At 39.9% G+C, this 243793-nt stretch overlaps 1 protein-coding gene across 2 annotated transcripts; it reads right to left on the bottom strand.

Moving 5' to 3' along the window:
- Positions 1-892: 892 nt before the first annotated feature.
- COL8A1 (collagen type VIII alpha 1 chain) lies at positions 893-181453 on the bottom strand. 2 transcript variants are annotated; one of them, XM_079767134.1, is made up of 4 exons: positions 181304-181453; positions 68516-68615; positions 8966-9293; positions 893-5715 (listed from the first exon to the last, which is right to left on the bottom strand). In XM_079767134.1, exons 3-4 carry the CDS (start codon positions 9288-9290, stop codon positions 3809-3811), a joined length of 2232 nt encoding a protein of 743 aa, XP_079623260.1. In that variant the 5' UTR covers positions 9291-9293; positions 68516-68615; positions 181304-181453; the 3' UTR covers positions 893-3808. The 2 variants fall into 2 exon arrangements, with proteins under 2 accessions (XP_079623260.1, XP_079623259.1); XM_079767133.1 differs by having other exon boundaries at positions 893-5718; positions 181304-181452.
- Between the last annotated feature and the right edge of the window lie 62340 nt (positions 181454-243793).

Below are 243793 nucleotides of genomic sequence, written 5' to 3'. Positions count from 1 at the left end.
TGTGACTAAATGCAAGCAATGGGCTATAGGAGGGAGTGATCTAAGTAACTTCTGGGCTGAGTCCATTAAGGGAACATGCTCTTGCTGCCTCATTTTTTCACCTTCCCCCTGGCTGGAATGTGGCTGTGATGGTTAGTTAGTCTGGCCCTTGGAGATGAAGGCAACACCTTTGGAAGAACAACAAGATACAGCAGTCCCCCCTTATCTGCAGGGATGTGATTCAAGACCCCCAGTGGATGCCTGAAACTGTAGATAGTACTGAACCCTATAGATACCATGTTTTTTTCTACTCATACAAACCTATGATAAAGTTGAATTTTACAGGCACAGTAAGAGGTTAACAACAACTACTACTCATAAAATAGAGCAATTATAGTAATATACTGTAATAAAAATGTTGTGAATGTAGGCTCTTTCTCTCTGATAATTAATATGATAACCAAGATGGCTACTAAGTGGTATGGTACCTAGTGTGGATACTCTGGACAAAGGGATGATTCACGTCCCAGGTGGGACAGAACAGAATGGTGTGAGATTTCATCACGCTACTCAGAATGGCATGCAATTTAAAACTCATGAATTGTTTATTTCTGGAATTTTCCATTTAATATTTTCAGACCACAGTTGACCGCAGGTAACTGAAAACATGGAAAGTGAAATTATGGATAAGGGGGGACTACTGTAGAAGAAAACTGGAGCCCTGACTGGAGCTACTACCTTGAATCCTAGGTTGCTTATGCTCAGAGCTGTTATGTCAATGAGAAATAATTGTCCTATTTAAGTAATGATTGTTTTAAGTCTCTGTTTCATCAGCTAATTAATACATTGGGGGATAAAAACATTATAATGCTCAAACAGTGTCAGCTGAGTGATATGAACAAGATGAGAAACATACTTTTAAAGATATTTAATAAGACTTTAAAAAAATCAGTACAAATATTTAAATACAAAAATGATTTACTGTTGACAAGTCTCAAATCTATCATGGAAACTCGAAAAAGTTACCAGTCTGTTCACTGCTCATGGTATTCTGTAAAATATTTGAGAACAGTCACCCACTGCAAACAATTCTTTCCTCTTGATGTCATACTGCTTAAAACTCTGTATTTAAATAACAATAATGCCAGTTGGGTCCTTTATTACATGGAAAAGTTCTAGTTAATTTTGAATTAAATAGGGATTGCAGTACTATCCCTAGACTTTAGAATGCTTGGTGGTTTCTTCTGGTTTTACACTAATGTGTTAACATGATGTGCAACACTCAAAAAAGAAACACAGACACATAGATAATTATTTAAAACTCTTTTTTAAATTAAATGGAGTAATTCATTTGCTCTGAGATTAGCACCATTGTAGAATATACAGTATCTGGCTTTTGCTCCTGCACCATCTAAAAGTTAGAAGCATATGCCTGATAATACACACACACACACACACACACACACACACACACAGGCAATTGAGTAACAACCAATAAATAAGTTGGAAGGTATTTTGAAAAGTGAAATTTGGTTTTAACTAAATAGGTACTTTCTTTCTTGGTGGAACTAAAAAGCCCATACATGTACAGATAAATACAGTTTTACAAATCAGCTGATCTGACTTGCTTCCAAGCCATTCCAATGCAGCTGTTCAGCAGAAGGAGCCCAATGGATCCACATTGCCCCCATAGTCATCAGCCCAAAACCAGCATCCTCAAGACCAACCCAAAGGATATTTGGCCACACAAATGCTGTCTGCTTTGAAAATAAAGGTTGGGTGGGATATCTTTTCGATGGGAAAATTTTGTCATACAAGTAACAGTGATAAGAAACCCTGTGGTAATGAACTCATTTCTTTTTTCTTAAGAAATTGAGAAAAAATGGTGCTCATGTACCATATAAGGGAAGAGATAGATACTAGGTTGAGGAGAATTTTCTTGATGGTTAAAACAATTCAGATTTGACATAGACTTATTTCCGTGTGTGTTTATACCGTATTTATTTGTGTCATTTCCCATCTGTAACTATCCCTGTAACTCCTCATTCTTAACTTTGAGGAAAAGATACAAGATACCACCACTATAACTCCACATTATTTCCCCAGTGGCTTAGTGACAGCAGTAGACTCATTGCTGAGTGGAAATGCTTTGTCTGTGTTTTGAGAACAGATTTGAATGCTGGAAGGAGTTAGTACGTACCTAAGTGAAAACCTGGAACAATATTTATTTCTCCCTTTAAACTTTTATTAACTCTTGCCTTGTGCTGAGTATGGGATGACATGAAAAGCATGGGCTATCATTGCCCTTTGGCATTAAAGCTTTTCCACAAATTGCTTCTAAAGAAACAGTTCTTTTCCTATAATTTTAGAAACTACATCAGAAAATAATACATTTACTTTTAGATCTTCAGCAATTTTTTTTTTCAGAAATGTAATTCGGAAAATCTACATTCCCCCCCTCCCCCCAAAAACAAAAACAAAGGATGGCTTGGATTTTGGAAATTGACTTTAGAATCTCAGATGGCACACCAATTTGCATGTGTACTACACAGGGAAATTTCTTTGAAATCCAATAGCTCCTAAGAAATATGGACATCCCCTTCATTTGTGTGTGTAGGAAAGGAGGGGATTTTTAAAAAATATATTTTATTGATTTTTTTTACAGAGAGGAAGGGAGAGGGATAGAGAGTTAGAAACATCAATGAGAGAGAAACATTGATCGGCTTCCTCCTGCACACTCCCCATTGGGTATGTGCTTGCAACCAAGGTACATGCCCTTGACCGGAATCGAACCTGGGACCCTTGAGTCCGCAGACTGACGCTCTATCCACTGAGCCAAACCGGTTAGGGCAGGAGGGGATTTTTTAAATATGTAAACACAATGAATAACTATTGATAATAAGTGTTCCACAAAACTGGGAAGTTATGGGGGGAGAGGGTTTTTTCTTTCTTTATTATGATTTCCAGGTGTTTGTATTAGTTGGGCCATAGTGGAAATTACACACAGGGAAGAAAGAAGAAAAAAGCAAAAAAGCAAAAAACCAAAAGGAACCCGAGGAATAAATGACTTAACTACTGCTCATGTCTCCCAGTTGGTCCTTAGCTGCTTGTGGGGCACTGTCTTAAGCCCCACCGCAGTGTCTCGCCCAGTGCTAGGCACAGAGGACACTGAGTAAACACAACAGCTGATTGGTTCTTCTAGGGACACTAGATACACAATTATGAGTAAGACTGCTGTGGCTGAAGGACATAGCCTCCGACAGGAGACAAATAGCCCTTGCAACTAAAGCCCTACCATGGCCCCACCCCCTCCCACCAGGGCAGGTAAGGATGCAGAACTCCGCCCCCACATTCCATGGCAAAATCTCTGCACAAATACAGAGGAAATCATGCAAGTAAATACGGTATGTAATTGTTATCATTGACCTTTCTTTAAGCCATACTTATAAATATTTAGACGTAAACAACATGAGTGACTTTCATTAGCTATGGTCTTTCATACTGAAATATTTTGACTGATCCGAATAAGCAGGTTATCATGGAAGCACATAACATACAGCTAATACGATTCCAGTGGGTACAACACAAGTGTCAGTACTTGATACATAAATCCGTCCCATCATTTTCCATTACAAGATGCTGTGCAGAGCATTAAACATGCATCTTAGCTTTTTATTTGTACATGATGGTTCAACATTTCACTTAAATATAACTTTCCAACTATATAAATGTTTTGAAGCAGTTACGGTTTTCATTTGGATTTTTTTTTTTTTTTGGGCGCATCATTTTCTTTTCTTCTATTAAATCTCTCTCTACGTCTTTTCTTTTTTTACATGGGATACAATAAATATCCTGAAAAGGAGGAGTGGACGTACTGCCCGGCATACAGTCCCGCGGCCTGTTCTGAGGGCATCTGGAGGAACACCCGGTCTCCGGGCCTGAGCAGCAGCACCGCGCTCCCCGACGCCTGGTCCAGGAAGCCCTTCTTGTACTCGTCGTACGTGTACATCATGGGCTCGTTGTTCTTGAACAAAGCAACCCACACGTTGCCCCCCTTGCAGTGAACGTGGTACGCAAAGTAGTAGACGCCCGGGACTTCGCAGGTGAAGATGCCTGTCTGCGGGTTGTAGTTCTGTCTGCCGTTATAGAGCAGCTTGTCAAACTTCACTGGGGCCCCCACCGGTGGGAAAGGTGCAGTCAGCTCAGCAGTAAAGGCAGGCATCTCGTAGGCTGGCCCTCCGTTCTTGCCTTTCTTAGCCCCATAGGCATGGGGGGGTTTCACTCCATCAATTCCCGGCCCCATATCTGGCAGATACTCTCCATGGGGTGGTGGTGTAGGGGGCATGGCAGCTGGGGGGCCTGGGGGCCCTGGAGGGCCTGGGGGCCCCGGAAGGCCTGGCTGGCCTTGAGGGCCCAGGGCACCGGGCTTTCCCGGGGGGCCATGAAGTCCTGCTACTCCAGGCTTCCCTACTCCAGGGAACCCCGGGGGCCCTGGGAGGCCCGGTTCCCCCTTGGGGCCTGGAATTCCAGGCGGTCCAATGGGGCCACTAGGGCCTGCAATACCCGGGATGCCTGGGGGGCCCTGTAAACCCTGATCCCCTGGGATTCCTGGTTCTCCCTTCGGTCCAAGCAGACCTGGAGCACCAGGGAGCCCTGGCAAACCTTTATGCCCAGCTTCCCCCTTGGGCCCTATGGGACCTGGCAAACCCCTTATGCCAGGGGGCCCCACTTCACCGAGGAAACCTGGCTTTCCTGGGAAGCCTTGAAGCCCCGGCTCCCCCTTGGGACCTGGTGGCCCCTGTGGCCCTACAACCCCACCTTCTCCTTTGGGTCCGGGAAAACCAATAGCACCTGGAGGGCCCATAGGACCTGGGATTCCAGGCAGGCCTGGCTCTCCTGGGGGACCCCCCATTCCAGGGGCACCTATTGGTCCTTTCTCCCCTCTTGGTCCAAGAGCCCCAGGGACACCCCCTATGCCCTTATCGCCTTTGGGTCCTGGGAAGCCTGGTTTCCCGATCCCTGGAAGGCCTGGGGGTCCTGGCAGCCCTGGCAGTCCTTGCTCCCCTTTGCCACCTGGAAATCCTGGCTGGCCAGGGATCCCATCCTGACCTGGTTTTCCAATTCCAGGCATCCCAGGAGGTCCTTGAACCCCTGGTATCCCAATAGGGCCTTGTGGCCCAGGTTCACCTGGAGGACCTGGCTTTCCCAGGGGGCCCTGGGGCCCAGGGAAGCCTGTCACTCCTGGTTTGCCCACTCCCGGAAGCCCGACAGGGCCAGGAGGGCCATTCATCCCTGGAGGACCCTTCAGGCCTGGCAGACCTGGCATCCCGAAGCCCTTCTCTCCTTTTGGACCCTGAAGGCCTGGAGGTCCTGGTGGTCCTTTGAGTCCTCTCTCACCCTTTGGACCTGGTTGCCCCGGTAACCCAGGTCCACCTGGCTTGCCAATGCCAGGAAGTCCGTGAGGCCCTGGAGGTCCTTGTGGTCCTGGGATCCCCTTGGGCCCCATCTCCCCTTTGGGTCCAATTTCACCTTTTGCCCCTGGCATTCCCATGGCTCCTGGCTTTCCTGGCATTCCAGGCATACCTGGCTTTCCAATCCCTGGATATCCCTGTGGCCCTGGTTTTCCTTTGATTCCAGGTATCCCATGACCTGGTAAACCGGGGGGCCCAGGTGGTCCTCTTGGGCCTGGCTCTCCACGAGGACCTTGTTCCCCTCGTAAACTGGCTACTGGTGCTTCTACTGGGAAAGAGAAGAGAGAGACAAAGAGGGAGAGAGGGAAGGAAAGGAGAGAGAATATTGATTATCCTTCACTTTAAGGGAGTCATGACAATGATTATTTAGTTCTGGCATACTTGCCTATTACTTATTGGAAGACAGAATAATGCACTCATTTTCCAGGACTGTAAGTTATCCGTACTCAAAGGATAATCAAGATGATAATGTTTTTGACATATTTGAGATAGTATTTTTGAGAACTGATATCTTTAGCTACTTTTGTCGGCATTGGTTAAGTGAAAAAGCCAAAAAGTAATGAACATTTTTCCAAGTATAAAACTTGGAGATATTACGGTGTGTTCACTGTAGATAATCTAGAAAATTCAAAAAAGGGTAAAGAAAAATCAAAGTTGATAATCACTTGACATTTTCATATATATTACCATCATGTGTTCTAGGTATTTGTGTGTGTGTGTGTGTGTGTGTGTGTATTTTAAACAATGCTGGAGTCATTCTTCATTTTTATGTTTTCTAATTTTTTAGTACTTGTTGTTATATTGTATTTTTCCATGTCCTTAATTTGTTTTTACATAATCATTTATGGCAAAAATATTTTATCCTGTGCAAAAATAAGGTATGATGTGGATGATGAAAGCAATTATGTGGACTCAGGAGAACTGAAGCATTTTATTTTGTTTGTGGTTTAATAACATCTTTCACATCTGTCCTCTAGAGTCAAAGAGATTTGCTTAATTTCTTCAATGTACTGCAGATTTCCTAAGACTCAAACTTTCAATCATTAATATGCTATTTCTCACTTGCAAATTTGGTCTTTAAACTGGAGAAGAGAATAAAGTACTTTATGCTGGAGACTAAAGCAAACAGTAATTAGCATATTAATGCAAAAAGAAACATTGGAATACCAATGGACTTTGATATTCAGCGGGGCTGAAAATCAGCATAATATTGCCCTGCTGTGGGCTCAATGGCTCAAGGCAATTTCATAACCTGATAATCCTTATACTGTTTACCAAACTTTACTTTTGATCTGTCTGTATGCATTTCTAAAGGGCAAATGTGTAATCAAGTGAATAAAAAGCAAATGGGACCCAGAAGTCAGTGTGTCTCTTCAAGAAAGAGGCTCCACCTGGCCCCCAATGCCTTCTAAATTCATATTTCTTGTATAGCATTTTCATTTATGCCTCGGCCCCTCCTTCAGATCCTGAACCCTGCCGTGAAGGTTGTGGCAACTTTATGATTTTAGGATGCCAAGCAGTGTGGATAAGGGATGGAACTGGGGTTAGGAGCAGGAAGCTCAGTTTTTCTTCCTGGTCTTCAAATGAGATCTTCATTGGGTCACTTACACCATCTGCACAGTGAGAGTAATAACACTCCCACACAAGATTAGGTAATGGATGTGAAAAGTGCTATCAAAATACAAAGCATACGTTTTTATAAATGCTTATGCTATGACTTGTAGAGAAACATAACTCTAGATTCCCCCATGCTCCTGGGATTAGTGAACAACATAAAGAAGTGAAATTTATGGTCCCAAAGTCTTATTTTAACCGGTAGTTGTATCTTAATTCTGACCATTGTATTTTTCACTGAGCTACTGTCAGGGAACAAAATAGAACCACAGAACTCCCATTCTTTCCAGATTCCCTGACTGAAATCTGGTTCCCATCTGAGTAAGTGCAGGAAGTGCCAAAATCCCAGCAGGCCCTTCAAGAAAGGGAGGAAAACAGCCCTAACCGGTTTGGCTCAGTGGATAGAGCGTTGGCCTGAAGACTCAAGGGTCCTGGGTTCGATTCCAGTCAAGGGCATATACGTTGGTTGTGGGCACGTCCCCAGTGGGGGGTGTGCGGGAGGCAGCTGATCAATGTTTCTCTCTCATCGATGTTTCTAACTCTCTATCCCTCTCCCTTCCTCTCTGTAAAAAATCAATAAAATATACTTAAAAAAAAAAAAAAAAGAAAGGGAGGAAAACAAATGGCCGAGATAATGTCCGCAGCAGAATATCAGCTCCTAAAGAAGAAAATTGGTAATACTTCCTCCATTATGCTAGTAGGTATTATTAGAGTACTATTAAGTCATGTTATTTCTAACTAACTATAGAAATGATCTCTGAAGGTACACTTTTGGCCTGTTTTTTTTTTTTTTTTTCCTAAGCAGTATGTAGCTACTATATCAAGGGAGTATCTGAGGCAGGTCCGTCTTATTCATCAGGAATCCCTGGTGTCTAGCACAATGCCTGGAACTTACCCTGCTCTTACTTAGGGTTTGTTGTGTGACCAGCTCTAGCAACTCAAAGTTCTTATGGTGCTTTAGCATTAACTTAGTACTTTTATTTACCTTATGTTATTGATTCTCTTAATAATCTTACTTTGCAGATGAAGAAAAGTAGTTTCAGAGAGGTTAAATGACTAGGGCTCCCTCATTTCTGGCCTCTGAGCATCCAGGCCTCTTAGTGCCAAATCCAGTAGTTCCCAGAAGTAAAGCTTCTGCTTCATGGACCGGCGAGATGGCCTCCACTTCCTTAAAGGGAGTTGCTACTCTGATGCAGTTCCTTCTCTACAAATGCTAGGTTTCCTAGAACTCCTGATAAACCAATTGAATTTATGAGAAAGTGATAGGCAGTTTATAGGTGTCGAATAACTAATAAGCATGCCTAGAAAGTAATGGGAGAGATTTTCAGGTATCATCTCTCGATACAATCTATACTCCTTATTCTCCTGTCGATTGATTGACAGGTATGGTAACTTAATTAGAGCAGTCTTAGAGACACTTGCATTTATTTAGCACCTAGTTCACAAAATGCTTTCATAATTTTTTTTTTTTTTTAACAACAACAGGTCCATACAGCACTGCTCTCCTAATTCAGAATGCTGGTGGTCACCTTTCTGTTTTTTTCACTACTTTGTCCCCCAGCATATAGTCCAGAGCGTGGCACAAAAACACATGTTTGTTAAGTAATTGCCAAATGCTTGGATAAATATGTACTGAATGAAAAAATAAACTATTAACTGTGTTTTCTGTCATTTGATGCTGTTAAAATACAGCACAACCTAAAATGGTAATTTTGCCTGTATCTTCAAGACTTGAACTTTTTGAGGATAGAGTTTAGAACACCCCCATTTAGTGAATGTTCATAATATATTCTAAAATAAAAATTTATAAAATTTAGCTCCCCCGCCCCCACCCCAGCCGAACTCATAGTTTAGAGTTTTGGAAGGCTGCAGTTCTGTAACAGCACAGGATTTGTTGTTACCTTTGCCTTTCTTGGGAGCTGCTTCCTTGCCCATTCTTGGCATCGGCTGCATTTCCTTCATATATTGGGGCAGATGTGGATACTCTTTGCCATACTGCATATGGGGAAGCTCCTTGCCCATGGTAAGGCCATCTTTGCTCAAAGGCATGTGAGGTACTTGCTGGCCCAGGGGCTGGTACTGTGGAATTTGTGGTTGGATCTGAGGAGGAATTTGAGGCAGTGGCTTGATCCCATAGTAGGCACCGGCCTGAGCGAGCCTGATGGAGCCCAGGGAAATGGTAAGCAGCACTCCCAGCAGCTGCAGAGGGGCAGGTGGCACAGCCATCACCTGTGGGGAAGGAAAAAAGGCACTGGCATGGTGAAACCTGCAGGCCAAGTGATTGGACTATAGTTAGAGAAAGAGGAAAAAACACACAAGAAAACACAGTCTTTCTTCTCAGAACTTCATGGGCAGAAGACTAATGGAAAAAATTTAGCTTTTAATAGACAACAAAGAAAAATCAAACAAAAAACAGAAAAGAGTAGGATCAGTCAAGTGAAGGCAGTTGGTAGGACAATAGATTGTAGGAGAGACTGCGAGTTGTCCCTGAGTATCAGTTCTGCCTTCTTCCATAGTATTGTTACCCCTGATTTTCAGCTGGAACGGAGCAGCCTAGAACAAAGACCTCTCAGCCAGGTGTGGCCATCCGACAAAGTTCTGGCCAATTGGATGTAGTTTGTAATAGGTGCAGCTCCTAAGAAGTATCCTAAAGATGAGTGGGCATGTTCTTCCTCTTCATCCTTCCTGCTGGCTAAAATGCCCAGAAACAGATCAGACACCTTGGACTGTGAGGTAAAAGATGCGCACTGAGGAGCACCATGGTAGAAGAAACCTCAGCCCTGGTTGAACATGGAGGCATCATATTGATCCTTAAATTTGGAATTTGTTTATTAAAGAGAGAAACAAAGGTCTACCTTCTTTAAAACATGATTCTTTTGGGTGTCACAGTTACACTAAATTTAATCTTAATAGATAGAGTGATTTTTCCAAAAGGAGGTGAACTTGGCGGCAAGTCAGGCTTTGTTAGTAAGTGCCAAAATTATATTCTGAATGGAAACAGTTGATAATTTATAGGCTTGATGCCAGAGGCTGAAATTCCTTTGGCTGCTTCGGTGTGGTCACAAATAGCTGTAAATGTTAAAGAGCAAACAACAACAACAACTGCAGAAGTCTGAATTGGAAAGCAAGTTCTTCATGTGATAGGCCGAAAATGTCATTACAAAAGTCACTCATAATTATGCACATACAGGGATGTTATTTATTCTTTCTTCTGTTTAAATGCTGTGAAGTCATTCATGTAGAATTTGGCTAATTGGATTTGAAGTCCATTAAAATTTATCTTTGTACTATTATGAAAGAAAGGAGTTTACAAAGCAAATTAGTTGTATAAATAAGATAGAGATGTTTAAGTACTCATAAGAATAAACTGTTTCTAATCTCTTTAGTAACACCCTTTGCTAATTAACAGTTGACAGAATAAATATAAATGGGGCTTACGTATTTGTTTATAAAAAATGAGCTTGAAAAGCTCTCTTGAAATGCCTAGGGCTGAAGACCCAACAGTCCAGGGAACTGCAGTGTTCCCAAATACCCACTAGAGGGCAAGTGTGGTACACATTGAAGTCTGTCCAGTTATTCATCCCCAATGTTAACACCAGATACTTACATCGCTCTCACTCCTTATTAAGGGATTTAATTAAAATCTGAATCCTAAGTGGAGCCATCATAATGCTGGAGAGATGTGTGTGTGTGTGTGTGTGTGTGTGTGTGTGTGTGTGTGTGAGAGAGAGAGAGAGAGAGAGAGAGAGGGGGGGGGGAGATTTTTAATGTATCTTCTGGAAAACAATTAAATAAACTTCTGTCTATAAATAATTTAATTTCCATTCTCCTGAGAGTTTGTTTTCTTTTCTGCTGCCTTACTTAACTCTGGAGCATAGTTTTCCACTTTTTAGAAAATGTGCGTTGACTTTGCAATATCCTATTCAAAAGTAATGCCAAGAGTATGAACAGGCTACAGAAGAATTGTTTAATAAAAAGCACCTAAGAAAATATTTAAAGAATCCCTACCACAAAATTTACTGCTTTACAGTTTTTGTAAATATACTAACTAGGGGGAAAAATGAAAAAATATCTGTCAGCAAAATGATTTATAAAACTTTCTCCATTTCATAAATTATAATAGTCTCAAGAACTGTTTATTTCAAGTGTTCTCTAAATAGTTTATGTACTGATAAAGTGGGAGAAGATAGAAGGTTGTTATTTTCTGTCATTCTAAAAATGATTAATTGTCATAAACCATTTGGATAAAGCCACAAAAGTATTTCTGATTTATACTGAATAATAGTCACATTTATTTCAGGTGAAAAAAGAACACTTGCTTGTATGTATTAGCAATAATTTATTGAGTACTTACCAGAAACAGTGCTAGACCCACCTAGGGATTACAAAGAGGAATATAATATGGTCAGTGGGCCCTGCCCTCATGGAGGTTATGGTAGGAGTGACAGATGTGTAAACTATTAATGAGTAGCAAAGAATATCCAGAAAAAAGTGAATTTCCATTCCACTTCTGTTCTTTAGTATCTAAAATCCCTTCCCTTTGAATCAACAACTTTCCCCATTTTTCTTCACATTTTTTCCCCAGATATATTTTATGAATATGCACATATAATATATACCCCTTTAAGACATAAATTACAGCATACCACACACACCACTATTCTTTACTTTTTTCCACTCAGAAGACCAGAACTTCAGACGTTCTCATCTTAGTTTGGTGTCTCTGAACAGAATCCTTTCAACTCTTTCATTTGTTGAAAACAAGACTCAATTGTTCTGTAAAGTCTCATCTGGCTTTAACATTCAGTGTGTGAGGCAGTCACTGGAGAGGTGAAGGTATTAATCCATAATACTTGGTAATACTTGGTAATGTATATGCTGGGACGTAATTCTACCTTTGGGGATGAATTAATTTAATTATTAAACCCTGAACTTGTGGTGCTGTATTTAATAAGCTAGCATGCTTGGCCCTTCACCCTTCCATCAATTCAGTGGATGTGTTGGATTATACTCAACAATCTTTAAACCAGGACAATCTAATGAAACACTGAAAAACCGGAAGAAGGCAAATGCCTGGAAGAACCCCAGTTGAATACCAAAGGCCCAGCGGGATCCTGCTTTACCACAATTATTTCCTCTTGCAGGCTTGGCCTTTCTCTCTTCAAAACCACCTCCTTCGGTCTGCCATCTGAAACATTGCTCTGACTTTTTATTTAAGTAAACTTTGTTCAGTTTAACTTGAATATTTATGTAGGAGCCCTAGTTAAAATTTACCGCTTGACTTATCCTTACTAATTTCCCTCTTGTCCCTGAGGATATTTTTGGTGGTCAAAGTGGTGTGGTGGTTCTCCCCGAATCACTGAGAAGAACATCAGATTCATGTAACACTATAAAAACACCTGGCGGGAAGGAGACTCAATTCTGCTGGAAAGGAACAGGGGGAGTGGGTTTTCTTTGCTCTCTCTCTCTCTCTCTTTTTTTTTCTGAGGATGCAGAACACAATACTATTTGGAGTTCTATTTTATATTTTTTAAATTTCTATTTGATAATGTGTATGTGTGAATATGCATAAACATATATAATGTGTGTGGACACTGGCTCTTGACCAGTCAAGCTGGCTTAGTAATGGGTGTCACTTAGGAAAAGCATCAGAGAAGCCCAAAGACCTGGCGTTGAGTCTGTGATTCTCCATGTCTATGACCTTGGGCAAGTCCATTATCTTCAGCCTCAGTGGCCTTACCTATAAATTAGAAATTCTAATCTCTGCCTCTCCCAGAGAGCTGTTCAAGGGCGCAAATGATAACATGAATTCTTTGTGAGCTGAAAAGCACTATTCAAATTTATTTTTAATGGAGTGTGACCAAAAAGACAAATCAAAACCAACTGAAATGTCAAAGATTTTTCAAAGGAGGATACTAGCCAAAGTAAATGTGAGGTTAACTGCAATAATGATAAACCTGACATGAATAAAAAACAATGGCCATTAAAATGCACATATTAAAAATGGCACAAAAAAATCAGTGGAACCAAGACAATAATTCATTCTGGTGTCAGAGTGGCCAATCCTAATAATCTTGAACAACCCTAAATGGTTCCCTATATTTGGGCAGGGCTGCAGAGAGTTTCAGTTTCCTCATGTGACCTATAATGTTTGTAACAGAATAATGTGATATATATTATTTTAGACGCTCCTCAACATTTTATTTGTACATGTATCCTCATGAAATTTTAGCTTGCTGTCCAAAAGAATGCTTAAGTATTTAAACTTTCAGACTTTGCCCTGAATCCAACTTTCCCTTTCACATGGGGCTAACACAGCATGTCTGTGTAAGTGCATGTGTGTGCATGTGTATCCATGCTGTATGTGGTGTGCTCAAGCCTCTCCCTTCTGCTCCTGGTAGTCTTCCCCTGTGCCCACTCCTTGCCCCCTTGAACAAGGTTTGTAGTTTCCTGAGGCAAGGGAAAGAGGCAGAATCCGACTCCTCCACTCACCAGAAGTATCTTCTGGGCTTTTCCATGACTCTCAGAGAAAATTCTCTCCTGATGGTATTTCTTAGGACAATTCATCATTTGATATTTACATTCTTACTTTTATTTACATAGATATTTATATTTACATTTTTATGTATATAGATATTTAAATTTAGGGACTGTTCTGGGTTCTGAAGATAGAGTGGTAAATTAGAGAGATGAAATTCCTGATCCTATTGAACTTGCATTCCAGTGGTGAGACAGGCAATAACCAATATAAAAAGTTTTTAATTTAATATTTGAGTGCTGTGAAGAAAACAAAGCACGATAAAGGGCTTGAGAATGACTTGGGGTAGAACACACCGTTTTGGAAAAGGGAAAACATCTCTGAGGAAGTACATTTTGAATAAAGATCTGAAGGTTAAAAGGTTTCATCTCTCTTAAAACACAATACTGAAAATAAAAAGAGTCTTATTTATTAGAATGGGAGTTGTGGGTACCTTTCACTAATGTAAACCCCTGTTTCAAAACTTTTTCCTCAATATGTCTATCCTCATTTTGACCTCTTTATTTATATATTCCTTTTTTCCTAAGGGATTCTTCTTCTTCCCTCTCCACATTTCAGTCCTACTGTTTGGTTTGCTAGGCTGCCATAACAAATGACTTCAGATGGGGTGGCTTAAACAGAAATTTATTATCATATAATTCTGGGGTCTAGAATCTGAGATTAAGGTGTTGGCAGAGTGTGTTTCTTTTGAGACCTCCTTGGCTGGTAGATAGCCACCTTCTCCTTGCCTCTTCACATGGTCTTTCCTCTGTGAGTCTGTGCTTTCATCTCCTCTTCTTATAAGAACATCAGACATGTAAGATTAGGGCCCACCCTGGTGAATTCATTTTAACTTAATTACCTCTTTAAAGACTGTCTCCAAATACAGTCACATTCTGACATATTGGGAGTGAGGACTTCAACATATGACTTTGGGGGACACAACTCAGCCTATTTGTATGTACTATTTGTCTAGACCAACTAAGTCCTACCTCTTCTACAAAATCTTCCCTACCTTCTCAACCATCATCATTCTCCTAGTCCTACTGGAAATTTAGCAGCTAGTTAACTGTATTTCCAATCAACCTTATGTTTTTTCTATTGTTCTTGTCCATTAGACTGCAACATGATTAAGCTTCCAGAGGACAAAGAAAATGTGTGGTATTCTCTTGACTTTCTCAATATTTATTAATGGATCCACACTTAGTGTTGGATAGAGAACTCTTAGTGTTGATGGAGACTTTAGGAAACATCTAATTCAGCCTCACTACCTACTTAGAATCCTGCCTACAACAGATGCTGACAGATAATAATCAGATTTCCTTTTGAATATTAATAATGATGGAAAAATTCATAAGGCAACCTATGACCTTGTTGTTTAAATTCTGTTGCTATTCTTATTATCTGAGCAGTTTGTAGGGGAGACCCACCTTTTTTGATTCATAGATGGCAGTGCACATGTAGCTTACATTTAGTTGGGGGTCGACAAGGGGGCATTAAAATATGTATCCCAAAATTGGCTCAGGCAAAAGATGGATGGTTACCTATCTTCTTATTGTCATGCAAATAAGCTCACCTTAAGGTGCTTTGACTGGTGATGTGTAACTTTGCTGCATAATTGATTAGTATTACAGATATTAACTACTTGGGAAACTATGTTAACCCCCTTACGTTATGGTTTTATTGCCTTTTAGAATATTAACTAGTTTATCTAACTTAGCATTATCTCAGTATTCTTTTTTTTTATCCCAGGTTTTTAATATTTTACCTGAAATCAACTTTATCATCATGTTAAATAAAACTTTGATGTGTTCACTTACGGGTGAGAATTGTGTTTTTAACATTTTGAGAATTATGCTTTGACGGGGACACGAAAATTATCAAAAACCTAAATATACCATGGGTTGAATGAAATGCAGAAAAACAATGCAGGAGATGGGAAGGAGCTGGGCAATTAATATTTGTTGACATTCTGTGCCTTTGAAATCCATTTTACTGTAGACAATGAGCTGTTCTTGGATGGGTAGCTCTTTGGTTTTAAAGGAAGATAGAAGCAACTCTAAATAATAGAGGGCAGAGAAATTTGGCCTTCTGGGGGCTTCTGGAAGAGATCAGTTGTGAGCAGAGTTGATTGCTAAATAGGGAAGAATCAGAGAAAAAATTTCCAGTAGAGGAGCAGTCAGAAAAGGAAAATTCATTTGGGTGGGCCTTTTATGTTTATTATAGAATCTTTATTGTAAATTCCCTCCTTAATCTCCTCAGAGATAAAGAAACCCCAATCCTTTCGAAATAAAAAATGATTCTGTTTGTGGGAAGAGATTTTTGGGGGGTATGCAGAAGAATGATCAATGCTGTTCCAGATTGTCATTGGACAGAATTAGTGATTGTGTATGAGAAAAGCAGAATGAGCGAGGGGCTAGGGGAGAAGGGGGAGTGAATATCAAAGTTATAATGATACTAGAGGCCCGATGCATGAAATTCATGCAAGGGGCTTGGCCCAAGGCAGCCGCAGCAGCTGCCTCAGCCCTCGTAGCCCCAGCTTCATCTGGAAGGTCATCCGGAAGGGCGTTCCAATGTTCAGCCATCTGGTCTAATTAGCATGTTACGTGTTTATTATTATAGATTAACTAAGTTTTTGAGGACTAGCTTTATTCCAGATAATGAATGTACTTCAAATAAGTTATATAATTATTTCTTATTAGGCCTATTTTTACACATTACTGGTAAACTCTTTCAAATGATTATCTCCCCATCCTATATTTATATAATTGATTATTTTACTGAAATTCAAGACTTACATGTTAAGTTAGAAATTTAAAATTCTTATTTGATGACTTTTAGGAGTTGTTACCCAATATATGAGCTAACAACTCTTCCTACTTTGTTTTACAAGATACAGATTTATCTAACTATATTGTCACTCTTCTTCATTTTGTCCTCCAAATATCAAGCCTGTCTTGTTAGTTGAAATAAAGAATTTCTCTTTTACATAGGATGGACCCCAATAAGCATTCAGTAATTTTAGTCAGTCTTCCCATTTACACTTATCAGGACTGACATAAATATGAAATAGAACTTAAACTGCATGCTTCACTGATGAGTCTTCAATTTTGCTATAATTAAGAGTAGACAACTACCCCACCTGCTAGCTATAGGCAGAGCATGACCTCATGAGAGATACAGAACTTGAGATATAAATTAAATTGTGCTCCCAGCTCTAGAAATGGGCCATCCACCACATTCCCAAGTTCTCCAGAGGAGGTGATTTGACAACATTCCCCAGTAACCAATTGCAGGATTTCACAGACCTATATTTCTAATATCTAATCTCAGTCTTTCTTGCTGAACTTTAAGCTCATTTCCTCTTTTCCATTCTCAGAGGAGGTGGGAAATATCTGGAAAATATTATCTTAAAATAATAGCTCACATATTTGAAGTCTGCAATTAACTCCCTTTGTTTCTCTAACTGAAATCAGGTCAGCTTCTAAATAATTTATAAAACGCTTGAGAGAAAAAAGAGAAAGTTCTAAAGTGGAATTCTGTATTTATTTATTTATTTATTTATTTATTTATTTATTTATTTATTTTCTTTCCATAACATAAAACATCATTGTTATCAGAGTGGAAAGCATTTAAATTCTAGTTCTGACCTAATCAAGTCATCTACCCTAACTGGGCATTAGTTCTCTCATTTGCACAACAGAAACATTGGCTAGTTCTGAAATTTTGTGGCAGCTGTGAACATAAATAACATGTCCATACTTCACAGAGAAATTATTTCATGAATGGACATGTTAAAGCCTTTTGGATATTATAAAGTTAGATCAATCTCATACTTTCAGTTATTTTTCAATATTTCACTTTCCTTGACCAGAAACCAAAGGAAGAACCTAAATAAGAAAAAAAATGTTTAGGAATAAAAAAGTGATTTCATAATTTTTTAAAATGTGTAGGCTCAAAACTTCCCCCAGAGTGAAGTCATTCAGCAAGTACTGATATATGCTTCCTGTCAGAGGAATGACAAGTGAATACAAAGGATGCACCTTGGGAAAGGGAAGTGGGCAGTGAATAGGTGTGACATAGTCATGTTTCAGGAGGTATAATGTTCATTCTGTTACAAAAATTGAAGACCCAATGTCTAGAGGCAGCTATATAGTATAGTAGATGATGATGAGGATTCCCAAGAATAAAGTCCTCCCTAAGGAAGTAAAACTCTCATTATTCACAGATGACATGACATTGTACATAGAAAACCTGAAATATACCACCAAAAACTACGAGATTTATTAAATGAATTTGGCAATGTAGCAGGATACAAAATAAAAACCCAAAAACTGATGGTGTTTCTATATACCAATAATGAATTCTCAGAAAGAAAAACTAAACAAACAATCCCATTTACCATTGCAACAAAAACATTTAAGATACTTAGGAATAAAATTAACCAAGGAGGCAAAAGACCTGTACTCAGAAAACTACAGGACGTTGAAAAAAGAGATAGAAGATATAAACAAGTGGAAGAATATACCGTGTTTATGGATTGGTAGCATAAACATCATTAAAATGTCCATACTACCCAAGGCAATCTACAGATTTAATGCAACCCCTATTAAAATACTAATGGCATATATCACAGATTTAGAACAAATACTCCAAATATTTATATGAAATAAAAATGACCCCGAATAGCTGCAGCGATCTTGAGAAAGAAAAACAAAGTTGGAGAAATCACAATACCAGATTTCAAGTTATACTATAAAGCCACTGTAATCAAAACAGCCTGGTACTGGCACATGAACAGGCATGTAGGTCAATGGAATAGAACAGAGAACCCAGAAATCGCCCCAAGCCATTACACTCAATTAATATTTGATAAAGGAGGCAAGAGCATTCAATGGAGTCAAGAGAGTCTCTTCAATAAATGGTGTTGGGAAAATTGGACAGACACATGCAAAAAATTGAAACTAGACAACCAACTTACATCGTACACAAGATTAAAGTCAAAATGGATAAAAGACTTAAATGTAAGTTGTGCAACCATAAAAATCCTAGAAGAAACCATAGGCAGCAAAATCTCAGACATCACTTGTAGCCATATTTTTACAGCTACATCTTTTAAGGCAAAGGAAACTAAGGAGAAAATAAACAAATGGGGCTACATCAAAATAAAAAGCGTCTGCACAGCAAAAGAAACCATCAACAAAACAAAAAGAGAGCCCACTGCATGGGAGAACATATTTGGCAATGATACATCTGATGAAGTGTTACTATCCAAAATATATAAGGAACCCATACAATTTAACAAAAGGAAGATAAACAATCCAATTAAAAAAATGGGCAAAGGACCTAAATAGACATTTCTCCAAAGAGGTCATACAGATGGCCAAGAGAAATATGAAAAGATGTTCAAAGTCACTGATCATCAGAGAGATGCAAATTAAAACGACAATGAGATATCACTTAACATCTGTCAGAAGGGCTACCATCAACAAATGCTGGCGTGGATGTGGAGAAAAGGAAACCTTAGTACACTGCTGGTGGGAATGCAGACTGGTGCAACCACTATGGAAAACAGTATGGAGTTTCCTCAAAAAATTAAATATGGAACTGCCATTTGACCCAGTGATCCCACTTCTAGGAATATATCCTAAGAAACCCGATACACCAATCAGAAAGAATGTATGCACCCCTATGTGCATAGCAGCACAATTTACAATAGCTAAGATCTGGAAACAGCCCAAGTGCCCATCAGTAGATAAGTGGATAAAAAACTGTGGTGCATTTATACCAAGGAATACTATGCAGCCATAAAAAAGAATAACCTCTTACCCTTTGAGGCAGCATGGAGGGACCTGGAGAGTATCATGTTAAGTGAAATAAGTCAGTGAAAGACAAATATCACATGATCTCACTCATATGTGGAATCTAAGTAACAAAATAAACTGATGAATGGAGTGGATCCAGAGACATGGAAGCATGGAATAGAGTGTGGAATCTCAGAGGGAAGGTGGGGGAGGGTAGGCGGGGGAGGGTAGGTGGGTGGGAGGTAATCAACCAAAGATCTTGTATGCATATATGCATGGCCCATGGACACAGACAATGGGGCGGTAAGGTCCTGGGATGGGGGTGGGGTGGGTGACTGGGGGCCAATGGAGGAATAAAGGAGACATATGTAATACTTTCAACAATAAAGAATTATAATAAATAAATAAATAAATAAATAAACAAAGTCCTCCCTACTCCATAGGCCTGGAGATGTGTAGCAAGGTAAATTCCTTCCTGGTGTGACCTGAGACGGACTGGAGAACACTCTGTCATTCACATGAGCATTTTTCACCTCTATACACAAGTACAATTGTGTAAGCAACACAATCCTATCTAATAATAGACAAATATGCAAATTGACCGCACATTCGCTACGCCCAAACCACGCCCACCAGCCAAGCCACGCCCACCAACCAATCAGGACGAACATGCAAATTACCCCAACAAAGATGGCGGCTAATTTGCATATCAAGACCGCAGTAGAAAGAAGCCAAGAGCTGCAGAAGGGAGCAAAGCTGCGGAGAAGCAAGCAAGCCAGGGGGAGGAGAAGGGAGGAGCGGAGGCGGGGCTGGGGGAGAAGGGAGGAGAGCAGGCTGGCCGAGAAGGCGAGGCGGGGGAGAAGGGAAAAGCAGAGGCGGGGCCAGGGGAGAAGGGAAAAGCAGGCGGGCTGGTGGAGAAGGCGGGCCGGGGGAGAAGGGAGGAGCGGAGGTGGGGCCAGGGGAGAAGGAAGGAGAGCGGGCTGGCGGAGAAGGGAGAAAAGCAGGGGGGCTGGCGGAGAACGTGGGGTGGGGGACAAGGGAGGAGAGCAGGCAGGGTGGGGTAGAGTGCAGCAGGAAACCCTATTGCAGGATTTTTCCTGCAACGGGAAAGCTAGTATAAAATAAAGCTGTTTCCAGGTCTTTGCAAGGAAGAGACAGGTATGAGGAAATTTCATCGAATGTAATCCATTGAACTGGATATTGAAAAAAATACTTATTTAGAGCAAACAATAATAAGATATATGTCACAACTGTAATGTGTTATGTAAAAAATAAATTTCATGGCACATTTCTTTACCACAAGCACTTTTATCTCAGCTTATACTCTTGTTGAGACCAATGGGATTGCAAGTGAATTTCTACCAAACAGGACTCAGCAATGTCTTTGTCAAATGCTTAGTTAAAACTTGGTGGTTACTGAAGCAGCCCTTTGTAAATAACATAAATGAACGGAATAAAATTAAGTGATAGAATTATGCTCATTCCCAAAATATTTAAGGTCGTAGAGACTACAAAGTTTAAATCAAGTTAGGCAAAAGGCATTGGAGTTCAGGGCTGACTCTAGGTGTGGGAAAGTGGGAAAAGAAGGAGATGACTTGCTTATCAACTCCATCTTTTACTGAGGAGGAGTGTCTTGTGAGAAACGATTGCCTTTTCTCCTTGTCTGTAATTTTGTGTGCCTTCTAGATGGTTAATTATTGTTCAGCATCGCAGTCAAGAAAGGTTGGGAGACCAGGTGAAACTCAAGTGAGTTACTATTCTTACTATTAAGAATGTGGAAGTGTAAACTGGTGCCACTATGGAAAACAGTATGAAGGTTCCTTAAAAAATTAAAAATAGAACTGCCATATGATCCAAAAATCCCTCTTCTGGGTATTTAGCAGAAGAAAGTGAAAAGACCAACTCTAAAAGATATCTGCACCCTCACGTTCGTTGCAGCATTATTTGCAATAGCCAAGACATGGAAACAACCACTGAATGAAACGATAAAGAAAATGTGATATATACCAGTATTAATAGAATATATTAAAAAGTATGAGATCATACCATGTGTGCCAACATGGATGGACCTTGAGGGCATTATGCTAAGTGAAGTAAGTCAGACTGAGACAGACAAATACCATATGATCTGACTTATATGTGGAATCTAAAAAACAAAACAAACCCCCCCACAATGAAACAAACAAACAAACAAAAACAACCCAAGTTCATAGATACAGACACCAGATTGGTGGTTGTCTGAGGTGGGGTGTAGGATAGGGAGGTGGGCAAAATAAGTAAAGAGGGTCAAAATGTACAATCTTCCAGTTACAATATAAAGTCAGGGGGATGTGATGTAGAGCATAGCAACTATATGAAAAAAACGTTTTGGAAGTTACATATCAAGTGCAGTGGGCTCAGTCCTCAGCCAGCATGGGCACTTCCTGGAGGGAGAGCTCTTTGCCACCGTAGATGTTTCTCCAAAGCTTTCCTGGGATAATGTCAAGGAAGGGCTGAAAACATGAAAGGTCTCTTTTCTCTGCTCCATTCTGTTTGGCACTTAGTACTAACTCCATCAGTATGTTCAGAACATTAAGGGAGCAAGCCGACTTCCTGTGTTAGCATTCTCATTTTATTAGCAGACTATTATGGCAGTAGGCTGTTCATTTTGGTATTTTTATAGGAAACTGTGAAACAAACAAAAATTTTCTGAACAAAGGAAAAAATCCTAGCCTTTTCTAATCTCTCCATAATACTAAAATAGTTTATTAATTAAATTTCTATGTGGGTGCATATGTGTCTTTGTGGGTTTAAAGGCGAGAGGTAGAGGGCATGAGGTAGGCAATTATTGACATTTTCTCCCCATTTCTGAGCTGGTTACTTTTTGGTTCAGTGGTTGAAGTTTTATTTAGTTAAGATTACTTTGAGCCAGATAACCTTGAATGACTTGATATTAAAAATCAATCCCTAGTCTTTCTATCACACATGGGTAAAACATTAAATCAAATCGATGGCACTTGAAAATAAAAAATTTCTTTTAAAATTGCCCCCTTCCTCCAATATACATAGACTAATCTCCAGTGAGAATAGCAATTCTAAAAAGTTGCAACATTTAGCCTTGATACTTTTGGAATTATAAAAGAACTTTAAAAATCTTGAAAATTTCTTGGGGAGTAAAAATGTTAATTTGTGCAGTCTCTGTTGCACAGTTCAAGAATAGTAAGATCATTCTGTAGGACTGTTCCCAAAAAATGAATTTAAATGAAAAAATGTTAGTTCTCAAGCTGAGGCTAAGCCTAAAACACCAACTTGTGATAAATTGTCAGCCACAAAGAGGGCAGTCTCTTAAATCCATCACTTTTCAACCACAGCTCCATCTAGATAATTAGCCCACGTGGTAACAGCCTGCCCTTTGAACACAGGCAAAGCATTGAAAGCAACCAAACCACAGCTATCTTGGTATTGGAAGTTCCATTTCTTTAAGGGGTGGAATTTATTTTGAGGGAGAGAGAGATGGATGTGCTGTCTGGGAGGAAAAATCGTAAGGTTTTCACAGTTAATTTACTGAACATTTTTCAGAGAAAATGGAAGTTGGAGAAAGGAAAAGACAATGAATTATGTAATAAATGCCAGTTCTTGGGGATATCTAAGTTAAGGAGGCTGGGAGTGTGTAGAGACTCTTCTTTTTATGAGCACAACTCACCACAAGGCACAAAGAATTTACAAAAACATGTAATTCCACTGATCAACATGTTTCGCAAAGGTTACTTCTTAGGATTTAGAGTGTGATTAGGAAACTGAACTGGAGATGAGAGAGTTAGGTGTAGTCACTTCTCTGTCATGATACCCTTGTGTACCTTTCAGAATCTTTTCTTCCTATAAAATAGGAAGCCCAAATACCTGGAGGAAGCAGGGAGATGAGAGAGTGAGTAGAGTTGACCAGCCTGAGTTTGTGGTGAACCAAGGAGCATTTGCCCTATCCTGTGGGGCAGATGTTGAACCACTCATTTGTAGGTTTTGTTTGGGCAGGTCTTCCAATTTTTTCAAGAGAAGCCATAAAGCCAGGATATGCTGTGAAATATCTTCATTTGAAATTTTAGTTCATTAAAAAACACACACAACAACAACACTGTCTGATAGGTGTTTGTTTGTTTTTAAATATCAATTTTGTGAGCAGTATCTATGCTGTAGGCTGCTGGGTGTCTTTGTACTAGATGATTTCTAACTTCTCTCTTGTTCATACCTTTATTTGCTTAAATTTCTAACTCCTGGCATTGTTTCTTTCCATCATGTCAGTTTATTAGTTTAATGACTAAATTCAACATCTTATATTCAATTTTTAGGCAATACTATGTTAGTAGCTAAGTGAAACAAGTACCTACTCTCAATTAAAAAAATATTTTCATTGATTTCAGAGAGGAAGGGAGAGGGATAAAGAGACAGAAACATCAATGATGAGAAAGAACCATTGACTGGTTGCCTTCTGCACACCCCACACTGGGGATTGAGCCCACAACCCAGGCATGTGCCCTGACAGAATTGAACGTTGACCTCCTGGTTCATAGGTTGATGCTCAACCACTGAGTCATGCTTGCCAGGCTAGGTCTGTGATCTTAAGCAAATTACTTAACCTCTCTGTGCTCCCATTTCCTTATGATAAATTGGAGATGATGATAACATTACCTGACTTATGAAGTCATTGAGGAGATTAAGGGAATTAATACAAGTGAAACGCTTAGAAAAGTGTCTAGATATAGTAAGTACTCTGTGTTAGCTATTACTTAAAAGAGGAGGACAAAGAAGAGGAAGATGATGAGGAAGAGGGGAAGTAGTAGTGGAGGGGATTATAAGCACATAGTCTGCAACATTTTACTTTATTGCAGTCCTATTTTTGAAGAATTGAAGGTGATTTTTGTCTTCACTCTGCTCCAGACCTATTATGAAAATTAGGCTGGCCAATTGTCCCTTCGGCTGAAATTCCAAAGAAAGCTGAGGTAAGGTAAGTGGTAACAAGTACTTTGTCTGTGTTCCTGCCTCTCAGTGCAGCCTGTTTACCTACTTATCATATGCAAGCTCCTGCCTTCCCTTCTCTCAGTGAACTGGCCACTCAGTAGCCTGTTTTTGTATTGACTGCAAAGGCCTTTGGCTTTGAATTCAGAGAACCAAAGATGTTTCTGGAAGGTGATAGTAGCAGGCTGGCCTTGTGGGAATAGTTACAGAACTTAGGCTATTTAAATTTAATTAAATATTTAAAATTTTCTGCTGTGAACTTTTAGGTCAGAAAAGTAATCAACTTAGCCGAAACTGGTTTGGCTCAATGGATAGAGCATCAGCCTGCGGACTGAAAGGTCCCGGGTTCGATTCCGGTCAAGGGCATGTACCTTGGTTGCGGGCACATCCCCAGTAGGGGGTGTGCAGGAGGCAGCTGATCGATGTTTCTCTCTCATCGATGTTTCTGGCTCTCTATCTCTCTCCCTTCCTCTCTGTAAAAAATCAATAAAATATATTAAAAAAAAAAAAAAAAAAAAGAAAAGTAATCAACTTAGAGATGAGCCAAGATGGCGGCATAGATAAACATCTGGGCTGCTGCTGCCCACAACAATTTCCAAAACTACAACTAAAAGACAGAACGTCTATCACCCAGAACCACGGGAAAGCTGGCTGAGCGGAACCTCTACAACTAGACCGAAAGAGATGGGCACAATCAGGGCGCAAATGCTGAAAAACTGAGGTACAGGGGAGTGCGCTCGCGATAGGAACTGGCGGCGGAGCCCAGCTGGAGGCGGGCGTTGCTTTCTTCAATCTGAAGAGATACAAGCCCCCAATCTCTCTGAAATCCAGTTTCTGGGGAGAGACTGGGCTGTCTGACAGCTGGTCAGAGAGTGAGGGTGGCTTACTAGCAGAGCTGCGTGGAGGTACAATTGTTGGCTGCGCTGGGGCGCGAGACTGCGGGGATGCTGTTGGAGGTGGCTCACTGCCAGCCATTGCTGTTGGCCACGTCCTAGCCTAGTGACGCCCTGAGACTCCGCCCCGCACAATCTACAAACACACCCAAGCTCCTAGCAGCGGCTTTTGCATATGAATGGCCTTCTCTATTGCAGTTTAAACTAGCAAACTTGCAACCCGGTGCAGACAGCTCCAAGGCCTCCAAACTCCAAGCAGGGAGGAGAGGACGGCAGTTCTCACTGTAGCTCCTGCAGGGTAGCCTCAGACAGCATCTGAACTAGCCAATGCACCTAGTGGTCAGCGTGAGACACCAGATTTCAACTCCTCACATCCATAAGTGACACATTCAGGAGGCGGACTCAGTGAGCACCAAAGCCCCACCCAAACAAGCCCTGTACCACAAGCGTGTCTCCAGTGCAGCAGCGCTTCCATTATAGACACAGCAGGTCCTCACAGCCAATTGGCCTGGAGGTCAATTCCTCCCAGTGTACCAACAGCAATCAGGGCTTTTAACTACACCAAGACTTTCCACTCAGCCCACAAAGGGGTGTACCAAGAGCGACCACCTAGGGTGATTGGGGAAGCTGAGCTACCGGCCCCTATAGGTCACTGACCACACAAAGCCACTCCATCAACACAGGGAGGCAGCCAAAATGTGGAAACACCAAAGTATGTCACGAATAGGAGAGATGGAGGAAAGTAAACTACTGGATGACACAGTGTTCAGAACCACATTTATAAGGTTACTCAAGAATCTTCTAAAAACCGCTGAAAAACTTGAAGAGACCTTCAAGGACCTTAATGAGAATACCAAAAAAATGCAAAAGGACCAATTAGAAATTATGCATACACTGTCTGAAATAAAGAATATACAGAAACTCAACTGTAGACCACCATACCCGAAGAGTCAAACCAAAGATCTGGAATATGAGGAAGCAAAAAACACCCAACCAGAGAGGCGGAAAGAAAGAAGAATCCAAAAGTGTGAGGATAGCATAAGGAGCCTCTGGGATGGCTTTAAGCGTACCAATATCCAAATTTTGGGGGTGCCAGAAGAAAAGAGAGAGCAAGATACTGAAAACCTATTTGAAGAAATAATGACAGAAAACTTCCCCCACCTGGTGAAAGAAATAGACTTACAAGTTCAGGAAGCTCACAGAACCCCAAACAAGAGGAATCCAAAGAGGACCACACCAAGACACATCATAATTAAAATGCCAAGGGCAAAAGACAAAGAGAGAATCTTGAAAGCAGCAAGAGAAAAACAGTTAGTTACCTACAAGGGAGTACCCATATGACTGTCAGCTGATTTCTCAACAGAAACTATGCAGGCCAGATGGGAGTGGCAAGAAATATTCAAAGTGATGAACAGCAAGAACCTACAACCAAGATTACTCTACCCAGCAAAGCTATCATTCAGAATTGAAGGTCAGACGAAGAGCTTCACAGACAAGAAAAAGCTAAAGGAGTTCATCACCACCAAACCAGGATTACATGAAATGCTGAAGGGTATTCTTTAAGAAGAGGAAGAAGAAAAAAAAAGGTAAAGGTAAAAATTATGAACAACAAAAAGACATAAAATACATACCTACCAACAAGTGAATCTAAAAATCAAGTGAATAAAAAATCTGAAGAACAGAATGGACTGGTGAATACAATAGAATCAGGGACATAGAAAGGGACGGGGCGGACAATTATCAGGGGGAAGGGGGTCCGAGGGGTGTAGGAAGAGATTGGACAAAAATCTTACACCTATGGATGAAGACAGTGGTGGGGGTAAGGGTATGGGGGGGGTGGGGAATCAGGTGGAGGGGAGCTATGGTGGGGGAGGGGAAAGAGGAACACCTGTAATAATGTGAACAATAAAGACTTATTAAAAAAAAGTAATCAGCTTACAATCACTTTCTTTTATCTGCTTGATCTTTCTGTGCTATTTTTAGAGACTTAAATAGTAATAATAATATTGCTATAACTAACACTTCAGTGTTTATCACGTTCTAAGACGCATGTCTGGAAGATTCACATCCCCTCCTACCATAGACCCTTGCATAATTCAAAACTACCTTGAGTTTTGTATTCAAAAACACAGACTCAATTCAATATGTGCTGCTTTTGTAGTTAGTACAAAGTAGTAACCTCAAATCCAAAACACCACATAAATACAAACCGTATTTAGCTGCAAGTGTATATATTTAAATAGAAAACATTAATTTCCCCCCTCCCCCAAATGAAACAATACGTAATATATTTTATTTTGAACAAAGAATTTTGATCATAAGTTCTGGGAGCTGGTTATGAGGTGGGAAGCTCCATAGAAGAGTTTCACAAGTTTCATGAGAACTAGGACCAGACTTTTATCTTTGGGAATTCTCTTTGCACCTAGTTCATAACTGTGTTCAAGGTAGGCTTCATAAATGCTGTGAAACAAATACACGAGTGGCACCATCATATTTCCCTCCTGTCCCCTCCACCATTTTTCAAATGTTAAAATAAGATATTGGATGGTGCAAAGGGGAGAGAGCATCATGTTTTCCGAACACTGAATCAGTGTTTCTCTTATGTCTATTTTCATTCTCATTCTCCTGATTTTGTGTCCTGGTGTCTGTTGCCAGCTCACATGGATGGAAAATCCTACATAATAGCCAATTCTTCCTTAAAGATTAATACAAAGTGTTCTTTTTTTATTATTAAAAAAATCTTGTAAAAACAGGGAAGGGTTGGTTGAAAGGAAAATAATCTTGAGGTGATAATTTTCATTCATCACAGGATGTTTTAAGTCTCTGTAAGGTCTCACTTAGGCTTGGCTTAGATGAATGACAGGATCATGAAGACATCTTTTTCTCAATCCCCAGTCTTTGTTTTTTTATTTTTTATTTTTGACCCTATTACAGATGTCTCTATTTTCCCTCATTTGACTGCCTGCATCCAGCCCCCTTCTCAATCCCCATTCTTAATATTCAATTTAGGTTGTAGAGGCATTAACATGAGATTAGATGGGTGGTGAGAAGAGGAGGAGAGATGAGCGTTTTATTATTTCATACTCGTGAACTCTTCAGCAGGACTTTGCAAAGTTCCACGATTCTTTTCCTTGTGATTGCCTGTTTTGTGGGCCGCAAACTTGCCATGAATGTCTGTCTCCTCGCTGTGGAAACCAGCCAAGGACACATTATTGACCACCTGCTCACTTTCTAACATGAGGCGACTCCCCAGACTTATTTTCCTTGCTTTCTCCTCCCGCTGGTTTATGGTTTTCCCTTATGTAGCAATAAAACTCTTGGAGAGCCTCTTAGGGATGAATTAATGCCACTTAAGTATATTTCCGTTTGCTGGCCTTTGATGGTTCTGTTTAAAAATAAAGGAGTGGGGGCAGCTTGGTTCTGATTGAAATTTTCCTTTCCTTTGCTTTAAACTTACCATTCCTCAAAAACTTAGTTACACTCCAAGAGAGCTTTGCTAACAATGAAAATAATGTCTGGGAAATATTGTCAGAAGACAAACTTACCATCTTTCAGTAATTTTTTCCCCATTGGAAAGGTATTTACATTATAAAGAGGACCAGTTCAGCCTGTGTGAACTTGCCTTGTATTCCTTTAAATATTTAAATTTATAAATAATAAATAGAAAGTGTATCTGAATTCCAGAAGAGCAGAATAAGAACTTGCTCTCCATCCTAATAGCAAACAGATTAAGGATTGGTTGTTCATGATCCCATTTCAATTTTGTATAGTCTGCAATTTATATCTATATCTATATCTATATCTATATCTATATCTATATCTATATCTATATCTGTATCTATATCTAATCTATATCTATATCTATATATCTATATCTATATCTATATCTATATCTATATCTATATCTATATCTATATCTATATCTATATACACTGAGTGGCCAGATTATTATGTGTTCAGAGATCATAATAATCTGGCCATTCAGTGTATATAGATATACACATATATATATGTATATTAGAGGCCTGGTGCATGAATTCGTGCATGGGTGGGGTCCAGCCAGCCTGGCCAGGGGGAGGGGACATGGGCAGTTGCCAGCCTGCCTGCTGGTCGAACTCCTGGTCGAGGGGACAATTTGCATATTAGCCTTTTATTATATAGGACATACACTGAATGGCCAGATTATTATGCGTTCAGAGATCATAATAATCTGGCCACTCAGTGTATATCTCCTATCTAATAAAGAGGGAATATGCTAATTGACCCACATGCCATTGCAAAGATGGCAGCACCCACAGCCAATAAGGAGGAAATATGCTAATTGACTGCCCTGCCTTCAAAGATGGTGGTGTCCACAGCCACAAGATGGCGGCGCCCAGTCCTCTCAGCCCTGCCGGGGTGCCTGCCTCCAGAGTCCCCCAGTGCCCTCAACCCTCAGCCACCCAGGGCTGGCCCAAGGCACAGGCAAGCCTTGGATGGTGGCTGCTCAGCCGCCCAAGGCCGCCCGAGGCTCAGGTAACCAGGGCCAGCTGAGGCTTGCACTGCCGGCAGTGGCAGCAGCAGAGGTGTGATGGGGCGTCGCCTTCCCCTGATTGCCGGGTTGCCTCCCACCCCTGAGGGCTCGTGGACTGTGAGAGGGGGCAGGCCGGGCTGAAGGACCCCCCCTCCAGTGCATTAATTTTTATGCACTGGACCTCTAGTACAGTTAATCCTCACCTGAGGGTATTTTTCCATTGATTTCTAGAGAGAGTGGAAGGAAGGCGGGGGGGGGGGGGGGGGAGAGAGAGAGAGAGAGAGAGAGAGAGAGAGAGAGAGAGAGAGAAAGAGAGAGAGAGACATCAATTTGTTGCTTCCTGCATGCACCCCGACCAGGGCCAGGGATCAAGCCGGCAACCAAGTTATGCGCCTTTGACTGGAATTGAACCTGGGACCCTTCAGTCCACAGGATTATGCTCTATTCCCTGAGCCAAACCAGCTAGGGCCCCACATTTCATATTAATTCATTCGAATCTTATATTTAATATGTGTCCACTCTGAAATAGAACATCCTATGAGGTTCAATTTCCTCTTCTCACAGACATAGCCTTGAGTATTGGAAAATAAGAGTGTCTGTCCTGAGTGTGACACTTGCCTCTGTATGGCTTGGGGAAGCTGCTCAGCTCCTCTAAGCTTCTGGCTTCTCTGCTATAAGAATAATAGAATCTGGATATTGAGCAGAAAAAATCCCCCAAGAGAGGGGGTTTCACTTACTGTCATGCGAGTTACCATTAGAATTAACTATTTTCATTTATTCCTTCTTTTGTTTGCTTAAAGTGAAGTTAACAAGATGTCATGCAATGACAGTCAAGTATAGTCACCATGACCCATTCCACCCAGCTCATTACCACATACCACTTCAGTTTTCTTATTTATCACATTCAACTAACGTGTTTTGAACCACCACCCTAGGAACTATTTGAGAAGTCAAGCATGACTAAGGTGTCATTTCTGCCTCAATGGCAATCCAAGGCAAAGATAAACATATCTGAAAAAAATACAAGGAAACTGGTCCGGCTTCCTTTCTTGACCTGCCTTTATGTTGCCCCTTTTTCTCTTGTACCTGCTTCTTCTCTTTCCCTTGTCCTTTTCCAACTACATCCCTAATTGCTTTGCTCATTTCTAGATTTCTGATTCCCACTTGGTGTCTGCAACCTCAGCAGCTCATTTGAAACCTGAGCTCTAATAAAAACTCATGTCTTCAAAAGCCAGAGAGGGGGTGAACCAAATCATCTTCCCTCTTCTGGACTCATGGGCAGACTTCCCATAGGCAAGGAAGAAATGTCCATGGGGTTGACTAGGGCGGTATTAAAGGTACCCATCCCTACCTAGGACCAAAACACCACCTCTGCAGGTCTGCTGAGTGCCTACAATTGTTGTTAAAGTTCCAGAATCTGGGAAAGCTCATTCATTCCAGAGATTTTTTTTGGACAGATGATTGACATGTAATGAACAGGGCTTAAGGAACTGGGACTCAAGGCATTTAGAAGAAGGGGGTCTGGGTGGGGAATGGATAGAGAATAACATGGAGGTGCAAGGTAACAGGTATCTTAGGAAGCCTTGCCAGGAAGCATCTCCAGCAGCTCCTGGGAGAAGAGCTGGTCATGATGGCATGATTAATTCGTGTCACCACTGAGAAACAAGAATTAATGTCTTCTAGAAGGATCCAGTAGGTTGGACTCTCAGGCAATGAGTTGAGCTCCAGCAGATCTTCAGGGGAAAGTGGCTAAGGCACACCCTAAATTTGTGCTTAAGATGAAAGTCCTGTTCAGTTGTGAGGCTTAGACCCCATCTCCCAGATAGGAGAGGGGATGGCACCTGCTTTAGCCATGATTGAGTGGCTAGAAGAGGGCAGAAGCCAAAGTTCTGTTATGTGGTTGGGCTATTGACTGCACTGGAGAAGGGCTGGTGCTTCCCTAGTCAAAAAGTTTAAATGCCTCACAGGCCAAGGGGCAAGCTCCCTCTCTTGGATTCTGACTTCCGGGCCTGCTGGATCTTTGTGCATGACCCTAGGTTGGAATGTATAAAAGATAACAGGGTATAGTCTCACCAACCACTGCTTTTCTCTCTGTAAATTTTCCCTAAAAAATCACTGCTTGGCCATTTGCCTTTGTATGCAGAACAACCTCCAGATCCTACTCCAGGGCTCTACTTGGGATTGGAGTTCTAAGATATAAATAATGCAGAGGCATGCTCTCACCCATTAATTAACTCATTGATCTATCTATTCAGCAGTGTTTAGTACTTAGCAAGTGCCAGGTGCTGTAGACACAATAATAAGTGGAGAGTGAGGTCCCTGTCCTGGAATGACTCACAGTCTAGAGGGCTTGGCTAGTGCTGACTACTCAGACTCCTTCCCTGCGTCATTTTCCATCTCTGTGAACTTAGTCACAGGGAAACATTCAATTCCTGTTTATGTGTGTTGGGCTGACCAACTTACTTGGATGATAATTGCCAGAATTTTTACAATCCCAAGCTGGCTTCCCTCCATATTCCAGCATGTGATTAAGCTTCTTCTGCTTTCTAGTCCTTGATGTGTATCCATAAAAAACAAACTTATTTTAATGTCAGTCTCAACAAGGTTCACAAGGAATGCAAACAGAAGACGTTGCATAGCAAAAATAAATAACTCGTGAACTATCTCTATTAGCATCTGGCCTTATACAGAAGCACATTAAAAATAATGAGTTATTCATGAGAAGTCTGAGGCAGGAAAAGAATTATTAGACTTACATATTGTTAGCATACAATGATATTCTGGATTTTTTTTAGAGGAGTCGTATAAGGTTCTTACTGCTGAACTCTACTTGTTCTAGCTTCTACCAAAATCAAATGATAACTGAAAATTCCTTTTCCTATATATGTATCATCTAACCATTTCCAATCTATCATTTCTCTCCCCATCTACCTATAGTTATCATTGTGGGCACAGTGGTACAGAGGCACAAAAGTTGGCTGTTTGCTTGATTCTGAGTTCTGATTGGGTAAAGTAATGGGTATTCCCAGCATCTGTTAAAGGATCTTTGAGAGTAAACACATAAAATGTAATTATGTATTACAATTTACATGAGGCTTTTCCGTCGAATAGCTCAAGTTGCTACAAAATTATTTTAAATTAAAAAATAAAGATCTTATGTGAATAAAAGTTATAATAGCCTAAATTTTAACTTATTTTGTGTGCCGTCAGATTCATGAAACATGTATGGGCAGATAACAATCGGAGCAGAAATATACTAAAGAGCAGTGGAATCTTTTTGGAGGATAGTTGGACTGACTCCTGGCCACCACTGCCCTTAACATCTTGATGAACCTGCTCACTGTGACATGGAAGCCAAGCACTACCTATCGCCTCTGACAGTGGAACCACCAGGGGTTTATTGAAGTCCTGTTACTATTAATTCATTGAACACACATTTCATGAGGGCTTAGAGTGTTTTAAGTACTTCTCATAATATAAGGAGTAACAAACATGAATAATATTTACTAAGTGCCAGACTCTGTGCTAGGTGCTTTACATAAATCATCTCATTTAATACAATCCCAACGATTCTGGGTGTATGATGTTATTATGTTTATTTTGCAAACAAGAAAATGAGGGCCCAAAGAGGTTAGACTTAAAAAAATTTTAAGCAAAAGGACTGAAAATCAAAATCAAAATCAGTTTTCATTAGAGTCTAAGTGTTGGAGACATTAAACCTAGAAATAGCAGGCCCTGTAGAAGAGTGTCACAAATTAAAAATCTATTTCTCTGTGTGGAAAAAGTGCTTTCAACCCAATTAAGGACACACAGCAAAAGTGTTTTGAAACACAAATTAAAATCTGCCCTCCCATCCATGGCATCACATTGAAACCACGGGGCAATTATCGTAAACTTAGAATACAGAAGGGACATGGAGTTCAGAAGCAAGCTGCCAGCAACACTTTTAATTAACTGAGTGTGAACAAGGAATAAAGCCCCAAAGCCTGAGTGAAAGAGATTTTGCATTTGTAGAAATGAGGGGGCTAAAGAAATGGGGGTGAGGGGGTCCCCAAGTGGTTAAATGACTGGCTCCAAGTCCTCACACAGCCAGTAGGTAGCATAGCAGGATTCGAATCTGATGGTCTGTCTCCAGAGGCCTTAGCTCTTCAGGACTACACCGGATTAAAGCCGCTAGAAGAATCCACGGCATCCATGCCTCAGGAAGGCAGTCCAACTAAGTTAAAATGTACCCCCCAGATCATTGTTATGTTGGGGTTCTTTGTTCCCATCAGTACAAATACTGCCAAGAAGGCTGGGCACACTGCTTCCCACATCTCTAAGCCCTGACCTTCGCAGAGCACATGCCCATGAGAAATCATGGGGAGTGTGCTCATGGTTCCCTCTTTTCTGGTGACCCCGGGTCTTTTTGGCATCCCCATCCTGCTGCCGAGGATTGCTCATGGACACCTTCCACATAAACCTTCTCCTTCACTTAAAAAATTGAATTCTAATTTATTAGGAGTTACATTATGTAACTTAAAAAATAAACTTTATTTTTAGAGAAATTTTTTGTTTACAGCAAAACTGAATAAAACAGTCTTTCCCCACTATCAATATCCCACACCAGAGTGGTACATTTGTTACAGCTGATGAGCCTACATGGACACATCACTGTCATCTAAGTCCACAGTTTACATTGAGGTTCAAGCTTGGTGATTTACGTACTATGGGTTTTGACAAATGTATAATTACATGTATCCAGCATTGTAGTACCTTGCAGAATAGTTTTACTGCTCTAAAACTCCACCGTGCTCTGCTGTTCAGACCTCCCTCTTTCTGGCAACTATTGATCATTTTACTGTCTCAGTGGTTTCTTGCCTTTTCCAGAATGTCATACATACAGTTGGAATCATACAGTATGTAGCCTATTGACTTCTTTCATTTACTAATATGCATTACGGTTCCTCCATGTCTTTTCATGGCTTGCTTCGCTCAATTATTTCTAGTGCTGAAAAAAGTCCATTGTCTGCTTGTATCACAGTTTATTTATCAACCTGATCTTTTAAAAGGCACATTTTGAAATTCCTAAATGTTTCCCCTGACTTAAAAAAAAAAAAAAGTGAATGGACTCTGCTAGGCAACAACCAGGTAATTTAAGAAACCACTGGAAGGTATTCATGACTGACAGCGGTATCACTGGGTTACTCCTCCAGGATAAAACATTTGTCTTTTAATGGAGTTTCCATCTCCCCAAGGAGAAATTTGTGATGAGGACGCCCAGGAGTTTGAGGATCAATAGGAGGATCTTTGGGGGAAGGTGGCCTCTGATGACTCTCAGATCTCACCAGATGCCCATCTCATCGTGAGAGGGGGGCAAGCTGGGATTCCAGGAGCACCTTTCAGGTGCCACAATTTGGGTCCACGAGCACCTTCAGAGTTAGCAAGCTGGGATTTTCATGAATGGAAACCACCAAGGAAGCCCTGGCTTACTCTCAGCTGTGCGGAATTCACATAAATCACAAACCTGGCTTGATGAGCTGGAAAGGTTCCAACTCAAACATGTCCGTTCTGTAGAATGCACAATAGGCTGAGAGAGTATTAATTTCAAATAGAGTTTACTTTACCTGGCATCTTTTCAGTCAGAATTTAATGAAATACACCTGAGTCACTGAATGTCCCCAAATGACTTCTGAATCTTAACATTTAACCTACTGATGCTGAAACTACATATACTAGTATTTCTAGTTAGAATTAGTATATTTTATGTTATAATTATTTGAAAATTGATAGTCACTGTATGTATAATGTAATAAAATAATTTTTCCTCTGAACCCATTTATCTTTGTTAAAGTGAGATTATATAAACACTAGTGGTCCGGTGCATGAATTCATGCACATTGAAAGGAAATTAATTAGAAGAAATATTTTAATCTCACTATTCACTCTTTCTCTATAATAGAAGTGTCAACCAAATTCACTGTCGACAATGACAGATCGAAACACATGCATGCGATTGGCGCCAGCGAGAGCTTTATATGTATAGTGCATGCACGAGTCAAGTTGGCCTTTTATAGCTATAGAATAAACTTGCTTAATTATACCTGCTTTCTGATGTAGCTAAACTTTTTCCAGCCCAGTGAAGCACCCCAACTTCTCTTTCAGGTAATTGTCAGCAACACAGCAGTAACTATCAACACGAAGCAGATTATTATTATAGATCACACAGGGAGAACAAAGGGTAAAATATTTAACTGCAGCAGTGTTTGACTATATTCTGCACAGTGAGAAAACCTGAAGTCATTTTCAAGGTCCACAATTTCTTACTTCTTTTCAGTCGGGTCAAGTTTCTAAGCTTTATAAATCTCTGTTTTCTGGCTAATGAGAAGAAAATAGGATTCAACTGAGTCTCCTATCTACCTACTCCAGGACTTCTGTGAGCCGTGGTTGGCAAACTGCAGCTCGCGAGCCACATGCAGCTCTTTGGCCCCTTGAGTGTGGCTCTTCCACAAAATACCACGGCCTGGGCGAGTCTATTTTGAAGAAGTGGTGTTAGAAGAAGTTTAAGTTTAAAAAATTTGGCTCTCAAAAGAAATTTCAATCATTGTACTGTTGATATTTGGCTCTGTTGACTAATGAGTTTGCCGACCACTGTCTGTGAGGATCAAATGAGATGAGGCTCGGGATAATGCTTCACAGACATTTGGTTAAAGTGTGAAATGTTTGCACCTGGCTATAAAGCAAGTTGTGTTCCTGGGCTGAAGAAACTGCAAGGAGGCAAGTCGTTGCTAGGGAGAGGAAGCGGGGCATTGCTACATGACGTCATTACCCAGTGCCCACAGCGACTGTTTCCAGGCTGGGCTGGGCTGTGGGCTATGGGGTCTTGGCAGCATTGGCTACAATTTGGTGGGTTGCCGCTCTGGGGTGGTGGTGGGGCCTGTATCACACTTGGGATAAGCCGAGTGTTGCTTTGTGGGTACCATGTCAGCGGTGCCATTTCTCTGTGCTTGTCACAGCAGCTCCTGTGTTGAGCACCTGCCCCCTGGTGGTCAGTGCATGTCATAACGACCTGTCAGACAGTGGGACACTTAGCATATTAGCCTTTTATATATATAGATTCTTTATCATTAAAAAGAAATGTAGATCAGAGAACATAACTTTTTTGTTGAAAGCTCTTCTCTTCATGGTTTAGGGACCCCTATCTCATTGGTCTCTGCCAAGCCCTTCCACCTCCACTGTTGATTAAGGGTCAGTCACATTGACTTTCTTTGTTCTTGGAATTCACCAATTTGCTCCCAGGGCCTTTGCACATGCTGTTTTTTTTCTGCCCTAATACTCTTTTCCCAGCTCTGCACACAGCTGGCTCTTTTTCATGTCATATAAGTTGCGACTAAATGCCATCCTCTCAGAAAAGCCTTTTCTGACCACTTTGGCCAAAACAATGCCCCCAAATGGTCATTCTCTATCATATTGCCTCATTTATAACCTTTCTCAATAGCTGAAACTATCTTGCTTATTTAATTTATTAATTGTCTATTTCCCATGCTATGTCTGTAAACTCTGTGAGAGAAGGACCTGGCCTGTCTCATCCACTGTGCTGTTTTCCTAGTGGCTGACACATAGTATGTCCTCAATAAAAGTTTGGAGAATGAATAATTAAGTGGATATCACCATGATGTTTATGACTGTTCTCTGAGTTTGATTCTGTCTTATGAGTGCATGTGCCCACCCCTAGGGAGAAGGGCTTCTTTTTTTATTCTCTTTATTGTTACCTCTGCTGTGAGGTAGCATGTTTGCTACTTTTATTTTTGCCTTCCCTCGGGCTTACATTTGGCACATAGAAGTTGGTGAACCCATGCTGTTGAGTGAATTAATGTTTGTAGGCAGTGTTGATGAATCTTTTTAAAAAAAAGGCTGTTCCCTTTTGGCATATAATTCTACATGATGCCAACATCATGAATAGGGGTGTCTGGTGAAACTGTAGTCTCACCAGCCTTCCAAAGCCCCTACCGACTCATTCTCCTTTCCAGCGGCACAGGAATAGAGGGCAGGCTGCCAAAAAGGCAGATAGCAGACTGTCTGACCTTACTAGCAACGAGGGCCTTGCCAACCTGGTTTCCTTGGTAAAATGATGGCAATCTATATCAGGGGTTAGCCCCATGGTCCCATTGTTCTGGAAAGTACTGAAAGAATAGAATAAATACTGACATTAATGAAATGCCTATCATGTTCTAGACAGTATTAAGGTGCTAGACATATATTATCTTATTTAATTGCAACAACTCTACTATGAAGTTATTGCCTTTTAAAAAATAGATGAGGAACCTGAGATTCAGAATACTGAGTGACTTGCCCAACTGTACTAGCTGATATTGGCAGCACTAGGATCTCAACTTCTCTCTGACTCCAAATGCTGTGTTCTATATACCACAAGCACCACAAAAAGAGCCAAATAATAACAAAATCCCCTCCGGTGTAATTCACTTGGATTAATAAAACCCTCTTCTGAAATACAAATATTCTATCCTACTAACTCATTCACACATTAGTGTTAATAATTTCAATCAGATTAACTTTTACCTATTCTCTAACGGTGGTCATTATCTCATGAGAAGGTACAAGCTGGAATGGAGGGCTGGGCAGATAGAGTTTCTGAGGGTGTGACACCGCAGAGAGGAGAAAGGGTAAAGGCTCAGGGCACCAAGAAGAGTAAGGGCAGTGGTCTTGTAACCACTGGGGCTATGCCATCATTTTTTATCTGTTCAGAAGCCTGATGGGTAGGCTGACTGGAAGATGGTACGTGTGAGATACAGCACAGCAGAGTGGTTACAGGTTGGGCCCTAAACCAGATGCTTAGGTTTAAATTCTGCCTCTGCCACTCACAGCCTGTGTGATCTAAGCGAATGGCTTACCTTTCTGCACCTCACACTTTTCACCTATTAAAGAAATGGTGATAACTAGTAATATGACATAACTACATGTGACACTGGGGTGTTGTGAGGAGTAAGTGACATTTTTCCCACACAGAGTGCTCTGAACAGCCTGAGAGCCAGTGATTCATAAATGTCAGCCCTTGATGTGTCACTGCCCATATCACCAGAAGGTTCCATTCTGCCAACAGCTGATAATAAGCTGTGAGTTTCATATGGTCATTTTAGTACATGTAGAACCAGACCAGGAGATTTGGTACTTGATTATGGGAACAATTTCAGGGGGGTAAAAAAAAAGTCTTTCTTGGAGTTTAGCTCTCTAGAGCTGCGATTTTCAACTGGTGTGCAGCAAGAATCTTTAAAACATGCAATACCTGACTATTTAGTCAGGGGCACTGAGCTCTTTTCCCTTATATTGTCAAATTAAAAAATGGCAACAACCAACACAATAATAGCCATTGAATGTGAATGAATAAAAATTATACCTATTTTTGGTCAGATATCAGAATTTTAGTAATTAGTGTATGTGAGCCATGAGAAGAAAAAGGTTGAAAATCACTGCTCTGGAGTTTGGGTTGTGGCATCGAGGAACATAAAATGTTTTTGGCTAAAAAGAACTTTAATTTTGCTCTTATAACTTTGCTACTAATTTACCCAATGTCACCAATTACTTTTTTAGTTTGAAAAAAGTAAAATTTTCATCTTTTTGAAATAGTTAATAATAGTTCATCTCAATTAAATTTTAGCTTTGTGCACATGAGTTTCCACTGTCTTTATAATTTATAATAATCTTTGTCACAATTCAAAGAAGGATGGCACAACACTCCTTTCATAGAGCCTTTCACAGGGATTTGAAATCATTCTTCTAGTGTTGGTTTCTCATGCTAACTCATTCTTATTATTATCATTCATATCTTTACTTCTTACTCCTTAATTGTGGGACATCTGATTTGCCTTTTGTAGTATCGTGCACTTCTACTCTTGTCTGCATGAGGCCCAGTGGCAAGATGCATTTTATGTTGATCCGCTTTTTGATAATCAACTGAAATGGTGATGATGGGCGACAATATATTTGAGTTGGAACAAACTGTTCACCCTAATGAAATGTGACTTTATGAAAGAAACGCTACTGATCCTCTCCAGGACTGAGCCAGGTTATCATGGGTGAATGGGAGGTATTTGAGATTTCTTTTTTTCTTTTATTCCCTGCCCCCCCCCCAAAAAAAAACATTTTGGATTCACCAGCTGTTACCAAGAGCACTTTTAAAATCGTGTCAGCTCAGAGTTATTGCTCTTCCTAAAGAAAAAATAAATGTATGCATTTTCAAATCTGGACATAAGAAGGTTTAAAAAATATTGTTGCAGAGTTCTCCTGGCTACCTTTCTTTAGCTCGCTTCCAAGCTTTGGGCTGGAGAAACTTAAAAATGTCTCTGTGCCAAAGTTAGATATTAAATGAAAACCTCATGTCTGAGGAGCTCCAGGATTAATAAATTGTGGTGAAGTGGGTAAGATCCCAATTCATCAGAGAAAGAGTTCTCTAAAGGGAACGAATGGGGTGGTATTGTACATGGTGTCGGCTTCTGTGCTGTGGGATAAAACCCACAGGGAAAAGATGAACCATGGCTTACTTAATGCTTGCAGGAGGTTCCATCTCTGTGAAGGCCACACACTACTACACCTACTATTGTTGAGCGAGTACACAAACAAATGTTGGAAGAGCCAAAGGAGTTAATGCTTTGCACAAATGTGCAATGTGACGTCATGAGAGAGAGCCTCCCTTCCCCAGAGAATGTCATCTTCAACTCTCAGCAGCAATCACATCCAAATGTTGAGTTCAGTTATTATAGTGAATATTATTTTTAGTAGCACCACATTTTCCCTCAAGTAAAACACTAGGAGAAAATGAAGTATTATCGAAGGACTATACAATAAACCAGGGACATAAATTTAGTTTTCATTTCCCAGTTAATTCTAGTGATAATTTGCTTCCCAAACTTGAATGCATGGATTGGCTGAGTTGTTTGAGTTTCATTTATTCCTTCCCAAATGTACTGCAGTGATTGGGCACAATGAGCTGAGAGGCAGCCTGCAAAAGAGAGAGAGCCTGTGGGCTGGGAGTCTGAGCCACCTGGATTTGGATCCCCGCCCTGCCACTTACCAGCTGTGTAATCGTAGGAACTTCCATTCCTTAGCCCAGGAAATGGAAATGATAATTCTTATTGGGATCATATTTGATAACAAATATCTGATACCAACCTGGCAACTAGCAGAAACTCAATAAAGGGTAGCTATTATTGTAAATATTATATAGATTTGCATTCTTGCTATTACTGCAATTCCAGAATTCAATATAATATTAATATACCTTTCATCAACCAATTCTGTTACCTTAGGCACATCCATGCACAAAACCATCCTTAAAAGAGGTACTCTGTCCTGGCCCTGCCAGTGTGGTTCAGTGAACCAGGAGGTCACAGTTTGATTCCTGGTCAGAACACATGCCCGAGTTGTGGGCTTGATCCCCAATAGGGGGCATGCAGGAGGCAGCTGATCCATGATTCTCTCTCATCATTGATGTTTCTATCTCTCTCTCCCTCTCTATGAAATCAATTAAAAATATATTTAAAAAACAACAACATCATACTTATGAGAGAGAGAGAGAGAGAGAGAGAGAGAGAGAGAGAGAGAGAGAGAGAGAGAGAATATGTCCTGGGTTTGTTGAGCTAGCAGCTGATATAAAAATGCTTGCATTGAATGATGATTGAAACACTTTCCTGAATTAAAAATGTAGTTTTGATGTATTGTGTGGGCATCCAAAGAGAAATCTATTGTGTTGAAGAAGATAGGTAATGAGGATACCTAGAAATAAAATGAGATGTTAATAAATTTAGGAATAAATGTAACATTCTTAGACAGGAAGCCAAGAACATGGATATGACCAAAAAGAATTAAAGGACCAACTAAGCATTTCTCTGGTTACTTTGCCAGCAGGAACCTTTGCCTTATGTTAATGATATTAAATTGAGAAAACCACATGCCAATGAGGTAAACAGTAACTAGGTTTAGTACAATGAGTGCTCCTTGGAGAGTGGCCTGGGAGGAGTTTGGAAAGGGTTTATAAGCAAAGGTAAAGATCATGAAGTATGGAATTTGGTCTCCAAGAAAGATTTTAAACTGGTGTGTATGTTTTGGAACATTTGAATGTTGCAACCCTGATGTGATCCCCTCTGACTTGATTGTGGAGAGTGTAAACCAAGAAATACATGCTTGTTGCATTGCCTGTCTCATCAGATACCCTTTGCTGAATGGATGGGATGTTGGTCTGGGAACAGAGGAGTTTATTCCCTAGCTGTTTATTGGTGTGAGTTTGAGTAGCAGACTGGAGCTAAGATTGATATCCCTGCTCCTTGTATTCTCAGAAGGGTGAGGCCTGCTCAGAGGAGAGACAAGGAGAGTGAGCCAGCTGTTTCCATGGTAGTCAGGACCCTGTCTCTGTAAGCCGTATTTTCATGGCATGTTATTATATTGCCTGTACTTGATGGCTAGGGCAGCAGGTATATATTGTCATTCCTGGTTGTATCCTGTTAAATATTATTAATAATAATATCTGTTCTCTTAATAACCATAAAGAGAAAATAAGATTAACTACTTTATCAATTCCTTTAAAAATACAACTATTTTATGTGCTGAAAGATACAATATTATGCTTGAATTATGGGATGGTTCAGCATGACAGCTAACATTCATGGAGTACTTACTCTTTGCCAGGCAGTGTTGACAGCACTTTATATTGATTATTTTATTTAACTACCATATGTCGATTAACTCAATGAATCCTCAGAAAAATCCCTTCAAAATGGAAGCTATTATCATAATCGTTCCTATTTACCTACGAGGCCCAGAGAATTTAAATATGTGTTAAAAGTCCCACAGCCAGTAAGTAGCAGGACTGGAATGGGAACTCAGAGAGACTGTTATTATACCCTATCACCTCATTGAGTAGGAACTTTGCATATTGAATAGAGTCTGGCACATACACTTTCCACACTTTCCATATTCATGCCCACCCACAATGATTGAATTTGGATTTTTTTTAACAAATGCTGTTTTACTTTTCATAGTCATTGAGCTGCCAGATTAAAACTCAGGGTTATTGAAGACTATAGCAAAACCATTTATTTACAAAATTCTAAATACCTCTTGTATGTAAAGAACACAAACAAGAATTGGAAATAGAGAAAAATAAGACACAATTCTTAATCTTTTGTAACCTTAAAGACAAGAGAATATGTTGTCATACACAAAGCTCCTTTTTAAAAAAGTCCAGTTAGGTGCTGAGAGAATTTGGGGCAGTTATGGTTTCCTTGGCTTCTGGTGAGTGATGGCCATCAGGCCTGAGAAAGGAGAGGCTGTACTCATCCTGCAGGAAACAGAAGTTCCAGGTCCGCCAAAGAGACAACCACTCTTTCAGGTCAAACCACCAACTAGTACTAGAGGTGAATGCATGACAGAGGGGAGGGTGGCCAAGACTGAGCCGGCTGGTCCCTGGGTGGTAGGAGCAGTAGCCATGCTGCTGAGTGCACAGACTCTAGTGCCACATGGCCTGGGGTCACATCCTAGCTCTGAAACTTATTGTCTTTGATAAAGTTTGAATGTTTCCAAAACTCTTTTTATGCCTCATTTTCCTGCTCTATAAAATGAGGATAATAATAATAGTACCTACCTTATAGGGCTTTTATGAAGATAAAAGTAAATGTAGGTAAAGTCCTTAGAATGAGGTCTAGTATTAGCTGTTATTGTTATCATCACTGAGAGAGGCAGGAGTGAGTCCATGGGATTAGCCAGGCAGGAGAAGCACAGCCTACTTCAGTTGGAACAAATGTAAACCCAAGGAACCCATTCCTCCTTCCCATCTCTGAGAAGAGATTTCTCTGCCTCCTGGTTGTTTCATCTTCTGAAAAGATTTATGACAATGAAGTACATGCTTGTGCTCCTACTCCCTCTTTTAATTAGAGTTATTTCCATATTAGATAATAATTCATTGTTAATGATGTCTCCTTTCGAATATTTAACAGATCCTGTTTCTTCTTTGGCTTTGGACCATGGAAACCAGAGCAGGAAATAAGATGACCACAATTGCAACTCAAAGAGAAAATTGCATAACCCTCAGTGATACTGATGTACTGGTGCCTTGCCTATGTGAAACAATGAATCTTGAACCCCTAGTTCCAAATCTTCTCAGTTACTTTTCATTGCTACTTGGAGGCTTTGGATGGAGTGTCAAGGAAGTAAAGTTAATTCTCACTTAGCCATTATGACAAAGGGGACACTAACTCCAAGGCCCTCTATTCTGGCCTTCCTGTAGCTGCATGTCCTCTAACTGCCATCATGGGTGAGGAGTCAAGGGATTGCGCTGTCCAGGGCCACACTCTTCTAGACCATGCTCTGGACATGCAAGACCCTATAATTCTCAACCCAGATGAAGTTGAGCTCTTTCTGGTGACTACACAGGCTTTTTGTCAAGGTTTAGCTTCATGAGGTGAACTGTTCCCTTCAGGCCTGCATCTCTGGGACCTACGTGGGACTAGGGAACAGCTGTTTGTCAGGGGTTGTGGAGGGAGTTGGCTGTGCACATGGAGTTGGCTGTGTTCACATTTATGGTTATAAAACCTACTGTGGTTCATTGCTGAGTTGGACTTGGAAACAAATGAACATGGGGTAGGTTTATCTTCCCCAGCCTCTGCAGTCTGGTACAAGCACTTCAAGATGTCTGAGAATTCTCAGTTTGAGGTGGCCTTTCAAGATGTTATGAATGTATATTTGCCAAGCCAGAGGGATGAAACATAAATGATTTGACAGTTTGTTAGCTTGATTCACAACTTTTAAATACTTAAATGTAGGGTACATGGGCCTCCATTTGTACTTTTGCCCAAAACATCATGAATGTTAGGAGTGGGCCTGATTAACATAGATACACATTAAAAAAAAATCCATTCTAAATTGTCTTTGATTTTCTTTGCCGACACAGAAGTGCACAAAAAACAGAGACAGTTCAAAAGCAAGAGCCGAGGAAAAATGAAAAATACCAGGGATGACTATCCATTACCATTTTTATTCTTTCTTTACCTTGCAAATGAGATTTCTGGAATGGGAAACATGATCACAATTAATAAATCAAAACCAAGAATGGGACAATTTCATTGGAAGGAAAAGCAGAAGAAAGCAGAGGGGAAATCCCCAGACGTCAGTTGTACCAAACAGGATATGTATCTGTTCTCTGTCAGCCAAGCTTGGTGTCTGAAAATTGTTGAAATATCTGGAATTCTAAACAAAAATTCCAGGAAAATTGGGGGCTTCTGGGCAGCATATGAGAAATTAAGAGGAAAAAAAATATTTAATCTTCTGTGAAAGTCACAACAACAAATAATAGTGTTAACAAGGTAGCAGGTAGGTATAGCAGGGTGTCTGTTTTCCTCTTTCCACATTTCTTACATTTTTCTCTAAATGTCTGAAGCCACAGCTTATTGGAGAGAGGGAAGTGCCCCTTCCTTCTCTCCGTAGAGCTCCTGGGGAGTTGCATGTACTTGCTTGGTGTGGTGGTGTTCCTGGCATGTATGCAACTGCCAACTACGCCTGACCTCGTAATTTCAGCTTCAACACACGCTGCCAATCTGTTTCTGTATCACATGTGAGGAGGTGAGAACTAGCAATAGTTAGGACAGAAGAAACAGAGTCTTAGAAATCAGGTTCTTTCCATTTGGATTTTAATCCTGAGGACCAACAGGGGACTCCTTTGATAAATTAATCTCAGCCTCTCCAGCTACAATCACTGTGGACTCTGGCTGAATCTCAATGAGCCTCAGTTTTTTTAGGTGTACCATGAGAACAACACAACCTATCTCAAAGAGTTATTGTGAAAATTGCCAACAGAGTACCTGGTGTATATGACATGCTTCCAGAATGTTTTGGAGTCTCTTCCAAATAGTGTAATATTTCAAAATTGGTATACATTTATATCAGATGCATAGTTTCTTTTTCTATTTAAATAAAATGACTTAAATAAATTTATAATTATTATGTAAATGCATTTAAGTTATTCATTACATTTAAATGATTAAATACATTTAAATTGTTGTTTCCTACCTGTACCCTTCCCCAAGTTCATTCAGTCATTGTCTCTGCATACATGTCAGAGGTATAGTTCTGGAGAGCGAGTCTGGAAGGAGGGCCAAAATGAAACTAGAGGATGTTGTTTGATTATTTTCTGCCTGTCTTCCAAGGAACTCCTGAGTGAAAAATGCATCTGGCTCCCATTTCCTGCGGAGTTTTGCTTATTTGAAATGTTCAAGAAATCAATTGATCCGACTTCAAACAGACTGTGTTTTGCTGGCTGTGTAAAAGCCCAAACCCCCAGCTATGTCACTCCCAAGTCTGGACTTCAACAGCAGCCAGCTCCTTTCATACCTAAGGAAAGGACTTCTTTTTGGCTGCTTACCCTCTGTGCTGAGCCAACTGACAGGCTGGGAATTGAAGCAATAAATCTCTGTGATTCTTCATATTTGGAATTTCTCCTGTTGCTTCTGATAAGGAAATGACAGAGTCTCTCATCTCCATGCATGGAACCTCAGAGAAATTTGTAATCCACATCATGTTTTGCTCACAAAATGGAAAACAAAATGTGCTAAACCTGGCTTTGAGTTAACCCAGATGGTTTCGAGGGCTTGGATAGTGAACATAGAAATTATCTTTGTTCTTAACTGGATTGCACTTGGAAATTCCTTTCTATCTTAAAATATTCTGATTTAATCATTCATAATGTGTGTGTGTGTGTGTGTGTGTGTGTGTGTGTGTGTGTGTGTGTGGTGTGGGGGTGGTGGTGGCAGAAAATTTTTTACTATGTGAAGGTCTTTGCAAAGGCTCTTTCTTGCCTTCCTGTAGTAAGAACAGACCTCACTATTGGTGCATTCCTTTCTCCACCCACTTCCCACATCTACTTTGAAACTTCCAAGTTTTTTACTAAGTCTCAATAACTGACAAATGAATATGATGGGGGATCAGCAATTCCTCAAAAATGGAAAGATTTTTCCCATGATCTAGCCACATTCTCTGAGAAGCCAACCCAGGTCTGGCTAACTCCCTGCATGATCACAGCGAAAAGATATTCTCAAAATAAGACAAGGAAAACATAAAAAAAAAAAAATCTCTAGTTGATTTTGAGTATGTTCCGTCCAACAACATCACTGACAACATTCACTGTCTGGCATTTTAGTGGAAGTGGTAAAAACAACTTGGAACAAAAAGCTTCATTCAGCAGCAGTTCCTCAGCTCTAGGCTTACCTGAGCTAGGTTTAACTGCAAACAAAGAGGAGGAGATCAATTGTCCACAGTCAGAATTCTGTAGGGGTTGGGTTAGCATTGATGTGACGTCAACTAGCAAGGGGTCTCTTTCCATGGTTTGAGCTACACTATATCCCACTTAAAAATGAGTTTCTTTCTCTCTTCCGAGTCTACAGTCAGCTCCTAATTTTGATTTTGTTGGCACAGGGTAAAATGATCAATGGTTCTGACACAATCGCCATTTTGAATAAATTGGTCTATCTGTTCTTTTTACTATTGAAACAATTGGCTTGATGTTCACTGATTTAACTAGCTCTTTTGGTGTCGGGTAGATACATCTTTCTGAACTAGGAAAGCAGTCCTTCTGTGGCTAATAAAAACATTGGCTAATCTAAAAATCATGTACAAGTGATCTTGGAATGTGTTTCTTACTTATGTTTGAACATGGGTGTGTCTGATATCTTAAGAGTTCATTTCAAAGAAAATATTGAAGCCATATAGCAAAAACTATACCCAGACTTTCCATTTTAACCCTTATTTAGTTCTTTTCCCTGTCTATGCAATGATTTGGGACAGGGTAGATTGGAAATAATTCTGGGTTAGAAGTCTTTCTTTCTACTTATTTACAGTTACAAAAAATTTTTAGAAGCTCGAAGAGAAAAAAAATTATATAATAAACAAGTTTTTATTTTGCATTTACTATGCATTTGTTAAATGCATTCATTTAAAAATATTTCTTTGGTGTCTACTATGTGTCAGGAACTGGAGATACCGTGACAAATGACCTGTAAGATTCAGGTTTCTCATGGAACTTATATTTTAGAGAGCTAGATAATAAACCAAACCAGATCATTTTAGATAGAGGCAAGGGCTTTAGAGAAAAAGTATCTTGTGATAGGATGGGAGTGAGAGTGATGCTACTTTAGATAGGCAGTTGGGGAGGGTCTTCCTGAGGAGGTGGCAACTGAATACGTGTAACAAAGAAGCCAGTCATGTGGCTCTGTGACTATGCAGGCAGAGCACCCAGCAAGTGTCAAGGTTAATAATAGTAATTTATTTGAGGATTAAATGAGTTAAGATATGTAGAGCACTTAGAAAAGTGCCTGGCATCCATAAATGCTGACAGCTTTTCATTCATTAAATATTCAGATTATCCACCGGTTCCAATATCAGTGCATGAGATATGTGGAGAGTCCTAACTTCAGAGAACTCACTGCAGACTCCAGTGCAGTAATTCTCAATATGTAGTATACAGACCATTTTCATCTTACTCATTGGTCTTACATGTTCCCAGTCTCCTGCCCGAAGGGATCTGACTAGATAGACTTGGGGAGGGACCAGAAATCCCTATTTTCTATAAGCTTGTTTCAGTTGACTCTTAGGCCCACTAAAGATTGAGAACCATGATCCCAGTGGATAGATTGTGACTAACCTATAGTTCCCTTCTATACAGTAAATGTTACAGCATTAAGTGCAGTTGACCCTGAACAATACGGGGTTAGTGACACCAGTCTTTGCAAAGTCAAAAACTCCCACATAACTTTTGACTCTCCCCAAATTTAAATTGTCCCTCAGTATCCACAGGGGATTGGTTCCAAGAACCCCCACAGATACCAAAAATCCATGGATGCTCAAGATTTTTATATAAAGTGACATAGAACAATGCATACATTTGGCCCTCCGCAGCCACAGATTCCCAACCACAAATAGAAAATACTGTTTTCAATCCACGGTTGGTGAATCTGTGGATGCAAAACCCCGGGATGTGGAGGGCCAATTGCGTATTTATTGAACACACACACACACACACACACACACACACACACACACACACACCTGTATATGGAAGTGGACCAGTGAAGTTCAAACCCATGTTGTTCAAAGGACAACTGTATAAGCAACTACCCCACTGCAAAGAGTACTTCAGAATGCTCAAGAGTAGCATTGCCCAGTTTATGGAGCCATAAATATCATGGAATTATGTTTCATAATTAACATCCTATAATCCTTAGGTCTAATTTTCTTGTTAATCTTGAGCTGGCTGCGGGTGTTGTGTGTTTTGGATTAACCTGCTCTTGGCCATGGTTTGGAAGGTTTGCCTGACACTCTTAAAACCTGCCAAAGAACAAAAGGCTTTTACCTTTTAGAAAGAATGTGCCAACCAATGTTTGCCAAAGGCTCTTGTATTCTGAAAGAAATTCTATTTGTAAGTAGATTGGCCTAACTGAAATTCCTCCTGTGGCCTCCTCCCCATACCTATTTTTAAAGTGCAATGTCACCAAAAAGAGGGACAAGGAAATGTATTCTCTCTCCTTGGCTTTCTACTAGAATGCATCCTATTAATTTTCTCACTTTAGAATAACTTATTAACATTTCTAAAAGTTTCAAGGATCTCAAAGGCATTGGATACAAGAACCTACTCATGCTGATCTACCCTAGACTGAATGATGACAGCCTCTAAAATCCAGACTGGATCCCAGGCCAGCCTATGCCGAAGGGCGAGGCTTCTGTTTTCCCATCAAATACTTTCCTACAAAATGTTTACCATCCGATGCCTTTCTCATTTTTCTTTCTCTCTTTACTAGTTTCCGTCCATAGCTACTAAATAGCTATGACCAGATAGCATGATGGCAATGAAAAAGAGACTGCATCTGAGCATGAGGTCACAACTGGTAAGGCTAAATGGACTAATGTAAATTTAAGGTAAATTGGATCTTAGGCATTGATCTTAGAATCTTAGAATTGAGTAGGTGGTCCAAAGAAGTCAACTTTTGGGGCTGCTAGCCTGTCAATTATTCAGTGTTTTTTTTTTTTTAACAAATATGTTTTTATTGATGTTAGAGAGAGAAGAAGAGAGAAGGATAGAAAGATAGAAACATGGATGAGAGAGAAACATCATTGATCAGCTGCCTCCTCTATGCCCCCTACAGGGGATCGAGCCAGAACTTAGGCATGTACCCTGATAGGAAATCAAACCAGGGACCTTTTGGTTCATGGGTCAGTGCTCAATCACTGAGCAACATTGGCCGGGCGAGTATTACTTGTTTGTTTCTTTGTTTTTAACTCAGGTTAGTAATGCCCCCTCAAAAAACAATATGAAGAATGGGTAAGAAATGTAGACCACATTAAAACTGATGGAACCCGGGAAAATGATCATAACTAATTAGTACCCATCAGACAAGTTACTGTTGAAAAGGACCCATCCTCTGTAAAAGTAGAGGCCTGGCAAAGGAACCACATTTCCTTGGAATATGGTGTCCTTTCAGTTTTCTCTGTATATGAGTCAAATAATTTCTGTGTGTATTTGTACACTACTGTTTACTTAGTTTTGGCTCTATCCTGAATTAACTGGTGATTTTGGCTATGTCTTTGTACCCCAAAGTGTATTCTTCTTATTATTGATTATGCATGCGTGATGTGATGGCACCATCCCCAAAGCTTTGAGGCCAATCTCAGTACAATAGAGCTGCCTGTAAATTCAAGACTCTGGTTCCCATAAAACAGCCACTGGCTCACTAATCCAACACATTTCTTCCCCATTTCCACTGTAATATTTCTTTCTCAAGAGTTTAAATCTCATGCTGATAATTAACATTCCTTTAAACTTAACCATGAACTTTTACCTTGTACATATTAAAGAGTGAAGAGTTAAGCTTCCATTATTCATATTTATAAACATGTCTTAAACAGAAGACATGATTTTATAATTCTCTGGTCAATGGGTCTTTTAAAAAAATTCTTTATTGATTAAGGTGTTACATATGTGTCCTTATTCCCCCATTAACCCCCCACTCCCCTCATTCATGCCCTCACCCCCCTGTTGTCTGTGTCTATTGGTTAGGCTTATATGCATGCATACAAGTCCTTTGGTTGATCTCTCCCCCTTACCCTCACTCTCCACTCCCTTCGCTCTGAGGTTTGATGGTCAATGGGTCTTTAAAACTATTTTACAAAAGAACATTTAGAAACATCATACCGGATTGGCTGATTATCTGGTTCAGGATTCTATCTCAGAGTGGGATTCCATGTGGTGGCTGAATAGTATTATTGCTATGCATGGCTCATCCTAAAAAGGTCATGATATATCCTAAAGATTCTTGACTTAGAAATTCTTTTCATTTAAAAAATTAATTCTGAAATAATAATAACTAGTACATTTAGAGGGTTATACATTTCTACTAAATCTAAAAATAATAATTTTACCCCAGACTTCTGTATTTTGGAAAATGATATTAATATTTATTCAGTTGCTTGGGTTCAAAGTCTAAGAGATGTTCTTTAAAAAAAAATTTTGCATCAAAATTCTGAGAGAAATCCTATCTTAACCCTTTGCACTCGCTTGCTTTTTTCGATTCCTTTATTCTACTGCTAACCGTGTCGAGTCACACTCGACATCCAAGTGCAAAGGGTTAAAGTTAATATTTATTTTGATAAATGCATAATAATTCTTTAAATTTAAGTTTTGAGAAAAACTATGGTTAAATGACATTGCATGGCCCAAGTGGTGTGGCTCAGTGGTTGAGCATTCACCTATGAACGAGGAGGTCATGGTTTGATTCCCGGTCAGGGCATGTGCCCGGGTTGCGGGGTCAATCCCCAGTAGGGGACATGCAAGAGGCAGCCGACTGATGATTCTCTCTCATCATTGATGTTTCTATTTATTTCTCCCTGCCCTTTTCTCTCTGAGATCAATAAAAATTATTTTTTAAAATAATGACATTGCATGATCACAATAAATAATATTGAAAACTAATCCTATTTCTCTAAAATATAGTTTCTCAAAATTACCACAGTTTTTAAAGTTTGATCTTACTTGGACAGCAAAATTCTTTTTTTCCTATTGTGATAAGAACAGATAAGATGATATCTACTCTCTTACATATTTAAGGGTACAAAACAGTAATATTAACAATAAGCATGATGTCTTACAGTAGACCTCTGGAACTTATTCATCTTGCATACCTGACACACCCATTGAACAGCAATTCCCCACTTCTCCCTCCCCACAACCCTTGGTGACCACCATTCTATTTCTGCTTCTATGAGTCTATTTTACATACCTAGAAGATGTTCTTGATATCTATTTTTCTCACATATCTATTCCATCAGCAAGTTTCAGAATCTCTCCATAGAAACTTATCCTGAGCCACTATTACTAAGGCACCATCACATTTTGCCTAGACCACTGTAATAGCCTTTTAACTGGAGTCACTGCCTTCATTCTTGCCTCAGGCTAACCTCCCCAGAGAAACCAGAAGAGTAAAGATATAGACCAGGCCTTGTCACTCTCCTATTCAAAATCCTTCTGGCCCTCCCTACCCCAGTTTGTGTAGCTCCTAACACAACCTGCAAGGTCTGCATGATCTGGCTCTACCCTCTTCCTTACATCTTCTTAGTAGTCATTGTGCTCTGGCTAGTGGTCTCCTTATTCTTCTGGAACAAACCCATCTGGCTTCCAATCCTGGGACTTTCCACTATCTGCTCCTTCTGCTTAAATTGACTTTAAGACCTTTGTAACACCCAGCCTTGGTCAGACCTCTGGTCAATGTCACCTTTGCAGAGAGACCTGCCCTGATCATGCAGTTTAAAGCAGCGCCCTCAATCCCCCATCCACAACATTCTCTATTCCTTTATCTTACTTAGGTTTTCTTTATTACTAGACACTGTATTGCATATTTATTTGTTTTCCTTTTTATTGAATTATCTCCAACTAGATAGAATGTAAGCTCTGAAGGTGGAATGTCATTTTTGGCTTCATTCACTGTTAAATTTCCCAAACCTAAAACAGTGCCAGGTACATAGTAGATTCTCAACACATGTTTATTGAGTGATCAGTAAAGAGTTTTTGCTATCCTCAAGGTTGAATTAATCTTTTAATCATGTCATTTTGTATAAGAAACTTCTTTCTCACTCAATTATCAGAAGAGAGTAATCTGAGATCAGGATTTTATTGCTAAAATAAACTATAATTGTGGGGCAAGCATAGGCCTAATACCAGTAATTAGGATATGTGTACCCTCAGTCATTCACAAGGAAAGTCTGGAATCAGGAGGTTTGGACCTCAATCCACCAGCAAAGATGTGACTTTTCTTCAGGAGTCCTTTGTTGAAGACCCCTGGGGTATAGGGCAGGTAGGCATGCAGAGCTCAGGTGCACAGGCCAAGTGCAGCATCTAGGAAGAGATGTGAAACATAGACCTCCCTGGGTGAGGTCTTCACTTCTCTGCAAACTCCATGAGTGTTTTTTACTACTAGCACTTCTGAACAATAGACCAGGAGATAAAATCTGTTGTCCGACTTTCAGTCAAGATGGAGGCATAACTAAATGCGGTACTCGCATCCTTCCACAACCACATCAAAATTACAAATAAACTACAGAACAACCATCATTTAGAACCACCTGAAATCTAGCTAAATGAAAGTCCTAGAACTAGGGATTTAAAGAAGAAGCCACATCGAGACTGGTAGAAAATATGGAGACGTGGAATGGGCTGGTCTCACACCCATGTGTGGTGGATAAAAATTGGGAGAAATATCTTGGCTTTGGAGGTCCCCCCCGCTGAGAATTGAGGAGTCCCAGCCTCACGCCAGCCCCCCCCCCCCAATCCTGGGTTTTAGTGTTAGGAAGAGAAGTCCCCATAACTTTTGGCTATAAAAACCAGTGGGGATTTTGGCTGAGTGAGACAGAAGGCTTCTGGAGTCCCAGAGTGCCTGCGTGTGGACTTACTTGGACTCACTTCCTTTGAGCTCTAGTGCTGGGGAAGCAGCTTGAAAGGCAACAGAGACATAAGGGGAGGAACTGAATTTGTTTGCATCAAGGTGAGAGCTGGGGGACTTCTGAGATGCCCCCAACAGCAGTTGGGTGCCATATCTAAATCCCCATCAACCTGGTTCACACTGTTTACCTCACCCTGATCATTCACTGAGACCCCATCCCACCCAACTTGAGGGCCCAATCAAACTGTTTCCAGTGGCTTTTCCATACAAATGGCCTGTCTTTGCTCATGCTTCAAACTTTCCTAAAATCTCTCAAACAAGCAGCATCTAGCCTCAATGTGCCCAGTAGCTCTCACTATGTGCCCTCAGAACCAGCACTAGCAGTAGCCAGCCTTGGTTCACAACTTGGCCTCACCTGGGCACCTCCAAGCCCAGCACAAATAGCAGTCATTTGAAAATCACTCTGTAGCTCATGCTGGCTGACCCTGGGAAGAACACAGGTGGTGGCTGACCTTGGCCTGCACCTTCTGGGAGGCTCCAGAGCCAGCACACCCAGTGGACAGCTTCAGACTATGTTGAAGCACCACCCAACCACCTCCACAATTGGCACACTCAAGGGACTAACTCAGTGGGCACCAGAGCCCCGCAGAAGTAAGTCCTGCTCTATGAGGTGGGCCCCTGCACAGCTGATTCTCCACAGCCAGTCCTTGGGGGTGAATCTCTCCCACTGAAATGCCAACAGCAATCAAGGCTCAACTACAAGAGGACGGTGCACACAGCCCACATGAGATCATACCTAGAGTACCCAGAGTGCCACTGGACCCTATAGAACCCCTACTACATAAGGCCACTCAATAAGTCTGGGAGACATACCAGCTCTACCTAATATATAGAAACAAATACAAAGAGGCTGCCCAAATGAGGAGACAAAGAAACATGTTCCAAATGAATGAAAAGAACAAAACTCCAAAAAAGAAAAAGGAGAAGAAGAAGAAGACGACGACAAAATGGAGACAAGCAATCTACCAGATGCAGAGTTCAAAACACTGGTTATAAGGATGCTCAATGTTCTCAGTGTGAACTTCAACTGAGAGATAGGAAATATAAAAGCAGAACTATAAAACATAAAAAGAACCAATCAGAAATGAGGAATGTATTAACTGAGATGAAGAATATATTACAGGGAATCAATAGTAGAGTAGATGAAGTGGAGGATCAAATCAGTGATTTGGAGGATAAGGAAGCAGAAAACACCCAATTAGAACAGCAAAAAGAGAAAAGAATTCCAAAAAATATAAAGATAGTATAAGGAGCCTCTGGGACAACTTCAAGCGTACCAACATCTGCATCAATGGAGTGCTGGAAAAAGAGGGAGAGCCAGAAATTGAAAACCTATTTGGAAAAACAATGACAGAAAACTTTCCTCACCTGGTGAAGGAAATAGACTTACAAGTCCAGGAAGTGCAGAGAGTTTCCAAACAAGAGGAACCAAAGAGGCCTATACCAAGATAAATCATAATTAAAATGCAAAAGGTTTAAAGACAAAGAGAGAATCTTAAAAGCATCAAGAGAAAAGCCGTTAGTGACCTACAAGGGAGCTCCCATAAGACTGTCAACTGATTTCTCAACAGAAACTTTGCAGGTCAGAAGGGAGTGGCAAGAAATATTCAAAGTGATGAAAAGCAAGGACCTACAAACGAAATTAATCTACCCACTAAAGCTATTATTTAGAATTGAAGGTCAGATAAAGAGCTTCACAGATAAGAAAAAGCTAAAGGAGTTCATTATCACCACCAAACCATTATTACAAGAAATGTTAAAGGATCTTCTTTAAGAAAATGAAGAAAAAAAGAGAAAAATATGAACAATAAAATGGCAATAACTACATACATACCAACAATTGAATCTAGAAAAGAAAGTAAACAAACAAGCAGAACAGAAACAGACTCATAGATACAGAGAACATTTTGACCATTACCAGTTGGGAGGGGTTTGGGGAGGAGATGGGTGAAGAAGGTGAAGGGATAAAGAAGTACAGATTGGTTTTTACAGCATAGTCATGAGGATGTAAAATATAGCATAAGGAACAGAGTCAATAATATTCTAATAACTATGTATGGTGTCAGATGGGAATTTATTGGGAGGGTCACTTAGTAAGTTATACAATGTCTAATCACTGGGGTGTACACCTGAAACTAATATAATATTGTATGTCAATTGTAATTAAAAAATAAAAAATTATTTAAAAATAAAAAATAAAGTGGAAAAAAATCTGCTGTCCTATCTTCTTTCCCACATTGCAGGATAATTTGAGAAAAAGCAATACTGTTACTGCCCTTTGTCTCCTTATTTGCTGTTGTGACCACATTCACTGGATAAGTTGAACTCTACTCTAAAATTTAATCTTACTTTAATGAACTCCAAAACCATGTAAACTACATTTTCATTTTTTCTACTTTATAGATGAAGAAAGTAAAGCCCAGAGAGGTTAGGCAACTTGTCCAAGATTGCAGAGCAAGTTGGAAGGTGATTCCAAGTTGGCGTTCTATTTGATCCATAATTGTCTTTGTGTAAGTAGAAGCATCTCTTTAGTTATTGCACATGGGCTGATTTCATTTGGAAGGATCATACAAAATTAATTGCTTCAGTTTGTATTCTGGGAACTGATGACTGGTTACAGGTGCCAATTGTTTTGGTAACTATTTTAGGTTGCTGATATGAAAAAGGCTGGTTGGAGTAAAATCTCTCCAGGAGCTATCTGGGTTCAATCCCAGTACTACCAGTTTACTTGCTGGGCAACCTCAGGCATGTTTCTTAGTATATCTGTAGTTATATTTCATGTCTGTAAAATAGGGAAAATAATTGTATCTATCTCATTTGGTTGCTGTGAATAACCAAACATATATAACGTATTAAAACAGTGCCTCGCACATAGGAAGTGATATATACTTGTTTATTTTTATAGTACTTAGATACAAATATACATACGACTAAAGTACGTTGGAGCTTGTCTCAGGATTTCTCATCTTGAACATAGTTTTGTAAAAAAAAAGTAAGCATCATTTCATTCTGTATTCTCTAGATGTAGTAACTCAAAGCTGTCACTAGATGGCAATTGTGATCCATTTTGACTTCAGCTTTAGGAGAGCTTTGTGAACTCAAGTTGTCTCATCCCCACAAGGTGGGCTTCTAACAAAATTGTATGCTTTTGGGACTTACCCACATGCACCCAATTCTCCTTATGGCAGTCCAGCAGGAGCCTGAGTTTTACCTGCCTACATCCCATTGTGAATCTGTCATATCAGGAGTGCTGATGTCCGGTGACAAGAAGGCTGTCACAATCCCGCGGTTCTCAAAGTGTGGTTCCTCCCATCCACCTCAGCATATGCAGGATCTTGTTAAAAATGTAATTCCTGGGACCCTTCTCAATCTGCTAACCAGGAATCAGTGTGTAACAAGCCCTCCTGATGATTGTGTGGCCTGCTAAAGTTTGAGAATCACTGAGATGGACCAACATTTAGCATCACATAAATGTTGGTGCTGGGCGGGTCCTCAGAGAATATTCTGCCTAACCTGCTCATTTTTGCTGAGCAGGAAACTGGCTCCAGAGAAGTTAAAGAACTCACTGAAGACACAGGGTTAGGCTTTTGGTAGAGCCAGGACCCAGACTGCTAAGTTGTATCCCCTAGCTTTCCCCACCATACCCTGCACACCTTTCCTCCTTCAAAACAGAGGCCACCTGGTACACACATACTAGCCTTATACTTATACATAAAGAAAAAACTCACCCAGCAGGCATGCTTCAGTGGTTGAGTGTCGACCTATGAACCAGGAGGTTCAGGTCAGGGCTCATGCCCAGGTTGCAGGCTCGATCCCCAGTGGGGGGCGTGCAGGAGGCTGCCTATCCATGATTCTCTCTCATCTTTGATGTTTCTATCTTTCTCCCTCTCCCTTTCTCTCTGAAATCAATAAAAATATGTTTTTTAAAAAACACCACTTACCTATACGTAGGAGTTGATTCATTCATGTCAATAGAGATTTCTACAAGATATATAAAAATGTGTGTGTGATGCATTGAGTGTTGCATTTTCCATTGTGTGTGTGTGTGTGTGTGTGTGTGTGTGTGTGTGTATGTGTGTGTGTGCATGTTGGAAGTGAGGGCAATCAAGTTAAAAATGTCATGTTCTCAATTGCTATGAGAAGCATATGTACAAAGTCTTCTGGGAAATGGGCGAATACAACTAAGTCAGGCATAGGGAAGACAGGTAAGAGGAGGACACTTCAGAGCTGAACTCTCAGTGATGGGCAGGAGCTCACCAGGAAAGGATATTTGGAAAGAGAGATCAGCAAGTACAAGGGTGTGGGACCATGAAGCAGTGTGGGCAATTGCGAGTTTGGTTTGACTGAGGGGAAGGGCGTATGTGGAGGAGTTATAAATAATAACAATATTACTACTATTAATATCTGACACTTACTGAGTGTTAACCATGTGCCAAGCACTGTACTAAGCATTTTGCATCTGCTATAAGTTTATTTAATCTTTAAACAACTCCTTTTGTTGTTGTTAATCCTCACCTGAAGATCTTTTTCATTGATTTTTAAAGATATTGGAACGGAGGTAAGGAGGGTAAAAAAGAGAGAGAGAGAAAAGCATTCATGTGAGACAAACATTGATCAGGTGCCTCTTGTACGTGCCCCAGCTGGGGATCGAACCTGCAATCCAGGTATGTGCCCGTGAACAGGAATCAAACCCATGACCCTTCGGTGAGTGGGCTGGTGCTCTAACCATGGAACCACTGGCCAGGGTTTAAACAACTTTTAAACTGCTCTTATTCCTATTTCATAGATGACAATAGAAATTCATGTACTGTTCTATTTTCCTTAAATCAAATGTTACTATTTGCATGTCTTAGACACTGAACTTAGGAAAAGAGCCTTAATGGTGACTTGTTCCAGGACAATCTCTGTAATGGGTAGTAAGTATGTATTTTGGGGGGGATGAGGAATATGTTTTTAATACATATAATTTTATTATAAGCATATTTTTCATTAATGAATAAGATCAGGAGGCTTTTAAATATTGTTTCTTTTTTAATTCAAGGGATGAATATCCCATTATTCTTTGGTCTATCAGCAACTGTGGAAGTAGCCAATTTCTTATGATAATAGATGATTATGTCTATAAGTGGCAAAGTATATTCCTTTCAATTATTTGGTTCACTGAAGAAAGGAAGCTGAGTAATGAGTGAGTGATCTGGTCTGAAATCATTGGCATTGTTATACATTTTTATTTTTATTTTATACACATTCACTGTAAATGTGCTTTTTGTATATTATATGAATATTAGTCAATAGTAGCTAGCATATTTTTTCATTGCACAGGAATACTGACAACCAAATTAAAATTTAAATTATAAAGTTCTGGTAGGATTTGAAATACCTGGCCCTTCCTAGATAAGCTTCCAGAAATTCCTGGATTCTTTGGGATATTTTTCAGTGATTTCACTTTTTCCTGAGAAAATAACTTTTCTGTTCCTTACTTTTCTCATCTGAAAAATATTGGTATTGGATGAGATAATCTTGAAGGCCCCTTTCATCTCTAACAGTCTGTGGATTTACGATTTAATGACTAAATAGCACAAATAACTCATTTCTGAGCTGTCTTTGTAGTAAAATTTTAGTGTTTTTTCCATAAAAGAAGTTATCAGACCAAATATTTTCCCATGATTTTTTAAATGGGATGCCTAAAACAGTTCTGTATTTTACTTTTTAGGATCACTAAGACCCTATCCAGCTTGAAGATGTGATTATATGATATACTATTGCCCTGGTGCATGAATTTGTGTACATTGAAAAGAAATTAATTAGAAGGTAGCCCGTCTCACCAGTCCCGCCCTGGAGCCAACCTCCCGTGACCCCTCCCTGGCTGGCTGCACCTGGGGCGGTGCCACAGCTAGAAAGGCATCTGCGGAGTGAGTGGGATCCCTCCGGCAGGTGAGGTCCCTCGGACTGGCCTGCGGGGATCGGGCGAAACTGGCTCTCCGACATCCCCCAAGGGGAACTGGATTGTGAGAGGGCGGTTCTCGGGTGATGCACCCCGGAATTGGGCTCCTTCCTCTCTGGTTCCAGGGTGCATCACCTGAGAACTGCCACTGCCAAGTCACCGCAGCTCAGCAGCTCCTGTGTTGAGCGTCTGCCCCTGGTGGTCAGTGCTCATCATAGCTACCAGTTGGATGGTTGGACGGTCGCTTAGCCTTTTATATATATAGAGTTCCCCATGAAATTGTATGCATCTCAGAGGCTAAGACTAAGGCCAGTTTTAAGTAGATGCCAGTTGATATGAATAATGACCAGGTTTGTCTTAAGGTAGAAGAGGTGCACTTTACATAATGCTCTGCTTTCCTCATTGCTGCTGTTATAACTTTGTGTTTTTTTTTTTAAAGATATGTTTTTATCGATTTACTTTTTATTTTATTTTTAATTTTATTGTTTAAGGTATTACAAATAGTAGTACATATGTCTCTCTTCTTTTTTCTCCCCATTGACCTCCCCCTGGCCTCCCTTACCCCTTGGCACTTGCCCTCATCCCCCACCCCCAGTGTCTTGAGTCTGTTGGTTGTGCTTATATGCATGTTTTTATTGACTTAGAGTGAGAGAAAGGAAGAAGGGCAGAGATAGAAACATCGATGAGAGAGAAACATCAATTGGCTGCACGCCCCCTACTAGGCATCAAGCCCACAACCCGGGCATGTGCCCTGACCAGGAATCGCACTAGTGACCTCTTGGTTCATAGGTGGACACTCAACCACTGAGCCACCAGCTGGGCATAACTTTGAGTTTTAAGAGCTCATACTACAACCTTGATCTTTACATTCATGTTCACAGCTGAGGGTAAACTGCTTTCTCAAGAAAGACTAGGAATACCAATCCAATTTTCACCTTTCTTGTCTAGAGGACTTGAATAGTCCACAGGTTGCTTTATCTTGAATCAAAGGAAGGGCAATAACTCCTGGAAAAAAAGAACCTATAAATATATTATTATTTTAAAATTTTGTGACTGAAAACAAAATTTGCATTTTACCCCACCCAGATAATTTTTATCTTTCTCATTTGCAGTCAATTTAGGAGTTGATTAGGATAACTTTTTAAATTTACTTATTATAAAAGCAATGCATGTTTATTCTAGAATTATTACAGAAAAGTTAAATGATGAAAGAAATATCTAAAATTCTGCCATCCAGAGTTGGCTATTGTTAATATTATTCATTTTATTTCATTCTAGGCAAGCATGAATATTAAGAAATTTGCAACAAGTTATACATTATATTTTGAAGTCTTCTTTTAATAATCAATATATAATTGGTTTATATACACACATTTTAATCTCTTCAAAGATAACATTATTATTATTGTACAAAAAGTTACAAAACTCTTTTGTTTTCACTATTTTGTGATTGTGCCATTTTGATTTAGGTCCCCTTTTTGTTTGTCTTTATCTCTCCTTTTTGCAAAAAACATTTAAGGTAATTTCAGCCCATTTTCCACCAAGTAAGAATAATATATGGAGGAAGGTAAATCTCTGAAATTCATACTACATAAATATACTATATGTAGTATGCTGTGCACAAAATTCATGCACGGGGGTGGGGGGCGTTGTCTCTCAGCCCAGCCTGCACCCTCTCCAATTTGGGATCCCTCTCACAATCCAAGACTGCTGGCTCCCAACCGCTCACCTGCCTGCCTGCTTGATTGCCCCTAACCGCTTCTGCCTGCCAGCCTGATCATCCCCTAACCACTCCCCGGTCAGCCTGATCAATGCCTAACTGCTCCATTGCCGGCCTGATTGCCCCCAACTGCCCTCCCCTGCTGGCCTGGTCACCCCTAACTGCCCTCCCCTGCCGGCCTGGTCGCCCCCAACTGCCCTCCCCTGCAGTCCTGGTCTCCCCTCAACTGCCCTCCCCTGCCGACCTGGTCACCCCTAACTGCCCTTTCCTTCCAGCCTCATTGCCCCTAAGTGCCCTCCCCTGCTGGTCTGGTCCTCCCCCAACTGCTCTCCCCTGCAGGCCTGGTCCCCCCAACTGCTCTCCCCTGCAGGCTTGGGTCCCCCCCCCCCCAACTGCCCTTCCCTGCAGGCTTGATTGCCCCCAATTGCCCTCCCTTGCAGGCCTGGTCCCTCCCAAATGCCCTCCCCTGCTGGCCTGGTCACCCACAACTGCCCTCCCCTGCAGGCCTGGTCCCTCCCAACTGCCCTCCCCTGCTGCCCTGATCACTCACAACTGCCCTCCCTTGTAGGCCTGTTTCCTCCCAACTGCCCTCCCCTGCTGGCCATCTTGTGGCAGCCATCTTGTGTACACATGGGGCAGCCATCTTTGACCACATGGGGGCAGCCATCTTGTGTGTTGGAGTGATGGTCAATTTGCATATTATTCTTTTATTAGATAGAATTAGATAGCACAGAGGCCTGGTGCACAGGTGGGGGCTGGCTGGTTTGCCCTGAAGGGTGTCCCGGATCAGGGTGGGGGTTCCCTTGGGGCGTGGGGTGGCCCGGGCAAGGGGCCTGTGGTGGTTTGCAGGCCAGCCATGCCCCCCGGCGACCCAAGCATAGGCTGGAAGCAGGTATCTGGGATTTATTTATCTTCTATAATTGAAACTTTGTAGCCTTGAGCAGAGGCCAGGGCAGGCCAAGGCTGCAGGAAGCTTGGCTTCCTCCACCGCCAGGGCAACCAAAGCCTCCTGCTTGCTCCAGCTCCATGGCCGCCACCATCTTTGTTGGGATTTATTTATCTTCTATAATTGAAACTCTGTAGCCTTGAGCAGAGGCCAGGGCAGGCCAGAGTGGGGGAAGCTTGGCTTCCTCAATCACCAGGGCAACCCAAGCCTCCTGCTTGCTCCAGCTCCGTGGCCGCCACCATCTTGGTTGGGTTAATTTGCATACTTGCTCCTGATTGGCTGGTGGGCGTGACTTGTGGGTGTAGCAGAGGTACAGTCAATTTGCATGTTTCTCTTTTATTAGATAGGATTATTTTACATTGGCTATCTCACCTAATAGTCTAATGTCTCATCCTCTCTAATATAATGGTAATATGCAAATTAACCATCACTCCGCTACATAAGCCATGCCCACCAGCCAAGCCATGCCCACCAGCCAATCAGGGCGAGTATGCAAATTAACCCCATCCAAGATGGCTACAGCCACAGAGAGCAAGGTTTCCCAGGTAACAGAGCAAGCCAAGCTTTCCATAGCTGTTGCAGGCCTAAGCCTCCACTCAAGCTACAAAGTTTCAATTATAGAAGGTAAACAAATTCAAACAAATGGTGGCAGAATGGAGCTTGAGAGAGCAGGCCAGGGTTGCCGGCGGCAACAGGGGAAGCAAAGCTTTCCGCACACCCTGGCCGGGCTCACCCGCTTAAGGCTACAAAGTTTCAATTGTAGAAGGTGAATTAACTGCCACAGAAATGGCTGCCGCCCCGGAGGGAGCAGCAGGCTTGGCTCCGCTCCAGGCTACAAAGTTTCAATTGTAGAAGGAAAATAAATTCCAGATACCAGGGCCTCCGCTTGGGTTGCCAGGGGGCGTGGCTGGCCTGCAAACCACCACAGGCCCCTCGCTCAGGCCGCCCCACGCCCCAAGGGAACCCCACCCTGATCCGGGACACCCTTCAGGGCAAACCAGCTGGCCCCCACCCATGCACCAGGCCTCTATCCTGTCTAATAAAAGAGTAATATACAGATTGATCATCACTCCAACACACAATATGTCTGCCCCCATGTGGTCAAAGATCCTGCCCCCATGTGGACACAAGATGGCCACTACAAGATGGCCAGCAGGAGAGGGCAGTTGGGAGGCACCCGGCCTGCAAGGGAGGGCAGTTGAGAGGGACCAGGCTTGCAAGGGAGGGCAGTTGGAGGTGATTAACCCTGCAGGAGAGGGCAGTTAGGGGTGACCAGGCTGGCAGAGGAGGGAAGTTGGGGGCAAACAGGCTGGCAGGGGAGCAGTTAAGCATCAACCAGGCTGGCAGCGGAGTGGTTAGGGGGTGATCAGGCTGGCAGGCAGAAGCGGTTAGGGGCAATCAGGAAGGCAGGCAGGCAAGCAGTTGGGAGCCAGCAGTCCTGGATTGTGAGAGGGATGTCCGACTGCCCGTTTAGGCCCGATCCCAGGAGTAAACGGGCAGTCGGACATCCCTCCAGGAGTCCCAGATAGGAGAGGGTACAGGCTGGGCTGAGGGACAGCCCCCCGCCGTGCACAAATTTCATGCACCGGGCTTCTAGTTCATTCATAATGTTTAATGGGAACATATTTAAAGTAAAGTGTGCTACAGAGTCATAAATATACTTTACAGTTCTTTCCATGGTGCTATTACTCTAAGCCTTTCAAGCACTCAGCAAGTATAATATAAATGAGCAATTTGAGGCATTGACTAATGAAGGCTGACATTCTCCCTGTGGAAGATGTGTGAGAATGACCGAATCATTGCTGCTAATGCACACTGCTCTACGATTGACAGTCTTTGGAAATTTGTCTCAACCACATCAAGACAAGTGCATAAGCAAGTCCTGTACTGTGAAATCTGTACTGTGGGCTTTGAACAATGGAACCCACCAGACCAGTGCTGTCCAATAGAAACAATACACATGTGTGACTTCATATTTTCTAGTAGCCACATTAAAAAAGTTAAAAGAAACAGTTGAGATTGATTTTAATAATATATTTTTTATCTAACTCAAGATGTCTAAAAGTAATATTTTAACATGCAAATAATATAAAAAGTATTAATGATATATCTTACATCTTTTTCATTCAAAATCTTAGAAATCCTGCATGGATTTTACACTTGCAGTACATCTCAGTGCGGCTAGCCACATTTCAAGGGCTCAATCACCACATGTGAGTCATGGCTACCATATTGGACAGCATGGCTCTAGTCATTCCCACTAGGACAGCACCAGAGGGCAGCAGTGTGGTGTAGAGGAAAAAGACAAAGACTAACTTGTAACCCCCTGTCTGTTCCTGGCTCTGACATTTGTTATTGATGTGACTGTGAACAACTGATTTAGTTTCTCTGGGTCTCAAATTCCTACTCTCTATAATGGAGCTTGTTAATAACTGCCATGCTCCTCATAGGAGGCTGTGGAAAAGATTAAATAAGAGATTATATGGGAAAGTGCTCTGTTAGATCATAAAGCACAATACACATGTAAGGCATTATTACCCCTTTTATTGTAGATTTACTCTCATGACTTGCCCAAGGCCACATTCCAAGTGGGTAGGAGAATCAAGCATAGAATCTGGGGCTTCTGACTTCCAGCCATCTGCTTCAACAACTAAAGGCTGTTCATACCAGCTGGTTTTAAAAAAAACAAAAACAAAAACAAACAAACAAAAAACCCTCCCCCAAAACCCCAAACGCTTTTTATTAAAAAAATGGGGGAGGAAGAGAGTGACAGTAAGAAATAAATTCCATATTGAATAGTTAGGATCTTCTTGGCCACTGTCTTAATATTCTACATACAGGATATTTATATACCTATACATCAGAATTACAACTATCAAGGATTGGACTTTACTACTGTCATATAATATAAACCCCCATGTTCTTCAAAGTTTCAAAGAACTTCTAAATTGAACTGTGGTTTACCCACTCTATTTATCTCCAAAATATGGTATAACCACAAGAAAGTCCTTCCGTAGTTGGTTTGATTAATAAAACAGATATGGATCAATGCAGCAGGTTTTCCATGGATTATTCTTGGTTACAGACGTAGCTCATTAATCCCATGTGTGAGACACCACCTCTCAGTGCGAATCCAAGAGACACATGAGTCTCTGAACAGAAAGTGAGAATAATTCAGTTCAATACATGTTTATTTGTGCTTACTGTGTATAAGGCACATTAGATATTTTCATGAGCAAAAGGAGTTCGTTACTATGATAATTGTCACTTAGAGAGATGTAATTTAACTTGAGAAAAATATAGAATATACCTACCAAAATGTGTATGTTATGTGATTCAGAAATCCATATTTTCAGAAAGTAAAAAGATGATCAGAAAGGAAATTCTAGATTATTAAAAAATAATTTAAAAAGTCATGTCCTTTACTTTTGTGAGGGCACACAGTTATCATGCTCTATTTCCATTTTCCCTAATTGTAATCCTATCATGGTTTTCATATTTAATTTTGAGGGGGCATTTTTTACATTTGTTTCAAATGAATTTCTTCACAGAACTTAAAAATCACATAAAATATTTACAGTTTTATACTATGTAAATTAAGCATAAGCCAAGTTAATTTTCACTGAGACAAAAACTATACATTCTAAAAGTTCATTCTTATTCTTTCTTAAAAATGACTCAGTTTGTTATTTTTATTGGAAAACTATCAACTATACGCTTTGGGCCTGCCTGAATTGATGACCATGTTGAATCAATGAAATTTTTACTTTCATTGCTGTTGACTATTGAATGAAATAGTTTATTGAGTAACCTTTACATTTTATTGTTTTTGCACCCCAGTTTAAAAACAAGGCTTAATTTTTTAAAAGTCTAATAAATGTATTTTTTATATTTTCACCATAACTTTACAAGCAATTTATCTCCTCTGCTCTATAATAACCACCTTCTGCATATTTATTATTTAGTTTAACATTATTACTGTAATTTTTTACTGGGTGAGCCCATTCATGCCTTTGGCAGCAAGATTTTGTTACAAGAAATTCAGAAGCTGAGCCTGCCATTGGTTACAACAATTATGAAGTTTCCCTGGATTGGGGTCAGAGCCTTACCCTGACATTTTGACTGTAACGGGAGGCCTGATTCCTTCATCAGAGTCTCCAAATATGTGATAGGCTTGAGTTCTATAATGTGTTGCTTAAATGAGCATATATATTTTATATATACATATATTTCAATGGTTTTGCATTATAAATATTTCATTTGATTAACATCTGGCCTTGATAAAATCCAGCCAATAATTAGTGGTACCTGTAATAAAAATGTGATACCTTATGAGAGTTATTAACATATTTGAATTTCTCCAGAAACTCAGGATTGATTCATTCTAGACCAGATGTGGTCATGTGGCATTAACTGCAGAGCTTCTTGCTGTGCTTTTCTTTTTGTTCAAGGGCACCTCCAGCAAGAACACAGAAATGTGAGGAATCTTAACTACTCACACTTTAAATTACTAAATAAAATTAAATAGACTATAAAGAGTCATTGTACTATTCAATATTCGGAAATATTGAGCTGTATGTCCAAAAGTCACACTTAACACCAGGCAATAGTAATAAACATAAGATGGCTGTGGATACTATGAGATAATGTCTACTCGTCAGAAATGGATGGCATTTTTTCCCCTTCAAACTTAAAACGTTAATGATATACTTCATATATTAATTGCTCCTTCTGAGAGATCAATGCAGGGACAAAAGAGATTCTGGTATACTGTTACCACTTTTCACTGTGAATATATTCAGTATCATCTATACTAATAAAAGGGTAATATGCAAATCAGTCCAGATGCCCTCACAATAATGACTGAACAGCAGGCTGCATGGGGCGACCAGGTCGGCAGGGGGGGCAGTGAGGGGCAACCAGGCCGGCATAGGGGGGCAGTAAGGGGTGACCAGGCTGGTGGGGGGGCAGTTGGTGGCAACCAGGCCAGCAGGGAGGGCAGTGAGGGGCAACCAGGCCAGCAGAGGGGGACAGTGAGGGGTGACCAGGCCAGCAGGGGTGGCAGTTGGGGGCGACCAGGCCGGCAGGGGGGGCCGGGAGGGGCAACCAGGCCAGTTGGGGGGGGCTGTTGGGGGCAATAAGGCCAGCAGGCAGAGGCAGTTAGGGGTGATCATGCTGGCAGGGGGGGGCAGTTAGGGGCGATCAGGCAGGCAGGCAGGCAGGCAAGCAGGTGAGCAGTTAGGAGCCAGCGGTTCTGGATTGTGAGAGGGATGTCCGACTGCCAGTTTAGGCCCAATCCCCAAGCCTAAACAGGCAGTCAGACATCCCCTGAGGGGTCCCGGATTGGAGAGGGTGCAGGCTGGGCTGAGGGGACCCCCCCCCCCCATGCACGAATTTCATGCACCGGGCCTCTAGTATGTGAATAAAACCATATGCTATATCATGTTCTGTTTCATATTTGCTAGATTGTCTTAGGAAAATTTAGTACATGCCACTTCAGTCATCTGAAAGGAATCATTTCTTCATTACAACTCATTACTTAAAACTATAAAATATCAGCCAGAAAAAAAATTGGGCCAATTAAGAGAAATTTGATAATTGTCCAAAAAGCACATACAGATATGACTGGGAGATGATAAGATTATTTTAATTTTTCCATTTGCACGGGGGAATTATTTATTTTACAAATCTCCAGATCTTCTATGACTTGAAACCCTCTGCTGAATCATGAAAAGCAGCTCAAGTTAGCAATTTTCATCTGCAAAATCTAGCTGCTAGCATCTGGTGAACACTTGGATAACCTAGTCAGGGCCTATGGAAATGATTATTTTAAGACTCTATTCAACATGCCTGGACTTAAAAAAACCAGCTAGAATCACACTCTGCACATGTATTTTACCGTCAGGGATTTAAAAACCTGGCATTAGTAAAGATAGATAGTCTAAAGGCTTTTGCAGCAGTGGAGGTGGGGATAGGAGATAGGACAGGCAGGCAGGCTGGATATCCAAGAGTCTTCCAACTCCTCTCCCCACCCCGCAACTTTCCCTGTGCACCACCAGCGGCCAGGCCACTGCGCTGCCTTCCATCGCTTCTGGCACTTACATTTAGACCTGGCTGCCTGCGGAATCAGGACCAGCGTCCTTGCCTGCGCCTTCCTGTGGCACGCCGGGGCCTGGTTTCTGCTCCGCTTCCAGAACAGTGTCTGAAAGAGAAAAACAGGATACTTTTACTCAGAGATTTCCAGCCAGTGTGCCTGCAAGAATTTTTAAAACATGCAATACCTGACTATTTAGTCAGAGTACTGACCTCTTTTCCTTTAGATTGTTAAATAAGTAAATGACAACGGCCAACACAACAATAGCCATCTGGTGTGAATGAATCAAAATTATGTCTATTTTTTTTGTGTCAGATGGGCAAAAAATATATTTTTTGGTGTGCTGCAGAATTTTATTAATTAGTTTATATGTGCTATGAGATGAAAAAGGTTGAAAATCACTGCTTTTACTAAATTGGAAAGACAACAAGAAGCTGAATTATCAAAGTGTATTGTTTTTGGATCATAGGAGAAATTACATAATAGGAATTTATAAATACACATTGAAGTAGAAAATGCTATTATTTGCCAAAATTTAAAAGCACATGTAGGAGATATTAGGGATATTTGCTGTTTAGGAGAGAGAATTTTTTTGTTGTTGTAATATGTGCAAATGTATACTTATTTATTTTTACACATATACTATATATAGTTTCTGTCCAAATAAATGATTTATTGTATATCTTTATTGCCTTTCATGGTTATATTATGTGCTAAGTTCTCACTAAAATAACTCCCATTAATACAGAGTTGAGATAATTTAGAAAGGATTTGGGCATTTGTTAAAGAGGAAACAAATTTCTGAGGAAGTTATACCTCTGGGAGAAAAGTTAGGTTTATTTTAGAAAAGTGAGCTTTTCCAGCAACACATTTTCCATCTGTCTGTATACAACAGTATTTGAGCTAGAAATTATTCTTAGTTATTTATCAAATCAGGTCTGATAGGGCTTTAATTTGGCAACACTTATAGGTTTTTGTGTGAGCTTTTTGTGTAATTTAGTTGAAGACACTTTATGAATTATCTATAATTTAGACTTTTTACAAGTCATATTGGACTTATTCCCACTTAAACTGAGTTTCAGAAATTTAACTCTGTGTTTTGGATAATACATACTTCATTTTGTTTTGTTACAGTTCATAGAGACGTGTTTAGGAAATATTACCTACATTTGTTGTTAAAAATGGATTTTAAATAGGAACAACTTCAGACATTCAGATAAACAAAAATATTTGAAAACTAAGATTGATTGATTAGGAAATAATTGCAGAATTGGGTATCCAACTTAGAATTTCTGCAATATGTTATAAGTGATCTATTCTAGAGCAGTACTAGCCAATAAAACTTCCTGTGACAATGAAAATGTTCTATATCTGTACTGTTCAACATGGTAGGCACTAGTCACATGTGGCTACTGAGCGCTTGAAATGTGACTAGTACAAATGTGGAGCTGAAGTTTTAGTTCTTTTTAATTTTAATTAATTTGAATTGAAACAACCACTGTGGCTAGTGGCTAGTGGCTACCTTATTGGAAATTGTAGTTCTAAGAGTTTATCTGTATTCGGTATTCAACATGAAAAAAGGAAATATTTGAGTGTTTTTAGTTGCTGAATGTCTACAAGACATGAGTGTCCCCAAAACACAAGGTCCAGGCTCTGGTATGTGGCCTTTCGTTGGGAGTCCTCACAACGTGTGCACAAGCCTGAAGGGTGGAAATAGCCGCGTTCTGAACTTGGGCTAAACTTGTGCATATTCAGGTATAAATAAAGTTGTGTTGCTCATAGGTGATTTGAAAACATTTTGCCTCTGGAAGGCCATGCGATCTCAAATTATCTCTAGTACTATAGTTCAGTGACATTAAATGAACTGAAGGTCTTGACTTTTCCAGCCCACTTCTGCTAAGGTATGACTGCCAGGTAATAGAGACAGATATGAAAGAGATACTTCATGAACATAGCTGCCTCCATGAAAAAGAAATTCCAGATTCAGACTGGATAGCAGGACCAGGCTGAAAAATACTTTGGCACCTCTCTCCAAATAATTTTTCAATAAATATTCATTGAGGACTACTATGTATAAGGCACAATGCTTAGTGTTGGAGATAAAATATTGGGGGAAAAATAGATACAGCTCCTGGACTGATGATGATTAATTGCACTAGATAATAATATTTTTCCAATATCTTCTTCTTCCAAAATTTATTTTTTTCCCTTGGATATGGTGAAAATAAAGCAGGAGAAAGATACACAGGATACATAGAAACACTGAGGATCACTATTAGGCGTGTGTCACATTTTACTCAATTTACTTCTCTCTGCACAGCTTTCACAGTTCCGCACCCAGATAGATGAAGAAAGCAGTTTCTGAAATGCAATGCTGGAAGCAGAGAAAACGACTAAAACCCCCCAATTACCATTTTTAGAACATGGGATGAGCATCATTGTTTAGCATTTGAGTGTTTACCACATATTTTTATAAGGGATTCTTTCCTCTCTATGAGCCAGAAGAATGTCCTTTAAAATAATTACCAACTAAAAGACTTTTCTTGCTGTTATGTGATGACACATTTTTTTACTTTGCCATTCAAAACATCGTAAGAAAGAGTGCTACAATCACCGCTCATGAAATGAATCAAATGACTCAATTTTCAAGCACCATTGCAAGACCTGAAGGGAACTATTAGCTATACAGGAAATATGTAGCTTATTGTATTTCAGTTCATGTTGGAAGAAAGAGCCAGAATGTGGCAAAATACTGAGCAAGAACTATTTAGTCCAATTTCTTTTTTTTCTTCACAGAAAAAATGCACAATTAAATGTATGATTCAATCTGCATTTTAGATGAATTTTCAAATGTGTCACTGATGAAAATTTAAGGATGAAAAGGATTAAAAATTAAACTAAATTAATGAAACAATAGTACATAGTACTTAAAGTGTTTAAAGGCCATTAAGTCTTGTCTCCAAATATATTAATTGATAATGTCCCTAATTTTCTAGACAGACACTTTGAAAAAATAATTTTAAAAAACTAACTACAAAGCAATGGAAGAAGGTAGAGGGGAAAAAGAAATACATTTATTTATATAAATAATTTAGAGCCAATTGCAGATAAAATATTATAAATAAAGTTAAAAGGTGAAGGAGAGTTTGCTTTATTCTTTTAAAAAATATATATCCTATGGAGGTTTTAAAACATGCCCACAAATTCTTTGACCCTCCTCGATATTCCCCCCATTGAATCTGGGAGGCCTTGTGACCGCTTTGACCAACAGAACACAGTAGAGGTGGGTACTATGTAGCGTCTGGTGCTGGGCCATAAAAGGCCACAAAGGTGTTGCCTGATGTGCTGGCACACTGTCCTTTCGAGCCCCAAGCTTCCAGGTAAGAGGTCTGAATCCCCTGAGACCATCGTGCAGACACCATGTAGGTGCTCCCGTTGGCGATGCCAAAGAGCCAGCCTTCCTTCTATCTCTGCCAGGCACTACACTTGAGTAAAGCCATTTGGGGCCCTTTAGATCAGCCAATCTGCCAGGTGACTAATCCGTGAGAGCAGGAAAATCTCAGCCAACACCCACACAACTATGAGATAAAATAAGATGTTTGTTGCTTTAAGCCACTAAATATTGATGTGAGTTGCTATGCAGCAATAGAAAACTGGAGCATACCCTCTTGTATGTTGGATATTTTCACAATAAAAAATTTAGAAATTGAATATAAAAGACACTCTGGGAGGTCATTTGCCAAAATGGACAAAGGAAGTCTTCGTATCCTTCCTATATAAAGAGATCCTACAAACACCAAGAACAAACTAGTAATACTATATAGGAAAATTGGCAATTAAATGAACATATAATTCACAAAAGAAAAACAAAAGGTGAATATGTAAAAAAAAGTTCAATCTCATTAGGAAGTAAAGAAAATGTGAATTAAACATGGGGTTAAAATTTTGGTTATCAAATTGGCAAAGACAAAAATAATATTTAATGTTGGTTTGGATTAAGTGAGAGTATAAATGGCACAAACTTTTTGTATATCCAGAGCTTTTAAAATATATATTTGACTTTGCTAGGAATTTAGGATTTTAGGTAAGAAGTAATCAGAAATGAGGGAAAATATAAAATGTTTATTACAGTTCTAATTCTAGGAGCAAAAATATAGAAGTCTAAATGTCCATCAATAAAGTTAAATAGCCCTGGTTGTTATTACTCAGTGGTTAGAGCATCAGTCCGTGCACTGAAATGACAAGGGTTTGATTCTCAATCAAGGGCACGTACCTGGGTTGTAGGTTTGATCTCTGGCCCTGGTCGGGGCATGTACAGGAGGCAACCAATGAATGTGTCTCTCTCACATTGATGTTCCCAATGTTTCTTTCTCTCTCTCTCTCTCTCTCTCTCTCTCTCTCTCTCTCTCTCTTCTCTCTCTCTCTCTCTCTCTCTCTCTCTCTCTCTCTTCCCCCCTCCCCCCTTCCACTCTATCTAAAAATCAATGGAAAAATATCCTCAAGTGAGAATTTAAAAAAAGTTAAATAAATTATGTATTTTACATTACTGAATATTATTTTATTATAGATTAAAAATTTAAAGATGTGTTATTTGCTAATCCTGACCTGAGTTACACAACAGTAGCATAGAAAAACTGGGACTTCATGGTCACACAGACCAGGCTCTGACTCCTGGGTTTGCCACTTACTTTTGCTGGATATTTGCAAATTTGATTTATCTTTCTGAGTTTCAGTTTTAAGAAAATGGGGCTAAACACCTATTCCATTGGGTGTAGTGATAATTAAATGAGGTTATATTTATGAAAAAGCATAATAGTTCATCAATAAGTATTATCTCTTTTCTTACTATCCAAGGATACCATCTGAGCTCCATATTCAAATTTACAACCCTTGCCAAATTCACTAAAGGTTCTTCTACTCTGGCTCTTTATATATACCTCTTTACACCACATTGGAGTCTCCACACCATAGTCAGAGATATTAAAAACAAAAATAAGTGAGTCAAGTTCTTGCTTACAATTCTTCAATAGTTCTAAATCCATAAAAAGTGCATCTATTCTTGCCCCAGTTTCCATCTGCAGATGTGGTCAACTTTGAAAAAGTAAATCAAGTCATGCCATTCTCATGCCTAAGATTCTCCCAGCCCCCACTCTTCTCATCCAATAGCTCCCCATAGCACTTATAACAAAACTAAACTTTTTTTTTTCTTCCATGCCTCATATAATTCCACTTTGCCTACAATTTTGTCCCCTTTTCCCCTTGCCCTCTATTCTCTAGCCATACTGGCCTTCTCCTTATGAAAAACATCATGCTGGTCCCCACTTTCAGGCCTTTGTTATTCTTCTGCCTGTAATTCTCTTCCTCCAGACACTGTTGGGCCCTTCACCATTTAAATCTCAACTTGAATGTCACTTCTTCAGAGAGGTTTTTCTTGACTATCCAATCTAAAGTCAACTACTCATTTTCATGTATCTCTAATTATCTTTAATTCCATAGACATAGTTATATTTTTCTTATTTAATGACACCTTTTATTCATTTACTAGAGGCCCAGTGTATGAAATTTGTGCACGGAGGGGGGGGGCCCTCAGCTCGGCCTGCACCCTCTTCAATCTGGGACCCCTCAAGGGATGTCCGACTGCTGGTTTAGGCCCGATCCCTGTGGGCTGCCTGATCGCCCCTAACTGCCTCTGCCTGCCTGCCTGATCATCCCTAACTGCCCTCCCCTGGAGGCCTGATCACCTCTAACTGTTCTGCCTCGGCCCCCGCCACTGTGGCTTTGTCCGGAAGGACGTCCAGAAGATGTCTGGTCTATCTGGTCTAATTAGCATATTACCCTTTTGTTAATATAGTCTTCTTCCACCAACCCTTCCTCTCTCCCCATCCCTCCTTGAGAGCAGGGGACTTGTCTTGTTTATTGGAACATTCCTTACAACCAGAACTAGGATTGGCTCATGGTAGGTGTTCTGTAAATATTTACTGGATGCCTTGCAAATACTTTTTGTACTTCTGAAACACAGAATTTAGCAGTTCAGAAAAAGACAGCATTTGACATCATTTAAAAAACCAGAAATTGTGAATTATAAGGGCATTTTGAAAAGCTTTGGTGGTTCTGATTCGAGATAAGTACGTTGCTTCAATTTTGAATAATGAAAAATCCACAAACAAAATCACAGCAGCATAAAATTATTTCAGAAGTGTGATGAGAGCTCCTCTGTCAAATCAGATACTTTCAAAACTATACTACCACTCAACAGGCTCCTTTCTTTGAAATGAAGAATGTGCACCTCCCATCAATATTTTTACTCCTGTCAAACATGTGATTTATTTACTGGATAAGAAATTAGACTCCCCTTTCAGCACTGAAAGTGTTGAAAGCAGGGTTTCATTTTTTGAGGCTGGCTTAATAAAAGCCTCTAGAATGAGGAGTTTCCTTAATTACCCTATTGGGTGGATGGGAGTTAAAACAGTTCCTCTTTGTAATGTATAGCATGGTGACTATAGTTAATAATTCTGTATTATATATTTGAAAGTTGCTACGAGATCTTAAAAGTTCTCATCACAAGAAAATTTTTTAAACTATGTTTAATGATGTATGTTAACTGGACTTATTGTGGTGATCACTTTGTATACATATACACAAATATTGATTCATTATGTTATATACCTAAAACTAGTATAATGTTATATGTCAATTATATCTCAATAAAAATATGAGAGAAGCAAAACAAAATTGTTCCTTTTAGTGTCATTTACTCTGAGATACAGGAACCTTAGTGGTTGGGTTTCAATGGCCTGGTATGATCATAAGATTCTACAGTAATGAAAACTATTTCTATAAAATCCATGAGAAAAATCTGAATTGCTATTTATAGACATACCATACTATTTCAGAAATTTTATAACATTCAGACACTCAGGCACAAGTTTTGATGTGTATTTCAACATAGTCTAGACCCACTAGTTTTGAATTTTCTCTGCAAAACAGGCTGGCCACACTCTTCTGATTCTTGAAGGGTAAGGAAATACACATCTATGAAAGATATCCTTTGGACCAGTCTCCTTGCTAAGTGTGTAATCTGTGTAGTCTCATCTAATTTTCACAACCATGTACAAATGAGTTAAGGCAATGAGAAGCCAGACTCCATTCCTTCACACAAGGTTGAAAAACAAAAGAACTGCTTATTCTTACCCCATTGACATTATCCTCAGGTTTTCAAGGGACACTATCTTTTACTTTACTGATTCATGGACATTGTCTGGAGCACAAGTATTCACTAATTAACAATGCTATTAAATTTGGCACAAGATTTCCATAGGATCTGTGCATCTGGGCTGTTTAGAAATGCCAGGACTTAGGAAAGACAATTGGGTGAGGCACCTTGAGGTTCCTGGAAACTGTTCTTACTGTCCTTTGGAGAAATGTATCTGATTTGGTTTCATTGCAGCTTAATAATGTTCAGAGAGCTGGGGGAAGGGGTGGGAGGGCCCATTTTCCCTTTTCCACTCATCCGAAGGAACTTCTGAATCCTTCAGCTGATCTTTGCAAAAACTTAAGGTTGCAGAGTCTCAGATAAAATTCTAGGATGGAGAATTCCAGTTCTATGAAAACAGGATCAATTCTGAACTAACAACTAAATCCTGAAAAATTAGAATAAGGAGGAAAAAAATGTAAGGTTGTACTAAGCCACCACTGGAGGTCTGGATTGCTGGGTCATTGGTCTTCTTTTCAGTACATTTTGGTTAGATAAACATTAATTTTCCTTTATTTATAAAACCCATGTTCTGGTTTCATGATAATATTCAATGGTCACAAAGTTCAGAGAAGCTAAGTCTAAAAGATCTGGTAGTAAAAGGACTGAAAATATCTGAATATTTAAAGTAAATCTGAAATGTTTGGATTCTACTAGTTTGGAATAAGAAAGGTGGGAGTAAGAAATTAATCAACACTTTAATATGTGAATAAATTTGAGAAATAGTGACTTTAGTTCACAGAACTGGAGAGCAATAGCTTTACTGATTGGAATATAAAATTAGGCCCTTACAATACAACTTAAGTGGTGATATTTGACAGGAAATAGTCTATGAGATTTTTATTTCAGGTGCATCCTTCTGATATTTTGCAATAGATAGAAATATAGCATATGTTTTCCAGAAGGCCCTTATCCTTGCTAAGAAAATATAGAAGGTTAAATTATAATCCTTTTTAAATGAAACCATTGGATGAATCTTCAGACAGGATAAAATATTGAGAATCTAATGGTGATTCCAGGTGTGGTCAGAGATCTCCTATAAGAATTTAGGAAATAGACTAAGACCATGTTTTTGTAAGGCAAATATTCAAGGAGAATCTAATATGAAGTCTCCTTTCTGTTATCTAGATATTTGGCATTATAGAGCCATGATTAAGTTGAACTAAAATGTGCAAAGTAAGGGATTTCTTTGTTTAGGTAAGTATATTATGATATCCTTGTTCAATCTTGTCTTTTGCATTATAATTTATTCATATAGTCATCCATACAGTTAATTAATTAATTAATTAAACATTATACCTTATCTAAGATGACTTGTGAAGCAATTTGTTTTGAGCAAGTTTTAAAAAAATGCTTTGGGTGAGTAAAATTTGACTTAGTTTTACTTCTAGTTAAAAGTTAATTTATTCTTGCTGTAGATTAAATTTTGATGATACTGATTCAGTAACAGCTAACTAATAAAATGAAGCATGGAGATAATCATTTTATGTCCCTTTGAAATAAATGTATAAAACTTCAAGTGCATTGCTGTAGTCACTTGTGAAACAAATGTGAGGACCATGGTAGGAGAAGCAGGAAAAAAAAAATATGTTGTGTGTGTTTGGGACATAACCAAGGTTCTGAAACACTTCAAAACCTTCATAGGAAGAGCAGGATGTGAACCAGACTCTCTTGGGACACAGGACAAGGCCGAGTTCCATTTTTGCTAGAAAAATATGTTCTAGATGATAGCTTTTTTCTTTTCTTGAATGTGATAGTTCCTCCTATGTCCATAACAAACTATACTGCCCATAATTCAAGGTCAAATTTGATTTCCAGAGAAAGCCCTCTCAAAAAAATATTGTTCTAAATTAAGCCATAGTTATTGGGGATATCTTACATGGCAGGCTCTGTGCTTAGTATATTAAATAATATATATTACTAGAGGCCCAGTGCACGAAATTTGTGCACTTGGGGGGGGGAGGTCCCTCAGCCCAGCCTGTGCCCTCTCACAGTCTGGGAGCCTTTGAGGGATGTCCAACTGATGGGTTAGGCCCACACCATGGGGAGAGCGGGCCTAAGCCAGCAGTCTGACGTCCTTAGCACTGCTGTGGAGGTGGGAGAGGCTCCTTCAAGTGCCGCTGCGCTCGCCAGCCGTGAACCCTGTCAGAGCGCACTGACCATCAGGGGGCAGCTCCTGCATTGAGCATCTGCACCCTGGTGATCAGTGCATGTCATAGCAACCAGTCATTCCACCATGGGGCTGAAACCAGCTCTCTGACATCCCCTGAGGGGTCCCGGATTGCAAGAGGGCACAGGCCAAGCTGAGGGACCCCACCCGTGCACAATAAAGGCCGGGGAGGGACATGAGAGGTTGGCCAGCTGGGTAGGGACTACGGGAGGGCTCCAGGTCATGTCCAGCCCATCTCACTCAGTCCTGATCAGCCAGACCCCAGAAGCAAGCTAACCTACTGGTCGAGCGTCTGCCCCCTGGTGGTCAGTGCACATCATAGCGACGGGTCAACCAGTCGACTACCTGCCCCTTGGTGGTCAGTGCACATCATAGCAAGTGGTTGAGCGGCCTTAGCATATCATTAGCATATTACACTTTGATTAGTTGAATGGCCGACCAGACAACTGGACACTTAGCATATTAGGCTTTTATTATATAGGATATCATTTAATCTCCACCACAATCCTACAATAAGTCAATCTTCTTACATTTAATGGTTTAATAATACTTTAAATTAACTAATCACACACACATACACACACACATTTTGAAAATACACCTATGTTTTGCTCCCCTCTGTTTCCCCAGCACACAGTGAGAGACTCTTAATTGGTGAATATTTGTTGAATTAAACAGAATGCTATTTCCTGTGCTTTTCCTGAGGGAAGGGTTTTCATCAATCACTTTGTCCTTTGATGTAACTTTGAAGACTGAAGGATGAACAGACATGGAAAATTTTAAGCAGACCAAGAAATGTGGATCCTTTTGACTTCTTGGGTCAGGAAGATTGTGTAAAGTCATAGTCGGCAAACTGCAGCTTGCAAACCACATGCGGCTCTTTGGCCTCTTGAGTGTAGCTCTTCCACAAAATACCACGGCCTGGGCGAGTCTATTTTGAAGAAGTGGCATTAGAAGAAGTTTAAGTTAAAAAAATTTGGCTCTCAAAAGAAATTTCAATCATTGTACTGTTGATATTTGGCTCTGTTAACTAATGAGTTTGCCGACCACTGGTGTAAAGGAATGTTTGAGGGGGGAATGTGTGGGGATTGGTGGGAAGGAAGAAATATTAATTTTGATGAAGATGATTTTTGTTTCTTCCATAAACATAAAGAAATAAGAAAGTCAAGATAGTGTGAACATCATAGTCTTCCATGGAGTGTCTGAAATATAACAACCTCTTATGGCAATGGGTACTGACGCATAATGCTCTGAGCTGAGAACCCCCGCAAGATTGCACTTACACAAGAGAAAAAGGAGGGTCGCTGTGGAGGACAAGCTCCCAAATAAGTGCAGTCTTGTTTTCCGTGCATTTCAGGCCCTGGTTTACTAGATTTTCTAGTTGTTGTTTGGACCTTTTCTGATGGTCTCTGACACCCATTATGGCTTTGGTGTGTGGCAATAGGAGGACCATGGGATGACACATACTCTATAACCTGAGCCTTCTTTCCAGCTTTGATTAATCCACAGAGGGTTTTTTTGAGCATTCATGACCATTACTGTCAAGAAAGGTCATGTGGGTGGGAGCATGTGCTGGGGTTGGGAGTGAGTGGGGAAGGTCAATGGGGAAAAAGAAGACACATGTAAAACTTGCAACAATAAGGAATTAAAAATAACCAACTAACTAACTAACTAACTAACTAACTAACTAAATATCAATGGGAAAAATATCCTTGGGTGAGGATAAACCAAAAAATCCTATCTAATAAAGAGGGAATATGCTAATTGCTGTCACACCCTCACAAAGATGGCAGTGCTCACAGCCAATAAGGAGGGAATATACTAATTGACTGCCACACCTTCAAAGATGGCAGCGCTCACAGCCACAAGACGGCGGCGCCCAGTCCCCTCAGTCCCCCAGCCACCCAGGACCAGCCCGAGGCACAGGCAAGCCTCAGATGGCAGCTGCCCAGCTGATGCCAGAGGCATAGGCAAGCCTCAGATGGTGGCTGCCCAGCCACCCAGGGCTGGCCCAAGGTGCAGGCAAGTCTCGGATGATGGCTGCCCAGCTGCCCAGGGATGCCTGAGGCTCAGGTAACCAGGTCCGGCTGAGGCTTGCGCTACCGGCAGTGGCAGCAGCAGAGATGTGATGGGGGCGTCACCCTCCCCTGATTGCCGGGTTGCCTCCCACTCCTGAGGGCTCCTGGACTGTGAGAGGGGGCAGGCTGAGCTGAGGGACCCCCCCTCTAGTGCATGAATTTTCATGCACTGGGCCTCTAGTAAATAAATAAAATAAAATGATTGTTTCTTATAAAAAAAAAAAAAGAATGGTCAAGTGGTGCCCACCTGAGTTGGCATGCACAATACTGTGCATAGCATATTAAACAGATTCCCTTCTTCGCCCCCTGGAGCTCACAATAAAAACCAGACAGATGTGAACACAGTGGGGCAAAGAGATGCACAGCTGTATAAACAGAGAAGTACAACAAATTAGAGAGTTTTGGTATAAACTGTGAGTGCAAGTGTTGTTTGTGTGCTGTAAATGAGGGGACGTTCTGCAAGTTGCAGAGAACCTGCTGGTATCTGTGTGAAGGTAGGGAAGGAGAGATTGATAGTAGTGGTGGAATCATCCTGCTTATTTAAATTAGGAGGAAAAAGTTTTCCTTTGAAATGAGGACAGCATTTCTACTTTCACATATCTCCTCTGAGGGCACATGTATTGTTACTAAAGTTTAGGTTCGTCTAAGAGATTAAGTTATAACCAGTTTAAAGAAGAAAAAATAAAAATATATTAATCAGGGCATAGCCTGCCAGGGAGATTTCATAAGCCTTCTTTTCACTGGAAACCAGGCTAAAAAGAAAATGAAAACCAGAATGTATTATAACTGTACATTCCATTTATAACCAACTAGCACATGACACTTGATTTTCCAAGGAAATGATTACTTTGGGTGAGACTCTCTCTCTCTCTCTCTCTCTCTCTCTCTCTCTCTCTCTCTCTCTCTCTCGTCCTTCCTTCCTTCCTTCCTTCCTTCTTTCCTTCCTTCCTTCCTTCCTTCCTTCCTTCCTTCCTTCCTTCCTTCCTTCCTTCCTTCCTTCCTTCCTTCCTTCCTTCCTTCCTTCCTTCCTTCCCCATTTCTTGCCAGGCATATCTCTACCTCAACCATTCTGGGCTGATAGGTATCTCTCTTCTCTTAAACATATCCAGATAGGGAATTTGAAGACTGCCTCAGGAATCTTTTCCAGGGTTTATAAAACCTTTGCTGCCAATAATCTCTTTTCATCTAACTTAAATTCCTTTGGTGGCAATTTAAATTAATTTCCTCTTCTTCCCTCATTAGAGAGGAGAGTACTACCTTCAGCACACCTCAGCCTTCTTTCCTGGACACATAGGACTTCTAGTTCAGACTCCATATATATATATATTTAAAAAAAATTTTTTTTAAACTTTGAATTCTGGCTTTTTCCTAAGATAATCTACTAAGATCCCTTAAACTTGTGAGTTTTTACAATTGATTACATGAGGTTCATTCCATAAACATTGACATGTCAATATGTTCCATCTCTCTAGTTCCAACCAGATCTTATTTATTAGGTCATAATAATCTAAAAGAATGTTGGAATTTATTTATTTATGTTTTTTATATTATTTTTTATTGTCTAAAGTTTTACATATGTCTCCTTTTTCCCCAATTGACCCCCTCCCCAGCCATTCCCACCCCTGGCAAGCCCCCACTGCCCTAGTGTCTGTGTCCATTGGTTATGCTAATATGCATGCATACAAGTCCTTTGGTTGATCTCTAACCCCCCTCCCCTACCATTTGCCTCTAGATCGATCTATTCTTGTTCATCAAATAATGTTGATCATTATATCCCACATATGAGTGAGATCATGTGATATTTATCTTTCTCCAACTGGCTTATTTCACTTAACATAACGCTCTCCAGTTTCATCCATGTTGTTGCAAATGGTAAAAGTTCCATCTTTCTTATAGCGGCATAGTATTCCATTGTGTAGACGTACCAGTTTTTTAATCCACTCATCTGCTGATGGGCACTTAGGCTGTTTCTAAATCTTAGCTATGGTAAAGTGTGCTGCCATGAACATAGGGGTGCATATATCATTTCTGATTGGTGTTTCTGTTTTTTTTGGAATATAGTCCTAGAAGTGGGATTACTGGGTCAAATAGGAGTTCCATTTTTAACTTTTTGAGGAAACTCGATACTGTCTTCCACAGTGGCTGCACCAGTAGCAGTACAAGAGCGTTCCTTTTTCTCCACATCTTCGCCAGCACTTGTCTTTTGTTAATTTGTTGATGATAGCCATTCTGACAGGTGTGAGATAATATCTCATTATTGTTTTGATTTTCATCCCTTGGATGATTAGTGACTTGGAGCATGTTTTCATATGTCTCTGGCCTTCTGTATGTCCTCTTTCGAAAGTGTCTATTTAGATCCTTTGACCATTTTTTGATTGGATCATTTATATTCCTTTTGTTAAGTTGTATGAGTTCTCTGTCAATTTTGGATATTAAACCCTTATCTGAAATATCATTGGCAAATATGTTCTCCCATGCAGTGGGCTTTCTTGTTGTTTTGTTGATGGTTTCTTTTGCTGTGTAGAAGCTTTTTATTTTGATGTAGTCCCATTTGTTTATTTTCTCCTTAGTCTCCATTGCCCTAGGAGCTGTGTCTGTAAAGATATTGCTACGACATATGTCTGCTATTTTGCTGCCAATGGTGTCTTGTAGGATTTTTATGGTTTCCCGTCTTACATTCCAGTCCTTTTAGCCATTTTGAGTTTGTTTTTGTGTATGGTGTAAGTTGGTATCTGGTTTCATTTTTTTTGCATGTATCTGTCCAAATTTCCAAGCACCCTTTATTAAAGAGACTGTCTTGACTCCATTGTATTCTCTTGCCTCCTTTGTCAAATATTAATTGAGCATAATGGCTTGGGTCGATTTCTGGGTTCTCTGTTTTGTTCCACTGGTCTATATGTCTGTTCTTGTGCCAGTATCAGGCAGTTTTGAGGACTGTGGCTTGGTTATATAGCTTGATATCTGGTAATGTGATCTCTCCAACTTTGTTCTTCTTACTCAGGATTGCTGTGGCTATTTGGGATCTTTTTTTATTCCAGATGAATTTTTGGAGAGTTTGTTTTAGATCTTTGAAATATGCCATTGGTATTTTAATGGGGATTGCATTAAATCTGTAGATTGCTTTGGGTAGTATGGATATTGTAATGATGTTTATTCTACCAATCCATGAACATGGTATGGTTTTCCATTTGTTTATGTCTTCCTCTATTTCCTTTTTCAATGTCATGAAGTTTTCCCAGTACAGATCTTTTACGTACTTAGTTAAGTTTATTCCTAGGTTTCTTAATATTTTTGGTGCAATGGTAAATGGCATTGTTTTTTTCGTTTCTCTTTCTGTGAGTTCATTATTGGTGTATAAAAAGGCCATAGATTTTTGGGTGTTAATTTTGTATCCTGCTATATTGCCAAATTCATTCATTAGGTCTAGTAGTTTTTGGATGAAGTCTTTGGGGTTTTCTATGTATAGTATCATGTCATCTGCGAATAAGGACAGTGTTACTTCTTCTTTTCCAATTTGGATGCCTTTTATTTCTTCTTCTTGTCTGATCGCTATGGCTAGAACTTCCAGTACTATACCGAACAGGAGTGGTGAAAGTGGGCATCCCTGTCTGGTTCTTGTTCTTAGGGGAAATGAGTTTAGTTTTTGCCCATTGAGTATGATGTTGGCTGTAGGTTTGTCATATAAGGCTTTTATTCTGTTGAGGTATGATCCCTCTATTCCCACTTTGCTGAGAGTTTTTATCAATAAAGTGTGTTGCATTTTGTCAAATGCTTTTTCCGCATCGATTGATATGATTATGTGATTTTTGTTTCTCAGTTTGTTTGTGTGATGTATCACATTTATTGATTTGCAGATATTGTACCATCCTTGCATCCCCGGAATAAATCCCACGTGGTCATGGTGTATGATCTTTCTAATGTAATGCTGATTTCAATTTGCTAGAATTTTGTTGAGGATTTTAGCATCTAAGTTCATCAAGGATATTGGCCTGTAGTTCTCTTTTTTTTTTTGTGGTGTATTTATCTGGTTTTGGGGTTAGGGCAGTGGTCAGCAAACTCATTAGTCAACAGAGCCAAATATCAACAGTACAACGATTGAAATTTCTTTTGAGAGCCAAATTTTTTAAACTTAAACTTCTTCTAATGCCACTTCTTCAAAATAGTCTCGCCCAGGATGTGGTATTTTGTGGAAAAGCCACACTCAAGGGGCCAAAGAGCCGCATGTGGCTCGCGAGCCACGGTTTGCTGACCACTGGATTAGGGTAATGCTGGCTTCATAGAAAGAGCTTGGAAGTGTGCCTTCCTTTAGTATTTTTTGGAATAGTTTGAGGAGGATAGGTTTTAGTTCTTCTTTGAATGCTTGGTAAAACTCCCCTGTAAAGCCATCCAGACCAGGGCTTTTGTTTGCTGGAAGATTTTTGATCGCTGCTTCAATTTCTTTGGTAGTTATTGGCCTATTCTGGTTTTTTAATTATTCCCGATTGCGTTTTGGGAGATTGTATTTTTCTAAGAATATGTCCATTTCATCTAGGTTATCCATTTTGTTGGAATAGAGTTGTTCATAGTATTTTTTCATAATTGTTTGTATTTCTGTGGGATTGGTTGTTACTTCACCTCTTTCATTTCTGATTTTGTTTATTTGGGTCCTCTCTCTTTGCTTCTTGGTGAGCCTGGCTAGAGGTTCATCAATCTTTTTTATCCTTTCAAAGAACCAGCTCTTGGTTTTGTTGATCTTTTGTATTGTCTTTTTGGTCTCTATGTCATTTATCTCCGCTCTGATCTTTATTATTTCCTTCCTTTTGCTTATGCTAGGCTTTTCTTGTTGCTCTCTTTCTAACTCTTTGAGTTGTATGGTTAGATAATTTATTACCATTATTTCTTGTTTTTTTTGAGATAGGCCTGTAGGGCTATGAACTTCCCTCTCAAGACTGCTTTCACTGTGTCCCATAGATTTTGGATTGTTGTGTTTTCATTGTTGTTTGTTGCTATGATGTTTTTTATTTCTTCTTTGATCTCTCTGGTAACTCAATCATTGTTTAATAGCATGCTATTTAGCCTCCAGGTGTTTAATTTTTTTTAATTGTTTTTATTGTAGTTGATTTCTAGTTTTATGCCATTGTGATCTGAGAAGATGCTTGATATGATTTCTATCTTCTTGAATTTGAAGACACTGCCTGTATCCCAATATGTGGTCTATCTTTAAAAATGACCCATGTGTACTTGAGAAGAACATATATTCTGTGGCTTTGGGGTGAAATGTTCTGAAGATGTCAATTAATTCCATCTGATCTAGTGAGTCATTTAGGATTGATGTTTATTCACTGATTTTTTTTGTTTAGAGGATTTGTTCAGTGGGGTTAGTGGGTATTAAAGTCCCCTACTATGACTGTATTTCTGTCTATCTCTCCCTTGATGTCCTCCAGAAGTTTTTTTTATGTATTTGGGTGCTCCTGTATTGGGTGCATATATGTTTGCCAGAGTTATATCTTCTTGATGAATTGCTCCCTTTAGTATTATGTAGTGGCCTTCCTTATCTCTTGTTATGGACTTCACTTTGAGGTCTAATTTGTCAGATGCAAGTATTGCTACTCCAGCTTTTTTTTCATTTCCATTCACCTGAAAAACCTTTTTCCATTCCTTCACCATCAGTTTGTGTGAGTCCTGTGTTCTGAGGTGGGTTTCCTGTAGACAGCAGATATATGGGTCATGTTTTAGTATCCAGTCAGCTACCCTATATCTTTTGATTGCAGCATTTAATCAATTTATATTTAAAGTTATTATTGATAGGTACTTGTTTGTCACCATTTTTATTCTTTATGCCTGTGTTCCTTCTTCCCTTCTTATTTCTTCTTTTTACAGCAGTCCCTTTAATATTTCTTGCATTGTTGGTTTGGTGGTAATAAACTCCCTTAATCCTTTTTTGTCTGTGAAGCTCCTGATTTCACCCTCAATTTTGATTGATAGCATTGCTGGGCACAGTATTCTTTGATTCCGACCCTTCCTTTGCATGACTTTGTATATTTCATTCCATTCCTTTCTGGCCTGATGTGTTTCTGTTGAGAAATCAGTCGCTAGTCTGATGGGGGATCCTTTGTAGGTAACTTTCTGTCTCTCTCTGGCAGCCTTTAAGATTCTTACTTTGTTGTTGGTGTTTGCCAATTTAATTATGATGTGTTTTGGTGTTGGTCTTTTGGGGTTCATCTTGTTTGCGACTCTGTGAGCTTCTTGGACTTGTGTGAATTTTTCCTTCCCTATATCAGGGAAGTTTTCTGTCATTATTTCTTCAAACAGGTTTTCTATTCCTTGCTCAGTTTCCTCTTCTTCTGGCACCCCTATTATGCAGATGTTGTTTCGTTTTGTGTTGTCCCAAAGTTCCCTCAGGCTCTCCTCCTGTTTTTTAAGTTTTTTTTTTTCTAGATGCTGCTCTGCTTGGGTATTTTTTTCTACCTTATCTTCTATCTAACTGATGCAGTCCTCCACTTCTTCTAGTCTACTGTTGATGCTTTCTATTGAGTTCTTTATTGCAGCAATGTCATTTTTCATTTCTTCTTGGTTCTTAATTTCCTCTTGGTTCTTACACATGTTGTTGAATTTGTTTTCCATCCTTTTCAGCAACCTTATGACCATTGCTCTGAATTCTTTCTCTGACCTATTTTTTGCCTCCATTTCGGTTACTTCTTTTTCTGGTGATTCCTCCTTTTCTTTCATATGCGGACTGTTTCTTTGTCTCCCCATGGTCGCTCCTCACTTTCCCTAGGCAATATCTGACCTTTCCGTCCATGGATTGCCTCACCAGCTGTATTTAATTCACCAATTCTGGGTGGATGTAATCGATTCACCTGTTCCTTCTATCTGCTCTGTGAGAAGGCGCAGGGCTCGTCCCTGTATTTGTGCCGCTTTGTCTCCTTCTGGACAGACTTTGTAGGTGTCCGTGGTCAGAGAGGCTAGAGTCTTGGTGTTTCTGGGTTTGCAGTTGGGGCATCTTGTCCCTGGGTGTTGTGGTTGTAGGGTCCTGGGAGGTATCCGAGGTCTCCCTGGTTGAAGGTAAGGCTGGGCCTCAGATCACCGCCACTCTCCCCTTCAAGATGGCGTGGTCTCTGTGGCAGAGACATCTGCTCCAGCAGAGATTTCAGCAGCAGTAGAGGCTGCCTGGCTAGGGGAGCCCCATCCGGTAGTCCCGAACAATTCCTTGGAATATAGCTGTGCCTCACTCACAAATATAGACACTCCCTGCACATCACTGCACTCTCTTTTCATTCTCTCACTCACACACTATCTTGTAGGCTGCTGTCCTCTTGGCAACCATCTTGGATCCTCATGGAATTTATATTATATGTTTTCTTGGAATGGATGAGATAGTCTCAATATATTAATGACAATTCCCTGCCTCTTAATACCTTGGGCAACCATTTACCTCTAGATATTACAATGGGAGGAATGTCTTGTTTCTTGGAACTATAAAATGAGAAAATGGACAAAGTAATTTTAAGGCTTTTTCTACCTTTAATGTCCAACAATTCTATGAACATGTTCTAAGTAGTCCTTGGGCCAAAAAAGAGCAACTATTTTATTTTAACTATCATTATTTTTACCCAGAAAGGTCAATGTGTATCAACCTATTATTGATTTCTCAGTCAAGGACTTCTATACTCTATTTCTTAAAAATTTAAATTGAGGTTTAACTTACATATGATACATTAATGTCAAAGGGTATGTGTTGTAGTATATGCTAAATCATTTGTTAGTTTATTATTACCCGAATGTTTTTGCAAGGCAACTGATATCACATTTATTAAATAGCTGTTCTTAAATAGTTTTTAGTCCACTGGAAAGGAAGCTATAATTCTCTATCTCCTCTATCCACATGGATATGTGTCCTGTCTTTCATGCCTTGGAATCTTTTAAAGCCCATACTAACAAAATGAGTGTTTCAAAAAATATGATGAGACATAGAGTTCCCTTTAAAAGATGATTCTTATATTTCAAATACTTAAGAAATATGGAATTTTAAAAATTACTGTATTGAAAGAATTTTCAAAGTAGGACATTTTAAAGACTCCATGGCAGAAATATTTTTGGGATGGATCTCATTCCAGTGATTCTATTATTGAGTGATCAATTTCCACTTCATTTCCTTTTAAACTTTTGCTGAACTTCGAATTAAGTATCTCAAGGCAGACCACGGTTAGCCACATCATCTCCTTAACTTAAAAAGCTGAGTGTCTGAAACATTCTCAGGGACTTTATGATAAAGGTAGATATTTTCTCATATTATTTTACTTTCATCCATCAGCCTGCTTGCTCTTGCGCCTTCTTTTGCAGACACACCTTACTTTTAAATCATTTTCTGCTCGACTTGAAAAATGTTCTTCATCAAACCTAATGGCTAATTAAACAAGGGAAGTCCAAATTTATTCATATTCCAGATAGCAAAATGGGATGAGTAAGTGTATAAACTTGAGCCATTCTTCTATTACAAGGTTGTCAGCAATTTGGTTCCCCCCATAAACAATCTACCTGGGTTTTAAGCCATATCCTTTTCCTCCTCTGGGCATCACTCTGCTCCTCTCTTCATCTCTCTCTTAGTCCTTTCCATCCAGGCTGTGATGGAGGCTTTTGTACCATCTGAGCTCAAAGAAAGCACTGGCTGGCTGACTGGTCTGCTTAGCATTCAGATAACATTTCTAATGGTTCTTCTCATATTTTTGTTTCGTCTTGCACCTCATAGCTCCACTACATGCTATGTCCTTGAGTAACGTTTGCACAGTAGGTGTGCCTCATGGCTTTGGTGTGTGAGTTGGTAGCATGGCATGCTTGCACTCCCCTATCTTTAGTGCTATTTTCGAAAGTCTGAGTGGCTTAGAGAATGCTCTTTGCCACACCTTTCACCTTTTCATCACTTTCATTTCTTCTAGGTCTCCACTCCTCTCCTGCCCCTTATTTGCCTGCCTCTTTCCTTCCATTCCTTTCACCACACTGAAATCACAAGCAAAGCCTCAAAGGAAAAGTGGGGCCAAGCAAATCATTATGAAGGTCTTTCCCCCTATTTGAGTTCATTCTCAGAAACTCCTCACCATCTTCCTAAGGTCTCTACTTAAATGATTTTTTCCTCCAGTTTAATTCCAAAAACAAAGATTTTTTTTTTAATTAGCTGATAGTTCAGAACTAGGCTCTGGGTTTTGAACACATGGCTTGTTCTTTCAGTTTCCTGTTACACTATACACTAAGCAGCTCATTCTTATAATTTATCTGCAATGATAAACCAATTCACACATGGTTCACAATGATGGAAAAGACTTTTAATTTAGGTTCTCTCAGGTATTATTCTAACCCACATGATATATTTATATGAAAAGTTTTTTTTTGGTGAATTGAATTCCCTTGAAATCCCCTGTTGAAGATCTTTATTGTTATTATTGTTATTATTTTGTAATGTTATCATGTTGAATTCTGAGAAAGAAAACTTCAGGTTAGCTAGGGAACCATGTAGGAAGTCATCCAGAACAATACAGTAGACATACACAGTAAAAATTGTCATCAAGAACATGGAAAATGGAAGGTCTATATGATTTTGGAGCTTTTATGTTTCACATCTTGCCACTTATTTCTTTCCTGAAAATCCACCTGTCATTTATTATTAGAAAATAATATAAGGTATACTCACTCTGAGTCTTGGTCAGCAACATACAAAAAGTTATCTTGCCTCTTGTGCTATAACCTTAGCAGGGAAAGATCAACTGGTTATATATAGTATTGGGGATCCAGCCAAATGAGAAGTTTTATGACAAAAGTGACAGATTCAATTGAATCTACTCTCAATAAGAACTGTGTATCCATAGGCTTTGGTTCTGTAAGATCCAAGACAGCTTTGGTCTTAGAGACCAATGTCACAAAGATGGTCCAAGATAGGCCTGGATCAGAAACCGTAAGTAATTATAATTCTAGCAGTGTGGATTCACAGATGTGTAAATAGGCACATAAATACTAAATCTGATCTAGCCGGAAGCAAATGTTAGAACTCTGCCAACCCCGTGAGATTGAGGAAGCTCTAAACCCCATTTACTAGTAAATGGCCCCCTTGCCATTAAGATCAAGTCACATCCCTGGTACTGTACTCAGAGCCCTGTTGACTTCTGCAGCTTCTTTTCTCCTCTCTCCTCCCTCATTTCATCTATACTGAACTACATACTGTTAAAGCAAATGAACATACTCTCTAGCCTTTGAACGCGCCATATACTCTTACTTCTAATTTGCCTGTTTAACATATCCTTCATTTTTTCAGCCTAAATGCCATTCCCTCCTTGTCTGTTCCCTTGTGTTTGGATTATTAGTTCCTCATATCTTCTCCCAAATGCCCTGTACTACCTTATCAGAGCAATCATTCTGTGTAAGAATTGCCTGTTGACTTGTCTGCCTTCCCTGGATGTTCCCCTTCCTTCTCCTCAAACCTGAAGATTAGGATACTGTCTTGATCACTATTATATGCAAAGTGCCTGCCACATTGTAAGGCTGTTATGAGGAATTAATGAAACCATTCTTCCATTCAGTAATCATTTACTCAGAGCTCACTGTAGGCTAGGAACTCCTCTTAGTGTTTGAAACCTATCAATAAACAAACTCACACGTTTTTACAAAGTTGATATCTGCTAAAATATAAATAATTCTTTCAGTACAGTGCCTGACATACTGTAATAATAATAATAGTAATGATACATAGCAATTTACTGAGTACTTATTATGTGCTCTACATGGTGTTTTCATGTATTATTTCATTTTAATCCTTAAATAAAATTTCTGAGTTACTACTATTGTTATTCCTACTTAATAGGTAAGGAAAGTGTGAGAAATGTTAAGTAACTTGCCCACACAATTAACAAGTTGTGTAATACATGCCATTGAGTCAGCTTTGACTCCTGGTGACCCTATGATTTAGTGATGTCCATAAGTCCTGTTCTCAACAGCCCTGCTCAGCTCTTGTAGACTCACGCCTATGGTTTCTTTAATGAAGTCAACCCACCTGATATTTGGCTTTCCTCTTTTTCTGCTGCCTTCTATTTTTGCCAGTATTATTATCTTTTCCAAAGAACCCTGCTTTCTCATGATGTGCCCAAAGTATAACAGCTTCAGTTTTATCATTTTTGCCTCAAGCGATGTTTCAGGCTTAATTTGCTTTAGGACACACTTGCTCATCTTTCTGGCGGTCCAGGGTATCCGAAGAACTCTTCTCAACACCATATTTCAAATGAATCAATTTTTTCCTGTTAGTCTTCCTCATTGTCTAATTTATTCACCCATACATAATAATTGGGAATACAAGATGTGGATGATCTTAGCCTTGGTCTCTAATAACACATCTTTGCTCTTGATGATCTTTCTTAATTCTTCCACCACTGCCCTTCCAAATCTCAGCCTTCTCTTGATTTCTTTCTTGCAGTCTCCATTTAAATGAATGACTGAACAAAAACAAGCAAAATCTAACAATTTTGATATCTTCATTGTCTATGTTAAAGTAATGTATTTCTTTTGTAGTCATGTTCCTGATGTTCAAAGTATTGCTTTTTTCCAGTAGTATATAATGTAATCTGCATATACTAAGTTATTTATATTTCTTCCACTGGTTTTCACTCTTTAATGGACCCAGAATTCAAACCTAGACTGTTTGACACTTGAAGCTGGCCTCTTAAACATTTGCATTATATTTATTTAATATTCTATTATTATTATTACCATCATTATTATTGTCATGAGGCACTCAGTAAATATATGCTAAATAAAAAGAAGCTGGAATAAGAAATATTTTCCTAAGATGTGTCAATTACACATCATCATAGTTATATAAAGAAGTTGTGGCATTCTGGTACAAGTATGCAACTGATTTTCTTAAAACTAATTTTTGCTCACAGGGTTCCATATTGTTCATCTTTCATCACATGGGCTTAGAGTGTTTCTTATCCCAGAAAAAAATGTTCACTGCTAAGGACAGGACTTATTGCCAGAAATCGATGCTGCAAAAGTAGAAACTCATTTAGACACAACTGTCAGTCACTTGTGTAGGTCCAGGTGAATTTTTTCTACATTTTAAAGAAAAGATTGTAAGATGGGATGAGAAGCAGCATATCTGCTGTCCTTCCCTGCCATCCCTAACTAGTTCTAATTAGCACAAAACCTCAACCAAAATTGCCAGATTTAAGTTTTTGTATTAGTTTTGTATGTAATCTCAGAAGTAAATCAAGAATGGTCAAAGAAACAAGAAAATGTTTGTTCTCCTCTCTGCCCCTTACCCAGTCCACTGAGTATTAATTGAATATCTACTATGAGCTCATTCATCACAGTGTTCTGCTTCATTGAAATTAGATAAATCTGAGTCCTGGTACTTGTCTTCAAGGGGCCAGTAGTCAAACTGGGAAGATAAGATGTACAGAAGGAATGGAGAGAACATCATACACAGTAGATAATTGTGCTCTCAGTTGTGTGTACAAGCCTTGTGGACTGTAGGAGTTCAGAAGAAAAGGAGATTTATGAGGGCCAGAGAAGTAAGGGAAGATATCATAGAAGAGATGGGAAACTGGGTCTTGCAGAGTGCATTGAAGTTGGGTAAATGAAGAGAAGAGGGGAGATTATTGTGCATATGGGGAAAGGTATGGCAATGGAATAAATGTTTGTAAGATCGTGAAGACACTGGTCTGGCTAGAAGAGAAGAAACGCTTTGGAAACTGATGACTAATATGTGTCCATGCAGCAAAGGATATTCTAGAATAATAAGCAGAAGAGTAATAAAAAACTGAGTTAGAGGAGCCCTTAGAGAGTATTTGAATTGGGCAATTTCATTCACAACAAATAATCTAGCTCCAAATTTGTCACTGGTTTGTAACACACGGCAAGTCAAGTTCTTTGAAAGGTGATCACCATTAGTTTAAAAGTATCAGAACCATCATTGGAGTAGAATAGGTTTTAAGCTATAAACCTAATTGGGACTTGGTCCTCTTCTGATGTTAGCTCATCACTAAGTTGCACAACTTTGTGAAAGTTATTAATCTTAGTTGGGCATCAGGTTCACATCTGTAAATAATAGGAGTTTAACCACTAAATTTCTGATGAGCTCTAAGAGCTATGACTTTATGATTACTTTTTCATTTTTGCACCCATGTCATCTTTTATAATTGATACATTCGGATGGATTTTCACACTAAACTCAACTAAAAGCCTGAATTTCTCTTTTTCTTTTCCTTAATCCTCACCCGAGGATATTTTTCCATTGATTTCAGAGAGAGTGGAAGAGAGAGGGAAACATAGAGAGAAATATTGATGTGAGAGAAACACATAGATTGGTTGCCTCTTGTACATGCCTCGACCAGGGCCTGGGCCAGGGAGGAGCCTGCAACATGCCCTTGACTGGAATCGAACCTGGGATCCAATACTCTATCCACTGAGCCAAATCGGCTAGGGTAAGACTGAATTTCTCTTAAATGGGTTGTTCTATGTAGTATATTGGGTGTATCACACCTTTATGTGATCATAAACAGTCAAATCATAAGATAAAAGATTTTAGGTTAAAATAAGCTTTGCCAGCCATAGGCTGAAATTGAAACTAGTGCTTAGTCAGTTAATGGAGTGATGTTGATGTATATTATAATCCTAGCTAATAAAAGAGTAATACGCAAATTGACCATCACTCTAAGACACAAGATGGCCACCCCCATGTGGACACAAGATGGCCACCACAAGATGCCCTGCAGGGGAGGGCAGTTGTGGCCAGTTAGGGGTGACCAGGCCGGCAGAGGAGGGCAGTTGGGGGAGACCAGGTCATCAAGGGAGGGCAGCTGGGGGGGACCCAGGCCTGCAGGGGAGGGCAGTTGGGGGGAACCAGGCCTGCAGGGGAGGGCAGTTGGGGGGGGAGAACCAGGACTGCAGGGGAGGGAAGTTGGGGGGGGGGACCCAGGCCTGCAGGGGAGGGCAGTTGGGGGGGACCAGGACTGCAGGGGAGGGCAGTTGTGGGCGATCAGGCCAGCAGAGGAGGACAGTTAGGGGCGACCAGACTGGCAGGGGAGGGCAGTTAGGGGTGACTAGCCGGCAGGGGAGAGCAGTTAGGGGAAATCGGGCCGGCAGGGGAGCAGTTAGGTGTCGATCAGGCTGGCAGGGGAGTGGTTAGGGGGTGATCAGGCTGGTAGGCAGAAGCGGTTAGGGGAAATCTGGCAGAGGCAGGCAAGCAGTTGGGAGCCAGCAGTCCTGGATTGTGAGAGGGATGTCCGACTGCCCGTTTAGGCCCAATCCCACCGGATCGGGGTCCCAGATTGGAGAGGGTGCAGGCTGGGCCAAGGGACACTCCCCCCGTGCATGAATTTTGTGCACTGGGCCTCTAGTAAATAATAAATGCCATTTACTAAATGTTTATTTTGCATCAAATATTTTACATGTGATATTTATCATTTATATAACAACCCTTAATGTAAACATGGCCTCCTATTTATTGAACAAAACACAGAGTTTTAGTAACTTTCCCAAAGTCACCTAACTCACCAGGAGCAATGCTGAGATTTATTTCCAGGGCTGGCTAAACACAAACCTATGCTTTTAAATTATTTTACTGGGAAAATCCTTATTCAGTAAAGGATTTAGAGGCAAACATTTCTAAAACTTAACATAGGTCCTCTTCTATATGGAGCTGGGAAAACTTGAAGCACATAGGGAAGATGGAAGATTTACTACCTTTAGAAATAATTAAGATTTTGAATTCCCTATTATGTTTAGTCCAGAAAGTCAAATACCATGGATGGAATTTGAAAGGAACTGAACAATCTTATGACTAATAATAGCATTTGTAGTCATGAGGATTGAAACCAAAAAGGAGCAAACAGCAAGTTTTAAGGTCAAATATTCAGCACCAAGAGGTTAGCAAAATACTCCCCCACCCCCAAGTTCAAATGTCAAGCAAAGAAATGTTGAGAATTTAATGCAACTGTGGTTTGTGCCATTAAGATTTCTTCTAAGGAGGGGCCCACATACTATAATTTCTGTCTGGGTTTCTATTTTTCCCAGCATTGTTGACAAGGTGTGCTTATTGAAATTCTTTTTTAAAAAAATATATTTTATTAATTTTTTTTTTACAGAGAGGAAGGGAGAGGAATAGAGAGTTAAAAACATCTATGAGAGAGAAACATTGATCAGCTGCCCCCTGCACACCCCCTACTGGGGATGTGTCCGCAACCAAGGTACATGCCCTTAACCAGAATTGAACCAGGGACCCTTCAGTCTGCAGGCTGATGCTCTATCCATGGAGCAAAACTGGTTAGGGCGATTGAAATTATTTTTAATAAGCCTTCTTTCTATGGGACATTTGAGAGTGTGCTTATAAAAATTCCAGTGTCAGTATTAGTAAATTGATCTATATATTATCTTTAGGAAGTCAATGAATTTACATTTTGGTCCTAATCATTCTGACAGAATGTTTGTCTTAGAAGTAATTTTTTCCAGTGCAACTCCCTGGTGCTTATTCAAGACACGAAATGATGGATAAACTTTCACAGGCTGATGGAAATCAGATAAACAGGGTGTTTCCCAACCAACGTGAGAATCAGAATACTCAGAGACGTCTTTTGCATATGTTCATACAGCAATCAGTTATAGTTAATAAGTCTAGTAAGAAAAGTATTACCCTGCCCTATGCCAGGTTATGTCTGGCCCTAAAATTACCAACCTCTGTGTGCCAGAGTATGGTAAAGTGAGATGTGGCACACCAGGATTTAATTTAGACCCAAGCAGTCTGCTAATTGCAACCTCTTTCACCTTTAATGAAAGGGGTTAGACCAGTATAAAGTGTACTTATTTTAATAAAGGCAATCTGAGAAATGCTCCAGAGTGAATGCATAATACCTTTTAATTATATCTCATAGACGCCATGAAATGTGGAAGTACAATAAACTGTTTAAGAAGCAATTTCCAGGAGTCCACTAATCTTTACATATTGGTCCAGAGCAGTGATTTTCAACCAGTGTGCCACAATAATTTCTAAAACATGCAATACCTGATTATTTAGTCAGGGTACTGACTTCTTTTTCCTTGGAATGTCAAATAAAAAATGACAACAGCCAACACAACAATAGCCATTCAGTATGAATGAATCAAAATTAAACCTATTTTTTTGTCAGATGGGCAAAAAAATACATTTTTTAGTGTGTCGTAGAATTTTCGTAATTAGTTTATGTGTGTCATGAGAGGAAAAAAGTTGAAAATTGCTGGTCTAGAGAGTAGACATTTCAGGTCTCCACCCTAACTCTACTGTTAGCATCCCCTTTACCCGAGTAATGACTAATTCTAGTTGTTTTTTTTCAAGGAGAATACGAAGACTGTAAAATCAGAATGCATGCCTTTGTTTGTTCTTCCATTTTCTCAAATTCTAAGGAGAATTATTTTGTCTTTGCTGACAGTTTATGTACCTCTGATTCAAACAAATTTTTGCTTGTTCTGAGATACATGCAGATAAGGGTGGCACTGGCAGGCTGTCATTACAGATGCCACTTACATTACAAGAAAACATGAAGTAAAAAGAAAACAGTTAACAGAACTAATTTGACCTGCCTGGACTAGGATTATTCATAGGGAGCCTGTGTCAGGACATGGCACTATCACCCACCCAATGGCATACGCCCAGTACTTCAGAGTCATTCCTGAGACTCCTCTTCCCCCCATTTCCCATGTCTAAACCATTGTAAGACATGTCAGGTCTATCTTTAAAATATATTACTAGTCCAAGAAATTACTAGTCTCTACTACTAGTCCAAGCCACCACCATTTCTCATTTGTTTATTTTAACCGTCTCTTAAATGTTCTTCCTGTAACCATTCTTGTATCCCTATCCCATCTGTCATCTCATTCAACACCCAGCAGTCATATGGACCCATTAAAATTATAAACCAAATCATATCACCCTTCTCTCCCAAACCTTCCAATGACTTTTTGATGCACTTAGAATAGGCACACACTCCCCTTAGCCTGAAAAGCCTTAGCGGAACCTCCAAATCCATCTTTTATACCCAACTGCTATAAGCACAATGACATTATTGCTCTTCTTGTAACACACAAAGCTTACTGCTATCCCTAAAGGTTTTACATTTACAATTCCTCTGGCCTGGAACATTCTTCTTTCAAATTTTCAAATGTTTCAAGTCTGAGCCCAAATATCCTTTCCTCAGAGGGGTCTTTCCAATGGAAAGTGACTCCCCTCATGTCATTTCCTATAGCATTCCATATTTATTCTTTTTTTTTTCCATATTTATTCTTTATGGCACTTGTCATCTGAAAGTATTTTGGTTATTTGTTTTCTTGTTTATGTCTGTCTCTTCACTAACCTATGAGCTCCTTTAGAGAAAGAGTTTTATCTGTCCTTTTCTTTGCTATCCTCCAAGAGCCTAAAAGCATGCCTCAAATATTTGTTGCATGAATTAATGGATGGACAGATGGAAAGATGAATGATGGATAGATAAATGGAAACAGATTCCAGGGACTACTGCCAATGAACATAAAGGGAACTGCTCACAGGTGGTCAGTAGATGCAGAAGTGTATTTAAGTTGTAATAGCCCCAGAACAAAGGTCAGCTCCTCAGATAGATTCCATTTCATCATTATATCTGTTGAAATTTTGGGAAGCACTAGAACCCTACATTGAGAGCTCCACGAGTTGTTTCCTTAAGAATATGGAAACTTTATGGGATTAGCTTTAGCAACTGTTTCCTTCTAGCCAGCTGGTGCTAATGCTTATGGGTTACTTTCATAGTGAAGGGTGCCCTTGGGGGAAATTGAATGTCATGACTTTGAGGTGGGTCAGCTTTTAGCAAGTCCAGTAGAGCACTAAGTCAAAAACAGATGGTCTGGATAAAAAAACCAGCAACACATAGAGCTACTTGCATTACAGCTACAATTGTGTGGTAGTGGTCTCTGGGCCACTAGTCATGAATACATATGTTTTTAGATGTGTCCAGTGAGAGATATGTCAGGGACTGTCATTTAAAAGATGAAAGTCTCAAGTTGTCATCCAAGTGTATCAATGATTAGACTCCCAGTTGGGTGTGTTTTCCATTTGCTCGATTTTAAGTGTGAACCTGTAGATACATCCAGACTGACTTTTTCTCCTCCCCTTTTATCAGAGCCACAAGCTCCCTGCATTCTGTTTTTATACAGGAAACCATGTTAAGTAAAACAGCTTCTCTCCATAAGATAAATCCTTTAGTGGCCAGTCTTAAGCAAGTTTTTTCCTTCTGTGCAACCACACACTCTGTATTTCAATAGGACACTGTTAACATTTCTTTTAATTGTATTTTCTTCACAAATCCACTCCCAGAGCCTATAATACTCTTAAACAGCAAGCCAAACAATTACAGTGGCAACTTTATTAAAACAATACTCTGGCTCATTGAGAGAGGGATTAAACAGGGCTCCAGGAAGCTCTCTGGAAGCATGCTTAGCTCACAAGAGGTTGCCCAATGCCTGGGATCAACGACTGAAAGAATGCTTTAGACAGAAAGCACTAAAGGTCTTAACTGAGGCAGGATTCAAGTAACCTTGCTGTGAGAGTTTAAAGCTTTATTCCATAGAAGCCTGTGGATTCTGTTTTAGGAGGTGCTAAACCAATTGCCATTTAACAAGCATTAGCTTTACTGGTTTCTCTCTTCCTTAGTCTATTCATGAGGGAGCATCTGGCATCTAGCAAATTCCTGGGGAAAGCAAAAAGAGAAGAAATATATCCTGTTCTAATTTTATCTTAAAGCTTAAATAGGTTGCAAATGAAGTATGAGAAGACTTTGGTGGAAAGTGGAAGGAATCATTCTTGGTTAAGTTCAAGGTACTTCATGATATTCCTTCTGGCTCTGTCCTTACTGTTTGTATGAGCTTGGGCAAGTTACATTAATTTCTCTGTTTCTCAGTTTCCTTACCTGCAAAATAGGAACAATAATAAGAGGTAACTCTCAAAAACTATAATCAGGATGAACAGTATGTTTGCAAAGCACATAGGAGGGGCCTAGCACAATACGAGGACTCTGTGAATGCTAGCACCAGAGTTTTTATTTCAACTTTTCAACTTTTTCCCTTGTTCAGGTTGAACAAGATGCTCTTAGTGTTTCTGGAACTTTTCTTTTTCAATATCTGAGCCACAAAGTCATCCAAAACCTCCTACTACGGTGATCAACTGTCTCAGTTTATGTGGACTGAGGGGTTGCCAGGGATGCTGGACCTTTAGTTCCAAAACCAGGAGATACCTGGGCAAACCAGGCTGGAGAGTCACTCTACCTCTGAAAAGGTCTCATGCTTAATTCCCAGTTCTGTAAGGTCTTCCTGAGGCTAGGTAACCCTTCAAAAACAGTCACTCGAACACTCTTTGAAATCTACCTTGTTTCTGGAAAATCTTTAGATTTTTTTCCCCTTACATCATCTCTGTAGACATGGGCAAAAGGCAGTTTTGTGTTTCACATGCCAAGAGAAAGCAGAGTTCTCTAGGTATCTTTAGCTGCTTGGTTTTCAATTCAAGCAGCTAAATAAATCATGGGCCCGGATGTCCGGTAGGCTGGGAGGTGGACCATGGGAAGGAATCAGGATAAATGGAAATGACTTTTGCCATTGGCTTGGCCAGTATACCTTGCAGAGTGGTTTTTCCCTCAATTTTAAACAGATCAGTGTTATAAAGGGAAATGTACTCCATATGTTCCTCAGGCCTTTACCCTCAATTCACAAAAATGCCATCTTCTTAGAGAGGCAGAGTTTCCAGGAATTGTTTGGAACCTTTTTCTAAAAGAAAGTACCATTTGAATAGTCACAAATAACTCAGTTTTTCTTCATGGTTCTTAGTGAGGACAGTAAGATCTGATTTTGGTTTTTGCCTCAAATGGCGCTAAGTGCATTCTCCCTTAACCTTTTAAAAGTTCTCATTCCAAAGTATATCTTTGCCCCTTTCCAAAGAGTACAAATTTTCTGTATTGCTCACTTCCAAGTTTACCTGAATTTAATAGAGCTCAACAAAAACCTAACAGGCTCAAGTATTTTTATGAGTGGAAAGAAAAGTCACGAGCAAAGAGCATCACTTCTATTTATTGATAGCATTAAAATGATGTACTTTTTTAAAAAAATCTTAGTTTGGAGACATGAAATCATAATTAAGGAGGTTGATAAGTAGAAAATATTATCCCTACTTTGCTAATTTTTTCCTTAAAAATTCTTTTAAAAGAATCATACTTAATTATATTTCTCTTTCTCCCACATTCTCTTCCTCTATTCTGAAAGCAAACTTGACCTGTTTTCCATGACCCCATCAATTGCCTCTAAGCTCTGACATGGTTCAGTTTGTCAGAGAGGCCTGAAATCCTTTGTCATTTATCAATCAGCTTCCCCCCTGCCCCCACCTCCCTCAAGTATTAGGTCACCTCCATTTGTTTGTCTGGTCAGAATTGGCTTCCTTTTCTGAGATTGGAAGCCAGATTGGTTCAACACCAGAATAGAAACCTGTAACTGACATTGGTTTTGCAGATGTGCAAAAAAAATAAAAATAAAAAAATCCCAGGAGTTTTGAATAAAGGAAAGAATAGAGGGGAAGGTTTTGAGAAGAGAAGGGAAAGTGTTTTCAGAAGTCTGAAAAAAACAACAACACACCAATTAGAGGAGTGACATCAGAGGAATGGCAGTGTGAGAGATTCCCTTGGTCTCTCCCCTTGAAGTTTCAACAATTTGAACAGCTATAATTCAACAAAGGATTCCCTGTTCAACACACAAACACATCTAAGAGATCCATACATTAAAACATCTAAAGATGGACAAGTAGGAGCAAATCTGGAGGCAAGAAGAGGGAAAAGCTGAGCCACTAACATAGGTCTGCAGCCCAAGTTCATTGTGGGGCTCAGCCCAGAGAGGGGAGGAATCAGGCTGTGGCTGGCACTGCTTTTGGTCAGGGGGAGCAAAGAGATTTAGTGAGCATTCCTGTAGGAGTAGGCAGTACTAGCTGTAGCTGAGCCCAGTGACTTGGGTAGGGATGAAGCACAAAGGTGTGGCCATGGTTGTCTGGCAATTGGCATTCCAGACAGAAAAACAAAGCCACAGAGCCTGGCCAACTTCCATTAACCTCCCAGATCTCACCTGCCCTCACCCTTCGTGTCAGGTTGCAGAGCACATTATCTGCAAACCCAAAAGCTGGTACTGCAGCAATACTTTTCCCCTGAGTGAAGGGCACACTATGCAACTAATCTCAGGAACAGTTGGGGGTGCAGGGGGAATGCCATAGAGGTCTGTTGGTTACCATGGCTAGGAAGGCAAAGCAACAAAGGAGGCAGCCAGGTTCCCCCAGCTTGCCCCAACTCCACACATTGCTTCTGCACTGCCAGGGGCTTCTGGCTGTAGGGGACAGCATTGGGATTTCATGGATTTGAAGCCCCATCACCCCATGTGGGGTTGGTTCCCTGGGACCCAAGTGACTGGATCACAGGGGAGGCAATTTGCCACCACTTGGCAGAGAAGTGCAAGAGAGCTACAAACAAACAAACAAACAAACAAACAAACAAACTTGTGACTCAGTGCCAGCTACTGTAAAACAATAGAAAGACTTCTTTTATCAATCTACTAAAGAAATGCAACTCATAACTAAATGCCTAGATAGAGAGGAAAAATACATCAAATACCATGAATAACCAAAGTAACGAGGCAACTCAGAAAGAAAATGAAAAATATCCATAATATAAACTTAAAGATTAGAACTGACATTGTGAAATATGTGATTTAAATGAAAAAGAATTCAAGATTGCAGTTCTGAAAACACTCAACCAGATGCAAGGAAACACAGATAGGCAGTTTAATGAACTCAGAAACAAAATCAATAAACAAAGTGAATACTTTACCAAAGAGATTGAAACCTTAAAAAAGAACCAAATAAAAATACTGGAGATGAAGAACTCAATAAAATAGATAAAGAGTGAACTACTGAGCATAGTCAAGAGAGCTGACCAGATTGATGAAAGAATTAGTGATATCAAAAATAGAAATTTAGAAATGACACAGAGGGAAGAATAGAGAGACTTGAGCATAAAAGAAAACTTAAAGAACTCTATGAGAAATATCTGACTCCATCAGAAAGAGCAATCCTAATATATAAAAAGCCAGGGGCCATCATGACCGAAACAACCGGACAGACGACCAAACAGCAGGCTGTGTGGGGCAACAAGGCCGGCATGGGGGTTAGTGAAGGATGACCAAACAACTGAATAGCAGGCTGTGTGGGGCAGCCAGGCTGGCAGGGGGGTTAGTGAGGGACAAACAAATGACTGAACAGCAGGCTGCGTGGGGTGACCAAGCTGGCAGGGGGCCAGTTGGGGGTGACCAGGCCGGTGGGAGGGGCAGGTAGGGTCAACCAGGCTGGCAGAGAGGGTCAGTTGGGGACACCCAGGCTGGCAGGGGGGGGCAGTAAGCGGCGACCAGGCCAGCATGGGGGGCAATGAGGGTCGATCAGGCCAGTGTGGGGGCGGGATAAGGGGCAACCAGGCCAGTGGGTGGGGGGAAATGGGGGAAACCAGGCTGACAGGGGGGACAGTTAGGGGTGATCAGGCAGGCAGGCAGGTGAGCAGTTAGGAGCCAGCATTCCCAGATTGTGAGGGATGTCTGACTGCTGGTTTAGGCCCTGGGGATTGAGCCTAAACCGGCAGTCAAACATCCCCTGAGGGGTCCCAGATTGGAGACAGTGCAGACTGGGCTGAGGAGACACCCCCCCCCCCCCCGTGCATGAATTTCATGCACCGGGCCTCTAGTATAAGAATAATAGTGATACTAGAAGAAGAGAGGGAGAAAGGAACAGAGGGCCTATTCAAACAAATAGTTGATGAGACCTTTCCAAACCTATGAAAAGCGTTAGATCCTCAAATCCAAGAAGCAAACAGAACACCTAATTACCTCAGTCAAAAAAACCTTCTCCAAGGCAAGTTGTATTAAAACTTTCAAAAATTAATAACAAGGAGAACATATTTTCCAATGTTATATCTGATAAGGGTTTAATCTCCAAAATTTATAAGAAACTCATACAACTTAACAAAAGGAAGATAAACAATCCAGTCAAAAAATGGCCAAAGGACCTAAATAGACACTTTTTGAAAGAGAACATACAGAAGGCCAAGAGACATATGAAAACATGCTCAAAGTCACTAATCACCAGAGAGATGCAAATCAAAATGACAATGAGGTATCATCTCACACCTATCAGAATGGCTATCATCAATAAAACAACAAACAATAAGTGCTGGCGAGGATGTGGAGAAAAAGGAACCCTCTTGCACTGCTGGTGGGAATGCAGACTGGTACAGCCACTGTGGAAAACAGTATGGAGTTTCCCCCCCAAATTAAAAATGGAACTCCCATTTGACCCAGTAATCCCACTTCTAGGAATATATCCCAAGAAATCAGAAACACCAGTTAGGATATATGCACCCCTATGTTCATAGAAGCACAATTTACAATAGCTAAGATTTGGAAACAGTCTAAGTGCCCATTAGCAGATGAGTGGATTAGAAAACTGTGGTACATCTACACAGTGGAATACTACACTGATGTAAAAAAGAAGTAACTCTTACCATTTGCAACTGCATGAATGGACCTGGAGAGCATTATGCTAAGCGATATAAGTCAGTTGGAGAAAGATAAATATCACATGATCTCATTTCATTTGTGGAATATAATGAACAACATAAACTAATGAACAAAAATAGACCAGAGACACAGAAGCATGAAACAGACTGTCAAACCTCAGAGGGAAGGCAGGAGAGGGTGTGAAGGGGTGGGCATAAGAGATCAAACAAAGGACTTGTATGCATGCATATAAGCATAACCAATGGACACAGACAGTAGGGGGTGAGGGCATGTGTTGGGAGGTGGGAGTGACCAGGGAGAGGTCAATGGGGGAAAAAGGAGACATATGTAATACATTAAACAATAAATAATGTTAAAAAATTAATGACAAAGAAGAATTGTCAAGGAAGCTAGAGAAAAAACACACAAAGTAGCCTACAAAGGAAAGCCTATTAAGTTACCTTTGGACTTCTCCACAGAAACTCTATAAACTAGAAGAGAGTGAACCAAATATTCAAATATACTTAAGGAGAGAAATTATCAGCCAAGAATAATATATCCAGCAAAGTTATATTTTAGATATGAAGGAGAAATAAAGACTTTTCCAGACATACAAAAGCTAAGGGAATTTATCACCAGAAAACTTCCATTGCAGGAACTATTCAAGGAGGTTATTCTACATGAAACAAGGAACAAAAGGTCACAAAACTACAAGTAATATCACCAGCAAACTCACAGATCAAATAGGGATAATTTATGACAACAAATCATAAAAGGGGAGGGGATAAAGGTCTAAATTTGCAAAGAAGAATGGCGATCAGATGCATTCAAAAGAAAAAGGACTACTTGTATATACGAAACGTTCTTTTCATAAGCCTAATGATAACCATACAACAAGCCACCCCACCCCAAACTTGGAAATGTAACTTACAAAAACAGAAAATAGAGGAGAAAATTATTGAATACCATGACACAAAAACAACATACAAAAAAACAAACAAAAACAAAAACAAAAACAAAAACAAAAAACAAAGGAAAAGAACCAATGGAGGCATAGAACTATCAGAAAAATAAATACAAAATGGCTATAGGAAATCCTCATACATTAATAATAGCCCTTAACTGTAAATGGATTGAATTCACCAATTAAGGAGCACAAAGTAGCAGATTGGAACATAAAACAAAAACCATATGTGCCCTTCAGGAGACACATTGAAGCTGCAAAGACAAAGACAGACTCAAAATTAAAGGGTGGAAAATGATTCTCTAAGCAAATAGCATCCACAGAAAAGTAGGAATAGCCAAACTTATATCTGACAAAAATAGATTTCAAGATAACAGAGGTAACAAGAGCCAAAGATGGACATTTTATAATGATAAAGGGGATACTACATCAAGAAGACATAATACTTCTTAATACATATATGCACCCAATCAGGGAGTACTGAAATATATAAAGCAACTACTAATAGAACTAAAGAGAGAAACTGACAAAAACGCAATCATAGTAGGGGACTTAAATACTTCATTGACAGCTCTAGATAGATAATCCAAACAGAAAATCAATCAATAAATATCAACTTTAACTGATACATTAGACAAAATGGTCATACTTGACATTATAGAGTCTTTCATCTCAGAACATCAGATTATACATTCTTCTCCAGTGCACATGGAACATTTTCAAGTATAGACCACATGGTGGGACACAAAACTGCCTTCACAAATTTAAGAAGATTGAAATTATACCAAGCATGTATTCTCTGATGAAAATGCTTTGAAACTAGAAATCAGCTGCAAAAAATAAGTTAAAAAAAACACTTCACAAATATGTGGAGATTGAATAACATATCATTAAAAAATGAGTGTGTCAAAGAAAAAGTGAGATCAAATGATCCATAGAGACAAATGTAAATGACATATCAAAACTTCTGGGATGCAGTGAAAATAGTAATAAGAGGGAAGTTTATATCATTACAGGCTTATCTCAAGAAAAATCTCAAATGAACAACCTAACATTACTTCCTAAAGAACCAGGGAAAGAAGAACAAAAGGAGCCCAAAGTCAGCAGAAGAAAGAAAATAATATCAGACCAGAGAATGAAACAGAGAACAAAAAGACTATATGAAAAGTTAATACAACAAAGAACTGGTTCTTTGTAAAAATTAATAAAATTAATAAACCCCTGGCTAGACTTACTAAGGAAAAAAAGAATAGACTCAAACAAAATCAGAAATGAAAGAGAAATTACCACACACATCACAGAAATATAAAATATTATACTAGAATACTATGAAAGACTATATGCCACCAAATTCAATAACTTGGAAGAAATGGATACATTCCTAGAAATAGATAACCTTCCTAGACAGAATCAAGAATAACCAGAAAATCTAAATAGACCAATCAACAGTGAGTAAATTAAAATAAGCATCAAAACTCTCACCCAAAATAAAAGGTCAGGATTAAATTGCTTCACTAGTGAATTTTACCAAACATTCAAAGACTTGATACCTATCCTTCTCCAACTCCTCCAAAAATTGGAAGAAGAGGCAATAATTCCTAATACATTTTATGAAGCCAACATAACTCTGATACCAAAACCTGGCAAAGATTACACACACACACACACACACACACACACACACACACACACACACGAAAACCCCAGACTAATTTCTGTGATGAGTATACACACAAAAATCCTAAACAAAATACATATTGAATACAATATTATTAAACAAATAATACATCATGCCCCAGTCGGTGGCTCAATATACTAAGAATGTTGCGGGTTTGATTCCCCATCAGGCCATATACCTAGGTTGTGCATTCTATTCCCAGTTGGGGCACATACAAGAGGTAGATGATTGATGTTTCTCTCATATCAATGTCTCTCTCTCTCTCTCTCTCTCTCTCTCTCTCTCTCTCTCTCTTCCTCTCTTTAAAATAAATAAACATATCCTCAGGTGAGGATTAAAAAATAATAATACATCATGATCAAGTGTGGTACTTTTCAGGGCATAAGGATGGTTCAGTATACAAAAATTAATCAATGTAATAACACAGGTTAACAAAACAAAGGATAAAAATAATATAATCTTATCAATAGATGCAGAAAAAGCATTTGATAAGATACAACATCCATTTATGATTAAATAACTCAATAAAATGGAAAGAACAGCAACATAATAAAGGTCATATATAACAAACTCTCAGCTAATATCATACTCAATGGTGAAAAACAGCTTTTCTTCTAAGATCAGAAGCAAGACAAGGATGTTGACTCTCACCACTTTTATTCAACACAGTATTGGAAGTCCTAGCCAGAACAATCAGGCAAGAAATAAATAAAAGACATCTAAATTTGGAAGGAAAAAGTAAAAGTGTCACTTTTTACAGATGATGTGATTCTTTATATAGAAAACCCTAAAGCCTTCACCAAAAAACGATTAGAAACAAATACAGTAAAGATTAGTATACAAAATCAATGTACAAAAATACACTCCATTCCTATATACTAACAATGACATTTCAGAAAAAGAAATGAAAAAATAATTCCTTTTGCAATTGCAACAAAAAATATAAAATACCTAGGAAAAAACTTAACAGAGTATGCAAAGGCACTATATACTGAGAATTAGAAAGCATTATTAAAAGAGATTGAAAAAGATACAATGAAATGGAAAGATATTCCATGTTCATGAATTGGAAGAATCAACATAGTTAAAATGTGCATATTACCTAAAGCAATATTTAGATTTAATGCAATCCCCATCAAAATCCCAATGGCATTTTTTAAAGAAATAGAACAAAAACTCAGATTTGTACGGAACCACAAAAGATCCCCAAATAGCCAAAACAATAACAAGAAAAAAGAACAAAGCTGGAAGTATCACACTACCTGACTTCAAATTATACTGCAGAGCAATGATAATCAAAACAGCATAGTACTGGCAGAAAAACAGACATGCAGACCAATGGAACAGAATTGAGAGCCCAGAAATAAACCCACATGTATATGGACAAATAATTTTCAACAAAGGAGCCAAAACATACAATGGAGAAAAGAAAGCCTCTTCAATAAATGGTGCTGGAAAAATTGGAATACTATATGCAAAAGAACCCATTTGCAACAGCACGGATGGAACTGGAGAGAATTATGCTAAGCAAAATAAGCCAGTCAGAGAAAGATAAATATCATATGATCTCACTCATTTGTGGAATATAATGAACAACATAAACTGATGAACAAAAACAGATCCAGAGACAGAGAAGCATCGATTAGACCGTCAAACCTCAGAGGGAAGATAGGGGAGGGTGGGGGTAAGGAAGAGAGATCAACCAAAGGACTTGTATGCATGCATATAAGCCTAACCAATAGAAACAGACACCAGGGGGGTGAGGGCATGAGTGAGGAGTGTGGGGGGGATGGGGGGATAAGTATACATATGTAATACCTTAATTAATAAAGAAAAAAAAGAATAAAGCTAGATTACAGTTTGTCTTTATGTATAAAACTTAATTCAAAAATGGATCAAAGACATAAATATAAGATCTGAAATAAATTACAGAGAAGAAAACATAGGTACTAAACTTTTGGATGTTGGTCGTAGAGAACATTTTGTGAATTTGACTCCAAAAGCAAGGGAAGTAAAGGCAAAAATAAATGAATGGGACTATATCAAATTAAAAAGCTTCTGTACAGCAAAAGAAACTGCCAACAAAACAAACTGGCAACCAACCAAATGGGAGAAGATATTTGCAAACAATAGCTCTGACAAGGGGTTAATATCCAAAAAATATAAAGAACTTCTACAACTCAACACCAAACAAACAATTCTATTAAAAAATGGGCAGAGGACCTGAACAGACACTCTACCAAAAAGACATATGGCCAACAGATATTTGAAAATATGCTCAACTTCACTAGCTATTAGGGAAATGCAAATCAAGTGAGATACCATTTCACACCTGTTAGAATCTCTGTTATCAACAAGATAAGTAATAGCAAGTGTTGGAGAGATTGTGGAGAAAAAGGAACCCTCATTTACTGCTGGTGGGAATGTGAATTGGTACAGCCACTATGAAAAACAGTTGGGGGTTCCTCAAAATATTAAGATTAGAATTACCATATGATACAGCAATCCCTCTTTTGGGTATCTACCCTAAATTTTTGAAAACATTTATTTGCAAAGATATATGCACCCTCATGTTCATTGCAGCACCATTCACAGTGGCCAAGATATGGAAACAACTGAAGCACCCTTCCATAGAGAATTGGATAAAGAAGATGTGGTACATGTATACAATGGAATACTACTCAGCCATAATAAAAAATGAAATAGCACCATCTGCGACAACATGGATGAACCTTGAGAATATCATGCTAAGCAAAATAAGTCAGTCAAAAAATTAAAAAACACATTATTTCACTCATATGTGGGATATAAAACTGAAACTCATAGACACAGACAACAGTATGGTGGTTACTGGAGGGAAGGGGGATGTGAGGTGGAAAAGGGGGCCCAATATATAGTGAAGGAAGATGATTTGACTTTGAGTGGTGGGCACACAAGGCAATATACAGATCATGTATCATAGAAATCTTATTAACCAATGTCACCCCAAACTATTTAATTAAAATAAATACAAAGAAATAAAAAATTAAAACAAAACAATTAATCATATTTTGACTCTTATACTTGTTTCTATTAAAGTGACTCACTTTCTCTACATTTTTAATGTAACTACCGAATATCACAATTTTTCTTTGCTTTCTCTTTTTGTTGTTGTTTCTCAAAATCTGAAACCTTTCAAATTGCCTCTTTACTTGTAAACCAGAAAAGGAAGTGATTTCATATGTGAAATAATGAAGTGAAAAAGCAGTGCCCGATCACTGTGAAGATTTGCAATTGGAAAAAAATAAGTCTAGGAAAGTCTTGGAAATGTCATAATAAATGGCCCAGTGTAGCCAAATATTCTGAGGACCCTCCTCCCTACCATGGATGGTTTGAGGACACATTTGCCTTTTGTTACCTAGGTAGGGTTCCAACATAGTGAATTTCATCTCCTGTAGGTATGGTCTTGGAGTGGGGCCAGAAATTACATAAGAAAATATAGTATTCACTTTCACCCAATTCATCAAGAAATTATGACTTAACAGCAGAACTTTCCAGATTCTTGACAGTGCAGGCAGCAGGGGCCCTGGACTCATACAGCCAGGATGTTGACTTTACCACTCATTTATTCGCTTCATCACGTACCATTTATGTGACTGGGGGCTAGTTATTTAATGTCTCTACTTCTACCATTTCACCTATAAAATAGGAGTAATAATAGTAACACCAGTGACTGGTAAAAATACCTGTGCCTGGAACAAAATTATGATTAAAAGTTAACAAGGCTGACAGTAGCTGAGCAAGTGTTTTAAAGTATTGGAAGGCCAGTGAAAACCTCTTCCTTTATGCTTGCATTTCCTTAGCTTCAGTCCATTCAATGTTTCTGAAATTTTGTTTATGGAGCACTGGAAGCTTAGCTCAGTTTAGCAATGTCCCTTAATAGGAAGATTTAATACAGAAAAATAATACAATTATAACTATTTTAAAGAACGGACTGGTCAGGAAAGGCTGCCCTGAGAACTGAAGCTCAACCAAGGGCTAATGGATGAGAACGAGCTGCCTTTAGGACTGGTGGTTGGTGGAAGTGCTGTCTGGACAGATAAGAGCAGAAAGAAATGTCTTGGAGATGGGGCAAAAGGACCATATAATGAGGAACTTCCTTTCTCTGGGGGCCCCAAACTCAAAGGGTCCAGGGTAAGCATCCCAGTTTCATTGCTTCTGGGTGTTACTCTGATGAAAATAATATTTCATTAGGGTTGCATTTTCAGGTGAGCATTTGGAAAGCAAAGCCCAGTTTTGCAGGCAATACTGCCTAATACAAAAAAGAAAAGAATTAGGCAGGAAGAAAGGAAAGGAAAGTATGCACCCCGGGTCTAGTTTCACCCTCAGACTATTCCCACCACTGGAGACAGAGTGGTTGGAAAATGCCTTCATAAGTAAAATTCGGTGGTATAATTAGAAAATTATCTCTTCCTAGAACATTTTGTGAAATTCTGCCGTGAGGTGTCAACAGGTCTTTGTGGGGCTCTCTCCAGCAGAGATCGACTGACATGTAAAACACAGCGGAGTTCCAAAAAAGCCACTGTAAAAGCTCAAGAATGTAGAAGGAGTTGGGTGTGCTTGCCAGTATGGTTTTTACAAAAAAGAAAAATTCTGCAGAGATCAAAGAAGGGCGAAGGAAGTGGGCTCTCGCCTCAGGCGGAAAGGTTTTACCATCAGAATAATTCAGGCTGGTAACTTTCTGGCAAAGCAAGTCAATGGGCCAAGTGAGAGAAGTGAATATCTGAGCTTTTGATGTGGGACAAAAAGGAATGAAGACCCAGTGGTGAAAGAGAAATGAAGAATTAGGGGCAGCCACTCCTGAGTTATGTTTCTGACCACAGACTGTCTTGAGGTCTCTGGCGTTGTCTTTAGTTTCCAGTTCTAGGATAGAAATTGCTCTGCGCTTCCTCAGATGCCTGCTCACCATGTTTTCCCGGCAGTCGTGTCTTTGAGGGGCAGAAATCAGGCTAACCCCAAGGGAAAAGAAGTCCGAAATGGTGGACCTATGAGTGCGTGTTAAAAGGTGAAGGGTGCCCAGCGGGTGGCTCAGTTGGTTGGAGCATCGTCTTGTACACCAAAATACCGTGAAGGTTGCAGGTTCCATTCCTGGTCAGAGCACATAACTAGGTTGCTGGTTCGATCTCCGGACACATATGGGAGGCAACCCTTGATTGTTTCTGTTTTACATTGATGTTTCTCCCTCTCTCTAAAAAAATCAATAAAAACATATTCTCGGGTGAGGGTTAAAAAATATATATATATATTTTAAAGGTTTTTTTTATTTCTTTATTGATTAAGGTATTACATATGTGTCCTTATTCCCCCATTGCCCCCCACCCCCCACTCATGCCCCCACCCCCCTGTTGTCTATGTCCATTGATTAGGCTTATATGCATGCATACAAGTCCTTTGGTTGATCTCTCCCCCTTATCCCCACCGTCCCCGACCTTCCCTGAGGTTTGACTTTCTGATTGCTGTTTCTCTGTCTCTGGATCTGTTTTTGTTCATCAGTTTATGTTGTTCATTATATTCCACAAATGAGTGAGATCATGTGATATTTATCTTTCTCTGCCTGACTTATTTCACTTAGCATAATGCTCTAAAGGTTGAAGGCTGAGGTAGGATGGTGGAATTCATAGATGGGAGCACATCTCTGGACTGAGACCCTTAGGGTTCAAATCTTTTTTATTGTTGTCCTTAATCCTCACCCAAGAATATTTTTTCCATTGATTTTTAGAAAGTGGAAGGGAGGGGGTTAGAGAGAGAGAGAGAAACATCTATGTGAGAAAGACACATCAATTGTTTGCCCCCTGAACACACCCTGCCCCTCCAACCAGGCTGGGGATGAAACCTGCAGCCCAGGTACTTCCCTTGATCAGGAATTGAACCCATGACCCTCCGGTCAAGGGCAGACACTCTAACTGTTGAGCAACACCGGACAGAGCTAGGGTTCAAATCTTGACTGTACCTCTCACCAGCTTTGTGATTTGGAGAGATGGTCTACCTTTCTTTTCCTCAGTTTCTATATCTGCAACACATGCAATAGTATCTACCTCACAGGTTTGTTGGGAGTATTAAATGAATGAAATGTAATGTTCTTAAAGCAGTATCTGCACATAAGTGCTTAGCATATGCTATTATTTTGTTGGATATACAGATGAATTTAGATTAGCAGGCTTTTAAGTTGTTTATTTGTTTTTATTTATTTTATGTTTTTCTTACTTGGTGGCACTTTTTCCAATCTTCTCTCTGGGAATATTGTCCTAAGTTAGGCAGGGCCTGGGTCTGATCATGTAGATCCTCTTACTTTCCTCCTGCCCTACCTAAGGGGTCAGGAACAAAATAAAATGAGGGCAAGGGACAGCCTGGGGATCTCTTCCTGAGCACACTCACCAGCCTCATAGCGGGGTAGCTAGGCACTCGCCTTCCCGGAGATACTTTGCATCCTTACAGGCTGAAGCAAGGAGGATAACGGTCAGCTCGCTGAGGTTTTAAACTCTTTGGTTTCACTACTAATATAAAGCAGAAAGCGCTCTCTAGAGGGATGTGAAATTGAACCTGGTTCCATCTCGGGGCTCGAGGCCCTTCACTGCAGACCAGCATGGTGTCTGGTGTGATCCTGTGAGCAGGGGGTTAATTCTGTGTGTGTGTTTATAACTAATCATGTTTCCTTTTCATGTGGCCTGTTAGAAAGACTGGGCCCTATCTGTAGCCAGCCTTGGGCAACCGTACACACGTTGCCTCTTCCGTGTACCCCTTTCCTCCATACTTGGTTTCACTTTTCTACCCTGAGTTCCTCTTTGACACATCTTCTTCACTTATTTTTAATCTATTTTATCTTGCTGCATTGTCTGCATCATTATAAGCTGACCCAAACTCTTTGGAACAAGGAAAGTTAAAGCCTTAAAAAACAGGTATGGTATAAATCAATCCAAGGCATTGATCATTCAACAAGATTGGTGCAGATCCTGGCAGCTCCCCGACTTATATTAGCTCTCTTCCTCGATACTGTATATGAGAATGTCCCCTTTGCAGTGATTCCAAGAAAACCCAATATTACTCATGAACAGCAAAGTTTACATACCTTTCTCAAGCTGTTACTAAATCTACCATTGCAGAAGTGTAAAGGTCATGTCTGAATTAATTATTTGGGAATGACATAAAAATATGCACATTAAGGTGACTCAATTAATGTAACTTGTGTTGTATAGAGAAGCCAGCTGACAAAGTCCAGACTTAGCAGTCCCAACCAGCCAAGGAGTCAGAACTGTTTATCATGGTATAAAGGACATTTGGTAAGAACACAAGGCCATTAGTCTGAAAATGTGTTTAGGATTTTGGAATTCTAACCCTGAAATTCTATCCAAGTTTCAGCAGTTTTTCTCCATTTTCCCTTGGGAGAATGACCATATCAGGTATTGGTTGAGCACCTTCTGTTTTAGAAAATGACTCTGAACTTCCAACTCTCCTTAGCTGGGTTCTAGCTAAGAAGACAAAAGAAGAGAAAATAAATCACTCTGGAAAAAAAATTGGTTTTCATTGAGAAAATATTTCCCGCTCTTTCAAATAAGATTATGTTAAGAAAATAGAAGACCTAAAGTAGAGATTAACATCCTTTCCTACTATTGCGAGTTCACTCAGTCACTGCTTTTCCAAGTACTGAGGAGGGTAAGTGCAAACACAAACCTGTGAGGTTCTGGGCAGGGGTTGGGGGAGAGAAGGGGGTTTTGGGGAGGCCAAGACTATATTGCCCTTCACTTTTCTGAAGTGTGTTCAGAGGCTACATATATTTCCTGGCTTAACAGTAATATATTTAAGTGTCACTCAGTTCACTGTAGTTATGATTAAGGATCATAAATTTGGACTTTTTTCCTAAAATGCCCAAGATGTTTATGAAAACATAGAATAGAAAGATATGCAAAAACGTAACAGGAGTTGAAAAAATATATTGACATTTTAATATAAATATTATTATTTATCATAATGTGCTTCTATGCTGGGAAGATGTTGAAATTGAGTAAATTGAATAAATAGTTATTAATTTTTTACTTTGTTCATTATGCCCCCTAAAGGATCATACCGTGGGGCAGGAATTTATTCATTACCCAAATCAAATCAAGTCCTCCTGCTTCTTAAAAAAAAGTGAGCTTCTGAGTTCTTCCAATTTTTGAAACATAAACCTTGTTTTTTATGTGCAGACTGTTGTGTATGTCAAGTAATCTGCCTTGTATTAGTTTTCTCAACCACTACTATGATAGATATCTCCCTTGAGACCTTTGTAACAGAGCTGTTGCATGAGCTTTTCTCAGCATGCAAATGATTCAAATATAGCAAAAGAAAGAGAAATAAATAAAATCAAGTGGTGTATAGTCCCTTCTTCTGGGCTTTCATGCTGTCCTTGAATTAAGGGAAGGCATCATGCAAATTCTTATAGAGAAAAAACACAAGGAACCTACTATTTACTACCGGGAAGAGCTCCCAATGACATAAATCAGTAGTCAGAAACTCAGAACATAGGTTGCCTCTAGAAACGATAGTGGTTGGGCTCTAGGCTGGTCTTCAGACAACCACTTAATTCATAACAGAGGCTCTACAAATTTGTTAAATGAGTAAATAAACTCTCACTGTGAGTCAGTACATCAGAACTACTTGGAAATTCTAACGGGAAAACAGGTTTTGGAATCAAATAACTTTGATTAGCTTATTCTGTGGGGGTCAGAAGCAGAATAACAAGTAGGCTAGAAGGGCAGGGCATAGATAAAGTTGTCATCTATTTCTTGGGTATAACGTCTGGCCTGTCAAATCTGAAAGATACCACCATTCTACAGTCCCTGCTGGGCAATTCCCCCACCTTTTAATATCTTCATTCCCAAACTATCAGACATCTAGGACCTTCTTGATGTTCCAAGCTGCCTACTGGGTACCTTGTCTTGGGCTGTCACCCAATTCATGGGATACATGTTCAAAATTGCCTGGTTCAGCCTTTCTTCTTTCAAATCAATCAAAGCTCTTGCTCTATCAGATTAGGGCCCTCCAACTTGGTGAGATAAGGGAAGCCCCTTTGTACTCCTAGAGGTGTATTTATGTGCTTTACAAGATTCAGATGGGTAGTGTGGAAGTGTTATAACATAGAGTAAAATAATCCAGACAGTTCAGAGTCTGAAGGGCTTGGAGAGAGAATGGAAGAAATTTGACTGGCAGGAGGGAGTGAACACTGAGGCAGAGCCAGTGCTACCAGGAATCTGAGCCCAAGACTGCTTTCCAAGCAGGGGCAGATGCCCTGTGTACTCAGTACTGTTATTAAACCACTATCTTTGCATTCCCCCTGCCCTCCTTTTTGATGTAAGATATACAAGTCTTATCCTTGACAAGGTTGTAAATTCCTTGAGTGTAGGAAAATCCTATGTCTAGTACTTCCTTTGTACCCCCTGTAAAGTGTTAAGGCACTTTGGTTATCTTGTGGGATTCATTAAATGAACTTAAAAATCTCTAAAAAGTGAATGAGAAAAACACCATCCTTGAATTATAAGTTTTGTTACATAATCATTTATGTATATGTCACTTCATTTTTACCTAATCATGCAATTTTATATATTTTTTTATGTAAATTATGGCTCTTTATTAATATTACAAATTCTAATTTTGAGATTTCTAAAACTCTGGTACATCATAAAAAAAGCTAATTTAGTTATGGTTCTTTGCGTTCAAAGATGGTGTTGAAAATAATGATGATAACATTCTCTTCAAACTTTTGACAACCAGGCGTTTAATTTTTTTTTAATGGAGTCATATATTATTATAATAACTTTGTACAGTGGCAGATGGGTACTGGATTAGACTTACAGTGATCACATCATAAGGTATATAAATGTCAAATCATATGTTGTACTGCCAAAACTAACATAACATGTATGTAGTTATACTTTAATTAAAAAAAAACAAAACAATTGCAAGGAGAATCAACATGATTATAATACATATTTAGTGAAGAATTACTTTACAAGTTTTAAATTACTGAAGAAACTCAATTAGGTAGGAAATGAGGGTCGAGAATCACCGACACATGATGTCAAAAGAGCAATCACTGAAAGGGAATCTCAGCCCCTTTCATGTTCCCCTTAATTTTGCATTGTGCAGGCAAAGAAATGTGCTAGGCACCCTCCCAGTATTGCAGCTGACAGTTAGGTACCTCTACAAAGTTATTATTAGGTTCTGCTAATAACTCTTATATTTCTGACTTGTAATAGACTTCTTTTTTAAATGACAAAGCCAGGTATTTCTGACTCATTGTCTATCAAGTGCAATACAGTCCATGAAATAATGGAAGTGGAATGAAAGAAAATTATGCTTCTTCCCACAATTAGGACTGTTCCTAGTGGTCTCCATCCAATGAAATTTGCATAAGTTTTCCTTGCCTCCGACTTTGACATCTTTCTTGAGAAGTGATAGAGTGTAGAGGTTAAAAGTATGACCTCTGGAGCCAGGTTGTCTAGGTTGTTATCCTGGTTCTGCTATTTATGGCCTGCGTGACTTCTCTGTCTCAGTTTTGTCATGTTCAAATGGGAAAGAGTACAAATCTCATAACTCATGATTCTTAAGTGAGTTAATATTAGCATCTGTCCTTGCCTCTTAAAAAGTCTGATCTAAACAGAGCAACTGCAGTGATTCTTTTAAAATATGAGTCAGATCCTGTCACTCTTCAATTCAATACTCCCACTGAGTCCCCATCTCCATTAATGTGAGAGCCGAGGTCATGGATCTGCATTGACCTGTCTGACTTCGGCTTCTACCATTAGTCTCCTTGCTTATCAAACTGTAGTCCCATTGGCTTTCTTGATGTTCTTCAAACACACCAAACATACTCCTTGTTTAGGACATTTGCACCTGTTGTTCCCTGTGCTTGAAACACTCTCCCCTAGAAATCTTCCCTAGCTCACTCCATTTCTTTTAGGTCTTTGCTCAAAAATGACCTTTACACTGAGACAGACTTCTTTGATCATGTCTATAAAAAAGCAAATCCACCTTACAACACCCATTTCTTTCCTTTCCTTTCTCCATAGCACTTTACATCATCTGACATGTTATGAATCTAGTTGTTTTCTTGCTATCTGCCTCCCCACTAGAATGCAAGCTTCTTGAGGGTGAGAGCATTTTTTTCTCACCACTTTACTACAGAATCCCCAGCATCTAGAACAGTGCCTTACAAATATGAAGTAGTACTAAATGATCATTTATTGAATAAGTGAACAAATGAATGCACTTAGAACAGTACCTGGCATATCTGATGCTACCCATCATTGTTGTCTTCATCAACATCATCATCTTTATTATTATCTCACATGAATTACAATCTTCTCTGGATTGTCTTTGTAATGTTAGTAGCCCAAAAAAATTCCTGATGCAATTGTAATCTTTATATACTGATCTTTATATTGTCTTTGAGCACGAGTCATTCCTTAGCTACAGTTACTAGAGGCAAGTAGACTCTATATGGATTTTGCTCATTATATATTATGGCATGTCAATAATGTGTATAGTATGGAAAAGGCTTGGCTTAAGCAAGACTGAAGCAGATTAAGTTGGTCACACTTCATCTTTCCTTTCTGTTCTTTTCTCTCTTTTTTGAGTTTTATGTCAAGTTAAGTTAGATCAAGGCCATATGTCTCCCAACATGGAGAGAAGTTGTCTTATAAACAAATTCAGAGTTAGTGCTTAGTAACTTAGTATCATCTCTCTCAGAAGGTTTGAATTTTAAGAGTGGACACTAGGGATAGAGTATTGCTTAACGTGAAGCTCAAAATCCCTAATGATGAAAGTTGTTGACATGTGGCAGGGCTGGGGAAGCAGACAGGGACGGTCTTTCCATTGCACTTGAAATGACATTAAGGGAAAGACTTCTTTGACCCATGGATAGTTATTGGCTTACATCATCTCATTCTTTACTTACAAGCTCACTCCTTCTGAACAACAGAAGTATGAGAGGGCAGAGGACACGAATGGGTTCTTTCCAATTAATGCTTTTATGTAAAACTGATGCAGTGAAAAGAGCATGGAATTGTGAGTTAGAAGTCCTGGAACTGCCTCTAATTAAAAAATATTACTGAAAAGGGTCTCAGTCACACCTGCATGGGATATGATTGCAAATGATCTTCCAGATCTAAAATTTGTGATTTCTAGATTTCCATAATTAAGTGGCAGTTGATAGCTGAGACTTCTTGTTAAGGAGGGGAAAAGAAGGGGCATAAGTGCCCTAGGTTATATTGCCATGGGATTCAGAAGCAGACTGAGAAAGGATCTGGCAATTTAAGAATTATCATTAAGCTTCTACTTTAAAGAGGACAAAATTAGGAGGGTAATGTGTTTCACATCAATAAACTTCTGCTTCCTCAATGTGTCTAATTTTCTTTTCTGTACCACAAAGGGTGGGTTCCCAAAAGTTAAGGAAAATGGAGATCCTCTCAAGTATGTGTTGTATTGTATTGACAGCAAGATACTCTACTGCCCAAGGATATGCTCCTCATTTTCTGTTAAGGAAAAATATCACCCACGAAGTCCTGGGGTAAACTTTCTAAGGAAAATTTGTACTGTGTCCACCCATATTATGTTTGGCTCTGGTCAGTACCATTATTTTTCTCCTTTTATGTTTTAAATGGGGTGAAATTTGCAAGCAGAAAGGAAAATGCAAACACAAAATCTTTCAGTATATATGTGTTTTATGAAAGGTAAATTGAAACCAAATGAATTCAAGGCTAGTATTTTGCTTAGTACCCTAAACTAAAAATGAGGGCGCAGTTTGCCAGTCCCCTCAGCCAGGGCCTCGCCATGGTTTTAGATGCTCTCCAGTAAAGAGGAAGAGAAACCTATACCATTGCTGAGTATTCCTTGTTTTGCCTTTGTTCTTATAAACAAGTTTCTTCTGAGTCTAGGAACTTGATGTAAAATCATGAAGCTATGGGGAGGAGGGTGGAGAAGCCTATGCATGAGAAGCGACTAGAACTTTCTAAATGTAAACCAGACAACCTACATGTTTATACATGGGTACTTGTACCAAGTAAACAAAACATTGTCCAGATGCCCAGTACACACACTGCCAGGGGGTGGGGTGTGTGTGTGGGTGTACGTGTGCACACAACACATCTCAAAGGGTGTCTCAACAACTGTGCCCTGGTAATGAAAGTGTGTCTAAGTCTGGGCTTCGCAGTTTTCGTAATCAGCTGGGTGAAGACAGTTAGAAAATAGTCCTGTCAAAGAAAACTGTAGTAAAAATGGAGAAAGGCAGCCAAGCTGATTTGGCAGAGTTAAGACTATCCCTCCTAATTGTCTTTAGGGTCAGAAGTTAAGGCAAGTAAGTGAAGATGAGTTTGAGGACTTATTTCCTCCGTCAGTAGAAGATGGTGAGAAATGTCCTGCTCTTCCAAAAGTGTGACCTATTGCCCTACAGGTCAGGGAGGGTCAGGCGTGTGGCTGCACTCTGCTGGGGCTGCATGGTGTTGGCTGGCTGCCAGCCCAGGGGGCGGGGGGGGGGGAGATCTGTGCCCTGCCCACTTCTGCCAGTACTAACTGTGGGGCTCGGAGGATGCTATTTCAGTAACCCTGGCCTCAGCCTTCCTCACCCGTGGAAATGAGGACATTTGAGATGATGGTTCCTAAGGTTTCCTGTGCTCTCCTCTTTGTGGTCAGTGCCTTGGTTCTTGGAGCAGCCTCATCTACATCACTTGGGAGCCCATTAGAAATGCCGTCTTGGGCCTCACCCCAGACTAAGTGCTCAGAATCTGTCTTTTCATGACACTGTCAGCTGGATCATATGCATATTAATGTTTGGTAGCGATCACTTTAACATCCCTTTTTGTTCATATAACTATTTTATCAACAATTATTAACTTTAACACATTATAAGAAAGACTCTATATTGATTATGACTAGATTGGTTAATCTACACTAAAAAAGAGTAAGAAAGAATGTCTGTGTGTGTATATGTGTGAGAGAGAGAGAGACAGAGAGAGATTTGCTTAGAATGGAGAAAGCCCTGTGCTCAGAGTGAAAATGTACTTGAGAAAGTAAAGTAAAGCCTAGGAAAGAAATCCTTTAAAAGGTCTGTGATTTGAAGCTCTCAGATAATTTCTCAGTAGTATTATCTGTAAAGTATTACTCAACTATATCTGTAAAGTATTACTCAAATAACCTTTGAATATCATCTCTGTACAAAGCACAGTGCTGGGTTTTGCTGAGGACAGAGACATTGCAGGATCCTAAGGTGAGAGTGGGAAGGTGCCGTGGAGATGATTTCTCCATCCCGGTTCCTCGTGGCACAGACACAAGACCAAGGCATAGGGATATTTGTGATCTCTTCCCAGAGTCACACAGGAAACACAGAGGCAGAGCTGGGACAAGGAATCAGGTCTTGAACGAGAGATTGGAGGTTTTGAAGACCAGTTTACAGGCTGTTGCAATAGTTCCAGTAAATGTTAATAAGAGCTTGGTCAAGATAGTGATAGTGTGAGTGGAGGGTAAAGATGAAAGAGGGATGGCTAAGGTAGAGCCTTTAGAGCTTGGACAGTCTTTGGCTATAGGGAAGTAGTGAAGGGAAGACAGGAGTTTGTGAGTAGATGTGATGGAAAAAATGGTATTTTTAGTGAAGAGAGATGTGCGGAGAGGGGAGGTTTTAATATTGGACATTTATCACATGGATAAATTCTGGAGCTAGTCTCTAACTATTCTACCCGCAGTACTTGTTTCTGAGTTTCACATTCTACATCATTTGGGCAATGGTCCTTCTCCATTCCTTCAAATCTGACTCCTCCTGGATGGTTCCCTTCTCTTTGATGGAGCTTTTCTTGACAATACAACCTCACTCTACTCTTCCACTGAATTATATCACTCATCAGGCACGTAATGATTTAATTTATTATTAATATAATCATTAAACTAATGTTCAGTTCTAGGCTTTGGCACAGGCTTAGTGCCTCTTTCAACGGAGCATACATTCTAGTAGGAGAGATACATCATAATAAATATACAATAAATAAACATACACAGCAATTCCAGACAGTGGCAGTGGTGCAGAAAAAATAAAACAGAGTGACGTGCTAGAGACTGGGACTACTATTGTATTGGGTTTGAGTGGAGTGCTTTTGCTTCTAATTGCCTATGTGTTCTCTCTCTAACTAGACTGTAAGTTCCTAAAGGGCAGCGATCCAATCTTATGTTACTGTGGCAGCCTTCATAACACAGAGTGGTCTATTGATGACAGGGTAAGATCTTATCACAATTTTTTAAATAAATAAGTGACTGTTGAATGCTTTACTCTAAAACCTTTCTGTCATCAATTCTGGCATTTCCCCTACATAATATTTGTATTGTGAGCTGGCTAGGTAGCAGTAGTGCTGTCAGTGTGTGTGTGTGTGTGTGTGTGTGTGTGGCATGACGAGGGCTATATGTTAGAAGTGATGAAGAAATACAAAGACATGCATTCATAAATTCCCCCAAAGAAATTGGCCTTCCAGATGGAAGCAGCTGCATGACTCGAGTATATCTCAGGTGTCCTCCGACTATCTGTTGTTGGTGAGAATTTATAACCGTCATTGTTGGAACTGTGTATTTTTCAGCTAGAGTCACTCTTAGGTGTTGAAAGATTCTCAAATCACCTCTCTTGTGCCAAAGCACTTTCAGTTAACTCCCTACATCATGCTTTTATCTCAGCTTCCATGATCTTTCCCAGGAATGCCAGCATTTTAAACAATTTGGTTGTTTTCTCTTTAACTTCCTAATCTGACCAAATTAATTCTGAGTCATAAACCTGTAAAGTTTATTAGCAGATCTAATCACCCCCAAGGTTTCTTTATAGCAGCTACTCCTTTCGTCTCATGTAGTTAACAGGAAATGTGTCATACCTCAGATAGGCACTCGGGTCTTTGTGTTGATTTTACATTTTTGTATATTTCAGGTGGGAATTATAGCCAACTGACTAAATTACTACACAATAAATTTTTAAATGAAAAAAAAACAACAACAACACCCTCAAGAAAAAGTGGGTTTGAGAGGAAGATGGTGAAAGTATAACAAAACAGATCCGAATCAGTTATGCCTGAGTCTATCATATGAATTCCAAATTAATACCCCTATTTCTACTTTGGTTACCACATCAGGTCTGGTAGTCATAATCTGGTATAAACATGGCTGGTTCTGTTATGATGGTGCAGTAACCAAGTGACCCTGGGGCCTGGAGACAGGCTGCTGGGTGTCTGTGCAGAGAGGCTCTGGCAGGTCTGGTCTGTGAACTGTTGGCCACATGCAAACAGTTCTCCGACCCCTCCAGGTCCATACCCTCTATTCAAGTGGATATTTGGATATTCATCAGCCTGATTTGGTTCCCTTCTTTGATGCTGTTTCAAGGTCTCTCCCTGACTGAGCTGCTGTTGGCTGTTCTGGGTGAAAATATCCAAAGTCTCAGAATCTTACTCCTTGGTCCAGGCTTCTTATGGTAGGTGTTCCTAGCAGATCCTTCCTAGCCCTGAGCATAAACTCAGTCAAGCTTAAATCTCGTTAATCTTTTCTGATTGGTGTTCATAGCAGCACAATTTATAATAGCTAAGATTTGGAAACAGCCTAAGTGCCCATCAGCAGATGAGTGGATTAAAAAACTATGGCACATCTACACAATGGAATACTACACTGCTGTAAAAAGGAAGGAACGCCTACCATTTGCAACAGCGTGGATGGACCTGGATAGCATTATACTAAGCGATATAAGCCAGTTGGAGAAAAATAAATATCACATGGTCTCACTCATTTATGGAATATAATGAACAACATAAACTGATGAACAAAAACAGATTCAGAGACAGAGAAGCATCCATCAGACCATCAAACCTCAGAGGGAAGGTAGGGGAGAGTGGGGGTAAGGGGGAGAGATCTACCAAAGGACTTGTATGCATGCATATAAGCCTAACCAATGGACACAGACACCAGGGGGGTGAGGGCATAAGCGGGGTTGGGGTAGGGGGGCAGTGGGGGGATAAGGACATGTATGTAATGCCTTAATCAATAAAGAAAAAATATGTCAACAAAAAAATCTCATTAATCTTGATATTTGGAGGAAGACATTATAATTAAACATCCAGGAATGTGCTACTGAAGTTGAAACTTTTGATATGTTTACTCTCTCTGCTTTGTTCAATTCAGATGCCAGGATAACCAATTTTTAGAATTCTAGTATGTGTTATTAATAAAAAAGACTTCAACCTTTATACAGACCTAGCTGATGTTTCTTAATTTGTTTATTAATTCTTTAAAAAAAATTGAATGATTCTCATGTACCATGCAGGAGGTCAGGTACTCTGTATACAAAGATGTACATGACCTATGGTTCTTACCATCATGAAGCTTATGTTCTATGGGATACTCATGAAAAAAAAATGAGACCAACAAATAACTGAAATAATTACAAATTTTGGTAGTGCTGAGATGGGAACAAATACGTGCGTGTGTGTGTGTGTGTGTGTGTGTGTGTGTGTGTGTGTGAGAGAGAGAGAGAGAGAGAGGAAGAAGAAGGAGAGTGAGGGAGAGAGAGAACATACAATTGGTGTTATGATGTAAAATTATTTTTATTTTTAATTTTTTATAAAGAAACTTGACCACTAACTGTAAATAAAATTCATGGAATAGCAATTAATAATGAAAAACCTTTAGTTTAGAGACTTATCGATAAAAAAAAAGGCCATTACAATTCAATTATCTTAGGGTTTATGCTGATTAATAACCAAGAATGGCTTTTTCAATTGCTTAAAAGTTGTCTAAATTCTATTTTCTCTTCCTAATCTCTTAAGATTAACATGCTATGAGGAGACCACAATGACCAATGTAAAATATCTCATTAGTAATTTTAGTAATTTTAATTTTGATTACATGTTGAAGTGATATTTCAGACTTATCATGTTAAATAAAATGTATTGCTAAAATAAATTTTACCTGTTTCACTTTGTTTTAAATTTGGCTGCAAGAAAATTTACAATTTACATATGTGTCTCTCAGTCCTATTGAATAGATTGCTACAGAATTTGGTATAAAAATTCATTTATTACTTAGATTCATTTATTGTAGTTTAAGATGTGTACCCTTAACAATTAGTAGAGTAGTGGGAACAAAGCAGAAAAGAAAAACATTGTCCCATGGTGAAAAGAGACTCTTGTCACTGGGAGAACATACCTTTGTACATATACTCAATATTGAATTAGAAAAATTTGTTTACATGTGACCATAATATTACTCTCTCAACCTATATATCCATCCATTTCATTGTGGCTATTTGAGGTATGTTTGGCTTTCAAGCTACAGAAGGTTTCAGCCCCTTTAGGCAAAAATGTTGGTTGCTGAAGGAATTATTGATTAAAACTGGACTTGTGAGCATCCTGGATGGTGGACTCATGTGGTTTCTGTCACTCTTCATAACTGAATTACACACTGTGGTGGTGGTGCTCTGTGTGTGTGCAGAGTGGGACATGGGGGGCGGGCGGTGGTGAGAGAAGGAGGGAAGAGGAGGTAAGCATCTGGCCTGAGTATTGGAGGCTTTTCTACCACTTGGAAGAGGAATTGAGGAATGTAACTCAATTCTTCTCTAACCACCTCCAGGAATAACATAATTTCATTAAACAGCAGTCATTTTTAAACTAAAAAAGAAGTCTTTTCCAAAAGGAGAAAATAATTGCTATTCATTTCTTGTAACATTAACACTTGGCAATTTCATCCCACCATGTTGGTAACATTCTCGTGAAACATTACAATCAACTGCACTAGAAAAACTAATAATGACATCTGTGTACTAATTAGCTGTGTGGTTTCAGGAAATCCGCTTTAGCTCTCTGGACTTCAGTTTCTTTATGTGTCACAAGAAAGGTCTTGGATTACCAGAACTTTTAAAAGATTTAATTCTTACTGCTAATTCTGCCCTTAGGTTCCCCATCCACAAGAATGGTTGGATGGTGGTGAGAGAGGGTCGGTGTGAAGTGCCAAGAACAGAGATAGAAAGCTGGTGTATTAGCTCGTCTGGGGATCTTGCTACAATGCAGCTTCCACATTTCTAACAAGATCCCAAGTGATGCTGGTGCTATTGGTCCACAGTTTGATTAGCAAGGTGCGATGATCTCCCTCCCCCCAATCTTCTCATTCAATAGATTAAAGTGGGTCCTCAAAAGGCAAAATGATTTGCCCAAGCTCACGCAACAATTGAGTAGTGCAGCCCATACAAAAACTCCTGATATTATGACCATCAATCAGTTTGATGACAACATCACTTTCTACATCTCAGATATCCCCTCCGATGCCAAAACCCTTGTTTGATAATATTTTGTGGCTTCACCTTTCTTAGGATTCCCTCTGGGTTCAGTGTTTTGGCCACACTATCTCAATCACTTTCATAATATCATCTCAAACCACATGCAGTAGTTACTAGAAAAATTAAAATGGACAAACAAACTAATCTTCAATTCATGGCCTCAATATCCATTTAGAATGACCCGTGCATGTTGATGGACTATGTATGGAAAGGAAGTAGAGTCCAATATGGAAAATATCCTATTTGCTGATTCCATGAATTTTAACAGCTTCCCACTAATGCTCTTCAGGTGATATCAGCTTTAGCAAAGATTGTTTTTGATATCATGGCCCACATTCTGTGGAGCTTTAGGAGTTAAGATAAAAAGAAGTTAATTACTTCTCAAAGCAACAAAATAGCCAGCACAAACCATGTGATAGCCAGTAAAAGAATTTCCAAATTGTCTTTTATGTTCAATTATCATTCATATCCAATAATATTATTTAAGTCCCTGGGGGCACAAGGCAGTGATGGACAAAGTTAATCCAGAACGGCAGTTTTACCTCTAGCTACTTTGTAAAAAATGGGACTCCATGCATTTAAAAATATCCATTACCCTAGAGCTTGTTCTCTTTAGTCTGAGAAAAGAAAATATTCTCCAATGTAGATAGACTAGCATTTCCCAAAGCATGTTCCTTAGAGCAGTAGTTCCAAGAGATGCTCTTAGAAAGAAAAGGGTTTTGGTAGTAAATAAATTTAGTACTCCCGGCTTAATATATATTTCCCTTAAGTTTTACAAAGCACAGTAGAATATGAAAGTCTCTGAGAAGTCCTATAATAAAAATATCTTTTAATTTTGTTTAATAGCATTTCCCAAATTATTTGACCATAGATTTTCCCCAAGCCCCTGTTTTTCTCATGAAATGTCTATTAGGATCCTGTTCTGTGGGATATACTTTGGGAAATGCTGCTCTGGATTATTTCCCCCAATTTTTAGTATGCTTTTTCTGTGGTTTTCTGGCTAATGTCTTAGGTTAAACATATCAGTACAAGCTACCTGGTAATTATGTATTTTAAGGGCATACATTTTAACTATTTTATATATACTAGAGGTCTGGTGCATGAATTCATGCACAGGTGAGGTCCCGCCGGCCCACCTCAATCAGAGCTGATTGGGCCGGGCCAGCCGGGGGGAGGGGCTGTGGGCAGTTGGTGGGCTGGCCCCACCCCCTGGTCAAACTCCTGGTTGAACTCTTGGTCGAATTCCTGGTTGAGGGGACAATTTGCATATTAGGCTTTTATTATATACTAGGGGCCCAGTGCATGAATTTGTGCACCTTGAAAGGAACTGTGGGCCGGGAGGCTGCAATGGGCACAGGGGTGGGTCTCGGCCCATCCTCCGTCCCCCGACCTGGCCCCTCCTGCCGCAGCCCCCGGTCCCCTGTATGCTGGCAGCCCCAATCCTGCCACCGCTGCTCCCATGTGCTGATAGTGTGGGCCCCGCTTGCACCCGCTGAAGGCACAGAGTGATTGGGTGCCAGTGGGTGCGAGTGGCAGTTGCTGCCCTGATCACCTCTCAGGAGTAGGGGGAGGTGGAGAAGCCCTCAGGGGCGATTGGGGCTGGCAGTGGCTGCTCGGACTCGCTGATGGCACCAAGTGATCAGGGCTGGCGCTGAACACCAGCTGCGGGTATGAGTAGCAGCTCTGGCATGAAGCGGGTGCAAGTGAGGCTGTTGCCGGCAGCGGGTGCTAGAGGTGGCTGCTGGCCCTGATCGCCCCTCAAGAGCAGGGGGAGGTGGAGTAGCTCCTGAGGGGCGATCAGGGCCAACAGCCACCGCTCACACCCACTGATGGTGCCAGCCATGGGTGCGAGCAGGGCTGGTGCCGGCAGCAGGAGTGAGCACCGGGTGGGGCCGTGGCACACGGGAGCAAAGAATTTTCAGTAACCACTAGGAGGCTTGTCCCAATGATAGCTACCGGTGCCCCGCCTTGGTCTGGCACCCCTGCTCACCTGCTCCACCATCCTGCCGCAGCCAATGCCCACCATGTTCCGAGCGCATCCCGTGGTGGTCTGCGCACATCATAGCGACCAGTTGCTCGGTTGTTCCTCTGTTCGGTCTATTTGCATATTAGGGTTTTATATATAGAGAGGATATTTTAAAAGTTAAAGGAAAATTTTTAGGAAGGGTGTGTTGAGATTTTCCTTCTGGTTGTGAGAGCTCCCATCATCTCTCTGTGAGTAGTTTGGTTTATTATCGAATGTTTCCTTATCTGTGAGGAACTAGAATAAATGGGAAAAACATGTTTAGAATTAAAAATAAACGTCAGGCTTTGCTGATGTTGCTCACCTCCAGAGCAACATATCTTTAAGTATCATATATGCACCTAATGGTGAGATAGGTTTAAATGGCACATGGACAGACATGAAACATTTTCTAGCTATGTATTTAATTTAAGGTAGTTTAGAAAAATTTTAATAGCATTCTAAAAGATATATCATGTATATTCATGTTAAAGTAGTATTTATGTTTGAAAAAATAAGTTGACTTAAAGACAAATAGCAAGCATATAAATAATGGCAAAAAGAAATCATGAAAGAGGTGTACAAATGACTATAGCTTGGGAATCAATGCTGGGGGAATTAGTCAGGGAGTGAGTCCTGGGGCTTGACCTGTGTCCTTTCAGAAACACCACCCCCTTGTGTTTGAGAACTATCACAGTACAATGGAAAGGTGATTGGATTTATGTTCAGGAGATTTTGGTCTGTGGGATCAAGGATAATGAGACACAGTTCCTGCCGCCAAGATGTTGCTTTTGTAAGATGTTACTTCCTAAGGCACCCCTCTCAGTCCGATACCCCCAACAATGGAAGCCTCATACACAACCCACACTTGTACATGTCACATACATGAGTTAGTGCCAATGAATAAGATGCAATTTTGAGTTTCTTGTATTTTGTAAAATGAAAAATAGTACAGTTATGCTCCAATGCTGAGATAAATAACACACATTTGCCTTTTTAAAGTTAGCATCATCTAATATCACCAGATCTTTTGCCTTCTATAAATTAGGACCTTTAAATGGACCATTACAATAATTTGGCTGCTTTCTGTTAGATCATTGATTCTCCACTTAGGATAATGTTTTTTCTACCGCCCAAAAATGTAAAGACGCATTTTTGGTTGTCACAATGGGAGCAGTGCTATTGGCATGCAGTGGCTAAAGGCCAAAGGTGCTTCTCAAATTCCCACAGTGCACAGGACAGTTCCTCACAACCAAGCAATACCTGGCTCAAAATGCCAATGGTGCTGAAGGTGAGAAACCTTGTGTGAGACTGACTTAGGAAGGAAGAATTAGACATAAGGATTGCTGAGTTCAATCACATAGGATCATTGGGCATATGTGAACAAAAACTCTATGCTTCTAATTTTATTTTTCTCCAGACAAAAAGTAATGATAATACAGTAACTTATCTGTGGTATGCTGAACAGTAGACTCCCCAAAATGTCCATGTCTAATCCTTTGAACCTGTGAATATATTATTTTATATGATAAAACTAGAGGCCTGGTGCACAAAATTTGTGCACTCGGGGGAGTCCCTCAGCCCGGCCTGCACCCTCTCGCAGTTTGGGAGCCCTCGGGGGATGTCCGACTGACGGCTTAGGCCCGCTCCCCTAAGCCCTCAGTCGGACATCCTTAGCACTGCCACGGAGGCGGGAGAGGCTCCAGCCACTGCCGCTGTGCTCAGCAGCCGTGAGCCCAGCTCAGGACTTCTGGCTGAGCGGCGCTCCCCATGTAGGAGCGTATTGACCACGAGGAGACAGCTCCTGCATTGAGTGTCTGCCCCCTGATGGTCAGTGCGCGTCATAGAGACCGGCTGTTCGGCCGATTTGCATATTAGCCTTTTATTATAATAGATGGACTTTGCAGATGTAATTAAGTTAAGGATCTCGATATGGGGATATTTTTCTGAATTATACAGGTGGGCCCAATCTAGTCACAAGAGTCTTTATAAAGAGGAAGACAGGAAAGTCAGAGTCAGAAAAGATGTGATGTGAAAACAGGTTGGAGTGACATGCTTTGAAAACAGGGTACGGGGCCATGAGCCAAAAGATGCAGGGAGCTTAGAAGATGGAAAAAGCTAGGAAATGGATTTTGTCCTGTAAAATTCCTTTGGACTTCTGACCTCCAAAATTGTATGATATTAAATTTGTGTTGTTTTATGCAACCAAGTGGTAATTTGTTACAGCCCAATAGGAAACTAATACACTATCATAATTTGAGAATGGATATGTATTTCCACATATAGCTTAACTAGATTTTAGCACACAAAATACAGTCAAACCTATAGCTATCTTTTTCTTTCAGGGTATGAAAGGCATTTTGGGGTTTTGCATAAACATCCATGATCATGCTGGTGAAGTGCTGGGAGGTTTTAACAGCTGGTTGATAGAATCTTACATAAGCTAACTTTCTCCGTGCTGCCTTCTTTTATAGGCAATTTATGGGTAAAAGAATTCATCAACTGTGTTGAAAGATGCAGAATACAAGGAACTATTGTGACAGTGGCCGTACAATTATTTGTTGAAATCTCCAAATTACAAACATTTGTTATGCTCTCACTTAAATCGTTTCATTTATTTTTTGCAACAACCATATTAAGTTGGCTGTTATTATAAGAACATTATAAATTTTTCACAGAAGCCCCACTGAAATGCTGCGTTTCCATTGAACCCTGAATACAGATGGTCCATATCAAGTATGTTTGTAAGTAATTAGATGGCACCCAGAGTACATCATGTAGTAACTGTCAACACCTCGGGTATGTATTCACTGGTGTGCCTGTGTGCAAGGCTGCAGCCTCCTGCCCCGACACCCACTTATCACATGGAATGCAATTCCTTCATGTATCCCTTGCCTTTTGTGAAACTTAAACGTTTTAGAATCATATGGTCCACAAATCGTGTGCCCACACACACACGTGAACAGGTAAGGGTAACTGACATTTGCATAGTGCCCGATAGCCCACAAATGCTTTTTACCACCATCCTATATAATAAGGAGCTAATATGCTAATTAGACCAAACAGCAGAACGACTGTCCGGATGACCTTCTGGATGAAGCCAGGGCTGCAAGGGGCTGCGAGGGGCTGTGAGGGACGAGCCCCTTGCACCAATTTCATGCATTGGGCCTCTAGTTGTCTTATAATTCTTAGCACATTGTTATTATCACTATTTTACAGGTTAGAAAATGGGGACTAAAAGAGTCTAATATCTAATGTTGACAAGGTAGTGGAAGCAGGTGGGACTTGAAGTTTATTTCTCTGACTTGGAAATTACTGGTCAGCCTGCTGTGAGGTGGCTCATCGCATTTGGACTTTCAGAGAGAGACACAAAAGCTGGTGGTCACATTGAGCATTTATAGCAGGAGTGGCCCACTATGTCGCCCAGTCATCTGGCCCCTAATGTTCTGCTCATAAGACTATTTCTCTGCTGTTAGGCCTTGGGAGAGCTCCCGAGACTCTACTCTTCTCCTTTGTCTGGGAAAGGAAGGTACTTTTCTGGTTTCTGGCTTCTGGCTTTAGTATAGACCTCTCCCCAGAATCCTCTGGTTCTTATTTTGTGGGCCCTTTTCTGGATCTACATTTTCTGATATCTATTAAATAAACAAATATGAAGTGGAATGAATTGCTACTTCATTTTTCTTCATTTTTATATTTGTAAAAAGCTTTATACTAAATTCAATAAGGGACATCATTAATATTATATGTTACTGTGGTAGATTCTATTAAAAATTGGGTGGAGGTCTTTGGCAAATTTTTTTTTTGCCTTGTCTGGGAAATTTTAGAATTAATTTAGGGCTACATAGTTGGTTAGTTCCAACAAAGTTGAAGTTGTGAAATTTTCAAAATTTGCTAGCTTTGGGAGATTTCTGTTCTACCATTTGATGAAAAATAAGGGAAATATTAAGATATTTAGAACCAAAATTATTTTATGTAATACTGAAAACAAAAAAGGCAAAAATAAAAACCCTTGTATAGTTAAAAAGGTCACCAAGTTCTGAGCTGGCCACCTCACATGAGTAAAGTAGCCTGACTATTGTATCCATATATATTTTTTAATCACAGAAAACTGCATGGATGGATGAATTAGCACTATTATAAAGAATGTTATTCTATTAACTACCATATTATAGACTTGAATAAACACAATCAACAAGACATGGCCATAGGCTTGAAATACTCAGAAGTAAATTCTACACATTTGGACTGAAAGCAAAATTACTCTGTGTGGGAAGCCATCAATCAGAAGGAGAACAAATAAAGAGGAAAAATTTAAAATTGTAGGGGAGAAAAATGTATATCAACATAGGGTATGGTATAGACCATACAGGTAAGAGAGATTTATTTCTTCACATTGACACGTTTTATTTGGCAAACTTTTAAGTTCACGACGAAACCAAAAAGGACAGATTAGCAAGGATGAAAAGAATAGCATACTATACTAGTGTTACTATCCAGTAGAATGTGACTAAATTAATATTATTTCGTGGTGAGATATATATATATATATATATATATATATATATATATATATATATATATATATAATATAATTCAAAATAAAAGATTTAAATGTGTGATATTTGGAAGATATTCATATTTTGGGGACACTAATGGTGTACAAATTTTTATTCCTTTTTCTCACCACTTTTGATGATAGCAAGACAGCGTTAAGCATTATCCCTTACCATCAGCTTTTAATGCTGTATTTTGCATTATTTGACATTTGTGTTTTCACTGCCTGAGCTTTATTTTAGCTGATTGATATCATTTTTTCCTTAGAGTCTTTATCATATTAAGAATAATTTTATTTATTCCTTAGAGTGAGGCATTAAGCTAGCATATTAAAAATTTTTAGAAGATGGCAAATTTTGAAAAACACTTAGAGATATTTTTTATAAATAGCATTATTCATCTGTAGTTATAACTGAAAATGTGGGGAGAAAAGTATTACACTAACAAGTAGGATGACAATCCAGTGTAAAATATTTCCATTTCTTTTAAGAGCGAGACCTTGAGGTCCACTTGAATTCTTGCACTGCCTCCCCTTCCCAGGGCTTTTTTAAATTTTGGCAACTTTTTGCAATTAGGTAATGGAAGCACAATTCCCATTTAGAAAATTATTCTATGAGGTGCCAAATTCAGACTTTATGAAGAAAATACACTACTCTACCTTAAGAAATGATTCTATCATGAAAATAGCACTGACAAATAGCAATGGGAAATAGGTTATTGAGATTTGACAACACTCCATTTCAGCAAGAAAATGAGGTATGACTAGTTTGAACCAAATGACAAACTCTTCATACTATAAAGAATAGTAGCTACTCATTCAATAATGCTGTATGTCTGCTGGTTTATCTTTTCACAGCCTTTGGGCTCGGATGCTTATAAATGATCCAACAGTATGCTGTCCCTCCCACTTTAGGAAGGCAAGCGAAGAGATGCATTTGAGTCTGAATCCTAACTCTAACATAGTAGCTAGGCACCTTTGAGTAATTTAGGTACACTCTCTAAAGCCCCATTTCTACAGATATAAAACGGAATAATGGCCATGGCCAGTGTGGCCCACTTGGTTAAGCATAGTCCCATGCACCAAAAGGTCACTGGTTTGATTCAGGTCAGGGCACGTGCCTGGGTTGAGGGCTAGATCCCCAGTAGGGACTGTGCAGAAAGCAGCTATTGATGTTTCTCGCTCGAGTCAATGTTTTTTTCTCCCTCTCTCTCCAAAATCAATTAAAAATATATTTTTTAAATGGAATAATGGCCTCTGCCTCCCAGGATTGTTTTTAGGATTATAGAGAATGTATATAAAATGTCCATACACTCCCAAGCACCCAGGAGGTCTAGGGCACAGTGATTAAACTTGAGGAGAGAGCTCTTCATATAAAGCCATACTCTAAGTGTGCTGCTGGTGGCACGGTTGGCTGGGTCACCTGCTACTGAAAGGCCTGAGTGAATGCAGGACACTGTATTTCAGACCAGATGACAACAAGGTAGGTTTCCAGAGACTGAACGTGTTTGACTGTTCTGAACAGTTTATTTAGTCAATTCACTTAAAAAATTAGCTCATTTCAGAGCTTGGCCCCCAAACCTGGTTTCATGAAATGTTTGATTGTTTTTAGCCTATGGTTTTGGTCTTATAGAGATAAAGTTAGAGTCTCTGCTAGCCCACATTCATAGCACTTCAGCTTGGCTGAAAGAATCTGCTGTTGTAAAAACAGAATGTTTGCAATATGACAATATTGGCTTAAATATCTGGACTCTTTTTTTATAATGTGAGCTTGTTCGAGGTACAGTCAGGGTAAGTGGAAAGAATCATTTCACTGGAAGGATTCCCGAGGGTTCGTTTGGAATCACTGAGTCACTGAAGCTCAGGCTGGAAGAAATCATGTGGTCCCATCCACCTGCTTCCTGGCAGGACCACCCACTCCCTTTCACAAACTAGGATTTATCATGTCCCTTAAGAGCTGCTGAGGAGGGAGCTCTGGAGGTTTTAAACAATTGTGAAAGACCCTTAAATATTGCACTTAGTTATAGCAGTTCTCACATCTAAATAAAGCAAAAAACAAACAAAACAAACAATTTCCATTTCCAATGAATGGTCTATCAATCTTAGTATGTCTGTGAAATAAGTTGTAATTTATATTTTCTCTCCTGTTATTTTTTTCTCCTTTTTCCAACCAGGAGACGTCATTCATTTATCATTTACTCATTTATTCATTCATTTAACCAATGCTTTATGAGTGCCAAAAATGTGCCAGGCCTAAGACTTGATATGATTTTGGTAAAAACAGAAAAGGAGCAAAAGATAGACTTTGTCTTCTAGAATCCAGAGTCTCATAAAGGGAGAAAGACATGTAAAAGAATAATAAAAACATGATAAACACTGTGATAGAGATAGGAAAAATTCTATGAAAGTACAAAGGAGAAATAAGCAAATAAGACCTCTGCTGTTGTTTCTTCTCTCGGGATCTTTTCCTGGAAAAAGCATCTTACATTCAGAAGATAACAATTCTCCATTCTTCCTTTCTTCAGTTAGAAGCATATTTCACAACACTTTACGTCAGAAATTCTTTCTTCTGGAACATAAGTCCCTTGTGCGGAAGGGAAAGTGGGAAGGGACTCACACTGACTGAGTGGTAAACACAACACCATGAGGTAGTAATTATTTTTCTCATTTTCCAGATTTTATTCACCATTGAATTTCTAATGGACTGTGTAGGTGCTGAACAAATAGTGTTGAATAGGTGAAAGGGGGAAACTGAGCATCAGAGAGGTTAAGTGACATGCCTGCGGTCACAAAGCTAGTAATTCTGATATGTTCTGTGGTCCTTACACAATTCCAAGGCACTTAAGCCATTTCTAGTGATTTTGGATTTAGTGGCAATGAAGAATGTCAGATAATATTTTTCTGTATAAAAGGTCTTCTTACAGTTAGTCATATTCAGTAGCTTCACTTTCTATTTCAAATAAAGCTGGCATTAACTAGGTGAGAATACATTCCCTGCATAGAAGTAGTAGTGTCCAATGGTGAGAAGAGTTGGCTCTGGAGTCCAACTCTCTGGGTTCAAATCCCAGCTCCTTTGCTTGTCAGCTACTAACAAACCTTAGTCTTTTTTTCCCCCTATAAAATGAGAATAAAAATTACATTTCTCTCACAAGGTGCTGATGAAAGGAGATAATAAATGTAATGCAATTAGTGCAGGATCTGAATATAGAAGACCTTAATACATGTGAGGAATTATTAGTGTCATATCTGTCCCAAGTTTCTAGAGGTGGTGAAAATCTCTCTTAGTGACTTGTTTCAAAGACCCAACCAGGAAATTCTTTAGGTCTAACCCAAAGCATCACCTTCTGCTGTAATCAAAGGTGGTTTCCTTGAGTTATAGTCTGAGAAAATATATCACAGCTGGCCTTTCATATTCTTGATGACTTTTACTAAGCCAGCCACACTTCAGACTTTTTGTTTCTAGACTAAATACACTCCCTGGTCAGAAACTCTTTCTATATAAATCCTTCTTTTTTCCCTCTAATCTCCCACTTTTCTTTGGACCCTTATGGATCAAGGCCATTGGTGTGAAAATTTTGCTTATTAAAAATACAAGAGACTTTTCTTAGAAAATAGTCTACAATTGCTGACTTAATGCTACAGGAAAATCTCAGCCAGGGATAGGTGAAGTAACAGTTGCTAATGAAGTAACTCAGAGATGAAACTTTCTCTGGATATTAAAAATACACCCCAATACATATTTATGTATCTTTAGCCACAGTAACTTACCTTGTAAATGTGTTGGCCCATTGTTCTTACTGTCCCAAATAGAGATTCTGATTTGGCCATTGTCATGCCAGAAACATATTGAACTTTCTCAACAAACATAAAGCAATTTGCAAAAAAGAACAGGAAAATTCTGGAAAGATCTGTGGAGATAGTTGATCCTATCTCTCTCATTTGACAGATGAACAAGCAAGGCTTAGAGGTTCAATGACTTGCTCAAGATCATAGGCCAAGTTAGTGAGAGCGCAGCACTCTGATTTCCATTTCAAGGCTCTTTATTTGATACCAAGAACTGCCTTTCATGTTGCTGGTTTCAACAAACTAATAGACTACTATTGATATATAAAATGAAATTGTCTAGCAATGAGTTGATTATAATTTCCCCATTTTCTGGGCATGAGAGAGAGCTAATAGTAATACAATCCTACAAAAAGAACATGAGTGGGAAGGTTGTTCCCTCTTTCTCATTTTCTTTGCTATTATACAAATGTCACTTCCCACACGTCTAGCTTCCATCTGGATTCAACACAGAAAAGGGAAGTTGGTAGTAATATTATTTCGTATTCTTAAACTGACCTCCCTTGGCTTTTACAATTACTTAATGACTGTTTTCAAACACGCCTTGGACTTAGAAGATTGCAAACTTGGCTCTGAAAGGAGCAGTCTTATTCCTCAGGCTATTTTCTTAAGCTCTGAAAGCTTTAGTGAAATAATGCATTATTATGTCACATATGGTGCTCATCTTAGTTGACTGCTAGAAGCTGCTGAGTTCTATATCTGTAAGAAATATCCATATGTGGGTAGAGTATGTGTGTCAACATTTATATGAAGAATTATATTCTGTACATATACTATATACATATGTTTTTAAATATGTTTTTATTGATTTTCTTTTTTAGAAAGAGAGGAAGGGAGAGGGAGAGAAACATCCATGAGAGAGAAACACTGATCTGCTGCCTCCTGCATGCCTCCCACCAGGGATCGAGCCCACAACCGGGGCATGTGCTCTGACCAGGAATTGAACCCACAACCTTTCTGTGCTTGGGACAATGCTCAACCAACTGAGCCACACCAGCCAGGGCAATTATTTACTGTTTTTAATCCTTCAGTATTTGGGGCATTTTTATTTGTTGTGGAGGGGAAAAAAAAATCAAACACATCTTTAAGTATAAGAGAACAAAACATGAGTCCTAAGGAATTGGTTTTTTGAATAAGTTATCTGGTATTATCTAATGTGACAAGTACGATGCAATAAGTTTTTATTATATATGTTCTTTTTTCCAACTACTGCTCCTCAACATTATAATTACTAGTAACTGTTTCGATGGAGAATTTGAATAATTCTGCCACAGATATATTTTTAAATCATATACAAGGGAGAAGTGAACAAGTCTTGAGAGGTGATACAGTTGCAGAAAAACAATGACCTAAATATAGAGATCTAGTTTACCATCTGGAAGACTTCTGGGGCCCAGTGTGCTTGCTTCTCCATAGCTTGTCTTGTAGATGAGCATAGTGCTAGCAACATATCCTTCTAGTACAAAAGTGTAAAATGCATCTCCTTCCATATTCACCACTGTCTTTCCTTTCATAAAAGACCTCTCTCGACCAATGAGAACATTTTATCTCAGACACTTAGTTACATGAGGCATTGAGTCCAAGTCATCATGGCCAAACAATGGTTGAGAAACAAACCAATGGTTACTTGAGGATTAGCACTGGCCAGTGACTCAGTGCTCAACATTTCAGACAAGTTGTTTTGGGAATTGTATGGCCTCCAGCAGGAAAGGCAAACTTGCTCACCCACGTGCTGTGTTGAGGGATCAGAAAGCAAGGAAGGTGGAAATTTGTTCCCCAGGATAAATGTGTTCCACCCACTCCTAGCCACAAGTGGGAGTAAAGGGTGTGGCTTTGGCCTAAAGGGTGGAGTCACACTTGTCCCCCTCCTTTCCTTCTAGGGATGTTGGGGAGACCAGTGAGATCATGTCTACGAAGTGGATTGACTGGAATGTGCTCATGTTGTCCAATGTAAATTATGCCAGCAAGATTTTTTTAAATTTTCCTTTTCTTTTCTCAGAACTCTCACAAACCATTGGCAACCTGTACAAATTGTCCCATGTCCTTAAGTTCAAGTCCCTCTGCCAGCACACTCTGGGTAATTCATTTGTGGTCTGTCTGTAAATGGCCAAATCCCAGCTCTTTGTCTTGCAGAGCCTTCCCATGGACAGCTGGAGCTATTCTGAGTGAGAAACTGTATGGAAAAGTACAAAGGAAGATTTGTGGTTGGCCCTGATGTCTATCAAATTCATATAAAGTCATATAATATATAAATTCTCTAGACCTTGCCTGAGATGGTACAGTCGGCCAACTATATCCATGGGTTTCACATTCACAGATTCAACCAACTGGTAATTGAAAATATTTGAAGAAAAATGCTATGGTGTTGCTCCTGTGTACTATGTAGTTAGGCCTACGAGGGTTGCATCTGTATTCAACATGTACAGACCTTTTTCCGTGTCATTATTTCCTAAACAATACAGTATAGAACCTATTTACATAGCATTTACATTGCATTAGATATTATAAGTAATCTAGAGATGATTTAAAGTTTAGGGGAGGATGTGTCTAGGTTAGACGGAATTACCACGCCATTTTATATAAGGGACTTGAGCATCTGAGGGTTAAGGTATCCGTAGACGTCCTGGAACCAATCTCCCATTGGATACTATGGGACAACTATATTCAGAAATTCTCTTTTAGTTCAAAATCACTTCTCTAGATCCCTCATATATTTTCATATGAGACACCTTTGGGTGTTCCACATGAAGAAGTTATATGATCATATGGAGGATTATGCTTTTATGAGAGCCAGAAAGACCTCTGACAATCATGTATTAATTTATTTTCTTTTGGTATTCTCCCTCTAAGATATAAAACCAGCTAAAAACCATGGCTTCTACAGAAAATTTCTTGAAACATATTTCTATTTTCTGATGATATTAGGGAACCACTGGTGAATTTTCAAATAACCATGACATCTTGCTTTTAAGAACTGTAGCAACTAACAAAAAAGAGAAAAAGCAAGAAAGATTTGTATATTGGTTTTAAAAATGATTATTAACAATGTTTTATTTATATGGATTTCAATCTATTTTTAAACAGATTATTACTCAAATTATTACTCTTAAAAGTCATTTATTCTTTTTCAAACCTACTAAACTGATGTATTTAATGCTTTTTTTAATGCTATCTTTTTAAAAGTTTCATTTCCTCTTTGTTTAATATTTGAATGTAGAAGTTAATTGCCTCTTAAGTATTAGACTTTGAATCCAATGGATTTGGTATATGCATTTATTAGTTATAATAATGAATGACAAAATTGTATGGTTTTCCTTTTCAATTCTTATGCCTTTTATTTCTATTTCTTGCCTTACTGCACTGACTAGGGCCTCTAGTATAATTTTGAACAAAAATGGTAATAGTGAGCAACCTGGTCTAGTTCCAAAGTCACAGGTAAGGGTAATGTTTGCTGTAGAACTTTTGTAAGTATGCTATTAGATGAAGGAAGTTCCCTTGGTTTGCTAGGCACTTTTGTCATTGATGGGTGCTGAATTCTATCAAATGCTTTTTCTGAATCTATTGAATTTATTATGTAACTAGAGGCCTGGTGCACGAAATTCGTGCATGGGAGGATCCCTCAGCCCGGCCTGCACCCTCTCGCAATCCAGGACCCCTTGGGAGATGTCCGACTCCTGGTTTAGGACCGATCCTGCAGGGATCCCCTGTGGGATTGGGCCTAAACCAGCAGTTGGACATCTCTCTTGCAATCCGGAACTGCTGGCTCCTAACTGCTCGCCTGCCTGCCTGCCTGATCACCCCTAACCACTCTGCCTGTCCGATGCCCCTAACTGCTCGCCTGCCTGCCTGATCACCCCTAACCGCCTCTGCCTCAGCCCCTGCACCCGGGTCCCAGGCTTCCCTCCCTCTGGCTGGCCACAGGCACCAAGAACCTGGGCGGTTTCGCCCGGGCCCTGGCTTTGTCAGGAAGAATGTCCGGAATGACGTCTGGAAGATATCTGGTCTATCTGGTCTAATTAGCATATTACCCTTTTGTTAGTATAGATATTCTCTTTTTCTGTTAATGTGGTGAATTACAATGATTGATTTTGTATCATATTCCACACTTGCATTTCTAAAATAATACTGACTTGGTTATGCTAATAATGTTTATAATTTTCTCATCCATGTATTTGCTATTTTTCTTTTTTGTAACATTTTTGTCAGGTCATGCTGGGCTGATAAATAATAGGAAACTGTCCCTTATCCCTTTTTTTCTATTCTCTGAAAGTGTTTGTGTTAGATTTATTATTTAAATTTGGAATAATTATTTAAATTTGGAATAATTCACTGGTGAAGCTATCTGTATGTGGAGTTTTCTTTGTGGGAAGTTTTATAAAAATAGGCTCAGTTTCTTTAATATTATCAAACCTTTCAGCCCTATTTTTTTCTGTGTAAATTTGGTATAATTTCATATAAACTGTCATCTTTACTGGCATAAATTGTTTCATAATATCTTCTAATGACCTTTTTAATGTTGGCTACTATTCCCACAGTAATAATGTCAATTATTATCATCTGTTCTTTCCTTTTTTTCTTTTTGTTAATCCTCACCTGAGGAATTTTTTCCATTAATTATTAGAGAGAGTTGAAGGGAGGAGGGGAGACAGAGAGAGAGAAACATCAATTGGTTGCCTTCTACACCTACTAGGGACAGGGATCAAATCTGCAACCGAGGTATGAGGTATGTGCCCTTGACTGGAATCAAACCCGGGACCCTTCAGTCCTCGGGCCGACACTCTATCCATTGAGCAAGACTGGCTAGGGCTAATCATCTGTTCTTTCAATTTTGTCAGGTCATTTCAAATTAGCACATTTATTTATGCCAAAAAAGTAAGATGAGCGAATACTGATGCGAATCACACACTCTTTTTGATTTCTGTGATGTCAAATGTGTACATTAACATAAAAGTACTTCTTCAGCCACAGGAGGAGTCAAAATACTAGTTACGTTTGTGGCTTTAGTGAACTGAGGTCCACTACCAATATCTCATTAATATTTGAAATATCACTTTTCAACTGCCTTTTGTTCCTGAGATTATTCCAAGGATGAGTTGGGGAACATATGAACTCCCTGGATGAAGACTTTGGTGTTCATTTGGGAGTAAGGAAATTACCAAAGTTACTAACTAAAATACACCTGGTCAGACATTTCAACTTCAAGCAGGGCAGTCTTATAAATCTGTTACAAAAATGAGCACCTTCTGCTTCATTAGCTACCAGCTAAGGTGACTTGGTCGAGTAACCTAACTAATTTGTAGTACTCTTTTCTAGTACATGAAGTGGAGTTAATATGATTTTCCCTTTGTGCATCTCTGGTGCTTATAGCAAATAAAAAATATTGTATGTAGTGCCCTATGGTCCAGGGAACATCCAGAAAGAAGGTCCAAACATGTGAATTTGATAGAGGCACTCCTAATTTTATGATTCCTTTCTGGATCAAAAGTAAAGCAGGAAAGTAGCCATAGAAAGAAAGGGAGTTTAAAGTGTTAGTTTAGTGCTAGCTCTCAGTACCATGTCCATAAGATAGTCAGACCAGCCCCATTGTGAAGTCTCAAATCGAGGCATTTGAGAAAATGACAGTAGAAGCACAGTACTTCAGACTATGGATGGTGATAAAATCAGAAAGAATACTCAAACCAAGGGCTTTTCTCCAGTTGTTCCTGGATTGCCTTCATAAGATGGTACATTTTTGGATGGAAAGGAATTCAGAGGTCATTGAGTCTGGTGCCCTAATATTCCCTGAACAAAACTGGCACCCAAGGATGAAGTAGCACCTATAGTGAAGAAACTAATGTCACAGGTGTGTCTTGCTTTAAGGAAAACCAGATTACAAAATTCTAAATGTAAAAGCTGACAAACAAAAGGGTCACTATTACCTTATAAAGACATTGTATTAGTCAATAAATTACCCTCTGCAGTATTCATTAAGCAACAAGTTCCCAATGCATTTAAGAAGTGATTCAATGCTCAAATATCTGATTTTCAGGCAATTTCAGCAACCCATTTATTGAGGAAAGCAAGGTGCACTAATGTTCTTTCTGTGACTGGCCACTGTGAGCTTAATCATATACCAATTTATGACATTTTCCCAGGCGGTGATGTATGTGAATGTTGTTGCTTTGGCTGAACAAAATGTGGGGTCTGAGCTATGCAGCCAGAATAGGGAGGGTGAACCGGAAGCTGTGGCTGGAGGCCCTTTCATGTCTGAGGCAGTGGCAGGATATTGCCTTCCTTCTTGTCAGCCACACCTTCACGGCTTTTTAAAAAATGGATACAATACCTTTTATCACAAAGGTATATTAAAAATGAAACAGAAGTTGGGTGGAGTAGAAATACCACAGTCCAAATCCTTTACCTCCGAATTGACAGGGTGGGGTGAGCAAGGCACTCCTTGCCAAGGATGTTTATCTTGGCCCGCAGGACCCGCAGGGGCTGTGAGGGCCCGCTCTGGCCACAAAGCTAAGGGTTCTTCTTTTGCCTTAACTCCTACCATTTGTAGAGATTTCCTATAAACATTCTCAAAAAAATGTTTTGATTTTTAAAAAAAAGGGTTATTTGGAAAGGCATCCATTCATGAAAAAAAAAAGGAAGAGATCATGAAATGTGATAGCATAGCATTGTTTCTTTCTGTGTGCCTCAAGATATTATGCCTTGAGATTTTTCTATAAAACTATGAAATCATTAGGCTTGGTGATGATTAGGAACACTTAGAGATGCATATGTGAAGAGCCTCATGGAAATGTGAAATATAATTATAAGCAATATGTACTGAGGTCTGTTTTAAGTGCTTTATATATATTAATTAATTTAGTCCTTATAACAATCCTATGAGGTAGGCACTATTATCATCACATCATCTCTACTGTCCAGATGTAAAAACTGAAGTACACAGGGGTTATAAAGCTTGCCAGTGATCACACAATTAGTAGCAAGTGGTAGAGGCTAAATTTAAACCCAGGCAGTCTGACTTTAGAACTGTAAATCTTAATACCTATGCTCTGCTACTTCTTTACAAATGGTACATAAAATGAGACTAAAAACAAAACAGCAAACAAAACAAAACCCCAGCCCTGGCCGATGTGGCTCAGTTGGTTGAAGTGTGTCCGTGCACCGAAAGGTTGCCAGTTCAATTTCCAGTCAGGGTACATACCTGGGTTTTGGGTTAGATCCCTAGTCGGGGTGCATATAGGAGGCAACCGATAGATGTTTCCCGCTCACATTGATGGTGTTTTCTCTCTCTCTCTTCCCTCTCTAAAATCAATAAGCATGTCCTAGGGTGAGGATTTAAAAAAATATATCCCAAACCAACAATTGTCTCAGAATCAAAGTGAAATAAAGGCAGGAAAATAAAATAAAAATAATAAACAGCAAAAAATATTTTCTCCCAAAATACTGTTTTTCAAAATTTACTTTCATATAATGTTAAGGACTAATAATAAACTGTTCAATGCAGTGAATAATGAACTCCTGTTATTTACACCAAAGGTAGAAACAACCATTTTAATATAGGAAGAGATATAAAATGATTTAAAGTAGGAAAAATGAATTAATAAGTTCACATTTTCAGAAAATCTATTGAAAAGAAATGTAGAAAACCTATGGCTGGTAATCTCATAATGGATTTTGAAGGGAAGGAGGATGTCCTTAATATCTGAGTCTGAAAATTCACTCAAATTCCTTTTTGGTAGAAAATTCAAGGACTTTTACCCTTAATCAGGGAAGGCAACCAAGCCTTTCTTCCTCGTGGTTTGGTGCCAAAGTGAGTGACACTAAATTATGTGTTGCCCTTTTTCCAATATGTAGTAATTTTTATGGACCTAGGACCTTGTGTCATTTTCACTAAAAAGGGTTTGTTAAATGCTAAAGTAAAGTTCACAAATAATAGAGTCAACAGAAATAAATGTTTAATTCAAAGAAGTGAGTCTATTTATTACTTGTAAAACACTACTTCAATAAGATATCTGGCTATAAAAGTTCTCAAATCTATTTTTTTAGCTACAAAATTGATTTCTGGAAAGGTTGGCTGACAAACCAGATGTATGAAGCATATCTTTTAACTGAAAATACATTGTAATGTCAGTTATGATAGAAATTTTAATATATTAGCTACAAAGCTGAGTTCAAACCAAAGAGAAATATCTAAGTATCAGGAAATAGAGGGAATTTGTCATTGTAGTGAGTGGTGGTTGATGCCAAGCAGGCTAGGGTTAGTAGCATTAGATATATGCTTTAGAAGCTAATGTCTAAAGCTCTTTGCACAATGGGGAAATATATCTGGAAATAGTCTGTCCAGGTCATAAAAGGAGCTAGAACAATTTGGTCCAGAGACAGGCCTGGGATATTGCTGAGGATGTAGCCTGAAACAGGGCACCTGCCAAGGGCCATGAGAGGAAAGACTTATGGAAACTGGAAGTCTAAATCTAAGCTGTTTGTGGGACTAGAATCTGAATACCTCAAGCAGAACAGACACACAACCAGGTCTAAGGTAATCTGGCCTAGAACTGGTGACACCTGCAGATCCTCAGCAGAGGACAATGAAGAGCTACTCCAAAGGAATCTCCACACCAGGCTGTAATCAGTATAGAGGTAGGAGGCAACTCTCTTTGAAGATGAGCTCACAGACTGAAATGAAAAAGGATCAGCAAAACTCATTGCTTAACAGAGAGATAATTGATTCAACTAATGGGAGAATTCTATTAGATGAGTTAAACTACTGATAGAGAATTATCTAAAAGAAAGTTAAAAATAAGGACAGTAAGAATAGTTAATGATAACAGAGTAAATACATTTATAAGGAAAAGGAGGAAATACTGAAAAATGGGGCATATTTAAAAAGAGAACCAAATATAAATTATAGAAATAAAATATGTTCATTAAAAATGAAAATATACTGCCCTAACTGGTTTGGCTCAGTGGATAGAGCATCGGCTTGTAGACTGAAGGGTCCCAGGTTCGATTCCAGTCAAGGGTATGTACCTTGGTTGCAGGCACATCCCCAGTAGGGGGTGTGCAGGAGGCAGCTCATCGATGTTTCTCTCTCATCGATGTTTCTAACTCTCTATCCCTCTCCCTTCTTAACTGTAAAAAACCAATAAAATATATTAAAAAAATAAAAATGAAAATATACTGTTAATAAAAAAAAAACTTGAGATGAGCTAAACAAAGGATTAGACAGACTGAAGCATAAGAAAAGTACTCAGAATGTAACTTAAAGAGAAAAAGAGATGGAAAAATCTAAGAAGTTAAGAAAACATGAAAGATAGAGATGAATAGTTCCAATATACAATGGAAGTATCACAATATTCCTTATGAATCAGTAATAGTTATTTTTTTACATAAAAGAGGCAATGTCATCTACATGTAAAAAATTTAGATATTGAAACAAAGAATATGTTTTCTACCTCTCTTTTCAATAGCTTTTCTGAAAATATGCGTTTTACTTAGTTTACCTGCCTGAGCTGTGGAGCCTCCCAGGTTTCACCAGTGTTAGATTACTGTGTCTTTTCTCTTTCAAAGCTCTTTGGCTTTAAGGTGGATCACTTCTTATAATTCAATAAAAGCATTCTTGAAGCCCAGCTGGCGTGGCTCAGTGATTGAGCATCCACCTGTGAACCAGGAGGTTGCGGTTTGATTCCCAGTCAGGGTACATGCCTGGGTTGCAGTCTCAGTCCTCAGTGAGGGGCACGCAGGAGGCAGCCAATCAATGATTCTCATCATTTATGTTTCTATCTCTCTCTCCCTCTCCCTTCCTCTCTAAAATCAATACAATAAAAATATATTTTAAGAAAGTGTTCTATGAAGACAAATCAAATGAATAACTAAAGTTCCCCAAGTCCCTTTTTTTTCTCTTTATAGCAGTTTTGGGAGAGTTAGTTTAGATAATTGAATACTTCTCTCAAAAATTGGTGTACATAATCAAGAGCTTTAAGTTTTCTACATTAGACCATCCCCTCCTCAAGAGAATTAAAAAAAAAATGTTTCTGAATCTCAAAGCATCCAAAGAATTGTCATTTCTGCAAAACTTTCAAACAATGTTTTATCACATACATCTTAGGTATTACTTTTATTTTTTCATATTTAAAAATAATTGCACTCCTATTTCTTTGACATCTTTCTTCCCAGTGGTTCATGCTCCATATTCATTAAAAATCTTTTTATTCAAGGATTTTGGTACTGTTGCAGATTTGTAGAGAATTAATAGAAATGAATATACTTCTCCCGCCCCCACCCCCCACACACACACCAGGAAAGATAGGTATGCCTGGGCTGAGGAAGGAAAGAAGGCAATGATCCAGCATCCCAAGAGGCAATGAAAGAGGATGTCCTCACTGATAGACCCTAATAATCCCTCCACTGTTTTTTCTCCAAAAGCTGATTCCAGCTGGGTTTACCCATTACCACAGGATAACAGAATGACTAAATTTGACCAATGTTAGATCTGACACTATATGAATGGAAGAATCATAAATGTGTAGTTTTCATTTAATATATTTCCTACAACCATACCTGACATGCAAGAAGAGATTACCATTATTATTCAAATTCATTTTTGGTTCAGAAAATTTCCTATATGTGTCATTTAGGTAATTACTGCAATGCCAGAGTGATATTTTCTTGTTTTGTTGTTTTCACATCACTTAAAAAAATAAGCTCTTCAGCTGAAAAATAAAATTGTATATATTTCACACCAAGGCAAAAAAGCTAAATCTGATGTAAATATATGAAATATAAACCATTTCTTACCTTGGGTCCTACAAATGATGTAATGCATATGTTTTTGAGACAGAAATTAAAAAGGATTTGGTGCGCACAAGATGGTCTTTAGCCAATAGCCAGCAGGAAACTTAAAACCACAGCCTAATAGGCCAACCACCACATGAGCTTGAAAGAGAATTCTTCTCCAGTTGACTTGCAGGTGAGCCTTCAAGGCTGGCTGACACCTTGACTGCAGCCTTGTGAAGAGACCCTGAAGCAGAGGTCCCAGCTAAATTATGCCCAATGCCTTACCCATGAAGCTGTTAGATTATAAATGTATATATTTTAAAGGTGCTAAGTTTGTGAGTCATTTGTTAAACAAAAACCTCCTTATCAATTTATTTATTTTACACATCCATTGAATTATAAACTTCAGACTGGACACCCTGTATTCACCTTTGTATAATCAGAACCTAACACTATGCATGGAACATAGTAGCTGCTTAATAAATATTGTTTGAACAGTGTGGGAGTGAAGCAAGTTCACCAGCTTCCTGGCACCAACTTTATGAGCTTTGTTTTATTTAAGTTCTGAGCCTCAAGTTTTCTTATGTGAAAACTTAGAGGGTTTAGATTTAATTAGTATAGCTCAACTCACCTGAAGCAATTTTCATATCTTAGTTTTTCTTTTTAAAAGTATTAATGATATGGGAGACACTAATGATATTAATGGTATGTGTAATATATTTTATTAGATGACTTGATCTTCAATGTACTTTTCTGTTCAGGTATCTTTTAACTCTGATGTGTAAAAAGTAGTTATGGCAAAATCGTGTGACTTCAAATTTTAGAAATGATGACTCTACTTTAAAAAAATCCTACAGGATTAAATAGTGAGAACACAAAAACTGGAATAAATTTATAAAAAATTAAAATAAGTTTTCAAAAGAACATTTGATGACATGTAGCATGACATTTAACAGCTTTCTTAATTAAGTGGACTAAAAACCAGATAACACAATTTTAGACAGGAATTTCTTTTTCCATGCTGACAGGAAACATTTGTTTTGTTTTAGCCAGACGTTTTTTAAAAATGCTATTTATAATAGTTTTGCCAAAGTGGAAAAAAAAGAGGCCTACAAATTCTCATTCATTTCTAATTTTTTAAAAAATTTCTGTACTATCTTTTCAAATGTTTTTCCTTTCACTGAGTGTTTAGCTGATAGGCAAAGCATAATTCACTCAAAAGACTGATGGATAAGACATTGTCCATTTTCTGGGCCAGCACATATGGAGAAAATAATTCTAATTAAGCACATTGAATAATTCTTGATGAAATCAGTTATCTATCAGTTGGAGCTACCTTTCCTTCCTCTCCACCCTCTTCCTTTTAAGAGTTATTTCTCAAGGCCAAAAATCCCAGGCACAGCTGACACTGAATTTTTGTTGTTTAAAAGAAGAGAGGATGTTAAAAACTTTTGTTTTATGTAAGACTGGAGCTTCCCATCTGTCTGTCTATAGGCATTTCTTTCCTTCTACTTTTAATCTGTACAGACATTGAATGCAAGAAAGAATTAACTTTCCATGTGGTCTCTCAATACAATATTTTTCTATCTCCCCTTAAGCACATCCTGTCCTATTATTTCCCATCATAAGAAAGATAGGGAACAATGATCAAATTAACTCTCAAGTACTAACAATAAATTAGAATTGGAGGGAGCCACATTAGATAGAGGAAAAACATCCTCCAATATTACACAATAGATGGTCTTCTGAGGGAGGTTGTGTAATCTCTATTTGGGAGAATCTTTAAGAAGAAAACCATTTATATAGGTAGCATGCTTTTGATAGAATAAGTTAAAGAAGATGAAACTTCCTGCTTTTTCTTTTTTCCTCCACCATAACAGCACAAACTTAATTAAAGAATATCAAGGCATACTATGCTTGCTATGTATATAGCCAGCAATAATATTTGACCCAATGATACTTCTTGCATTGAAATGAAATAGTTCCATGGCTCAGAACATGGAACCTAAAGGAATAGTTGAGGAAGCTCAGAGCTCATTTAGGTGATAGCATACTGCAGCAATTAGAACTAGGGTTTTGGTACTAAATAAATGAAGGTTTGGATTGAAGTTCTATAATTGAGGGACCAAACCATATGCTGTGCAAGTTACTTAACCTTACAGAATCTGTTTCTTCTACAAAATTCAGAGTTATCATGAATACAAATAAAATATGATGAATCCTCTCCATACAACCTGGTGCAGAATAGACAATAAATTAGCCTGAACTTAAATTGACAGAAGAGGAAAATGAAAACTAGATGTTAAGACTTGACAGTGATATGTAGTTAGTTATAGAACTTTTGATGCAACAAAGGGGATTTCTTCCATAAAGTTTTGTTTTACCCCCATTTTTCCATTTAATTGCCATAACATTGCATTTGTCTGAGAAAAGTAGATGTTGTCCCTTATTACTAAGAGAGCAAGAAAAGTACACAGAGAGAAATTGGTTTAAATAAGAATGTGATTCAAGTTTCAATGAAAAATTGAAACCAATAAAATTAGATTAACCCTCTCTCCCCACAATAACTTTTCACACTAATCTGAGTTTTTGTTCTCCGAATGCATATGTTATAGAGGGACATATCCAATGTGTTCATTTAAGATCCAAAAAAAAAAAAGCTGGTGAAATTGTGAGTGTGAAAGTGAAACCACAGGGACTGCCCCACTCATTTATCTAAATTGTGGCAGAGTGAAAACCCTGTGATAAGGCCCACTGTATGAATTGAACCCCAAGGAAGAGAACTCCAAAACATCTGTAAATTGTGTCAATTTCTGTCCATTTTGGGATTCTAGGAACTCATGAGACATTTTGATGCCCAAAGAGCTTTTAGCAAATAGAAATAAAAGACTGTTTCATTATCAAATATTTCTGTTTTTAATGCCCCGTAAGCATGCATTTTATTTTTAAAGTATTGTCCTTGTTCTTTTCTCACATAGAAGATTTTTTCCCTTATGATTGGAGCACTGTAGAACCCAACTTTGAACCCTGCGAAATTTCAGAGTGGGGTTTAGAAACATTTGCATGGATCTGAAGTCTCCATGATTTCATCCAAGGTTAATGACATGATACTCACAAACTTCTTTAAGCAGGTTTCAGTTCGATATCTCGAATTTCTAGTCAACTTCTCAAGTATTTAATCCTGGATCCAGAATGTGTTTATTGAATATTTCCATCACTGCTTACAGAAGAAGGCACTATGCTAGGCCCTGACAGAGATGTGAATCCAAAGGGCAGCCAATCTTCATGAAAGGAAATATCAGGAAACACTGTTATCTAACAGTGAATATTTATGTGTTAAATATAACTCAAAGGAAAGCACTTCCAATCAAAGAAAGAAAGAAAGAAAGGAAGGAAGGAAGAAAGAGAAAGAAAGGACAGCCAATCTTTTCTGTAGCACAAATAACAGGATGTTAATGGGATTTTCCTTGTTGTGCTGAAATAGATGTGTAGGGTCTCAGAAAAGTGGTAAATCTAAATAGATTCACCAATTGTACCTGACAATCAAATGTGGTTTTACTAAGAGACCCCAGAAGTAGCAGACCTGTGGCAAACAAACTTAATGTTTCTTTTCCTCCTCCACCCCATCCACCCTACTCTATCTGAGAAAGTACAAGAAGATGGAGAGAGTGGAGGAGTCAGTGCTTTTGGTGAAAAGTATTTCCTGTGGGGAGGGAGATGGTAGCTACTTTCCACTTCCCAAAGCCAAGTTATTGGCTGAGGGCAGAAAGATAGGGGGCTCTAAGAACCCCTTATAAAAGTTAAGGGTGCCTGCAAGAAGGGGAACCTGGCACCTGCTCCTTGACTTTCCAATCTGAGAAATGGCAATACTGAGGAGCGTTGGCGGGGGCGGGAGGGGCCACCGAATAGCACCCAGTGAAGATGCTTCGCTCAATGGATAAAGCACTTCAACTACATCAGGTTAAGTAAAACAAACACAGCTGGTCTATTTCTTCTCCCTCCTCCCACCCCAAACACTTGGAAGAACAGGCCTCCACAGAGGGGAAGTGAGAAAAAGGGTGTTAAAACCAGAGCCAAGGTAAGCTCAGCATCCATAACAGGGTGCTGAGCTGGGAGGAGAAGTGAAACAGCGGAGGGAGAGGAAAAAGATTTACACGAGATTTGAGGTTGAACTGGATTGAGCCTTCAATTGCTGAAAAGTGACCAGGAAGATTCAGAATCTATTCAAGATGTCATTAAGGACAGCCAAAGCTGATTCAGTCAAGCCAATCTGAAAGTTGCCATTAGAGAAAAATAACCTTGTTTTTACATTCATTCATTTGTTCAACAAATAGTAGTTGAAGACCTACATTGTGGCTGGCACTGTTCCAGACCTTGGACATTCAGCACACAGGGAACAAAATAAAGTCCCTGTTCTTTAGAGCTTACATTCAAGTGGGAGAAAGGCAACAAACAGACAATAGCATGGTTGCACACTGAATTCTACATAATCATATCCTTCCTATGGTGGAGAATGTACTTATAACATTCATTCAATGGAATAGGATTCTACTTAGATCCCATGGATAGACTCCACTCTGAGGTTGCTGCTATATTAAGTGAGTATTTGGTACCAAGGGGTAGGCTTTTGTTTGTTTGGTTGTTTGTTTTAAGTAGGATTTTATTTATTTATTTACTAGAGGCCTGGTGCATGAAAATTCATGCACTGAAGGGGGGGTCCCTCAGCCCGGCCTGCCCCCTCTCACAGTCTGGGAGCTCTCAGGGGCGGGAGGCGACCTGGCAATCAGGGGAAGGCGACACCCCCATCACACCTCTGCTGCTGCCACTGCCAGCAGCACAAGCCTCGGCCGGCCCTGGTTATCTGAGCCTCGAGTGACCCTGGGCGGCTGGGCAGCCACCATCCGAGGCTTGTCTGTGCCTCCGGCCAGCCCTGGGTGGCTGGGGGGCTGAGGGGACTGGGCGCCACCATCTTGTGGCTGTGGGCACCACCATCTTTGAGGGCGTGGCAGTCAATTAGCATATTCCCTCCTTATTGGTTTTGGGCGCCACCATCTTTGAGGGCAGGACAGTCAATTAGCATATTCCCTCCTTATTGGCTGTGGGCACTGCCATCTTTGAGGGTAGGACAGTCAATTAGCATATTCCCTCCTTATTGGCTATGGGTGCTGCCATCTTTACAATGGCGTAAGGGTCAATTAGCATATTCCCTCTTTATTAGATAGGATTTTTGAACCTCCAAATCAATGAATTGTGATATTGTGATGAAATGTCCATTGTATGCAGAAAATTGTTGTAGAATTTATAGAATTAGCAGGACTAGGAAAAAAACTCAAACTAATTGTCTTTTCTTAGATGTATGGGGAAATTCTAAAAAATATTTTAGATTTTTACAACTTCCAAAGAAACCTGGCTTTCATAAGAGATCAAGGTGGGTCCCTTTCTTTGGGGGAAAAATAATCTCACCATCTCCATCTCTTTCTTACCAAGCTTGTTTCCTTTAGTGTAGACTTGTCATGATTTTAGAAGTCAATCATAAGAGAAAAAAATTACAGTGGGCATTGCTGGAAAATAAGATTTAAAGGTCAAAGAAGTCAGATATCAGCTTACATTGGGATCTGGAAAGTTTATATGGCTCTCTGCAGTGAAAAGACAAACCAAAACACTACCACCTTGATTAGAATTCCTTGCAAACAAAAACAACCTTGTGTTTGCTTGAACTCTGCAGGCCAACATTAAGAAACATAATGAGGACAAGAAACAGAATTCTGAGGGGACTTAGAGACAACAGAAAAGGGATGTGAGGCCTGTTACTTGTGCTGTGCTTAATGGAACTAATAAACATACTCTTGGAAGACTTCAAATGGACACTTTGTGGTTGATGTAATCGTCAATAAAAGCAATGAGTGGGCTATGGTAGATGTTGACTCTGATGAGGAATGGGTAAGTGTTTCTCATTATTCTCAGCCCTTGTGATCAAATGTTGAAACCCTTTTTCACCTAGCCTGGACAGAGTGGATTCTTTTACCTAGAGTGAAAACATGGCACCATCCAGGAATTTGAAAAATGCCTCCCAATCAGAAATGCCATTATTTCTCTTCTTTGAGTAGCTAAACCATAGGGCCTTGGTTACTTCTTGTCCAAGCTATGCCCTTCCCCAGCAGGCACAGATGCAAGTGAGGGACAGACTTTTTGGAAAGCCAATAGGGTAGTGGTCAAAGTGATCTAACTCAGGATTTCAAAGCCGAGTTGATGCCATGCTGTGAAGAGAAGTCTTTGGAAAACCTTTATGTCTGAGTGAGGGGAGCCCTAACTCAGAGAGCTGGGCTTCCCTGAGCACCCTGTGATTCTTTCACGTGATATTTCACATTATCTTGTAATTACTAGTTTTCTTGACCTCCTTCACCTGGATAGAGACCTTGTTTATTTTCCTGATCAATGAGACCCAGGGCCTGCTGTAGTCCTGACTCATAGTAGGTACTTATTATTTCCTAATTGAATGGACAAGTGACACAGCTCTGGAGAGTGACGGGTTTGTGGGGTTCAGCTGTGTCTGTTGTATGGTTCTGTGGTGGAAACTGTCCTTCCCATAGCAGTAGTGGAGGGTGACATAGACAATTTGCAGAGGCAGAATCGGGCTGTTTGATCATGTAACACCTATATGCTGTCCTTCAAGCATACAGCTCAGGCCAATGGCCTCTGTGTCCAGATCTTGGTCTAGGAAAGGTGATGGTTGGCTATTTTTAGACTCAAATTTTGTTGTGATGCGTGGCATACATCTATAAGCCAGATATTATCAAACATAGATCAAGGGACTGCATATCTGAAATTTACAGAACTATTTAAAGATACCAATGCAAATGCCAGTGTGGTTAAGAACCTGGTGACATGGCCATCTAGTGCTAGAAATGCAGCTCCATCAGGCTTTCGGGACTCCAACTACAGTACCATTTCTACTCTGTCAATGACTCCCAAGGCCTATTCTGGGGGAAGGGGACATATAAAATATTGCTGTTTTGCACATTGATATCTGAAACGTATTCCAACATTTGGATTGCTTAATTGTTGTAGTTCCCACTTCTCTCCAATGCTGCCTACTATCTACTTTAATGGACACCTGTAAGACACCTTAAAAACTTTTCAGGTGCTTTCTTAAATTTGTACTAGCTATACATGTTGGTTGAACATTTTAAAATTTTTTTTTATTCATCGTGTTTAGAGAGAGAGAAAGGGAAAAAGAGAGAGAGAGAGAGAGAGAGAGAGAGAGAGAGAGAGAGAGAGAAACATTGATCTGTCATTACACTCATTTATGCATTCATTGGTTGATTCTTGTATGTGCCCTGACCGAGGATCAAACCACAACCTGGGTATATCTGAATGATACTTTAACCCAGTGGTCGGCAAACTCATTAGTCAACAGAGCCAAATATCAACAGTACAACGCTTGAAATTTCTTTTGAGAGCCAAATTTTTTAAACTTAAACTTCTTCTAACGCCACTTCTTCAAAATAGACTCGCCTAGGCCGTGGTATTTTGTGGAAGAGCCACACTCAAGGGGCCAAAGAGCCGCATGTGGCTTGCGATCCGCAGTTTGATGACCATGGCTCTAACCAATTCAGCCACTGGGCCAGGCCAGAACATTTTTCAATCAATTCAAAAGTTTGGAGATAAAAAATATAAGTACGAACCACTCAACCTCCTCATTCCCCACCATTTCCCAAGGGGTAATCCCAATTAACAGTTTTATGTGTACCAGTGTTTTACATACTCATAGATGCACATACCCACATATATACATATATGCATATGTACATGTATATAGCTTTTTTAATTAGAAAAAATGAGATAATTGTTATGGGTTGAATTGTTCACTCCTGACCCCATTCAGATGTTAAACTCCTAACCCTTAATACCTTAGAATGTGACTTTATTTGGATAAGGTTGCTGCAGATGTAATTCATTAAGATGAAGTCATACTAAAGAAGGGTGGACTCCTAATCCAATATGATTAGGTGTCCTTATAAAAAGGGAAATTTAGACACAGAGATAAACATGCACATAGAGAACATTATGTGAAGATACAGGGAGAGATTGGGGTAATGCATCATCTACAAGCCAAGGAATTACAAAAAATGCCAGGAAACCATCAGAAGTTGGTAGAGAGATATGAAACATTCTTCCTCATAGCCCTCTAAAAGAACTACCTCTTCTGACACTTGGTCATTTGGCTGCCAGAACTGTGAAACAATAAATTTCTATTGTTCTAGGTTACCTAATTTGTAGTATTTTGTTATGGTAGCCCTAACTAACTAATAATATAGTCATTATAAGGATGTTGTTCTGAAAATTGCCTTTTTAAACTCAAAATATACATCCTTCTAAGTCAATGCATGCATTTATACAACATTTTTTAATTGTTGCATGGAATCTTATTCAATGGCTATTTCCCATTTTAAAAACTTGCATATTTTCACTATTACTGCAATTAGCACCATTATTTTTTAAAAATGTGGTAAAACACACATAATGTAAAATGTACCATCTTAACCATTTTTTAAAAAATTCTTTATTCTTGAAAGTATTACATATTTCACCTTTTTTCCTCTTTGACCTTTCCCATCCCACTCCCACCTCCCAGCACATGCCCTCACCTCCCTAGTGTCTGTGTCCATTGGTTATGCTTATATGCACACATACAAGTCCTTTGGTTGATCTCTCTCCCTTACCCCCACCCTCCCCTACCTTCCCTCCGAGGTTTGATGATCTGATGGATGCTTCTATGTCTCTGGATCTATTTTTGTTCATCAGTTTATGTTGATCATTATATTCCACAAATCAGTGAGATCATGTGATACTTATCTTTCTCTGACTGGCTTATTTCACTTAGCATAATGCTCTCTAGGCCCATCTATGCTGTTGCAAATCCATCTTAATCATTTTTAAGTGTACAGTTTGTATTGTAAAGTACATTCACATTGTTGTGCAATCTCCAGAATTCTTTTCATCTTGAAAAATTGTCATTCTATACCCATTAAACAACTTTCCATTTCCTCCTTCCCTCAGCTCCTGGCAACCACCATTCTATGGCACTTTCTGTCTCTGTGAATTTAACTATTCTAGGTACCTCATATAAATGAAGTCATACAATATTTGTCTTTTGTGCCCGGCTTGTCTTGCTTAGTATAATTCCCTCAAGTTTCACCCATGTTTTGACAGGTGTCACAATTGTATTTGTTTTAAAGGATGAATAATATCCCATTATATGTATGTGTAGACCATATTTTGTTTATCCATTCATTCATCTATCAATGGAAAGTTAAGTTGCTTCTATCTTTTGGCTATTGTGAATAGTGCTGCTATTGAACATAGGTGTACAAAAATATTTTTGAGCCCATACTTTTAATTCTTTTGGATATATACTCAGAAGTGGAATTTCTGGGTCACGTGATAATTCTATTTTAAATTTTTTGAGGAACCGCCATACTGTTTCCTATAGTGGGTGTGTCATTTTACATTCCTACCAACAGTGCACAGGGTTCCAATTTCTCCATAATCTCACCATTTTGTGTGTGTGTGTGTGTGTGTGTGTGTGTGTGTGTTTTAAATGGTCATCATCCTAATGGGTGTGAGGCTATATCTCATTGTGGTTTTTACTTGCTTTTCCTTAATAATTGGTGATGCTACACATCTTTTCATGTACTTGTTGGCCATTTGTATATTGTTGGAGAAATGTCTATTCAAGTCCTTTGCCCATTTAAAAAATTGGGTTGTTTATTTTGTTGTTGTTGTTGAGCTGTAGGAGTTCTCTGGATATTAACCCCTTATCAGATATCTGATTTGCAAATATTTTCTCCAATTCCATAGGTTGCCTTTTCACTTTATTGACTGTGTTCTTAAAGGATGTTCTTATATCCTAAGACAAACATATGAGTACTAGAGGTGCACGAATTTGTGAATGGGTGGGGTCCCTTAGGGTGGCTTGCGGGGATTGGGCCTCAGTTCTCACCTTCAGGCTTGCAGCTCCAGCTCATGCCCCCAGCCTCATAGCCCTGAGCCCTGCCTGGCACTCCATGTGACGTGGCACTGCCCCCTCACCTGTTCCACCCCCCCCCCCCCCCCCGCCACCACCACTGATCGCCATCTGCGGGGCAATTGGCGAAGTGATCGGCCCCCGCTCACACCTGTATTGGCCTGGCAATGCCTGCTCACCTGCTCCACCATCCCACCAAGATCCCGCTCTCATCAGGGCCCATTGGGGCTGGCAGTGCCTCCACTGCTGCCTGCTGCCAGCACCATGTTGCCAATGCCCAACATGTTCTGCCCCGCCCCCTGGTGGTCAGCACATGTCATAGCAAGCAGTAGAACTCACGGTTGAATTCCTGGTCAAACAATTTGCATATTAGGCTTTTATATATATATTTCTGTAAGATAGATTCTCTGGGTGGAATTCTTAAACTTCCAAAAGTTGCACCAATTTGGACTCTTACTAATAGTGTATGACCATTCTCCCATCTCCATTCCTTTGTCAGCATTGCATAAGAGATATATTATAAAAATTGACATAGACATTGAAAAGGATATTTTTATACACCACCATTCTTTTCTTCAAACAGTAAAAGTCTGTTACATCATGGTTAGCTATTAAATGAATTTTGGTCAAATCATGTTCCCTGGACCTTTAACACATTCATACAGTAAAAACCTATAACTCAGAAATTGGTTCTGCCCTCAGCCTTAGGGTAAAACGCTTTTACTCTTTTTACTAAAAGCTCTATAATTAGTTCTTTTACCTCAAGTGATTTATTCTAATGAATGGTGCCATTTTATAAATTGAGTAAATAAATCCACTCCAATTCATAGCTGGAGAAATTATAGGAGAAGCCAGTACGCCAGAATGTCCAGTCTATGCCAAGGATTCAGTCTCTCAGCATAGAATTTTCCCCATTGCCAGCCCCTCTGTGCTGGGCTTAAAAAGCAGTGCAACTGAAATATCTGACATTGGGAAACGATGGGCAACGATGTCCCACAGATTTGGTGGGAGTTGTGTCATGGCAATCAAGAAAAGGACCTGGCCCATGAGAATATACTGTGGCTATATTTTAAAAAATATTTATAGAAAGATAATCACTTTTTTTAGATCTTGGGACCAGAAGGGGATAAAAGCAATGAAGTTCTCACCCTTAAATCATACCACCTGTTAAAGACAGATGAGGTTCCCACACTAAGTTTAGGGAGGTCATGCAAAGCCACCATGCCCTCACACATTTCCTCTTCTTTCCCTGCTGGGACTTTCTGCACAGAGCGCTTGTGAAGGATGAACCATGCTTTGGATGAGCACTGACTGTTCTGTGTAATTCTGGGTTGGAACACACATGTTTCACTCTTCCTAACATCCTCGATTGCAGTTTATTAAAAACCAGAGAAGTGGGGCCTGGTGCTTCCATACGGCCTTTTTTGGTTTATTGGCTCTATTTGCTTGTAAAAATATGTTTTCAATTACACTTAAAACATTTGGTTTGAACGACTTTGGGAAAGTCAGAGGTATTGTTTTTCCTGCCCACATCACATATGTTCTGGTTTATTAGGGACTTACAATGCAGTGTGCACTGATATCAAATGGCCAGTGATAGAACAGAGTCCTGGGAGGAAGGTGCAGAGTAATCTTAAGCTATAAATAATAGAGGAGTAACAAAAATCGGTGTTTATTCTGGACTCGTTGTGAGCATGACAGATTATGGGCATGACCATAAATGACAAAACTATATGTGAAACCCAATGGGAAAATATGAGACTTCTTGGAACACAAGATCAAAACAGGAAATGTTGGTTTGAGGTGAACCTCTTTTCCTCAGATAGAACTTTCTAGATTTTTTTCCAGCCAGCCATATCTCATTATTTTTCTTTGACAATAATGCAAAATTGGAAAGACTTTAAAACCACAGGCTCAGTGGGGCCTAAAGGGGACATTTTTGCTTTCCTCAGAGAAGTAATAGCTGACAACAAATTCTTCATAGTTATTATTATTAGCATTTTTGTCCAGGTTTTGGACAAGAAAATATTGCTTTATTGAATGCTGGTTAATAGTCATCTGCCCAGACAGAATGCATAGATGGATTATCCTGGCAGGAGAAGGGAGGCCACGGTGAAAAGTTAAGTGACAGTTTAGACTAAAGTGTCATGAAAGTATCCCCCCTCTCGCACCCCACACTCCCATACACATGACCCTGGTGGGAACTTCTAAGGGCCAACCACAAGTCAGCTATGCATTATCCATGAGTCATGCATCATATATAGAGCAACAGGGGGCTCACAGTGCTGAACTAGCCACCACCAGGGAAGGATATTTCTTCCTACTGTTCCTTTCTACTTAACCAGATATGGTGGTTGTCCCCATTTGCAGCCTAGGACCTTAGGTGCGTAAGTATCACCTGGGATGCTGGTTAAAAGTGCAGATTTTAGGCCAGATTTCAACTGTGAGATTCTACTTCATTAGGACTCGTCGGGGATGGGGAATCACAATGCAGTTTGTCCTTGGACCACACTATGACACACTCTAGGAAACTCTGCCCAGGATGAGGGTGAGGGGACTGGCTGGGTGTTGTGAGAATTAGTTTTTTGTTGTTGGCATGATTGCTAAGGGCCTGTCTTAGAACTTCCTTCATGCCTTTCACTGTTGGTGGCTAAAGACTTCTTGATTTTGGACTTCTTTGACCAGACTTGTGACCATTCACTTTTTCTAGAACCCTGGTCAATCCTTGAATCTGTTACTTTGTCTCTGTTATCTGTGCTACTCTGATGATCATTTGCACATCCTTTATTCTTTCTTCCATTCAACCAACACTAAGAACCTGTACTTGGTTTCAGGCTCTGTGCTGGGGACACATTGTTTAGTAAGACAGATGTAATTCAGGTCATTGTAGGATCGGCAGGAGAGACAGTCAGTTAATTAAAATTTAGATGCTGTAAAGGGATATGGGATAATGTGATCCAGTCCAGGTGGTATGGCAAGGAATGGATCTGGAAAGAGATGGACAGGCCCAGACCAGGCCTTGTAAATCCTTGCCATTACACCTTGTGTCATCACCCCCACTCTACACTATAATCACAGTTTTCTCTGAAGGTAACTGTCTCTCTTCTCATTAGGGGCTTTCATTCACACGGCTCTGTCTCTCAGATGGGAACAATCAGCCTTCTCATCACCGCTGATGGAGTTCGGGCTTTAAGTTTGAGAGCCATGAAATATCTCTGAAATATTTTAAGCATTTAAAAAATATTCACTGAGGACATGTTTTTACTGATTTTAGAGAAAGAGAAACATCCATGTGAAAGAGAAACATAGATTGACGGCCTCCCCCATGCGCCTTGACCAGGGAATCGAACCCGAAACCTGAGCATGTGCCCTGAATGGGAATCGAACGTGTAACCTTTCAGTTCCCCGGGAGAACCAACTGAGACACATGGTTGAGTCACAGTCCAGCCTGCACTGAGAAAGAAGGCTCCAGCTGCGATGGGCAGATGGTGCAAGTGATTCAGAGTGAAGTTCAGTAGGTAGGAGAGATGGTATGAAAAGCACCCAAAGAATATGTGAGGGAAGAGACTTAGGAAGAGAAATACTTCTTCCACTGTAACAGGGGAAAAGGAGCAAAGGATAGAATGGCCTGCAGGGAAGATGTGCATGGTGACAGTAAGTTGAGGATGTTTTTATAGAAATTTCCTGCCAGGGAGAAAAGAGTGACCCTTGAAATAGCTTAGAGTACTTCAGATAATGAGAGTTTCTCACTCAGATAAATTCTTGGAGTGATATGTAGGATAAGGCAGGGACTCAATCTTATCAGCCAAAGAATCACACTAGTTACTTAGAAAAAAAAACTTTTTTTTTTCAGATTGTGACTGTCTTTAACATTTAAAACAAAAAAACAACTATAAAACATTAAGAAGTCAGGGACACACTAGGTCTTACAAATAAATGAAAGTGAGTGAAAGCCCTGTGTACACTATAAAGTCGTTTGACTATATTGGATGTGACAGACTGCAAGAAAGCAACATCTAGAACAACAAAAAGCATGACGTCTGCTCAACCTTAGGATGTAATAATGGCCTTAGTATCAGAAATCTCTTCGTGAGGACTCTGAGGGCATCTTCGGCTTTCTGAACCATGTTAGACCTTTTCCTCCCCAAGAAGGATGGAGCCAGCTCTTTGAGGCACAGAGCTACACCATTTTCCTATTGGCACAAAAAGTAAGATTAAACTGAGAAACCATCTTAAGAAAAGAAAAGAAAAGAAACCAACTCACTATTTCATTGAGGCAAAGTTCAGCTCCTTCTTTTATCAGAAAGTTCTAACAGCAGAGAAGGGCTTCCATGGGGACTGCTTGCCCAAGCAGACTTTCCTCAGAAACGCACAACTCCGGACAGATTTGGAATGTGCCATTCTTTTTGCAAAACGTTTTTCCACTATTGGCCTTCCAAAACCCATAGTTCAAAGCTTCACTACTACTTTTTTCTGTGGGAGCAAATTGACCACAACACTATTAGAAAAAGACGTGAGTCAGTATGTTTGGCTCTTTGTTTCTTTGTGGTGTTCTCTGGAAAGAAAAGATTGTAAGGAAAGAAAAGCAGGGAAAGAAAGACTTCACTTCCTTTGCATCTTTTCCTTGAGGGGTGTTTGCTTAAAAAATAATAACCCCAAAGCAGGCTATTATTGAGATTTATATTAAGTATTTCCAAGTTTTGAAACAGGAACAAAGTCCACCATGCCCTTGTGAGGTAAGCTTTTGTTTTCCTCATTATACAAATAGATAAATTGAGTCACTGAACAGTGAGGTAATTTCCCTGGTCTCAGATGCATTAGATGAAAAGAAAACATGAACTTAAGGTTTTGGATTCCAGGTACCCCCTTTGATCATGTTTTTATTGGAAGCCGACAATCAAAATGGTAATGATCAGAAGTTAGGGAGATGAGGTTTTCTAGCTTAACAGAAATTCTACATCATATAATTTAGACATAAAATTGAGTGTTGAACAACACTAGTTTGAACTGTGAAGGTCCACTTATATGTGACTTTCCCCCCCTGTACTCTTTTGATCAGTGATTGGGAGTGATCCGGGGGGCCAACTGCATGCATGGTTCTACACCATTTTATATAGGGGACTTGAGTATCTATGCATTTTGGTATCTGCAGGGCGTCCTGGATATACCAAGGGACAATTTAAGCTTTGGGGGAGTCAAATTTTATACTGTGCAGGGGCTTGGTGCCCCTAATTCTGATTGTTCAAGGTTGAACTGTGTATATTTGTGTGTGTGTGTGTGTACATACACACTCATATATATTAAAATAGTTATTTTCAACTATTCCTAGTCTTTATGGAATGAGACATTTTGGATAATTAATTTTACATGAATAAGGATCAAAATATGCATGTTTTGCTCTGATATATTTAAATTATACAATTTTATTAATTCTCAAAAAATGCTACTAAATATGTCAATATTTATATTCCACTGTAATTCAGTGTCTCCCTCAGGAACTTCCCAAGGCTATATGACTACTTGTCTCCTCAATGAATGCCTTTATGCCTTTAAAATTCTTATCTTTTTTAAAGCTTCTTTTCCTATTCCTTTATTGCTAGGCTTCCATACTTCTTTCTGCTGTCAGTACATTTACTTATTGTAGCTCCTTTCCCTTTTCTAATTAAGTATTCTAATATGCAATGTTCTTAGTACACAGAGAACCATGTTTGTTAGAATTATTTGTAAAGGAGAAGTAAATAGGTTTGAAATGAGGACTTCATGTGATTGCTTATGAATACGAACCTTAATGACCACTGTCTTTTATTCTTAGTCATTTTGACTTACTTTTGTCCTCAGTTGTGTTCTATAGCGTGAAAGTTTTCAGAAATTGGAATTCTAGATAAATGAAAAGATAAATATATTTTAATTCTAAAACTCAACTTGGAATAATTTAATGTTCCTCCAGTGATTAAGAAGCAATTATTGAAAGCAAAGACTCAGGGTTATTCTTGGGACCATCAGTACTCATTGTACTTGACAACAAAATTAAGATTTCCTAACTATTTTAGTTGAAAGAATACCAGGTAAAAGATAGCTTCCTGTTTCATAGATTTTTATATAAGTATGTTGAATGTCTGAAAATACACTGAGTGGCCAGATTATTATGATCTCTGAACGCATAATAATCTGGCCACTCATTGTGTGTATATATATATTAGAGGCCCGGTTCATGAATTCGTGCATGGGTGGGGTCCAGCCAGCCTGGCCAGGGGGAGGGGACATGGGCGGTTGGCCGGCCTGCCTGTTGGTCGAACTCCTGGTTGAGGGGACAATTTGCATATTAGCCTTTTATTATATAGGATATACACTGAGTGGCCAGATTATTATGCGTTCAGAGATCATAATAATATGGCCACTCAGTGTATGTTTAATAAGGTCCTGACTGGTTACTTTTTCTGGCACCTAGGGAGTGGACCAGAGCTTGAATATATTATCCTCACCAGTCATTGAGTGAGAGCCTTTTGCTAGTGCAGATGGACATGTGAGAAAACACCGGCCCCCAGGGAAGGCTCACCACATCTTGATTGGTATGAAAAATGTACAAAAAGTGGTCTCTCCTTTAAAGGAAAAAAAGAAAAGGGGTCCTTACATTCCCTGTACATTTATGCTCCAAGTGGCTTTTTACTGGTTTCTATATCTTTCAGCTGTAAAGCACAGGTACAGGTGAAATAATCCTTGATGGTATCTAACACAGAGCTTGAAACATGGTAGGTCCCCAATAATTATTTGTTGAATGAATGAATGAATAAGTGAGGTTAAGATTGGAATCGAAAACAAACAAAACTAGGGTAATTGAACTTGAGGGGCAAAATCTTTTAAACTCTTATTCTCTTTCTTCCTTTGTCTTTATGAACTAAAATGCCTCCACTGTAGCTTATAATTTCCCTTATTCAAATATTGGGCTTCTTAGAGCCATTTCCTTTAGGAAGCCTGAGTTGAAAGATTTCTTAATAATTAAAGTATAGTGATAAAATGGGTACAACTTATTTATTTATTTATTTTTATAGATTTTTATTGATTTTAGAGAGTGAGGAAGGGAGAGGTAGAAAAAGAGAGAGAAGCATTGATTGGTTGCCTCCTGTACTTGTCCTGATCAGGGATTGAACCCACAACCTGTGCATGTGCCCTGACTGGGAATCACACTGACAACCTTTCACTGCATGGGATGATACTCAACCAACTGAGCCACACCATCCAGGGCAAAAGGTTAGGACTTTTTTAAACTGGAAAATGAAATTTATGTAAGGTAGGATTCTGGTGTGTTGACAATGAATACCGTAGGGAGTACATACATGACTTAAGGTATATTACAGCATCAAAATGCAGGGGCAGGATGCATTTGGGATGCCAGAAGCCTCAGTGGGAGTTCTGTAGAGCACAGCAGCATAAAACTTCAAAAACTCATGGGATGAACCAAGACCTTAGTTGAGACACTCAGGACAGCCATCTTTTCCTGATGAGGACACAGCTGCCATAAAATGTGTAATGCCATGGTGAAGAGAGGAAGGTGGCCTTGATCTGGAAGCAGTATGCAAATCATGGTAATTTCTTCCTTTGGGGAACTTGTGGGGAGAATGAAGTAGGTTGTGGGTTCAATCCCTGATCAGTGCCATTTAGAACAAGCAAACGAATAACAACAACAAAACAAAAAAATAAATAAACCCTCCTTCCCACTAAGAAAAATAAAACCCAAACTCTAAAAGACCAGGAATCTAAATCAGTGTACAAAAGTTGCCCACATTACCACCATCACAAGCTAAGAGCAGCACCCTGGAATAGGAGTTGAATTCATTAAATAAACTACAAGCAAAGGGATCCTTAGTGCCCTTATCTGTAATCTGTAGAAAGGCACATTTGAACCTTCTACTCACCCCAATGCCCACTATGCTGGCACTTAAGTAAGCGTTCAATAATCAGTAGTCACTATAATCAAATAACATTTACTGGTCACCTTCTGAGTTCCAGACACTTTCTCACATACTGTCATATGAAATATTCATGACAAACCTGAGTGGTAGACTTATTTTAGAGCAGAAGAAAGGAAGATTTCCTCTGTTTTGGCCAGTGTGGCTGCATTTGCTGGTGGCAGAAGTGGGACTAAACCCCATGACTTATGCTAAATTCAAGTGCTTTTATTCACAGCGCTACAGTGGTTTCTCATAGATGATTTCATTCAGATGTTTTGATATTTTCTCCATAAATGCATGTTGGCATTAATTAAAAGGGAGATCCAGTCAGAGAAATATAAGTATCACATGATCTCACTCATATGTAGAATTTAATGAACAAAATAAACTGATGAACAAAATAGATCCAGAGACATAGAAGCATGGAACAGACTGTTGAATCTCAGAGGGAAGGTGCGGATGGAGGGTGGATGGGGAAAGATTAACTGGGGAATTTATATGCATATGTGCATAGCCCATGGACACAGACAGTAGTATGGTGAAGGCCTGGGGTGGGGTTGGAGTGGGCTATAAGGGGTCAATGGGGAAAAAAGGGGGATATCTGTAATACTTTCAACAATAAAGATAAATTTTAAAATAAAATAAAATATCCTTTAAACAATACAGGCTATTTTTATTTTTATTTAATTTAATTAATTAATTAATTTATTTTCTCTTACATTTATTGACTGAATTTATAAGAAGTTATTATTTACATTAAAGTAGCAGGTAAAAGCATACACTATCACCTGTCTAAACATAGGGACTGAATTAAACTTGGATTCTCCCATTTTTAGAAGAGCAAATGTATTCAGCTCAGCATGATTACATGAAGCAAAACTGTCATAAACACATGGTACCAGCACCATTGAGTTTGTAACATCTTAAAATACCACTTACTTTTATTTTTATTTTATTTTTTATTTTTTCAAGTTATAACAATTTATTTTATTTTACTTTCCTTATCCCCCCACCCTCCCCAATCATGCCCTCACCCCCCTGTTATCTGTGTCCATTGATTAGGCTTATATGCATGCATACAAGTCCTTTGGTTGATCTCTCCCCTTTACCTCCACCCTCCCCTATCTTCCCTCTGAGGTTTGACGGTCTGACCGATGTTTCTCTGTCTCTGGATCTGTTTTTGTTCATCAGTTTATGTTGTTTATTATATTCCATAAATGAGTGAGATCATGTGATATTTATCTTTCTCTGACTGGCTTATTTCACTTAGCATAATGCTCTCCAGTTCCATCCATGCTGTTGCTTGTGTGTCCTTTAAAACCATAAACTATATGGAAGACAACCTACAAACTATTCCTGCTGATTATCAGTGGGTTTCTTATGTTGCTGGTCCTCCCACCAGTGCAAATCTGTTTGTCCACAGATTATTAATAGGATGTTGTGGATGATTCTTTGGAGATAAAATGTCAATGATATAGCAGTTAAAAAAGAGCACAGGAATCTGGTCTATTGGTTTCATATTCTGGTTCCGTTACTATAGCTATTTGACTTTGCAGAAGTTACTTAACCTATCACACAGTTTCATGTCTCATAAGAAGAGCAGAATAAAGTGCTATAATGTAAAAAAGAACTTTCAGCATTCTGCTTGGCACAGAGCAAACCTACAATAATATTAACCACTATTATTGTTGAGAATTTGGGTTCTATTTTCTTGAAAAGCACATTTTCAGTCACTGAATCTGGTTTACTAAGTAACCTTACAGGTCATTCTGTTTTCCTTTGCTGCAGTTTCTCATTTATGCTGCCAGAATGCCCTGGACCATTCTTGGATGTGGTATTATACGTCAAGGCTCATCTTGGATTCATAGAAAGAAAAGGACTTCAGGAGTTTATAAAATTTATTTAATCTTTCTAAGCCTGCACTGCCTCACATGTGAAATGTATATTAAATCCTTCCTTATGTAATTCAAATAAAGCAATGTATAGAATATACATGTAAGAAACTGTAAATTTCTCTATAAAGGTTACGTATTGTCATCATCATTGTCTTCACATTTAAAAGTTCCCTAATTAAGATATTTACTAACTAGAAGCCCGATGCATGAAGATTCATGCTAGAATGGGCTTTCCTTTCCCTGGCTGCTGGCACTGCCTTTCCACTCTGGCCCAGCCCCTTTCCGCTCAGGCCCCAGAGCCACCTCTTTCTGCTCTGGGAGCCACCTCTTTCCACTCCAGCTCCACCTTCCCACGCTGCCCAGAGGCCCTGAGAGACTGGGGGTGGGGCAGAATGCCTGCGTCATCGCCATGGCGATGACACCAATGTCCCGCCCCCCCCAACACTTGGTGCCTGTGTATGCAAATTAACTGCCATCTTTGTTGGGTTAATTTGCATATCACTCCTGATTGGATGGTAGTGGAGGTACGGTCAATTTACATGTTTGTCTATTATTAAGTAAGATACCCTTTCGTTGATATGGTGGCAGTAAATTTTATTTCATAAAAACAAAAGGAGTCATGAGTTCTTTCTTTAGTCACTGGCTCATGTCTGCAGATGAGAATTTTATTCATATGTATTCCAATGTGATTTAAACACATGGTGATTCTTTTATGGCAAAATATAAAAAATTTACAAGTGAAATGCTATTGCTATCTTTACCATTTACTCTAGAGCTTGTTTGTGCTGCAATTTGTAAATATTTTACAAGGCAGGGTAAAATACAGACCCATAATTATTTCTCAATGTTGTCTGGCTCATGATAACAGGGTAAATTCTTTTATTCTTTTAAAAAAGTTTTCATTAAATGTTATTTCAGTCACTCCAAATAAACTTAGCTGTGAATGGAGAAGACACAGCTGATTGCCCTGGCTCCTTGAGAGTCTCCCGTGTCCTTGTCCCATTCTTCACTGAGTCAGGAGGAAGGCATGTGGTGTGACCAACCTCTGAAATCATTAAACATCTCCTGTAAACTGTTGCTGCTAGAGACTCACTCTGGTTTATTTTCTAAAGGCTTATTAATAAGTCAGAATCTAATCTGCAGCCAGACCATTTGATCACTGTGCTTTTGGCTTTGCCAGGCACTAGATTTTATGGCATAGTTGGCCTGTTGGCATGATAATTCCTAAGGGCCTTTGGGAAGCCAGTAAGTGCCAGGGCCACATCATTGTCAAATACCAAGGACATGCTACCGCCCCTGACCTGCTGGTAGAGGATTTAGCCTTCTTCAAAGTGTCTCAGGTTGTTCACCAGAAATAGAGACAAAACTGCTCTGGGAAAATCTGTGCTAAAGAGTTAACTTCCTTCAGAAAGTGACTGTTTCAGATTCGTGAGCACAATCTTTCTCAGTAGAAATGGTCATATTAAAAATTGAAGCAATTCTATATCTCAGAACTTAAAATATGTCTTTCCTCCAAAATGGAAAAGAAGGGGTTTAATAAATAATGGGACTTTCTCTTTCAGAGACTCACTTCAAGTTGTTCTTCATCTCATTTTGTTTGTATAGCATTAAGGATCCAAGTAGTGGTACAATGCCATTCTAAGTGGGTTTAAGCCATTAAAATAAAAACAAAACAAAACAAAAGCCACCCGTACTATTTAATTATTTATGTAGAGGAGACTTATTTAAGATAATACAGCAATTAGAGGCAGACCCAATAGTCAAGAAATGCATTGAACAGAACATATAATGAACTCTATTGTAGTCCTTCTTGGCACTTACTGGGGATACACAAAAGCATCTTATTCAACTTTCCCAGTAGTTTATATTTTCATCAAGGGATACAAGGCACAGCACATGAAAATTTAAATATTCTGTGTCGGCCAATACAGCAGCCATTAGCCATACATGGCTATTTAATTTTAAATATAAAGATATTATAGTAAAATACAATTTAAAAACTCAGTCAAATTAGCCACATTTTCAGTGCTCAGGAGCCATATGTGGCTGGTGGCTACCATATCAGACAGCTCAGATTGGGAATATTTCTATCACTGCAGGAAGTTCTAGAAGATACCCTGATGTCTTCTGCACACTGTACAGGCAACACATAGCTGACATTTTAGTAACTGTTGGTCAACAGAGAATAGGGAGAGATCAATGCAGTTGCAATATTTTGGAAGACTTTAATAGAACCCTGAATTTATGGTTATTTTGACAGGTGAAGAGGACAATGAGGGGTATTCAGCAGAGAAAATAAAGAGGCATGTTTGCGGGAATAATAGCCTGTCTGTCTTAGATTAAATTCCTGTTACAGTCTGGAAAGGGATACAGATGGAATGGTGGATTGGGGTGGAGGTTGAGGAACATAACTACCAACCTAAGCTGTTTGTTCTGTATATCAGAATTCCACTGAATTTTTTAAAAAAATACTCACTGGAGGATGTGTTTTCCATTTATTGTAGAGAAAGGGAGAGAGAGAGAAACATCAATGTGAGAGAGAAATATCGATCAGTTACCTCCTGTAAGTGCCCCCCGACCAGGAATTGAACCTGCAACCTGGGTATGTGCCCTGTCTGGGAATCCAACCCACCGTCTTTTGGTATATGAGACAACACTCCAACCAACTGAACCACACTGGCCAGGGATCCACTTAATATTTTTGAGTAGAGTACTACTGAAAGTTCTAGGACAGTGGCACTAGCAAATATTTTTTTTCTTATGTAATTTGGTATACAGAAAGCCAATATTTAATATTAGCATACCAATGGGAATTCATCTTGTGCCCCATTGTTAGCTCCAGAGTTGAGCCTAGTAACATTCAATGTGGTGTGTGTGTGCAGGCACATGAATGCACTTAGGTCAAGCTGTATCTTGGAAAAACGTATGGGGATAGAGAAAAGGATATTTAGAGCCTTCTTATTCACCATCACTGCATTTTAGCCCCCCATTCTTTTATTTCTTTCCTCTTTTTCACATTTATTAAGCTCCTATTATGTGCCAAATATTGAGGTTGAAGAGATAAGACAAAAATCCTTGTGTAAGGAGCTCACAGTCTTGCCCTAACCGGTTTGGCTTAGTGGATAGAGCATCAGCCTGCGAACTCAAGAGTTCCAGGTTCGATTCCGGTCAAGGGCATGTGCCTTGGTTGTGGGCACATCCCCAGTGGGGAGTGTGCAGGATGCAGCTGATCAATGTTTCTCTCTCATCGATGTTTCTAACTCTCTATCCCTCTCCCTTCCTCTCTGTAAAAAATCAATAAAATATATTATAAAAAAAAAGGAGCTCACAGTCTTGTACCTAAAACAAGCTAAGGCCATTACAGAGTGACCATGGCCACAGCAGGGCTGTGCACAGAGTGCTAGGGAGCGTGGAGGAGGTGCACAGTGTACTCCGGTGCAGGCTGGCTGCAGGCGTGTCTTCTCAGAGGACACCTGATCTGAATTTTGAAGCAGGGGTACAAATTAATTCAGTGATTAAGTAGGGAATACTACATGCAGAGAGGGAAGGTCAAATACAAAAGCAAAAATGTTTAGCAGAATGTGACCATATGGAAAGTGCTAGACCTTGTTTCCTCTTTTGTCTTCGGCATAGCAAGAAGGAAGGGCTCGAGGTATACTTATTGCTGTGTATACCCTCATGGCAGGTTACGCAGTAGGTGTAGACAACATAGACTTTGTCTAGGTGACTCACATGGCCTGGGGGAATTGTTTAAGTTGTCTTGACTCTCACCATCTGGCTGTGGATTGTAATAAACATAACACCAAAAAGAATGTTCTGATGAGCCAGATTCAAGTATCCTCAACATGCCTAGTACCTTGTTCTACTCTGTTTCTCGTATAATCATGGGGATTTCTACTGCCTTAGGAGTAACAGGCTAGGTTGTCATTCTCTTGACCAGATCAATGCCAAGCAACTTGGGGAGAATTTATGGAGAAACCTTAGCCCTTACAAATTACCCTAGGGAGAAATGATAGTTGTTGTGTGTGTTTTCTAGTTACACAGCCCTTACTTTTTTGGCTCTAAAATGACAGCATGCTTTTAGGAAAAAATACAAGAAAGAAAAAGAAATTAAAAACAGTATTAAACAAGAAACAGAGCCAGTCGGCAGTGTCTAGGAACAGAGCCACTGGAATTCTCTCACTTTATGAGTCAGAGGTATTGTCATAGGGAGTTAATGTTTTTTCTCCCATTTATGATAGGACTAGAGGCCCGGTGCATGAAATTCGTGCACGGGGGGGGAGGGGATGTCCCTGAGTCCATCTTGCACCCTCTCCAATCTGGGACATCCCTCTTACAATCCAGGACTGCTGGCTCCCAACTGCTCACCTGCCTGCCGGCCTGATTGCCCCTAACCGCTTCTGCCTGCCAGACTGATCACCCCCTAACCACTCCCCTGCCAGCCTGATGGACACCTAACTGCTCCCCTGCCGGCCCAATTGCCCCCAACTGCCCTCTCCTGCTGGCCTGATGGCTCTTAACTGCCCTCCCCTGCTGGCCTGGTCACCCTAACTGCCCTCCCCTGCTGACCTGGTTGCCCCCAATTGCCCTCCCCTGCTGGCCCGGTCAACCTTAACTGCCCTCCCCTGCCGACATGGTCACCCCTAACTGCCCTCCCCTGCAGGCCTGGTCGCCCCCAACTTCCCTCCCCTGCAGGCCTGGTCCCCACCAACTGCCCTCCTCTGCTGGCCCTGTCACCCCTAACTGCCCTCCCCTGCAGGCCTGATTGTCCTCAACAGCCCTCTCTTGCAGGCCTGGTCCCTCCCAACTGCTCTCCCCTGCTGGCCTGATCGCCCACAACTGCCCTCACCTGCTGGCCATCTTGTGGTGGCCATCTTGTGTCCACATGAGGGCGGCCATCTTTGACCACATGGGGGTGGCCATCTTGTGTGTTGGAGTGGTGGTCAATTTGCATATTACCTCTTTATTATATAGGATGAGACATCGTGAGAGGCAGCATGGAGGAGCTGGGAGACAATGGAGTTTGGAGTGTGACTTGGATTTGAATACTGTCTCTGACCCTTCTATCTGTGTGATCCTGGGCAAGTTGCTTGACCAAGTAGAGGCTCAATTTTTTTCATCTTTAAATTAGGAACGATAATCATACCCTTGTAGGGTTAGTATAAAAAACAGAGATAATGAGATCAGCACAGTGCCTGGTCCTACTGACACTTAATAAGCACTATCTCTTATTATAACTAGTAATGGTGAGTTTGAGTTTCTCTGTTGGATGACTCTGAGCTACTTATTTTTCTCAAAGGAAAGGGTTCCACTTTGCTGCTTTTGAGATATTAGCCTACAGGCAATTCTTTGCAAAGGGTAAAGAGAATTCCCAGAGTAGGGCTCTAAGAGAATAGGGAATTTGATGGGGTTGGGAGGTCTGAGTCATAGATAAATCAAATAATCTCCAATGTAGAAAGATTCCTAAAATATCAGTTCCTATTATAGGAAATAGCTGCCCATTGATGATGAGGAAGTTAATGCTCAAGGAAGATGCTTGGCTAATGATCTCAATTAAGGGTATTTAAGGTGAAACAGAAATATCAGCCCAGAGATAGATGAGCTAAATCATAGAATTATCTAGGCTCCTTATTTACTGGATTTATTGCTCATTGTTGGCCATTTCTCTATTTATAACACAATATCCAGACAGTGGAAAAGAAAAGGGAAGGCAGAAATCATTTCAATCTGTTCGACTTTGACCACCCTCCCTCTCTTCCTTCTAACTTTCTATCCACCCATTCATCTATCAAGAACTTGTAAAATACTTAAAATTATTCTGGCATTTCTGCTACTACTACTACTACTACTACTATTACTACTACAAAAAACAGAGGTGGGGACCTAAGATGTTCATCTGCTTCTTCCTTTTTCATCTGGGTTTGGAAATCACACTGGGATTCTTTCGTATTTTATTGGTTGACATAACACATAATCTATACTGACAGTCAATGTGTATTACATAATATTTAGAAACACTGAAAGTACCATGTCCCAGTAGATCTTGAAGTAATGAAGCAGGACAGTGATTCCTAAACTGTTCCAAAACTGCTCCATAGAATACCAGTCCCAAGAGATGTTCTCAGGTTGGGAAGATTTGTCATTTATTAATTTTAGGACACATTATTAACTAACTTTTTTAAAGAATGAAAATAGCCCTGACCAGTTTGGCTCAGTGGATAGAGCATTGGCCTGCGGACTGAAAGGTCCCAGGTTCGATTCCGGTCAAGGGCATGTAGCTGGATTGCAGGCACATCCCCAGTAGGAGGTGTGCAGGAGGCAGCTGATTAATGTTTCTCTCTCATCGATGTTTCTAACTCTCTCTCCCTCTCCCTTCTTCTCTGTAAAAAATCAATAAAGTGTATTTAAAAAAAGAAAATATATGTAGCATATTAAGGTATTTTAAAAGTTTTACAGAGAATATAATTGATCATATTGCTTCACTGAGTATGTCTAAAATTTATTTGCCCGCACAACTTTTTTCTGTCCCAGGTGTTACTGTTTTGAAAGACACTTTGGAAAATGTTGAAAAGTATCACTCAGAGATTTTACTCAAAATTTCATCTTTCTTCAGTTAAAATAAAAATTTTAAATCACAAAACCTTTTTGTGTGTGTGAGGAATTATCTTTTGACTGGTGTAAAAATATGGACAGGTGAACATATAGGCCTTTTGAGACTCTCAAGCCATAATTTTATTTCTTTTCCCTTTTCTGCTTATTCTTGACCTTGTCTGACCCTTTGAGACACGTGGAATTTGTTCTGGATTCTAAAACACAAAAATGTTCTTGCTATATCTTGGAAGGTTATGTGCTTATTTGGAATTTTATTCCCTTTTGCCTTGGTTCTGTATAAATACCATGAGCCATGGTACTGTAACTATAATCCATTCACTATACTAAGTAACAGTAACAACATATGCATAAGTAGCATCATTCTGTAAAATACTTGGCAAGACTTCAAGTGTCTCTAAATGGTAAAGGGAGTAGTTATTTGAGAACCATTCTTCTATGTAAGATAAATAAATTAAGGCATAGAGATGATCAATGACTTGCCCGAAGCTCCAGAAAGAGTCAAGGTGTTTTTGAAATTAAAATACTGAAGATTTTCTGGAACTGGGATTTTCAGGCCACATGCATACCAACTTCCTGGCGTCATTTCTATTGACATCAGAAATAGCCTTAGAAAGAGGACTGCTCTGTTCTTTTGTGAATGTCATAATTTTTGCAAAGCAAACAGTTCTTCTGTGATGTGCCAGGGATCTTTTTCTTTACAGTCCTAACTGATCTCGATCCCCCAAAGGATTCTGAATTATGCAAGTATCTCAGGTCTTAACAAGCCATCCCTACACAGTTGTGCAATGGAAATGTTCAACAGAAAAGTGTTCACTCTGGTCTAGGCAGGCCTCTGGCTGTTCCCTGGAGAGACCCAGAACTAGGAGTGCAGGTTCTGGGCCATCTTGGTTGGAGATCCAAGCTCCCTAATAAGCTAGATCCTGCTTGGCCCCTTATGCCTCCTGCTTTCTTCCAGTTCCCTTCCCCCTCTTCTGTTGACAGGAGGGTCTAGTCCTGGCAGGGCCTCACGACTGACTTCCCTTTTAAACTCATGAGAGCCCTCAGCTCTCTGTGTTTGTCTCTCATTGACACCCCGCTGCCAGGGTGTGTTTGTCACTGAACTTAACATTTAGTCTTGAGCATTTATTGTGGTCTGGTGGTGGCCTTGGAAATAACATTTTCTAAGATTGCTTTGGTTTTCTTTCTAATAAACTTCTAGAAGCCTGGACATTTCTGGCATTGCTGAAATGTAGGTGATTTATTCCTAGAGGCTTACATTGGCTTTTTTTTTTTATTAATGGAAACCAACAATGTGATATTTTAGCTACTGGTGGCAAAGGACACCTTACTCTGCCTCTTATCAGAAAAATTCAAATCTCAAGACCCCTCTGGGAATAAGTCAGTTTTCTATCCTCAGGCCCCTGGTTCCCTCTACTGGTGAAGGACTCCCCTCCCCACTCATTTGAACAGCAGGGGTTTGGAATAATCTGGGAGCTGGAAGGGGTCCTAGACATGTTGTTTAACTAGGAATTGTGGATCCAATAGCATATTTTTGCTGCAGATCCCTTTTCTCCCCTCATTCTTCCAACCTCAACAATCTTGGCCATCTTAGCCACAAATTTTTAGCTCCACCTAGTGTCTCCTTTCATGTAGTTCTTGGCCTTGTCTTGTGTCTACCTTTTAACAAGAGGCTTCTTGTTTGAATTTATAGTGCTGATGAACACCATGAGACTTGGACTTTAAGAATGGACAGTTGCTAAGAAGTTCTGTATAGAACTCTAACGATATATAGTCATCACTCTGAATTTATGAGCTAAGTTTAGGTTTATCTTTAGAGTGTGCATGGCAATAGTTGGAACAACATACTACATGGGATGGATGATAGCTGCCAAAATGCCTCCCAGCTGCCCCAGGACAATGCTCTTCAAATAGCTCTTATGATTCACTGTCCTCCTGTTGAACTGAACTGAAGTAGGCTATGGCTCATCCATTCTTCTGGGTAGCACAATTTCTGTATAAACTAGCCATAGTTGCCCTAGTATATGAAGCCTTAATTATGGAGGCCATTGGCCCAGACTTTCAGAAAAACAGCTGTTTTATCTAGCTAACAGAGGGGAATGGAGAAGCTCCCCAACAGGCTAGATCCATTTTTTTCCCCCTGGAGAAGCCAACAGCTGACACCCACACCCACTATTCAGTTAGAGTTGGAAAAGTAGCACATGAAGTGATTAATTGTCTTTTATTTCAGCACATCGAATGATGCCAATGTCTAAATATCTTGTGATGTAAACACATCAATAGAGAGCTTAAGAGAGGCAGTCTTCAAGAAAAAGTTACTTAAAAGAATGTTTTCACAATGATGCTTAGTCATAGACTATGTAAGTTTTAACATACAATAAATCAATTTCAGAAACACAATTATTATTTCAAAGATATGCAAACAATTGTCAGTCATGCTTTAGAGGAAAGTGAAGACACATCTGGGGTAACATCTGTCCACTCACTTAGGGTAAATTGTTTCCAGAAATGCTACACGAATATTCTTTTCTACCTTCATCATTTTCTATATTGGAGTAACCTTATATACTACCAAAAATTGTGTTATAATCTTAGCAGAAAACATATTTATGACATAGATTTAGTATGCTGGGCAAGATTCAAGTCTAAATGAGGTCAAATGAGGCTCTTTCCCTAACTGAAGCACAGTCAAGGGTTAAGAAGAGTTTTGATGAATGCTTACAAAGCTTTCATCCATGTGAGCCAGTCCTCAAATGGTGCTGTACCAACAGAAGCCTGACCCAAATAGGATCTCATCTCCAAAACATTTGAGAGGATCTTGGTTCAGACAATCATATTAAAAATACCTCCTCCAGGATCTCAAAACTCTCTGATAGGTCTCCCTCTTCTGTTTCAGAGAATAAACCCTCTCAGCTGCACCATCCTGTGTCTGTATCTCAGTCCCTTGATGGCCCCTCCTCTTTGTCACAGCAATTCTCATGCCTACATCCCTCAACCAGTGTGTCCCTCAAAGTTTTCTCTGACTGTCCATTATGTATTTTGCCCTTTTTTTCATTAACGACTTGGGAAGGTGCAAGTGTTTATTGGGTGGGAGAAGAAGAAGGTTATGTTGTAAATTCATCTCAAAATAATACATTTGTTCTGTCACATAAATATTGGAACTAGGTATTTGGTTGTAAAGAATAGTATAACTTCTAGTATTCAGATAACTGTGGGAGGACTAGTGGAAGTATAGCAGGCAGGAAAATGGCTTGGCCATCAATAAGGCTGAAGAACTCTCCTACATTTCCTAAAGCAAGGGGGAATCTTAAATTTGATATATTTGAGAATCAAGTATCTATAAGTCCCTATAGACTCTTTAAAAAGATCTTTATGGACTGAGTTAAGAAAAATAAATATTTTATACTTAGCTTTTTCTTTTTCCCCATTCACTCACCCACTCAACACATTTACCAAGGAAATACTACATACCAGGTCCTGGAATGGAGAAAATCTTGCAAGGTCCCTTTAATGATGATAATCAGTGATTTCACTCTTCACAAGGGTTTGGATCAATGTTTTTAGACAGTCTATAATAAAGGTACAGCTACAGCTCCCAAATCTCTACCAGGTTATAGTTTCTGAGAACCCTACACATTTAATACCAACAGAAGTACAGTCAGACATCTTAGATATACACCGTGTGGGGAACACACATTATAATTATTCAAGACAGATCACTGATTGGAGAGTTCAGCTACATGACATCCAACCCTGGTTCTGCTACGTGTGTCTAGGTGACCTTGGGCAAGACATTAACCTCTCTGACTTTTTCTCATCTGTAAAATTAACTTCAGTTAAAATTAGCTCCAAGGATCCTTCCAAAATTTATATTCTGTGATTTTTCTCAGTAAGTTTTTTTAATCCCCAACAAGTTAGAATAGAGACTAGATAAATGAAATTGCTTAGAAACTTTATTTCAGAGAATCTATTGGAGGCAAGTAGCAATTTTAAATTACATTTCTTCTGGGTATATGAGTTAAGGTTTAGATAATGTAAAGCCTTTTTATTTGTTGGAGTAAAAATTTACATTCTGCTTAAGAAAAGTATGAGACTTTTGGTAATGAGGAAAGCCACAAGTATGAGTGGTACTCCAGAAATTTGATCTATAAGAACTGAGCAGAGATTTCTTCTAGTGAAAGAAAAACAGGGATAGCACAGAAAGGCCATGACTGCATTTGAAAATCCTATGCTGAAGGGAAGAAGGACAGTTTTTGTTTTCCAGGAAGGACAATGGAAGTGAGCCCAAAATTAATGGAGGAAATTGAAGGTGAACCATCAGGTGTGTTGTAATATTTTATATTATGCTACACTGGGAAGTTAGAATTCAGAATTATTTAACTGATTACTCTAGGATCAGTTTTTGGGAACATTTTTGTTCCAGTCACTTCAGTTAGAATGGCTTTGTGGATTTGCACACACAGGGCCCCCAGATTATAGACATTCTGACCTTGTTTGACTCCCTTAACCCCTTCCCTGCAAATGTATTTGCTTGAGGAAAGACTAAAACCTCCTTCCTCAAACAGCAAACATAGTTACCAAAACTATGGTGGAATGTCAGATTAGTGCCTTCTCTCTGTTGGTGCTGAAATGTGCTTAATTTATCACTCTTTACTCCTCATCTCTTTAGAAAGGGGAAGTTTAGCAGAGCTCTAATTTTATACTGTGGGGTATAAACTGCTATCAAGCATTGTCAGGTCATTGGAAATTTTTTCCCCCTTATATTCTCACCTTTTGGTAGCAATTTGTGAGCTGTTCCTTTTAAGAAAGCGGGTTAGTAAGAAGTCCGTTTCACACAAAGCTGAAGAGAAAGAGTCTCTAAATTCCAAAGGGCATTTATTCTCCCCTTAACCCTCTCCTCTTCTCTCCTTTTGTATATTTTTTCTCAATAGCTGGAACAGTGCACCTCTCCAAAGAGAAGATTGCACTCTAGTCTGTACCATCTTTAAATTATGCATATGAATGTTGATGGAAGAGAAAGCTTAGGCAAGAAGAAAGACCTAGTTCTCAGAGGGTTTCTTGGAGGACCAAAGATTGAGAAATATGGCTGCATCTCAATTACTCTGCAAATTGTCATACCAAAGTGGATGACCATGGATAAGAAGGAGTACATTGCTGCTTCTAACGTTCAAACAATTACCCAGCACTGGGTCCTTTGGGAGAGTTAGGGCTGGTTTTCTTGATGTAAATCACCCATCAGTTAAATATACATTCTGAGGATTTTTATGCCCATGATATAGCTTTTAAAATTATAACTGGTAAAAATAATGTAGGTTTTAATGTGGGGGCAGACCTGCAATCCTTTTGGTCTTTAGAACTTCTCTCCTGTTAGAGAAGGACACAATAGAGATAGATTTTAATTTATTAGAGAAAATACTCTTATTGATTTAAGAAAGAAAAACAAGAGCTGGTATAGAGTTTTGATCTTCCCCATCTCCTCATTTCCACAAAAATAAGGGCAAAAAAAAAATTGTGTTTGTAACAGAGATTCTGATCTTTCTATTCTCTTGGAGCACTTTTTAGGAGTGATTCCTCCCAGCTTCTCTCAATGTGTTACTTATTCCCATTCTCCTTTACCTGATTTTGATTCACAAATGGAAATACAATGGGGTATACTTCCTGATGATGAAAAGAATATTGTTTGTACCTGTGGGAATAGTGAAAATCTAAAACACGTGTTTCCCTAGGCGTAGCAGGCCCTTAAAATTACCAGATTACCCTCCTACTGCTCACCTTTTCTTTTTTGAGAAACTTATTAAAGGAGTCAGTCAGAACCTGCTGGAATAATGTTGCATAGTAATGGCAATGAACCCAATCTGGGGGCAGCCATAAAATGGCACAAAGAGGAGACTCATGTTATGTCTCCACACCCTTTGCAAAGGGGGAGACAGTGGGGAACTACATGAAATCTCACCACTGATTTTTCTACGCATCATCTTGCCCGATGTGTACCCCATGAAGAAAGAATCATTTCAAGTGTCTGGTAAAGGCCCCTGTGGAAGTTAGATCATGAGCAATCTAGGATGATCTCAGCCAGTTATTCAGGGTGTTGAACTTGATGGCACATGGGGAAGGCAGTTACTGTTAAATGGCTCATAGCTGGTGGGGTGGGTCAACTGCCAGGAAAAGCAGAAGCAAACCCTGGGAGAACACTTTACATCTCCAAATTTAGGAGCAACAGGGAGCTCTTTTACACTGGGAGCACTTTTATTTTCTCCCAGAAAAGATAATTTCCCTCCAGGGGATCTGCTGAATGAAGCAGTGTATTTTCACCCTTGTGATGATGGGCGTGAGTCCGGCACTACCATAAAAGAAGAATGAACTTGGACATACCACACACTTGGTTTGGCCTTGTCCCATACCTGTGCTCTTGTCATGCTTGATCACCCACTTACAGCAGATATGAAGCAAGCTGCCCGCACTGTGGCTTGAGATAAAAGCTATTTTAATATGCCCAGGTCACATAATATCTTGGCCAATAGTAATTTTATATCATTTTCTTAAAGGAAACCGCACTCCTTGCAATACTTTTTTTCCAATGAAACAAAATTTCACATGACAGAAAGCTTTACATATAACTCTTCCATTTGAATAATGGCATTGAATCTCCTCCATGCCAAACAGAATTTTAAAATATCTTTATTATTTCTTTTGATATGCAAACCATAAGGAGAATAAGTTTGGAAGACTCTCAGTTAAATTGCTAATGATTCCACTTTCCTTAATAGTGGAGCATTTTTTTTTTTTATGGCTCTTGTGAGTTTTTCAAGTTAAAAACTATAAACAAACCAAAAAAAAAAAAAAAGTGAAACTTTTCCTCTTTTACTTTACGAACCTTAAGAACTGAAATAGCGTTTTGGTTTCCTGACTGCCAGCTTTGATTTGCATTTTTAAGCGCTCTTGAGCAATTCCCCAGAGGAAGCACTGGAAAAGGGCTTTTCTCCCACATGAGAGTGTTTCATCCCACACAGCCCACAGATTCTGATGGCAACCTTCAGGGACCAAGTGTCTGGTTTTACAGAAGCCGCTGCGGAGTCTATTTTTCCTTCCACAGGTGCACACTGCTCATTTTCAGACCTCAGAAATAAGAAGATAGCAGTCTTTTAAAATGTGGCTAGCTTAACCACTGGATATCTCTGTGAGAATTGGGTGCCGATCAGGTTGATTTTAATTTACTAGATGAGGGAAAAGAGGGTGGCAAGCGGGGTTCAAACCCCCAAAGCCTTCCTGCTGATCTTTCTTTATAACCATCTGGTGTACACAGAAATACTGCATAACCTGGCCTGTGTTTTTCTCTGCCGTAAGACATATTGAAATGCTTTCTGTGTAGGTGTGTAAATAGAAATTCATGAAGTCCTTTTATACACTTTCTTACTTCCAATCCAATTCTCCTTTTAGGAAGGCTTAAAAGGATAGGTTTGTGAGAGCACACTCTGCCATGGCTTGTAAAACTTGGATTTGTTCTTTCCTATCTACCAGCCACCTGATTACCGTCTCTGTGGAAAGGGCACCCGTTCACATCATCATTTTTTCCAAGGACTTCAACCTGGAAAGATATATTTTTTTTAAAAGGACTCACGGAAGCTGTATTGGGGGTTTGGAAAACATAGCAAAATTGTTAGCAGACCTTTTGACTGTGCTATTTTTAGGAAACTAATTGTGTTCTTTTAAAGTACTTTTTTTTTTTTATAATGGGACCAAGTTTTCCTTGCCCCCACTGATATGTGAGATATTTACAATGAAGAAACCTTCAGTAAAACACCCTAAACAGACACATTTTAACCTCAGCACCAGTCAGCACCAGAGAAAGTGATTTTAAAAGAGAAGAGGTTTTTGCAATACTTATGCTCCTGTTTCTGCCCAGAATGAACTTTTATTTTACCGTTCAAACAGAAGTTTGTTTGCAAACCAGTTGCCAGTTAAAGGAGCAGCTGATCTGGCATCCCTAAGAAGCAGCTCTAGCCAAACAGCCCATTGACCAGAGGAGACATTCCCAGCAGCTACCCCTAGCAGGTAAGATCCTGCGGAGTGTTGCCTTACCTTGAGCCCGTAAGATCCAGGAGAGAGGCTGGGGGCTCCCACCGGAGAGGACCGGGAAAGTGCTCTGATCCGGTGCTGGTAACATGCACTTGGCTTTTATGGGCAGGTGGGAGGAGTCGCTCCTCGTGGTAGGTGGGCAGGGAAGGAGCGGCGGGCGGGGAGCCCCGGGAGGAGCTGGACACTCTTGTGTGGGGAGGGGCGGAGAGGGCAGAGCCCGAGCCCCTGGGAGGGAGGAGAGGCGGGGGTGGGGGATGGGGTGCAGGAGCTGAGGGAGGGGTGTAGACTGGAAAGGCAGGAAGGGGAAGGAAAAAAAAAAAAGAATGACGAGAAATAGAGAAAGGGATGTAGACCACATGTGGGGGAAAAGTTGGGAAGAAAATGAATAGGAAATAAGAGAGACACCCAAACACGCAAGATCTGGAAGGAAAGAAGAATTGAATTATTTTTCGGTTTTGTATGGCATTTTTGGTGGGACGGGGGTTGGGGGCGGGGGTGCTTCTGGGTGACTGTTATCATTCAAGGTGTTTTCTGTGAATTTGAAAAGCTATAGAACGGTTCCGGAAAACGGAAGGGTTCCTAAGCCAGGCAGAGGAGGGGAAGCTGGGCGTCCGGAGGAGCAAAGCCAAAGTGCTGGGCGGACGGACGCAGAGCGGTCAGGGACGCCCGCCGGCGGGATGGAGGCGGCCGCCGCTGCGCCCCCAGCCCGGCCATCCCACCGCCCGCCCGGGGACCCCCCGGCCCCTTCCCCCACCCCCTGGCACTGCTTATTTTACAGGATGGTCCCGCCGCCCGCAGCGTGCGGCATCCAGAGTCCCCTCTTGGGGTTCTCCAGCATCAAGGTAAATCCTGCAAAGGTTGGGGAGGACTGGCTGGTGGTGAACGGAACCGCACAGCCGGCCTGCGTCCTCCAACATCTGCTTATGTAACAGGATTTCGGGGCTCTCTGCCCTCTGGCTATTTTCGGTATTTAAAAAACTCTCATTCCTAACAATTGGAAAACGTCTTGGTGCCATAGCTCTCTCCGCGTGCCTTAAACATTAAGAGAGGATTCGACCACAAGCGGCTGAAGGATCAGGCAGAAATTCTTAACCAATGCCTTCAGAGAAAGAAAAACAAGCTCCTTCAGCTTCTGAGTGGTGACTCACTTCCCAGCCTGAGCTTGATTTTTGCCACCAAAGGAATGAAAGCGTTTTTAAAAGAGAGAATTTGAACCTTGGGGATGGGGATTTTGAGAGGGGCAGGCGGGTGGTGGGTGGGCTGGGAAAAATAATGGAACTTTTACGGCACATATATATAACTCTATATAAAACTATATAGAACTTGACTCTGTGTTCATCACAACCTTATGAGGTAAGTATGATACGTTTTTGTGTAGTTTTTTTTTTTTTTTAAGAAAGAAATCGTATGGGGGTGACTGGATAAAGAAGTGAAGGGATTAGCTAAATGACATCTATGCATGCCCCATGGACAAGGACAATAATGTGGTGAAGACCAAGGGAGGGGGAGGCAGGCGTGGGAGATTGACATCTGCAATGGTGGCAACATTAAATTTTTTTTAGTAAAAAAGAAAGGAATCTCAAAGGGCTTAAACAACTAGCGGAAACTAACAAGAGGGGGAGCCACAGCTGGTGAGTTTGCAAAGCGAGTGCACTCTGTGCACCTGATGGCCATACAGAACACCTAGCCTGGGCCCAAGTTAGGTCCTGATGCCTTTCAGTGTTACCAGGCTCCAAGAGAATAAAAAATGTGGGTCAAGAGCAGGGTTTCTCCAAGTGGGTACTACGGACATCCTGGGCCAGATGATTCTTTGTTGTGGGGATCTCTCCTGTGCATTGCAGAATGTTGAGCAGCATCTCTGGCTTCTACCCACTAGATCCAGTAGCACCCCCGCCCCGCCCCCCTGGCACACACACCAAGTTGTGAAAATCGAAATGTCCCTACACTTAGCCAAATGTCTCTGGGGGTCAAAATTCCCTCTTCCCTTTAAGAACCATTGATCTAAAGAGATCCACAAGTATAAAAGGGGATTTAAAAGAAATCTGTTATGTAAATACCCAATAGGGCATTTGGATGATAATACTACTAGCTGCCAAGTTTACACTGGACTTAGTTTTTTACATATTCATATTTCTATCTGTCTGCCTCTAGAGACCAAAACCTCAATTGCTTCCTTTGTAACTAAATTTATTCTCAATTGGATACACCTGGGAATCAATAAGTAAGACCCCATGTACCTTAAGTATGAAGGAAAATGAATGATATATGAGAGGAAAACATTAATATCTTTATCATAAATAAATTTGACATTAGAACAATTATCCAATATTACTCATGATTTTTTTCACATTGATTATTTCTCTTATTTATAGTATTTCTTACTTCTATGCTTTCTATTCAGATTATACTCAGCAACTTTTTGGGCTAGAAGAAGTTATAACTAGTGGTTAACTATCTAACAGAAAATAAATACTCAATTGATACATATAGTTTGATTAAATAAATGACATTATTAGAACACTGACACATAGAGAATGGTCAGTATTTATTAGTTTAATGAATGAATAAAAGAATTAATGAATGCTTAGAAAGCTAGAACTTTCACATTAGCTGTCCTGCCCATTTGCTATTTGGTTTTACTCTCTTCTTATCCTCCATAACTCAGTTTTCCTCTTTCCAAATTGTTTGTCTTTTGAGGATGTGGCCAAATTCATTAAGTCTTTGAAATGAATAACCCCTGTTCCTGGACCTAGAAATAGGATTGCATTGACTATTCTGGGGCTGACCCTTGAAATCAGACGTGATTTTACAGGCAGGATGCCACTTTTTAATTTAGCAAAGAAATGTGTTCTGGGCAAATTTAACAGGACCCAGTTAGAGGAGCGCCTGGGTGATAAACGTGTTAGTAGATAGTCTCATCAGATTACAGCCAATCATCTTTTCAATCCTGATTTAATGCCTTCCAAACATTCCAGTCCCATCACACAGTTGGGAAAATAGAAACAGTAAAGGCAAGAAAAGCACATTTGAAGGGAAGGCAATTGACAGCTGTATTTTTCTTCCACTTTTTTCTCCTTTACTTCCTCCCTCCTTTTAAACCTGAATATCCAGCCAGTGTAACAAACGAGCTCCTTTCTTTCTGTTGGGATGTTACTAATGATTAGTTCATTTCTTCAGTTCACACTTGCCTGAATCTGATTCAGTAGCAGATCTGGACAATAAGTCAGGAATCCAGGAATGTGATCTGTTTGCTGACTCTTAGCATGCCCTTCTAGAATCTCTCTGAAGGTGACTGAGGTTTTTTTTTAAACTTTTAAAAAAATTTTCTTATTTTATTTTATTGTTTAAGGCAAGGGTCCTCAAACTTTTTAAACAGGGGGCCAGTTCACTGTCCCTCAGACCGTTGGAGGTCCGGACTATAGTTAAAAAAAAAAACTATGAACAAATTCCTATGCACACTGCACATATCTTATTTTGAAGTAAAAAAACAAAACGGCAAAAACACCCGCATGTGGCCCGCGGGCCGTAGTTTGAGGACGCCTGGTTTAAGGTATTACAAATGGTAGTACATATGTCCCCCCCGCCCCCGACCTCTCCCCCAGCCTCCCCTACCCCCTGGCACTTGCCCTCGTCCTCACGCTCCCAGTGTTTTGAGTCTGTTGGTTGTGCTTACATGCATGCATACAAGTTCTTCGGTTGATCTCTTACCACCCACCCCCACCCCCGCCCCCGAACCCTCCCCAACCTTCCGCTGTAGTTTGACAGTCTGTTTGATGCTTCTTTGAAATGACCTAGTTTGGTCTTCTGTGGAAAGAAAGGAATCCAATGACAACATACTAGATACTCTGAAGTTTCCACTGTGTGGACATATCAGCTACAAATGATTATCTTATTTTAAAGAGCTTTGAAATGGAAACTTTTTTGGCTTAATTAGAATTAATCAATTAACAAAGATTTACTAAGAGTGGACACTAGACAGTGTGGAGCATTTAAAGCAGAGGAAAACAAGAATGTAGATCTGTTCTCATGGAGGAAAAAAGCATGGAATCCTGGTAGTTCGGTAGTAAAGAGACTTCAGAGAGGAGGAGGCATTTGAACTGAGCCATGGAAAGTAGCATTCGCATAGATGGGCGATGAACAGCAGGGCAAGGGAGGGAATGTGTTCAACTGGGAAAGACACATGAATATTTGGAGGGTGGTGATTGGCCAGCATGACTGAAGGGAAGGGCCGATGTAGCAGAACAGTGAGGCTAAGAAGCAGGAAAGGAGAGGTGGGGTCAGCCTGTGGAAGGCCTTGAATGTCACCTCAGTAGCCTAAACTGTATCCTGTAGGCAACGAGGAGTCATTGAAGACTTTTGAACAGTAGACAGTAGAATAGCATGATGGAAATGGAATATTATTAAGATTCCACTTTTTTAGAAAATAGTGTCTTTATAGCAGTTTTGCAGAGAAATGCTTGTTGGTATGTCTAGGGCAGTGGTCGGCAAACTGCGGCTCGCGAGCCACATGCGGCTCTTTGGCCCCTTGAGTGTGGCTCTTCCACAAAATACCACGTGCGGGCGCCCACATACAGTGTGATTGAAACTCCGTGGCCCATGTGCAGACATCGGTTTTCGGCTCTTAAAATAAATTTCAAGGGGGAGAGATCAACCAAAGGACTTGTATGCATGCATATAAGCCTAACCAGTGGTCACGGACAATAGGGGGATGGGGGCATACGTGGAGAGGGGTTTGGGATGAGAACAATTATGTGATACCATAATCAATAAAGAAATTAAAAAAAAAGAAATTTCAATCGTTGTACTGTTGATATTTGGCTCTGTTGACTAATGAGTTTGCCGATCACTAGTCTAGGGCCATTAGCATACTTAGAAATAGAGAAAACTAGGTGTTTTTGCCCTGCAGACCTGGAAGCCTGTGTGAGTTGACAGAAATGAAGGTGGCTTTAGCCCAGCGTGTTTCTATAGAGCACTGTGTGGTTGTGAGGAGAAGGCAGGATTCTAGCACTGTGTGGCCAGATGACAGGTGGAATTAATGTGAAGGGTATTGCTTGCTCCTGTTGTAGCTTTAAAGGTAACAAAAAGTATCTGTCCCCAGATAATAGGTCTGATGTATGAGATTCTTGAGTTTTCAAGGGTTACTGGATTAGAAAACAATGGAATCTGGGTTTGAAAGATTAATCTTCACATTTTCAAACAGCCAGCTTTCAACTATTTTATATGTGTTACCCTTGGCAAATTTCAACCTTCTATTCTTCCTGCCACTCCTAAGTTCTTCCGAATGCAAGTGAACATGGCTTTTGGTCTAAGCAAAAAAACAGAAAGAAAAAAAAATCACTGACTATTTGAAGTTCGAGGTACAGAAATTTTCTCTCCATCCATCAGTCAGTCAGCTTAAGCTGGTGCTAAGTATCACCAAATATGACCTTGGCCTGCAAGGCACTTACAATTGCCAACTCTCCTACTTCATTTAATAAAATAAGGTTTTATTTACAAAAGCTGAAAAGGCTCACAGCACAGAAGAAAGGCACACCTCTCCTGCATTCCAGAGGAACGTCGGATTCTGTGAGTCACTGTTTTCCTGTGAGTCCAGATGGTAGAGAGCTGACTGACTCAGGTGATCTTACAGATGATTGCCTCACAGCTCCCGCTGGCTTTATAAAGAGCACTGGGTGCAGAGTCAGGAAATCTGGGGTTTAGTCCCAACTTGGCCACTAACTACCCATGAAAACTTGGGGCAGGTGTTTTATGCTTTTTGGATTCAGTGTCTGTATGTAAAATGAGGAGGCTTAACCAAACACTCTAACGTTCTTTCCGCCTTTCAGATGCCTGCTGTGTGCTCATCAATGGGTATTCCCCTCACTCAGCATCCCCATGAAGTCAACCCCACATTCAGTGATACTTGTGCTCAGTTGTAGCATCAAAGGAAGAGCTCTTAGTGCATTAGTCCAGCGATTTTCAACCTTTTTTATCTTATGGTACACATAAACCAATTACTAAAATTCTGTGGCACACCAAAAATATATATTCTGTTTTTTTGGCTGAACTGACAAAATATTGGTATAATTTTTATTCATTTACAACTGACACCTATTGTTGTATTAGCTGTTGTCATTTTTTAAATTTGACAATCTAAAGGAAAATTGGTCAGTGCCCTTGACTAAGTAGTCAGATAATGCATGTTTAATTTATTATTTTTATATACTTTTATTGATATCAGAGAAGAAGAGAGAGAAAGAGGGAAAGAGAGATAGAAACAGCAATGATGAGAAAATAATTCATCAGCTGCCTCCTGTAAGCCCCACACTGGGGATTGAGCCCACAACCCTGGTATGTGTGCCGATTGGGAATTGAATTCTGACCTCCTGGCTCATAGGTCAATGCTTAACCACTGAACTATGCTGGCGGGGCAGATAGTGCATTTAAATTTTTTTTTTGTGGCATACCAGTTGACAATAGCTGCATTCGTCCTGTGTTTGCTACCAGAGGATTATACCCCAACATTAAACCTTGCTTGTATTCTGGATACAGAATCTCAAAAGGTAGGGTCTACCATGGACACTTAACAGTCACCATTGTCTCTCTAAATCTCAGAACTTGGCAGAAGTCTCCTAGATTTATCTATCATCCTCTAAACCTTGAAGCCTTTTAACCCTTTGCACTTGCTTGCTTTTTTCTCGATTCTTTTATTCTACTCGGGATTTAATTTTTTAAATACCCCATATTTTACAAAGCGCGGCAGTAGAATAAAAAACTGGAGTTTCTTTTCATACAAACTTATTTATTTGGATTTTTTCTATTTCAAATTATTGATACATTCAAAGAGTAATTTTAATCTCTATAATTTTTCATGGTGTGATATTTTTTGAAACATTCACCCACATGAAGACCTGGTTTACATTCACATGTTTCGCAAATATAAATCGTCTCTCTTCTTCCTCCTTTGATTTTTCTGTTAGAACAAACAACACAATCTTTGTGTTTTTTGTTAGGGTGAGGTGTGATTATATGGAGCTTTCCATCTAAACGTTGCTCTAAGTTAGTGGATAATAATCTACCCCTGGAAGTTAGTGTACCATCTCTGAATTCTCCAACAAGATCATGTACTAGTTTCCTAATAAATTTCACATGCGTTATCGGTTTTTCATTTTTTCTTTTTTGGCATTCTTTGTACAATATATAGGAATTTACAACACTGACCTCAAGCCCCCAGAAAAACAATTTACACCACCATTTTAGAGTCTTCCTCATAAAACAGTATGTGCCTGTGTAGTGATCAGCTATATCAACACCCCCCATAAACTTTGTATAGTTGGTCACGACCTTGGGTTTGAGAACTATTTCCTTCTCACCACCACGCACTCTCCTTTCCACAGACTCAGTCTCTGAAGTGTCCCATGTACTGAGCATTGTGACTATCCACTTGTCTTTCCACGCAAGAAGCATTACATTTTCACCCCTGAAAGCCACTATCTCTCCTTTCATTAGCTTTGGATGTTTGATAACAGGTGGATTAGCTTTCCTATTGGGCATTATTGTCCCTGTCAAGTGTGTTTTTTCCTTGAACAATTCCTTTGCAAGAGTGACACTAGTGTAATACCTGTCAGTGAAGAAATAATAACCTTGAGAACCAGGTACTGAGTTCTTTAATCTTTCATGAAGCTCTAAAACTATTCTGCTAGTAAAAGGGAGATCAGGTCTCACCAACGTTTCAGATGTTATTCCTCCATAATAAGGGACAAATGAATGTACGTAACCACATTTTGAATCTGAGAGGACATATAAACGAATACCCCATTTTGTTGGCTTTTTAGGATTATATGTGATGAAGTGTATCTTTCCCCTTGAAACCAACAACAGGCCTCATCAACAGCAATCTCCCTTCCAGGACAGAATCTCTCCCTAAATTTCATTTCAAGGTATGACAAGAAGCAGTTTACCTTCTCGGTTCTTGTTCTCAAATCTTTACTTGACTTTTGGTCGTTTTTCAAGTGTAACATCCAAAATATTTGCAAGAACCTTTCTCTTTTGAAAACAGATCGAAAAAATGGTATATGAGACTCGAAATCCATGGACCAATAACTCTGCAAGTTGGGGTGATTCAATACACCCATATTTAGTATTACACCAAGAAAAGCCTTCATTTCCTCTATCGTCACATCTTTCCAATTATTCCAAGTGGATCGCTGGGATAGTTCTTTCTGGCTAATTTTATGCCTAGCATACTCATTTGTCTCATCCGTTATATTTTTTATCAACGTCTCAGTAAAAAACAACTGAAAAAAGTCTATTGGTGTGGCACATCCAGAAGGAACTTGAGGTCCAACATGTAAGTGACCAGTGGAGAAAGGGATTCTGCTAGGCTCTTTGTCACTCACAGATGTAGGTGTCCACTTTTCTTTTTCCCGTTTTCCCCTAGAAACGTAACTTTCACTGGGTCTTATACCCGAATTCTCAATGATATCACCTATATCTCCATCACTCTCACTCGAATAAACAATTGTGCATCTTTGTTTTGCCTTTATGAATTCAATGTCACTGTCACTGTCAGTACTTTCAGCCAGATCTTTGGGCAAAGCAAGGGACTTTTTCCTTTCTGTAGTTCCACTAGGAGCAGCGATTTGTTCATCATCTCCACTCGCATCCTCGGAGAACTCACTTTCGTCACTATTACATTTTTCACTTTTTTCTTTGTTTTCAAAGTAAAATTCATCATCGCTGCTTTCTATGTCTTTGGAAAACTTATCCATCCTGAGGAGGGTAAATTCACTCAGAACGTGCGATTGCTAGGGGGCAAACCAATCATCCAGCTAAACCCTGTGTCATGACAACATCTGTGATATGCTAATAGAAACCTAAAAAACCTAGGAGATGAAAAGATAAGGAAGGTTCTTTACCAAGGAAAGATGATGCAAGCTCAAAAAGGCATGATGCAAGGACTCATGCCTTGGACCCTCCTACTCAAGATTGCTGCCTATGCAAAAGATAAGCTTAGGTGGTGGCATCAGTTGAGATGGCATTTACATTTTACTTGTCCTTTCATGCTAATGAAAACAAGAAAAGATACTGGAAAAATAGACAAAAATCTCCCTTCCCCCCTGCGGTGAAACTACGTGTCGAGTGTGGTTCGACATACGAGCTGCTACCGATGCTAACCGTGTCGAGTCACACTCCACATCTGAGTGCAAAAGGTTAACTCCCTTCTGAATCAAGTAGTAATTTTCCTTTTGATTGATGGAAATAGAACCACACCACCCAAATCCCTGGTTTCTGAAAATTCTATTTTTGCCAGATTTACTTAATGTCCAAATTAGTTTATTTGATTTCCTAAGAAGCTCTCTATGTCCACTATAAATTCTTCCATATCCCAAGTACCTCACCATTTTGTTTTTTAATTAGGAAAAACTTCATTGGTCTTTTTGATATAGACTTAATTACTATAACTCTTTAGTTTCCCAAACTATTAGACTTTAACTTGGATCGCTGAACCTTTTTCTAGCCCTCACTCTCCCCATACTAATAATGTCTAAAGCCACTCCATTCTTTTTCTATAACTTAAAAATTTTCACTGTAGGAATTATTTCATGGGGACAGTGTAATGAAGAGGAAGAAATATAGACCATTTTTTTTTGTTTTTTTCCTTATTCAGAAGTGGAAAAGTGAAGATCTTCCAGGGCACTAGAGAAATACGGAATCTCAAAAGGTAGCATCTACCATTGTCACTTAACTGTCACTATTGTCTCTCTAAGTCTCAGAACTTGGCAGAAATCTCTGAACCTTAGACCTTACCAATATGGAAATTATCTTGATTCTAGACTTTGCTTGCTGAATAATTCTTAATTCTGCTTAATCTTCTACTTTCCATTCTTTCTAATTGTAGCTTACTCTCCTATGTTCTTATTAATATTAATCCCATGTTCAATTTTAATAAGTCCCATATTTCCTGCTCAGAAATATAGCTTATACGACTTAAGATTTTCATGAAAAACTTTAACTTTACAGGTAAAATTGTTTATCTGAAACAAGATATCTAACAGGTGTTCTGGTCTTAGACTGGCATGTATTTGTAGATATATGTTTCCTGTCCCTAAATTTCCTGGCATGTTCCCCCAGAGCAATCACTCCAAACACAGCAATGATTATGCCACACTTTTGTTTAGATACCTTTGGTGACACCACACTATTTATAGAAAAATCTGAATTGGTATTCTGGCATTCAAGGCTTCTTTCTGTCCAAGATTGCGGCCCAGTTTTTATTTTATTTTTATTTTATCTCATTTACCTACCTTATGCTTCAGTCAGGAGAAACAATTTGTTTTCATAATGTCTGTACTCTCGACTTTTCATCTTCCATGTGGAGCTCCCCTACCAGGTCTACCTATGGACACATGCTCAGTCCTTTAGTTCTTTAATGCCACCTTCTTCAGGAAATGTTTATTTTAATCTTTCTGAACCTCCCAGGGAAATTAGCGCTTCTCGCATGACATTTTTCACTGTATATTCACCTCTTTTCTTCTCAGCTTCACTGCTCTGTCCTTGAAGGCCCGATTCCTTTCCCTGGCACTAGGCCTGCCATAGAGTAGGTGGTCAGTATGTATTTGTGGATTGTAAACATTTTTTTTAAAATAAATCATTAAATCCTCTCATACTTTTCTTTATTCCTAGCCCCTTTTACCTCATTCAGATAGAAAACAAAAAGCAAAAAACAAACAAACAAACACCGCCCCCCCACCCCCACTACCACCGCACAACATTTACAGTTGCTAGTATGTTTCTGGCAGGATCACAGAAACTGGGTTCAAAAGACCAGTTTATATATAGCTTGGTTCCAATTTTTAAGGAATTTAAATTTAGGGGACAAAGAATGTTAAGTAGATAATTTTCATTCAAAATGGTAAATTCTATGGTTGAGGTAAGTACTGGGAACTACGGGAACTCAGAAAAGGTCCTTGCTCATCAAGGGAGCTTTGAGGTGGTTACACAAAATGTGAGGTGTAAGTTAGAGGATGACATCAAACGCATGCGCGCACATGCGCACGTGCGTGCGCGCACACACTCACACACGCACACACACATACGTGCACCCACACCTTGGTCCTCTGTGCTTGTTGGGGAAAAGTACAATGATTTATGTTTTATGTGCTTTGGTTGGAGATCAGGAGGGTCAGTCTGCATGTTGGCCTGCAAGCTGAGCCTGCCTGGTGAGTCAGTTGAGGTACAAGGGTTATGTGAGCAGATGTGTTTTAATATTGCTTTGGGAAAAAAAGGCCCCAATACACTCTCCTGGTCTACACCATCACACACTAAGAGTTTTGACTGAGGAAATAAATGAACAATAGGCTATACCTAATGCTGAAAGCCCTGGAGAACTGGAGCCACTTAGTTTTCAACCCTCTGTGATAGCTGGATACTATCTCATGGTGCTTAGTTTCTGTCTATTTCCTTGAAAGGGAAAACATTTTCCAACTTATTCTTAGAGAGGTTCCATGACAATAAAAGGAAAATTTCTAGTCCCACAGACCTTGGCTTCTATATTATTCATGGATTTATTTCCTAAATGTGGACATAAAATGGTTGGCCCTTGTCATTCATTTCTGCTTAGACCCACCATACGATCCTGTGCACCCTCAATGTATCAAAACCAGATATCTTCCTCTCTGGCAACGCACCTATTTTCCTACGAAGAGAGTCACACTCTTGGAGTTTAACTTGATGAAAAAGGAAACAGGTAAGTCTGTTTGCAAGATAACCTTAAAATCGTCAAAGCTATTGACATGTGTTTAAATGGGGCTTTCGGTCACTAAGTAAAAGAATGGGGAAAGAAGTCTCCTGTGAAGAAGTGAGACCTAAATGGAAACAGTGGCCAGATGCTATGAAGTTTTTTTGTAAGTTGTTCCTTATAGTTTTGGCCCCATTGGCTTTTAGAGGAGCCCATGTCACTCTAGCTTGGTTTCACCTTATTTTTCCTGTTCTCATGTCTGTCATGTTCTAATTTCTTCATCATCTTCTGTGTATTTTGCACTCTTTCCGGAGCTTTCATTTTTTATTATGCTTCAATGCTGGATTTATTATCATAGAGTTTCGGGTGGGTACTGGGACCACATCTGGCCACGAGGCATAGGAAGAACACTGTTCAGGATCAGATGGGTTTTTCCATTTCCCATTTTCTCTCTGACTAGACCAAGAGGATATCCTACTGATAGTAACATTTCTGAACATAACTCATGTTTATATCTGCACAAATGGATATTATTTGTTATTTTAATTTGTGTTAGCCTCACTTTTGCCTTCTAGGTTATTAATTTCTCACATTGAGAAGTCAGAAATACTGTGTGCTCCTTGAAAGCAGGAAACTGTGTTGCTTAAAGCACTAGCACAGGGCTAACTGCAATAATAAACTTGTGTATTTATTTCTATTTTCAAACTATCAAAACTGCATATCTTTAAAATCCACCAATATATTTTTGTCTGAGTAATCTTTCTATGACAAGAGTATTTATAGGCCTAGGTATAAAAACTGGTAAATGATAGGTATTTGGGACACACTTTTTAGGTGCCAAACCTGGCTGCTAATTTTTGAAGGGGTTTCAGTATCATTGGTTTTAAATTGAGAATCCCATCTTTCATGATGTTGGTATAGGCAAGAGTCTGGGATATCATGAAGGGAAGGAGTTGGCCTATTACAATGAGCATTATGTAAATATCTAATTCTTTGTTCTCTCTGAATAATAATAATGCTAGGTAGAACTTCTGTGGAGTGGAATATTAATGGGTGTTATGAAGAATAAATACTTTTAATCTATGTTTCAGAAATTCTGGATTATTAAAATTAGACAGATTTGCTTATTGCAGGGCTATTACAAACTTTGAACGGCTCATGTGCCTTTTTAAATTCTAAAAGGTAGATGTATTATGCATAGTGTTTTCTAAGGTAAATGTTTCCTGTTGACTACAGAACCAACACCACATTGAGTCTTCCCTCCAAGTCACTTTTTACAGAACTCGTGTTCTGCAGGCCCTAAACTGAGAAATTCTATCAGAGAAATTGCCACACCCCCACCACTAGGACCACCACTAATCCCAACATCACCACTCCCTCTTAAGTATAGATAGCACTGAGGCTTTTCAACACATTCCCACATGTATTATCTCATGTCCTTTTCATTAGCTGTGATTAGTGTAAGACAAGTGTTACCTCTCAATCTAGTAGATGAGAAAAGAAATACATTATCCCAATAGTTGCTGCCTTAGTTGTCAGAGAATTATTGAGTTGTATTGGAGTAAAGACAACACAGGTCCACATCTGGAGAATCCTTGTAATTATAAAGAATAAAGTTTCCCCTGTTTTTAGAGGGAACTTTTCTACTTTGTGTGGTGACACCCACATTATTTCAGATACTGTCTCTTGTGGAGGGAGATACACTTCAGGTAGTTTGACTCAAAGTTCCAAGTGAATTTGTCTGTGTGAAACAGATTGATTGAATATTAGACCATAATAGAATTGAGTGGAAATTGGGGAAAGGGTTGAAATTCAAACAAAACATCTCATTTATAGCACAGAATTTTATACAGATTGGTTAGACATTCTGAGCTTAGACAACTCATTTGGGATAGGTTGGAAACTTCCCTCTATCCCTAATTTGTATTTGGAAATTCATGTATTTTTAATGTGTGTAGTTTGCACTAAATTTCCACTTCTGTTTTTTATTTTCCTTATTTGACACTGACATGAAATTACTTTCTCTGGGTGGGTCAGAGTCATCTTGAGTGGGATACTTGTCTATAATCAGTGCCAGGGTAGTGAGCCAAGGAGTCTGAACTAACTATTCAAGATCGAGGAGGCATAGTTGTGTGTGTGTGGGGGGTGATCAGGCTAAAATTTGATCTCTTAAGGAAAGGTGAAAGTCAAACATCTGTCTTGTTTTTCAGTCCATTTTCAGTGCCTATTATGATGCCTACAACAGAGAGTCATTGCCAATAAATACAGAAAAATATGGATTAATGAATAAAAATGTCAAGGGCATCAAGTATCAAGTCAGGTGGGGACAGGCAGGATGGAAATCAGGGTGTTGTGTTGAGTCCAAGAGGGCATCCAGGATGAAGAGACAAAACCTCATACCCAGGCTGTGTCTATATAAAAACTGTTGGAAAGAGATGCAGAAGAAAAACAAGAGTATGTTGAGAATATGACTCTAGACACCCTTATTAAAGGCTAGACATATTGATGGTAAACTCCATATATACACTCTCATGTTTGCATCTTATAAATATTGTTAATCTTATAAATATTGGCATATACTTGTTAATTTTTCCACAGTATAGGATCAGTTCTTCACTATCTTTACAAAATCCCCAATTATACACTCCCCCTTTAGATATTGATAAAGAAGTAGAAAGACTCAATGAGAACTTCAAGTCTTGTTACATCTCTTGTGTAGGCAGCACTCTCTAACAAAGATGCACAGTCAACAAGAAAGCACTGGGTGGCAGGGAAAGTCAGCATAATTTCAAAGTTTAACCAAAGAAAATCTACATTAGTAAGATAATTGATGTGGATATCTGGAAGAACCCATAATTCAAGTGGCAGGCTAAATTGATGTTTTTCTGGTCCTTGTTTATCAGTTTGTCAAGTCCCTTGAGTAAGCTTCAAAAAAGAGGAGGTTTAAAACTTATGTCATTCTCATCAGCAATTTTATTGCATTAGTAGTGGTTAAAGCTCGGTTTCTGTTTATATTTATACCAGGGCATCTTTTTTTTTTCTTTTTTAGCAAATTCATTTTATGCTAGTTTGCCCACTATTTACATGTTACTTTAAAGCACATTGCTAATGGAGAATGATTTTCCAGAGATGAGGATAAAAATGTCTGGGTTATCATGGGACTGACCATGTACACACTTCACTTGTCACCATCTTATTAAGTCAATTTCCAAAAAGGAATCGTCAAACTTTTTGGCATGCACATCTATCGTCCATATATGGGAGTCATTAGACTATGTAAATGCTGTCTTTTTGTAGTCATCTATGCTTTATGTTCACTGGGTAGAGTTACTCAGTAATATAAATAAGTCACAGATGAAGTCTTAGACAAAAAGTTCTTTAAACTGGGGAATAATATGTTTTGTTTTTTTAAAAATGTGTTTGTTGCTTCCATATGAGGTTTTGTTTATGTTCTGGATTACAGCCCCTGCCACCATTGTGCAAAAGCCAGAAAGAAATTTAATCGGGTGTTGCCCACAGGGGTTGTGATTTATTATAGTTTTCAGGGTTTTTTTTTACATCTTACTGAGTCAGTGGACCCAGATGCAACAGCATACCTCCACTACAGAGATCTAAGTCACAAATGTTCAAAAACATTCTTTCATAATTAAAACATGGTGCCATCTCTTTAGGTTTCTTTAAAGATAAAAACTCCCTTAAAAATGATCCTACTTTCATAATTAGCTGTTCCCCCAATTCTTTTCACAAAGAGTATGTCCAGTTTTTGTTTTCCTGAAAACCATTTTCCCAATAATCCTTTTCTAATTATATGATTAATATAATTTCATACATTTCTTTAGCTTACACCTGTTTGCCAGTATGTTCACTCCAGATTTGTAAAAGAAACTAAATTCTAAAAAACACTGAAATTTTCAGAGCATAATAAGGAAGACATTTTATGTAATCCTTTTCCCATGTTTTCCTCAATGTCTAGCCTCAAATCTCTCCTAGTTGCTTCACTGACTGTCAATTTTTTTGTCCTCCTCTCTCTTTGCCTTCTGTGTCCAGACTGTTGTCAAGTCTTGTTTACTCGGTTAACATTTCATTCACCCATTTATTCATTCAGCCTGTATTTATTGAACCTCTACTTCGTACATGTAAACGGTTAATCTCAGTGCATCATGGGCACAGCTGTCTGCAATACACTATTCCTTATCACTAGCAAAGTACAGCCCTAATCACTTTTCATTTACTTAGTCCCGTGGTTGGCAAACTGCGGCTCGCGAGCCACATGCGGCTCTTTGGCCCCTTGAGTGTGGCTCTTCCAAAAAATACCACGGCCTGGGCGAGTGCATTTTGAAGAAGTGGCGTTAGAAGAAGTTTAAGTTTGAAAAATTTGGCTCTCAAAAGAAATTTCAATCGTTGTACTGTTGATATTTGGCTCTGTTGACTAATGAGTTTGCGGACCACTGACTTAGTCCATTAAACTTGTTCTTTAAGAGCCATTCTTCTATCCAGTACCACATCCTGTTTCTTGATACCTTGACGCTTCCTCATTCTTACTAGTTGACTAGTGGGTAGGCAGAATAATGGCCTCCCAAAGATGCCCATGTTCTAATTCCAAGATCCTGAGAATATGTTACCTTAGGTGGCACCAGGGACTTTGCAGATGTGGTTATGTTAAATTGAGATTGGAGTTAGCCTGGATTATCTGGATGGGCCTAATCTAGTCTTGAATTCTTAAAAGCAGGACCTTTCCTAGCTCTTTTCAGAGAAAGAGATGTGATAAAAGAAGGGTCAGAGCCCCAACCAGTTTGATAGAGTGTCAGCCTGTGGACTGAAAGGTCCCGGGTTTAATTCTGATCAAGGGCACATGCCTGGTTTCGGGCTTGATTCCCAGTAGGGGGCATGCAGGAGGTAGCCAGCCAATCATTCTCTCTCTATCATTGATGCTTCTATTTCTCTCTCCCTCTCCCTTCCTCTCTGAAATCACTAAAAATACATTTAAAAAAAGAAGAAGAAGGGCCAGAAAGGGGCCAAGTGCCAAGGAGTGTGGGAGGCCTCTAGAAGCCGGGAAAGGCAAGGAAATGGATTTCACTCTAGAGCTTCTAGATCTAGAAAGCAATTCAGACTTGCTGATACCATGATTTTGGACAGTGAGATCCAGGTTAGACTTTTGATTTACATATCTGTAAGATATTAAATTTGTGTTGTTTTAAACCATTATATTTGTGGTAATTTGACATGGCAGCAATAGGAAAATAATACAGTTCCCTTCCCAGTCACGGGCTTTTGTACTTATTTTTTTTAAAAAAAAATATATTTTATTGATTTTTTACAGAGAGGAAGGGAGAGGAATAGAGAGTTAGAAACATTGATGAGAGAGAAACATCGATCAGCTGCCTCCTGCACACCCCCCACTGGGGATGTGCCCGCAACCCAGGTACATGCCCCTGACCGGAATCGAACCCGGGACCCTTCTGTCTGTAGGCCGACGCTCCATCCACTGAGCCAAACCGGTTTCGGCTGTACTTCTTGTTTGACTTCGCATCTCCTGCCTAATGGCCTCCCTTTACTGACCTCAGTTATCTACCTTCATTCAATCACCATAATCATGCATTGATCTTCTATTAAATTCAAAATACAGTTGAGTGCTTGGGAACTATGATGATGAACTAGATAGACATCCTATAAGGATACAGTGTCCACTATGTATAGGAGGGGCTCTGGGGTAAACTGCTCTACCAACTTTGGCAGTCAGTCAAAAAGGAGGTGGTCAGCAAGGCAGTTGATACAAATAAGGGAGTGTTTTGTCCAATATTTGCACAGGATTTTGAAGATAAGTTTGTTCTAGTTTACTTCACAAGTTCTGGAGGAACTTGCAAGAAAGTGAATCTTATGCAATTTGAAATCTTTCTAAGGAGGTGCTGTGCTAGAGTGGAAAGAATATATGCTTTGGAATTAGGCACATAGGTCTGTACTACAATTACTGTGTAATCTTGGAAAAATTACTCAACCTCTCTGAGACTTGGTTGCCTCATTTGTAAAGTGATTAATAGATTTCTCAAAATATTAATGAGAAAACAGAAAGCACTTATTCTGGGACTTGGTACCACTAGGCTCTAAATAAACACTGGTTTCCTTCAGTCTCTTTCATGAGAAACAATAGATGCAAATATTTCATTTCATTTTGTGCTAGGTTCTACGTAGCACCATTAAAAAAAATTGTTTTTTAAAGACATTTGCTTTGCCCAAGTTTGACCAGTTTATATAGTTTCCTTTCTTTTCTTTCTCCTTTTTTTGGGTATTTTTATCCCTGCAAATTAACATACCATAAGATTCATGCTTTTAAAGTGTACAGTTCAGTCATTGTTATTATATTCACAAAGTTATGCAAGCACCACCACTATTTACTTCCATAACATAAAATCACCCCCAAAGCAACTCCATATCCATGAACAGTTATTCCCCATTCTGTCCTTCTCCTAGGCCCTAGCAATCACCAATCTACTTTTATTATAATGATCCATTTAATATAAATGAAATCATACAATATGTGGCCTTCTGGATTCTTTCACTAAATATAATGTTTTCAAGGTTCATTCATGTTGTAGCATGTAGCAGTATTGCCAAATAATAAAATATTGCATGGATATACCACATTTGTGTTTATTCATTTATCAGTTGATGGCCATTTGGGTTATTTCCATTATTTGGATATCTATACTAATAATAGAGGAATATAAAAATTGTCTGGGAAGAACTACGGCTCTGGCGACACAAGGGTGGCCTGGAACGTGCTCGGCGCGGTTCCCCCGGCGGTCTCCGGCTGAGGGGACGGCTCCACTCGCTGCCGAGCACGGACAGACGAGCCCCTGGGGGACATGGGGTGGGAGACTCCGCGCTTGCTGACCTCTGGTCCTTCGAGAATCTCTGCGCCCCGGAAGCGGCCAGGTGCGCACGGCCAGCGACCAGCCGCTGCTGCAGACCCGAGAGCCGTCGCAGTGACCTCGGACCAGCCTGCCACCGCGCACTGGGCGCACCGGAGCCTCGCCAAGCCCGCCGCCCAGCGAGTTCCGTGGCAGCCACCCCGGAGCTTTGAGAAAATGGTCGGAGGAATTGCTGAGAAGGAATTGACCAATGGGAGTTGGGATCGGGAAGACCCCGCTGGGTCCCGGATCCAGGTGCGCTCGCCCGGCGACTGGTCGCCGCTGCAGATCCCAGTGCCGCCGCAGTGACCTCGGACCAGCCCGCCGCCACGCACCGGGCGCACCAGAGTTTCGCCGAGCCCGCCGCCCAGTGAGTTCCGCAGCAGCCGCCCCGGAGCTTTGAGAAAATGGCCGAAGGAATTGCTTAGAGGGAATTGACTGACAGGAATTGCGATCAAGAAGACGAAGCCCCGCTGGGTCCCAGGTCCGGGTGAGGCTGCGCGCCCCTGCGTCCGGGTGAGGCTGGGTCCCGGGCCTGGGTGAGGCCACACGCCCCCGGGTCCAGGTGAGGCCGTGTGCCCCTTGGTCACGGGGAGGCCGTGCACCCCTGGGTCTGGGGGAGGCTGTGCGCCCCTGGGACCAGGTGAGGCCGCGCGCCCCTGGGTCTGGGTGAGGCCACGCGCCCCTGGGTTCGGGTGAGGCCACGTGCCCTTGGGTCCAGGTGAGGCTGGATCCCGGGTCTGGGTGAGGCTGCGCGCACCTGGGTTCAGGTGAGGCCAACGCCCCTGGGTCCAGGTGAGGCCACGCGCCCCTGGGTCCGGGTGAGGCCACGCCCCTGGGTCCAGGCAAGACCAAACCAGAGGGAGTCGGACCTGCATTACCACCATTTGTCCACCATCCAGAGCTGAAAAGTCAGTGCCGACATGTACACATAAGGAACGGGTGGACATTGAAATTGGGTCTCAAAAGAACTGTTGGTCCAGAAAGAAACTCACTACAGACTGATTCATTTGCCTGTCAGCATAACTATTATTGCTCGTCTCACATTCGGTTCTTATAAGTATATTTCTAGTAACACATGATCTCACTCATCTAGGGGAAATGATGAACAACATAGACTGATGAACAAGAACAGACCCAGAAACAAGGAGGAATCGATCGTACTGTCGGGCCTCAGAGGGAGGGTAGGGGAGGGTGGGGGTGGGGGGAGAGATCAACCAAAGGACTTGTGTGCATGCATACGAGCCTAACCAATGGTTAAGGACAACATGGGGGTGGGGGCATCCGTGGGGAGGGGTGTGGGATGGGAATGGGGGGATGAGGACAAATATGTGACACCTTAATCAATAAAGAAATTAAAAAAAAAATTGTCTGGGACGCCATCACAGTAACAGTAACGACCAAACAGCAAGTTGCATGGGGCGCCCAGGCTGGCGGGGGTGGGGGCAGTTGGGGTGACCAGGCCGGCAGGGAGGGCAGTAAGGGGCGACCAGGCTGGTGGGGGGGCAGTTAGGGGCACCAGCTGGGGGGGCAGTTGAGGGTGACCAGGCCAGCAGGGAGGGCAGTAAGGGGTGACCAGGCTGGCAGAGGGGGGGGGGCAGTTAGAGGCAATCAGGCAGGCAAGCAGGTGAGTAGTTAGGAGCCAGCGGTCCCGGATTGTGAGAGAGATGTCCGACTGCTGGTTTAGGCCCGATCCCCGGGATTGGACCTGAGGGGACCCCCCTCCCTGTGCACAAATTTCATACACCTCTAGTTATAAATAATGCCGCTATGAACATTGATGTACAAATATTGCACAGTCACATGCTTTTATTTCTTTTGGATCCTAGGAGTGGAGTTTCTCAGATCGTATGGTAACTTTATGTTCACTGTTTAAGGAATTACCACACTGTTTTCCAAAGTGGCAGTACTATTTTACATTCCCATGAGCAATGTATAAAAGCTTCAATTTCTAGAAATCCTTGTCAACATTTGTTATTGCCTGTATTTCTTTAAAAACAATAATCTTATTGTCAGTCTTTCTGATTATAGCCATCCTACTAAATGTGAAGTGATATTTCATTGTAGTTTTGATTTGCATTTCTTTGATGACTAATGATATTGAACATGTTTTCACGTGCTTATTGTCTTTTAGTATATTTTCTTTGGAGAAATGTCCATTTAAATTGGTTTTCTTTCTTTCTTTTTTTTTAATATATTTTATTGATTTTTTTACATAGAGGAAGAGAGAGGGATAGAGAGTTAGAAACATCGATGAGAGAGAAACATCGATCAGCTGCCTCTTGTACACCCCCTGCTGGGGATGTGCCCTCAACCAAGGTACATGCCCTTGACCGGAATCGAACCTGGGACCCTTGAGTCCGCAGGCCGATGCTCTATCCACTGAGCCAAACCGGTTTCGGCTAAATTGGTTTTCTTTCTTTTTTACACCATCTCTTCTTGTTTTAAATTTTGCTTTTTTCTTTATACTGCTAAACTTTCTGATTACTCCCAAATGGACACAGAAGGGGGGATTAACTAGGGTAGTAGTTCCTCACCTGAAAGTTATTGAAGGTAGGAACACTGAATTCTGAGGCTGTGATCTGGGGCCTACCCTTGGCTTTGCCACACCTGTCTGTGAGATCATGGACAAGTAGCTGTGAACCTGAGCCTCCTCAACCTATTTGACCAGGTCAATTTTTCTCAATTCCTGAGCTGTAGTATTAAGTATTAGCTTTGTATCAGATGTGGCGCAAGGTCTAGGGAAACATAGATAAATAAAGCTTGGTTTCTGTGCTTAATGCCCCTTGATATCTAGACACATTTAAATGGATATTACAACATAACAAGATGCAGTCACATGGAAGATAATCAAATACTGTGGAAATGCCAAGGAGGTGGCTTGCTGTCCCTGAGTCCAGCTGAAGGGGCTGCCCACATTAAAAATCTCTGAATCTAGGATATAGTTACCTTTCAGTGTATACATTTTATTGTATTAAATGGTGAGATTATATTTCAGATCAGGAGGTTCAACCCTACAGTTATTAAAGTTTGAGTTCATTAGAAAACTGACTAATAGAATACCTCCCAGTTCTTTTTTTTTTTAAATTCTTTATTGTTTAAAGTATTACATATGTCTCCTTTTCCCCCCATTGACCTCTCTCCAGCCATTCCACCCCACCCCCCAGCACATGCCCTCACCACCCTACTGTCTGTGCCCATGGGTTCTACTTACATGCATACATACAAGTCCTTTGGTTGATATCTTACCCCACCCCCTTCTGCCTTCCCTCTGATGTTGAACGGTCTATTCGATGCTTCTATGTTTCTGGATCTATTTTTGTTCATCAGTTTATGTTGTTCATTATATCCCACCAATCAGTGAGATCATGTGATATTTATCTTTCTCTGACTGGTTTATTTCACTTGGCTTAATGCTCTCCAGGTGCATCCATGTTGTTGCAAATGGTAAGAGTTCCTTCTTTTTCACATCAGTGTAGTATTCCATTGTGTAGATGTACCACAGGTTTTTATTCCACTCATTTGCTGATGGGCACTTAAGCTGTTTCCAAATCTTAGCTATTGGAAATTGTGCTGCTATGAACATAGGAGTGCATATATTCTTTCTAATTGGTGTTTCTGTTTTCTTGGGATATATTCCTAGAAGTGGGATTACTGGGTCACATGGGAGTTCCATTTTTAATTTTTTTTGAGAAAATGACATACTGTTTTCCACAGTGGTTGACCAGTCTGCATTCCCACCAGCAGTGCACATTTTCTCTGAATACTCGCCAGCACTTGTTGTTTGTTGATTTGTTGATGACAGGTGTGAGATGGTACCTCATTGTCATTTTGATTTGCATCTCTCAGATGATTAGTGACTTTGAGCATGTTTTCACATGTCTTTGGCCTTCTGTATTTCCTCTTTTGTAAAAAAGTGTCTATTTAGGTCCTTTGCTCATTTTTTGATTGGATTGTTTATCTTCCTTTTTTAAACTTGTATAAGTTCCCTATAAATTTTGGAGATTACACCCTTATTGGAGATAACATTGGCAAATAGGTTCTCCCATGCAGTGGGCTCTCTTATTATTTTGTTGATGGTTTCCTTTGCTGTGCAGAAGCTTTTTATTTTGATGTAGCCCCATTTGTTTATTTTCTTCTTAGTTTCCATTGTCCTAGGAGCTGTATCCCTAAAGGTATTGCTATGACATATGTCTGATATTTTGCTGCCTATGGATTCTTGTAAGATTTTTATGGTTTTCCATCTTACATTTAAGTCCTTTCTCCATTTTGACTTTATTTTTGTGTATGATGTAAGTTGGTGATCTAGTTTCATTTTTTTTGCATGTATCTGTCCAATGGTATTGGCACCATTTATTGAAGAGACTGTCTTGACTCCATTGTATGCTCTTGCCTCCTTTGCCAAATATTAATTGAGCATAATGGCTTGGGTCAATTTCTGGTTTATCTGTTCTGTTCCATTGGTCTGTATGCCTGTTCTTGTGCCAGTACCAGGCAGTTTTGAGAAGAGTGGCTTTGTAATACAGCTTGATATCTGGTGATCCCTCCAACTTTGTTCTTTTTCAGGATTGCTGCGGCTATTCGGGTTCTTTCTTTATTCCAGATGAATTTTTGGAGAGTTTGTTCCAAGTCTGTGAAATATGCCCTTGGTATTTTAATGGGGAGTGCATTAAATCTATAGATTGCTTTGAGTAGTATGGACATTTTAATGATGTTGATTCTAACAATCCATGAACACAATATATTCTTCCATTTGTTTATGTTTTCCTCTATCTCTTTTTTCAACATCCTGTAATTTTCCGAGTACAGGTCTTTTATCTCCTTAGTTAAGTTTATTCCTAGGTATGTTAATTTTTTTGTTGCAATGGTAAATGGGATTGTTTTTTAGTTTCTCTTTCTATGAGTTCATTGTTGGTGTATAAAAAAGCCACAGATTTCTAGGTGTTAATTTTATATCCTGTTACATCGCCAAATTCATTTATTAAGTCTAATAGTTTTTTGATAGAGTCTTTAGGGTTTCTATGTACAATATCATGTTATCTATGAATAATGACAGTTTTACCTCTTCTTTTCCAGTTTTGATGCCTTTTATTTCTTCTTCTTGTCTGATCAATATGACTAGTACTTCCAGTACTATGTTGAACAGGAGTGGTGAGAGGGGGCATTCCTGTCTTGTTCCTGCTCTTAGGTGAAATGGTTTTAGTTTTTGCCCATTGAGTATGATGTTGTCTGTAGGTTTGTCTTATAAGGCTTTTATTATGTTGAGGTGTGATTCCTCTATTCCCACTTTGCTGAAAGTTTTTATCAAGAATGGGTAATAGATTTTTGTCATTGCTTTTTCTACATCAATTAATATGATTATGTGATTTTTGTCTCTCAATTTGTTTATGTGATGTAATTGGATTTTTTCATGTATGAGTTCTTTATAAAATTTAGATATTAACTTCTTAACAGATGTATCATTGGAGAATATCTTCCCCAAACCCGTATTTTGCCTTTTTGTTTTGTTGATGTTTTCCTTTGCTATGCAAAAGCTCTTTAGTTTGTATATATATTTCTTTTGGTTCCCTTATCCAAGGAGTTATATAAAAAATGATTAAGCCCTGACCGGTTTGGCTCAGTGGATAGAGCGTCAGCCTACAGACTGAAAGGTCCCAGGTTCGATTACGGTCAAGGGCATGTACCTTGGTTGCGGGCACATCCCCAGTAGGAGGTGTGCAGGAGGCAGCTGGTCGATGTTTCTCTCTCATCGGTGTTTCTAACTCTCTATCCCTCTCCCTTCCTCTCTGTAAAAAATCAGTAAAATATATAAAAAAAATGATTAAGAGCAATATCAGAGAGTTTACTGCCTATGCTTTCCTAGGAGTTTTATGGTTTTGCACCTTACATTTAAGTTATTAATCAATTTTGAGTTTATTCTTGTACATGGTGAAGAAGGTGGTCTAGTTTCATTTTTTTTGCATGTATCTGTCCAGTTTTCCTGACACAATCTATTGAATAGACTGTTTTTACTCCATTGTATATTCTTGTCTCCTTCCTCATAGATTAATTGACCAGAGTGAAGTAGTTTTATTTCTAGGATCTATACTCTGTTCCATTGATCTATGTATTTGTTTTTATGATAGTACTATGTCATTTTCATTATTACAGCCTGATAGTATAGTTTGATATTATGTAGTATGATACCTCCAATTTTGTTCTTCTTTCTCAAAATTGCTGTGGCTATTCAGGGTCTTTTGAGTTCCATATACATTTTTGGATTATTTGCTATAGTTCTATGAAAAATGCCTTTGGTATTTTGATAGGTGTTGCCCTGAATCTGTAGATTGCTTTGCATAGTATGGAATTAACAATGAAGTTAATTCTTTCTATCCCTGATATAAGCTCAGTACATGCTTCCATTTATTTGTGTGTTCTTCAATTTCTTTCTTCAATGTCTTATAAGTTTTTGAGTACAGGTCTTTTACCTTCTTGGTTAAATGTATTCCTAGGTGTTTTTTTGATACAATTGTAAATGGGATTGTTTTCTTAATTTCTTTTTTTGATAGTTTGTTATTGGTGCATAAAAATGCAACTGATTTCTGAATATTGATTTTGTATCTTGCTACTTTACTAACTTTATTGATCAATTGTAATAGTTTTTGTGTGTGTTTGTGTGTATGGAATTTTTACGATTCTTTATAAAGTATCATGTCATCTCCAAATAATGAGTTTTACTTCTTCCTTTCCAATTTAGATGTCTTTTAATTTCTTTTTTAACTCTGATTGCTGTGACTAGGACTTCCAATACTACGTTGAATAAAATTAGTGAAAGTGGACATCCTGTCTTGTTCCTGACATTAAGGAAAATGTTTTATCTTTTCACCATTTAGTATGATGTTAGCTGTGGGTTTGTCATATATTATCTTTATTATGTTGAGATGTGTTCCTTCTATTCCCACTTTGCTGATAGTTTTTATCAAAATGGGTGCTGGGTTTTGTCAAATGCTTTTTCTGCATCTATCGATATGATCCTATGATCTTTATACATTTGGTTGATGTGGTGTTTCATGTTAATTTATTTGTAGATATTGAACCAACCTTGCATCCCAGGAATAAATTCCACTTGATCATGATGTATGATCTTTGCTAAATTCAGTTTGCTAGCATTTTCTTGAGGATTTTCCATCTATATTCATCAAGAATATTGGCCTATAACTTTTTTTTAATTGTAGTGTCTTTGTCAAGTTTTGGAATCAGGATACTGCTAGCCTTGTAAATGAGTTTGGGAGTATTCCCTTCTCTTGAATTTTTTCGCAATAATTTGAGAAGGATAGATGTTAGTTCTCCTTTGAATGTTTCGTAAAATTCACCTGTAAAGTCATCAGATCCAAGACTTTTATTTGTGATGAGTTTGTTGATTACTGCTTCACTTTCATTGGTTATAATCAGTCTGTTCAGACTTTCTGTTTCTTCCTGATTCAGTCTTGGAAGATTGTACATGTCTAGGAATTATACATTTCTTCCAGATTTCCCAATTTGTTGGCATATAATTGTTTATAGTATTTTGTTATAATAATCTGTATTTCTGTGGTGCCATTTTGTCACTTCTCTTTCATTTCTGGTTTTCTTTATTTGTGTCCTCTTTATTTTTTTATGAGTCTGGCTAAAGTTTTAGCAATATATATATTTTTATCTTTTAAAATAATCATCTCTTGGTTTCATTGATCTTTTGTATTCTTTCTTTAGATTTTATTTCATTTATTTCAGCTCTGACCTGAATTATTTCCTTCCTTATACTGACTTTGGACTTTGTTGTTCTTTTTCTAGTTCCTTCAGGTATAAGGTTAGGTTGTTTATTTGAGATTTCTCTTGTTTCCTGTGGTAGGCCTGTATTGCTATGCATTTCCCTTTTAGAACGGCTTTTGCCATGTCCTACAGATTTGGGGTCATTGTGTTTTCTTTTTCATTTGTCTCAAGGTATCTTTTTATTTCTTCCTTAATCTTGTTATTAACCTATTCATTGTTTACTAGCATGTTACTTAGTTTCCATGAAGTTTGTGTGTGTGTTTTCAGTTTTTTTTCTTGTAATTAATTTCTAGTTTCATACCACTGTGATTGGAGAAAATGCTTGATATGATTTCAATCTTCTTAAATTTATTAAGACTTATTTTGTGTCTTAACATGTGGTATCTCCTGAAAAATAGTTCATGTGCATTTGAAAAGACTGTAAATTCTGCTACTTTTGGATGAAATGACCAAAATATCAATTAAATCCATCTGGTCTAATGTGTCATTTAAGGCGCTATTTCCTTGTTGATTTTCTGGGTGGATGATCTACCCATTGATATCAATGGAGTGTTATAGTCCCCTACAATTACTGTATTTCTGTCAATCTCTTCTTTTATATCCACCCACATTTGCTTTATAAATTTAGGTGATGCTATGTTGGGTGTTTAAATGTTTATAAGGGTTATATCCTCTTGCTGGATTGATCCCTTTATCATTATGTAGTGTCCTTTGTCTCTTATTATACACTTAGTTTTAAAGTTATTTTGTTTGATATAAATATTGTTACCCCAGCTTATTTTTTTTGTTTCTATTTGTATGAAATACATTTTCCCATTTTTTTTTTACTTTCAGTCTCTGTGTGTCTTTTGATCTTAAATGGTTCTCTTTTAAAAACAGTATGGTGTTTCCTCAAAAAATTAAATATGAAACTGGCATTTGACCCAGTGACCCCAATTCTAGGAATCTATCCTAAGAGACCCAAAACACCAATCAGAAGGAATGTATGCACTCCTATGTTCATAGCAGTGCAATTTACAATAGCTAAGATCTGGAAGCAGCCCAACTTCATAAAAAAGCTGTGCTACATTTATACCATGGAATACTATGCAGCTGTAAAAAAGAAGGATCTCTTATCCTTTGAGACAGCATGGAGGGACCTGGAGAGCAGTATGCTAAGTGAAATAAGCCAGTCAGAGAAAAACAAGTATCACATGATCTCACTCATATGTGGAATCTAATGAACAAAATAAACTGATAAACAAAATAGACCCAGAGACATAGAAACATGGAGCAGACTGTCAGGTGGGTGTACATCAACCAAAGAACTTGCATGGATATATGCATAACCCATGCACACAGACATTAGGGTGGTGAAAGCCTGGGGTGGGGAATAGGGACAGGCTAGAAGGGGTCAATGGGGATAAAAGTGGATATATGCAATACTTTCAACAATAAAGATTTAATAAAATAAATAAATAAATAAATAAATAAATAAATAAATAAATAATAAACAGAGGAAAAATGGGTCTCTTTTAAATGGCCTATTTATTAGTCTTCTTTTCTTATTCATTCAGCTACTCTATGCCTTTTTTTCTATACTTTTAAAACTTATTTAAAGTATTTTTATTTTTCTATTACAGTTGACATTCAATGTTATATTAGTGTCAGGTGTACAGCATAGTGATTACACATTTATATAACTTATAAAGTAAACATCCCAATAAGTCTAACTTCCTGACACCATACATAATTATTATAATACTGGAGGCCCGATGCACAAAAAATTGTGCAAGGGGCTTGGCCCTCACAACCCTGGCTTCATCCGGAAGGTCGTTCAGCTGCCCAGTCTAATTAGCATATTTTGCTTTTATTATTATAGATTATTGTCTATATTCCCTATGCTGTACTTTATATCCCTGTGACTGTTTTTAACTGCTATTCTGTAGTTCTTAATCCCTTTAACTTTTTCACCCAGTCCCCAAGTCTCCCTCCCATTTGAAAACCATCAGTTTGTTTTGTGTATCTATGTGTTTGTTTCTATTTTGTTTGTTAATTTATTTTGATTTTTAGACTTCACATAAAGTGAAATCATATGGTATTTGCCTTTCTCTGTATGATTTATTTCAGTTACCATAATACCCTATAGGTTCATCCATGTTGTCACAAATGGTAACATTTCATTCTTTTTTATGGTTGAGTAATATTCTGTTCTATATATGTACGACATCCTTTTTATCCAATCTTCTATCAATGGATACTTTGGTCTTGTTTTCTTATCTGTTCAGCCACCTGATGTTTGATTGGAACATTTAATCCATTTACACTTAAAGTGATTATTGATAGGTACATAATTATTGTAGTTTTATTATTCATACTAGAGGCCCGGTGCATGAAATTCGTGCACGGAGGGGGGTTGTCCCTCAGCCCAGCCTGTACCCTCTCCAATATGGGACCCCTCAAGGGATGTCCGACTGCCCGTTTAGGCCCGATCCGGGATCGGGCCTAAATGGGCAGTCGGACATCCCTCTCACAATCCAGGACTGCTGGCTCCCAACTACTTGCCTGCCTGCTTTCCTGATTGCCCCTAACCGCTTCTGCCTGCCAGCCTGATCACCCCCTTAAACCGCTTCTGCCTGCCAGCCTGATCACCCCCTAACCACTCTGCTGCCAGCCTGTTTGCCCCCAACTTCCCTCCTCTGCCAGCCTGGTCACCCCTAACTGCCCTCTCCTGCAGGGTTGATCACCTCCAACTGCACTCCCTTGCAGGCCTGGTCCTTCTCAACTGCCCTCCCTTGCAGGCCAGGTGCCTCCCAACTGCCCTCTCCTGCTGGCCATCTTGTGGTGGCCATCCTGTGTCCACATGGGGGCAGGATCTTTGACCACATGGGGGCAGCGATATTGTGTGTTGCAGTGATGATCAATCTGCAGATTACTCTTTTATTAGATAGGATAGAGGCCTGGTACAGGGGTGGGGGCCAGCTGGTTTGCCCTGAAGGGCGTCCCGGATCAGGTGGGGATTCCCTTGGGGTGTGGGGCGGCCTGAGCGAGGGGCCTGTGGTGGTTTGCAGGCCGGCCACGCCCCTTGGCAACCCAAGCAGAGGCCCTGGTATCTGGAATTTATTTTCCTTCTACAATTGAAACTTTGTAGCCTGGAGCAGAGCCAAGCCTGGGGCTCCCTCCAAGGCTGGCAGCCATTTGTGTTGGGGTTATAATTGAAACTTTGTTGCCTTAAGCGGGTGGGCCTGGCCAGGGTGTGCGAAAAGCTTTGCTTCCCCTGTTGCCAGTGGCAACCCTGGCCTGCTCTCTCAAGCTCCATTCTGCCGCCATTTGTTTGAATTTGTTTACCTTCTATAATTGAAACTTTATAGCTTGAGTGGAGGCTTAAGCCTGGCAAGGGCAGGCGGAAACCTTGGCTTCCTCTGTTACCTAGGAAACCTTGCTCTCTGTGGCTGTAGCCATCTTGGTTTGGGTTAATTTGCATGCTCGCTCTGATTGGATGGTGGGCGTGGCTTGTGGGTGTGTTGGAGGTATGGTCAATTTGCATATTTGTCTATTATTAGGTAGGATTTATATTTTTCTTTCCTTCTTTAAGAGCTTCCTTTAACATTTCTTGTAACAATTTAGTGGTGATGAACTCTTTTAGCTTTTCCTGTCTCTTTATCTCCTCTTTGTATCTAAATCAGGGGTGGGGAACCTTTTTTCTGCCAAGGGCCATTTGGATATTTATAACATAAATCACGGGCCATTCAAAGTTATCAACTTAAAAATTAACCTGGTATATTTGGTCAAACATTTAATTAACTCACCCCTATTGTGATGGTTGGAACTGATTCTCTTTGGTGAGGGGTGTGATCTTAGCAGGTACTGATGATGTTGCTACTCATAATTGCTTTTCCACGTTTGTTTTGGTCAGTCTGGATCCCAGTCAACTTTTGAGATGGTAAGTTTTAAAAAGAGCTACTCACAGCAATTAAGCTGTTCTGAACACAGATGCATATTTCAATGCATATATCCTCAAAGTGGGAAACTCATCACTGCTTATGTAACATTTATAGAACTCAAGGAATGGGAAGTTGTTGTACCTAGCTTTCAGCTCATTATCACTTTGCAGCTGAATTATTTCATGTTGGTTATCAGGCACATCAGCTGGTTCCACATTGAACAGTGTAGCAAAAATGTTCAATCCATTTGTTTGCTTTTCAAGTCCTTGAATCTTTCATTAAATACCTCAATTAGTTTTGCACATTCATCAGCATATTCAAGTGTTGTAGAAGGCGTATTCCTTTCAAGTGGCACTTTCCACAGCCTTAATTTAGCATCAGATGATTTCATGATTGAAAGCAGGGAGCTGAGAAGCTGGTTTGGGCCCTGCAACTTGATCTTTAGCTCTGAGAGGTACTTGGTAAGTCCACCATGAATGCTAGATCATACAGCCAGTTGCGATCATTGAGTTCCCTGACAGGCTTTCCCTTCATCTCAGTGAACTGTTTGCCTTCATCCTCAGTTCATTAAAACTCATGAGCTTGTTGCCACAACTCAGCCACTGCACTTCAGTTGAGAAACAAGATCACAGTACCAGAGTAAAGATCACTCTGTTACTTCTTAAACTGGTAGCTGTTAAAATCTCTGCTTTTGCTAAAACTTATACATGACACTACTATTGCCATTACATTGTTGAACCACAACAACTGTGCACAGAGACCTTCTTGATGTATGATGCAGTGGCATATAATTAAATCACTTGGATCAAGACTGAGATGATTCAGTTCTTTCTTGACAAATGCTATTAACCCTTTTTGCAAGTCAACCATGGCTGGAGCTCCATCTGTGGTGAGGCCACTTAACTTTTCAAATGTTAGCTCAATTTTTTTTTTTTCATTGATAAAGTCTCTCAAACAAGTCCTCACCTCTTGTAGTGCCATGCATGGCTTCCAGGGACAGCAGTTCCTCTCACATGTCAAACTCTGCAGTTATCCCACGACCGATAATGGCCCGTTGGACGGTATTTGTTATATCCATTGTCTCGTCAACAAGCCAGAGAGAAAAATTGGAAATTTCCTGCAGAATCCTTCCACATTTTTTCTTTCAATATCTTGTGCTAAATTAGTAATCCAATATGAGATGGTTCTCTGAGACAAACTAACACTCTGAAACAATTTTACTTTGGTGCTAACAACTTCGCAACAGCCACCATGCACTCTCTCACAAACTCTCCCTCTACTTGAGGCCTCAGTGTCTTTAGCTCATTACACAACTCATCTGAATAACATTGTCTCTGTCAAAATGAGGCCTAGTGAAAGCAGCTTGTTGTGATTCCAAACTCCACTGAAGAGCATTGATTTTATCCAGATGCATTTGACTTCCGAATTCATTGAGTTTAGCTTTTTTTGAGCTGTGATAACAATCCAGATTGGCTTTTTCCTTTTATTTATTTATTTTTAATTTAAATTCTTGTTTAAAGTATTACATGGATCTTCTTTTTCCCCCATTGACCTCTCCCCGGCTGCTCCCACCCACCAGCACATGCCCTCACCACCTCCCCCCCCCCCCACCGCGCCACTGTCTGTGTCCATTGGTTATGCTCATATGCATGCATACAAGTCCTTTGGTTGATCTCTTACCCCCTCACCCTCCACCTTCCCTCATAGGTTGGACAGTCTGTTCAATGCTTCTGTGTCTCTGGATCTATTTTTGTTCATCAGTTTATGTTGTTCATTATATTCTGCAAATGAGTGAGATCATGTGATATTTGTCTTTCTCTGACTGGCTTATTTTGCTTAGCATAATGCTCTCCAGTTCCATCCATGCTGTTGCATATTGTAAGAATTCCTTCTTTTTCACATCAGCGTAGTATTCCATTGTGTAGATGTACCACAGTTTTCTAATTCACTCATCTGCTGATGGGCACTTAGGCTGTTTACAAATCTTAGCTATTATAAAATGTGCTGCTATGAACATATATCCTTCCTGATTGGTGTTTCTGTTTTCTTGGGATATATTTCTAGAAGTGGGATTACTGAGTTAAATGGAAGTTCCATTTTTAATTTTTTCAGGAAAGTCCATATTTATTTTCTACAGTGGCTGCACCAGTCTGCATTCACACCAGCAGTGCAATAGGGTTCATTTTTCTCTGCTTTCTTGCCAACTCTCTACATTTATTGATTTGTTGATGCTAGCCATTCTGACAGGTGTGAGATGGTACCTCATTGCCATTTTGATTTGCATCTCTCGGATTATTAGTGTCTTTGAGCGTGTTTTTATGTCTCTTGGACTTCTGTAGGTCCTCTTTTGAAAAGTGTCTATTTAGGTCCTTGCTAGATTGGCTATTTTCATTACTGCTAATGCCTCACCACAAACTAGGCACACAGGTATGCCTTTGACTTCAACAAAAAATAATCATTTGTCCATTTCTCTTGGAAAGATGGACACTCTGTATCAGCTGTTCTTTTCTTTGTAGTTGCCATTTGTAGGATGTCACACCACTTAGGTTTTAATAACTATCCAGTGTGTGTGTCATCCCCGATACAGATATTTTGCTTTGATCACTGTTCTAATCCTGCATCTTGGATTTGGAACATATCCAACATTTGTATCATTGACTCTTGAGGTCTTTTCTATGTTCCGTAATTTCCTTAATCTTCATCAGAGATTCAGTTTTTTTGAGGATTGTTGATAATGATATGTGGATAAAGGTTGGATTAAAGATATCTGTGTCAACAAAGAAGTCAACAACATCGTCATCAATCATCAAAGGCAAGGTCATCAGTGTTGTGAGGCATCATCTCATCGTATCTTGTCTCATCATCACTGGATTGTCATAGTTTGCTATAGTGTGTTAACGCTTTTGCAGCACATACACTCCAACCTGCTGGTACTGACTGTCCTCTGAGTCACTGCAATACAGGCAAATAGGCTTCTGGCAGCCAACAAGAAGCATATGTGTCTGTCCCATCAGGTAATCATATGTATCCTGTTTACCCCATAATGGATGTTCCTTGCTTGTCCCTGAAAATTTATGTTATTATTATGATTTCCTTAATATAAATTTATGTTGCTATGAAAAAAGCTCCTAGATTTCTTGAATTTCAAGTCCTGTGATTGCCTTGGCAGGGCCAGACCAATGATTTTGTCAGCTTTATACTGCCTGTGGGCCAGATGTTCCCCACCCCTGATCTAAAAGATAGCCTTGCAGGGTAGAATAGTTTTGGTTGTAGGTCCTTACTTTTTATCACTTTGGATATTTTGTGCCAATCCCTTCTTACCTGCAAAGATTCCATTGAGAAATCATCAGTCTTATGAGAGCTCCCTGTAGGTAACTAAGTGCTTTTCTTTTGCTGCTTTTAAGAGTCTCTCTTTATTGTTAACCTCTGTCATTTTAATTATAATGAGTTTTGTGTGGGCCTCTTGGATCATCTTGTTTGGTGCTCTCTGTGCTTCCTTGACTGTGTGTCTGTTTTTTTCACCAGTTAAGGGAAGTTTTCAGTTATTTTTTTTTCAAATAGGTTTTCAATTTCTTGTTCTCCATCTTCTTTTCTGGTACACCTATGATGTGAATGTTGTTATGCTTGATATTGTCCCATAGATTGCTTAAATTATCTTAATATATTTTATTTTTGCTATTCTAACTGGTTATTTTCTGCTAACCTGTCTTCTAAATCACTGATTCAATCCTTTGCTTTATCAAATCTGTTATTAATTCTTTTTAGTGTATCCTTCATTGCAGTTATTATATCCTTCATTTTTGACTGGTACCTTTTTATGACTTGTACATTCTTTTTTATATATCTCTTTGTTGAAGTTCTCACTGAGTTAATGTATTCTTCTCCTAAGTTCATTGAGCATCCTTATAACCAGTATTTGGAAATCTATATCTAGTAGATTGTTTGCCTCCATTTTGTTTAGTTCTTTTCTCTAGAGTTTTCTCCAGGTCTTTCATTTGAGACATGCATCTTTGCCTCCTCATTTTGGCTGCCTCTCTGTTTGTTTCTATGTATTAGGTAAATCTGCTACACCTCTCAGTCTTGGCAGTCTGGAAAGGCATTAATCTTGTTGGATTAAAAACCCTTTCTTATTATCTCATTTACCTTCTAATAACTCTGTCTTCAAATGCAGTCACATTGGGAGTTACAGTTTTAATATATGAACTTGTAGTGTGGGGGGGGTAAATTCAGTTCATAGTATGAATGGATTTATTTTTAGTTCCCTCCTTTCTCCCCTCCCTCCACGACTCATATGGAATGCTGGGGCTTAAGTTTTTATAATATAATATATTTGAAGAATTTATTTTGTCTGAAGAATATTCTCTCTCTGTGTGTGTGTACGTGTGTGTGTATGTGTGTGTGTGTGTAATAACTGAATTACATATGTATTACTATTCCCTAACCAAAGTTTAAATATTGTTTTCAATCACCTTTTAGAACTTCTATTTGAACTGCTAATATGGAAAGAGTTAAACCAGGGGACCATAAAATTTATTATTTGAGTATCTGAGCATTGGCTCTGTTTTATTCAAAATGTTCAAGCAGAATCTGGCTTGGGTGGCTAATTGTCAAGGATAGGCTAGAAGAGATTCCAGCACTGGGTGGGAGTTGGAATAGATAGCCTTGAAGATTACTTCCAATTTTATGATGCTCAGAAGAATATTGGATAGCTTGAGTTTTACCTTCTCTTTCTTACTGAAGACCCTTGATGGAGGTGTTAACAAGAAATGATATATCACAAATGCAAGTAGCAGGAGGGTGCAAAGATCAAAGCCAGATTTCTGGAAAACCCACTATCAAAACTGAGAGTTGGCCGCATTATTAGTGATGGTCAATAAGTAATGTTGATTTTGGAATGTTAATACACTAGCATTAAAAAGGGAAGATACTATTGCCACCCAAGGAGCAATGGTTAACAGAGCGAGAATAACAGAGAATCAGCTACGAATGAAAGGGGGTTTTATGTAAAAGGGATTGCTAACATTATTTATTATTTTTATCCAATTTTTGATATAAAGGAAACATAAGGAACATTAATTACCATCTTCAAAAAAAGATATCATAGCTTACCTTTCCAAAATGGTAGGTGTCTATTATTTCACAAACCTTTGAAGACCTTGAGAATGAGTGTCATAGTCTACAAATATTTATGTTCCCAGCATCTTGTGTAATACATAGCACATAAGAGCCATGTGGTAACTCTTGAATGAGTTAGTTAATGACTATGTCTGAATAATATGGATTACTTATTCCTATATTTATTTAAAGACTTTTCCTTTTCGTGAATAGATTTTGGAGAGCTCTGTCAAGTTATAATTAACTACAATAATTTGCACATATTTAGAGTATACAATTTTATGTTTAGACCATATACCCATGAAATCATTATTACAATCAAGATGGTGAACATATACATCACATGCTTCTTTGTTATCCCTTTTTCCTGGGCCTGTCCATATACCTTCTCCCCAAGCAACCACTAATTTTTCTGTCACTATTAACTATATTTCATTTTCTGGAGTTTTAAATATAATTAATCATACAATGTGTACTCTTTTTTATGGCTTTTTCCACTTGGCATAATTATTTTGAGATATATCCATGTTGCTGTATTATTGCATGTATCAGTAATTCATTTCTTTTTTTAAAGTCACTAGTTATTATTGCTGAGGATATATCACAATTTATTTATTCACCTATTGATGATTTGGGTTGCTCCTAGTTTATGGCTGCTACAAATAAAGGTGCTATAAATATTCATGTATAGGTCTCTGTGTGGACATATGCTTTCTTTTCTCTTGGGTAAATAAATACCTAGGAGTATGATGGCTGTATCATATGGTATGATGTTTAAATATGGTATATTTTAAATGTGTATGAAACCATCAAACTATTTTCTAAAGTTATTATACCATTTTACATTCTTCCCAGTTTATGGGTGTTGCAATTTCTATACATCCTCACCAATACTTGGTATAGACAATCCCTCAATTTTAACCAAATGTAATAGGAGTGTAGTAGTATCTCATTGTGGCTATTTCAACTTCCCTAATGACTTTTATGGTGAGCATATTTTTATGTGCCTATTTGCCATCCATATATTTCCTTTGTGTAGTGTCTTTTCAAATATTTTGCCTATTTTTAAAAAATTGGATTGTTTGTTTTTTAAATTGGATCAGAGTTCTTTTCATATTCTGGATACAAGTCCTTTATTAGATACAGTAGTCTCCCCTTATCCATGGTTTTTCTTTCCACAATTTCAGTCACCCATGGTCAGACATGGTCTGAAAATATTAAATGGAAAATCCTAGAAACAAACAATTCATAAGTTTTAAATTGTTTGTCATTTTGAGTAGTGTGATGAAATCTCACACTGTTCTGCTTCATCCTTGCCAGGACATGAAGGTTGCTGATGGTATTTTGCCCTGATTCCCTTTACTAGGATGTACATCAGCCCCCAGTTGTTGTTAATGCTGGCTGCTAATGGCATACACCACACTCTTTTTTGAAAGATGGTCCTTGGCCGAGGGGAGTCTCTTTGCCCAGAGACACATAAGAGATTAGATTTTCTCCCTCTGCCTGAGGTAGCCCCTGGCCATGGACTAATTGACTCAGGGGCATAACAGCCCAGACTCCTTCTGTCTGAATGGGATAATGTGATAACCTTTCTTTTAACTTTATCTTTATTGTTGCAAGTATTACAGATGTCCCACTTTTCCCCCCATTGACCTCCACCCCCAGTCCTTCACCACACTATTCTCTGTGTCCATGGGTTATGTATATATGCATATAAGTTCTTTGGTTAATCTCTTCCCAGCCCCACCCCAACATCCCCTCACCCTCCACCTTCCCTGGATAGTCTGTTCCATCTATATCTCTGGATCAATTTTGTTCATCAGTTCATTTTGTTCACTTATGAGTGATATCATGTGATACTTGTCTTTCTATGACTGGATTATTTCGCTCAGCATAATGCTCTCCAGGTCCCTCCGTGCTGTCTCAAAGGGTAAGAGGTCCTTCTTTTTTACTGCTGCATAATATTTAATCGTGCAAATGTACCAGATCTTTTTTATCCACTCATCTACTGGTAGGCACTTGGGCTGTTTCCAGATCTTAGCTACTATAAATTGTGCTGCTATGAACATAGGGGTGCACATTATCCCCCAGATCCCTCTGTGAGATCTGGCTGAAACTAGACTTCCTTCAAAATCTTGTTTGCTTAGCCTTTTCTTCTGCTGTAGCCTGATTCCCTCATTGCTCTTACACGTTTTTCCTGAGAGCATTTCCCCAATAAATCATTTATGCAGGAATCCCTATTTAGGTCTTTGCTTCTAAGGAGCCTGACTTAAGGCCCTCCTTTTCCAGCATTTCAGATTGTACAGGCACACCTTACTTTATTGTGCATCGCAGATGTTTTGTTTTTTACAAATTGAAGGTAAGACCCTCTACCAGAAAAATGGTTATGACTTACTTTATAGAGATACTCATTTTATTATAGTGATCTGGAACTCAACCTTCAAATTTCCAAGGTGTGCCTATAGTTAATTTAGTTACTACTCCTTCAGTTTTTAGTTGCAATTGCTCCATCAGCTTTCCAAAAAGTTGTTGAAATTTCTTATACTCTGTTGTTTTCTTTCTCATTATTGTTGTCTTTCTAAGATCTACATATTTTTCTTCTTCTTCTGACATCTTAGCATATTTTGGGGGGAACAGAGTTATACTTATGTGGTCAATTTTATAAGGAAGCTTAAATTGTATGTATATAGAAATTCAGGTTTATTTTGTGTTTTCTATTAAATATACTATTCCCACTAAAAAGAATAAATATTCCATTAAAAACTAGTTAGATAAAAATACAGTGACAATGAGGAATTGTAATGCTTTAAGTTTTAAACAAGATTATTTGAAATTCCAAGGAGCAGTATGTTGGGGTAAAGTCATCCATTTTGCATTCAATTTAGTGTTTTCAAGAAACATTTCATTTAATAGAGGGACATGTATGTAATATCTAGGTTTACTAATCTCTGCTAGAACAACCGATGCTGACACTTTTATTAATGAGATAAAGCAAGATCATTAGGGTTATAATTACATGACTCACTAAATTTTCACCACCAAGTTTATCTAATTCACTAATGTTTTTTAAAAAATATTTATTTACAATGGTCATACTTCTTGGCTTGTGTGTGTGTGTGTGTGTGTGTGTGTGTGTATGTGTGTATGGTTGTATCATTTATATCTATGAGATTTATGTCACAATGACTTGATGGGTGATTAGCCAAAAATCTATCTGGAGTTGTTAGAGAATGTTGTATCAGTGACATGTGGGTCAATCCATATAGTATTATACTGTATCTATTTGTGTATGTTTTATCTCTCCCACAGAATTGAAGACAAAAGCTATGCCTTCTATTCCTCCAGAATATGGTATACAGCAGATGCTCAACTAAATATTGCTCCAAGATAAAGTAAAAAACAAAACCACAAAACACAGAAAAGCCTAGCAAATATTTGTTTGAGAAATTTCCTATAATTACCAATGACTTGCAGGTTAGTTGTGTTATCTTTCAATCTCTAATCTCCCACAGGTAAATAGTTTCCCTTGTGTCTCCTAACACTTTCTTGTTGCAAATAAAATTGGATCAGGGATTGTGGCACAGCTGGTTTGAGTACTAGGTACCAAAGCATAGTTCAAGTGAAGTCACTCTGGGTGCAGCTGGCTGGTTCACTCAGTTTCACTTCACAGAGGCACACTATTTATGTTCTTCCTTCCACATCTGCAAAACTCCTTTTAGAGTCAATGAGAATCACAGGCTTTGAGCACACTGGAGACATCATCTGAGACTTCATTTTGTGCTTATGTTTGTTTTTTTTTCTGTTATTACCAGAGGACAGGATTAATATTGGGGTGACACACAAATAGTATTATAGAATCCACATAATCAAATTACTTCACAGTTGGAAGGGACTTTAAAAGTTATTTAGTTGAACATCTTACACTCTATTTTACACATAAGGTTTAAAGACTTCAAATTACTTGATTAAGTATAGTTACTGGTAGATGTAGGATAAGTGATGACATCTCTGTACAGGCATATTTTAGGGAACTGACAGTTCTTAGGTATACAAAAGTCATTTAACAAATCAGTTATAATGAATTTCCATTGTATTCTTTATTTTAAAACTGAAATATTAGAAGTTAATGTCTAGTTAATTAGTTTTTGCTGGAAATTAAAAAATAAAACTTTTCATATTGAAAATTATTTCAACATATATCAGTGTCTGCTCATATTTTAGTTTACACAAGGCCAAGGGCCATTTTAATCTTAAATCATGAATAAAAGACTATCATTGCTCTTGGATCATTGGTGTGATATTTTGGAATTGAATATATAGACTGCAGGAAATAATTTGTATGTATACTGACCCCAGGACAGACATCTAGGAATTTTTTAGATCAAATTTCTTATATAAGTTTGCTTTAATGACTTTTAATCTTTCTGACAAAAGGTTGAGCATGTTAAAAAAATGTTTGGATTGTTTGAAAGTCAGAGTTAAGCAGGTTCTGCTCAATTTAGAACTATTCTAAATCTTAATTCATGACTTTTGATCATGCTCCAGAGGTTTTTTTTTTTTTTTTTTTTTTTTGAGAAAGGGAGAGGGAGAAAGAGATAGAAACACCAATGATGAGAGAGAAGCATTGATCAGCTGCCTCCTGCACGCCCCACATTGGGGATTGAGCCCACAACTTGGGCATGTGCCCTTCACCGGAACCGAACCTGGGACCCTTCAGTCCACAGGCCGACGCTCCATCCACTGAGCCAAACTGGCCAGGGCAATGCTCCAGAGGTTTTATCCCCAGCCTGATATTCTTTATGACCTCACTCACATGTACTCTTGTTCGTCAAGATGAATCTCTTTCTCAAACATCAGGAATAGAAGATACTGGAAAGTCAGAAAGGTGCTAGCAATTACCATGTCAAAAGCATCATAGGTCAAATACAGAGGCATAGCAAGGGGAGAACAAGTACGTGTCTTGGGTTAAAGTCAATAAGAATGAAGGCTGTAGGGACAGGGAACCCGGATAAGGAATTTAAAAGACCTTTAAGGACTGAAGGGCTCAGGCAGGATCAGATAATATTTTGTTTCTCTAAGTTAAAGGTCTTGGATTACCAATACAAGAGGTTAAGGTTCTGACTCAAAAGATCTGAAGAAGTGGGGTCACATGCCAGAAGCAAGAATGTACTTCAGCATGGAATAAGCATGGAGATAAAAAAAATTTGAAGTAGGTGATGCTCTTCATATACACCTTTCCAACAACCTTGGAATATATTTAGTCCAAGTCAAAAGATGAGACACCTGGATAAAGGCAGTTGCGTTTGAGGGCTGTGTTCCTAATACTCTATAAGGGACTGTGCCTCTTATTTCTTCCCTAAGTTCCTCTGTTCTGCACACTGTAGTTATTCCACTAAGTGAAAGTTGTATGGATAAAACACACATGTACTTTGGAGGAACTCTGGACCAGATTTGAGACACATGTGTTCAGTAGTGAATGGATTAGTTTGGATGAAAGATCTGGACAAGCTGCATGATTTACTCAGCCTAATTTACCCTAATTGTTACTTGTCAAAATAAGAGTTACCATCTTTCAATTCTTACATATGGTTCTGAGGCTTACTCCTCACAGGCTTCCTGTCACATGCTGCTCTGAATTCACTAAGGTCACTGCAGTCCGTGTGTTGCTTTATGACTTTTGTAGGACTGTTACTAGGGAAGATTTCCCAGGACCTATGAAGTCAGTGAGAATTTGAACAATGAAAAGAATAAAATAATTTATTAGCTTTCTATTTAAAGTTTGTTTTTGTGGAAAATCTTAGGAAGATGAGGCATCAATAAGCATTTTTCAAACAGCATAAAATATTTTAACTAGAGGGGACCATGTAAGTTTATATGGAAATGTTTTGGGGTTATGATGTTATGGAATTAAAGTTGACATCACAAATAAACTGGAAGCCCATAGAACATATGAAAGCCCAGCAGTTGTGATAAGAATTGTTTTCTTGTTTTAGTCCCACCACCACATCATTGTAGGAGGACTTGAAAAAATTACTTTACCTGTCTGGACCTCAAATTCTTTGTTTGAGACATGACATTTTTATACTAAAGCTGCAAGGTCCTTTTTGGCTCTGTTAATGATTTATATTTTGTTTCTCTAACAAAGTTTGGGCAAATAATGAGTGTTCATTCAGTAAGTACAGGCTAATCCTGGCCCTCACAAAATCATGTGGTTCTAAAAGAAGGAAGTGGTCCCTTGGGTTGGGTAAACAAGATGAGAAGGGTTTAGATGAATAAATCTACAAATTGAGCATCTCCCTGAAGTTTATTATAAAGATAATCCGCTGAACTCTGGACATCTGATAGAACACACAACTGCTTTTGACAAGTAGAACTGCTGGTGACAAAAGTTATGTCAACATCTGAGTGAGGTGTAGATTAGCAGTACGTAACTTCTTAGGGAGGGCTGATAAGTGAGACACGAGGAAAATAAGTTCAACAGGAAGGGCATCCAAGTAAATTGAAATAAAGTCCAACCTACAGAATGTTCCCACAGAGGTGTAAGAGACTCAGTTGTAATTGGCAGAGAAAGTATTTGCTCTCTATATGAGAAGAGCCAGCAAGAACAATGGAAGGGACCCAACAAAAGAAATGAGACATTCCAAAAAGATGGGAAGACTGATATGGTCATTCAGTACAAACAGACCACCTCCTATTAGGTTTTATATTATCTCACCCACCTCTTCTTTGCTGAAATTAGTTTCCTTTTGTCTTCCTGTCACCTCTTGAAAGACGTGAGATTTAGATTATAGTCTTTGTATACCAATGAAAACTTATACTTGAACCATTAAGTTGAAAGATGCTTACTCAAAGGCCCCTGAGAGATTTTTATAACAGAATTGCTGTTGGGGACTTGGGAAATGACCAGTCTCTTTGATTTCCTGGGGAAAGCCACCACAACAAAGTCCCCAAGGTCAAAGCTTAGCTTTACACTGAACAAGAAATTGCAAATTTTGACTTTTTGGTGGGTTCACAGAGAGGTCACCAGGACTGGTTCCTACACACATTGCCAGTAACAACAGACTTATCCACAATGCAAAAAAAAAAAAAAAAAAGTAAAAAATATTTGGAATATTATTGCAAAGTCTCTGTGGATGAATTTAAAAACTTGATGAAATGATTGATCAAGTGACTGTAAAATTTGATTAAGGATAAAAGAGTGGCTTGGAGTATAACAGGGAACACTTAAACTTAGGTACAGTAAGGCAAGATTTCTTATTTCTGTGACCTTTGCAATATTAAACTCATAGTCTTGTTGTTGTTTTCCAAGGGCAGGCACAGTTGTCTCTGCCCCCAGATGTGATTAGATGTCTTTCTGCTCTCCCACATATCTTTTCACTCTTCCCTGCTATTTCAGGCAATAGTTTCAATGAACCTTGGAAACCAGGTCTAAGCCTGCATAGGCAGACTGTCTGCAAAGCTCATAACGTTGCTGCAAGTCCAGGTCACCACTGTCCAGGGCTCTCTCTTGATCTGGCAAAGCATCACAGCCATCTCTGTGTTTGGAGAACCCAGGTTGTCTGAAAGGAAGCATTGTTCATTTACAGCACTCTGTCCAAAGCATCTTCCTTGGAAAGGGTGTGCCAGGGGTCACTAGACCCTTTGCAACTACAACTCTTGGGCAGAAGGGTAGAAATTTCATAGGTAAGAAAGTTGACATTTCACCCAAGAAGAAATTCTTTATTTTCTAAAAAGAAGTGGGTACATTTGAAACAAAAGACATTTTTAATTAAAATACCACTTGGTAGATATAGTTTTCTAGTAGTGAGGAGGACTTACCAACACAAAACTTAGTCAAAGGCCCTCGTGGATTGGAAAGCGAACTACCTGTGAAAAAGAGTTTGTGCTCTTTGAAATGGCTTGATCCCAGGGGATGACACTTCCCAGTCACTTTCAAGTAAGTTATGGGAAGGAAAAAGTCTTTTCTTTTGATCTTAGTTTTCAGGCTTGGTGCTTAATATATCACTGTTTTTAATGCAAACATTTCAAAAAACTTAAAACCCTGTTTGGGTCCCTGGAGCTGAAGCTCATTTTGTATCTATTAGGGACTGAAGTCCTTGGTCTGGTTTGTTTTTCCTTTTGGTGGAGTTGTAATAAACTGTTCTCCATCGTTTGGACTTTGGGAGTTGGCCCACTGAGCTCAGCAGCTGTTAGCCCCTTGCTTTTGAGGGAAGCATGGCAGATAGCGCTGCTGCGGAATGAGCAGGACTGAGGAGAAGCCCAGGGACGCCTGCTGAGGAAGCCCTTGTGAGGGTTAGTTTGGAAGAAGCCACAAGAAAAAAGGGTGAGGGTTAAGGACTCCCTCCGTGAGGCTTGCTGGCAGTGGTACTTCACCTCAAATGGAAATTTCAGATGTTTCTGTACTGCTCACAAGAGCATTCCTGGAGTTGAGTAGCAGAAAGTGAGGCCAAGCATAATGTAGTGACTCTGCTGAACACAGCTCTGTCTCCAGGAACTCATCATCATCATCAAATAGCATTTATTAAAAGCCCACACACATATGGTGCAGAACAAACCACATTAAACAAGCACAGTTGTGTTGCGGGTCCTCTGGAGGGCCACAATTTAAGACACTAAAACACGGACTTCTGCTTCTGTTAGGCTGTGTTCTGACAACCCGAGAACACTGAGAAAGGAGATTGCTCACACAGTGACTAGTATTAATGCAAATAATGATAATTGGTATATAATATGACCTTGATTAGTACAGGCATCATTAATTAAGGACTTTCTACTCAGTGCTAGGTCCAAAGATATTTGCTTATGCTATTGCGAGATACTGTAATTGCAACTCAATGAAATAGCTATCATTAATATCTCTATTTTATGTAAAGGCAACTGAAGCCTAGGCAAGTTAAATACTCTTCCCATAAAAACAAAACTATTAGGTAGCAGAGCCAGGACTTGAACTTAGATTTATTTAAATCTAAAGACTAAGCTCAGTCCATATTGCCAGTTCTCATGAGTTGAAAAAAGTTGGCCTTGGGTGGGTTAGTAAAACATTTATAATATAATAACTTCTATACTTTTTGTATAGAAAGATATTTTATCTCTGGCTTCACTAAAGTTCAGAAACCACCATTTGACTCTATTTAAAATGATGCTATTCTTATCATTAGCGGGGTTAAGAATTTTATTTATTTATTTATTGCATGGCAAACAGGAGAAGTGAGACTGGTGGGTCTCAGAGTCTCTGACTAGAGTAGATTATTCATTAAATTGGATGAAGAAAACTGGTCAGAATCACCTAGGCTGCAGAATTTTTGAAGTGTTCCTTCCTATAATAACCTATGCTGATTAATCTACTCAAGTAATTTCAGTCTCTTCTCTTTGGTATTTATTCTGCTTGGTGTTCTCCGAGCTTCCTGGATCTGTGGGTTGGTGTCTGATATTAATTTTGAAGAACTCTCAGTCATTATTTTTTCTTCCATTTCTTCTGTTCCTTCCTCTCTTTTTCTTCTGGTTAAGCATACAATATGTTATGCCTTTTGTAATTGCCCAGAGTCCTTGGATATTCTGTTTTTAAAAGTCATTGTTCTTTTTGCTTTACAGCTTTGGAGATTTCTATTGATATATTCTCAAACCAGAAATTCTTTCCTCAGCTATGTTCAGTCTACTAATAAGCCCATCAAAAGCATTCTTCTTTCTGTTACAGAGTTTTTGATCTCTAGCATTTCCTTTTGGTTCTTACTTAGGATTTCTTTCTCTCTGCTTACATACCCATCTCTTTCTTTCTTCCTTTTTTTCCTTCCTTCCTTTCTTTCTTTTCTTAGCTAAAACTAAGCTTTTCTTTCTTTCTTTAAAAAAAATCTTTATTGTTGAAAGCATTACATAGGTAAGTCCTCCTTTTCCCCCCATTAACCTCTTTGAACCCACTCCCATCCTCCCCCGCCCCTCAGGCCCTCACCACTCCTTTGTCTGTGTCCACGGGTTATGAATATATGCATACTAGTTCATTGGTTGATCTCTTCCCACCTATCCTCCCCTACCTTCCCTCTGGGGTTCAATAGTCTCTTCATGCTTCTATGCTTTTGGGTCTATTTTTGATCATCAGTTTATTTGGTTCATTAGATTCCACATATGAGTGAGATCATGTGATGCTTATTTTCTCTGACCGCCTTATTTCACTCAACATAATACTCTCCAGGTCCATCCATGCTGTTGCAAATGGTAAGAATTCTTTAATTTTTATTGCCACGTAGTATTCCATTGTGTAAATGTACCTCAGTTTTATTGTTTTGTTCCCCCCTGCCCACTCATCTGCTGATGGGAACTTAGGCTGTTTCCAAATCTTAGCTATTATAAATTGTGCTGCTATGAACATAGTATGGAGTTTCCTTTAAAAAATTAAAAAATGGAACTCCCATTTGAGCCAGTGATCCCACTTCTAGGAATATATCCTAAGACACACTCCCTGTATTCACTCGTCTGTCTCTCTGATCTTGGGGGCAGTGGTTTGTTCGGCATCCTTGCTTGTTACAAATACAAGATGAGTTGTTGATTTTTCAGCTATTCAGCTTTTTACTTGTTAAGAAACCTGAAACACTCATCAGAAAGAATATATGCACCCCTGTGTTCATATCCATCTGTTCTTGCATGTTGTATACTTTATCCATTAAAGCTCTTAGCATATTAATAACAGTTTTAAATTCCAATATCCCTACCATGTCTGATTTCGACGGTTGTTCTGTCTTTTCAAGTTGTTTCTTGCCTTTTTGGTATGCCTTGTAATGTTTTCCTGATAACTGTACATGATGTACCAGGCAAAAGGAAATGCTGTGAATAGGCCTTTAGTAATATGGTGGCAAGGTATGGAGGGAGAATGTGTCCTGTAGTCCTATTATTAGGTCTGTCTTTTAGTGAGCCTCTGCCCTTGGACTGTGAACTTCACAAGTGTTTCTCAGGTTTTTTCTCCCCCTTTAGGTGGAACAGTATGGCTAGAGCTGACTGGAGTTAAGTTTTTCCCGTCCCCCAGGTCAGTTAGGCTCTGTAATACCCAGCAGGTTAGGCTTAGCTTAATTACCTTCTCCTGAGGGCAGACCTTTTAAAGAAGAACTGAGTATTCTGGGATATTTCAGAATGGTTCTTCTCCCTTTGCCAGAAGAGGAGGTGATGTTTCTCCAATATTTCTGAGGGAATCTGGTCAAGCTCCTGGAGGTAAATCTCACAATATTGTGGGGTACCCCTATGACTGGATTGCCCGAGTTTTTAATAGTCAGACCTGTCCCTGCTGGGCCTTCAGTAATTCGTCAATTGCAGTTTCATGTTTCCTGCCTGCACTCGGTTCCCTAGGTGAGTCTCTGCCCCCGGAAGCCATAACTCTCTGTATTCACCTGTCTCTCTGATCTTGGAGGCAGCGGTTTGCCCGGTGCCCTTGCCTGTTACAGATCCAAGGTGAGTTGTTGATTTTTCAGCTGTTCAGCTTTTTACTTGTTAAGATTAATGCTGACTTCTGAGCTTCTTACATGTGGAACCAGAAACCAGACCCCCTCCCCAAATCTTTTCTCTTTACTAGTTTTTCCCAATAAAAGCAGAGAGCTGATTGAATAGTAGTTGGTATATAATTGCATGAAACAATATCCATTTTGGAATCTGAGAACTGTCCCTGCCCTGGAGGCAGGACACAGTGAGTGATGTGTGGAAGGGCGGCAGGTAGAACTGTGTAGGCCAGTGCACCAACTTAAAGGTGGAGACAGATTCAGGGGTGGGGAGGTGGTGCAGCTGACAGAACATATCTTGTGCTATGAGAAGGTTTCTTCTTGGCCAGAGTTTGTTTGGTCCCTCCCTGTTTTTATTTACTAGTGGCTAAGTGATATTAATTTCTCCACTGATACTATCATATAAATTATTCCTCTACCAGTTCATTATGCTGACTTTCATGAACATCTTTCCCAAATACTATCTTGTTATTGTTGTGGAAGTATGTGGTGGCTGTTGTGGTATCTGACACAGATTCCCCTGCAAGTGTGTGGCACCCATTCACACATCTGAGGAGAGTATTGGCTGCTGAGAATCTCTCTGGAAATTGCTCCAAAATAAATGGTGCAGCCTTGCTCAAGGTCATACCCTCTCCGTGGAGATAGCTCACGCTAAATAATTGATCTAAATGGGTGTACAAAGACCCAGCCTCCTTGCCTCAATTCTAGAAAACTCTGAAGAGCCATTCTAGCTGTAGGGCATCTTGAAGGATTTGCAAGGGCTCTGGCATTACTGCACTGCTGTTCAGCTTCTCCCTCTGCCCAGTCCTCATTCTTTTCTCCCTTATGGGTGTTGTTCAGCATTAGAATCTGTTTTCTGGGGAACCCAACTTAAATACTAGTTGGTGCCTGGAGTGGACTGAGGAACCAGACTCTGCAATGAAATTTTGGAGCTGGATCACCTGCTGGCTGCGAGGGAAATGAGAACACCATCCCTCATGGTGGGTGGGACACTGATAGCCCATGGCATGATGTAGCAATGCAATTGTTAACTTCCACAAGTAGTAAACTGGGATAGGGTACAGTGAAAGAGAATCCCTGGCAGGGGCAATACCTCAGGCATTTGAGAGGTTCTGGTGAAGTAGAATTATAAGGCCAGTAGAATCAGATGACTTTTGCTGTGTGCAAGCAATGCATTGGAGAAAGACAAAAGCTAAGGGTGGTTAATCATTAAATTAAGGTAAAGTGTGCAAGCCAGGGAACATTCTTGGCAGTATACAAAGAAAATTTTATCTCCTACAACTATAAAAAGAACAAGTTGAGGATCAATTACAGGCCTTAATTATGAGGGTAGTGGAACTTTAGAGAGGGTTGAATTTTTAACCCCTGCAAGTTTACTATACGGAGATTAGGGCCCCAGTTAGAAAGCATTAGGATGTTGTGACTTGGAATGGGGCATCTACATTTATTTCCTCAAAAATCTTTAATCCCCATACTTCCTTAAACTCTGGGCCCACAGAAGTAGCCTACTTAACTCTCTTAAGTGTTAGTCATCACCTTCCCCATTGCTTGAAGATGACACTGAGGTTTTGAGAGACAACACCCACTCCCTTCAGAAACTATCTCCACCTCCACTCCTGGAAATCAGACCAAGAACTAGGGTTATGCATAACATAACCCAGCCAAGGTGTGCTAGGACTACTAAGGGAGCAAAGAGGTTCCATGTCCAAGGAACTATTGGGCCAGGCTAATTTGTATTGGCAGGTGCCAGGAAGATGTGTGTTTGTGTGTGTGTGTGTCCATCTTTCTTGGGGGTGCTGGATCAAGGTGGAGAAAGAACATCAAGTTGGGAATTTAGTCTTTATTTACATGAGAGCACTCTCCCAGGCTATAGGATTTAACACCCTATCAAGAACCCAGGAGATAGAGCTAATATGCTGCTAAGACAGCTCTTGGAAGCTTGAGGGAAATGATGGAACACATTAAGTTAAGTAGAAATGTCAGAATTCCCATGACAGACAGTGGAGGCAGGAATCAAAAGTCTGAGAGAAAAAAGAAAAGTCTGAGAGAACAGGGCTTCCCCGAGTAGATATCTAAGTAAAGTGGAAATACCCACCAACTAACTGTGTTCCACAGGAGGGTCTGGAGAACAGTTATTTAGCAAAGTGGTGAGGAATTTTCTTGTGAGAGGTACATCTGCATAGCTGAGAAGCTAATTGAGATCTGTGCCTTTAAGTTGGGCTGGTAAAGAGTCCAGGTGGTAACACTTAATCATGATAAGCAAGGTGGGTACAATTAGTATAATGAATAGCATGGCCAGCCTAGCAGCCAGAGGACCTGATCTGCAGAGGGCTCTGCAATGGTTAAAAATACTCAGGTTTCCCAGGGTCAGGATAGATGGGAAGCCATTAAGCATATTACTTAATTTACACAAACAAAATAAATCAAGAATGGATGGTCAACATGCTGAAGCAGATAGACAAACAAAAGTTGTATTTCCTGGACCCACTGACATAGGGAGAGGCTTGGTACTCACAAGGAAGGACCCTGCAATACTATGGTAAATGTATCCTATCTAATAAAAGAGCAATATGCAAATTGACCATCACTCCAACACACAAGATGGCTGCCCTCATGTGGTCAAAGATGGCTGCCCCCATGTGGACACAAGATGGCCACCACAAGATGGCCAGCAGAGGAGGGCAGTTGGGAGGGATCAGGCCAGCGGGGGAGGGAAGTTGTGAGCCATCAGGCCAGCAGGGGAGGGCAGTTGGGAAGGACCAGGCCTGCAAGGAAGGGCAGTTGGGGGTGATCAAGCCTGCAGGAGAGGGCAGTTAGGGGTGATCAAGCCTGCAGGGGAGGGAAGTTAGGGGTGACCAGGCCTGCAGGGGAGCAGTTAGGCATCAATCAGGCTGGCAGGGGAGTAGTTAGGGGGTGATCAGGCTGGCAGGCAGAAGTGGTTAGGGGCAATCAGGAAGGCGAGCGGTTGGGAGCCAGCAGTCCTGGATTGTGAGAGGGATATCCGACTGCCCGTTTAGGCCTGATCCCGGTAGGACATCCCTTGAGGGGTCCCAGATTGGAGAGGGTGCAGCCTGGGCTGAGGGACACCCCCCATGCACAAATTTCATGCACCGGGCCTCTAGTATAGCAATAATTCCCTCAGTCTCTCCCTAAAGAGATTTAGAATATTTACTCATGTAACTGTCATTGGGAAAAGAGTAATACTCAGACATTTTGAGGACTAGTGGACACAGGGTCCCATTGACATTGATACGTAGAGACCTGAAGCATCATCACGGTGCCCTTGTCGGAATGGGTCTCTATGAGGACAGGTAAGAGATGGAGTCCGGGCCCAAAACTAGCTATATGCATTCATTAGAGATAGGACTCACCCCATTATTTCCCCAGTCCCTGAATATATAATTGGAATAGATATACTTGGTAGTTGGAAGAATATGAAAATTGGGTTTTGAGCCTATGGAGTAATTTCTATTGTAATGTCTACTGTAAGAGAATTAGTGGGAGCCTCTGAAATTGGCCTCCACTTCACTGTCAAAACAGTGAACCAAAAATAATACCCATCTTGGGTAGAGGGATGGTGATAGATATTAATACCACCGTTGGAGATTCAAAGGACACAGAGGAAGAGCTCCTTAACACATCTTGTGTTTAAAAACCTGATTGCATCCTGGGGAAGGATAAAAAATTCAAGCAAGGGGCAATTCCAATTATAGCTTCTGTATCTTTGCTGGAGCAGATTAATAAAGGACCTCAGATACAAAGCATGCAATACTGATCTGAAAAATGCATTATTTCCCGTATCTATTCAGAAGAAGGATCGAGAAACATGTCTCATCCACATGAGATAAATAACAATATACATTTGTGGCCTTACCCCAGGGCCACAAATAACTCTCCACCTTCTGTCATAGTATGGGCCAACAGCATCGGGGTCACCTAGATGTTCCATAAAACATAATATTGATCTATGGATGTTTCCATGTTAATTGGAGTAGACAAACAAGTATGTTGGAGACTTTGGTAAGATACATGATAAGAAATAAACTGATAATTCAGTGACTCAGCACATGAGTGAGGTGAACAGGACACCCTGCCAATGCAAAGGAAACTGCTGCCAGTAATACTATATGTAATACTTTAAACAATAAAGAAGTAAAAGAAAGAATTAAGCACAGTGCCTCGGTGACCTCTTTGGTTCTGGAGGTAGCATATTCCATACTTGGGCATACTGTTCTGACTCATTTCCTAACGGACACAGAAGATGACTTTGAGTGAGGCTCAGGGCAGGATAAGCCCTACCAATTGGGCCTTCAATCCAGCAGACCTTTTGGTAATGAAAATATCTGTGGTGGGAAAAGATGGCCAGGTGGGGATTATGAAAATAATCATAGGCCTCTATGGCTTTGAAACAGGGCCATGCCATCTGCAATTATTGTAATGCAGCAGGTATTGTAATGCATCTGCAGCCTAAACCTGTTGGAAAACAGCTCTTGGCTTGCTACTGGGGAAGAGTGAAGGTGGAATGTCTTACCTTGTGACACAGGGTAGAGCAGAGTATTGGGCAGACAGCAAATGGTAATCCATTATTGTGGCAAATCTATGGTCAGGCACGAGTAGGTGGTCCATACCCACATACCACCTAAAATTTTTGCACCAGAGCCTCTCATTCAGCTTACAATCATGGGGGTTCTTTAAAATAAGCCATCAGATGAAGAAAAAAAGTGAAGCTTATTTCATGTACGTGTTGGCTTGATATAGTATAGGGAAAAGTTATAGAAGGATTACTGCTGCCCTGCTGCCCCTCTTGGAATAACCCTGAAAAATAGTAGTGAGGGAAAATTCTCCCAATGAGCAAAGCTTTGGTCATCCACTGTGTGGAGAGAGAAACAGCCTGAGCTAAGATTTACATGGACTCTTGAGTTGTAGCTAATGGATTGGTGGTTGGACCAGGGTTGGGATGGGAACCAGGGTGGTGAAAAGAGGAATATTGAAATCTTGGAGAGAAGGAAGTCTGGGGAAGAGGCACATGGATAGATCTGTAGCATGGGGGAAAAAAGGTGTGAAAATATTTTGCATCACTATATGGGTGAAAAACAGGTTAGTAGTTGCCAAGAATGAGGGCTCAAGGGTAGGGGTTGACTATAAGGAGGGAGCATGAGGGAATTCTTTGTTATGATGGAACTGTTCTCTACTACAGTTATGGTGATATCATAGGGATTACTTTATTTTTTCATTACCCATAGAATAGTAAATCACCATGAGTGAATTTACTGTATATAAATTGAAAAATTGAAAAGAAACTCTCAAATTGCAAACAAGTTGAGATGACCAAAGTTTAAAGAATTAAACTTTAATTCTAACCGGATAAAAAATTTTAACTTTAGAAAACTTCTATAATATACAAAAGCCTCACAAAGATAAAAAATAAGCAATAAACTGTTAAATTACTTGCAGTAAATACAATAGACAGTGGATTAATATGATTAATATGTTAAGACTAAATAGCCTATCTAATAAAGAGGGGATATGCTAATTGACTGGCATGCCCTCACAAAGATGGCGGTGCCCAGTCCCCTCAGCCCCGCCGGTGCGCCTGCCTCCAGAGTCCCCCAGTCCCCTCAGCCTCCCAGCTGCCCAAGGCCGGCCTGAGGCACAGGCAATCCTCAGAAGTCGGCTTCCTAGCTGCCTAGGGATGGCCCAAGGGACGACAAAATGACTGAAAAAGCAGGTTGTGTGGGGCGACCAGGTCGGCAGAGGGGCTCGTGAGGGATGACCAAATGACTGAACAAGCAGGCTGCATGGAGTGACCAGGCCGGCAGGGGGGTTAGTGAGGGATGACCAAACGACTGAACAGCACGCTGCATGGGGCAACCAGGCTGGCAGGCAGGCCGTGAGGTGACCAGGCTGGCGGGGGGGGGGCAGTTGGGGGCTACCAGGTTGACGGGGGGGGGGCAGTTGGGGGCAACCAGGCTGGCGGGGGGGGGGAGTTGCAGTTGGGGGCAACCAGGCCAGCAGGGGGAGCAGTTGGGGGTGATTAGGCTGGAAGGGGGGCAGTGAGGGGTGACTAGGCCAGTGGGGGGACAGTTGGGGGTGACCAGGCTGGCAGGGGGGGCAGTTAGGGGTGACCAAGCTGGCAGAGGGGGGTAGTTGGGGACAACCAGGTCAGTGGGGGGGGGGGGCAGTTAGGGGTGACCAGGCCGGCGGGGTGGGGGGCAGTTAGGGGCAACCAGGCAGGCAGGCACGTGAGTGATTAGGAGCCAGTGATTCAGGATTGTGAGAGGGATGTCCGACTGCCAGTCTAAACATCCCCCCAGGGGTCCCAGATGGGAGAGGGTGCAGGCTGGGCTGAGGGGACCCCCCACATGCACGAATTTCATGCATCGGGCCTCTAGTCCTATATAATAAGAAGAATATGCTAATTATCTATTATGCTGTGAGGCATAACGACCGACTGTGTAACGACTAGATCACGGATCTGTAGGAGGGTGGGGTAGCGAACTACAAGTGGGTGGCAGAGAGCTACAGGAGGGGGCAGGGCAGCAAGCTATGAGGGGGAGAGTGAGGAGAGGGGTTGGGGGAGCTACAGGAGGGCGGCAGCAAGCTACTGGCTATAAACGGGTGGCGGAGAGCTACGGGAGTGGGCAGGGCAGCAAGCAAGTAAGTGGGAGGCAGAGAGCTACAGGAGAGGGCAGTGCAGCAAGCTATGAGGGGGGTGGGAGGAGCTATAGGAGGGCGGGGCAGTGAGCTACTGGCGCATGGATTCGTGTGCAGGGCTACTAGTATCTTAATAAATTAAGAGGTATGAGATAGAACCTAAAAATTTTCGGGAGAGGACAGAGAGTGGCTACTAAAAATAATAAAATATTTTATTCTAACAAGAAACAAAAATGAAGATGAAGAAAATATATTTCAAACATTAAGTTAAGATAGGCTTACAAAAGTTAATATTAAAATCTGGGTACAGCTGGATTTGTAGAGCTATAAATTGGTGTAACTTTTTTGAAAAGGAATTTTTACAAAAGTTGTCAGTAGCCTTAAACATATTCTTATGTTGATCCAGAAATTCATCTTCTTGGAGACTATTCTAAAGAAATAATTACATATGTAATGTGTGTGCATGTGAGTGTGTGTGTGTGATATATATATAAATATATATATATACACTAGAGGCCCAATGCACAAAATTCGTGTGTGTGTGGGGTCCCCTAGCCAGCCTGAGCTCTCTCGCAATCTGGGACTACTCAGGGGATGTCCAACTGCTGGTATAGGCCTGATACCCCTCTTGCATTCTGGGACCCATAGCTCCACCTGCCTGCTCACTCCTTACTGCTTGCTTGCTGCTCCTTAGTGTTGCTGTGGAGGTGGGAGAGGCTCTCGCCACTGCTGTTGCGCTCACCAGCCGTGAGCCTGGCTTCTGGATGAATGGCTCTCCAGCTGTGGGAGTACACTGACCACCAGGGAGCAGCTCCTGCATTGAGCATCTGCCCCCAGGTGGTCGGTGCGCATCATAGTGACTAGTTGTTCTGCAGTAACGGTCGCTGGGTATTTTTATTATATAGATCTATGTATATAAAAGCCTAAGTGACTGGCCAACTGGCTGACTGGCCAGTATCTATAATGCGCACTGACCACCAGGGGGCAGATGTTCAACTCAGGAGCTGCCCCCTGGTGGTCAGTGCGCTCCCACAGGCGGAGCTCCGCTCAGCCACAAGCTGGGCTGACAGTTGCGAGTGTAGTGGCCGTGGCGGGAGCCTCTCCTGCCTCCTCAGCAGTGCTAAGGATGTTGAACTGTCGTACATCCTCTGAGGGCTACCAGGCTGCCAGATGGATGACTGACTGCCAGCTTAGGCCCAATCCCCTGGGGAGTTTGACATTCCTCAAGGGGTCCTGGACTGCAAGAGGGCACAGGCCGGGCCCAGGACCACCCTCCCCCCCCCCCCCCCCCACGCCAACCAAGTGCACAAATTTTTGTGCACAGGGCCTCTAGTCTTTAATAATAGAAAACTGTCTAGGTAAATTATGATATATTGTAAAATGGGGTATTATGCAGGTATATAAATAATGTTAATATGAAGCTCCTTAATAATAATTGTGACATGAAAATAGTCAAGATAAAACTCAGTATCATATGCTGTCAAAACATATAGACATAGACTTCACCAATATATTAAAAATGTTTATCTCCATCTGGTGGAATTATAAGTAAATATTTTTCTTCTCTTTTTTATGTATTAAAATTTTTGCCAAAGAGATTTTTTGGGGTAATATGATGAAATTTTATTTTTAAAAGTACCCTGGGGTCTCAAGAAACTTCTGTTTCTGGTCCTGGGCTGTGTAGACAGAGGTGAAGGGCAGATAGGTAGGAGTAGCTTGCTTCCCTAATAGTCCCAGGAAGTGCCTGGTCCTTTAAGTTAACCATTTAGCTGCATTGGCTATACAAAGCAGGGTCCAGGGGAGTCCAGGGAGGTCCAGGGTCCCTTCTTGGAAATCTCACCCAATCTCACAACTGTTATCTCAAACTGGAGTGGGTGGTGGTGATGTGATATAGAGTATGGGCCTGAATTGTGTTCTCTGAGGATGTGAAAATAGAAAACATCTTAAAATTGTTAAAACTGGTTGGGGTACAATCTGGCAGTACCTAAACACACACACACACACACACACACACACACACACACACATCAAAACAAACAAACAAAACACAAGCACAAATTCTTTAACCTATCAATCTCTATCCTGGAAATCTAACCCATAGGAATGAAAGCCCTGGCATCTAAGATACATACGAAGTAACTTCTGCTATAATGCTTTACTTTGAAAATGTGAATTTGTTCCAATGCAATTGATATATTAGGGAACACTTCGAGAATAACATGAATTTCACTTTGGCTTATGCACAATTTCCTTTGCAAGAAATACTAAGGGATGGCAGGAAACTGCACCCAGCTGAACCAAGCTGCCTGGGAAAACACAAAACACAGACACCTCATACATCTCCAGCTACCTCAGTTCAGTATGTGTGTTTGGAGCCACACCCGGCCACATCTGGTGTTATATAACTTTCCATCGAATTTCAGATAACCCTCCTTTCACCACTTCACAATAACTCACAAACAACCATCCTTCTGATACCTACTTGCTCAAGCAAATTTCAGGTCTTTTCACATTCCAGTGCCATGTTTATTATAGGATTTATGTATTTCTTAACCATTTATCATTGGTAATATTGTGCTAGTATTATTATTATTTAAAAAATTTTTTAATCTCTATTGTTGAAAGTATTACAGATGTCCCCTGTCCTCACTTATTGTCCCCTTCTAGCCCACACCACCCCAGGACTTCACCACACTATTGTCTGTGTCCATGGGTTATGCATATATCCATACTAGTCCTTTGGTTAGACTCATCTCACCCACCCATTCACCCTGTCTTCCCTCTAAGATTTGACAGTCTGTTCCATGCTTCTATGTCTCTGGATCTATTTTTTTCAACAGTTTATTTTGTTAATTAGATTCTATGTATGGGTGAGGTCATGTGATACTTGTCTTGCTCTGACTGCCTTATTTCGCTTAGCATAACACCCTCCAAGTTCCTCCATGCTGTCTCAAAGGATAAAAGTTCCTTTTTTTACACACACACACACACACACACACACACAGCATAGTATTTCATGTTGTAAATGTACCATAGCTTTTTTTATTCTCTCATCTACTGATGGGCAGTTGGGCTGTTTCCAGATATTAGCTATTGTAAATTGTGCTGCTATGAACATATGGGGTGCATATATTCTTCTTGATTGGTGTTTCTGGTTTCTTAGGACATATTCCTAGTAGTGGGATCACTGGGTCAAATGGAAGTTCCATATTTAATTTTTGAGGAAACTCCATACTGTTTTTCATAATGGCTGCACTAGTATGCATTCCCACCAGCAGTGCATGGAAGTTCCCTTTTCTTCACATCCTCATCAGCACTTGTCATTTGTTGATTTATTGATGGTAGTCATTCTGACAGGTATGAGTGATACCTCATTTTAATTTTAATTTATATCTCTCTGATAGTGACTTTGAGCATGTTTTCATATGTATCTTGGCCATCTGTAGTCCACATTACAGAACCTATCATTTTTAGGTTCCTATATATTTTTCAATATGTTGTCTCTTTTTGGAGGCTTTTGTATGTTGTGCCCCCTTACCACATACTTTCCAGAAGCCCTATAGTTTTCATTGCACAATTTTGCATAAGCAGGTGATTTTTAGGTATGCTTATATCAAGTTATAGCAGAACTTAGTGTAGAAAACTGGTTATTGCAGACTTGTTTGCAGTGGCCAAAAAAACTGGAAACAAATTAAATATCCTTATTAGAGACTAAAAGCCTGGTGCACGAAATTCGTGCACAGGAGAGGGCGTCCCCTCAGCCCATCCTGCACCTTCTCCAATCGTGAACCCTCGGACATCTCTCTCACAATCTGGGACTGCTGGCTCCTAACTGCTCACCTGCCTGCCTGCCTGATCGCCCCTAACTGCGCCCCCCTGCCAGCCTGATCATCCCTAACTGCCTCTGCCTGCCAGCCTGATCGCCTCTAACTGCCCCCCCCCCCCGATGGCCTGGTCTCCCCCAACTGCCCCCCCTCGCTGGCCTGGTTGCCCCTAACTGCCCCCCCTGCCAGCCTGGTCACCCCTCACTGCTCCCCCTTCCAGCCTGGTCACCCCCAACTGTCCTCCCACCACTGGCCTGGTCACTCCCAACTGTGCCCCCTGCTGGCCTTGTCACCCCCTACTTCCCCCCTCTGTCAGCCTGGTCGCACCTAATTGCCTCCTCCCGCTGGCCTGGTCACCCCTTACTGCCCCCCCCCCCCGCTGGCCTGGTCACTCCCAACTGCTCCCCTCTGCCAGCATGTTCACCCCTCACTGCTCCCCCTGACAGTCTGGTCACCCCCAGATGCCCCCCACCTCTGGCCTGGTCTCCCCCAACTTTCCCCCTCTGCCAGCCTGGTCGCACCTAACTGCCTTCCCCCTGCCGGCCTGGTCACCCCTTACTGCCCCCCCCTGCTGGCTTGGTCACTCCCAACTGCCCCCCTCTGCCAGCCTGGTCACCCCCAACTGCCCCCCCACCGCTGGCCTGGTCTCCCCCAGCTACCTTCTCCCCCGCTGGCCTGGTCACCCCTTACTGCCCCCCCACTCCCCCACCCCTGGCCTGGTTGCCCCACGTAGTCTGCTTTTCAGTTGTTTCATCGTCCCTCACTAACCCCCCTGACGGCCTGGTTGCCCCATGTAGCTTGCTGTTCAGTCATTTGGCCGTCCCTCATTAACCCCTCTGCTGGCCTTGTCGCCCCATGCAGCCTGCTGTTTGGTCATTACTGTGATGGCATCCTGGACAATTTGCATATTCCTCTATTATTAGTATAGATGTGATCAGATAAAGTAGGTTTATACATGCTATGGAATACTGTACAGCTTAAAAAAAATGGGTTAGTATTATAATACCACCTTATAGAGATTTCCATGGTATTGTGTAGCTATGTTTTTTGAGCACCTACTATATGCTAGGCATGTTGTTATTTCAGTATTTAATTTATCTAAGTGGAGGATATAAAAACAAATAAATGCAATGGGGGCTTTTAAAAACTAACCAACAGACAAACATAATCCTAGAGAATCACGGCTTCCTAATTTGTTGCAGGATCCAGGATTATAAATAATCCACCATAATACAAATTAGACTCTAACTTCTCAAGGGCTGATGTGCTTCCCCAAAAGGCAAAAGGTTGTACTTTAGGAATATAATTGAGAAAGGGGCATGTACCCACTTAAACTCCAAGTGTCTTAGACATGGTGGGGCAGATAATGCACATATGAATAACATCAGTAAAGGAAGTCTGCAATAAATGCTAAATCGGAGGTGTAAATGAGATGACCTAAGGCATAAAAGATTCCCTTTCTGGCTGAAGCCTGCAGGAAATCATCAGGAAGGAGATGACTGTAAGCTATTCTTTAAATTATAGATAGACCTTTTATGTCAGAGTTTTAAGAGCAGAGTTATAGAGTTCAAGGGAACTAAATGTATATTTTAAATGGTAATAGTCTAGAGGAGTTGGAGTTTAGGTTTATTTTATAAACATATATACCAAATCAACATGATAGTTGAGCACCAACCAAAAATCACAGGTGGAAAAATTTTTGTAAACATTAAGGCTGCATTCTGATTTCAGGAAGAACCACATTGGGCCCTCTCACATTTGTTCTCTCATTGAATTTGTCCCTCAGGAGAACCACTGGACCGGCCTTCAGTGTTGTAGCTGTTATGAACTATGTCTGTGACACTGAGGAAGGCACTTCACCTTTCTAGGCTTGAAGTTTCTCATCTTGGAAACAAGGATGTTGAGCAAGATGGTCTCCGTTTTGGGGTTCTACAGTTCCTTGACAGATAAGTTTCAATTTGGTTTCCAAGGATTTGTAGGAATCATGCTGCTTTGTATCTGCCCTTCAACTTTACTGAAATGTGGGCTTTTAGGATCTGGATTTATTTGGCATAAAAGAATAGATATCAGATGGAGTCACAAACATGAGCTGGCACATTCTAGTATGTTGGCTCACACCCACAAATTCAGTGCATTCTGTTTGCAGGAAGAAAGCACAACCAGTAGGTGTAATTTATGTAATTAATTCACTATATCTATTCAGAAATTTTGGAGTATTCCCCCTGAAATGTCACAATGACTTCAACAAAATTCCCTATATGCAGCCACAAATGCTAATTCTTGCCCTCTCCCATTAGTCATAGAGATGCATCTACTCAGGTTTCCTCGATGCTCATTTTCTTACAAACATATGCACATATATACACACACACACATTTCCCACACACAACTTTGACAAATATATTATCCTAAGGCAGCAATTTTCAACCCTTTACATCTTATGGTACCCATAAACTAATTACTCAAATTCTGTGGTACACCAAAAATATATTTTTACTGATCTAACAAAAAAAAAATAGTTATAATTTTGATTCAATTTATACCAGACAGCTATTGTTGTGTTGGTTGTTGTCATTTTTTTATTTGACAATCTAAAGGAAAGGAGGTCAGTGCCCCTAACTAAATAATAATATACTGCATATTTTAAAAATTCTTGTGGCATACTGGTTGAAAATCAGTGTCTTACAGGATAAAAAAATAAAAATGTGTGAAAATCAGAATTAGAAAGAATTTACTGTGTGTGCATATAGCTTGTTTTTATAGAATTTCTTGGGGTTACATTGGTTAATTATATAGGTTTCAGGTGAATAATTCTATAATACATCATCTGTACATTGTATTATGTGCTCACCAGCCAAAGTCTAGTCTTCTTGTCACTATTCATCCCTCCTTTACCCTCTCCTACCTTCTCCACTCCTCTTTCACTCTGGTAATCACCATACTGTTATCTGTGTCTATGAGGTTTTTTTCTTTTTCTTAATCCCTTCATGTATTTTACCCACCCTTCCAGCCACCCTCCCCTCTGACAGTTGTCAGTCGTGTTCTCTGTATCTATGAACCTGTTTCTATTTTGTTTGGTTATTTTCTTAATTAGACTCCACATATAAGTGAAATCATATGGTATCTGGCTTATTTGACTTAGCATAATGCCCTCTAGTTCCATCTATACTGTCGCTAAAGGTCAGATTTTATTTATTTATTTATTTATTTATTTATTTATTTATTTATTTATTTACTTTAGGGCTGAGTAGTATTCCATTGTGTAAATGTACCAGAATTTTTTTATTCAGTCATCTAAAGATGGGCACTTGGGCATCTTCCAAATCTTGGCTATTGTAAATAGCACTGCAATGAACATAGGGGTGCGTATACTCTTTTGAATCAGTGTTTCAGGTTTCTTTGGATATATTACCAGAAGTGAAATTGCTGGATCATAAGGCAGTTCCATTTTTAATTTTTTGAAGGAACTTCATACTGCTTTCCACAGTGGCTGCACCAATCTGCATTCCCAGCAACAGTACACAAGGGTTCCCTTTTCTCCACATCCTCACCAGTACTTGTTCTTGATTTATTGATGACAGCCTTTCTGATAGGTGTGATATGATATCTCATTGTAGTTTTAATTTGCATTTCTCTGATAATTAGTGATGTTGAGCATCTCTTAGGAAGCAATTTACAAGATGCCAAATTTGATTTTTTTCTTTTTTGAAGTTACCGAGAAAAGATTGAAATAAGCCTTTAATGAAAGAGCAACTTACTGATAGATTTATTTTTTATGTAAAACTGTCTGATTGAGGTTATGATTAGGTTTATTAACCAAGTCTTATTTTTCTACTAGAAGCCCGGTGCACGAAATTCGTGCACGGCGGGGGGTTGTCCCTCAGCCCAGCCTGTACTCTCTCCAATCTGGGACTCCTGGAGGGATGTCCGACTGCCCGTTTAGGCCCGATCCTGGGATCGGGCCTAAACGGGCAGTCGGACATCCCTCTCACAATCCAGGACTGCTGGCTCCCAACTGCTTGCCTGCCTGCCTTCCTGATTGCCCCTAACCGCTTCTGCCTGCCAGCCTGATCACCCCCTAACCACTCTGCTGTCAGCCTGTTTGCCCCCAGCTTCCCTCCTCTGCCAGCCTGGTCACCCCTAACTGCCCTCTCCTGCAGGGTTGATCACCTCCAACTGCCCTACCTTGCAGGCCGGGTGCCTCCCAACTGCCCTCTCCTGCTGGCCATCTTGTGGTGGCCATCCTGTGTCCACATGGGGCAGGATCTTTGACCACATGGGGGCAGCTATATTGTGTGTTGCAGTGATGATCAATCTGTATATTACTCTTTTATTAGATAGGATAGAGGCCTGGTGCACGGGTGGGGGCCAGCTGGTTTGCCCTGAAGGGTGTCACAGATAAGGGTGGGGGTTCCCTTAGGGTGTGGGGCGGCCTGAGCGAGGGGCCTGTGGTGGTTTGCAGGCTGGCCACGCCCCCTGGCAACCCAAGCCGAGGCCCTGGTATCTGGAATTTATTTTCCTTCTACAATTGAAACTTTGTAGCCTGGGGCGGCAGCCATTTCTGTGGCAGTTAATTCACCTTCTACAATTGAAACTTTGTAGCCTTAAGCGGGTGAGCCCGGCCAGGGTGTTCGGAAAGATTTGCTTCCCCTGTTGCCGCCGGCAACCCTGGCCTGCTCTCTCAAGCTCCATTCTGCCGCCATTTGTTTGAATTTGTTTACCTTCTATAATTGAAACTTTGTAGCTTGAGTGGAGGCTTAGGCCTGCAATGGCTGGCGGAAAGCTTGGCTTCCTCTGTTACCTGGGAAACCTTGCTCTCTGTGGCTGTAGCCATCTTGGATTGGGGTTAATTTGCATACTCGCCCTGATTGGCTGGTGGGCGTGGCTTGGCTGGTGGGCATGGCTCATGTAGCGGAGTGATGGTTAATTTGCATATTACCATTTTATTAGAGAGGATTGAGGGGATTCTAATAGGTAGGTAGTCTCCAAAGTCTTTTAGCTTATCAGGTTTATGATTCTATGATTTTTATGGACAGTTTTTTTTCCCCCAAAAGTCATGAATTTGAGCCTGGTCAGTATGACTCA

Source organism: Cnephaeus nilssonii, assembly GCF_951640355.1.
Source record: "Cnephaeus nilssonii genome assembly, chromosome: 3".
In the NCBI taxonomy this organism is placed as follows: domain Eukaryota; kingdom Metazoa; phylum Chordata; class Mammalia; order Chiroptera; family Vespertilionidae; genus Cnephaeus; species Cnephaeus nilssonii.
This window is presented reverse-complemented; position numbering and strand designations above follow the sequence as displayed.

Coding starts and splice junctions, on each gene's coding strand:
- COL8A1 (XM_079767133.1), bottom strand. CDS start 9,290: ATGGCTGTGCCACCTGCCCCTCTGCAGCTGCTGGGAGTGCTGCTTACC. Junction 5,719..8,965: donor AGCTCCCAAGAAAGGCAAAG/GTAACAACAAAT, acceptor TCTCTTTCCCAG/TAGAAGCACCAGTAGCCAGT.